The sequence below is a fragment of the Rosa rugosa genome, chromosome 1 (assembly GCF_958449725.1).
Source record: "Rosa rugosa chromosome 1, drRosRugo1.1, whole genome shotgun sequence".
Taxonomy (NCBI): Eukaryota; Viridiplantae; Streptophyta; class Magnoliopsida; order Rosales; family Rosaceae; genus Rosa; species Rosa rugosa.
In genome coordinates this window covers 54898092-55180851 of record NC_084820.1, presented here as the reverse complement: position 1 = coordinate 55180851, position 282760 = coordinate 54898092, and the positions used below count along the sequence as shown (strand labels likewise).

The window sequence follows — 282760 nt, the reverse complement described above, 5'->3', positions numbered from 1 at the left end:
CATTCCAAACTAGGGTGATTCATCACTCGCATGATTTAAACTATATTATTTTGGGGAATAAGCCTTTGATCAAGGCCTAACTATAGCAATTATTTTCGGCGACATAATTGTTCAAATGGAATTGTGGAAGGAATAAATTAACTTTTTTTTTTTTAACCAAATCATTCATTCATCTCAAGCCAGAATGACACGGATACATACCTTCTCTTGCCAACTCTAGGGCAAGTCTAGGACATGGTATGCTAGCACCACCCATTAGACAACCAGTGCTCACTTATTCAGCGAGCCTATGAACTATGAACATTCTTAGTAAATAGGCACAAAAACAAAACAAAAGTGCATAGGTCCCTAAAAAAATAGGGTATAACTTAGAAAGAAAAAACTATCTAATTTAGAGGCCAAACAGACCCAATAGTAGACTGAGGGAAAACACCCAGCCCAAATTAGCAAACCCTAAAGAGCAGCCCAAAGAGACAATGCTGAACTCAAGGCCCAACCGGACTGGCCCGATCCAAACCAAGCATCTCCAATCACCCTGTAGCTCCATGAGAATAGCTCTGATGCACCGCCGCTCCACCACGCCGCCGCCACGACTTGCTGCCACAGCCCCTGCGATCCATGCCGCCGCGACCATGCCCCCGCGACCCACACCTCCTCGACCAAAGCAGCCCCCCGCGCCGCCACGAAGCAAGCAGCTATGCCGCGTCCCACGGTCCAAAGCTCCACGACCCCAACCCCCCGAGCCGGTCCCGGAAGCCTTCAACATCCAGACGCACCAAAGCTCCCTCGCCGGATCTACGCAACAAACGACCAAAGATGCCGCCCAGACCGCAACCAACCATCCGGCCAAAACCCCGAGCCAAACATCTATCCTGCAGACCAAATCCCAGGACATAGAGGTACCCGTCCGGCAGCCAGCACAGGGACAACACCAAGCAGCGAAGCCAGCGCTACCCGTGGCCGCCGTCGGACAGGAAAATTGTTTCAAGGTTTTGGGTCTCTCTTGCGGCGCTAGGGCTGAGAGAGAAATATATTTCTTTTCAGGAATAAATTAACTGAATCACGTGAGTTATATGTGCCTATGTGGTAATTGATATCACAATTAAATATTATCGAATTTGGTCTTTTTAGCATTGTTTAATCTTAACTACCTTTCAAAAAAAAAAAAAAATCTTAACTACCATATCATACGTTGCTTCATAGAACTTATCATATCATCGTTATGGTGACATTCCCGGAGACAATTTGAATTAGCTCCAATTTACTTTTGTTGTCAATAGGCTTACAAGCCATCGTTGCATGTGTTTTGGTACATTTTGAACATGGGATGAAAAATGATGTTTGTCTTTCTACTGATTGACTTTCATATGTTATTGAGATTGTCGGGATTATTAATTAGTTATAGCCTATAGAAATAGGCGATTAATTTAGTTGGAGTTTGGCTTATTCAGCTCAAGGTATCTATAACCACTCATGGAGGTTAGGTCTTAGGTCCCCCTTTATTGTATGCTTTCTGTTTTCTTTTTTTTGCAAATATGTTTTCTGGTTGATTGAATGAATTTCTTTTTTCCTTTCAAAAAAAATGTGGTAGACTGAAAAAAAAATGATAGAGACTTTAAACAACCTAATTTGCTCACTGTACTTACCAATGTTCTAATATCGCTAGGCGGTAGGGAATTAGAAGAGCACATAGGAAAGAAGATTGAATAATGTTGAGGTGGAGACTGATTGCTTAAATGCAGTGCAGCTTATTAATCATAAAGAGAAATGTTTTGCGGCGGAAGGTATTATAGTGGAAGAGATTCAGATTCTTCTAAGAGAGCTTGGAATTTCAGTGATCAAGTATACGTCGCGGAATAATAACAAGGCTGCTCATGCAGTTGCAGATTTTGTAACCCGAGAGGATGGGCGTATGTTATGGTTAGAGGATGTGCCTTCTTGGCTCATGTCCATCACCGAGAGTGAGAGGCCTTTAACCCAAGTAGTTGGCAGGGAAATGAGTAGTTCTGGTTTCCCCATGTTGTTAGGAGATACTTGGCTACACCGGGTCATTCCCGAATTATGAAATCTTTGATTTTAAGGAATTAAACTTTTTATATTCTCAAAAAAAAAAAGTGCAATTAAATCAAAAACTATATTTAGGCTTCGTTCGGTATTGAAGTTTCATGAGAATTTCTGCTTATTTGAATTGTTTTGGGCTTTCAGTCCGTTTGATTTTTTTTTTTTGGTTGAAAGACTAGATAATTTCATTACTTATCCATAACCAGAAGGCACGTACATCAATCGTTGTCTTATACCAAAATCATAGATGACACAAGCCGCCAAACAAATTGACAGGTAATCTTGATTGCAAACAAAATTAGCTCACTTATTGGAGCCTAAAACAAAAGGACCCAAACCCTCACCATCTAACTCTCCTAAATAGTAAATCTAGTCGCCTAGAGACCTCAATTGGTGTACAAGTACAACCTCAATTGATTCCCTTCTTCTCTGGATCTGGATGGCGGTGGTTCTAGCGGGAAGCATTGGAATCCACTGACTCTGGGAGGATTCGGCCTTCCTATTCTGACGTGCGGGTCTTCGAACACTACTAGGGATGGTTGGTGGCCGGACTTGCTTGCCTGGTGCGCCTGTAGAGATAGTCAAGGCAAAGAAATGCTGGTGGCAGGCTTTGTGCTTTCGGGTAGAAGTCTGGCTCGGCGCTTGGAGGTTTTGGGGGGTTGGGTCTGGACTTGGACCTGGCTACGGAGGCGGCGGTGGTTTTGATTGGGACAGAGGCGATCTTGAGTGCTGGGCTGGCTGTGGCAGGCATGATAGCCATTTGGAAGCTGATTCCGGCGGCCGGGGCCGTGGCTCGTTGTGGACTGCATGAGAGCTAGGGTTTCTTTTGGGATCGGGTCCTCAAGTTGTTGGGCCTAGTATGTGGGCCTTGCATGGCATGGAGGTTAGTGGTTTATTGTGGCAGTTGGTTAGTTTGGGTCTTGGGCTTGTCTCTAAGTTTGGACCCTTCCTATTAGTAGTTTAGTCTAGTGTTACTTGAACCTGGGGTCACCTCCTCTGCGTAAGGTGGTCCAAGGTTCGTAGAATAAGTTCTCTCCTAACATGGCTTAATATTGACATAGCCCTCTCAGGTAAGTCATGTTGTGTAATTACCTATATTTGATTATATTAAGGCGTGACGTCCTTCTTTTTTTTAAAAAAAAAAAAGTGTATTATTTGTTAGAGAATACCTATGTTTGGCAAGGCAAGAGTACGTCCGCCTCAAGAGCTTAGGCTCTATGGTCTATATAATACTTTGGCCTAACCTTCGTTTGAATAAGTTCATTTCCTTAAAAAGTAATAAAGAAGAAAATTCAATGACAGATAATCAGAAATTGTACTCATCGAGTTTTGTGGTGATTTTATTTTTTCTGCTAGAATGGAGGTTCATTGCTGACTAAATGTAATAAAGAAGAAAATTCAATGACAGATAATCAGAAATTGTACTCATCGAGTTTTGTGGTGATTTTATTTTTTCTGCTAGAATGGAGGTTCATTGCTGACTAAATGTTGCTCCACAATCATGGCAAATACTTAGGTGGGGTTTCCCCACCACGTGGCCTTACGGCCACCCAATCAGAAAAAATGAAATTTTTCATCTCTTCCGAAACTGCTCCAGCTCCCTAAAGTGAAATACCCAAAACACCCCCCCTACTGGGCAGTGATTGGCCCTCCCCACCACGTGTCCCTCGGGTGCCCCACGCAAGATCTTCTCCACAATCGTTAAGGGTTGAACCAATTCGTGTATGCATATCCTACACGTGAAAGAGCAATTTTGTTTGTATGCACATAAACAGGGATTGGTGAAGATGTAGATTGGAGAATGAACTCGCAAAAGTTACATGCCACAAATTGGAAAAGATAAAAAGCTGAAAGAGACTCATTGGAGACTACAGAGCTAACTTCCCTTCTGGAAAGCACAGTCAGAAAACCATGTTCATCTGTATCTGATATGCTCTACCTATTAAAAGTTAGATGCTGACACTTTATGCTCAATTAGGTGGATGGAGAATCCAAAGAACTCAACCTCCCAGAGTCCCACTTCACTCATCAGATTGGTACGAATCATTAGAAAGGCTTCTTTGACAATTTCACGCAAAGTATGATTTGAAATGAAATGAAATATGAAGCACCTAGCTTTCACTGATCTCACTCTCTCAATTATTGCCCTCAAAATTATACGAGTCTTTTTCTAATGCAAATGCAGGCAGAGGTCCACCACGTAATGATATGATTAACCTCACTCGGAAAACTACTCGCTGCCTAAAGCAAGAAATTATATGGAAATAGGCTATTCATACATCTCAGATTTTAAGCTGATATGTGATGCTGACAAGTGTAATGTTATTTTTTCTCTTATCTTTCGACTTTTATGTGTGATCCAACAACCTAAGATAAGATCTTCACCAAGTGACCAAACAATACCTACTTAAAGATGTGTTTTTCTCTCTACTGTCCTAACATATGTGTTTTGAAAGTCTTTTTTTTTTTTTTTCTTTTTTTTTGAATAGGGAGTTTGGAACTCAGTCAAGCTGGGAGGCTCATCTCTTCACCCATATTATTAGAGTGAACTTGTCGCATCGAGGGGGACGTAATACCAATACCACGAGTGCTCATAGAAACATTACATAAGTCTTCATAGAGGACATCCTAAATAAATTTCGGCGCCTCATTTAACATAAGATCAATAGTATGATCTAAATTAGCAAAGTGCACTAACCTGTTTTTTTTCTTTTTCTTTTTTAGTAGTGAGGTGTTTCAAGTCGTTTTAGTCTTCTTCTTCTTTTTCCTTGAGAGGAAATAAAAGAAAGCAAATTTATCCTTTATGGACTATAGATCGATATACAATTATCAAAATATATAATAGCATACACCTCTTTAGAAAATTATCGAACCATATACAAAGTTTATTTTTTTCTCAAAAAAATTTGGTAATAGGTCAGAGAAGAGGACTTGCGAGACACCTTTAGCAAGTTAGCAAGTATACAATAGATATTGAAATGCTTTACCTAGATCAAGCGATAATTCAATGTATGAGTTTTTGTTTGGAACACGTACAGTCACATACGTTAAATATTTGGAACTTGTAATCACCACGACCTGTATTATTGTTGAGGATAAAACCTATCCAAGCCTATCATGCATGATGAAGACATCTTAACTATCAATTAGAATTGAGTTTATATGTAGTGAAAGGAAGGGGTTCAAAGCAGGGACGTAGCTATGCCTAGGGCTACTTGGGCTGTAGCCTAAGGGAAATTTTGGGCCAAAAGCTGCCAAGTAGGGGTATAGCTCAAATAAATAAATAAATACACTAATGTTGTAGCCTTGTAGGTCGACACACTCTCAGACTCTCCCGTAGCAGCTTTCAGCCGCGACTCCTTCATCCCCTTCCAGTCCGCCACCGAGCCACCTCCACCGCTCCACACGGCCATGCCTGAGTCCCCTCATGTTTCCAGCCTCTTTGCCTATTTCAACGACAAAAAAAAACTACAAAACCCTCTGCTACTCTGCTTCCCAGAATCCCAGGTAAAAACGAATGTCTTCATACCCTTTAATGAATAGAAGGAATTAATGACTACCCATCTCTTTGACTCTTTGTTTTTTATCATTTGTGTGGGTTTTGGACTTTTGGTTGATCTGAGATTTGTAGTTTGTGGGTTGTTGATAGGTTTGATTATTTTAGAGAAAAGTTCACTGTCAGTGAACTGAATTTAGGTGTCAAGGCTAACATGACACTCAGACTCTCAAGTGTACCAATGTGATTCCTGAAGTCCCAATTTAGTATAAACGTCGTCCCTCCGTCTAAATTTCGTGATGGCTCCGTCTAAATGCTGACGTGTCATCCAAAAGATAAGCGCAATGATAGAAATACCCCCATGGTTCGACCGAGACTAGATTGCCTCTAAATTTGATTGGGCCCACTAAGTTTTCCCTCCATATTTAACTGTTTCCATTGTGATTTTCTCTCCAAAACATCTCAATTGTCAAATGCAACTGACCTGACTTCATTTGGACAATTGAAAAACATGATTTCACTATATTTCAACCTGATTGAATGACATTATCAATGACAAATAATAACATGAATAAGCAACAATCAGGTGCATGTAAGCAAAACACATAATTTGTTACTGTAGTAAGCAAAAGAAGCTCAGAAATGAACATCAATACTGATTCAACAATACACATAATTTGTCCATGAGTCAAAACACATACACATAAGGGGAACAGTTCTTGAAAAAATGAAAGCTAAGAGAGATTAGAACAATCGACAATGGTTTAAAATCCAGCATATTCAGAGGAAGGCTGATTGGTTTGCACAGGCTCTGATGCACCTCTGTTAGGACCTCTTGTTGCATTCCCTTAAGAACCTCTTGCTGCATTCCTTTGACTCTTCCTTGCAGCACCTCTTGTTGCGGGATTCTGGCTACTTTGAGTAGGAGGTTGGTGAGTAGATTGGGAAGTTGATGGAAGTTGATGCACCAACATTGGGACCAAAAGTACTCTCCACTGTGGTCTTCAATTTCTTTCATGTTTTCCTGATCTTATGACTTGATCCTTCATATTAGTGCTCTTCTTAGGGGCAGGGGCTCTTTTAACCTATACATGAATTATAGAAGCCAACAAATCACCAACAACTACGATCATAATAACATAACCATACATAATGGCCTTCATTGTGTTCAAAAATGACAAATCAACACAATTAACATAAAATGCATACCAACTCAATTAATTTGTTTCAACACAACCAGCAAAAAATGCATGCCAACACAATTCTGATTTTTCAACACAACCAGCTAAAAGATGCATATGAGGTTCAAAAACACAAACCTGGTTTCTCTGCCTTTTCTTACTTCCAGCTCCGCTTGAGGTTCCCTCTCCCTGTTTCAATCAATTAGTTTAGTTAGGTGATAATACAGAAGCATTTTAGCTAAAAGATGCATAAGAGGTTCATGAACTCACATCTGCAGCTGCCTTTTTTGCCTTTGTTACAGGACAACCCAATTTGTTGTGTCCTTGCTGGCCACAGATCTTGCAGGACATCTTTATCCTAGTTTTAGGCAGTTTACCCTCTTTTAGAGCAGGTGGTGGTGGGGCATTTTCCTTCTCTCCTGGTTCCTTATGCCTCTTCATCTTAGGCCTACCAGGCTACACCTTAAAAGGTGGAGGTGCAATAGGATAGTCAACTGGCTCCCAGTCATCCTCCCCTGCAATTAGATATATGATTGGGTTGTAGGACTCCAAATAAGATGAAAGCATGAGGTAGTCATCACAGTATAGGGATGCCTCCTGCTTCTTGAACATGATTGCACATATAGCATAGCATGCGCACATGGTATCCCACTGAGCTGCCACCTCTTGCAGGTGCATGTATGGAGTCCTAAATCTACAGCATGCTTACTGCCCATGTCACCACTTCTATGAGCTCTATAGCATGTAGCCCTCTGCCCAATCTTGTCTATTATCTGTTTAATCCTATGACAAACTAAATCCTTCCACCTCTCACAAGCAACCCTTCTATTTGCATTCCTAACCATCATGTTCATCCTAATCTTCTCCAACATAGTGATAATAGGCTTATCTCTAGCAGGTAGTATGGCTGAATTAAAAGACTCACACAAGTTGTTTAGCAGGATGTCACACTTGGACTCATCTCTGAAATAGGCCCTACTTCACTGTGCAGGGTTCTTGTCTTCAAACCACCTCCATGCTTGCTCACTCAACACCCTCAGCTCCTCCATGTGTCTGTTATACCGAACCACAGTACTTGATCTGGCAGCATTCCAAACCAGTTGTTTAAGCCCCTCTCCTGGATGCTTTGCTTTGAAGTTATTGTATAGGTGCCTAACACAGTGCCTATGCTCTGCATTTGGAAATAAACCTGAAACGTGCATAATGAAATAGTTAGCATTCAATATCTCAAGTACATTAATAAATAGCAAACTGTTATCTCAACACTTAGATGCACAAGTACTAACCTGCAATGGCATTTCCCAGCCCTTTTTGCTTATCAGTCATAAATGTGTAACTGCTGTCCCTTTCTATTTTGAGATCCCACTTCAGATATTCAAGGAACCATGTCCAAGTCTCTTGGTTCTCAACCTCAGCTATGGCAAATGCAATTGGGAACATCCCATTGTTAGCATCTATGCCAATGGCTATTAAAAGTTGTCCAGGGTGATGCCCATTTAGGTGAGCACCATCCAAGCCTATAAGAGGCCTGCAACCCTTCATCCAACCCTCCTTACATGCTGCAAAACATATGTACATCCTGTGAAACCTCCTCACAGGACCATCCATTTGAGTCTTGATTTCCATAGTAGATCCAGGGTTGCTTCTCAACAGCTCCTTCCTATATGCAGCAAGCTTGTTGTACTGCTTAATATAGTGGCCCTCATTCATCCTTTTGGCAGCTCTTTTTGCTCTGGTTATTGTTTGCACACCCACATCCAACTTGAACTTCTTCTCAATATGGTTGTGGATGCCTTTCCTAGACCAATTCTCATCCACCAATAGATCTTCAGCTACCTCTTGAGCTATTCTCCTATAAGTCAAAAAAATGACTTGTTTCCAATGGACTGGAGTTATGCTTGTTGTTCAGAGTCTTGATAATCAAGGTCTCACCCTTACCTTTAGTTGTGCTAGCATACAACCTAAATGGGCAGTCCCATTGACAATTCACCTCTATCTTCTTCTTTGAATTTTTTTTCAAGCCATAGCCCAAGTTGATTTCTGATAGCACACTCCCTTACAGCTTCCTTCAATTGCTCTGAATTTGGGAATGCTAGACCTAACCTAAACTTAGGATTTTTTAGATCAACAGATCTGATCCAAGGTCTGATCTTCACTCCCTTAAGTCCCCTCTTTGGAATTGGATTTTCATCTTCATCAGTCTCACTTCCATCTAAGTTATTCAACTCATCTAAATCATGTGCTTCATCTGAGCAGTAGCCACTAAAACCCATCTCATCAAATTCTGGCACAACCCTTGGTTCAGAGACATTTTCTTGAAACTCCACATCATCAAACTCATCAGCATTAAGATCATAATCTGAGTCAACATAAAAGTCTAACCCTTCATCACTATCTTCATCTTCATCTACAGCTTCATAATGCTTCTGCCCTTTGTTTCTTGTGTTGTACCTAGGCTTCCCACCCCTTTTCTTTCCTTACCTTCCTCAGCAGGTCTCTTCCCTTTCTCATGTACAGACTCTCCTGATTTTTTCCCAGTTTTCTCTTCCTTCCTCTCAGCAGCCTTCTGTTTTTTTTAAGCTAGTCTGGCCTCTAACTCAGCAGCTAACTGGTGCCTAACAGTAAATGCATATGCTGCCCTCTTTTCAGCAGCCTGCATTTCTCTAACCTCAGCCTCCTCTTTTTCTCTCAATTCAACAACCTCCCTTTCTCTTTCCTTTGCTATCTCAGCAGTCCTCAACTCAACCTCTTCCCCACTCAAACCTGCAGAAGCCTGGCTCTCCCTCAACTCAGCAGCTTTTCTTTCAACCTTCTCCAAGTCCTCTTGCTATTTCTTCTCGGCTTCTCTTTTTCTCTCCTCTCTAATGTCTCAAGTTTGCTTCTCAAAGCAACCCTGGCAGAGGCAGAAAAAGGGCCTTCTAACACAATGTTTCACCCTTTTAAGGTTTTGCTTCTCAAGTAAGTTACCACAATGCCCTTGCCCTTCACCATTATTACCACAATGCCCCACCTCAGGTTGGCCTCCACTAGCTTGTGAACCCAAGTTCATATCCTTCATTATATTAGACAAACCAGCAAAATTTCCCTCACTTGGTCCACCAGCCTTATTGTTTCCCCCACCATCCACATTAACACCTTCACCCATCATGTTGCTGCTGCCTTCACCCACATTAACTTCAACATCCTCATCATCTTCCAAGTCAATGACATTTGGGCCTGGTATGGCATTTAAAGGTTCTTCCTCTAACGGTTCTGCATTAAATGGTTCTTCGTCCCCCCTATCTGGTTCACTATAAAGTTGATTGGCCATCAAGTTTGCTTCAAAGAAAGCCCTCTCTTTCTGTCTTGAAGTCTGGTTGTTCAGTAGATTTTCCTAATCTGGGTCTGGTGGCATATCAAACTCTAATCCAGCCTCCTTTTTCCTCCTTCTCCCACCACCAGTTATGTAAACACTAATCTGCCTCTTCTTCAATGGAATCAGATTAACCATCTCCACAGCATCTCCATCATTCCTGATTTAAATCCATCCTTCACTAGAGGATGTCCTGGGTAGCTTGAAGTGGTAGGAAATGGGCAACTCCCTGTACCCCAATGCATGGGCTATGTTATTCATCTCTACCCATGATATCTTCTCAGGATCTAGCCCATCCAAGTATATCTTACCCCCCAACTTGTTAAACCTAGGAACCTTATACTTCCTCATCCCATCCAGTTGCTTGTCAAAATAACCTCCATGGAAAATCTTCATTGTAAACAAATGATCGGGAACTGTAATTTAAGGAAAACTAGAGTCAGCTTCGTGTAAACCCTATACCCATGTTTCAATCACCACTAACCTAAACATAAAACTCCATAAAAACTGCACATTGAATATTGAAACCCAACATGAAATCGATCATTTTTCTCATTTCTAGATTTGGGATTTTAAAATTGGAAAACCCTAATTCGAAGTCAACCATGTTCAACTACAATCCAACAGAGAAAACATTAGAAAACCCACAACACCCACAACACACAATCGATTGCCTTTATTCTCTATCTTTTATTATTCAAGCACCACGAAACCAATTTTTAAATCTTAGTCGATGAAACCCAGATTTTTTTAACTATTGTACGAGGTGCGTATTCACGAGATACGATAGAAGAGACAGAACGATAGCATTTGAGATAAAGTTATTCAAACACTTACTGTGTGGTGGTGGTCCAGATTCCCTAAAAATCCCCCACATCTTCGTCTCCTCCATGATCCTCTACTGTCGAAGATTTGCGAATCTCGTCTGTGTCCTGCAGTGATCAGACTGTAAAAGCCGATAGATTCCCCTCCTTCGTCACTTTCTCATAAAAAAGTCCAATCTTGATTTGGAAGGGTTTGCGTATGTCTTTGATTAGGGTTAGGAGATAATGGATACACAATGGAGGGAAATCAGGTTTTAATTTCGAGGATGGCTCCATTTGGATAAAATGTCCTTTTTGCCCTTTTTTTGGGGCACGTGCTTAACATGTCAGCATTTAGACGGAGCCGTCACGGAATTTGGACGGAGGGATCACGTTTATACGAAATTGGGACTTCAAGTACCACGAAACCAATTTTTAAATCTTAGTCGATGAAACGCAGATTTTTTTAACTGTTGTACGAGGTGCGTATTCACGAGATACGATAGAAGAGACAGAACGATAGCATTTGAGATAAAGTTATTCAAACACTTACTGTGTGGTGGTGGTCCAGATTCCCTAAAAATCCCCCACATCTTCGTCTCCTCCATGATCCTCTACTGTCGAAGATTTGCGAATCTCGTCTGTGTCCTGCAGTGATCAGACTGTAAAAGCTGATAGATTCCCCTCCTTCGTCACTTTCTCATAAAAAAGTCCAATCTTGATTTGGAAGGGTTTGCATATGTCTTTGATTAGGGTTAGGAGATAATGGATACACAATGGAGGGAAATCAGGTTTTAATTTCGAGGATGGCTCCATTTGGATAAAATTTCCTTTTTGCCCTTTTTTTTGGGGCACGTTCTTAACATGTCAGCATTTAGACGGAGCCGTCACGGAATTTGGACGGAGGGATCACGTTTATACGAAATTGAGACTTCAAGTATCACATTGGTACACTTGAGAGTTTGGGTATCACGTTGGCCTTGGCACCTAAGTTCAGGCACTGACAATGAATTATTTTATACAGCTACAATCGTGGGCAGAACAGGTAAGAGCACTTATTCGAAACAAAAAAAAAATAGGGCTTTGCCACTCCCCCAAAGTCCACATCAGGCTCAATCTAACAAAGAAATGTGATAAGAGATTGGGCTCTCCCAGCTAGACCACAAAACAGCAGCCTAGCCCAAGTAAAGGCCCAATTGCCCTGGCCAACCTCCATAAACCCTTCTCCCCAAATCGGTCTGCACCAAGCCTTCGAGGGAGCAGCCTCCCCTCAGCAATCCGGGGGTCGTGATGCTCCGCCATCGCCTTGGTCAAGGGAAGACCTGGCTCAAAAGATGCACCCGCTGCCTACGCCGCGCGCAACAGAGATCGATCAAAACGCCTCCTCCAAACTCATAAAAACCCTGTCTCAGAAGTTTGCACCCGCTGCTGCTAACCTCCGACGACAGTCCCTTGCGCACCTGAGCCCTCGCCCTTAACCGCCTTAGCCGAAACCATTGCGAATCGGAGCCTTACCGCCTCAACTATCCATCGAGCAAATCGATCTGGAACAACGCTGCCAACGAAGCAACAAGACTGCACCGCCTTCTCGTGCCCTCGCCGTCTCTATCCCGACGCTGCCTGGTCTGGGGACCGTGAGATTGCCGCCGCCAGCAAACAAAACCCGAGGTTTCGCTATCGAGGTCGCTCCGTATTGCTCGGAGGCCTCCAACCGTAGGTTTCGTTTCTTTTATATGTTTGCTTGTTTTCGTGTTTGATTGTTTTATGATCTTAGAAAGTGATTTCACTGATTTGGTCATTTGAGTTATATCTTTTGTGGAGTACCGAGTATGTCAATATGTTTTGCATTAATACTGATTTCCATCTTGCTTGTCATGTTTGTAAGAAGTTGTTGTTGAGTGATATCATTTCACATGACTTGAATTGCTTTGCAATATTAACAAAGTAATATTCTATAGAAAGATAATTCGTTGGAGATCATTGTTCTTGGTGCTACATTTGATCCTTGTGATAATTTTGTTTCATTCAAATCTGAAGATGTTTCCAATCTTGCTTTGAAGTTTTATTCTCAAGATTTGACTACTTTGTAATAAGTTTTATTCTCAAGATTTGATGTTTCCAAGCATTATTTCCTATGATTTATAGGTTGATTTGCCTTGTTATGATTCTGTCAGTTTCTACAGCAACAACAGACCGAGCATTTTGATCTATGAACATCATAAAAAACAAATTTTGAAATAAGATGGAAGATGACTTTCTTGATGATTTGATGGTTCTCTACATTGAAAAAGAGTTTGCTGATAATATTGATAATGATTCAGTGATTGCTGATTTGAAGTTAGTGGGCCTCGGAGGGTACGATTCAGTTAGATTTATGCTTGTAATTTTTAATTTACAGGGTTTTGGTTTTATGTCTCCCCTCTCCCTCCCCCATTGTAATAAAGGCGTGAGAATGAACCTCCTACTGGGTTCCAAATCTAAAAAATAAAAAGTTATTCGCAAAATTTTTATATAACTAAAATTAATCCAACTCTACATCAATTCCGGGCTACGTGTCCCTGGTTCAAAGCCAATAATTTTGTTAACTTTATTCTGAAGTTTATGACTAGTAATGTGCAAGTGCCAACAGAGACCTATCAATTAGAGCATGTTCTGGTCAACTCTAGGCCATATCTTTTGGATGACCCTTATCAATTAAGAAACGTAACATCAATTCCAAATCGTAAATGTCAAAACCCTATACATCTTTCATCTTATTTTTCAACACATTATATATCACATTTTATAAATATGAAGTTTATATAAAATTATACACCTCATATATAATTCCACTCGAGTATAGAAACGAGTGGGATCGGAGTTGCTGCAAGTACTAGAAATTTCCCTCTCGGATTCCGTAAATGATTGCTTTGACCAACCTTATGAATGACACGTAGCATCGCTATCGAAGATAATCCCGAAGTAAAATTCACGTGGTAGAGAGGAAAGGTTCACGTACTGCCACATCATCAACACGTCTGTCTCCAGCTACGTCCAAGATCTGGACACGTTGACAAGTAATTTCCAGTAGACATTGTCGTCGTCCTCGTCAGAAACCCTAGGAGGAGAACAATCAGACGCCCATGCTTCAATTTTATCCACATAAATGTTGTGAGTTTTTCTTTTCGTGCAGGGGAGGCAACGATAATGAAAGATAAGGATGAAGGAAGATTAGGAAATGGGTTATTGTGTGAAGAAGTAAAAATGAGAAGTGGTCATGGAGGATACAGCTAAACGTGTTGAATAGGTTGCCCACTTCATGAATTAGGTCATTTCTTATGCTTTAGTATGTTGAATTAAGACGTTTAATCAAATTCTATATGCAGCTATGTTCATAAGCCAAAGCAATCATAATCATATGTTTCGCGTTGATAAATATAATAATATTATTATTGTTGTAAGAAATTTTAAGCTTAAGATGCTTCTAGCAAGTTATGAAAATTTTGAGCATCTTTTAATATTATGAAGAGCAGTATATAAATTAATTAATTAGCCTCAAATGATTGATCGATAGTGTATTGTAATATTGTTCATGTCGTGATCATCGATCTATGTAGAATTGTCTCATAAGAAAGGAGTTGAGATCATTATTTCATTTGAGATATGAATGAACCATTTGATTTTTGGATGCAAGAGGGGTCAAATTTTTCATCTGAAGTTTCAGAAATTTGTGTTTAAGCTTTGTTATGGAATAAAAAAAGTCGCTAGAAGTCTTCTATAAAATAAAATAAAATTCTTTCCGACAATAATTTTCTAGGCAAAAATCTCCCATAAATAACAAAGTAGAAATACAAAATATAAAATATAAAATGGATACATCTTTTTTTTTTTTTTTTTTTTTGAGAAGAAATAAAATCCATTAATAACCGAAAAGATTACAACGCATTGGAATGACCGGTTGTGGTACTACACCACGACACACATTCCTACAAAGATCCATAGTTATGGGTCCGTCGCTAATAGCAACATCCATGAGCCAAATGAGCCCAACCCCTAACCAAATTTTACGCCCGAAACCACGAGCTACTTCCCGAGAGTACCGATACAACCTCGCCACCAACATTAGACAGAGCCAATTTACCCTCTTCAACACCGTGTCCAAGTACCGCCAGACCACGTGCAAAGGCAATCCACCCTCATGTTGACAACCAGAAAGCACCGAAATTAAAACCCATAATTCCTCGGAGTAACGCCACAATAATGGCACGCCAAACCTAAAACAACTCCCAAACCCTAGCTCGAAGGAGTAGGGACTTATTGAACCTAACCAAAAAACTACCAAAGTAAAGAAAAACCTAAAACGAACCAAAAAAGTGCTGCAATACTCAACATACTTGTCCCAAACAACTGCCACGGGATAGTTGATAAACCTCATCGCCGAACAGATGACGGCACCATCTTCCCCTCCAAAAGATCTGGACCACCTGTTGGACACCAAACAAACCTGCATATTCCACCGCCATAGCAACCCATCCTGGAGCATGCTTCCTTGCCCATCTGCAAAACCAATCCCAGGTATGCCGCAAGACACCATCTTTGATGAATCAAGCCCTTCGCCGTCAAACCGCCCCCAAGAACCCATAAGCACAGCCGCATACCTCCACCCACAACCGTCAACGTCCAGATCCGATGAAGGAGGCCACCGATCCCGTTTTCCTGTCAGGCATGAAATCGTAGAACTGTCATCGCCGCCATCGAGAACAAGTAGCCATATTGCACCAGCGCCGCGCCTCAACCACCATAGAACCTCCCAAAACCTGTCCAGCAGCAAACCCCCCACACCGGTGGAGCCAAAGGCCCACGCCGACGCTAGGGCGCCGCCGGACGAGAGCCACCACGTAAAACTGAAGAAAACCAACTCTCTGTTTTGCAACCCTAGAGCTCCGAGAAAAGTGGAGTAGAAATCGAATACATCTTTTGTTGATAAATTAATCATTGGTAAAATATCCCACAGAAAATTTAAATATAAAGAGATACACATCTACCAAGGGACTCTCTCGTCATCTATGGTGCAACACTCCCATACTTCGCCAACTAGGACAATGCTTATATTGCTCCACCAAAACTCTATTTTCACAATTTAAGCTACTCTCATTCTGCTGGATGCTAAAAGGCAAAAATTCATCAAGATAAAGAATGATAAGCCCTAGTTTCAACTCCAACTTCTTCAATCTATTTTCTTCTTTATTACTTGATATTGAAGTTTGAAATTTCTTGATAGGTAATTTTATTGTTATATATATTTATGAATTTGATTTTCTATTAATGTGTTTTTCATAATTTGATATTTGTTATCATTCGCAGAAACAAGTTTAATTTTGATTAAAATACATTCATTCACTCATTTATTGTAATATGCAAATCTTTATTTTAGAATTTTTTTAATTTTTAATTTTAATTTTAATTTTTTATACATTGGTTGATTAAAAAACATAGTTCAATGTAGTGCAAGATTTCAAACTCCATAAATTTACTTTACCTTGAACCCCTCAATTTTCAAAACTGACCCCGCAAAAAAATTGTAGCAAATCATGACTAAGTTCAATATAAATGCATTAATTGGTTTCAAATTTAATCATTCAAGGTCATCCAAAAAAAAAATTTGATCATTTAACATGATGTTAACATGGCAGCAATTGTATGGAACAGAAATGGGGTTCTAACCACCACACGCTTCCTTGATTGCATCTGCCTTTCACAAAACAGATCGATGATGGTTACATTAACGTACATGTAGACCCGGCTATAATAAAATTGTTCTTTGAATTATAAGAAAGAAAAGAAGCATGTGTTCTCACATCTCCGACCACTTTGCCCACCCATGCTTATCATGTGGGTGACTTCTCATCAATTGGTCTTGAACACTCCAAAATAATTGCTTAGTGCAAGTAACCAATTCCATTTAATTGGTTTCAGCCTCTCTTAACAGTGTAGGTTTTTATTGTACGCGTCATTTGTTACACGGATAACAGAGTTGAAAATGAGAAGTGTTACCTTTCTATAATTGCTTTTTAGTAAAGGGTCAACTAGCTAGTTAGATTATCATGTGGGTGACTTCTCATTAATTGGTTTTTTCACCCTCCAAAATATCTTTTAAGTGCAGTAACCAATTTCATTAATGGTTTCACCCTCGAAAGCGCGCAATTCTTTTACACACAAAATTGTAGTACCAATGACTTGGGATGGGAATGCAATTGGTCAATTGCCAAGTGAGTTTTTTATGGATGCATATCTCTGAATATAGTCAATGCGATTGATTTTGAAGCCAAACATTTATTTCTTTCAAACAGGTTTGGGATGACAAATACTTATTGAGTGGTGATGAAAACATTGTGCTATTTATTTATTTATTTATTTTTGGTTTGTAATGTTAGTAATATTCGGGACGGGAATTAAACAAAAAAAATACGTGCGTGAATAATTCAATAACTTTATTGAAAAATACTTCCAAAAATTTGACCATAAAATACGGAAATGGCAAATTATAACTTCTAAAATTTAAATCTTCAATCAAAAATCAAAATGAACCATAATTTTTTCCCAATTATTACTATTGATTCTCCTAGGTGTTTGCAGATGGTGTTGGAAGTGCTTCATTGTCTCTAGAAAAGTTGATTTTGTTTAGGTAATGACTCTTTAAACAGTCTCACGTGGACATGTCGTTATTTGTAATTTTGGCTGAACTATAGATGAATTGACATAGGGATCATAAAGAATCCCTAATTCGCTTTGTGCCACTTGACTAGACAAGTTTGCTTACCAACCTCGGGGCAACACTCTCAACCAAAGAAGCAGTTACACCGATTAACTTTCTTTCAATTTTCTTTTGAATGGATAGCCAAAAAAAAACCCTTTTTTTCTACTTTTCTTTTCTTTTTGATCATAATCTTTCTGACATATACGGGAAGTGTATTAATTGCACGACCCTACGTTACATACTTAGGATGAGGGAATGTCAGAGTGGAAATGTAAATTTGAAAAGATTTGAAAATCTCCTATTATGGTAACTGTTGTTTTTCATTTGTTTATGATAATTACTAATTAGAAAAATCAGGTAATTCATAAGAAAAATGACTGAATCAGACGGATTGGGCGGCGGCGTAGAAAATTCATATAATTATATTTCATTTACTTATTTAACTTTATTAAATAAATATAATTTATTTTCTGAGAGAGGGGGAAGTTGAACCAAAATTAAGATTCTTTTTTTTTTTTTTGAAAGGCCAAAATTAAGATTCTGTTGTATTTGAGTTAAGTAACTTACGAGGACATGTATTTTCAATACAAACTATAAATTCTGTATTTCATAACAGTGAGGAGACAAGTTTAGGAAGGAAAGGCATATAAGCACATATTAGTATATTCTCACTCCCATGATATCATCTCAAAATTTTGTTTTTCAATTTAATACAAATGTTCCCTTTTAAAAGTGAATAATTATTGGGAATACATGTCCCCCACCTCCAGCCAAGTGAAAAAATTAAAGAAATAAAAAATGCAGAAAAGACAGAATTCCTCAAACACTGGAAATAAATTTATTTGATCTCCCTTCCCAATTTATTTAAATTCCCAGAAACAATTTATTCAGTTACGGTAAAATTTTGAGTTGACTCACTGAGTCATTGCTATTTCCCCGTGAAAAATTATGGGAGAAATTTTAATAATATATAAATTTGACCCAGCAAAAAAAAAAATGAAATTTCCTTTAAGAAATAAAAAAAAAAGAAAAAAAAAACAAATGATTGTTTTTTGTGGATACAGAAGCCGAAGCTGTCATTGGCTTTCTCTGCTTCCTTTAGGATCTGAGGCTTTCTCTGTCTGCTTCGCTTAATAAGCAAAACTGCAAAAACACAGAGTCAGAGAACTCTCAAAGTCTCAGCCTTTTTGTCTTTGTAAATTGTTTCTCCTCTTTCTTCTTCTATCAAAGCTTTGTACTTTCTCAAACATATATATATATATATATATATATATATATATATATATATATACAAAATCTTTACAGACTCTCTGCGTCTCTTGTCTCTCTCTCATTGTGTAACGTATGTATATTATGTCTGTGTCTGTATATATGTGTTGTATATATATAGAGTAAATTTCAGGGTCTGAAAGATTTTGTGGAGTTGAAAGAGCTGCTGTTCTTGAAGTGCTGCACAGGTTCTGAAAGCAAAAATCTTTTTGCCCGGGCTTTTTTAGAGCCTCGGGTGGGTTTGATCCAGAGTCATGACTTCAGAGAAAGAGCTACCGAATCGGGTCGACCAAGAACCAGAACCCGGCAGTCCTTGCTTTTTGCAGAAGTTCAAGCTCTACGAGACTCGCTCGGTAACTTTACCTGTTCTCCCATTTTGTGATTCTGTTTGATTGATGGAGTTATGTTGTTGATATTGGTTTTGTGTTTTTGGAGTTGTGTTTTGGTCATTGGCATTGACTGGATCAGAAGCCTATCATGTTAATGTTAGTTTTCCCAGTCTGGATTTGACTTGACAGAAAATGGTGTTGAACTCATATCAATTCAGTTTCAGAGTCTTGGAACAAATTTTCGAGATTTAAACGGCTTTTGATAATGGTTTTGGTTGTTGCACACAAAATGATTTGGTCAACTTCATGATTTGGGTTTTCGGAGGGTACTGATTTTGAGTTCATGTATCTTAGACTTTACTGATGCTGATTTATTGACAGGCTTGTATATTGAATCTGCCAGTCTTTTATACTGAATCAGAAGTGTAGGAAAATTTTGACTTGATTCCAATCTCGTTTGATATTAATATCAGAGCAACCAAGCTGGAGTGCTTGTCTTACAGTCTTCTACTCCTAATCTGAATCAATTTGGAATTCTCATGTCTTTGTACTTGTTTTCACTTGTAATTGCTTTGATCATTGAAAGCTGCTGTTGTTTAACTTCTTTTTGGATATAAGGGAGCAAATGTGTGTATATGTTCCTTAGTTTCTTTGTTTCACCCTGATTATTTACTAATGGTACTCTTGTGTGCAACAGAATTTTTATATGATAGGAAGAGACAAAGGCAGAACCCTTTGGAGAGTGTTAAAGATCGATAGATTGGATCCATCTGAGCTAAACATTCTTGAAGATTCCGCATCGTACACAGATATTGAGTGCTATGACCTTCTAAAACGGATACATGAAGGAAACAAGTCAATGGGTGGACTTAAGTTTATCACCATTTGTTATGGAATTGTTGGTATGGCTTTTTGCTTGGTTTTATACCTTTGCACATCTTTTGCCTTCTTAGTTGAATTCTCAAGATCTTTTCCTATCATTTTAGGGTTCGTGAAGTTTCTGGGACCTTATTACATGCTTATTATTACAAAAAGAAGGAAGATTGGAGCAATTTGTGGTCATACTATCTACGCGATTAGCAAGAGCGAAATGATTCCAGTTCCAAATTCTTCTGTGCGGTCAAACTTGGCTTATTCTAGAAATGAGAACAGGTCTTTTGTCCATTCTGCATGTAAATGTAATATGTACCTGATACTTCTAAAGAGATCTAAGAAAGTAGCTTTCAGAATTTTACATCGTCCAGTTGTACTTTGATAAGAATCATGTCATAGTGTTATTTTAGTTTCATTCAACTCGTCTGGGCAAATAGTCTGGTGTTATGATATTTTAGTAGTAGAAAGTTCTTTATTTTGGAGGTAATCTCTGTACTAGTTAATATACCCTTCAATGTGATATTACTGATGTGGGCCTTGTCGATTCAATCTTGGCTCTTGTTCTTCTAGTAGTTTTAGTTTGTCTTTACTAAGATAAGATATTCTTATGGATATAATTTTGATAAATATGAAATGTCTTTGTTAGATCCTTTTTTGGTTATACTGTTCTTTTAGGGGCTATTGCCACTTGCCTAGCCAGTTCATTCCTGCAAATGTGCAGGGGCAAACTTCATTGCCGTTGTGATGTTAATATAAGATGTTGAATGAGACAAGGTATCATCAGGGTTTCGCCGGGAAATGGCTTTCGTTTTTTCCTCTGATTGTTTTTTCCCTTTTCTGGTTAATATTTGCACTTTCTGAAAGTTGTTCTATCTCTATTATTTCTCTTTTGATTATTATTCATTGATGACCTGGATACTCATGTTCTTCTGTTTTTTGGTGGACGTAGATACAAGAAGCTCTTATGCACAGTGGACCTGACAAAGGACTTCTTTTTCAGCTACTCATACAATGTAATGTGTAGTCTTCAAAAGAACTTATGCGACAGTAAGACAGGACCATTCCTTTATGAAACAATGTTCGTTTGGAATGAGTATTTGACTCGTGGAATCCGAAATTGTCTGAATAATACTCTCTGGACAGTTGCCTTAGTTTATGGATTCTTCAAACAGGTATTAACTTTAAACCCTTCAGTGGCAGTGCTATAACCAGAGATTTTTCTTATTGGTCACTCGAGCAGGTTGCAACTCTTTTTCTATTTTAACTGCCCAATTTGGAATTGTTTTTCCCTGTATCTAGTGTAGCCATTCAGTAAAATCTTTGTTTCTTGTGTTATTGTAATGTGTAAGTTTGGATATTTGCTTGTTATGCACATCGTTTTGTACTTATATGGTACACTTGAAAAGTTTGATATGATATTAATGGTTTGATGCTTCTATATTCAGGTCAATCTTTCTGTATCAGGTAGAGATTTCAAGTTGACTGTCATTGCCAGACGTTCCCGTCATTTTGCTGGCACCAGGTTTGGACACTGCTTATGCATGTTTCCACATTAGTTAATGTTTGGACTCTCATTGCCAGATGTTCACATCACTTTTCTATATTCTCTGTACATGTTTCATACGTTTAAGGTCCCGTCTGCATGACCTATTTCCATACCATTATCTCCTCTTAGTAGTGTATGAGGAGCATAGTGGAATATAGCTAGTTCCCTGATTTTGCAAGAAAGTAAATTCCATCGTATATTGGCCTGTGCTTTTATTGCATAGATTCATAAAAGCTGAATAAATTAATTTTCTCTTCTCAAAAATGAACTTCTCCCGTTATCCCAGGTTTGATATTTCTAATCTCTCCTATTGTCTGTGCAGATATTTGAAAAGAGGTGTAAATGAGAAAGGTAGAGTTGCTAACGATGTTGAGACAGAGCAGGTTGTGATTGAAGATGCTTCTGAAGGATGCCCAGTGCAAATAAGTTCAGTTGTGCAGAATCGAGGCTCAATTCCCCTTTTCTGGTCCCAGGAAACCTCACGATTAAATATCAAACCCGACATAATATGTATGACTTGAGAAATATCCCCACATGTTTTATTCTCTGTGGTTATTTCTCATATATTCTACTGACTCTTTATGTTTTGCCAGTATCAAGGAGGGATCAAAATTATGAGGCCACAAGACTTCATTTTGAAAATCTCGTCAAGAGATATGGAAATCCAATTATTATTTTGAATTTGATCAAGGTAAGAGTACTTATTTGAATGGTCATCCATGCTCTCTTTTTACTACTCTTTGAAATAAAGTATAACCTCAAATGTAGTGATGCTTGAACTTGAACTTATTTCTCATCTTTGCTCTCATGTTTGTAACTACTAGACATGTGAGAAGAAGCCTCGAGAAACAATTCTCCGTGCAGAGTTTGCAAATGCTATCCGATTTATCAATAGGAGTTTGTCAAAGGAGAGCCGCCTAAGGTTTCTTCATTGGGATTTGCATAAACATGCCAGAAGGTATTAGCTTTCCTTTTTTAATTTTTTTTTTCTGGTATTGTTTAGGAAAAAAAAAAAAAAGGGTTTATTTCCTAATTGTAAGGTTGAGATGAATAGAACCTGTATCATTTGCAGCAAAACAACCAATGTGTTGGCACATCTAGGAAAAGTGGCTACATATGCATTGAGCTTAACCGGAATCTTCTATTGTCGAGTAACCCCAGATTTAAGGCCTGAGGGTTCATTCCATGGCTCTTGGTTTGAGTAAGTTCTTTTCATGACAGCACATTTCTTTTCCTAAAATAGAAAAGAAGGGACATTTTTGGCACAGTATTCTTTTTTATATGCTTTCTTGCTCAATTGTTTTAATATTCTATCTATAGAAATGCTAGAAGCTATTGCCAAAGCTAACAAGTTTAATGTGATGCAGAAAAAGTGATGATGGTGGTGACTGCTTTTCACATAACTGTTCCAGTAAAGATGAGGATCTTGATAGCCTAGAAACAGAAATTAGCAATGGAAGCGGTGGTGACGATAGGAGCAGGAATCACAATGTCAAACCCCCAATGTTTCAGAAAGGGGTCCTGAGGACCAATTGCATAGACTGTTTAGATCGCACAAATGTAGCCCAATATGCTTATGGGCTAGTTGCTCTTGGACAGCAGTTGCATGCTTTAGGATTTATAGAATCCTCAGATATTGATCTAGATAACCCTCTGGCAGAAGATTTGATGAGAGTTTATGAGGCAATGGGCGACACTCTTGCATTGCAGTATGGTGGTTCTGCAGCTCACAACAAGGTAACCCTTCTATACATACTACAGAGGAGAGTACTTACAGTGCATGATTTCAGATCCCAACTTCCAGTCTCTATTTTTGATGTTCTTCCAATGGGGGTTATCTGATATGAATAACCTGTGATGAATCTGATTACGATGGGAAAGTGCTAGTGATAACTGTTAGTACATAGTCTCAAAGCAATTTACCATATGTTATGCTTGTTTCTTGGTCAGTATTCCCCTGTGAGATTTTCCATTGCAAGCTCTTCATTAAATAGTTGGACATCTATGTTGAGATAGTGTAAAATACTGTTCTGATTCAAAACTGTAAAAATGCTATCCTGAGTTAAAACTCTTCATTAAACTGTGATCTTGCCTTTTTGAGTGGGTGCAAGGCCCATGGCAAGACCATGACTTCATCCAATTCTAAGAGGCATACTCCATTTTTCAATTAAGAGTATAACCTATTAGATAAAATTCACTGTGTTGGCTGATCTCATTAAGAGTATAACTCATTTCAATCTATTTCCTGACTGAACTTCAGCCTCTATATTCATTTTTGCCTTGCTGATTTGAAACAGATATTCTCTGAGAGAAGAGGTCAATGGAAGGCAGCAACTCAGTCCCAAGAGTTCTTTAGAACCCTTCAACGATTTTACAGTAATGCCTACGTGGATGCTGAGAAACAAGATGCTATTAATGTGTAAGTCAAATTAGCCAAAGTTTTTAAAAACGTTTCACCCTGATATACTTGCTCACATTGCCATGTAATGTAACACATTCTTATTTCAATTTATTATTGTGCAGATTCCTAGGGCATTTTCAACCGCTGCAGGGTAAACCAGCATTGTGGGAGTTGGACTCAGACCAGCATTATAATGTTGGGAGGCGCAATCCTAATTTTGCCGATGACAATGGCAGGTATGAAATGTTTTGTTTCTGTCAGTTTTTTGTAATAGCAATTTAGAGGATGACACCATATAGAAAAGTAACTTGGAAACATTCACACACAACGATGCACCCGATGTTATTTTATATTTCTGTAGTTGAAATTATGTACTTGCACGTATCATTATCTTAACATCTTGTAAAGTTATTTAATCATTTTCATAAAGATGTTAATTGTCACCTCCATTTCAAAGTCATATCCAATAGGATGATATATAGGAAATGGGTGCTATTTTTAAAACAATCATGTGCTTATGAGGATGGGAAATAATTTGATATTGGTGGGTCTTATCAAAAATAAAAACAAGTCAATATTGCAGTGTGTCTGGGTATATAGTAAAAGTAATAACTAGCATATGGCTTGCTTTGACGTTTAACTTACGAGATGGCTCTCTACATATGTAGTTCATTTATGAAAAGATCACTATCAGATGGCAATATAATCCATGAAAGTGATTCACCTACGGAAAATACGGATGTTGGACACAATCAGCCTTTATCTGAAATTTCACAAGGAAGTAGCAAGGGTATTTCAGAGTCCGCCCCTACAATCTCAACTTGTGAAAGTGCAATATCTTATCGCAGGTATGCCTACATTGCATTCACATACATGTTACCAAGAGAAGCTGTTTTAACCATTGTAGGTTTCACACTAAATGGTCAGTCTATCTCTCTATTGGTGTTGGACTATAGTAATTTTTTTCTTTTTCTTTTCATTTTCTTTGTTAAGGTTAAAGAATAGTTGAAGTTGGAGGTTGAAAAATTTGTATGTCAACCGAACTTCCAGTCTAATACTGTCTTTTGTAGGTTTACTCCCTCAATGCCATGCAAGCAGCTGTTTGATGGAATGCAAGAGGATCAATGCCTTAACAGTGATCACATTTATTATGATGAGCATGATGATGATTGTAACTTCTCAAATTTTCTAGATGCGGACTGGTTGTCTACATCCGGAAATTCTTGTGAAGAAGAAATGTCTGGAAGGTACTTATTCCTACTGTCTCACATATAATCATGTAGATTACATCCGGAAACAAGTCGTTTCAATCTGACAACTGACAATTTTTTTGTTGGCTCAAGGTCCATTGCCAGCCTTTCATCTGAGAATCTTGTGAATGCACCAAAATTTGAAACGAGCACATCTGCTAGTGAATCTGAATCCACAAAAAAGGTCAGTTATTTATATCTTCTTGCCGGAGTTGGCATGAAATATTGTAAGATCTACCTTGTTTTGAAATGAATACCAGACATTCTGTTAGGTCTATGAGACTGTTGATATTTGTTATCTAATTTTCTGCATTTAAGAGTAGAAGAAATGTTAATTTGTTTCTTTTCTTATTTATTAGGGAAGAGGGCAGAGTGAATCTGATCTCGCATGTGATAATATGCCACCCGAGTATTCCAACAGCTTCATGAACTGGGTAGCTAACGGGGAGTTGCTGTTTCTTTGAAGCTAACTAGAAGGTTTTGCATCATAACTCTAATTCAACCCGTCCGAAGGATTTGGGTTTTGTACAGAAAATAAATGGTAAGATGCCAACAAAGAGAATAGTACTGGATTTGGTGAGAAACACATTCTTCAAGGTGGAATTAATTCGTCGGGTCATTGAGAATAGGGGAAGTAGAGATAGGTATCAATAAGCAAACTCTCAACTCCACAGCTTCTTTTAGGTTTTAGATTGTCAAAAGTAATTACTTGTAGATATTAGATTACAACAAGTTCCCTCCTTTGCAGGTCCTGATTACATTCAATTTCATTTTCTTTTCATGTTTGTCTGTTCGAACGTGGAAGTATATATTGCCAACTTGAATTCAGTTTCTATGAAAATTGGAATAAGGTCGGAATAATAAGACATGATAGTGTCAAAGCCAGAAATGTCACCCCCAAACGAATAAGGTCGGAATAATAACAAGACTTGATGAAAATAGAAGACCTCAACTGTGCAAATTCGTACTTGGAAAAGAGAAATGACAAACGAATGATGTGAATGTAACACTTGACAACACAATATATGTAAAAAATGACTTCTGCGACATATGAGTCACTCCAATAACATCATCGGCTATCAAAGTGTAACATCTTCCAGCAGACATACATAACAACACAACATGTTCAGTGTTGAGTGTTGTTATTCAGAAACTGCCATGACTCAATAACATCTTTGCTAACAAAATCTAACTCCAACTCAAGTTCAATTAATTGTTTTCCTCTAGGAATGAGATAAAAATGGACATTTTGGTTCTGCAAATGCTTCTAAGCTGTTGTATGTTTGGTTTCCATTGCGACTACAGAATTCCTTTCCCAATTCAACAAAAATTGGAATCAAACAGATACCATTGCAATTGCAGTCTATGGTTCCTGTTTTTTCAATTAAACAAAAATCTAAAACAAAAACAAATATCCCAATACATAAGAAAGGAATTACTGTATAAACTATTGTGTAAAATTGAGACTCATAGAAAGAAACATATTAAATAACTTCAGCATCAGACAGTAATCTTCTTCCATGATGACACTACCAAACAAAATCCTCAATCCCAACCACTGGCCACTACGGGAGCACTACCCTCAGGGATAGGAGCAGCGACCACTGGTGCAGGAGCAGCATCCCAACCTTCTTGTGTCGCACCTTCAAAGATTAAAAAAAGAAAAAAACACAAAGTGAGTATGGGTTGTCATTATAGGCATGGAACTTCCCTTCACTTGCCAGTATTTAAAACTCTCTCTCTCAAAATACATAGAGAAGCTTTAGCAATCACATTGTAGGTGTCTTCAGACCAAAAACTAAAAGCATGCAAAATTATGAGGATAGACCATGGCAAAGCAGTATGTTCAGAAAATCCCTAGTGACAGAGACGATAAAATACAGACAAGTACAATGGTGCTAGCACAACAAAGAAAAGGGTAGCAGTGAAACCTGGTTCTGCAGTCCAGCCGGCAGCAGGAACAGCAGGAACAGCTGGGATAGCTGGGGCTGCATCGGCAGACCAAGAAGCATCAGCAATTTGGGTAGGCCACTGATCACCACCAAGACCACCGGAATATTCAATGTACTCTGGAGCTTGCACTGCTTCTTCCTCCTCTTGTTGCTTGGCCTCCTCAGGCTCTCTATAGAAGAACAAATCCACCTGCCCATTCAAATTTGTGTGAACAAAAGAAACATGGAGATATTCTTAAACAAGCCCGCCAGTTTCTTCCAAATAATTCAATATTAAGGCATAGAATTTCAAATGAAAACAAACATCACATTGTTTCCCTAGCGGCAGTTATAGCTTACCATGACATCCCACTTATGTCCTGGCCTAACGGAACCGCGCATTTGCAAAACCATCCTTGCCAGCAACCAGAAAAGACATCCAATACTGTGCTTCCCCTTATTATTGGCCGGAATGCCAATGTCAACATAACGCATGGGTGAATCAGTATCACAGAAAGCAATGGTGGGAATGTTCCCAAGAGCAGCTTCCTTAATTGGCTGCAAGGCACATCAACAGTTTTTAGCATACAAGTATACAACCAATCCGAACACAATGCCACACAAATCATAAGACCCTGTGTCGAAATTTAAGAGACCCTGACCTGGTGATCAGTTCTGGGGTCAGTCAAGATGAGGAGACGGGGCTCGTTGAAGGAAGTCTGAAGCTGGTTGGTGAAAGTACCGGGAGTGTGCCTTCCGGCAATGGCATTAGCACCAGTGTGCTGAGCAAACTTGAGGACAGCCCTCTGCCCATAAGGCCTGGCGGACTGCACAATGATGTCCTTGGGGTTTTCAATAGCAACAATCACCCTAGCAGCTAGCTGAAGTTTCTCCCATGTCTTTCCAAGATTGATAATATAAATCCCTATACAACAACCACATACCATTAAAAATCAACTAGCGTTTAAGGTTTACAATCAAATCTTGAACTAACATACAAAAGTGTCAAGTGTGTCACAAATAAAGGAATACTAAAGAGTAAAGAGGTGGTGGTGGTGGGATTCGAACCATCGTTGCGGCGCTTGAAGGCGTAACGCTCCATCTGAAAGTCGCAGTTTTTGGTGCCGAGATGGACCTCGGCGGCCAACATCATCTGGATGTCGGCCTCCTTCTGCGAGAGCTGACGTGGAGGAGCGGCGGTTGTCGTCGCCATGGCTTAAAACTCAATGGAGATAGTGAGTGAGTGAGTGAGAGAGAGAGAGAGAGCTTGAGAATCTCTGAACCGAAAAACAACTCCGCCTCCGCCTCTGCCTCTGCCTCTCTTAAAATGAAGGCGACGAGGGTTTAATGACTGTGAGAGTAACCCTAGTGGGCCTGGTCTTTTGGGCCTCCGATAACCATGGAAAAGAAAAGAAAAGTAAATACTTGGGCCCATATACCAAAACCAACACAGGACTCTGTTCATTGAAATGATCCAGATTACAGCGACACTTAGTTTAAAGGGCTGTGTTGGTTCATTTTCTTCACCATGCGACGACCCATGATATGACCTCGTACTAGAGTCATCATCTGAAGCAAGTGAATTGGATCGTCTGTTGAATTTTTCAAGTTTGCCACTCGTCTCTCTTCACTCCGAGGGACATGAGGCCTTCTCCAACCGGTTTGTTTAAAGTGCCAAAGGGCCAAAAATGGCCTTTTTGTTCTCCAACCCAAGTGACTAAGGGGTAAAGGGCCATTTTTTAGGGCCAAAAGGCCAACCCAAGGGCTAAATATAGCCTTTAGGATAGCACTTTAGTCCTTAGGGCTAAATGGATCAGACATGGGAGGCCCACCCGTGTAGGGCAGGGGTGACATATGCATGACGTAAGCAACGGCTAGTTGCTGACGTCAGCTAGCCGTTGCTTTTTTTTTTTTTTTTTAACCGTTGGCTATATAGCCGTTGGTTTGAAAAGAAGTGTGAATTGGTCACCGTTGAAAGATGAAGCACTCACCGTTGCTTTCGTGAAAGTATCGCAAAATTCCGTCAATGGTACAAGTCAATCGGAAGATGGTCTTTGGATCCAAGTCCAACAAAAATTCATGGAGATCCAAAATACTATTTTGGTACAAAGGACGTGGGAGAGTTGCAAATCTCGGTGGCAAAAACACATTTTTCCTCAAATGAACAAATGGCACTCTTGCATCAAACGTGCCGAGAGGACGAACCAAAGTGGAGGCAATCTTGAAGATCAAGTGAGTATTTTTTCAAAGAAAAATTTATTTTAAAATACAATGTGATTTTTTAAATTTTGTATCATATTGTTATGTAGATTATATTTAATTATGCTCATAATTTACAACATACATTTTATAGAAACGCCAAGCGGAAGAGTATTTTCGGGACGACAATAGAGGAAAAAATTTTAATTTTCTCAATTGTTACAAATTGGCCAAAGAATGTAATTGGGCGACTTTTGAAGATACACCACAAGTTATTTACAACACACCAACATCACAACAAAATTCTTCATTCGAATTAGATGATGATGTTGAACCTATCATCACAAGTTCCACCCATTCTCCACCAACAACTTCTCCAATTGAAAATCCTAGGCCAATTGGGCGAAATGCAGCAAGAAGAAGACTTGCCAAGAGAAAAGAAGCCGAAAGTAACGTTGGAGAAGAAATGGTGGCACACCTAAATCAACTAAGAGAAGATCTCCAGAAATCAAAGGAGGAAAGAGCAAGAAGAGATCAACTCAAGGAAGAGAGAAGAGAACGTGATAGGGAAGAAGCTATTTTAGCAATGCAAACCATCAATTTTACTCCTTTGAGTAAAGAGTATTATGATGGAAAGAAAAGGGAGATAATGGAGAAAATTCGGCGTCGTGAGTTGTTTCCGTCATCCGGTTCGACATCGAATGAGTACCGCCCGGAAATGCCATTCAATGACTCGGATGAGTAATTAATGTTGCCCAAATAAATTGTTATAATCTATTAAAATTTCCTTGTAACTTTTATTTATTATGAATAAATTTTGCTTGTAACTTTTATCTTTGCTTATTTTGTCATGAATAAAATAAATATTAAAAATATGATTCCAGTTTTATTTCATTTCAAAATTAGCTAAAAATATTTTTAATTATCTTTAAAAAAAAATACAACCAAAAAAATATTTTTTATCATATAAATTATTTCAATAACTATAAGTCAATTGACTTTAAAAAATAAGCACACACACACACACATATATATATATATATAACCAATCCAAAATGTTAAAATATATTTTAGGGCTATAATTTAGCCTTGACGGGTTGGAGACGGTTGATGTCAGATCAATGAATAGTACAGAATTTAGGGCTAAAATTTAGCCCCAGGGCCATTTTTAGCCATTTGGGTTGGAGATGGCCTGAGATCTCTTGTCTCTAAACTTTCTAGGGTGATGATAGGTTGGCAAAGCGCTTAGGAGGTAGAGCCACAAATGTTGCTTTGTCACGCTTTCAGTGACATGACTAGATGATTCGCTACTTGAAGCGGTTGCTGGCTTGGATACTTAAAATAGATGAGAGGCAAAGATATCTTACCAGACGTGATAATTTTGTAGACACGGAAATCTGTAGACCAATGAAAAGACATGTGTGCAAAACAAAAAAAGATTTTTATTAATATTTAAACTACAGGTTACAATTTTTATTAAAAAATTCTTTTGATTATATCTTCGTTCTTGTGCTTAATTCAAGGGTGTCGACTGCTTGATCTTGAATTAGTTGATTTTCACGAGAGTTGCGACGTGGATTGGTGTTCCTTGATTTTGGAAGGTAAATAAATAAGCTATTCATGTAGCTTGATGTTTCTTCACGAGTCATGAAACTTTAGAAAACAACAAAAAATTTAAAAATATAAGGAGAAATAAAATCTAAGCCATTTATATATACTAGCAGGGCCCACTCACTACACACAAAACTTTTCGTACAACTACCACATTTTCTGCTATTTTTATTTTTTATTTTTATTCTTTTGTTTTCTATATTACAATTTACTATATTATCCCTATTAATTAATTACATTTCAAAGTTTTTTAATATAAAAAGGTTAAATTGGTAAAAAAATTCAGTTTTGGAGAGCACTCTTATGTTAATAATAGTATAGATATATATCTTATATAATTAAGCCAATTCTTGAGAGAATGTTTAAATTTTTAAACTACCATATATGCCCTCACAAAATATAGATATTAATAAACAAATTATTTTTATATGAGGATAAGATAGTCAATAGACTATATCATATTTAAAAAAATTGCAAAATACATTCCATGAAAAAAGAAGAAACTTCTCCACAATGATTTTGTTTTTTTTTGTTTTTTGGTGTAAATATATACATTTTGTTTTAGAACTAGACTAGATGTTCATATTCCCTCTGATATAACCAAAAAAAAAAAAAAAAAAAAATTTACATTAAGGCGTCTAAACCCTAGCCTAAATTTGTTTCCTCATCTTAAACCCTACTCCAGTCCAGTCCCCAAAGCCTTCATCTTCCACAGCCAGCAATGGCGGACAGAAAGAAATCTAAGAAACCCACAAACAACAACATGGAGCACCTCAAGACTGACATAGCCTCCTTCGCTTCCTCCCTCGGCCTCTCTACCTCTCTCCCTCCCTCTGATTCTTCAGGCTTCAACGATGTCGATTTCCGCAACCCCAAAAAACCCCAACAGAGGCCTAAACCCTCAAAACCCCAGAATTCCAAACCCCAAAATCGAAACACCACCCAGAACTTCAAACCCAATCTTTCGAAACCCCCTTTTCCTTCACTCCCTGATGTCACCAGCAACAGTGAAAAAGCAAAGACCTTTGAGAATCTTCCGAAGCTGCCGTTGATTTCAGCCACCAACATTGGAGTTTGGTACGAAGAAGCTGAAGAATTGGAAGGCAAAGTGGTCGGGAAGATGAAGAAAGCCGAGGCAAGGAGTGACAAGGAGTGGAGTGGTGAGGTGGCCAAGAAGCGAAAGCTTGGAGAGAGGTTGATGGCACAGTACACGGCGGATTACGAGGCTTCGAAAGGGAAGAGTGGGGATATCAAGCTGTTGCTGACCACACAGAGGTCAGGGACTGCTTCTGATAAGATTTCGGCGTTTTCGGTGTTGGTTGGGGATGATCCCATTGCCAATTTGAGGTCTTTGGATGCACTTTTAGGTAATCTTTTGTTTGCTGATATGTGTTACATTTTGCGGAAGACTAAGTTACTTGAAATGGATAATGTCTCGTGTAATTTGTGTTGAATTTTCTATCTGGCCAAGTATGCTGAAGTTTACTTGGGGCTGCTTGTTGTTTGTTGCAGGAATGGTAGCATCAAAAGTAGGAAAGCGATACGCATTTGCAGGTTTTGATGCATTGAGGGAGTTGTTTCTTACAAGGTTCTTTCCCTCTCTATCCCTCTTTTGCTCTCTCAGCACCATATTCAGAGGTTATATAGAATAATAGAATTGCAGAATGACCAAAACTTCATTGACCGAAGCAAAACATGACCTAAATCACCAAGAAAATATGAACTACTAACAAGCCTACCCTAAACTATTATGCATCTATGTCAAATTGAACTGAAGTAGTCTGTGCAAGTGAACTTGATGGTTCTCTAGTTTGGTATGCTGCATGTTATACCGTGTAAATATTAGTAAGAACCCATTATTGTTGGTAACTGTTTGTCCATTGGAGTTTGTAATAGAACTTTGACTCACTATTGCAGAACTTCTTGTGTTTATGGGTTTATCTGCTTAACTGTTGATCTGACATGTCATATATGCTTCCTTTTGCTAGTTTATTACCCGATCGTAAGCTTAAGAGCCTCTTACAGCGGCCTTTAAATGATCTTCCTGAGACAAAAGATGGTTATTCTCTTCTGCTTCTGTGGTATTGGGAGGAATGCTTGAAACAAAGGTATTTGGTTTCGTTTTTTTTTTTTTTCCACATCATTCCTACTGTGCCCAGCGTAGAGAGTTTTTAACTACGAATGTTCTGCTACCCACCAAACACACACCCACACAAAAAAAAAGAAGGAAGAATGGCTTGTACTCTGTTGGACAATTGTTTCTATCCTAACCTGATTCATATCTCAGGTATGAACGCTTTGTTATTGCTCTTGAGGAAGCATCAAGAGATATGTTACCTGAACTCAAAAACAAGGCATTGAAGGTTAGAGTTCTCCCTGATTTTATCGGCTACTATGCTTCCAGCGTAAAACCCTTGAGTAATGACTGTATTGTTGATTCCTCACGAGCTTCCAACCTTCATTTTTCTCCAATAAATTTTATTTGGTGATCAGACAAAGCATGGCAATGTACTAGTGATGCAGGGCCTATCTTATAACTATCTGAGGCATATTTGCTTGAGAAAAAATTGAAGTCACTAGAACAAGAATTCCAAGTTTCTTATGCCATAAATAAAATGAAGTTTGTTGTATGCTGACATAATATCCTCTCAACTACTTTCAGACTATATATGTATTACTCAAGAGTAAATCGGAGCAAGAGCGAAGATTACTGTCTGCCCTAGTTAATAAAGTAAGTTCACACTGAATAAGCCTCACCTCTGAACATGTATTGAAGATTCTCTCTCTCTCTCTCTATACTGCTAACCTGCCTTATTACTTGGTTTTATATATTTTTTTTCTTTTTATTACTTACAGCTGGGAGATCCTAAAAATAAGGGTGCTTCAGATGCTGATTTTCACTTATCAAACCTTTTGCGTGACCATCCAAACATGAAGGTACTATCGTACAACCAGCTAATCTAATGCTTGTTGCATTGCCGTTTGAATACATTTTCTGTTTTTGAACATCAAGCTTTTAAAGTTTGGTGCTTTCTGATATATGCATCCAATTTTATCTCCATGATATTGACGGAGCAATTGTTATCATGCATCTAGCAATTGTTATCTCTTTTCGCCCGTGATTATTTGTGGATCATGGTAATCATTTTGGTGCTTTTGCATCTCTTATCTGACTAAGAGCTGTGGTAATTGAACAGGCTGTGGTGATTGATGAGGTGGACTCTTTTCTCTTTCGGCCGCATTTAAACATACAAGCAAAGTACCATGCGGTATGTCTCATCTTAGATTCTAGTAGTTGTGGTGGATTTCTGAGTTAGTAGTGCTATGGATAGTTCTGTCTTGGCATAGGTTTAGTGAAGTATAGAAGTTGGATTCATTTGGCTCTAGATCTTATGGAATTCTTAGGTCTTACTCGTTATGATGGTGGATCTATAGCTAATGCTAAGGATTATGCTGCCTTGACATAGTGGTTTGGTGTTTAGAGGAGTCGGGTGCAAGTCATCCTCAAAGCAAGAAAAAAAAACCAACAAAAGCTCCTCATATTGAAACCAATCATTAAAAGGGAAAATTTTTGGAGACAGGTGACTGGGTGTATATATGTTATAGAAATAGGTTCTGCATACTATAGAGATAAACTGATAACAGATGGAACTTTAAGATTTAGTTTTGTCAAGAGATACTTACATATTTGCATACAAGAATTCATGTGTTTTGCCAGGGCGACGTGTTCTGTCAATTGAGTTTCTGTCTGAAACTTCCTTTGAGCATGTACTAGGTCAATTAAATTCTGGAACTGCCTGCATTCATTTATTTTGATTTAGTACAGCTTGAAACTCTATTTGAACTACACTTAAACTGCAGGTTAACTTTTTGAGCCAAATTCAACTAAGAAATAAAGGAGATGGACCAAAGGTGGCAAAAAGTTTGGTAGATGTATATTTTGCACTTTTCAAGGTATATTTTTACTTTTTCTTTTGAATACAATAGCCTCTATGGTTGCAACCCCCGAGTTTCTACATAAGCAAGTAATACACATTTATGGATCATTTCACCTATGTTGTTGGATATCTCTCATGAGGAGACAATTAGATAATGCTTGAAGTATATTATGTCAATGCCTAAAGTATGGGTCTTTTATTTTATTTTGTCTATGAGCTTGAATTATGAATTTGAAAACAAATATTAATGAAAGTATGTTTCAGGTACTGATTTCTGAGGCAGGTGGAGGTGAAAAGGCCGAAAAGGACGAGAAAGTAGGGGGTAAAAAACCAGCCGGTTCTCGTAAGGATGGCAAAGGCAATAGTTCATCAGATTCTCATTTTGAATTGGATTCACGTCTTCTATCAGCTCTATTAATGGTTGGTACAAATTGGGTCTTAGTAGATGGGATGCATTTTTTAGCTTTCAGTCAAAACTTGATGCTATACTGCCCCCAATGTTCCTCTTGGTGCTTTTTCAAGCATTAAATCACTGAAAGAAAATAAGGAAAGAAACAGAAAAGCTAAGCTTAAACTTTGAGCTTGGAAAGACCTTTTTTTTTCAAAATACTTTTCTAACTGCTTTGCATCCCTTTTCTTGCCAAACTAACAGGGAGTCAATAGAGCATTCCCATATGTTTCGAAGAATGAGGCTGATGACGTTGTTGAGGCCCAAACACCAACACTTTTCCATTTGGTAAGCTCAAATCTTTGCTGGTGTTACTTGATTTAGCTATTATCTGATCATTGAATCTGATGTTGACCCTTATGCAGGTTCATTCTACTAACTTCAATGTAGGAGTTCAAGCACTGATGCTTCTTCATCATATCTCATCTAAGAATCAAATTGTCAGTGATAGGTTTTACCGAGCCTTGTACTCAAAACTACTCCTTCCAGCTGCCATGAATACTTCCAAGGTAGGTGAAATTGGGATTACTTGAACTGTTACATAGTATGTGTTTAATCTGGCTTTATTATGGTTTGTTGGAATGTTTCTTTAGATCAATGACTTTACTCTTGTATAATATTCTCTTAAATGAGTAAGATGATATTGGCACTCCAAAAATGACTTCTGCACTCCCTCTCACTCATGGTGAGTGCAGATTGCAGAAAGTCAGTTTCAGAGTCCAAGTATCATTTCCTTTTTTTTTCTTTTTTTTTTGTAGGTAGTTTGTTTTATGAGTTTTTCCCCTATTCAACACGTTTAGTGTCTTTTGTTTTTGCTTTATGGTTTTATCAGCGGGAATGTTTCTGGATTCTATCCATTTTTCATGTTCTCTTGTTTCAGTTGTATAACTTCCCATGCTTTCTTTTTAGGCTGAAACATTTATTGGACTTCTTCTGAGAGCAATGAAATCTGATGTCAATGTGAAGCGTACAGCTGCTTTTGCAAAACGTCTACTGCAGGTTGGTATTTCATCTACGTATCTTATTTGTATGCCCCATGAGAGTATGAGACCATAGTTTCATTTTAGATAGCTTTATGTGTAGAAATCTTAAAATTCAGTCTAAAACTACGCGTCCTAGAGAAAAACATGCAGTGTCTAATGTAGATTGACTGCCCTTGTCCTTTGCTTATGGGGACGCTTTACTTATCTACTGGCTTTAACAGGTCGCCCTTCAACAGCCGCCTCAATATGCATGTGGATGCCTCTTTCTTCTCTCTGAAGTTCTAAAAGCACGGCCCCCCTTGTGGTAAGTGTAGGGCTACTCTAAAGATATGTGCGCTATATTTATTCAACAAGGTCATAATAAACACCTCTCTACTTATCAATTGCAGGAACATGGTGCTCCAAAACGAGTCAGTTGATGATGACCTTGAGCATTTTGAAGATGTGATAGAAGAAACCGATAATGAACCCAGCCCTGTCCTGGAGAAACAAGAAGTTGAACTTGTTCATAACAGTGATGAAAAAAGTGATACCGTCAATTCTGATCATGATTCTTCAGAAGATGATATTGACTCTTCCGCCTCATATTCTGAAGATGAAGCTTCCAATGAAGCAGATGAGTTTCATTTTAGAAATGATTCAAAGGACTCCAAGACGGTGCCTGATGGTAGCGTGCAGCAACCACAAGTAGTATCCTCTGAGAAGACTTCACTACCTGGAGGCTATGATCCACGACACAGAGAGCCCTCTTACTGGTTAGTTTTCTTTTCTAAGCTTCTCTACGTTGTATCAATGCTAGGACCTGTTATTTCACTGCTTCTGATGGAAACCAAGAAATTGTATATCAAGTAGGGTTCATGCAGATGCTAATGGTCTTCAAAGAGAATGAAAGAAGATCAAAAGAAATTGTGTTTTCCTTGTACCCTATATAATTTCTTGCTTTTATTTTCTTTTGACTGTCTACCACCTGTTTCTTTGTGGTGAACAGCAATGCAGATCGTGTAAGCTGGTGGGAGTTGACGGTACTTGCTTCTCATGTGCACCCTTCAGTTTCTACCATGGCAAAGACGCTTCTCTCTGGGGCGAATATTGTCTATAATGGAAACCCACTGAATGACCTATCACTTACTGCTTTTCTGGACAAGTTTATGGAGAAAAAACCAAAGGCAAGCACATGGCATGGTGGTTCGCAAATTGAACCTGCGAAAAAGGTCTTAGTTCTTAACTTCTGTGCAAAGTTACAATTTTTGCTTTTTGTCTTCATTTATGTCAAACTTGTTTTTGTTCTCTCTCACTTGAATGATTGTTATTGTTTTTTGTTCTCTCTCGCTTGAATGATTCTAACAATCATACTTGTGGAAACTGCCCATTGAAGCCCCTAAATGTGTGATGCTGACTGAGCTTTTGTGTTCCAGCTTGACATGACCAACCGATTCATAGGACCAGAAATCCTCTCATTGGCTGAAGAAGATGTACCTGCAGAAGATCTCGTCTTTCACAAGTTCTACATGAATAAAATGAATACTTCGAAGAAACCAAAGAAGAAGAAGAAGAAGGCAACAACAGAAGATGAAGATGCCGCGGAGTTGTTTGATGTGGATGGTGGTGGTGATGATGAGAGTGATAATGAAGAGATTGACAATATGCTGGATTCTGCTGGTGTTGCCATGGATGCAGATGGCGACTATGATTATGATGATCTAGACCAAGTAGCCAATGACGACGATGAAGACTTGGTTGGTAATGTTAGTGATGTCAGTGATGCTGATCTTGACCTGCCCTCAGATATTGCAGAGGGTGAAGATTTTGATACCACTGCAAACAGTGATGAAAGTGATGATGGCGATGATGCTATTGATATAGGAGATGTTGATGACGACGAGGTTGAGGATGAGGATGAGGATGAGGATGTCCATATTGAGAGTGTCCAAGGGAAAAGTAAACGGAAGCGTGGGAAGGCAGCAGCATCCCCATTTGCGAGTCTGGAAGAATATGAGCATTTGTTTAACGAGGACGCCCCTGCTGAGAAGGAATCTAAAAGCAAGAAGAAATCCAAGCCCCGAAAGAAGAGAAAGTCGTCTGATTAAACCTACGTTTGCCTTTTTTGGTTTTCAGACTTCATTACAAACATACTTTATAGCCAAAAAGGGTAGAAAATTTTGTTTAAGCTTTAAGCTTTAATTGTACCAGTAAGTTGTCAGCTGTTAAAAGGAACCTCCACATCATTGTACTACCATCAATATTGTCAATGAAAGAAGCATAGGAAATTTGCTACTTCGGTTTTTTTCTCGCAAAGTATGCAAAATCATGCCATCACTCCCCAAAGGACAGAAGCGTTATGAAAGAAACACTCGCATGAAGCATTCGAATTTAGAACACAAATTCATGGTCTTGGCAAGCATACAACAAGCATTCATAAGAATTCGAAACAGAGACGCATAACAACTGGGTGTACCATGCGGGTGACAACACAAAAAGAGGCCTACAAAATACATCAAGTCCAGTCCAGCCTAGCTAGCTTCTTCTACATCATGACATCATCCCCTATTCGCTTCATTGCTTCAAGAGACGTTAACTGCGACTGTTTTGGGTTTGGGAGGTGAGGGAAGCTTCTCAACAACTACGGTCAGGACCCCGTTTTCGCATTTGGCAGTGATGGCTCCAACATTCGCATTCTCAGGCAATCGGAACTTCCTCAACATCTTCTGCGGTGCCTTCCTCTCAAGCCTAACATACTTGCACCCTTCCTCCTCTCCATCTTCACGCTTCCTCTTCCCGTTGCTCCGAATCACCAGAGTATTTTCATCTTCAACAGTTACCTGCACAATATGCAAAGGTCTTCTTCATTCCTCAGCTAACACATCGCAGTAAAATCCAATTCTAAATCAAATAAGTAAACAAGTTTTGATACCTGAATATCAGATTTGGACAAGCCAGGGACGTCCAAGTAGAACGTGTAGTCCTTGGCGGAGTCCAAAATGTCGACCGGAATGGTAGAGGCACCTTGGTTCTCTTTGGCTCCATGAGCAGCCCGAGAAGGGTACATGTAGGTGGGGATAGTATCAGGGAATTTGAGCAGGTGGTTCACTGCTGCTTCCAAGTCCACGCTGGAGGGACTCGAAATCTCTACTCGGCTCATTTTTCAAAGCGCAAATTTCAGTGTGTGATGTTGCAATCGATTGTTTGGTCCGGCGAGAAAAGTTTGGGGATATAAGAAGGCAGGGAGAAGAAAGTTCGGGAAGCAAAGGAAATTAAAGAGGGAGAGGAGTAGAGAAGCATCCGGAAAAGTCGCGGGTAATGGAGACTCCTGATCTTACACGTGTTACTGGTTTCAACGTGGGTTGGGGTTGGACTAGAAGTCACCACATGTATGCTCAAAATCACCAGATTGGAGACCTCTTGCAATGAGAGCGATGTTGGATTATAACTTCTTCAAAATCACCAGATTGGAGACCTCAAAATCACATGTATTTATTTGTTCTCCATCGTCTCACTCATCCCATATCATCGGACATCAGTAGAGAATTGGATCTCTCTGATCTATACTATTATTAAGAGAAGAGAGCTTGCTCTTCAAAATTGAAATTGTTTATCAATTTAACATTTATATATTAAAAAATTATAAAATATAATTAATCAAGAAGGATAATATGGTAAATTGTAAAATAGAAAAAAAATTAAAAAAACAGAAAATGTGGTAGTTGTACGGGAAGTTTTTCCACTACCTTTAACTTCTCTCCACACATATAGTGGGTGGGTCCGGCTAGTAGCAGATCACCGAAATAATTCTAGTGGAGTTTGGATATTCAATTTGACTATATTATGGTTCGTTTAGATTTTTCGCAATTGTGTTTGGTATTGATAGTTTAGTATCATTTAGGCCTCATTTAGTTTGCGGAAAGGAAATTAATTCCTTACTCTTTTCATGGGCATGAGAAATTGCAATGCCCATCAATTTTCCTTTCCAGTGTTTGGAAATGCCAGAAATATAGTCATATATTTGCGTAATAAATGCAGGAAACTAGGAGGGAAAGTGAATCCTTAGGGTGGGGGGGGGGGGGGAAACCATTTCCCCCCATATTTTCCTTTCCTTTAGGAACCCTTTTCCTTTCCTTTGTGATCCCAAATACAAGAAATGAATGACTTTCCTTTCCCAAGGCCCTGATTTCATGAACCAAACGTGGCCTTAGTTCTTCCCCCAAAAAATTGAATTGCTGCTAATGAGTACTCCACCCTAAATTCATGCGTCATATATGAGTATTTCAGTAAAACATTCCAGTTGGTTTATGTTTAAGGATTAAATTCAGTTTACTCCCTCATACTTTAAGGACAAAATCAGTTTGGTTTTTTTTTTAATCACGTTGGTCCCTGCGCTTTAAAATCGCATCAGCCGAGTCCAGTTTTTAAATTTCTCTCCGAATGTGACGTCACGTGCAGAGTTGGAGCCGACATGGGACCCCATTTTTCAACCTTTGACATTCAATTTGGATGAAATGTCCAAACCACCCCTTATTACCTTTGACTCTTAGCATTTGACCCCATACTCTTTTCCTAATCTCTCTTTCCTCTTCTTCCCAACCCAACTCTCCGACCCAATTTCCTTCTTCAAATCCCAGTTTCACTTTAAATCCAAACCCTAATCGAAGTCCTAAAATCCAAGACATCATCTCTCTCTCTCTCTCTCCCCCCCCCCCCCCCCCTCCCTCCTCCCCCATGAACTCAACCCATGTCCTCCTACCACTCAAATCACAACCATAATCAAAGCAGCTAGCTGATCATAAATTGGTAGCTTCTTAATCGAAAAATGATCATGAAGATGAGCCTATCAAAATCCATATCCCAAAAATTAAAAATCAAATCTTGCACCAACAAAAACAAGCACCAACCTCTATAGAAGAGCCCTCTGAATTTTGCTTAGGCTGATCAAAAGAAGAACAGATTCTGCTTCAGAATTTGAAAAGCTATTATGGGTAGTGATCAATTAGGGGATTAGATCAATGAAGGTCAAAAAAGCCGCCCACTGCAGCACCCCTGTCTACCACCGTGCTGCCACCTAAATCTCTTACTGATGTAGTCGAAACAAATTCCATCAGTAATCGAACCAAGCATCACCACCAATCAGTAACCTGAAAAGCCCCGCCATCGTCCTTTTCGACCTTAACCATGGGCGGCCTTAGTGAGATCGATCTTTCCGGGGTCGACGACGAGGTTGTAGAGTCCTTAGAGAGGCGAAGGGATTGGAGGGTGTAGTGGAGGAGCTCGGAGGTGGCGTGGAGGTTGGAGAGCTGAAGAGTGAGGGCGTTGATGGAGCGGAGGGGGTCAGAGAGCTCGAATCGGGTGTGGCGGAGGGAGTCAACGGAGGATCGGACGGTGGAGAGGGCGTGGTCGGCGTGCTGGAAGAAGGAGAGCTGAGAGAGGAAATCAGAGTGGCGGGAGAGGACCTCGGAGCGGAGCTGGGACTTGAGGAGGCGAATGGCGTGCTGGAGCATCTCGGCGGTGGAGGGGGCAATGTTTCATCCTCTTTCATTTGAAACGAGAGAGAGAGAGAGAGAGAGAGAGAGAGAGAGAGAGAGAGAGAGAGAGAGAGAGAGAGAGAGAGAGAGAGAGAGAGAGAGAGAGAGTATAGAGAAAAAAATTATAAAAAAAAATTAAAAACTATATTAAATTTGAAATGTCCATTTTGTCCTTGTTGGGGATTTAAAGTCTGAAAAGTGCCCACTCTGTCAGCTTGTGACGTCATGATTGGAGCAAATTTTGAAATTTGGACCTGAGTGATGGAAATTAGAAGTGCAAGTACCAATGTGACTAAAAAAAAAAAAAGGACTAGACTGAATTTAGCTCCAAAATGTTAGCGTGAATCTCTATTCCTCTCAAATCAAGCATGATTCTTCTAAATTGATTTGATCCTAATTAATAGATTGATTGATTTGTTTATATTTGTATTCAATGCTTCTGAAAGTCAACAGTGGCATCTATATATTTGTACAATTTGTAATAGAGAGAATCAATGAAAATCACTTTCTACTTGAAAGACTAAACTGAATTTAATCATATGTTTAATCACTTTAATGTGGGTCAATACCTTTTCATTTGTCACATGTTGTTGGTGTTTAGCTGATAACATAACTTGGACTACAATCTGTGTGTCTCTCTGTAGATGTCTTTTAGCTTTTTTAGGGTTTGAATGATTGAGTGAATAATACAGATATTGTAAGCCAACAAAAATTTACTTTTAAGTCAGTAATTAAATAAAGTTATTGTGATAATGCAAATTTCACTTGGCCTTTTTTGCTAGGACTGAAAGGGCAGACAATTCAACAAGGCCTCACCTCAATGGTGTCATGGAATCCCTTCAGATTTCAACGTGTACCAGAATAAATGGTTCATAACAGGCGGAGGCTTGTTTCATGTTCTTTCTGTCATTTTCAGGTGTAATATAACAGGAGCACTATGTTCTTCTCCTTCAAAAACGAGGGATTCTACGGTTTGGCGCGACATCAAATGATAGAGATGACTCCTAGCTCTCTCTGAGAAGATTGGTTGCTACAGGGTTTAAGAAGGTTTGTTGCACAATTATAGAAGGACCTACACACACTATAGTATTAGCTGTACTATGTAATTATTTTCTTCATTTCTATTGGCCTAGAATTGTGTGAATATCTTATCAATGAAAGAGGAAAGTATCAGAACAGAAAAATGAAAGAGGTCCCTTGAAAACAACAACGTCTTGAATGGTGGAAACAGAAACATTATTTCCCTAACGACTTATCAGCTGTCCTTAATTAAGAATTGGGGAAAAAATGCGAGCCATACCCGACTTTCTTTCCATTAGTAACTTTAGTACCTTAATTTAAAAAAATACCCGACTTTCTTTCCATTAGTAACTTTAGTACCTTAACTTAAAAAAATGTCAGATTAGTACCTGACGTTCACTCCCCGACCCAACATAAGTATCTGGATCCCATTTTGCCGTTACACCGTTTGCCACTGGCAATTTTGAGCGGTATTTCTGTCCCTTCACTCAATCCCTTCTTCTTCCTCACAGACACACTCTCTCTCTCTCTCTCTCTCTCTCTCTCTAGTCGCACTCACTAATCTCCGAGCTCAAATCAACCGGTTTCTCCATCGGAAATTCCATCACAGGTGTGCTAATCTTAACCTCGCTGTGCTTCGTTACTCTCGCTCTTCTTCATTTTCATGTATGTATACCTCTACTTGTGCATATACGGTTATGAAATGTACATACGTATGTACTCCTACCGCCGCTCATGGAGAAGGCTCTAGTGCAGAAGCTAGAATACTGAATTGGAATCCAGGGGATTATGGTCTTTCATTTGAAGGTAGTAGATCTGTGGAAGTGTGCCACAAATAAATATAACACTCGGAACAATGAAGATATCAGTTTGAAAGTAAGACTTGGATTTGAGAAGTACTTCATGGCATGACCGGTCCATCATCTCAAGCTTGCTTGGTGACCCAACAAGTGGAGCACCATCTGAACCCAAGTCCCCAATTCCACCATGCAAGAATCTACAGCTAGTTCCATTCTTGCAGTACCTTCTAGCATAATACAAACAGGGCTTCCACTCGAACCCAGAATTCGGGTCTTCCAAGCACACATTACTGACGGAGCAGCTCCGGTGATGAAGATGAAAGAAGAACATGAAAGAAATCCTAACCGAAATGGGATTCAGGAACCCAGAATCTGCAATTTCAATCAAACCTGATAATCAAAATATGCAATTATATACCTAACAATGCGGAAAAGCAATCAATTGCTCATATTTGCGATTAAACCTTCAAGAACATGTGGGATCAAAGCACTAACGAAACCAAGATCTCGCCTTTCGAATCAATCAAACCAGAATTGAAATTAGGATTAGATCTGAGGCCATATTGGAAAATCAAAACCCTAATTTGGATTGCAAAAGAGCGTGGGTTTGTTACGATTTTTTCTTTTGAGAAAATGGGGTTGGAGATTATGGCGAAGGATCCACGGTAGGTATATAGAGAGAAGAGAGATAATGATGTCCTTGCTTGGAGGCGACGCGAAGGATAGCTCGGCAGCGGCGCAGGACAAAGCTCGCACCTCGACGTGTGTCGAAGAGAGAAGACGCAGGAGGCCGGTGGCTGCGCTCCTACTGCAAGGCCGGACAAGGCTCATACTGGAAATAGAAGCCACCGTGAACGGACTCGGCCCTCTGACTCGCGACGCTGACGGAGACTTCGAGTTTGGGTTGACGCCTGCAACGGCCTTCGGACTCAGCCAACATAACAACTTCGGCTTCAGGTCAGGGTCGTCGAGGCCAGCTTCCAAATGGGAAGCGTTTGATGTCATTGAGGCGAAGAATGGTGAGATGGGTGCCCAGAGCAAATTTCTGGGTGCCCAAATTAGATTTGGACCAGAAAGTGGAGGAAAAAAAAAACATTACATACTCAAATTACCCATTTACCCTTTATTATATGTCAGTTGACTAACGCTGTAACGGCCAACAATGTTCCAGGTACTAATGTCAGGTCGCTCTAAGTTTTTAGAAAAATAGTCTCTTCTCCGTCCGGCGGCGCGCCCTCTGGGCGTTGTCGTCGGACGGGTTGTCTCCGTCTATGGGAGTCTCATTCGGTTGGGTTCGATCTGGACTGGCAAAGGTGGTGGAGGAATGGCAGTTGCGGGCAGGTGGGGGTTCGGTTCTTGTCGGCGGGGATGGAGGCTGAGTGAGATGTCGCGGGTCGCCGGTGGACTTCTGGATCCGATCTGGGCTGTTGCTTGGTATAGCAGATCCGATCTGGTTATGAATTCCTGGATCGGTGAGGCTCAGGTTGTGGTGTGCTGGCAGTGGAGCGATCAAATTGGTGGAATGCCGACGGTGAAGCAACTGTCATGGGCCAACCGGCTTGGCGGCACGCTAACTGTTACACCCCATATCCGATTTAACTTCTTTTACTATGTGTATGTGAATTACGGTACGTTTTACCGTTCGCAGTTATCATTTTACAATTTAGGGGGGGGGTTAGAATATGACTTTTTGTTCGGGTCAAAATCTGAGAAAATTTTCTTCACGAAAGTTGTAGAGGATGTTAAACCGAGCGCGTGCATATGTGGTTCGTAAAAATCGGAGTTCGCATACGAAAGTTATAAGCGAAAATGTGAACGTTACTGTTCATGGTAACTTTCTATATATATAGAAAGTTACTGTGGTAGATTTCCATTTCCGGAAATCTACCTTCTCTCTCTCCTCTCCCCCGAACTCTCTTCTTTCCCTTTCGGGTCCTTCTTCCTCCCTTCGATTCCGCGCATTCAGGCCACCAACCGGCGTGCAGCCGGCCACCACAAGAGCTCCTCCCTCCCCTCTGCACCCTAGTAGCCTTAGGTTGTGGCGATTTGGCTGAGAAACCTGGAATCGAAGCAAGGAAGTCCACGGGGGCAGTTTGAGCTTTCCGGCGATTCCACCGTTTCCGGCCGTCCCCGACCACCAAATCACCATCGAAGGTTCGGTTTTTGCCCAGGATTGTTTTGCCCCTAGCCTTGAGTCACGATTTGCAGTGTGGAGGTCGAATCGACGATTTCAAATTCTAGGGTTCTTGAGTTTTTCTGGAAAAACTTCTCCAGCCGGTTTCGACTGTTTCAAGGTAAAATTGGAATGTGTTGTAGTTGAAGAAATGGTTGGGCCTGTTTTGAAGTTGCTGTTGTCAAAATTTGGTGGCCATCGGAGGTGGTGGTCACCGGCGCGTGGGCCCCACGCGCCGCCACTGTGGGTGGCGCGTGGTAGCGCGTAGGGATGAGTTTTAATTACAGCATTGGGTTCCACTGTGGGTGGCGCGTGGTAGCGCGTAGAATGTCAAAGCTTAAATGTAAAATCAGTTTTTTGGGCCCTTGCTCGAAATTAAATGGGTCTTTTGTTTTACTCGAAATCATAATGTCAAAGCTTAAATGTCAATGACTCTGATGTTTCTTTTGTGATATTTGACTTGTTTTTGTTTTACATCATGCCAATGAACTATAGTTTTTGTTCTAAATGGGATTGCTCTTTGAATCAAAAGGAGTTAATTATAGAATATTCACCTTTCCTCCATGCTTATTTGTGGAATATGGGAGAGCCCAGTGGTCCTTAATATATAGTTAATTCATACACTACTCTCCTTGTCTGCAACCAATGACGATATCTAATTTAATTAGGGAATTGAATTAAAATTGAAACATAATTGAAGAAGTCCATATTGTTTCCTTAATGTTGGATTTGTTTCTTGCCTTGTTTCTTTATAGGGCTAAATACTAGTTACTACCCTGTGGTTTAGGTCCAAAATCAATTCAGTCTCTGGACTTCCAATTTCATCAAAAACACCCATGTACTTTCAATTTTAATCTAATAGGTCTAATTCGTTAATTTTCTGATGTGGGTTCCAGTTATAGTCGAGTTTTTTGTTTAAAAACTTTTTATTTGATAGATTTCTAATAGTGGGATCCACTCCTAAACTAACTATGCATACCACCTCAACACCACATCATAAAACATAGGCCCCATATGGGCCACGTCAGCAAGTTAACGGACTCAATTAATGGAAAACTAACAGATTTGACCTATTAGATCAAAATTGAAAGTGCAGGAGTGTTTTTGATGAAATTAGAAGTTCAAGGACTGAATTGATTTTGAACTCAAACTACAGGGTAGTAATCAGTATTTAGGCATTCTTTATATGTGAATGTTATTCTGATTACTTTGTCATGATATGAATTGTATTCATACATGTGAGAGTGTTAATTATGGATTGATTAAATTATCATATGTGTTTTTCTATTAACAGGTGCATCACACTATACCACAAAGTTAAACAGACGACAGTTAATACAGTTCATTAACTGTCGTCTGAATGAAAAAGCTGCTGTTGTCTAGTAGTCTGTCGTCTGATTGACCTCATTCAGACGACAGTTAAAAACCATTGTCTGTTCAAAATTCACACAACATATATAGCTAAGTATGTGTCGTCTGAATATTTCCAAATTAAAATAATTAGGTTTAACTGTTGTCTGTAACAAACTCACACAATCACTTGTGAAAGCACCTTTTATTTCATCACAACCACTTTCATCACCTCTAAATTTCTCACAAGAAATTCATCCAGTTCAAAGAAGTTCTCAACCTATTGGATCATTATCAGCTTCCTTCTCCATCATTTTTACACTAATCTTGTAACAGGGAGGCCAAAGAAGCAAGTTGCATTCAGAAATCCTAAGAATGGCATTTTGTGATAACTCTTTGAACAATTAGGATTGAATATTTCTGAAAATTTGACAGGTCATTTTGGAACAGTAATGTTTTATGTTAGTATGGAATGCTTATCTAATTTGTAGTTGGGATATGTAGTTTTGAACTATGTTAGCTTTACCGTTATTCTAAGTATTTATATGACCATTATTCATGCATTCATCATCAGTAATCAAAGCATACAACAGAGAAAAATGATTGAGTCAGAGAATGATTCAAAGTGAGGGAATATAAGAGGAAGAAAAAGATTGATTTAATAAATCGAGGAATTATAAAAGGAGGGAAAAGTTGGCAAAATTGGATGAAGTTTTATGTTTAGGCGCGAAAAATTGGATAAAGTTATAAAAATGGCGGGCAAAACTTTTCATCTCCAAAATACCCTTGGAGTTAACAGAGAAAACGGAGAAAACAGACAGAAGGACCAAATTGATATACAGTGATATAGTTCGATGACCAAAGTGAAGTTTTTAAAAGTTAGATGACCAAAGTGTCGAGCAAAACATAGTTCGATGACCAAAGTGATATTTCTGCCCTGTATTTATTCAAAAAGAACCAATAAATTGTTTTTACTCTCAACCTTTGATTGTTATTAAATTTAATAGACAAGATTTGGAGTATAATCCTAACTATAATTTAGGTGGATCAAGATCAATTGAATTGATATGCACTGAGAGTATCATGAATCTCTGTCATCTTGATGAGGAAAGAAGTGAGAAAGAGGTAGAGAAGAGATTGAAACTCAATCAATTTTCATCGTGCTCCGTCAAAGACTTCATCTAAATCAATTTTTTTGTTCTTTTCTCTGCAGTAGATGAGTTTCAATAGGAAAACAATTAGTATGTTTTTTTTTTTTTTTTAGAGAAACTGTTAACTCAAATAAATCAGGAGGTAAACTCCTTGGAAAGTACATCAACAATACAAGTTGGAGGCTCTAGGCCCCAAAATAAAGAACTAGAAGATGAACAAGCAAAACGAGCTAAAGTATGAGCCACAACTTTGGATTGACGATAAACATGAGTAAAGTAAGAACCCGACATCTGTTGAAGATGAAAGGTAATTAGTCTGTTAATTATATTCCAAAGCGCAGTAGTTTTCATTTAATTTTATTATATCTTTAACTAATAGATTTGTGACTTGATATACGCAAGCGTATGTATCATTGTCAAGATAGAGAAATATTATGCCCAAAGTTATCGTACCACGGGGATTAGTGGTTAACCCACAATCCTTGGGTGGTCGGAACTAAAGTCACTAAGCAAAAGAAAAAGAAAATAAATAAAAATGCTATTCTAAGGCACCACGCCTTAGCAATGCTCGGCTTTGGTTTTCACCAAAGCCTAATCAAAACTAAGTGCTTAGTGGTGGCTTTTTTTTTTTTTTTTTTGAAAAGGGGTTTGGAACCCAGCCTAACTGGGAGGCTCAGCCCCATGCCCGCTATTATTATTAATATAAGAGGGATGATTGTACAGCGAGGAGGACATGTTACCTACACCTTGAGTACTAGTACAAGAATCCTCATAGAGTACATCCTGGATAATCACAGGAGTCTCATCTAACCAATAATCATCTAGGTAATAGACACTAGCAATATGTGCCAATCTATGGGCCACACCATTTGCTTCACGAAAAATACGTTGTAAAGAAAAAGAAGCAATAGCACTTAAATATGCCTTGCAATCTTCAACTATACACCCTACCTCAGAGAAGTCCTCCATGCTCCCATTTAGGGCCGTAATCACCGCAGCACAATCAGTCTCAATGTCGACATCAACCATACCTTGGTGAATAAGTAATAGGAGTCCTGCTCTCATAGCCTCGCACTCCATATGGAATGCAGATCTAACCCGGGAAAAGGAGCGTGCAATTGCTGCTAGACACATACCATACTCATCTCTGATGACAGCCCCAATTCCACCTTGTCCTGTAGCCTCCAAGAAAGCCCCGTCTGTGTTCAGCTTGAGCCTTCCACTTGGGGGAAGCTGCCATTTAGTCCTCAGTCTAGTCTTCTTCTTCACCGTCACGGGGTGCAAAGATTGGTAGTCCTCGAGAATTTTGGACGCCCAAGCTGCAGTATTAAGTGGGTGGAAAACACTTCCCTTCCAAAGGACATTGTTCCTTTCGACCCATAAGGCCCACAGTAACATAAGGAACAAGTCTCTCTTAGTGGGAGACAAAGAGTCATGCATAAATAATAGCCAATCATTAATACTACCACATTCTGAGTACATACCTTTAGATTTAGAGGTCCATGCAGCCAATAGTCCACCACTCTCTTACATCCCATAAACACATGCATGTCATCTTCTAAGTAATCACAGCAAAATACACATCGGACATCCGGAATTGGACACTTCTTAATCAAAGCAGCCTTCGTAGGAATTATACCTCTATTCAACCTCCAAATAAAAGACCGAACCTTCGGAGGAACACGTGCACCCCAAATACCCTTCCAAAGCATGCATGCAGTGCCTCTTGAGCCTCCAGAAGACATAGAAGCCATACTTGCTAGACTTTCTGTCATTCGATAGACATGGTACCCACGTCTCACATTATAAAGACCCTTGTTATCAAAGTGCCACACCCACTTATCTGTAGAAGCACGAAGACTCAACGGGATACTAGCAATAAGGTCCGCGTACCTCTGTTTCAGTAAATAATTCTTTGATCATGGGTAGAACCCATTCCTTCTCTTCATTATCAATCAGGTCCTGTACCATCAGATTATCAAACCCCTCCATAGGGCAAGTGAAAGGCTTGAAATTGTACGGTAAAGGCAGCCATGGGTCGTCCCAGACCCTGATCGAGGCACCATCACCCACTTTGTAACGTAGGCCCCACTTCAACACCTCCTGCCCTCTCACAATGCTCCGCCAAGCAAAAGACACATCACCCCGAATAGTGGCCTTCATGAAATCCGTATCCGGATAGTATCTAGCCTTCAATAATCGAGCAAGCAAAGACTGCGGGTTTTGGATAAGCCTCCATCCCTGCTTAGCGAGTAATGCCAAGTTAAAATGGTGCATGTTGCGAGATAGAAATTGTCATTCAAAATTGTGATTTTAATTTTCTAAAAGACTAAGTCAAAAACTGAATTAACAACAACAATTAAAAACAAAGAAAAAATACAAAAAATAAAAGAGAGATAGATTTGGGTACTAGGGATCACTCTATAGCAATTTCAATGCAACAAACACATATCAAGCAAACAAATAATATATCTTCATAAGAACCAAATCCCGTACTTAATGCCGGTCAAGGCCACTAAGTCAAATTTCCTTAAGTGTATTCACATTTTAGGTTAGGACAAATATGAACTCTCTAACTCAGGAATTAGTACCTTATCAAGGCTACCAAAACATGAACTAAAGGCGTAGAGCTCTAGAAATTAGGGATTTAAGCATGCAATAGTTACAACCTAAAAGGTAACGATTACTTAGTTCTCTACCTAATGCCGGTTAAGGCCACTAAGTCAATTTCTCTTATTTGGTATCCATTCTTCCGGTTAAGGCAAGAATGAACTCTCTAACCCTAATCATTATGCCTTGTTAGGGCCACAACATCTAGGATTAAAGGCGAAGGGCACAAGAAAATAGGAATCTAGGCAATCATTAATTCTCGATTAAGCAACTACTTGACACACCACACTAATTACGTGAAGCTAGTGAACAAAAGAACCACTAATTGTATCACACATCACAAATCTCAACACATAACAAAGAGAGTGGTTAATTCCCTAAATTCATGCATCAAGAATCAATTAACATAGTAATTAGAGTGCACCCATATGAAAATACATTATTTATCACTTGAAAAATATGTCAATTACATCAAAATTGAGCTAGAGTTAGAAACCCTAGCCCCCAAAAGTAACTACTCACAACCCATATTAATGAACATCAAAATTACAAAATTCAAATAGCAAATATTAGAGAAGTGTAGGAGAAAACAAAGATAATCACAAATAGCTATGAAGCTAGCATGACTAGCCTTAAATTACAACCCTACAAAATACCCAAATCTTGAATTTTGTAGAGATTGAGCTCCTTGAAGATTTGTGTGAGTAGTTCTTCAAATCTCAAAAGAAATTATAAAGAAAAGAGGAAAAATGGAGGGGAAGGAGGGAGAGGGCAGCAGCCCTCCCCTTGGAAATTTGGAGAGCGGCGCTGCAGAAGGTAGGAATGTCTTAGTTCTCAAGGGTTAGTTCAATATATATGAAGTCGTGGCCTGTGGTCAAAGAAAGAGGAAATGGGAATGCATCAGGTCCGTTCGTTGAGAGAGAATGAGGGAATTAATGGTGATGGATGTGGTCTGTTGCGCAAGAGAGAAGAAGAGAAATGGAATAGGATGGCACGTGGTGGCTGGGAGGGAAAGGATAGAAGAAAATATCTTTCTTTTCTGCCACGTGTCAGATTTTAATTTGCTCAAGCTAATTAAACAATCATTGTTTAATTGTTGAACGTGATGGCTGTGGGCTGTGGCTGTACTTAATCAAGCAAATGGTTTGATCAATTAATCAAACCAATGATTAACTAACACCACGTCCAAAAAAAAAATGATTAACTAACACCATTTCTTTTTCTTTTCTCATTTTTCTTCTCGTTCTTCTCTTCTATTTTTCTTTCTTTCCCACCTCAAAGCACACATCTGCATAAATTCGGAGGCAATCAGATTCTGCTCCCTTTATGCCATCGATGATGATTGACTTAGCGTTGACTTTTCGTCTTTTTGTCGGAAACTCTAATTTGCTTCAATTTCGCACAATTTTCTCTCGATTTCAGTAACTCCGCTTATTTTCTACAAAATAAATAAAAATGGATTAATTACATAATAATTAACTTAAGGATTAACTTATTTATAGTATTTTAGATATAATTACATGCAAAAAAATGCGTGTAATCAATTTAATTAATTAATTCTATATAAAAAGAAAAGAAAATATAAAAAAATAGATAATGATTTATTCTTGAGGACTCATCTCAACCGTTAATTGTTATTAGATTTAATGGAGAAGATTTGGAGTATAATCATAACTATAATTTAGGTGGCCACGGATCCGCCCCGTATATATAATACAATGAATTTCAAATTTTGAAACTGTTTATTGCCAAAGGCCCATGAAACGTGAAGCGTGGGTAAAAAGAAGAAGGAAGAAATCATAATCTACTCTATTTTTTGTAGTGTCGTTTTATTTCTAACTTATGCGACGTAAATAACAACAAAATGTATGTCACTCTTAAAATCACGGACTTGATAGTTGATAATAAACATATCTATATGTAGTTTGGCTTTAACTATATTTCAGAAGTTAATTCCAAATAGATTAAAATTTATTATATTGGAGAATGTGCATTTTACTGAAGGGGAATACTAAAAATGTCAAGCTTAAACTTTGAGTCCATCCCTATGTCAAATGGTAATGAGAATTCATGTCGTCGAAACAACTTGTTCAGGTAAGAAGTAAGTGCATATATGTTGGATTAATATTCGTATGCTAAACGTAATTTTAATCACCTGAACTATGTACTAATGGGTAAGGCTATGGTATATATGTTAATATTTCTCATATATCAACTATTTTTACCACTTTGATGACTCATTTTACGATTATAAGTACTCATTTTACCACTTGAGGACTCATGTAGTAACTAAGAAAATTTACCCCTTTAAGGACTCATGTTACCACTTTGAAGACTAATATTACTATCTTGATGACTCATTTTATCACTTTAAGGCAATTGTATGCATATAATACGTTAATACATTGTAAAATTTCCCCTAATCATAAGATAGATATTGAGAATACATTTGAATGGATCATAGAATTAATAAGAACTACACGATACTATTCATGATGACCATCTTGAATGGGTCAATCATTATCATTGTTACTTGGGATGATCTCTCTAAACTTTAGGGAGTTCAACTTCAGGTTTTGGCTTTTCATCGTTATCATCCCAGTTAGTGGTTCTGTAGTAAGTGCCATACAATATGAGTTGCACCAGGCCCGAAAGCGATCCCAAACCATTAGGAATCTGCCGACATTTTTCAAAGAAATGGTTAGTTAATTGCAAACTAATTATAACGATTTTCCCTGTTACTTAATACTTACTGTTTTTTATATTATGGCAGAAGTTCGTGGGTCACCACTCACATGAGTGTATGACCCTCTAATAGCAAATTGTACATTAGGATGTGAGTGGTGACCCTCTAATAGCAAATTGTACATTAGGTGTGCTTCGGTATCTTGCTCTGAACCTTATTGGAGTAAGATAAGTCGCAATGGTAGCTCCTCCCGGTGAAAAAAATATTCTAAATCTTGGATATACGTACTCTAGTTGCAAAGCATTAATAGTAATGGATTTGATGATTTGTTACTTGACACGTGGTTAATGTCCATAGTTTAGGATGAACAGGCCTGATCCCCTGCTCAATGAAGTCAATGCTCATTTGGTCACTCACCGTCCGATTTTCAATCGGACGGTTGACAGATAAGCACTCATTTAGTCACTTACTTGTCAACCGTCCGATTGAAAATCGGACGGTGAGTGACCAAATGAGCATTGACTTTCATTGAGCAGGGGATCAGGACTCTTAGGATGAATTGTTAGAGCGCGGGTTTGAATTTCTTTGATATAAAAATTTAATTATTGACCACTAATAAAACAACAAGTCATCAAAGACACTACTTAGCACACCACATGCATATATAGTTGTTCTTTCCACCCAAGAATTTGTCTTTTCATGCATATTGAATATCTAGAGAGCATATATATTGTTTCTGTTAGAAAAATTACCAGAACATAGGGGTCAAACTTGAGGAGTGCATAAATAGACCAGACAACTCCATTGCAAAAGTTGGCGAGCGAGAGGGCAAATGGCATGTACTTGACACTTTTTGTCTTGATGACCATTTTCTACCAGCAGCCAGCAAAAGAAAAATGTAACTGGTTAGCCAAAAATTAGATCAACATTTCCAAAATATATGTAATAAAAGGGTTGTATTACTTTGACCAAAAAAAATAATATTAGAAGTCGCCCTACTTACCATGACTGTTAAGGGTGATGCATACATAATGATATTGAAGACAATACACAAAATCCCAATTATCATAGACCTGTCTTTAGTGGTATGGAAAACGTGAATAGTAATAAAAACCACAACGGCAAAAAAGATTGCTTCAACCAGAAGAGCACTGATGATTTTTCGCTGAGAATAAGAACAAAAGAATAGAAATGTTAACCACAGTATCATGGTATATATATAAACCCTAAATCTCTCTCTCTACACAAGTGATTAGCAGCGCAGTCTAAGATTTACTCACCCGTTTTTGGGCAGGAGAATATAAGAGAAAGATTGAAACATAGATGAGTTCGATGAAGAAGCCAGCGCCATTGATCGTAACAACGAGGAGACTGTCAGGATGGACAATGGGAAGGCCATAAAAGGACCACATAGCACAATTAAGCAAAGTTGCTACATAAGGATCCGCCTTGAAATCTCCAACTGATTTGTCCTTAATTATCTTTACAAATGTTGGGCTGCGAAATTTTCAAACTACATAGTCAGGCAATTATAGCTAGAGAGGATAGCATGAAATATACAGGATGAGAAAATAATTTAAGTGCAGTAGCTTCGTAGTTGTTCAATGCACGTGTTTGTCGGTAAATAGAAGAAGAACGCGATAGTTTTTTTTGTCATCCACTCCTCTATTTTTTTTTTTAATTTTAATTTTTACCATACTAACCAATGTAGATGATTTTCTTAAGATTTTGTATGTTTCCGTTTAAAAAAAAAAAAAATTAAGATTTTGTATGTTTTAGTCTTAAGTACACACTTCATAATTTAGTGAAGTATGTGACCCCAAAATTCAAGCTTCCCTTTATTTATAGAGATATAGACATTTTCAATTAAAATTACATTCATTTTTTTGTCATATAAATAATACATGCAGATGTAATACATGCAGAAATATATTGATAAGCCAATCTTATTATATTTTTGAAATCTGTCCGATAAAACATGAATATTAATTATCTGTAAATATACAGATCACATTGATGAGTGCTTACATTGGGGACGTAAACAAGCCGAAAGAGATGACATTACCTACAAGGAAAGGTAAGAAAGATAAGCAAATTGATGTGATCGAGAAGATGCAAACTAGACTAGAATGAAATTAAAGAAAAGTAAAGTAGAAAGTAAATTAAAGAAAACTAATGCCAGAAAGAATTACAGACCAATGATCCCAACAACAGTTCTAATGGCGTCTGTGTTCACCATTTTTACGTCCACAGAGCTAAACACAGTGTAAATGAGAGAACCTGCAGACGTGCTACCTTGGCGTCCCTGAGGGGAGGGTTTGAAAGTTTTGATTTATTTAAAGGGCCAATCTTACGGTATTCAGTTTTTGCGCACCTTTTTTAAGACACAAATGCGGTGTAATCTGACCTGCCTCTATACTATCCACAAGAGTTGAGGCTTCCCTAAGTTAGTAGCTGTTTCTGTTAACTAAGTTTCTGTTTCATTCAAAAAAAAAGAAGAAAAAAACAAGTTTCTGTTTTAGTTGACCTGGCAAAATTATATCTTTATGGTCCAGATCAACATGCTTGGATAACAATTTGATAGTTTAATTATGATTTGGTTGAGGAATAACAATAAACGGTGGACTTCGGGTAGTAAATGTCATCTTTTCTGAGATGATCGGTTAATTATGCTTTGCAACACGTATAGTTCATTTACAACCAAGTTCATCTTCCATGTAATTAGAAATAACCCTAGCATTTCTAGTAGCTAGATTATTCATCTTTATTTTTATATGTATTTGATATATTTATTCTTGTTTTACATGCCTAGCATTTAAGTTCATTGCCCGGTCATGTTGACCCTTTTTATTTCTTGGTATATATATAATTTTCTCTAGCAAAAAGCAATCTATTCATTCCAGAACCAAACTTTCACCAGGCCAGAAGGCCAAGAACACAGTACAGCAGCTCAAAAGGCCAATAACCACAAGACAAAACGAAAAGTACAACAGGAGCCCAAATTAGGGAGGCCCAAACAGAGCACCTAAATCCCATTCGTCGGTGAAGACGCCGTCGAGGAATCACAGCCACAAGAAATTGCAGTAGGATGAAGTATGAACCATAGCAGATCGACCAAACCAAGGTGCATCCTGTCTGCTAAGCAGTTCTCAAACAGCATATAATGCCTAATGCCTTGTGCTCATTTTTAATTTTCCATTCAATTATGTTAAATTATTGATGATCTGGCAATAAAATATAGTCAATATCTTAATCATAATTTAGCCCTCCAAAAGCTCTATGATCTTCATTTTCTTCTGAAGCACATGACCCAAATCCCAACTATCTTTCACAATTTCCTCAAGCACATAATGCCTATACAGACTAAGTTATTTATCTTAGATCGAATTCGCAAGATCAAGATTTTATATATATCGTTTTTTTTTATATAAAAGATTTTATATATATCGTTATTACGAACGAGATGCTGGAGGGGTGGGGGTGGGCACAAACTAGGCAGTGCAACATAATGCATATATGCCTTCATTATCTTCCAAAAACAAAATTATTGAATGTTTGAACGCCCTAGTTTTGAATTATATGTTCCACTCAGACACAATTATTATGCTAATAATGTATATCCAATATTTATCAGATCTATAACTAATTCTCTCCTTAATTAGTCATTCTTTGAGATTTTTTTTTTAACAAATACTCTACATTTACCGTAGTCATTGTGCTCCTCGTCTTCCCCAATGAAATTTTCATTGCACCATTGTGTGAGATAGGGGTTAGCTTGATGACATTGGTTTCATGAGAAGGCGGGCGTGCATATGGCCATGCCAGAAGCGACGATTTTGGATGGGCAACCTACTGACCCATTTAGTCCAATTGAAAGGAACTAGTGAAGATTATAATGACATTGTTGATAAGTTCATACACTAAATAGTTTGTCAATTCGTCTATTTTTCTCTCTCCTGATTATCTATGATTTTGACAAAACATAAATTTTAGGTGAAAAGTATAGTTGTGTTAGTTTTTTTAATATATGCATGCTTATAACAATCAAGTGTTGGCTTAGCTAGATAAGTGTCATCCGCACTCTAGGACTTTGTGTTAGATCGATCAATCTCAAGTTTCCACTTCTTTAAAATTTATGTGCTTCTATTTAAAGTTAAGTTGTGCTATTGTATAGTAATTTTTTTGTGGTGCCACTAAGAGACAGATTACTATATCTGCAGTGCGCTTCTTCATTGGTCAGAAAAAAAAAAAAAGAATACACTTTATTTGAAATTTTGAATCGAATTTCCATATTGTTTTAGTTAATAGCTACATATAGATAGAACACATTTCCTCTCTTGTGTATGAAACCTCTCTCCCTGATTTTCTCCGACTTCATGTTGAGAGTCAGAGGCCGTTGTCTTCGCCCCTTTGGGGCACTTTTTGCTTGGGTTTTGTACCCAATAGGAAGTGTCTTGCCTCATTTTTCCAATTCTGTTGCTTTTCTTTTCGTTGGGTTGTCGTCTCTTACCGTTCCTCTCATCAATGCCGAACCGCCTTCTCTTTGTTGTTTCTCTCGAGCACCGGTGTTCTCAAAGCCTAGCTTGTCTCGTCTTCCTTCAGTCGCCAGTCGTGTTTCGCTCCTTGGAGCTTTAGTTTAAGCGGGACTTGCCCACTAGAGCGCCTGGGTCTATACCCGCTAGTGCAATATTGGTCTGTTATCCTTTGGACGTGGCTGTCCTTCTTATTTTGATGGATTTGCCTCTTATTGTTCTTGCTTTTTTTTTTTTGGTTCTGTTATTGAGACCACTGAACCTTGTTGGTGTATTTGGATTAAGGTTTCTTAAGTGTTCTTCGATAGGATTTGCGGTTGGCAACATGACAACATCTAAGCTCTCCAAGCTTGATTTGGTTCATGGCGGTGCGTGCTGTCGGTATGGCCACATTTTCTCTTTGGCTCTCAACATGTTACTGCACGGGTGTGCTGTTTATGGACCTATCTGATTTGGGTCCTGTTGTGTTTGTTTTTCTTGTTTTTTTAACCCATTATGTGAGTTTGTTTGTAGATGTGATCGAGTTTGTTCCCCTTGTTGTACTTTCTCTAGTTGTTATAATATAATTCACTTTTTGGTGGAAAAACAAATAGGTCAATAGATACATATCTAGCTATCTCAATTTACAGTGTTTGACATTAACCGACTAGAGGAGAAGAAAAAGTGAAGGTGGTACAATAGATACCCATGTAACCCGGCGGCCCTAGTTATTAATTACAAGAATGTACAGTATTGGGGGGCACAAGTGGTTAGAATATTGGACCTTTGGGATTTGTCCCTAGCTAGTTGTGGTGCCCTTATCTGTAGCATTTGGACCACAATTACAAATAATTAGTTTACCAAACCAATGCTTTCATTTTGGTTTCTTTGCTAGTTCTGTCCTACCCTCCCCTCCCCTCGCACTTGCTCAATTAGTGTACCCTTTCTTGTACCGTCTCCATTTAGGGTTCGTGGGCTGTAACTGTCAACCAGTAACTCGCTAGCTCAAACTAGTAGTAAAACTTCTCCGCTAGCTTTTACATATGTTTTTTTTTTTGGCAAGCTGCTAGCTTTTACAGTTTAGAGAGTGGTTTCGGAAGCTAGTGTCCAAGAGGCATCAACAACTGCATAAGTGGTTTTGGAAGCTAATTAGTATTCAAATTAATTAAGAAACGTATAAGCCATAAGGGGTTTGGTAAAGCTGAACCATTCGAAGGCGCAAGGGCCATGAGAGAGGTCAGAGCTGAGGCTTCTTTACAGTTCATAGTTCCATGCATGGATGACACATCTTGCACAGGTTTGTTGGCAATTAACAAAAGCTGGTATAACGCATACAGGAATATGTGTGAAGACAAAAGTTGGTACTAGTGGGCAGTGGCGAGGGTGATCGAGGAAAGATGAAGAATTCGAAGATGCCCAAAACCATTTATCTTGATTTCTTCTCTCTCTCTTCTGGAACACAAAACCCACGGTTGGAAAAATAGTAGACTGCTTACCAACAAACAGCTTACTTTTTGTTTTTGTTGCTGTTACATGCTGTTGATAAATATACAATATACCAAAATACCATGAGTACCACACAAGAGCAACAACCAACAATTTGTTATCCTACCATCTAGTTACATGATTACCCTTGCTTACTTAAACCTTAATTAAGAAGTATTCATTATATATGTTTTGTATTTCATAATTACTCTTGCATACTTAGTGGCTTGCGGTGCTAATTATATATGGCCCCTCTATATGGCATGCCTTTATATACTGTCTCCAAGGTGCATTATCAACTGTAATTTGGTTTTTAAGGATATATTATTCTCTTGCCAAACGGTTAATTTGAAATATGACACAAATAAAAAAATTTGGATGCACAATCAAAGATAGTTTACAAAAAGTTTGCCATGCTTTAGGAATGATTGTCTATATAAGTTTTTTTTCTTTCTTTTCTTATTAATATTAGTAAAATATATAGATTCAACAATATAATGTTTTGAAGTATAGTAAATACGATTACATAACCTAACACATATCAAAACTTCAATAAACACAGTACTGTATCCACATCAATTAGACAACAAAATCTAGACCAAGGATTACTACGAACATCAAAGTGGTTGAGAACTTTAAGATGCTTAAAACATTCAAAGAAATATTTAAAGTGAAGTTGTTAACTAAGATTGTTCAACATGTTTTAGAAAAATAAGAATGAGGTCCATGAAAATTCCCTAGTGTTTCCTCTTGATCTGATATGCTTGAATAATGAACGTACATAAGTCTAGCTGATAAACTATGTACCTACCATGACCCCAGTTGTTTTTTTCTTTCCAGAAAATGAGAAAAACTAGTAGTTATATAATTGTTTGCAAATTGAGCTTGTAGTCTACTACTCTTATAAAACGAATAATGGGTTGGCAGAGGGGCATCCTTGTAAATATCACATATTAGACATAATTAGGGAAAATTAGAAAAAGCAATTATAGTTGAGATTATCTGCCAATCCAAGCTAAGCTCAGACCCCGCCAAATTGCCAAACAAGGCGCAACTGGTTTTGCAGTACTCAAATACCTATCTCATTCTTAGCTGGTTTTAAACAGTGGGCCATGCAACTCTTCCTCCATGGTTTTATATATATGAACCTTCCTTCACACTTTCCTCACCACACTCCTCAACTCACAAAACCTTTCATCAAAACCCTTCTCGGAGATCGATCAGATGGCGAAGACAGGGAAGCTGACGAAGCTCAAGTCGGCCATAAAGAGATGGCCCTCCTTTACCAAACTGGCTCGCACCACAAGCTCCATAGCCGCCACAAACGACGATTCGTCCTCCGACCAATACGTCGACAACGACAGGGCAGTGGTCTCCAAGCAGCTTCACGCCGTCTACGTGGGGAAGTCGCGGCGCCGGTACATGGTGAGCTCCGACGTGGTGGAGCACCCCATAATTCAAGAGCTGGTGGACAAGTCTTGTGAGGAAGAAGAAGGGGTTGTGGTGGTGACTTGCGAGGTCGTGCTTTTCGAGCACTTGCTGTGGATGCTTGAGAACGCCGAGACTCAGTTGGGTTCCATGGACGAGCTGGTTGAGTTCTACACTTGCTGACAAGAATTTAAGGGGACGCTGAGCTAGCTAATTGCATGTAAAGATTGGTAGGAGTAATTAATATGTGTTTCTGTGTGCTTCTCTATGTGTGTGTACGTCATTTTCTGAACAGCGAGAATTACTTGACCCATTGCATTTTGAATTACTGCTAATGCAGTGATCGACCCATGTTGAAAGATCTTGATCATGAATTGATCATGTACCAAATTTCATATCAATTCAATTCTTCATCATTCAAACTACTTGGGTAATGTTTACTGTACGTGCATGTATTGTATTGTGTTTACTAATTTTCGTTTACTTCTGTTTTGGATTCTAACTTTTTGTCTGTTAATTTGCCTGTCTAACTCTGGGTCAAGTTATGAGATCAGAATAGCTAATCTTTCCCTATTACCATGGAGCTCTAGTGAATACACAATCTTGACTCTATGTAAATCTCGGTTTGGTGTAATTGATAAAGAAAAAATTCGGTTTGGGAAAAAAGCGGTTTATGAATTGGGTCACGTAAGCATTTTTTATGCTCAAAATTGAGTTATATCAAATTCTCAGTTCCCTTCATTGAAGCTGAGTTCTATATCAAAGAAATCCTATCAATATCCAAGCTCTCTCATAATGACAAATTCTTTAACTCCATTCAACTTCAAATCTCTCAAATTCCTTAAGAATTCTTTAGGAATCTGAGATTTGACCATAACCAAGAGATGACAAAGCTCACAAGTATGGTGATTTAAATCTCAATGTTTGCGTCAAAAAGGAAAAGAAAAGAAATTAAACAGCTCTTGAAAACTATATAAATCTGTCTCCACAACAAATCAGCAGACATGCATGAATTTCTTGTCAAGTAGAGGAAAACATATGCAAATTGGATGTTGTTGCTGATTGTGATAGTAGGAGAAGTCTAGCCCACAGTACATGAACATTGAATTGGTCCCCTCCATTCCTGGTCCTACTACGAGGACAATGACTCAGTGAGGATCTTCCATATATTGCCGCCCCTTGCAATTATACATATTCTAAAGCAGAATGGGATGCTGTACTGTTCATTGAATAGTGACATGCCCATTTTGCCCTCTTTTTTTTTTTTTTACGCTTTTGTCCCCATCTCTCTCTTTTTTTTTTTTTTTTTAAGAAAAACACAAATATTAGCTCAATTGGATTATTGCAAATAGAAATGACAGATGATTATGATCTTAAAATTTATTTGTTCTTGAATCCATACTTTTAGCTTAGTAAAAATATACAGACTTTTGATCCGTCTTTATATATAGTTTAAGTTTGTCAAATGTGAAATAACTTGAGCCTTGATTCAAGTTGATTTTTGAAGTAGAAATAGAAAAAGTCGGTAAATTTAAAACTTTATATGTTTATCACAGATCAGTAAATTGTTATACATATTTTTAAAAGTTTCACTGCTAAGTTTCATATGCTGCTTCTTATATTATGTTTTTTGTTTCAGCGATAGCCCATCATATCCAAAAGCAAATGAAGTGTCTTCAACACCATATGAACCAATAAGTGATACATCAGAGAATGATTAGTTCCAACTTGAAATGTATGATATTTTGGTGAGATTTAACTACTTTCTTAATTTGTATGTAAAGAATATATTTTGTTAGAATATCTTTTTCTACCTGCTGGTTAGTTTTTATTTATCTCTTTGTGTCTTTATACCAAAGAGAAAAGAGCAACACTAAGCATCTCCATATATAGTTAATCGCAAAGCAGTGTTCCTGTAATTATGGCACTCAATTATCTGAAATGGAGAACTCGTGATCGATCAATAGAGAGAATGAACGAAAATCCATCAAGCTAACTGCAATAAAGTAAACAAGCTGAATTCTACGATGCATGTGTTAAATATTGTTATACGTGCAAATACCATTTTTATAAGATTTAGTTACTTAAATTGAACTTATTTTGCTCTAACAAGAACTTTTTTATTTTAACGATTTTTTTTGTAATTACTGCATGAGTTATAATTCATACATATTATAATGTTTTAAAGCTGAGTTCTGGGCTTCAAAGATAGTTTATGTTTTCCTCATGAGGAGGATTCGCAGGGCCTAGCCATTCTGTGGACTGAGAACACTCAAGTTCATGTGAGGAGCCACTCTCCCAACCATATTGATGTTGAGGTAGGCAAGGAAGGAACTGAGATCTGGCGCTTTACTGGTATATACGGTGTAGCTGCCCGTGGAGGAAGGGATAGAACATGGCAACTGATCGAAACCCTAGCTGCACAGCCCTGTCTTTTGCCGTGGTTAATGGCAGGTGATTTCAATGAAGTGTTGGCCCGAAAGGACAAGTCTAGAGGGTCTCCCCGTGCTCTAGCTGCCATGACGAAGTTTCGACGAACCATAACTGGCTGTGGTTTCAGCGATATGGGTTTTGTGGGTAGTCGTTTTGTTAATGCTCAAAGTCTGGCGGTAGCCAAACCTTCGTTTAACGCGGGTCCGGTGGGCGGACCGCTACTCTGTGGATTCGGTGATCTTCGCTAGCTGTCAAACGAAGACAGGGCGTCAGAGAGAGACCGCGTTGGGCGGTCTTCACTTCTCCGATGCCTAAGTCAGTCAATGCATATAGACAGCATAACAATAAATGAGTAGTAAATGCGTAATTAATGAGAAGAGAGGAGAAAACCTTTTATAGGTGAGGAGGAGGCTGATCTTCTCCTTGTTTTCGATGAGGGACTGATGTGCTTCAGTCCCCAGCTTCAGGAGCTTCTGATGCTATCTTGGCACGGCGCGTGGCGGCGCGTTGGCGGTGATCTGGGGGTGATCCGAGGCTCAGGCTGTAGCTCGCCTGGCTGTGTATCTGTATGTTATTCCTTTGGCGGGAATTAGTACCTCTGGCGGTACAATTGGCGTAGCCCATTATAGCTAATTATGCTTGTAAATGTACATGTATGTACACGTTTCACATGGTCAAATAGGCATACAAAGGAGCAGCTAGATCGGGGTTTTCAAACCATCCAATGGAGAAATAGATTCCCCCATAGCAGAGTTGTCACTCTGAGCCCGTCAGAATCGGATAATTGTCCACTACTCATTGAGGCATACATGGAACCACAGGTTCGAAGGAAAGTTAGAAAACCTTTTCGATTTGAAGAAGTGTGGTTTGGCAGGGAGGAATGTCTGAACATTATCAAAAGGGAATGGGCAATGCCTATGACAGGCAACGTGCTACAGCAAATTGGGAGTAAAACGAAGGCACTCGGGCATAAACTAAGTGAGTGGCATCATATTGATTTCAACAAACAACAAACTGAGATGCGAGTGATTCAGGAAAAGCTAAATGATTTGATGAGGCTGCCTCACTTTGTTCAGCGGTATGAAGAACAACGACAATTGCATGTTTAATATAGTCACTTACTTGCTTTACAAGAGAAATATTGGAAGCAAAGGTCTCGAGCTTTATGGCTAAAAGAAGGGGATATGAACACGGCGTTTTTCCATAGAAAAGCAAGCAATCGGAAATGCAAGAATACAATCAGGGGACTGCTAGATGAACACAGTGTGTGGCAAACTGACCCGTGTGAAATTGAAAGATTACTGAAGCTTTATTTCCAGAACATTTTCTCGGCAGAGAGTGTTAATATGGAGGCTTTGCAGAAGGTAATTGAAGCTACGCCATGCAAGGTCACAAATCAAATGAATGAGATGCTTCTAGCCCCATACACAGATGAAGAAATCAAGAAAGCCCTATTCCAGATGCACCAATCAAAAAGTCCGGGTCCAGATGGTATGTCTCCTTTCTTTTATCAAAAATATTGGGATATTGTCAACCATGATGTTTGTCTGGCAGTGCGAAACTTGCTTACTTATGGTGATATGTGGCTAGAATCGAACTATACGTACTTATGTTTAATACCAAAGATCAGTGACCCCAAGGAGGCATTACACTTTCGACCTATCGCTCCATGTAATGTGATTTGTCGACTTAGCTCAAAGGTTGTCGCAAACAGGCTCAAGATATGGCTCCCCGACATTGTGTCCCCATTACAAAGTGCTTATGTTCCAGATAGATTAATTTCTGATAATACGTTGGTGGCAAATGAGGCTGCCCACTTCATGCATAAGCTGAAACATCAAGACACAGGTTTTTTCTCGTTGAAGCTTGATATATCAAAAGCCTATGACAGGCTAGATTGGTCTTTTATTTTTGCCATTCTGACAAAGTTGGGTTTTGCTTCTCAGTGGATTCAAATAATCATGAAATGTGTAACATCTGTGACCTACTCTATTCTCATCCAGGGTGAGACTTGTTCTCTAATTACTCCTACGAGGGGCATCAGACAAGGTGATCATTTATCAAAGAAAGCCGAATTCTATCAATATCCAAGCTCTCTCATAATGATAAATTCTTTAACTGCATGCAGTCAACTTCAAATATCTCAAATTACCGCATGAAATATAATATGTATGAGACAAGTTAAAATTTTTTTTTTAATTGCTGCATGAGTTGTCGAAGTATAACATGTGTTGTCAAGTGTATAATATCCAATGAAATAGAACATATATTGATTAAAAAAGGAAAAAAAATTTCATTTTACCTTCTTAATGTTTACGCCCTAATAATTCACTCCTATACACACCAATTATAATTAATCTTATCAAACCCCTAACCTGTAGTAATACTTTATAGTATAATACGTAAATAATACACAAACTTACGTATTTTTTAAAAATACTTCCATATCTCATACTTTTGGATTCGAAAGTATTACATATGTATTATACATGAATTTTTTAAAATTTTTTTCCTATATTACACATATTATTAAACAAAACTTTATATTTTTAGAATTTAAATGAACTAATTAGTTAATTAAAAATTTTTGCCAAATTTTTCAATGAACTATTAAATGTACTTGTTTGAATAATATATGTACATATTTATCCTGTATCATACGCGTCTCGCATTCTGCGTACTAACTATGCCCCTAATTGGTGGGTGGAAATCTCCACCGGTGGGATGGTTGAAGATTAATATGGATGGTTCATGTGATAGCGTTACTAAACATGGAGTAATTACTAGGGATTCCTCGGTGCATGTGTTGATGGTTTCTATAGGAGAGTTACTAATGTCTCCTCTACATAACAGGTTGAGGTTGTGGTGGGGAGGGCAGCTGTCTCTCATGCTTTGGAGTAGGGGCTCTCTCCGGTTATCTTTGAGACGGACTCTTTGTTGTCCAAGCTAGCAACTAAGCAAAGCGTCATCCCTCATACTTCTCTCTTGGGACGTGTGTATGATCTGCAATCTGCAGCATATTGATCACAAGTTCTTACTTTACTCATGCTTATTGTTAAGCCAATTCTGTGGCTCATAAATTAGTTAATCATGCTTGTTCTTTTCTTAGGATGCCCTGTATTTTATTTGGGATGTAATTGAGAAGAAGTTTTCTTTATTAAATCATAAAGAGTTGTCAGTACTATGCCCCTAACTTTTTTGTCAATTAATTATTGTGTGAAACATATTGACAAGAGAACATTACTTTTGAATGACTTTGTAATTTACTAGCCAGCTCGCCCGCCCGATGCTGCGGATTTGTATTTTTTGTCCTAAATTTTATACGCAGTAGGGTAGAAATGACAATATAAAAAATATTAATTAAATATATTATCGTTTAGGTAAAATGAAATTACGTAAATGAAATTTTATATTATAAGTCCTGAACTATTAGAGACCACCAAAAATCGAAAATTAGGTGTGGTTGCACCACCTGCAACCCCCCGGCCCTACTTATACTATTCACAGACTAAGACCAAAGTACAACATCTTTAAAATTACAATTTATTTTGAAAAGAGAGACAATATTTAGAAAGGAAAGTAAAAGAAATATTTGAGTATTTTATTCTCGAAATATTGATTTTAAGTTATTACGTGTACAACTTAAAAGAGGTAGGGCTATCATCGTCTACAATCAAAATAATTAGGAATAATCAGATAGTCGGCTCCTGCATGATTGTTGGCATTCATGTCACACCAATAATTCTCATTAAACAGAAGTACCCAAGTGATTTCCTCAAAAACTAGAGTACAACATAGTTGTCACCCAGTGATCATACTTCTTAGGAAGCGAGGCAAGAAAAACCAATACCTTGTCTTCCTCACTTATCTTCACATCTAAATTTGACAATTCCCCAAGAATCCTACTAAACTTATTAAGATGGTCTTGTATAGTAGTGGTTTCATCTATGGTTAACCTATAAAACTGCTTCTTGAGATCAAAGCGGTTTATAAGCGCCCTCTCCAAAGTGTACAGTTTCTCGAGTTTTACCCAAATCTCCTTAGCCGACCTCTCTGCCTTGATATTGTGATCAATCTCTTTTGACAAGTACAACCGGATTGTAGAGCTCAAACTTTCTCCACTCCTCTTCCTTCATAGCTTCGGGTTTTCCACCCAAAGCTACGGCTAAGCCTTGCACAACAAGGACCTTTTGCACCTTTGCTTGCCACTTCTTGAAATCAATTTGCCCGTCATATTTTTTGATTTCATACTTCTGGGAAAGCCGTCACTTTTTTTTTTTCCTTTTCTTTTCAAAAATTCTTTTGGTGACAAAATTTACGTTATCTACAATACATTGTACGTTATGCATTAATTGGCTATATATATGATCGCTTTGAATTATTTTCTCCAAATTACAGTAGGAAAAGTCTTCTCCAAATGCAAGAGGAAACCAATGGGAAACTGGAAATTGATTACCTAAACAGTGAAGTGATACATAATAAAGGATTTGGTTAGCTCGACTGGAAACCTAACGCCTACAAGGAAAACTGGCAATTTCAATACATCATTAAACTTTACAACTATCACTTAGAAGCTTAACGTACACTGTGTGTAGATGCTCTTAGTTAATCATTTGAATGGCTCAAAGCAGTAGTGCGTATACAATAAATGTTGGGGTAGACCAATAAACAGTGTGCGGTACTATGGGCGTTTCCCACAGGCTTATTTTTGTTCGATATTATTGAGTACCTGGCTATTTGCAATTTGGTGGTAGATGGACCTTCTTTATGAACCCCATACAAAAAGCTTAAATCAAGGGGAAGAGATAAGTTATTCAATTTGATTTAGGAAAAAAAAATGTGAGAGAGAGAGAGAGAGAGAGTTGTTGATTGATATATAGTGTTAATGAGATCATAAAAATCTATGTGAGTAGCGTCTTGCCGTCTTTAGATTTGGTCTTAGGAATTTTGTCTTGTAATTTTTAGTTCAGAAATGGAGGGGCTAATTGTTTAGCTGAAGAAATTAAATATATATGCAGGAAATATATATATATATATATATGAGAGATAGATATATGGTGTAGAAGGAACTGCTGCTGGCTATTTTGGTCCACAAGCAGAGGCAAAATTATGGGCGGAACTGATGCTGACCCCATGACTGGCAGCAATCAGTACAAGTTGTAACAAGGTTAGAGTGCGTCAGTGCGACATCAAATGCTTATGTAAACAGACACAGACACAGCCACAACCATTTGTTTTGCCATAAAATATGATAACCGATTCCATATTGATGACCCAACCCGGCCAACTAGTGACTGACAGAGTGAGTACGTACTCATCAGTCGAGTCTTTAATATGAAATATACAAGAACTTCACATGATATTATGATCGGTAACGGTAAAGTAAAATATTAAGGACAGTACTTGTAAAAATGTTTCAAACGATAAGAAGAACCAAAAAGATATAGAAAGACTCGATGAAACTACCATGTACCTCTTGGTCTTAATTTTACTCATGCGAAGAAAGTTTATTAGGATTTGCTAATGGGAACCTCAAAAGTTTTGTAGTTAACGTGCATTTGAATATAAGGACAAAAATCAATAAAAGAGTTGAAAAGTATTATCGTGCAGAAATTTCTGACCATAGAAGTAGGCTTCATTGACCAAAAGAAAGAACAAAGGCTTCCAAGCCCTACTTGTTGATCTACAACAGCTAATTTGAAAACATATTTTGCTTAGATCTTGCAATAGTTTTTATCCATCATATTGTTCTACATGTGTAGTTATACACAATAATCCAGATAACTAACAGGCACACTCATCAGAACAAAAAAGATCAAGTCAAATTGAGCTGCCATAAAGAAGAGATGGAGGTAATTTTAATTGCAGACAAACTAATATTTCCGAAAAAATGCGCACAATTTGTATTCACAAGCCAACCTGAAGAAACATATCATTCCAAAAGAATTACAATAAACAATAAACTGACATGAATCCTGTGAATACTAGAGCTTGCTAGATTGGTTTAACCTTGAAAACCTTTGGTTTGGACTTTTTGATCATCCAGTACTCCTCAAAATCCTTAGCTTCATATGGGATCCTTAAAACCCCATCATTGCAGAAACCATATTCCTCAGCTGATCTATACAGCAGCTCCATAAATTCTTGATGTCCAAGCAATTTGGTATGGACTATGAACCGCCGAAAATCGCCATCGACTCCGACACAAACAGGCACATAACCTCTAGGAGTCATAACTGGAGTGCTCGATCTCAGTCTCTTGTTCACTCCAATAATCTGGCTCAACTTACTGCCTGTAATCCCCATGGTAACCAAACCCTCTAAAGCTTCATTTGGATAATTTCTATTTGGAATTTATATCGCTCCCTTGAGAGTACAGAATTAAGTACTCTGCGTACCTTGCTATGATATCCTACTGATTTGTCCCCATAAGACGTACGTTGATTAACGATATTTTTTTTTTCTGTCATTAAGTTAATGATTGTGACTTTTTAAATTTAATTTGTTAATGCAAATGTGCATTGTCTTTTAAGGAGGCAACATACCGTGACTACAAAGTTGATAATAGCTCAATAATTTTCTTCTTCAGCAACTACTATTATTTTGGTCTGTCAGTATCATCTTCATTAATCTGCTTTTGTCTTTGCCATTTGAAATCAAGTGAAACTTGTGAATGGGTCAATCAGACGATGACTAAACAATTCTTAATTCATTGCCGACCCTCCATCTACAAATTTAAATAAACATCCAATTGCTAGGTGTTTACTATCTAATGTGTATCTAGAAGTTTAAATAATTAAACAACTAATGATTGCCATATGTTCCTTATCGAAAAAAAAAATGATTGCCATATATATATATGTTTGCTTGTGTTCACATTCATCTCCAAGACCAAGTACAAGCAAGCAGGGATATATGGGTACCTGGATGAAGTTAACAGGGTTTGGAGACAAAGTTTAAGTTAACAAGTAGTACGTTGAGCTATATATTGGTTAATTAGTTAATTACTAGTAAATTTTAAGATGAATCTTAAACTGAATTAACAAGTAATCTTGTACTTTACTTACGGAATCAAACAAGGAATCTGGAACCATATATAAAAAGTTTGAGGGGGAATTGGAAGGTTTGTTTTGCTCTTATATAAAAAGTTTGAGGAGGAAATTGTTCAATAAATTAGCGCAAACTTTTACAAATATTGCATCTTGCTTTGACAAGCAAACCAAGCTACCATAACGGCTTATACACCCCTAAAAGGAAAAATTCTTGAACAGTATATTGTATATATTGACTCTGATCTAGCTCAAGAGTCTTAACTCACACGGCATGAGTTCAGCACATGAGCTCGCGAGTGTTTAATCAAGTAGCATGACTGCATGAGATAATTAACTAGAGTAAAGATTTCTGTACAGGGCGAAAGAGTCGCGTTGAATGATGACGGCACAAAATCGAGGTTTTAAGGATTATAAAACTTGTTTTAATTTAAAAAAAGGAAGGGTTATCAAACTTTGTAGGTACAAGTTTTGATTAACTTGGTGTGTTGGCATTCCATACAAAACGGGAAAATATCTTTGAGGTTTAACTTTCTTTATTTAAAGATATTTTTCTATTTATGAAATTGTGTAATTGATTCCCTAGGGTTTTTAGGATTTTGTGGATATCTTGGAATAAAAGCTCTTTCCTAATAGAAGTCTAATTAGGGTTGTTTCTGGTTTGTTTGAGTGGTTGCCGCTGGTTGAATATATATTGCAGGAATATACTCGGCAAAAGTGCACTTCATATACGCAAGAATTTTTGGTTTGAGTCTTGCATGTTTGTTTGAGTTTGTGTCTTCACAAAGAGCCAAAACACTTGGTCCATGTATAAGTGTTTGTGATCATAGTTTCATATGCATAATACTCTCTCGAGATCAGTAGGGAGACTATGAAGAAATAAGAACAAGATTTGAAGATCGTTCAAGTGAAGGAGTTCTAGAAGGAACACAAACTTTGTATTAGATTTTGTGTGAATCTTATAGCCGAGCTAGTGCTATTCAAAGTTTGTAAAAGAACATATCCTTTTCAATATGATGATCTTTATTTTGGGTTCTCAAGAGTAAGAGCCCCGCAGTGTTTTTAATCTCATACTTGAGGATTTCACTGCGTAACCAAAATCTGGTGTTTAGTTTGTTATTTTGGTTTCTGTTGCCCAGTAAGGATTGATCAGTACACTGCAATCCCCGTTTTCCAGAAAATCATATTCTGTCCTTATATTTTCAAACTTTTAATGATGAGAGGTTTAGTGTGATTAAGTCCACAAGACATGCAGCATGCATGATTTCCCTATCAAGAATAGAAAAGCTATTGGAAATTAAATTAATAATAACCAGAAGGGTCCTTGACCCAAAGCACTAAAATTGGCTAAAGTCATCCCATTTACCCAGCAACAAATTTTTATTCTCACTAACCCATTTAAAGGCAAAAGATTATTTTTAGGCTCAGTTTAATTACAAAATTACAAAGCATGCCATTCTTTATTTTTAGGCTCAGTTTAATTACAAAATTACAAAGCATGCCTCTCTCTCTCTCTTCGTATTGTTCAACCACGGCTCTGAGATCCCAAGTGACGTCGTCTTTGCGGAGGTGGCTCCAGCTCCGGAGGCATGGACGACGGCGATGGCTTTGGTGTCGGAAACAACATGCTGAGGTTCTATACCGACGACGCTCCAGGCATGAAGATCACGCTCCAGCTTGATGTCCACCGTCGCCGTCGACCTCAACTACTCAGCCTCCAAGTCCGATTACGGCTTCCAGAACGATCTCCTCGGATTAGACAACTACTCCTTCCCCGGAATTAGGGTTTCCCAGTGGCGATCCAGATCAGAATTTACCTCGACGACTAGGTCCAGATCGGAATCGACCTCGAAGACTCGTTGGTCCCAGTCCAGATCGAAAACATGCAAAACTGGAGAGAGAGAGATTTACGGATCCTGATTTTGATTTTGGTTTGCGTTTTGGATTTTTTATTTGAATTTGATTGTGATGGAATGAATGTATAGGATGGTGAAATTCAGCGAATTCAAGCCTCGAAGAAGGCAGGTCTGCAACCGTCGAAGTCGAAGATGGGAGGAGAAGAAGATGTGGGTGCCCAGAGCATTTTCTGGATGCCCAAATCAATTTTTTTTTTGGGTAAAATTGGGGCAGAATGCCCATAAGGAAAAAAAAAAGAAAAAAAAAATGTCTATGGGGAGCAATAGACGTCTATTGGGGGCAATAGATGTTTTGAATTAATTGATGTAATCTCCTTGTTTTTTTTCCTTCATCAAAGTTTTATTTGTCTAATTTTAGGGAGATTAGTTCCAATCCCGGCGACCGAAATGTTTATTTGGGGGGGGGGGGGGGGACAAAAAACCTCTCTGGCTCCATATGAGATATCCGACAACCTCTTTGGAGACTTCCGGCGAGGTTTCATAAACCTCTATTGCCCCAATTAATAGACGTCTATTGGGGGACAATAGAGGTTTATTGGGGGGCAAATACAAATCTATTTAGGGGCAATAAACCTTTCTGACGACCTTTTTAGGGACCTCCGGAGAGGTTTTCAGAGAAGTCCGGGGGCCGGCGGGCGGTGACCGGAATTCGGCTGCCGATGACCGGACTCCCGCGAAGTCTCCTTTGGCTTCTCTCTCTTCCATTTTCTCTCTCTAACAAAGGGATGAGGGTAAAATAGTCTGAAAAATAAAAAAAATAAAAAAAAGCTTAATTGGGTATTAGGGAATACCTTATTAGAATATTGGAGAAAATTTCACAAACAGTACACCAAATAAAGGTCACTAATAATTTTTATACATAAACTTCTAAACCGATCATTTTGGTACACGAAATCTGAAACCCGACCCACTATCCATACACGACGTTAATGACACCATGAGAACCTCTGCCACCTGGCATAATTTGAGGGGTAAATTGGTCTCTTCCTCTCTCTTGCTCTGGCCACCCATCTATTTCTCTCTCTCTCTCACTCACCCATATCTTACGCTGTCCGCCTTCTCCTCCACCTACCACGACTACGTCTCCACCATCTACTCTACCGTCGACGTCATCGCGGTCTCCTTCGAGTACGGCCTCTTCCCGACCCGACCCATACCCACTTGCTATGAGGACTCCTGGGCCTCTCTCCAATGGGTCGCCACCCATGCGAACGGAACCAGGCCGGATCAATGGCTAACGAGTACGCCGACTTGAACCGCGTCTTCGTCGGCGGCGACAGCACGGGAGGGACCGACAATGACATGTGGCTTTACATAAACAAGGAGAATGGAGGGTTGCAGGATAGGAGGCCGGTTTAGGTGTGAGAAGGTGTTGGTGTTTGGTGGCGGAGAAAGACCATTTGAATGGAGTGGGGAGGAGATATGTGGAGGAGCTGAAGAAGAGTGGTGGAAGAGTCGGGGATTGGGGGCTTAGGGTTGTGAGGAGCGGAAGAGGCGGTGGTTTGGGGGTTTTGAGAGTTCTGGGTGTATTGAACTTGGAAGGCTGAGGCTGAGCTTTCGAGTTCGATTTCCGAGACGAAGCGGTGGAAGAAGAATAGTTGGGTTTCTTTCTAGGAGCCATGAATTGGAAGCAGGATTTGAAAGGTGGAAACCCTAATTAAACCCCCAAATTTGAAGTGGATTAGAAGAGATGAGATTGGGGAAAGAAGGAGAGAGATTGATGAGTCTTGTTCGAATGAAGTGGAATGGGTTGTGGTGGAATTAGAAGTGGGATTGAGTTTGATGGGTGTGGAGTTGGAAGGTGGAGGAGATGCGGTGGTTGCCGGAGAGTTTTCTGGGTTTGGGTGTGTGGAGAGAGAGAGAGAGTCAAAGAGAGAAGATCCTTATTCTTCTTTTTTTTTTTTTTTTGACCAAAACGAAGAGTTAGAGTGAGAGAGTACTAAATTACCCCTTGATAAATGAAAAATTACATAAAGTTAACGGCATCATTAACGTCGTGTATGGATAGTGGGTCGGGTTTCAGATTTCGTGTACCAAAATGATCGGTTTAGAAGTTTATGTATAAAAATTATTAGTTGCCTTTATTTGGTGTACTGTTTGTGAAATTTTCCCTAGAATATTTATGTGTAAGGGGGAATTAAAAAAAATTAATGGGGTAAGTGGAAAAAAAAAATATCTAGAATTAGGGTAAATGGACAAAAACCCTAACCATAATAACATCATGAGTACGTGGTACATTGAGAGGTTAATTTGCTACAAACTTTAGGACTAATATCATAATCGGGGCATCTCACATAATCAAGCTGCGGCCACATCTAGGTCAAGTTAGCTATTTTAGGTCATGATCCTTATTGGTTTAATTGTTGACCATTTTTCTGTCTCTAGCGTTTCATTTGGATCTCTAGTGTTACATTTTGATCAACTAGGAGGGAGAAATGTCTGTATTTTTGTTCTGTAAATTCTTTTTTTCACTAAAGATTTTTTTTTGAATCATCTTCTGATCTTCATCACAAAGAAAATATGTGGCCTCAGCTCTAGGCACAATTAATGGTCTAGTGGTAACAATGGTAGCAGTTGGGCCCGCCAATGCTAAGAATTACCCTTTCCTATATGAAAGAGGGGAAGATACTGATTCTCATCTATAAATAGGACCGATAGTAATACAACAAGGCAAAAGCTTTCGCGCTCTGTGAAGATTCATCTCTTAGCTTCGAGTTCGTATCAAACTATCAATCAATTCGCCATGGCTCCCTTTGTTGCAGAGAGTACCAGCAATTCCATTGGCACAAAAAAGAAAACCCTAGGCCGGAGAAAAGTCGAAATGAAGAAGGTAGAAGCACTTGACCACCGCCACGTCACTTTCTCCAAGCGCAAGAAAGGACTTTTCCAAAAAGCCGACCAACTCAGCAGCCTCACTGGCACCGAAATCGCGGTGGTCGTTGTTTCCGAATGCGGCAGGGTTTTTGGCTTCGGCACCCCAAGCTGTGACGCCATCACCGATCGTTACCTTGCCGGGTTGTCTTCTAACCAAAATGCCAATTGCATCAGTTGTCAAGACGATATTGGATCTATGAATGTGGAAAGCATTCCTTCGACAAGTTTAAACTGTTCCCAAAATGACAATGTCCATTATCAAAACAATAGCGCCGTAGTCGGATCTATGATAGTTGAAACCAGTCCTTCGACTTCGAACTGTTCTCTGAATGAAAACAACGCTGCCGTGATCGGATGTATGCATATGATAGCTGAAACCACTGTTTCGAAGGATTCCCCCATTAGGGTTTTGGAGAACAATATTTTGGATGACGGAAAGTTGGAATTAATGGGCCCTAATGGCAATGCCGATTATCAAAACGACAATGCCGTGGTTGGATCTATAATCGTTGAAACCACTCCTTCCAGTTCAAACTTTCCCCAAAGCGACGGTGTAGTGGTCGGACCGAAGATAGTTGAAACGACTCCTTTGAGTTCGAGCTGTCCCGAAATTAGGGTTTTGGAGGACGATATAATGGGTGATGGATACTTTAATTTGATGAACGACACCGTTTTTCCTGTCAAGCCAGGCGAGTATCGCGAAGGGACTAATGGTGGATCTGAGGTGGGGGAGATGAGTGGGGAGATGATTGAGGAAATGATAGAGGAGATGATGAAAGAGAAAGACGACGTGCCGGGTTGTAATGAATTCATGACTGCCTTGATTAGGGTTTTACTTCCAACGACGACTTCAAATTACTATACCTCATTGTTGGTTATGGAGGATGAAGATGAACTTCTTATGGAAAATAGAGGGCTGGGGACTTGTCACTTCAACCCATATGGGGATTGGAGGTGTGGAGGCATATGCGATTAATGGCTAGAGTGTAATTTGGTGAATATTACAGAATTTAGGGTTTTAGAGGGATTAGTAAACAACATATTCTAGTGAATGTAATATGCCTCCAAACCCCTTGGATACGTTTTTTTTTGTAACTTGAGTCATGAATATAACGTATATACAACTGTATACACGAGTATTTTTAATAGAAAATTACATATAAGTAACAGACCAAAGATTGAAAAACAGAAAACCCACCTTTTGTAAGTTTTATACAAATAAGGACAAGGAGCCCGGGCCCAAAGAAAATAAAGCAGGCTTAATTCCTGGCGTTTCATCCGCAATTACAAATTTGAACAATTTTTTGTTAATATTACAGTGACGCCACTGTAGGATGGAATAACCCCAAAACAGAGGTCTGATGTGCAAAGTACCGTAAGCTGGCGATGAGCTCCCGCATCGTCTCCTCAAGGCATCAAAGAAGTCCGCCTCATCCAAGCGCTCTTACGCCGGCGACAGGAACAGAGGGATGGCGGCGTCGCTGCTGATGATGATCGCCTCGTTTCGGATGATTCCGACTTGGTTGTGATCTGCGAGAAGCTCTGATTGGTTTCGATCAGTGAAGATCAACTGAATCGACGGCCAGGAACATCAAATTTCTGAAATCCGATGAGGAATTGGTCAGTTGCTGTTGATTTTGGGCTATCACTAATGTTTAGTTTGTGGTTGCAACTTGTTGTTAAGAATGAATTGAGAGGTTTTATGAGATGGGATATGGGATTTATGAGAATGAGAGTTTAATTGTTAGTTTGGCTATTTTCTGGGATTCAAAGAGTTCTGTTTTAATAAGAAAAAGAAAAGTTGAATGAACTGTAGTTTTTTTTTGTTACAAAACGAACTGTAGTTTAGATTTGTAGATGAAGGAATATGATTTCTGAAAGCAGTTTAGTTTGCTGCATCAATTTAGTTTTGGATGATAGTTTGTCCTAAATAGTTTAGCTGCTTGTGTTTTTTTTTTTTTTTAATTTCGGTTAAGCACGTAATCTGCTAAATATGGGTTGAACTCGAGTCTGTGGTGTGATCTCATGTTCAAGTTTTAGGAGTAATTATTGGAGTCAGCTGTGGTTGATCAAAGGTCTTGTTATATGTTTACTGAGTCTTGTAATTTGAGACTTTGACACACTAACTTTGGCACATACAGTAGCAGCATAAATTATAGTCTTCAGCATCTCGTTTGTGCAGAGAAGCTGGAAATGATATTTGGGTTTGTTTGGTTTGTAGATAAGTCGGTTTTTTTCTGATGCTTACTTGAGTTTGCTTTTGCTTGTGGTGGGGTTATACTTAAAATGTGGTGTCACTTGTTGGGACTTCAGATAATAGCTGTTGGTTTGGAGTAGTTGTGCTTTTGCTTGTGATGGTGGTATTATAGTTGCATTTCAGATTTTTTTTGAAAGACTTGTTGTTCTCAGACAAAAGTAGTGCAGTAGTTGTGCTACTGTGTTCAGTTTATTGTTGTTATGTGCTACTGTGTTATTCTTGCATTTGTGCTACTGTGTTATTGTTGTATTTGTTATGTGCTACTGTGCTACTGTGTTATTGTTGTTATGTGCTACTGTGTTCAATTGAAATTTCTTTCTGCAGTTTATTGTTATTATGTGCTACTGTGTTCAGTTTATTGTTGTTATGTGCTACTGTGTGCAGTTTATTATTGTTATGTGCTACTGTGTGCAGTTTATTTGAAGTTTCTTTCTGCAGTTTATTATTGTTATGTGCTTCTGTGTGCAGTTTATTTGATGTTTATTTGTGCAGTTTATTATTGTTATGTGCTACTGTGTGCAGTTTATTTGAAGTTTCTTTCTGCAGTTTATTTTTGTTATGTGCTACTGTGTGCAGTTTATTTGATGTTTATTTGTGTGCATTTTATTTGAAGTTTATTTGTGTAGTTTATTATTGTTATGTACCTGCTACTGTGTTTAATTGAAGTTTCTTTCTGCAGTTTATTGTTATTATGTGCTACTGTGTAGTAGTAGAACTGAACGAGTATGAGTGCAGCGAGGGTAGTAGTAGGATTGGACAAGTGCAGTAGCAGAACTGGACGAGTATGAGTGCAGTAGCAGAAAACAAGTAGCAGAACTGGACGAGTATGAGTGCAGTAGCAGGATTGGACGAGTACAGTAGCAGGATTGGGCGATGACGAGTGCAGTAGCAGAAAACAAGTAGCAGAACTGGACGAGTACAGTAGCAGGATTGGGCGATGACGAGTGCAGTAGCAGAACTGGACGAGTATGAGTGCAGTAGCAGGATTGGACGAATACAGTAGCAGGATTGAGCAATGACGAGTGCAGTAGCAGAAAACAAGTAGCAGAACTGGACGAGTATGAGTGCAGTAGCAGGATTAGATGATGAGATGAGAGTAGTAAGAGAGTGAGATTTTGTGAAGTAACATAAATGGATTATTATCAAGGAAATAAAAGTAACATAAAGAATTATTCTCAAAAAAAAAAAAAAGTAACATAAGGGAATTAGAAGTCAAAAAAAGTAGTTAAGGGTAAAAAAGTAAATTAACTCATGGCATGAGGCAAGTGGAGAGCAGATTGTCCTTACTTGTAAGATTTGATCTTTATAAAATGATTAGAAGTTAAAAGAAGTAGTTAAGGATAAAAAAGTAAATTAACTCATGACATGTGGCAAGTGGAGAGCACATTGTCCTTATTTGTAAGATTTAGTCCTTATATGTTTAATTCAATCTTTAGATGATTTATTTGTAAAGTCATCTTTTGTCAATAACTTAAATGTAATTTGTTATATTTTTAAAATCTTTTTCTAGTAAGTAATCATCAAGTCCGGTGCCTTTCTATCTTGAGCTAGAGAAAATATTAAATTTTGTGACCTAGCTCTGCTAGGGTTTGCTCGACGACTTCCGTCTTCGATAAAATTCTTCATCATGGCTTTTGGTGATGCTACTGCGGCTAGGAGAGCGGGGTTATTCTCCTTTATTTCTTCTGGTTGGCCTGAGGATTATGGTGGCGGTGTTTTCTGTCGTGTCTCCTTGAATTGTTGGGGCTACTGGGTTCTCTTCTTTGGGGCTGCTCTAATTTATGGATGGGGAGCTTTGTTTCCGGTGTCGGTTCAGGCACCGGCTACCTTGGTTATTGGGGTGGGGGCAAATCGTTGTGTTCTTGACACGGATTTGGGTCGAAAGACTATTACAATGACGTCCTTACTCCTGGTGCCGGGCTTGGATCTCCGGCTGTCGACTTCAGTTCGTGCAGGCTGGTATACTAGGGTCAGAATCAAGATTGGGATCGCGCGGGATCGGATCTGGATGCCTGATTCGGGCTCATGCTTGTGTTCTGCTTTGGAGTACTGGTGGTAGAAGTGAAGACCTCATTGGATCTCCCGAGATTAGGGTCGGATTTAGGATCCCGATTCGCGCGGCAGGTTGGGATGCATCGCTACATGGATTCAACGAGGACGGTGGCGCTGCAGCTGGCGGCGGCGACGGCGTGGTGATGGGAAAAGCCACTGCTTGGGGTGTCCTTAGCATATGGTTGGGTCTGGGCCCTTTTTGGGCTTTGGCTTCAATCTTTGCTAGGGTTCGGGATGCTTTTTTCATTTTTGTTTTTTATTTTATTATGGTAGATGAGGAATTTGCGTCCTCATCTACTAGCAATATTTAAATTTCCTTTGGGTCGCAAAATCTAGATGCTCGGTTGTAACATTTTATTCAAAGAGCTTATGAGTTTTCTAGGTTTTGTTAGAAATAAGGTACGTGAACTTCCTTAAAAGGTGGGTGTACCCGGGAGTGTGAGGTTCTATTTTCTCTAGAATAGGTACTTTGTATGTCCTAAGGACGACTCTTTCTGTCGGCCCCTCAGGGGTGTGTCGTTTCTGGTACTGCTTGCTGAATATTATAAAACTAGCTGACCTACTTCGATTAAAAAAAGAAAGAATATAACGTATATCATAAGGTATCCTAAGGCTAGCTTCTGCTTATCATATATTCTTTTTTTTTTGACTTTGTCAAGGGGAACCCAAAGGCTTCCTAGGCCCAAGATAAACTCATTCGGCGCATGTGAAATGCTCCAATTGTGCATTGCAGCACAGTGCCTCGCCACTTTGACAACTTCGGGGTTCGAACCTAGGTTGGGGAGCACACCCAACTAGGCAAGAACCACTAGGCCACTAGGTTGGGCAGAATATATTCTTTGGTTTTCTCTATTTTTGTTGCTGTTTCTATTTCTTGTCTTTGATTGACTAGAATTGAATGGAAATAATTATGGAATTTTTCATCTAATGCGTAATATAAAGTTGATTCTCGTGATCACCGGTAATGCTAGGTTTGGTTGTATTGCATTTAAACTATGCTTAGCGCTTAAACTTTCTTGTTTCACCTAAAACTTCTATTTTCTCTTATTGATCATTAATCCATTATGCATTATCCATTATCCATCTCAAACTCAAATGTTCCTAGTTTCTCTACTTTTTTTTCTGGTCTTTATCCGTAAGACTGTATATGAGCGCATATAAATGTCGTGGTTTTTTTTTTTTTTTTTTTTTCTTTGGTTTGAAAAAAAAAAAACAAAAAAAAAAAAAGTGGAATCGTGTTGATGATTGTGAAACTTCAAAGAGGGAAATGTGGGCTAGGCCTTCCACAGATGTGGGCTTCAAAAGAACTGGGCTTTTGTTCTAGATCGAAAGATGAAGAGAAAAACAAAGTCTTGCAAATCGATACACAGTACTTGTAAGCGGTGGGAGTGAAAGAGTGTGATTCAACTCGGTGGGTGCTCGACTCCAACCAGCTCGGTAAGCCTCTCTCTATCCTCAACCTGTTTGAACTCTAACTCCCAGTTGAGATTTCATAAATCCCTTGTGATTATCATGTTGTTTTTTCTCTTTCTTGTCTTGATTCTGGGCTGGGGCAGATGGGTTTTGCTCTGCTGGGTTTGGAGAGTTAGTGTTCCTTATGGGTTTTTAGTCTTTCGTAATCACTTTCTCACACTTCACAATTGCTTTTATATTACGTATGAATTTCTAGAATTTTAAGAACATTGGAGCTGTTTTTGTTAGGTGTAGGAACTTTGAGGAAAGAGAAATGTCCAGGTTTCGAGCACTGTTGCAAGCAACCAAGAAAGGTATTATATTCCTCTTTGTGTTACTTAAGACATTCTACGAGCATTGCTTAAGCCCTGTTCAGTGGTTCAAGTTTAGAGGAGATGTTTGGCTTTTTTCACTTATGATAAATGAACTTAAATATTTATATCGTCACTATTCTGTTTCTTGTGCATCGAATTGCAATTAGCTCTCACATGGAATGTCGAAGACCTGGTGCCTCCCAGTGAGAGATATATATTTAATTTCGGTTCAAAGGAAGAGCTGAAGAAGTGGCATTTATATTCTGATTCTGAATATGGAGGTACATAATTTGTTCTCTCCTTTGTAGGCATGTATAAGAAACGACTAACAGGATTTAGGAATTATTGTGCAGTTTAGAATTGATTCATAGTCAAGATTGTCCCATGTGTGCAATTTTGCTTTTTATCAGTTGATAGACCTGTAGGTTTTATTTCTTTCTTTTTTCTTTTTTTGTTGATAGATGCATGTCAATGTCTATTGATGTTGCAGGGTTGTCCTCAGCATCTTTAGAGATATCAGATACTGGAAATGGACTCAATGGTAAATGTCCCATACTTATGGAAGCATATCATAGTTTCTGGAAACCAGTTGCATGCATTATAATTGATGACTTTTACAAATTGCTAAAGTGACAAGGCATGTGAGTACCCTGGTGGCAGAGTTTAGGATAGCAATGTAACTTATGAAATTTCAAAGTTTGTGAATCCTCAATAAGCTAGTTGATTATTATGGACTTACTTAATGAATCCATTCTAACTTTTACCTTTTGTATTAGGAATTTTCTCGGGTAACCTTTCTTCTGATTTTGCTGAGGGTTCAAAGTGGAAGATGAACAGGAGTGGCTTTTGTGGAATGCGGTCCAAAAAGGTTGAACAATATTTCCAACATTTTAGGGCTATAAGCTTTTCTGTAGCACTTGTGGTGAATGATTGTTCCTGTTTGGTTTTAAAGTATTAGCACCATAATTCTTATCTTGCTTTTCTTGATCCGAATTTCATGTATAGGTCCTCCTATTTTTCTTGGAAGTTGTTGATTCAACTAATCCTAAAATGAGTGAAGATCTTCTTTTGTTTTTCAATTTCAGACTCAATAAGGACTTGAAAATTGTTGCTTGTATCTTTGATGTGACCACAATGCAGATTCTTTAATTTTTTATAAGATAGACCACCATGCAAACATTGGATTCCTCTTCAAATTCAGCATAAAATGATGGAATGATTTAATTACAGCATACTAGTATCCACTTAAAACTTGTTTGCATCAGTTTGAAATTTATTTTTCTACGCAGTTTAATGGCTTCATTGATTTGGATGCATATGATACCATATCACTAAAAGTTAAAGGAGACGGAAGATCCTACATATCCACGGTGATTATTCTTGTCTTGATCAAGTACTGAGAGGGGCTGAGTGGATTTGTACTTTCCATATTACTTCCTTGTTTCTGTTCTTTTTTTTTCTTTGTTTTTTTCCAATATCATAAATTATTGTTGGACTTGCATATGCAGATTTATACAGAAAACTGGGTAAATTCCCCTGGACAAGACGAAGATAATTCATGGCAGGCTTTTCTTTTTGTACCAAAAGACAACTGGTACATTGCAAAGGCAAGTTCTACTTACCTCAATGTGTTTTGCTTAGTTATGTGATACTTGGACCTAGCTCTCTCATACAGAGCCATTTCTTGTTTGTTGACTTCTCAAAATCTTTATGCCTCTGTACCAAAAAAAAAAAAAAAAAAGATATACCATCTGCCTACCTCACAATACTGTTGATCATCTGATATAGAATGAACAAAAAGAAAAAATAGCACAACACCAGGACAATCTGACAGCTTATGCATTTGGAGCAATTACAACCTTGTTTAGGGTTAATATATTATTGAATTTTGGAGCTCTGCTCATTTTTGCATCATGTTCCAGATCCCTCTTTCTCGTTATCTACCAACATGGAGAGGGAGTGTTATAGACGCAGAGATGGAAATGAATCCTGCCCGCGTTGTTGGTATGTCTCTCTCAGTGAATGCAGAAGGTGGTGTCCCGGGTGCTAGATCTGGTCCGGGTGATTTCAAGCTTGAAATTGATTGGATAAAGGCTTTAAGAACAGAGTGATTTTGTAAAATAATTTGGAGTGTGAAACTCGGTTGTATTCAAGTTTTGTTTTGTAGTAACAATTTATATACAAAAAATGAATGCTACTGCTGCGCTGATCTTAAAAAAAACGAAGCCATGCACAAGTAATAAGTTCAATGTCATCAAGTTCTTTTGTTTTTTGGTTTTTCTTCTTTTTTGTTTATATTTTTCTTAAAGGGGAAATCTTAATTTAATTTGATACTAGACTCCAAACACACTCTATATATGTGTGGATAACTACGTGAATAGTTATTTCAGAGAATGTGGAGAAAATTACTTCACATTTTTTGTTTTTTATTTTTATTTTTTTGTTAAATTTCTTTTATTTTGTGAATTGGTCTTTTTGTCATTCTCGAATATTTCAGTTCAAATGTTTTTTAATATTTAAGGGATATTTTGGTAAAAAAAAATTCTGTTTTGGATGACAAATTCTCTTTTTTTAATAATAGTATAGATTAACTCAATTCTCAACCTCTGAATCACTTGGGATTGGGGCAGTTCTATTGTTTTGATTATGTGATAAAGTTCTCAAATTTTTATTATTATATCGTCCTCTCTATTAATGATTATGTAAATAATATGATCAGATGTATTTGCACATATAAAAACATGACCGCTTTATAAGACTTGGGTTGACCAAGGGCATGAACAAAACAAAAATAAAGAAACGCGTCATATAATTCTCAAAAATATCTCGATTAGATTTACAAACTATAATTCAACTGATTAGCGTTTGGTTCCTTGTAAAATATTGCACATGTAAACAATTTACAGCCAGTTCAACAAAAATTTTAAAGTGAGACAATCGTGGCACGTGAAACAAACTCTCCAAATCATATCCAAGCAAGCAAGAGAGTAGGCTGTATTTCATGTAGTTTGCATGTATGACAAGGCTTGGCCGAGTGATCCAGAACTTGGGATTCTATTTTGTTCAATAGCTTATTTTTGGTGACCCTAATTGTCTCACTACTGCAGAGACGGTTCCTCCGCAGAGACGGGTCCTCTTCCCCACCGAAGCGACTGTAGAGACGGTTCCTCTGCAGAGAAAGGTCCTGTTCCCCACCGAAGCGCAAGCATTGCTGCTCTTCCCCATATCAAGTGGAAGGGCTCTTCATCATCATCAAGGTTGACAAGCTTGTGGTGGTGAGGTGACTGGACCCTTGCACTCCTAGGTTCTAACAGCAATTGCAGGAAGAGGAGAAGGATGGACCGTAGGGACCTGAATGAGTAGATCACCAAGTAAGTTTTCAAGAAATTTCAGTGAATCCTCAAGTAGCCCAAATGTAAAAGTTAAATATTTTTACCAGAGAAACCTCGAGAATTTAAACGTTGATTAAATTACTTAATGCAGCAATTATATCGTCATTACTCGATCAAAATGGTGGTAAAACTGTAGTTAATTTGTTGATAATCTCAATTTTACATACTAAGACCAAATTATCACACAGGCGAAGAAAGTAAAATTTGGCAATAAGAACAACGAAAATCAAGAAGGGGCACCAAGATATGATTCTCTCTACCAGAAAAGAATGGGGGCACACAAAGATGAACTGAACAAGAAATTGAAATAGAAAAAGAACTATATACATATTTACATCTATTTACCTTTAGATTTGGTAAATCATTGATTCGATGATTGAACTTGGATAACAAGTCTCTGCAATAAGTCTCTGCAATTGCTAACAACAACTTCCACTTTGTCTACGACTTTTGAGTCCTTCGGATCCTTGATCACCATTTTCACTCATTTGGTTAATTGTGCTATGCAATGCAGTATGTGGCCAGTTTTATAGGCTGAACAGAGTGTTCTAGAATGGTAGTTTTGAAAAGAAAACAATTGGCGTCATTGAAAACTACAGCCGGATTTAAAAACTTGTGGGCGACTTTTGAAAAAAGAATTCTAAATGGAAACTTTCAATAAAAAGAAAAGTTTTAAATTTGAAAAATTTGAATAAAAAATTATACGTGATTCTGAAACCTGTGGGTGAATTTGAAAAACCATGGTCAGTTTTAATAGTTTGGATTTTGTTTACGTTAATTAGTGTTCTTTTTCTTAATTTGAATGGAAATTCTTTTTTTTTTTTTTGGGAGAAGAAGAGATAATTTCGTTCCTTATAATAATCAAAATGGCACATACATCAATTTCTGTATTGGACAAAGTAAACAATCAAAACTGACAAGTACCGCTCATTATAGATAAGTTTAGTTTATTTATTCAAAACAAGCGACTAACAAGAGAAGATTGTAAGAGTTAAAGAAGCCAAAAAACAGAGCCGCCTCCTCTCTAGGGTTAGGGTTTTCGGCGGTGCTTCTGTGCAAACATCAACAATGTCTTCTGTTGATGCCATGGCTGCTCGACTGGCTTCATCTCTTGCGATTGCTGAGGGAAGGAAGCAGGTTGATCTGCGACCAAAACAAGGAAAGGGTCTGCGGCAGGCAGACGTGTTTATGGTGGGCAAGCTGCTCACTGCTCGAGAGTACAATAATCGATCTTTTCTGGGGATGTTCCGGAATGCCTGGCGGGTGCATGGATCACTCCGTGTAGAGGAGGCGGAGGGACTGAGGGTTCTGTTCACCCTCTCTGACGCTACCGATCGGGATCGGATATGGAAGGGAGCGCCATGGGGGTACAATCATGCTCCGGTTGCCCTAGCCTACTATGATGGGGTGGCTGCCATTGATTCGGTCCCTTTCACCACAGCCTCGTACTGGATCACTTTGCAAGGCATCCCGCCTGCATTCCGTTCTGAGAGGGTGATGTCCTTGATCGGATTTACTCTTGGAGATTTCAAGGAGATCGACAAACAGGCCAAGAAAGTTGGAAAATATCGCATCAGGGTGGAGATCCCTCTCAACAGGCCGCTGCCATTCCAACGCTGGTACTGGGTGGAGGATGAGGTCGAGTTCTTATGCAAATTTAGGTTTGACAAACTGTTTGGGCGTTGCTCGACTTGCGGCCTGGTTACTCATGTCGGCCTTCCCTGCTCTGGCCCTCCGTTGGAGGAGACCGACGGTGCAGCACGCACGGTCTTAGGTGCCCCACAGGAGGTTGCTGTTCCTGTGCCGGAGATGCAGCTTGTTGGGAGCAATGTTCCGACCTCGAGTTCGACGTCGGTTAGCACAGTGACTGCAGGAATCCGGTCTAGGGTTTCCATGGGAGGACAGGAGGTGGTATTCCGAACTATGCTTCCCAACCAACTGCCGGAGCGGCTGCTCCACAATCCGGCCATCCTGATGACTCGACCTCGACGTCAAGCTCACATTCGTGAATTGTCTGCGATGTTGACTGTACCTGACAGCATCATGGGGAAGAGACGACAAAGGGAGGATGATAACATCACCATTTCTCCGAAAAAGCTCAAGTTGAGTTTAGCTGTTGGCAAAAGGAACCTGAACTTGGAACCGGAACAGCTCGGTTTGGTACCAGTGCAGCAAACTGATGAGCAACCTCTCCAGGTAAAGAAAAAAAGAGGGAGACCTGCAGGTAGTAGAAACAAACTACCCTATGGGGAAAAGAAGAAAGCAAAGCAGGGAGAAGAGAGTAGGGCAACAAAGAAAAGGCTCTTCCCCAAACTTGACAAGGCAGGTGCTGGAGCAGGCTCCAACCCGAAAGGGAAGGAGATAGCTATTTACTAATTGCATTTTATTTCCTTCAAGTCTATTGCAAGGTGATGAGGCTTCTATATGTCTGCTATGACGTTTCTAATCAGTGTTTGTACCACAATTGCGTGCCTGGCAAGCAAGGGTTAGTTGAATATTTCTTCCGTAGGAGGCGAGGCTTGATTACTTTGTATAGGCTTGCATATTTGCGAGCGCATCAGAGACTCTAGTAGTTTGCTTTAGCTTAGATAGGGTAGTCGTTTTGACTTTGGCTTTCTTATGTAAGCTTTGTAGACTATAGCCATTTGGCTGTTTGATCTATTGATATTAAACTTCTATTCAAAAAAAAAAAAACAAGAGAAGATTGTAACTTATTAGATGATACATGACTAAAAACTGTTGATCGAACATATAAATTTGCCTATATACCTCAATTGGTGTACAAAAATACTAGTAAATTGCAATGAGCCTGCCTCAAACGTAGCATCTAAAAGGTCACAAAATACCATAAGTCAAAACCAAAACCAAACCCAAGCCAACAGTCCAGTGCCTTGCATTTGAGATTGGGTAGCCCACAACATCATAACCAAGGCCCAACGACCCAAGCCCATTCCCATCTTCCTTGCCTTTAAATTTGATCTGACATTACACTCCCGGCTGCGGAGACACCACCAAAATCCAGAGCAACAAACATTCAAGTGGTTGATATCTGAGTCCCAAATCCAGATCTTCCACTAGCCTTATGCAAAGCTGCTACTCTATCACTCTGTCACGTCGCACACAGCCTTCAAATGATAAACCGGATGAATAACGTCTAGTACCTACTCCTACTACCAGCCAACACACCATGACCAAAGACCAAAAAACCAAGATCTTTAACAAACTAGATCCCCTCAAACCTAGTTGCAGCTTTTACCAATAGGCCTCGTTTGTTTCGCGGAAAGTAAGCATTGAGAAAGGAAAGTTGCTTCTTTCTTGCGTTTGGGATGTAAAAGGAAAGATAATATTTTCCTGAAGCATAGGAAAATATGGGGGGAAAATGGTCCCTTCCATACTCCAAATGAATCACTTCTCCTCCTTTTTTCTTTGCATTTATTACTCACAACACATTATTTTATTGCATTAGTTACAAACATATTAACAACTTTCAGGATAACTTTCCTTATGTTATCAAACATCAGAATAGAAAATTCTTCAAAAATTTCATTTTCCTTTGTAAGTACTTGGACTACTCCCCTCAACACATGACTTTCCCAAGATCTCAAGGAAAACAGACATGCAAAGAATAAGGAGGATATCTCTCCTAATTGCTCGGTGACCTAAAGCAAGGAAAAGAAGATCGCAGAATCATATCATGAAGAGAGATTCAAAGAGGTTGATTCACTGATCTTGAGATAGAGGTGTATTTAATTCATATCATATTTGCATGATTCTAAATTGATATGCATTAATTGTACTTATGCTCAAAATCTCTTTTTGTATGCATATCTGATTACTTGTTCAAAACAGTTTTAAAAACCTTTCTATATTTATCTTATTTTGTAATTAAGATAAGATTTGATTGAGGGGGAGTCTTGCTTCCCTATAAAAGGTTTTGAAAACTATTTTCGATGCAGAGATTTTCGATTGCAAAAATTGTGGCTATTGAATCATTAGTATTCGTGTTTCAATCGTTTTCTGAAAACTCTCATTATGTGTTTCATATGTTCATTTGCATAATCAATCATACTCATAAATCATTCTCAAGATCAGTGATTCGATCAAGAGCAAGGAAGGATTGAAGATAGATTGTCTGGAAAGGTCTATTGTGTTAGTTAGGAGTTAGATCAATTATAAATCAAGTTGGCATTTGTTGCTAAGTGAAAGTGTTTGTTATGAACAACACTACTTGTATATTGTAAACTCCTTTGATTCATATTGGATTGTTTATTCGTGTTGGCTACGTTAAAAGCCACGCAGTGAAGTTTCCTCAGTGGAGAGGTTTACACTGCGTTAGCAAATCTCGTGTTGTGAATTGTACTTTCTCTAAATAAATTCATAGAAGTAAAGTGATTCATCAACACTTGTTCCATCGAGTATTTTCAATTGACATCAGAGCGGGTTCTAGAATCTTCTAGTGATCCCAGGAAAGATGGAACATTCACGTGACAGAGCTGCTGGCGGATCTATAAATAGTCCTCCACGGTTCGAGGGTGGATGTGAAAAATATACTCAGTGGAAAATCTACATGAAATCATATCTCTATGCTCAAGATGAACATGTGTGGAATATTGTAGAAAATGGTTGGACTATGCCTATGGTAAAAGCAAAAGGAGAAAGCTCCTCCACTGCCACTCCCAAACCAAGGAAGGATTGGACTAAGGAAGAAGTTCGTGATTTGCAAGCAGATTTCAAGGCTAAGAACAGTATTTTCACAGCCCTATCTGAACGAGAAAAATTGAGAATCAATCACTGTGACACTGCCAAGCAAGCATGGGACCTTCTACAGACTACGTATGAAGGAAATAAGAAGGTACGTGCACAGAAACTGCAAGCACTGATTTTTGAATTTGAAACCATGACTATGGGAGATGATGAAACCGTGGATGATTTTCATGGTAGAATTCTTAAAATCTCTGGTCAGTGTCATAGTCTGGGAGCACCTTTTGATGAAGATAAGATAGTTAAAAAGATACTCAGGGCCCTGCCAGAAAAATTTCATTCAAAAGTCACTAGCATAGAGGACTCGTTTGACATTGACGAGTACCCACTTGATGAGCTCATTGGAAATCTTAAAACCTATGAGATGAGGTTAAAACCTGAGAAGAAAAACAAAGGTGTAGCCTTCAAGGCAGTGAAAGGAACAGAAGAGGAAGAGGAAACACAAGATCTTGCTCTACTGACAAAGGAATTCAAAAAATTTCTCAAAAGCAAGAACTCCTCTAGAAATTCGAATGCTCCTAGAAAGAATAATTATACCGGCAGTGGCAACCACAGTGACTACACCAACAAGAGTGGAAAAGGATACTTCAAAGGAAATCACTCAGGAAAGCCAAAGTGCTATGATTGTGGTGGCTACGGTCACATCTCTACCGAATGTGGAAATAGGAAGCATGAAAATGGCAACAACAAGTCTCTACTGTCAACTTGGAGTGATGATGAGTCTCAAGAAATTGAAAACGTAGCACTGGTATCATCATATCAACCTGATTCAGATAGTGACGAGTTTTTCTCTGATGATGAAACAAATATCCGCTGCAGACGACTCTACAAAGCTTCAAAAGCAACCCTGCTAAAAAACTTGAGTTTGAAAAAAGAAGTTGATTTTCTGAGAACCGAGAAAGAAAAAATGGAGCAATTATTGGAATCATCAAATTTACAAGGTGAAGCAGCCGATTTACAAGGTGACCAAGGACAACCAGCATAGTGATAAACCTATCATTCCTTTGAGAGAGAACCACTACACCAACCACCAAAGTCTCTTTCTGGTTCATCGTCGGAACCCATTATCGTTCAAGAACCAACACCCTTTAGTCACCACAAGCGAATTTTACTTATTTTTATTCAATTTTTTTTGATCAATTACACATATGGTTCTTTAATTTCTTTGAAATATGATCTGGGAATTATGATATTGCTGTTAACTTTGATTCGTGTATTGATTTGGTGAAATTCATCTTCAAAAGTTGAGACCCACAAAATTTTTGTTTAATTTGAAAGTTCAAATTAACAAGTTTGGTCGCCGATCTGATAAAAGCCGGAAATTTGCTAATTATGCATCTCAATCCACACCACTGACCTACTCATGAAGCCTCTCCTCTGCAGCCTCTTGAAGCTGCTCTGGAACCAGAGATTGGTGTTGAAATCCTGAGCAATCTTCCTCACAAGTCTCTGGAATGGCAGCTTGCCGATCAGAAGCTCCATGCTCTTTTGTGATCTGAAATTGGCTTGCAATTATGTCAATATTAGAATAGTAGGCGCGTGATCTCACATGCGTCAGTGTTTTTACACTGACGATGCATAGAATCTGTTTCCCCTAGGAAGATCATATTCCTAGCAATATATCGACCGAGTCATGCTCAAAGAACTCAATAAATGAAAACAATTGGATCAAGGTCTCTGAGTTAAAGGTTTTTTAATGTGCGATTCCAGCATCCCGTACTTTTGGATGGGTGTAGTTAAAACAGAGGTGAAAAAAGAAGAACGCCTCTCTCTCTATTTTTTCTAGGGTTAGGGTTTTGCATTCTATGCAATTTTCAACTGCCTCATCATGAGTTCAGTCGATGCTATGGTTGCCTGACTTGCCTCCTTTCTCGCTCTGGCAGAGGGGAAGAAGAAAGTAGATCTCTGTTCGTCGCAAGGCAAAGGATTACGACAATCTGAAGTTTTTATGGTTGGGAAACTCCTTACTGCCAGGGAGTTTAAGGTCCGCTTCTTTCTAGGTATGTTTCGATCTGTATGGAGGGTCAATGGGACGTTGCAAGTCGAAGAGGCTGAAGGAGGTAGGGTTTTATTTACTTTTTCGGATCCTGCAGACCGAGCTAGAGTTTGGAGGGGTGCGCCATGGGAGTTTAACCGTGCTCCTGTGGCTTTGGCTGAATATGATGGGGTTATTCCGATTGAGAAGGTATCGCTGGTGAAGTCATCTTACTGGATCACGTTGCAAGGTATTCCACCTGCTTTCAGATCTGAAAGGGTGATGACGATGATTGGGTATACCTTGGGGGATTTTCAGGAGAATGATAAGCAGGGACAGAAGGTTGGTAAGTATCGAATCCGGGTTGAGATTCCTTTGATCTGACCAATATCTTTTCAGCGATGGTATTGGGTGGAGGATACGGTCGAGTTCTTGTGCAAGTTTAAGTATGATAAGTTGTTTGGAAGGTGTGGGGTGTGTGGCTTGGTCACACACGTTGGCTTGTCGTGCTCGAGGCCGGCGCTGAATGAGGAAGATGATGATGCAGAGCGTATGGTGTTGGGGACTGTTAATGCTCAAAGTCTGGCGGTAGCCAAACCTCCGTTTAACGCAGATCCGGTGAGCGGACCGCTACTCTGTACACTCGACGATCTTCGCTGGCTACCAAATGAAAGACAGGGCGTCAGAGGGAGACCGCGTTGGACGGTCTTCACTTCTCCGATGCCTAAGTCAGTTAACACATATAGGCAGCACAACAATAAATGAGTAGTAAATGCGTAAAAATGAAGAGAGAAGAGAGGACCTATTTATAGTTGAGGAGAGGTCTGATCTTCTCTCTGTTTTCGATGTGGGACTGATATGCTTCAGTTCTTAGTTTCAGTAGCTTCTGACGCTGTCCTGGCGCAGCGCGTGGCGGCGCGTCGGCGGTGATCTGGGGACGATCCTGTGCCCAGGCCGTAGCCCGCCTGGCTGTCTATCCGTAGGACATTACTTTGGTGGGAGTTGTACTTCTGACGGTACAATGAGCGTAGCTCATTATAGCTAATTATGCTTGCAAATGTACATGTAGGTACAAGTCCCCCAAGTCCCCAGTCAAGGAGGGCAATCTTGGTTGGGGAGTTGATCGGCGGTTTGAAGCGTTTCTTCCGCTAGACTTTGCAAAAGCATAATTAGCGTCAGTGCGTTGTTAACCATGGATATTTTGAGCAAAACGCTTGATACCCTTTGGGGTGGGCCCCTGCAAGGCCCCCCAGGGAGTCCCCCACTCCCCGGCTAAGATGGACCTCCGGAAGGTCGGTAAATTGTTTGTTGAGGGGGAGCTGCACGGAGCAGAGGGTGTTGGGTAGCGAGCCCAATCTTAGTACCCAAGTGACGGGGGTCAACGTACCTGATTAGGGCCGTCGTAGACTTTTGACTAGTCCACGTGTCCCGTAGGGACAATCTGACCGTAACGCCGCGTGGCAGACGTGTTGGCAGAATGAGGCGTGGCCTCGGGATCCGCCGCTGGCGGATATCCCCCCGCTGGTTGAAGCAGGAAACAGCGTCCAGTAGACGTGCTTGGCGGTATTTTATTGAGCGGTATTGCGCTGAATAAAGTACGCGAAATGCCAGATGAAATAGGGTTCCGCTAGCGGTGTGTGGTGTAGCGGAAGAGGCCCCGTTTGCAGGCTGACAAGGGAGAAGCTCCACTGTTGGAGACTGTGATGGTGACGAGACGAGCGGTGCTTCGCCCAGCGGAGACTTCGTCAAGGGATGAAAAATGAGAAGTTCGGCTGGCGGAGTTTCCTCAGCGGAGAAGGCTCATATTGACAAGAGAACATTACTTGTATATTGCTAAGTGAAAGTGTTTGCTAAGCAGGGACAGAAGGTTGGTAAGTATCGAATCCGGGTTGAGATTCCTTTGATCTGACCAATATCTTTTCAGCGATGGTATTGGGTGGAGGATACGGTCGAGTTCTTGTGCAAGTTTAAGTATGATAAGTTGTTTGGAAGGTGTGGGGTGTGTGGCTTGGTCACACACGTTGGCTTGTCGTGCTCGAGGCCGGCGCTGAATGAGGAAGATGATGTTGCAGAGCGTATGGTGTTGGGGACTGTTAATGCTCAAAGTCTGGCGGTAGCCAAACCTCCGTTTAACGCAGATCCAGTGAGCGGACCGCTACTCTGTACACTCGACGATCTTCGCTGGCTACCAAATGAAAGACAGGGCGTCAGAGGGAGACCGCGTTGGACGGTCTTCACTTCTCCGATGCCTAAGTCAGTTAACACATATAGGCAGCACAACAATAAATGAGTAGTAAATGCGTAAAAATGAAGAGAGAAGAGAGGACCTATTTATAGTTGAGGAGAGGTCTGATCTTCTCTCTGTTTTCGATGTGGGACTGATATGCTTCAGTTCTTAGTTTCAGTAGCTTCTGACGCTGTCCTGGCGCAGCGCGTGGCGGCGCGTCGGCGGTGATCTGGGGACGATCCTGTGCCCAGGCCGTAGCCCGCCTGGCTGTCTATCCGTAGGACATTACTTTGGTGGGAGTTGTACTTCTGACGGTACAATGAGCGTAGCTCATTATAGCTAATTATGCTTGCAAATGTACATGTAGGTACAAGTCCCCCAAGTCCCCAGTCAAGGAGGGCAATCTTGGTTGGGGAGTTGATCGGCGGTTTGAAGCGTTTCTTCCGCTAGACTTTGCAAAAGCATAATTAGCGTCAGTGCGTTGTTAACCATGGATATTTTGAGCAAAACGCTTGATACCCTTTGGGGTGGGCCCCTGCAAGGCCCCCCAGGGAGTCCCCCACTCCCCGGCTAAGATGGACCTCCGGAAGGTCGGTAAATTGTTTGTTGAGGGGGAGCTGCACGGAGCAGAGGGTGTTGGGTAGCGAGCCCAATCTTAGTACCCAAGTGACGGGGGTCAACGTACCTGATTAGGGCCGTCGTAGACTTTTGACTAGTCCACGTGTCCCGTAGGGACAATCTGACCGTAACGCCGCGTGGCAGACGTGTTGGCAGAATGAGGCGTGGCCTCGGGATCCGCCGCTGGTTGAAGCAGGAAACAGCGTCCAGTAGACGTGCTTGGCGGTATTTTATTGAGCGGTATTGCGCTGAATAAAGTACGCGAAATGCCAGATGAAATAGGGTTCCGCTAGCGGTGTGTGGTGTAGCGGAAGAGGCCCCGTTTGCAGGCTGACAAGGGAGAAGCTCCACTGTTGGAGACTGTGATGGTGACGAGACGAGCGGTGCTTCGCCCAGCGGAGACTTCGTCAAGGGATGAAAAATGAGAAGTTCGGCTGGCGGAGTTTCCTCAGCGGAGACTTCGTCACGAGATGAAAATGAGAAGTTCCGCTGGCAAAGTTTCGCTCAGCGGAGACTTCGTCACGAGATGAAAATGAGAAGTTCCGCTGGCAAAGTTTCTCTCAGTGGAGACTTCGTCACGAGATGAAGATGAGAAGTTCCGCTGGCAAAGTTTCGCTCAGCGGAGACTTCGTCACTAGATGAAGTTGGCCCAAGTGGTTGCTTCCATTAAACGCTTCGTCTGATGGTGGCTGACACGTGGCAAACTGCGAGAGGGTTAGCGTCCGGAGGCTTGGTCTCTTTAGTCCGGCCGTCTTCTCGCCATTAATGCGAGTAATGATGGATTGCGGAACCGAGGCGTCGCTTCGGTTAATCCGGAGAGTTTACTGCAGACGCGGGACACGTGTACGGTCGGTAGGTGATGTCGTTTTTTACTTGACGGCCCAGAATCCCTTGACGGGGACATAAAAGGGGGGGGGAACGTAGCGAAATTTTGTCAGTTTGGCAAAACTTGAAACCCTACTCGTCTTCAAGCTCTTCGCGTCTAAGATTCAAGAAAGAGGCTGCTGTGTTTTTGTGGAGTTCTCGTGCTCGGAAAGACGAAAGCTTCCGTCGTCGGAGACCAACGCATACCACGACCTCAGAAAGTTCAGCGTTTGAGGTTAGCAATCTGGTTCTCTGTGCTGTTTCATTAGTTTTGTCGATTTCTGGGTTATTTGCTATTTCTGGGATTAGTGTCTTCTTTGCTGTTCTGGGAGGGTGTAGAGTGTGATTTGGGGGTGGGTTATGGTGTTTTGACAGAGAGTTGGTATATAGGGTTTCACTAGATGGTCGAATCTGGGTTGAGTGTGTGTTCGTGTTTTGGTATTTTTCTGGGTAGCTGTTCTTGGTATTCTTGGCTATAACTGGTGTGGGGATAGGTTAGATCCATTTTTGAGCTAACTGATTTGGGTTTTAGGGTTTGGGATGGCTAACGTCGTAGAGATTTCGAGCAGTGAGGGCTCCGGGTCTGACGTGTCGTTCAGCGCGGCGGATAGAATTTTTATTGACTCGTTGCGTCCGTCTGCCCGTGCAGGAACCTCACTGCCGGAACCGCTAGAGGTTGAGCCGCTACAAACCATTCCTTGGGAAGTTATGGGTCTTGGTTCGCGTCCGGAGAGTTCTAGGGCGGGGGAGGCTGCCGCCGCGCAGGATAGGCGTGAGGAGCGGCTGGCAAGTAACAATGCCGCCAGTGGTTCCGCTGAAGGGGGAGATGTGACGGGTGAGGATACCGAGTCGGCATGGGTTTTCCCGGATGGAACCCTAAATTTAGCGAACAGCAGTCGAAAACCTAATTAAAAACCTAATCTAAACTACTCAGAAAATTACGAAAATTTACAGAGATATACTAGACACACAGGGAGTCCAGCACACAAAATTTGGTATTATTCGGATATCGTTTACTATATAAAATAATTACAAAAATATAGAGGACAGAAAGTAACGAAAATAACAAAAACTGGTTTTAAGATGGTTTGAAAACAATATGATAAAGATAGTTAGGGAAGATGCATCCACCCCGGACAATCACACACAAGATAATTTGTTCAATCCTAATTCAATTAATCTAGATGAAGATGCTCAGGTTGGCTCGGTACGCTTGAACACAACCTATTACCCTTTCTTACTTCGTACGCTAGGCAGGAAGTGCTCTACACCTAGACTATTCCCAAGCAATGCAACCTAAAGGTACGCTTATTAGATTAAACATGCAGAGATCATTAAGGTCTAAAAGAGTTTGAGACATCACTAGGCATCGCAATAAACTTAGCGCCTTGCTTAACCTAGGACTTAGTTTACTTGATAGTGAAAACTAACAATTGCTTCTCTAGAAGGTTTGAGGAGTCCAACTATTGACACAGACATCAAACAATCAAAGCGGTAGAATCCTAACACGCATACTAAGCGTGCACTCAAAGCATACAAGCAAGAATTCATCAATGGAAAAGCAGTAAACAAAAGTCTCATCTTGGATTAAAAGAAAATAACATCAAAGGTCAAATCATCTTGTAGTTCATGTCTAGGGGCTTCAAGCAGCCCCCTAACTAATAAAAACTAGTTAAACATAGAAGAAACAAAACAAACTAAAGAAGGGGGAGGAAGAGAGAGCCCGAGCTGCTGCAGAATCATCTCCTTTTATATGGTTAGAGGTTGCCTCCATCTTTCTTGTTGTGTAGGAAATCCAAAACTTAAAAGAATTAGGGTTAGCGTGCTTAGGTGGAGTTTTCCTATTGGCTCTTGAACTTGATGACTCATTCCAACCATTCACATCATGCCATTTGTCTATATTGAGCTGATATATGAAGCACAAACTCGTCCTCGGGCTTTTCGGTGTGATTTGGGCTTCGAAACATAAATTCCCGTCCAACCTCAGATTCACGCGCAGCCTGACCTTCTTGTACTAAATCGGTCATAACTTCCTCTAGAAAAATGATATTGACGAACCGTAAAAAGATCTGGAAACTAGACATCCGGAGCTTTCCATCAATATAAAGATCATCATCTGGATCGTTCTGAGCTGGTCTCAGTGCTCTGTCGAAGTTAACTGATCTGCACAGGCAGATTTCCCGATTTTGCCTTTCAATCCCTCTTTTACTTCTTTTCTCCTTCTTTACTCCAAGATACCTATAAAACAAATAAACAACGTAAATAACTAGAAAATATACTAAACTAACAAAGAAAGTATAGAGATTAACGCTATTAATATCACATAATTATGCTCCTATCACTAACGTCGTAGAGATTTCGAGCAGTGAGGGCTCCGGGTCTGACGTGTCGTTCAGCGCGGCGGATAGAATTTTTATTGACTCGTTGCGTCCGTCTGCCCGTGCAGGAACCTCACTGCCGGAACCGCTAGAGGTTGAGCCGCTACAAACCATTCCTTGGGAAGTTATGGGTCTTGGTTCGCGTCCGGAGAGTTCTAGGGCGGGGGAGGCTGCCGCCGCGCAGGATAGGCGTGAGGAGCGGCTGGCAAGTAACAATGCCGCCAGTGGTTCCGCTGAAGGGGGAGATGTGACGGGTGAGGATACCGAGTCGGCATGGGTTTTCCCGGATGGAACCCCCGTTGATGAGGCGGGAGGGAGGATGAATGCCGTTGCCGTCAATCGGTTGAAGCAGGTGTATCGGTTGCCTGGCGTGGTGAAACTGCGTCCGCCGACAGTGGATGAGAAGGCTTCCATTCTGCCAGCGGGGTGTGCCGCTGTGCATTAGGCAATATTTCGTCAAGGGGTGACATTCCCGCTCGTGCCCAATCTACAGATCCTGGTGTGCGAGTTCGGCCTTGCGTTTGGGCAGATCTGTCCCAACATGTGGCGGTTGATGTTGGCGGTGAACTCACTGTGGCGGCTGTCCGGCTGCGAGGGGCCAACTGTGGCGGAGGTACTCCACTTCTACGAACTGGTGTACGTGAACCGCCAAGGTTGCAGAGGGCAGGTGAATTTGAGTCGCCGCCAGGGAGCGCCCAAGCTGATTGAGAACTTGAGGGATTCGATGTCCTACTGGCGGGGGACCTTCTGCGTTGCCACGGCGGGTTGGGAGTACCAAGCGGAGTCCAACGAGGGGGAGCCGACGTTTAGAATTAAGTCGGAGTTTCAGCCTATCCGAGGTTGTCTGGCGGTCTCCGCGGAACACGTCTGGTTTTGCGTTTTGTATAGCCCTTGTACCGTATGCTAACCAGTATTCTTGTTTTGTAGCGGGCTTGCGGTATACCCTGACTCGTGAGGAAGAGTGCCGCGTGGCGCGTATCAGAGGCTGTTGGCGGAATCGCAATTTGCTGGACTTCCGCCTGCTGACCGGTTGGGAGTTGTTGGTCGATCAACAACTGACTCGTGCCGTTGGTAAGACACCTCCGTCAGACGGTACATTTTGCTAGGTTGTTCGAGGCTGACGGTCGCATTTTGTTTTTATTGTAGATACTCCGCCAGGGAACAAAGCTAGCCGCGACGCTTTCGAGAAGGCCATGGACCGTGCTGAGATTAACAATTTCTTGAAGGCCATGTACGCGTCAGGGCAGGCGGCCCAAGAGACGGCCGTAAACCCGGAGACATTGGCGCTGAGCCCATCCGAGGTTCCGGTGGTGCTGCCCATGCCGCACCACTCCCACCTTGGCGCCGACGGCCTTCCAGTTGTTCGGGCTGGTGCCACTTTGGAGGGTGGGAAGAAGGGGCCCGCTGCTCCTGCTCCGCAGAAAGAGAGGATGGCTGCCCTCAGGCGTGGCTCACAGAGGGCGGGACATCTGGTGGGGACGGCCACGGCGCCCGCTGGAAACACACGGGTGCTCCTGCGGAAGCGCCGGCAGAATGACTCCGCCGAGGAGGATGAGGAGGAGGCGGAGGTCATCGGGATCCGCAAGCAAAAGAAGGTTCGACAAGCTCCGCCAAAGGCCCCGGTGGTTGCTGAGAAAGAGGCAGTTGTGAGCGATCTGGACTCCTTCGGATATGCCGAGTTCATGACCGACAGTGAGCGGGAGTTTCTCTTCCATCTCTGCGAGCGGTTGGGCTTTGGCGGCCTAGCAGGGATTTAGCGCCCAACGGCAATTGACAAGTCGCCCTTCAGCTCGGCCTTTGGGCACCTGGCGGTTGGGCTGAATGAAATGTTCCTGGCGGCGTCGAAGCAGCCCCGGATCGAGGTGCAGCTCAGGGAGGAGGTCAAGAGACTCGAGGGGGAACTTGCGGATGCCAAGGATAGGCTGGCGGATGTGGAGCAGCGCCTGATGAAGGCTGACTGCGATGCCGCGGACGCGCGCGGCAAGCTGGAAGTCGCTATCCAGCGGGATGTGGAGCGAAATGATCGCGTCTCCCAGCTGGAGCAAGACAGGGCCCTGCTGCAGGAACGGGTGGCCGCTAAGGAGAAGAAGATTGATATCCTGCAGCGGGAGTCTGCCGCCAGGCAAGGGGAGGTGAAGAAACTAGAGGGTGAGGTGGCCCGCCTGAGGGACGAAGGGAGCCGTGCCGCGGCCGCCGCAGTGGGGAAATTTAAACAGTCGGCGGAATACAAAAAGGCGACGAATGACGCGGCGAAGGCGGGCGCCCTAGCCAATGTGGAGATGCTGCGCCAAAAGGGTGCCATTGACTGGGCAAAGGCGTCCCAGCCCGCCGTGCCGAAAGCAAAGAATGTTCCGCCGGTGAAGAATGCCCCGCCAGTGCAGAATGTCGTTGACGCTGGCTCAGGCAGCGGAGAAAATACAGAGCGGCCGGTGGATAGTGCCCAGCGGACTCCTCCTACCTAGTCGGATGTGTCCCATGCCGGCTTTATGGCGGCGCATACTCGGGCGGATGGGACCATAGAGACCCCAAGTCCTACTGCCCGAGAGTCTGAACAAACAAGCCGGGCGCAGCCGCCGCCGCATGCCGCCGCAGAGGATGCGGGAGCCAACCCTTGAGATGCTGAACTTTCCCCCATTTTTTTTTTTTTTTTTTTGTAGCCGGTGAGGCTGAATATTGAGTGAATGTAAAGAATATTTTTGGGTGGGGAGTCCCAGCCCTCAATATATGAAATGGAATTTGGAATTTTGGCTGGTAATGATATGCTTGTACCGCTAGAGGTTTGACTTAGAATTTTCTTTTGCAATCAATGAAACATTAAAGGAATTAAAATTGGGCCAAGTGCACAACGTAGCGGACGTATGACGATTACTGGCGTTGCCAGTTGCCCTCAGTGCCAGACTTGGTAACAATGGTTTGAATAATTCCTCGTTTCATTGATAACTGACGGATCAGTGTTGACAAAAGTGGGGATGTACCCGTTGGGTAGCTTCCCCTAGCTAAATATTGAACAAAAGTTTAGCCAAGTCAAGATGCTCCTGGGTAGTGACATGACTATTTATAGTAATACCGAAGGTGTTCGGTATTCCAAGGGTGGGTGGTTGTGACGCCACCCTTGTCCATTAAGTAGAAGGTGCCAGGGCTAACAACTTCTACTATTTTGTATGGACCTTCCCAAGTTGGTCGAAGTTTTGTTGGTGGTGGAATGACTTCCTTCATTACCCAGTCCCCCAGTTGGAGGTTCTGGGCCTTGACCCTGGCGTTATAGAAACGTGATACCCGCTGTTTGTTTTGCAGGTTGTGCAAATGGGCCTTGTGTCGTTTTTCCTCTAGGAGGTCCTTGTCCAGGTTGATGTCGTCACTGTTGGTTGCTGGTTGGTAGCCTTCGATCCTAGCGGTAGGTTGAGTTACCTCAATAGGTAGGACAGCCTCAGTGCCGAACATCATACAAAAAGGAGTTTCACCAGTGGCGGACGCCGGGGTTGTTCTGATGGCCCATAGTACTTCTGGAAGCTTCTCCACCCATAAACCCTTGGCGGTGCCGAGTTTCTTTTTTAGCAGCTTCTTGATTATCTTGTTTGCTGCTTCGACCTGGCCGTTGGTTTGGGGGTGTGCGACAGATGCAAAACTCATCTTGGTGCCAAGATTGGCGGTGAAGGAGATGAGTTCCTTGTTGTTGAACTGTGTGCCATTGTCCGTAATGATTGTATGTGGGACACCATAGCGGCAGTAAATGTTCTTCCAAAGGAAGTGAATAACCTTGGCGGTAGTTATTGCCGTCAGTGGCTCTGCCTCTATCCACTTACTGTTGTAGTCGATGGCAACGATGATGTACTTGAACTGTCCCTTGGCTGTTTGGAATTTCCCCATCAAGTCGAGGCCCCATGTAGAGTGAACCCATGGACCATTGATAACTGAAAGTGGTTCCCCTGGTGCATGTGGGAGATCAGCAAACTGCTGGCACTTGTGGCAAGATCTTGATACCTGTCGGGTGTCATCACCAAGCGTAGGCCAAAAGTAGCCCTGTCGCATTACGCGATTGGCCAGGGATCTGGCGCCCGAGTGGTTTCCGCACTCCCCGCCGTGGATTCCCGTCAGCACGACCTTTCCCTCCTCTGGGGTTAAACAGCGGAGGTTGGGGTGAGTGAACCCATGGCGGTAAAGCTTGCCATTCTGGATATTGTAGCGGGTTGCTCTCCGCTGAAGTTAGCGTGCCTTGACCTTATCCTCTGGTAATGTGCCATTGCGCTTGTATGCAGTGATCTCGTCCATCCAGCTGGGGTTGATTTCAATGTTGAAGATCTCCGCTAGGGTCTTTGTGATGCTTGGCTTGTCAAGGCATTCCACCTTTGTGTCTGCTGGACTCTGATGCGGCTGGGCGGTTGCCAGTCTCGCCAGTGAATCAGCTTTGGCGTTCTTTCCCGGGGGATTTGTGTGATGGTGTGAAATTTGAACTTTTTTAGCAACGTTTTGACGTACCCCAAGTATGCCGCTAACTACCGGTCCTTGGCTTGGAAGCTGTCGTTGACCTGGTTAACGACTAATAGAGAGTCGCTGAATATGTTGACGCTGTCAGCCCCTGAGTCAATGGCGAGGAGCAGACCGGCGATAAGTGCCTCGTACTCCGCCATGTTGTTTGAAGCTTTGAAGTTGAATTTCAACGCGTACTCCGCGTTCAGTCCCCCGGGTCCTGTTAAGATGACTCCGGCGCCGCAAGCCTTGGCGCTGGCGGAGCCGTCCACATGCAGGTTCCATTCTGACTGTAGGGGAGCTGTCTCCTCAACGGTTACCATTTCTGGTCCGGGGTTCTGGCTCAGTACCGTGTTTTGGCTGACGCTTGGTGAGTTCAGCGATGAAATCCGCCACTGCCTGGCCCTTCATGGCGGTTCTTGGCTTATATTCTATGTCGAACTCGCTGAGCTCGATGGCCCATTTGCTGAGGCGCCCCGAATGTTCGGGGTTCTGCATCACTTGCCGCAGCGGCTGATTGGTTAACACATGGATCGTGTTAGCCTGGAAGTATTGGCGGAGGCGTCTGGCGGCAACGATAAGTGCGAGGGCCAGTTGTTCCAAGGGAGGATATCTTGTTTCTGCTCCGTTCATGCCTCTGCCGGCGTAGAATACTGGGAGCTCATCTTGGCCTTGCCTTCGGACAATAGCGCAACTTACCGCCGATGCGGATACCGCTAGGTATATGAATAGGGTTTCTCCTTGCACAGGGACAGAAAGGAGAGGGACTGCCGCCAGGTATTCCTTCAGGCCCTGGAACGCCTCCTGACATTCTGGATTCCAGTCGATGACCTTCTTGTGCGTTGTTTTGAGGAGTTTGAAGAATGGGGCACACTTATCAGTGAGTCGAGAGATGAATCGAGAAAGGGCGGTTAACTTGCCCTGGAGGCACTGGACGTCCTTCTTATACTCGGGGTCCGCCAAGTTAAGGATGGCCTGTACCTTGTCTGGGTTAACCTCGATGCCCCGCTCGCTAACGATGTATCCCAGGAATTTGCTAGCGGTGACCGCAAAGAAACATTTTTCTGGGTTGAGGCGCATACCATAGGCCAAGAGAATGGTTATTATGATCCTGAGGTTTGTCACATGTCTGTTGGCCTTTATGCTCTTAACTAACATGTCATCCACGTAGACCTCGATGATTTTTCCCAGATGCTCAGCGAACATGGCGTTCATCAACCGCTGGTAAGTTGGACCGGCGTTCTTCAGACCGAAAGGCATGACATTGTAGCAGTAGAGGCCCTTGTCGGTGGTGAAGGTGGTGCATTCCTGGTCGCTGGGGTGCATTTTGATCTGATTGTATCCGGAGAAAGCGTCCATCATGCTGAGGAGCTCATGTCCGGCGGTTGAATCGACCAACTGATCGATACGAGGTAGCGGGAAACTATCCTTTGGGCATGCCTTGTTGAGATTTTTGAAGTCAACACACATCCGCCACTTGCCGCTGGGCTTTTTGACCATTACCAAATTTGAGATCCACTGGGGATAGATGACTTGGCGGATGAATCCAATGTCCTGGAGTTTGGTGACCTCCTCTCCGATTGCCCGGTATTTTTCCTCATCGAAGGCCCTCCGCTTCTGCTTGATGGGATAAAAGGAGGGTTTGATGGTCAATTTATGAGTGATAATTTCAGGGGAGATACCTGGCATGTCCGCGTAGGACCATGCAAAGACGGCGGCGTTATGACGTAGGAATTGAATGAGTTCTGCCTCCACTTCTGGGTCTAGTTGGGCGCCTATGCGGACTGTCCGCTCAGGGTGCTCGTCTGAGATGCAGACAACTTTCAAGGATGTGTCCGGGTTGACCGGCTCCTTCCTTACATACTTCTCCTCCTCATCCCTAGGGTCCTCGAAGATATTTGGTGGTGGTGCCTGGTTTCCCACTGTCAGGATATCATGGCGGCGCATTGACCGCGCTATAGTCGTTGAATAACATTCGCGTGCCAACTGCTGGCTTCCCCTCACACTGCACGTGCCATTAGGTGTGGGGAACTTCATGAGAAGCATGTATCCGGCGATGATGCACTTAAGCTTGTTGAGCGCCGGTCGTCCGAGGATGGCATTATACGAGCTGAGACAATCAACGATTATGAATTCTGTATGTACCTCCGCCATACATGGACTAGCACCAATAGTCAACCGCATGTAGTCAGAACCGAGCGGTTGTGTGACGTCACCGGAGAAGCTGAGCAGTGGCTCATGGTCCTGGAGCAACTTGTTATTCCGCTTGAGGTGGCTGTAGCAACCGCTGAAGATGACGTTGACAGCGGACCCGCTATCCACCAATATTCTCCCCACTGAGAATCTGCCCAGAATGGCGTCGACCAAGAAGGGGTCATCATGGGGTAGATGCACCCCGCGCTCCTCCTCTTCTGAGAATGTAATAGGTTCCCAACCCGCCTTTGGGATTTTGGCGGATCTCTCGTAGCGGATATGGCAGACTTCCTTTGGGTGATTAGCGCGTGCATAACGCTTCCTTGCTCTGTGAGACATGCCCGTGATTGGAGCACCGCCGTCGATGGTGTTAATGCGGCCCAAGGTCTCTATGTTGGCGATCACAGGTGGCGGTTGGCACACCTTGAACTGCTCCATCTTGCCTTCACGGTATAAGGTCTCAATGGCTGTTTTCAGTGCGTTGCAGCTATTGGTATTGTGGTCGCTGTCTTCATGGTACTTGCACCACCTGCCGGTGTTTCTAGGTTTGCCCGTCTTTGGGTATTTTGCTGGGGGTGGTGGTGGGATTTGATCCTTGCACTGATTGTATATTTCCTCGTACGAGGTCGTGAGGACCGTGAACACTGCATACCGCTGAGAAGACTCCGTTTGCTTGTTGCGGTTATCCTCCCGGGTTGGGCGGTTGCCTTTGTGGTATTGGTCCTTCTGCCGCTTACTCTGGTAGTGGCCCTGTTGCCATTCCCTTTTCTTGTCAGTTGGCGGTGCGGTGGGTGCTTTATTAACGGTCTCATGATGACTGGAGGTGGGCTGTGTTGTCTTTGCTGGCGTTGCCGGTGGCGGTGGGGCTTCTCCATATGTAATGAATTCCGCCTGGGCGTGAATGACCGCCTCACTCATGATATGGTCATATGCCGCGTTTGGATGGTTGTAGTTGAGGTGATAGAGGAACGACCCCTTGAGGAGTCCTTGCTTGAAGGCCGCCGATGCCATCAATTTGTCAAGATCGCGGCACTGAGATGCTGCCGCTCGCCACCTTGTGACGAATGCCTTTAGTGATTCGTCTTCCCCCTGCCTGACGCTGAACAGCCGACTTGTGTTATGATGTCCGGCGGACAATAAGATGAACCAGGAGAGGAAGGTATGTGATAGTGCATGGAATGAGTCAATGGATCCCGGCGGACACTCGAAGAACCAATTCATTGCATCTCCGTCCAGTGTTTCGCTGAACAAGTGGCACAGGGTGGGGTCGTCAAATCCTTTGTTGTTGGTGACCTTCTTGAAGGTGTCCATGTGGACGAAGGGGTCGGACGTACCGCTGTAGTGTGACATCTTTGGAGTTTTTGCGTACGCCGGCCTGATAGCTTGCAGAATTGCAGCGGTGAAGGGCCCTGGTCTGGATGTGAAAAGTGGACTTTGAGTTGGCGCCGGGGCGCCCGACTCCGCCCGCACCAACCTCTGTTCCAACTGTTGCATCCTCTCCAGAATTTGGGCTGTTGCGTCGCCGGCGGATCCGGCATATGTACTCCGCTGAACCTGCCTACGCCTTGGCGCAGGCGGATTGTCCTCAGTTCTTGCCCTAGCTTCCGAGCGGTTGGTGCGCGGCACTGACTCCGCCTCCTGCTCCAACATGAGCTGGGGGATGGGCGGTGGTCCCATCCCCAATAGTTCAGGTGGGTCCAGCGGAACCTGCATCTGTATGACTGGTCCCGGTGCTAACGTGCCAGTGTTGGGCTGACTACGCCTGGTGCTGTGTGAATGCTCGCTTTGCGCTGGATTGGCGGTTCTTTCCAACGTCCTTTTCAGGTCATCAAAACGTGACATCAGCGTAGCCACCTGTTTTTGGGCCTCAGTCTTCTCTCTGCGCTCCTCTTCACGCTCTATGTTTGCCTTGTGAAGGTCTGCCAGTGCCAGCTCGTACATGGCGGCGAGGTCCTGGCCTGGTGGGCGGCTGCTGCTTGGATTTGCCTCACCGCCGGGGTTGGCCGGGGTGGTGAATAGTGCGCGGTTAACACCTACCGCTGGATTGGAGGGTTGGGGGATGGCGGATTGGTCTGCCTGCTCCTCAGCGTTTCCCCCGCTACCGCTAGTCATGGTAGTTGTGATGGGATGGCCTTTTGTTCAAGGGGTTCCCACAGACGGCGCCAATGTTAATGCTCAAAGTCTGGCGGTAGCCAAACCTCCGTTTAACCCAGATCCGGTGAGCGGACCGCTACTCTGTACACTCGACGATCTTCGCTGGCTACCAAATGAAAGACAGGGCGTCAGAGGGAGACCGCGTTGGACGGTCTTCACTTCTCCGATGCCTAAGTCAGTTAACACATATAGGCAGCACAACAATAAATGAGTAGTAAATGCGTAAAAATGAAGAGAGAAGAGAGGACCTATTTATAGTTGAGGAGAGGTCTGATCTTCTCTCTGTTTTCGATGTGGGATTGATATGCTTCAGTTCTTAGTTTCAGTAGCTTCTGACGCTGTCCTGGCGCAGCGCGTGGCGGCGCGTCGGCGGTGATCTGGGGACGATCCTGTGCCCAGGCCGTAGCCCGCCTGGCTGTCTATCCGTAGGACATTACTTTGGTGGGAGTTGTACTTCTGACGGTACAATGAGCGTAGCTCATTATAGCTAATTATGCTTGCAAATGTACATGTAGGTACAGGGACACCGGCGGCGGTGCAGGCCGGCATCATGCAGGTTGGGGTTGGCGGCCTGGGTACGGGGCTGAAGGTTGCAGCCATGATGTTGCTTTCACTCCTATGTTTTCATTCAATGGGCATAGCTTGATCTTCAAAACTCAACTCCCAAGGATGATTCCGGAGTAGCTTTTATGTGACCCTACTTACTTGGTGCAGAAACCACGTCGTAAGGTAAGCATTAGAGAGATTGGAGATTCTGATAGTATGGTGGAAACTTTGACAGGCAAGCGTCGATCTAGGGTTGAGGCTGAGCTCACCATCTCTCCAAAGAAACTCAAATTGAGCTTGGCAGTGGGTAAAAAAACCTAGAACCTGCAGATATGGGTTTGGTTGCAATGCCAGAGAATGATCAAGGCATGCATGGTGAAGAGGAAGAGAGGGAGGCCGGTGGGGAGCAAAATAAAACTCCCACCTGGAACTGTTGAAAAGAAGAAAGCTGTGAAGGTAGATGGTGCAGGGAAGCGAAAGTCTACCAAGAAAAGCCTGTTGACCAATTTGAATGGTGTAGATGCTACTACAAGCTCTAATCCAAAAGGAAAAGAGCTAGTTGTGGCATAGTCTCTATTGTTTGTCAGGGTTTCAAGCCTGTGTGAGTTGGGAGACCTTCTATAAATTTTCTAAGACGTTTCTAGTTATTTGCTTGTATCACAATTGCGTGATTGGTATGTAGGGACTAGTTGAATGATTTCATTTCCTTAGAAGACGAGGTAATCCTTTCTTGTGTAGGCTTGCGTAAAGCGAGCGCTTCTTAGAACATAATTGTTTGCAATTTCTTAGATAGGTTGTACCGGTTGTTACTTGCCAGGTTTCTTATTTGAGGGTTTGTAGACTCTGGCCTTATTTTGACTATTGATTCTATTGATATCAATTTCTATTCAAAAAAAAAAAAAACATAGGTGAAATTTCTTAGGATGTGACGCTTCCTGCCACAGTTGAAGGGGTGAGTCATGTTGTATAACTTTGCTCCAATTAATTAATAATATTTTCATTTTTCTATTAGAAAAAAAAAATCATAAACTATAGATGACTCAATATTCTTCAAAAGACATCAGTTTTGAGCCATACATTTTTCTAAAACTAGTTACCTAGATCAAGTATTTCAAGCTACAAGTTTACCGTTGGCCAATAAAACTCATCACACTCACTAAAGTTTGCTTAAAAAGTGAGCATATAAATTACAAAAAAGAAAGAAAGAAAAAAGCCTACTAGCACTTGCTTGATAATGCGTCCAATTGTATTGCAAACAAATACAACATCTTAGAAATAATAAAAATCTCTCTTGTTGTTTATAAGTAATGCGACAAAACCAATATAGTAAAGGGTTCTTGACCCAAATTACCACTAGGTATAATTTTAGCCCATATATTACCATTAGCAGGCCTGTTTTTTTTTTCATATCCCTTGTGGTACTGTAGTTGACCCATGCGCAAGCCTTAAGTCCATGCGGCATTTTCCTTCTATTTTTGCATTGATTTCTGTTAACGTATAAATTACCAAATTGACATTTGCAGAGTTAGTGTGATTTAACGTTACTGACCTTCAATATCATTCTGAAGGATACTTCATTCTTATCTTTGTTCTTTTCTTTGATTATATTGTTTCTCTGTAGAGTTCAATTTGTTGGCTATCAAGTCATTCTACATCTACATATATTGAATAGTTGAATGTGTCAATAAGCTCAGTTTTCTCTATCCCATAAATCAATCTCTTCTCACCCATTATTACATGAAATCAGTAACTAAGTGTCTCCAGCTTGAGCTGAGAAAACTGATATTAGATATAATTATATAAATAGAAAAATAAGATATACAAGCTCAAAATTTGATCATGATCAACAATGGTCAACCTAAAGTCATATAACTTTAAACATTCATCTAATAGAGCTGAACATACAATCCCCAATATGGCATTTTCTTCAGCTTTCCCTAATCTTCTTTCCAATTGTTGTTCTGTAGGTGTCTACGGTAGCCCAAAATGCATGCGAATTGCATATTGTATGTAATTGGGTCTTTGTGCTCTTATCTTCTTCCTTTCAGTTGTTGGGGTAAAGCTATGGTATGTTAACATTTCTCATACATCAACTATTTTTACCACTTTAAGGACTCATGTTACCACTTTAAGGACTAATATTACTATTTTGAGGACTCATATGGTAAACTAAGAAAATTTACCACTTTAAGGACTCATGTTACCACTTTGAGGACTAATATTACTATTTTGATGACTCATGTGGTAACAAAGAAAATTTACCACTTTAAGGACTCATGTTACCACTTTGAGGACTAATATTACTATTTTAAGGACTCATTTTACCACTTTTAAGGCAATTGTATGCATGTCATACGTTAACACATTGTAGAATTTTCCCAGTTGTTGTATCCTCTTCTCTAATTGTAGCAGCCTTTCTATTTTGTCTTTCTATAATTGTTGCGATTAATCTGTACATATGATATGCTAATATATGAGTATTGACCCTCAGTAGAATATCTTTATGAAAAAATACTGATCCTCAGTAGCTTAGTCATTAAATACTGACCCTCAGTAGCTTACTCATTATCCATGTATCTGATCCTAATTATATTATGATAGAACATGAAGGACAAATTTAAAGCTGCACACATATTTCACCCAAAGCAAGCAAAGCTAAGAAGGCGTAAAACAAAGCATCCAAAACTAAAACTACTGACCCTTAATAGGCTACTGATCCTTAGAAATTAATTGATAAATGAGAACACATAAAATTCATATGTTTATGTATTTACACAATCATACGGTACAAATAATAGAACTATAAGAAAATCATATAATGCATCCCACATTTTCAAAGCAATGAAACATATAGATGCTATAAGTCAACAACTTTCATGAGATTCCGAAGCTATAGAAACACATCCAAAGAATTGATAAGATGACTATATCATACTGAGCTAGCTAAATTCACAAACTAGGCATGCCTTAGCATCAATGCAGATTTCAAAAAGGAAACTTAACTTGCCTTACACAGAATTACTACTACAATTGCATAAAACATAGTGAATGCAGCATGCACTCAATTACATTTCATTCTTCCACTCAAGCCTATACCATTCACCGTTTCAAACTAATCTGATAGAGAATTGGGGGCTTTGTGATTAGGGCTACTGACCCACAATAGGGTACTGATACACAATGTTGTACTGATCCTCAATAGGATTCATAAACCATTAATAAGCAGACTTTTTCCCATACGTAGGTACAGTTTATAAATTCTTCCAAAACTCAACATACAGATATAGCTTATAAGATTGTAAAGACCTAATCACAAACAAGAAAGCAAAACAATATTAAGAAATTCTGAAGCTACAAACGAAAATCAATAGAGGAAGCTTAGAATTGAACCAATTCGCAGAGGGATTCGAGCTATATCACTAAAAATATGGTTTTCATTATGTCGGTGGAACTAAGGCTAATTCAATTCCACCAAAATATGGATACATCCGTAGGCCATGGCCATTTATTTTAAGAACTCTCAAGTCATTAAATAATGGCTAAAGCTTACGAGGTAAAATAATCAACTGAGATTTGAAACCTAACTTTCTACAGATCGCAGAGCAGAAGAGATAAAGAACTAACCACTCTTGTGGGACTGTAGGTAGTGATGGTGAACTTGTCGTCACTCTGGTAATCCTTATACAAGAGATCTACAAAATTCAACAAAAAAAAACACAAAAATCAGAGACTATAGCTACTAACCCTCAGTAACTAGAAATTTCTTAGGCTATTGATATTTAAGGCATTAATCTAAGCTACTTACCCTCAATAGGCTACTGACCTTCAAGGCCTTTCGCCGGAGCCTCGTTTTGTTGCTTCGTTGCCAGAGCCTAGCTTTGTTGCTTCGCCGCCGAAGCCTCGCTTTGTTGCTTTGTCGCCGGAGCCTCACTTTGTTGCTTCGCCGCTGAAATGGAAGAGAGGTTTTGATTTTGGGGAGATATGGATTTGAGTATTTGACGGGTTTGGTGTTGGGATAAAACTGAAAGGGCTAAATACTGATTATTACCCTGTAGTTTGGGTCCAAAATCAATTCAATCCTTAAACTTCTAATTTCATCAAAAACACCCCTGCACTTTCAATTTTGATCTAATAGGTCCAATCTGTTAGTTTTCCATTAATTGAGTCCGTTAACTTGCTGACATGGCTCATATGAGGCCTATGTTTTATGATGTGGTGTTGAGGTGGTATGCATAGTCAATTTAGGAGTGGGTCTCACTATTAGAAATCTATCAAATAAAAAGTTTTTAAACAAATAACTCAACTATAACTGGAACCCACAACAGAAAATTAACGAATTAGATCTATTAGATTAAAATTGAAAGTACATGGGTGTTTTTGATGAAAATAGAAGTCCAGGGACGGAATTGATTTTGGACCCAAACTACAGGGTAGTAACCAGTATTTAGCCCAAACTGAAATGAAGGTTGTGGCAATTATCGTAATTAATTAGAACTTGTTGTTCCCTTTTATTTTTGTGCAAACGGGCCGTTACTGTGCTATGATCGCATGTGATACAAATTATAAATCTTGCTTGTGGGAAGAAACTATAGCCCATTGTAGTTAATGGTAAAAATCTCAAACTAATTATATTGAATCCAATCCAGTAATGTTGAATCAAATTTAAGACAATGACTTAAGAATAATGTTAGGTGAACAATTTTTTTGGGTACCACCTGCATTGTCTCACCTTATATGACAATTGATGTGGCAGAGCCACGCCATGTCATTTAATGAAATTCTATGATATGTTGGACTTTCTACCACATCAACAGCCACATAATGTGGGATACAGGTTGTTTACCTAGCATTACTCATGACTTAATTCTCCGTTGGGAATTATAGTCACGATAAGACTAGACAAGGACAAAGATAATCATAACCACAAGTTAAAATCATATTTATCACCTGTATTCTCTGGTTGGGAGGTAGGAGATGGCTTGAGCACATTTTTTTTGGGCCATGAGTATTGAGACATAACTCGGTTGGAACACTATAGCCCATCCTTGGTTGGTTTCCAAAGATTGAATTACCTTTTTGTTAGCCCTCTGCCAGATTAGTGTCCATATATCTATATGGCTTCGTGGCATATAGGAAAAACTGTAGCCCCATTATTTTGTTTTCTCAGCTTGTAGAAGTAAAATTAAGTAACTGCAAGATGACCGACAAGAAAAAATCATTATAAATACCCAATAGCTAGAGCCTAACATGTACTTAAAACAAGATGACCGACAAGAAAAAATCAAAACCTTGTTTAAGTAAATGCAACTCATTACAAGTTTGATTTGAGTTTGCTATGTAGCGAACTTACAGAAAAAGAACAACTCCGTGTCTATAATGAAAAAAAAAAATTAATTAGCCTCCTATTAGCCTGCACGTAATTGTGGTAGCCACAAAACGCCACTTCCTAGCAAATAAATAGGAGCAACTCTTTATCCATAAGCCGCTTGAAACACGTCAGTCACATTCAAGAAAGTTACTAACTCCTAGACAAGTCATGATTTGAATAATCTGGCGCTTAAAGACTGCAGATCGACCCAAAAAGTCCAAGAAGGTCAAGACCCTAGGCCCTGTTGTTTTATTAGAAGTAGGCTTTTTAATGACTCTGAATCGTAATTTTTCTCTCTTTGTAATTATAATTTCTAATTCAATGAAATCTCATCCTTTATGATCACAAAAACAAAAGAAAAACAAAAAAAATTGAATTGAGTGCCAGATTCCCACTTATATTTTATTACATGATAGTTAGTGACTTAGAGCATCTCCAACCCTATTGTCAAATGACAATGTGGAGGCTCGACCGCAAGAAATGAAAGAGGAAAGCATTCCAGCAGATCTGCCAAATCCTACATGAATTGGTTGTAAACACGAAAATCCTGCAACGAATGAAAGAAGGACACGTGTACAAAATAATATATTTTTTATTAATGAACTTGAGGGTTACAATCTCTATAGATGCTCTTTCACAAGAATCTCCTCTGATTCGATCTCTGACGTTGATTTGATCCTAGGGTGGCGAGCACTTGATCTTGAATCAAACGGTTGCAGTGTGAACTTCTTGCTATGTTGACGATTTGAGGAAGACGATAGACTAAGGGTTGTAGAAGCTTGATTTTGATCGGATTTAGGCCACGAGTTGTGTCACGTGGTGAGCGTTCTTCAGCTTTGGTAGGGGACGAACCGGCACGTGTGTTTGGTGCTTGTTGATTCTCCACGAGCTTGATGAAGAACTTGTTGAGGATTTACTTTGTTGAAGACGATGGATGATCAAGGGCTATAGAGGCTTGATCTTGATCAGACTTGAACCACGAGAAGTGTCACGTGGCGAGTATGGCTTTGATGGAGGATGAATCAACACGTTTGCTTGGTGCTTGTTGATTTTCCGCGAGTTTGACAACTTCTGAGCTTGCAGGTGATTACCCTTGTTTGTCTGAAGTTGGTGAGGTGAAGAGACCGGCTATTTGGCAGCTTGATGGTTCTTCACGAGCTTGGGAGACTTCTGAGTTTTGGAGAGGTTTCTTCCGTCTGCTTGCGTGCCTCTGTCTGCCGTCCTCCTCTCTTGATTTGAGAGGGGTATTTATAGTGTCGGTGTCTCTCTCAATTTGAAATGCCTTGATGACACGTAATTAATTGCATTTTCCTTAATAACATAATCAAATCAATCAGCCTTAATTAACTGATTTAATCACGACCATTAAGGAATTAGCCAATCAATTTGATGGCTGATTTTAATTGTATTTCATTAATAGCATAATCAAATCAATTAGCTTTAATTAATCGATTTAATCACGACTATTAAGAAATTTAGCCAATTAATTTGATGGCTGATTTTCATCTTGATTATCAATTTAAATAAATTGACATCTAATCAGCAGACAAAATTTAATACTTGATTTGACTCGGAATCAATTGATTTAATTTGATTGATCCGCTTTAATATCCATTGATTTAGTTGAAACAAATTCATTTATTGCCGTCGGGCCCTTTCATGTGTCGCCAAGTGTCGTTCTCTGAGTCTGCGTGATTTTGCTTACTTACAAGCCATGTGCACATTTTGTAGGACCCACAAGCTGACTATGTTTGTTTGGTCATAATTTCAAGTGTTGACCGAATTATTTAATGAATTTTATTTTCATTAAATTTTTGGTGTCTACCTTGGCATTCCAAGTCTCTCTGTTAAATTTGACAGATCTCCCAAATCTGTTAATTTGTATCTTTTCAATTTTTAATACCTTGAATCCTTCTTTTCTTCTCCATATTTCTTTCTCTTTAATCTCTTTCTTCCTACCCAGACCAAAACCATTTATGGCAAACCTTCATATTCAATTTTCATACGAAAAGAGAAAATTGACGAATTGGATTGAACCAGATCCGATCAGATCAAGCCCCGACCACTCAGATCATAATAGTGTCGCAATGGTTGATATATTGCAGTGTTTAGATAGCAATTGCAGTGTTGGGATGAGGTCGAGATCGGTGGAGAAGATTGATTTGGAGAAAGAGAATTAAATAGAAGGCTTGTTTGTGTTTGTAGTGTTGTAATTCGAGCTTATTGCTATGTTGCTTGGATCTGTTCTAGCTGTGTTTTAGTTTTCATGGGTTGCTTGGATTTGTTCTTGGAATCTAGGCATCTGATGTTTGTTCTTGTAAGGAAAAAAAAAAAATAGAAGAAGAAGTCGAGAAGGAGAAGTTGAGAAGGAGGGATAAATATGGATGATACTTTTTCATAAATAAAATAATCAAAAAAATTATTCTTATTATTTAACTCATTCATTGGAGAAAAAAGTTTAACGAAAACAACATTATCATGTTAGCCTTCTAATTAATTTTGACACATTTCATTTAACATCTCCATTGAAGATGCTCTCATGAACCATTCCCACTTACAAAATATAGACTTATGCAACTTGATCGAATTCTCATTAACTAGACTTTGTTCGACAACATTCTCAACTCTTTAATCAAAATATTGGCAAATTGCTCCGCTAATTTGGAGTCCACCGATGCAATAAGATGCACATATTTACCACACTAGTACACTATCTTACTTTACAAGAATTCAAATATAACCTCCCCCTTCAAGCGAGGGAGGTACAGTGGACTCTCATATGCAATAATGCCCTTCAAGAATGTACAGAGAAAAGAACTAATATCGTTTAATTCTTATTAGCTTATTAAAAGTGAAAAAAAACATTTAAAGAGAAAAAAAGAATTCTAATGCTGATCTTAAATAGTACTAGGGGAAATCTATAATGTACGTACCAAAAATGAAAAATATTACTATTATAATGTGGGTGTGGGAAGACTATACCAAGACCAATCTTAGTCAAGAAAGGCTGCGAGTTCAGTTTTGATATTGGCTCTCTCCTGTGTCATCATCTTCCTTCCATCACAAAAAAAATAAAAATTCTCCAGATCTGTTGTGCCAATGAAGAAATCAAGCTCGGCCACACCATCGAACCCCAAATGGGTCCTACCCTACCAGACCCAAAACCTCACTGACCTCTACACCTTGGGCAAGATCCTTGGCCAGGGTCAGTTTGGAACCACCTACCTCTGCACCGAGAAGTCCACAGGCCACAACTTCGCCTGCAAATCCATCCCGAAGCGCAAGCTGCTCTGCAAAGAGGACTATGAAGACGTGTGGAGGGAGATTCAGATGATGCACCATTTGTCGGAGCACCCGCATGTGGTGAGAATCCGAGGCACCTATGAAGACCCTGGCTCGGTTCACTTGGTCATGGATCTATGCAAAGGAGGAGAGCTCTTTGATCGGATCGTGAAGAAGGGTCATTACAGTGAGAGAGAGGCTGCAAAGCTCATAAAGACTATTGTTGGGGTCGTGGAGACTTGTCACTCTTTAGGGGTTATGCACCGTGATCTAAAGCCTGAGAATTTCTTGTTCGACAGCGACGAGGAAGACTCTGCTCTCAAAGCTACGGACTTCGGGCTTTCGGTTTTCTACAAGCCAGGTGAAATCTTCTCTGATGTTGTCGGTAGTCCTTACTATGTAGCCCCTGAGGTGCTGTGCAAGCACTATGGGCCTGAATCAGATGTGTGGAGTGCAGGAGTGATCTTGTATATTTTGTTAAGTGGGGTGCCTCCATTTTGGGCTGAGACTGAGACTGGGATCTTCAGGCAGATTTTGCAGTCAAGATTGGATTTTGAGTCCCAACCGTGGCCTGGGATTTCAGGCAGTGCCAAGGACTTGATTGCCAAAATGCTTGAGAGGAACCCAAGGAAGAGAATCACTGCCCATCAGGTGCTTTGCCACCCATGGATCATAGACGACACCATTGCTCCGGATAAGCCTCTGGATTCCGCTGTGCTTTCGAGATTGAAGCAGTTCTCGGCAATGAACAAGCTGAAGAAGATGGCGCTGAGGGTCATCGCTGAGAGGCTGTCTGAGGAGGAGATTGGTGGGCTGAAGGAGCTTTTCAAGATGATTGATGCAGATGATAGTGGAAGCATCACATTTGAGGAGCTGAAGGAGGGTTTGAGGAAAGTGGGGTCTGAGCTAATGGAGAGTGAGATCAAGGATCTAATGGAGGCAGCTGACATTGACAACAATGGAACAATCGACTATGGTGAGTTCCTTGCAGCAACTGTGCACTTGAACAAGTTGGAGAGGGAGGAGAATCTGCTGTCAGCATTCTCGTTTTTCGACAAAGATGGAAGCGGGTACATCACCATTGATGAGCTCACACAAGCCTGTGTTGAGTTTGGATTGGGGGAGGTGCATCTGGAGGATATGATCAGAGAAATTGATCAGGACAATGATGGGCAGATCGATTATGGAGAATTTGCTGCAATGATGAGGAAGGGGAATGGAGGCATTGGAAGGAGAACTATGACCAGAACCATAAACTTGGGGGATGCTTTTGGCCTAGGAGTGGATACCAATGGAGTCCAACTAACTGAATAGGATTCTCTTGGGAGTGGAACTTTTGGGGATCTAACTTGGGCAGCTGAAATATGAATGTCACAGGATGTGTGTGAATGGTTTTCAGATTCAGATCATCTTGTAAGCAAAAAAAAAAAAAAAAATGTAGTGGAAATTGGAATAACATTCTTTTGATTTTTGTTCATATGAGGTCTAATTTTTTTTTTTTTTTTTTTTGAAACGAGGTCTAAACTTTTAAGAGAATGAAAAGCATAAAATTGAACTCTACCACTAGATTCATGTCTTAAACATCAACCACACAAATGCTTCCTGCTCAAATATCTGCCAAGTTTCTCCATGGCAAAATTTCTGTGAAGTACGTATTAAAAAGAAAGAAAAATCTGTGAAGTATTCTCTCCTAAACTGTGGGCTTTTTTTTGTGAGATCTGGGCTTCAGAATTGGTACTAGACAGTCTGTATCTGGAGCGCAACACCTTATACGATAAGATCGACACTTGTGTTGTGTATAGACCGTTTGCGTGAATGGAAAAATTCAATTTTTCACAGAATTGGCACAAGCACAACAAACCAATTTTTTTTTTTTTTTTTTTTTGGTAATGGGAATCATTTAAGCTACCCCAAAGCAAGCCCAAAGGGCTGAAAATATAACCACAACATAAAAGTCCGATGGACAAGCCCAATCGAACTAATAATAAAATGAAACTTAATTTCCACCTATGCTCAAATAAAGAGCTAGTATAAGGAAATTAAACCTTAAAAAACAAAAAACTAGAACAGAGGCCCAATACAATACAGAAACCCTAGCTATTATAATCCCTGAGTCGTCAACTGCAAATTGCTGTTGAAATATCGCCGGAAGTCGAGCCTCGAGTACTGTACTGATTGTCCGATGCCAATTGAATCCCAAAACACAGACCATGTGAAACCCAACATCCAAGGGAGAAGATCCCTCAAAACAAAATCATTCCCTCCACCACAGAGACACATCTCAAGAAAGAACCATGGCTGCATAGATGGAACCAAGAACCAGCATGTAGAACAAGAACAAGAACGATGGAGAATGGGGGGTGGAAAACCCATGCGTGAGCACCTATATTCGCCGAGGTAAGTGACTTGCACTTTAGAATCGCAGCCATACGAATCTTCTTGGAAGTTTAAGGTAGAGAGAGATGTCATGTTAGGAGGTCGAGTGATCTTAGATCTGGAAACATATGAGAACAGTTGGCAATGTGAAAAAAGGAAAAGAAAATTCGAGGAACAAGGTCCTCCTGATCTGGACATAGCCAGGAATTCACCACAAAGGGTACAAAATATCACCACAAGACCACAAGGGTGAGAAAGGATCTGAAAAAGCTTGGAAAATGGAGATGGAAGGAACCTGTGATAAAGCCTTAACAATAGACCCGCCCCCAACTCTGAAGCCGTCGATCTAGATCCGGATGGATCAAGATCTGGGCAAGAGAGAAGGGGGAGGGGGAAGTAGTTCTCAGATCTGTTTTCTCTCTCTAAAACCTAGAGAGAGAAGCTCTTGACCAAAAAGAAATTGAATCACAACAAAGCAATTAGGAATGAAGGGTTTCACTATTTTCCTTTTTTGGTTTACACTAGTCAAATATGAAAGGAGAGTTTTGTACTTTCACTACTAGAAATCTGTTCATTTACATCACATCATTTAAATCGGTCAGACTTGCACATGATGTAAAAAATTAAGTTAACATCGTTTTAGAAAAATACCGATTTAAATGTATACCATTAACATCGGTTCTTAAAATTTTTAACACCGGTCGTTTTGTTTGAAAATTTACGGGAACCTCATTTTCGTGGACGCGCTAAGTGTTTTAATGAATTCAAGGATGCGGGGACGAAAACTTAAAATTTTCACACTTAGAAAAAAAAAAGCACCCGGCCCGACCCCAAAACTTTCTCACTTTGCCTCAAGCCCTAAGAGCAAGTTCACCCGTTGGGTCACCGGGTCACCTACTATTCACTGCTTTTTAGTGTATATTTTCATTCTCTGGGTCACGAAATACACTGTGCTCGTGACCCAGGGCACGAAATACACTGTGCAGGTCACCATGGTGACCCAGAACACTGTACCGGGTGACCCAGGGCACGAAATACACTGTGCTCGTGACCCAGGGCACGAAATTAACACTAAAAAGTAGTGAATAGTGGGTGACCTGGTGACCTAACGAGTGAACTTGCCCTAATATCCATTCTCAACCCCAGCATCACAAACTCGAGCTCCTCCTTCCCAAACTCGAGCTCTTTGTCAACTTCACGAACCTTCCTCCTCCATTCTCCGCCTGAATCTGAAGAGCCAAAAGCCCGGCCTCGATCTGAAATTGAAGTAACAGCTTTGAATCCTGAGCCGGCCTCGATCTGAGATTGGCAGAGTCGAAGAAATTGAAGAGGCTCGCTCTGGTCTTCTCCGCCCTGTGCTCCACTCTCCACCTCCGCCGAATCCGTCGGCGATAGGCTGTTAGTACAACATGTGTTGTTGGCATTCCATTAACCACAAAAGTATTCATAAGCCATGTGATGATCTTAATTATATATTTCTATGTGCTCTGCTTTCTAAACATGAGATGGTGACTTTTGCTGTCCATGCAGGTTGTGCGCAATGGTCTTCTTCTTCACTCTCATGCGTGGGTATCTTCTCTTCATGGTGATCATTCTGTCAAAGCATGGAGGATTAATTAAGCACCATGTGGTGGCATTGCTTTTCAGACATGAACATGGGAGCTAATCTTTCTATACTCACAACCTTGCTGTTAAAGAACAAAGGAGGGAGCCTTTGCATCTGGCTTCGATATCGTCTTGCTGCCATAGGAGAAAGAAAGAAGACCATGGCAGCTTGGTTCTCCACCTTCTTCTGACAAGAACCTTGCTGTCATGGAAGAATGGAGGAAACCACAAATCAGCTTTCAATCTCTCCTTGCTGTCCAAGATGGAAGTAGGAAGCAAGTGCCTATTCACCTCGTGATCTTCTGGTGATTTGTTAGTATTAACATATTGGCAAGGAGAGGCAATATCCCATTGAGATGGATCCGGGTGAGGAAGAAAATCTTGGAGAGGTAATTAATATCCCCTTGAGATGGATCCGAGTGAAGAAGAAAGGTGAAAGCAACCATATCTTTTCCTTGCTGTCCACTCAGTGTAATCATGAAGACCTTGCTGTCTAAAATGATAGTGGGAAGCAAGCAACTGGTGATCATTCATACATGAACTTAAAGACCAAGTATGATAGTTTGTTTAATTGCAAGTATGGATATCTTGCTGTCGAAGACAGGTGGCCTTGTTCATCTTCATGGAAGCCTTGCTGTCAAAGATCAAAGTGGGAGACAATTGCAGCAGGGTTCCCCATTTTAGTTGGTTATCTTGCCGAAACACAAGGCCCTACTCCAACCAAGCTTCTAGCAACTTTGACAGAATGGAATTCCTTCTTCCTCCTATATATACATGGGTATTCTGTTTGTTCTATGTATTGAAATCGTGTTGAGTTTCAATCCCTTGATTGTAAAAGAGTCGGACTCTTTGTTACTCTGTTTTGTTCCATGTTGAAAACAGTTTGTGAGTCTGTCCAGTAAGGATTGCAGCAGTCATTGCAATCCCACAGTTAAATGTGTAGTCTGTCCAGTAAGGATTGCAGCAGTCAGTGCAATCCCAGATTGTAAGTTAGTCAGTTCAGGAGGGATTGCCGCGGTCAGTGCAATACCTGAGTTGTAACTTTGTAATCTGTTTTGATTAGTGAATCATTGGGTTCTCAAGAGTTAGAGCCCCGCAGTGTTTTTGATCTCAATTGAGGTTTTCACTGCGTGACCAAGTTGTGTTGTGTTGTGGAATTTTTTGTTCTCTGCCCAGTATCCAAAACACGTTCATCCTTGTATTTACATAGGCTCTTCATCTCACCTTTCCACTACTCCTGATCTTACGCCACCACCCAAACATTTCACGAAGACAAACAAAAGGGCCGCAAAAAGTGGTTCACTCTACCTCCGTTCACTGCCACCGTAAACGGCGCCGCTTTGGGACGAGAGCTCTCAGAGATGTGTATACTAAACCCTCCACCTCCTCAGCTACGACGGTGCTTAAATGGGTCACCAGGTGCTGCCCCGAGATTCCCAGAAGCCTTGTTCAGAAGCTCTTTCGCTTAAGACAGGTTGAAGTCTTTTGAAGTTTCATTACATTTTGGAAATGGGTTCTTGAATGGTGATTGGAAAGTGGTTTGCTTTGATTATTTATCACAGGTTCGAAGAGAAGCATCTGACATGGATCAATGTGTTCAAGCACTTAAAAGGGTATCTGAAATTTGTATTAACTTTTGTTTTGTTCTGTAATGGACTAATGGGTAGAGCTCAGAGCTTTTGTTGCAATTATATGGGGTAGTTTTGTTTCTGATTTCGATTTTCATGAAGGTGGGGGCTAAAGACTTGATGAACTTAGAAGATCGAATATGTCTTCCTATTTCTGTGAAAGAGTTCCCTGATGATAAACAAGAAGAGGGACATTGTAGTGAAGAAGAAGTCAAGTTTATTCGTAGCCTTGTGCTGTATAAGGTTCATAACTGTGGTCTCTATTGCTTGTGTGCATCTTAAGCTAGTTATCTTGCTTACACATGTTATTTCCAATTTTTTGTTTATTAATATGCAGATTCTGTTGTTCCTTGTTTATTGAAATTGCCGGCACTTTGTTATAGAGTAAATAAAGTGAGATTCATCTCTGTTTATGTTTCAGTTTTACTTGGATTTGGGTTTAGGAGCAGGATGACGAGAAGGCCCCTGACTCTGCTGCTAAAGTCAAAGGCGAATCAGCCAAGAAGTAAGTTTCTGATCCCAAGATTCTTCAACTATTTCTGGCTGGTTGATTTTGAATTGGAAATTTGATCATAATATCTGATTGTATGAGTGATTTGTGAGTCTAATTTGTTTATTATTGGTTTTCTGCAGGGGATATGTTGGAATTCACATCTCAGGATTCAGAGATATCCTTTTAAAGCCGGAGCTTGTACGCCCGATTGTGGACTCAATATTTGAGCATCCTTTTGAAGGTATACTATTGAATTCAATCTTCCCCGGCGACGGTATGGCCCCGAGATCACCGAGTCCGTCAAACAGGTCCCTTTTTTATCCTTATGCACTATATGCTCTTCAATTTCCCTTTACGACTGGTTTATTTTGCATCGGAGTTGTGGATGATTGTATGTTTGTGTACGCATCTGTGTATAGTTAGCTATATACACTCACTCGCACTCAATGAAACTCTGTAAGGTAAGGGTGATGCCCATTACTTATAAAGATTAGATACAGAAAGCCAGAACTGTTACTATCTCTAAACTGTTGGTACTCTTTTGAATCTTTCTAGAACTGCATTTCTCATTGTAGTCACTGAAGTGTTATACTCTTGCATGCTTATTGAATGTAATGCTTGTTGCAAGAGTTGCTTCAATTTTAAATCAATGTTTGACGCCAAATTCCAAATTTCAAACCCCTTGTTTCATTTTTTCAGCTTTTGTTTTTGTTTTGGGTTTTTTCTCTGCTAACTTTGACTGTCAACAGTGGGATTTTGTTTGTTTTGGGTTTATGGGTTTTGTTGGGTTGCTTTTGTTATGAGCAATGGGGGACTCAGGTGGAAAAGTGAGGTTGGTTCAGTGCCCAAAGTGTGAGAATCTTCTTCCTGAGCTAGCTGATTACTCTATGTATCAGTGTGGTGCTGTTCTTATAGGTATGCTTTCTTCTTCTTTTTGATTCAATTTTTTTTTTTTTGGGCTTTCTGTTTTTGTTTGTGAGAAACTTCAGGGAAAGATGAGATTTTTGTGTTGAAACTTTTACAATTACCAAATTAGGGAGAGTCTTTATGATGGTGATACTTGTGATTCTTGTAGAAATTTGTGTTTGATTTATGAGAAGGTTAGGAACCCAAATGAGATCCAGGGTTTTTGGTCTTGAAATTTGGTATGGTATAAACCTCAAAAACACACACCAACGCAAAAAGGACTAATGATTTGGATTTGTGGGGCTGAGTTTTTTATAGCTGAAAAAGATGCAACTTGCAAAGTTCATAACTCAATAACATTCTATTTCCTGTAGTGTTTTCTGCAGCCAAAATAAAGCAAATTTTTTGTTTATTTTTGAAAGAATTTGCTCTTTTCGGGATCAGACAACCAACCTTGCCTATAAGGGCGTTGTTTCGGTTTACCCTCCCATTGTTTTGTATTTTGGAATCAAATTTTAAAATTTGGGCCAAGAACAACAAGGTCAGTAATAAGGCTTCATGCTTGTCTTTCTATGATGGAAAAACATGTGGTGAAGTGGGAAGGGGGATCATTTGTAAGATTAAGCTTGTCATGTTGTTATTAATAAGCATGGTGGAAACTATTTTTTCTTTTCTCGGTAACAAATACACACACACACACACTATATATATATATATATATATATATATATATATATATATATATATATATATATATATATATATATATATATATATATATTATAATTTTTGTCTACTAGTGTTTATGCCATAAGAAAGCACGCAGTTCACATATCTCAAGTTAATTTGTGTGCCTGCTTGTGTGTTCCTGTGGTGTGGGGATGTGGGTGCATGCATCTTTATTTTTTAGTTTATGTCTCCCTTGTCCTACATGTACATTTTTGTCGCACTAATATTGCAATTCTTGAACAATACAAGGATTACAGATTGTGACTGGGATTACAGATGGATGGAGTACCCAGCTCATGCAAGAACTTCGAGACATCCCTTGGATCAGTCGTTGGCTACATATGGAGACCATTCAGTCCTGTGCACTTTAATTTGCTGTTAGTTTTCTCCAGCATATAGGTAATTTTAAGTGTTGTATTCTAGTCCTATATTTTGAATTTGGCTTAACATGTGTGTGAATTCCCAAAATAAAAAGTGATACTGTCTTGAGTCTGTGCAGTACATTAATAGACCTTGTAAATACAAAGTTGAGTGTGCTAAGGCTTTACTTGTTCAAAAATGCTGTCACTGAGCACTGAGCTCAGAGCTAATGATTAATGAGCTGCAGCAATATATTTATCTTCATGTCATGTTCCAGACGCAGTATTCTGGTTTTGGTTCTCTGTTATGCTATTTGAGCTTCTTCAATTCTTGTTTTTCGTAGGCTGTGTGCATTGTGCTTCATTGAATTTTTCCAGTAATTTTATCTGGTTTACGCATTTCAATCACAGAGTTTGCCCATTTTGTTGTGTTCAGTTCATGTTTTTGCTTGTTCTGATTTCCTAATACTCTGATATTATTTGGACCATTTCAATTTTCCAGACCTATAGTAGTTGATCAAACTGTAATTCTGCCTTGTATAGCAGTTGGTTTAGTTACTAATGATTCTGCTGTTTCTTTGGTTTTGTTCTAGGTTAAGGTATGGAATATTCAGGAAAAGAAATGTACTGCAGTTCTGATGGGGCACACTTAGTATGAAATCTTTGAGTTTGGCGTACCCATGCAACTTTTTATCTTGACTGAAAATGTGACTAATCTTTTAACTTGTTCATATGTTTCTACGCTAGCATTTTTAGGGTTGGGGTTTTATTTTGTGAATTATGTTGGATCATGAATTTGGACATAATTAATGGAATGCCCCAATTTGTAGATGATGTGTTTGAGTTAATATGTTGAGAAATGTATTTCTTTTCCAAGTAGTAGCTAGATGCAAACTTTGCACATCATGCTAATCTCAATTTAGAGATTAGAAATCAGTACCAAAATAAAAATCGATGTCTCATGATTACCAACATATCCAAATGTGCCCACAAAATCGATGTACCTAAAACCAGTGCACATCGATTTATAAACACGAAAACGTAATCTATTGTCAACGTACAAATCACTTACTATAAAGTAAATCGATTTACCATGAAACACAGAACATCAGTTTTAAAAACCTGAAGTGATGTCTACGACGAAATAACACATCAGTTCATATGAAAAGAAGCGATGTACATAAAACCAGTAAACATCGTTTTACATAAACAAAAACGATGTCTCATGTACAATAACACATCATTCTTAATAAAGTAACCGATGTTGCCTAAGGCCACATACATCGTCCTTAGGAAAATAAGGTGGCAAGATGCATGTAAAAATGGCCAAGAACAAACAATAGTTTTTGAACACTGATGTCTACGACAGTATTAGACATCATTTCTGAAATTGTAATCGATTTAAATGTTCACTTAGGTATTGTTCGAGATATATTTTATTAAGCATAAAATGTGAAAATATGAAGAATTAAATATAGTTAACATATAAGATTATGATGATTATAGCGATTATACATCGATTTGTGTTTTAGAATCGATGTTGGTCGTTGTCCGGGACATCGGTTAAAAACGCGCTTATACTGATGTCTGCATCTTTTACATCAGCCACAAAGAGATCGGTCAGAATTTAGTTTTACATCGGTTCTGGACTGATGTAAATGAACAGAATTCTAGTAGTGTTTTGTTCCATCCCATTTTACAACTCAATTTCACGAATCAAAAGATATCAATATTTTTTAGTAATAAACCATTGTCTGGAGTTCAACATCTTCAATTTTTATCGTATAACATTTTGTATATACTAAAGAAATTTTGTATAAACCACACTTAACAATGCCTCTGAAACTTTTTTTGTTAAAAGTTGGCTGGTACGAGGAGTTCAAGAAGTGTAATGGAAGGCTTCAGGCACAAACTAGGCAGAGCATAAGGTGGAGTAAACCTGTAGCAGGTATGGTAAAGATGAAGTGTGATGGGGGCCTTTCTGGCCTCATTAAGGCGTGGTGGTGCTGGCTGTGTGGCTTTGCAACAGTGAAGGAGATATTTTAGCTGGTGTGTCTCGGCCTTACGCCTTGATTACTTCACCTTTCCATGCTGAACTTATGGCACTCAGGGATCGAATTCTGCTAGCCCAAACGCTGCGTGACTGCGTACTTTTGGGTCAAGCTTTGCAGACTACATATAACATAGGGAAAATTTCGCAAACAGTACACCAAGTAAATACCACTAATAATTCTTATACATAAAGTTCTAAACCAAACATTTCGGTACACGAAATCTGAAACTCGACCCACTATCAGTACACGACGTCAATTTTTGACACCAAAATGTCCATTATGCCCTCAGTTCTTTTTTTTTTTTAATAAATTTTTGGGCTAAATACAAATTACTACCCTGTGGTTTAGGTCCAAAATCAATTCAGTCCCTGAACTTCTAATTTCATCAAAAACACCCCTGCACTTTCAATTTTGATCTAATAAGTCCAATTTGTTAGTTTTCCGACAATTGAGTTATTTAACTTGTTAATGTAGCTCATATATGGCCTATGTTTTATGATGTGGTGTCGAGGTGGTCTGCATAGTCAATTTAGGAGTGAGTCCTACTATTAAAAATAAATAGTTTTTCAACAAATAATCCAACTATAACTTGAATCCATAACATAATATTAATGAATTGGACCTATTAGATCAAAATTGAAAGTGCAGGGGTGTTTTTGATGAAATTAGAAGTCCAGGGACTGAATTGATTTTGGACCTAAACCACAGGGTACTAACTAGTATTTAGCCCTAAATTTTTTTTTCTGTTATTTTTTTTCCTTCGTTTTTTCTGTTATTTTTTTTCCTTCGTTTTTATCTCTTTCTTCTTCCTTCTTCCGGGCTCACTCCCTCGCTTCCAACGCCGCCTTCCTCACCTCCACGCTCACTCCCTCGCTTCCAACGCCGCCCTTGCCCTCCAATTGGTGAGATTTATGGTCCTACAGCTTATATTTGTAACTCAATCAATATTTAGTCATGTGAAAAGAAAGAAAGAGATAAAAACGAAGGAAGAAAAAAAAATAACAGAAAAAACGAAGAAAAAAAAATTTATTAAAAAAAAAAAACTGAGGGCATAATGGACATTTTAGTGTCAAAAATTGACGTCGTGTACTGATAGTGGGTCGAGTTTCAGATTTCGTGTACTGAAATGTTTGGTTTGGAACTTTATGTATAAGAATTATTAGTGGCATTTATTTGGTATATTGTTTGCGAAATTTTCCCTATAACATATCTACTATGAGTCTGTTGATTGATGAGGATAGAAGCCTACTACAGGAACACCCTGGTTCTTTCGTTACCCATGTAAAAAGAGAAATAATTGCTCACTTACATGCTTCCCATGCTTTAAGAAAAAGTGATAGCCAGCCTTAGCTTGTAAACAACTCCCTGAAATTATAAAATATGTCATTCGTAATTATATAATTGTTAATTGATTTAATGAACTTATTTAAAATTTTTTTTTTAAATTAGTCACTCACAAAATAATTCATTCTCACGCATTCTTGACAATATCCTCTTTGTTTTTTCTTTATAAAAACATCATTTTTAAATGGTCAATCACCTCTATAAAATATGGTGAAATAATACCTTAAAGTTCAACGCGTTCAACCTTTCACATGCAAAATTTTTTGATTCATTCATACAACAACACATTTCTAATGAATTTTTAACTTTTCTGTAATGCGCTCGTATTCTTTTTTTGTTTTCTAAATGCGTCACCACACCTTGGAATTATTATTATTTGAAATGGCACATGAGTGAATTGGACCAGTTGGGTACCAAGTTGTGTTTTATGAAAGCAATGGCGGCAGTGGGTCCACCGTCCCAGTTTCATCTCACGATTAAAAGAGGTTACGTCGTCGTCAGAAAGTCTCTGGAAACAGTGAAAACACAGAACCTTCTGGATACAGAACCTGCAAAATATCTCGTACCTCCCCTGCAATCTCCGCCGTCCATCACCACCCCCCCTAAATCATAAAGAATCTATTATTTTAGACAAGTTGAATGAAAACCCAGTATAAAAATATCACAAATAAAACCTTGATTGGTTTCTGGAGACTTCTTGGGAGGTCTCTTCTGCTCAATGTTTCTTTCCCCATTCCTCCCAAACACCCAGGCCTAAAACATGTTTAATGTTTCGTATCCAAATCACCGAGGTGTAGTAGTAGTAGTAGTACACCAAGTTGTATCACATACAAATTCTCTTTCTTCTATGATTGCCTTGTGTTAAGCAGCCTCTTGGGTACTATAATTTGTCGACCTGAAATATTTGGTTTGTTGTGTTGTGGTTTTGGTGGTGTTGTCTTTGTGCGAGTTTGGTTTTTTGCTTCAAGGGAATTTGAAGAATGGCTAATATGGAAGAGAAAGGCAATGACTTTTATGCTGTTTTGGGGTTGAAGAAGGAATGCTCGGACTCGGAGCTCAGGAATGCCTATAAGAAACTTGCACTGGTTAGAGTTTCTACAATTTTTAATGATTTTTAGCACTTTGATTTGCAATTCATTGAATGGGGCCTCGTTAAATTCATAAGTCGTAGCTAAAGAAATAGTCTTTCTCTCCAATTAACTTCTGGGTGTTTGTCAAATCATCGAAAAGAATGAACTTTTTGACTGTTCTTCAGTATTGGGCTTGGTGCAGGGTCACTAGTCCCGTTTGGTTCTTCATTGGAACCAAATTGGGTTTTCAGTGAAACGTCAAACAGGTTAGAAAGGTCGAAAGGCATTGAGTTTTTATGGGATTTATGGGAGGTCCGGGAATTTTGTGTGTTGTTGTTTAATTCATTGAGTTTTGCATTAATAAATCTGTCTTTGTTGATATAGAGATGGCACCCAGATCGTTGCTCGGCCTCAGGAAATTCAAAGTTCGTGGAAGAAGCCAAGATGAAGTTTCAGGACATTCAACAAGCCTATTCTGGTAATTCCATCCTCCTCCTGATTTTTTTTTTAATTTTTGGTTTTTATTTCAACTTCTAGGTTCTTGTATAAAGAAACAGAGAGATTTTTGTACTCTTATGAAATTACGAGAGGTATGCGCTCTGCTTTTTGCTTTGACAGTTCTGTCTGACGCGAACAAGAGATTTATGTACGATGTAGGAGCTTATGAAGGTGATGATGACGAAAATGTAAGCCTTCTATAATTGCATCATGGGATCTGTTCTCTACACCCACCAAATTATTGCATACACCCGCCAGAATATGTAGTCTTGAAATTTAGATGTAAACACTTTGTATGCCTCCTTGTGATAATGAGCTTATTGGTAACATGTTGGTGCAGGGAATGGGTGATTTTTTGAACGAGATGGCGGTGATGATGAGCCAGACTAAGCCGAATGTATGTTACCACAAATTCATGACCTTTCTTGTTTCCTAGGATAATACTTGCATTCCATTGATCATAATGGTGTTGGTTCATAAATCATAGTAATGGTATATATGTTGTTGAAAGTGATCATGGGAAAATGGTATGAAAGCTTTAGGCTTTGAAGGAAAACCCAAGTGTTTATTAGCATAATTCTGCTTTACATAGAGGCCTAACTTTTTGCTAATACACATGAGAAAAGGAAAAATGGTTGGTTTTGTTCTTGAGCAGAATGTTGAAGAGCACTCAAGGGTCCACAGTTATATTAAATTAGGCCAAATACCTTTACCCTTTGGATAGGGTCTCCCTTCTTCTTTTTCCTTTTTTTGGGTCATATTTATGAGCTCTTTTGTGTGGTGTGGTGATTTCTTTTGTGTTGAAATCCTAGGAAGTCTATTTTAGGGAAAAAATAAAATAAAAAAATCCTAGGAAGTCTATTTTGAAGGGCCCACTTTTAAGAGTTTGACTATTCTGACTATTAAATTTTTTAGACTTATTAGGTCCCACAATCAACGGTTAATAATCATTCATTGTTTCACGCGTGATATAATCATAAAGATAAAGTTAATGCATACTTATAATTGGTATCTGCATTAAAATCCAGTTTTAGTGAAATTTCTAAGCTAATTTAACATTTCCATTGATTGCATTCATATTCTCATCTGCTACTATACTGAAATATGCAGAAATTAGTTCTGCGACAAGTCTCGGTTTACATTTTATTATCATGAGATGGTATTGTGAATAGTGTTACTGCTGCTATTGACATATGTGCAACTCTGACAGGAAAATGGAGGGGAGAGCTTTGAACAATTGCAGGAACTCTTTGAAGAAATGTTTCACGGAGATATTGAGAGTTTTAGCTCCTGCTCCCAGCCTCCTGCTTCCTGTTCTACTTCTTCATCTTCATACACATCCTACTGTGAAAGTTCTACACCCAATAACAAACGTAATTCCTCTGAAATGAATTATGGCAACGCAACCTTGGACAGTTCTGGTTTTGACACTCATTTTCACAGTTTTTCTGTAGGGGTTAGTACTTTTGCCTTTATGCTTTTAATCTAATTTTCGAGCATTTTATGTTTTTTATATGAGACTGATGAAATGGTTGGGAGATGTTGCAGTATCTTTTTTTTTTTGGTACAAAAATTAATTTTCTAACAAGTTGCTGGTATGGGATAGTGGATCAGAACAATATTTTAATCTTTCAGTTTCAAAACAATGCCTCGCCTAATGTATTATGTGTCCTTTGTGAAATTTGTGAAGGCGTGTCCTTAAATTGATTTACAATTGGAGCAAATAAATGATATGACTGAACCAAAATTTCAATGTTATGAGAAGCATATTTATTCCGGTTTAAGTTTCACATTATAATGTTTCTGAAACTAAATTATAAACATGGAGAACATTTTTGTATTTAGACGACTATAACCATACTACTGTGACAAAACCATTCCCTTCTCTTTTTGGTTCTTTTGTTTAATTTATAAACTTCATATTCATCTGTTTGTGATTGATACTGTGAAGACAGGCGGAAAGCCAGCAAGGGATCGGGAAAGGGATGCCGGGAAGAGAAGGGATTCCAGGAGGAGTAACGGGTAGGCGAAGGGAGGGCAGGAAACAAAAGGTTACATCTGGGCACGATGTCTCATCTAATGATCACTCGGGTATATCTGCTAGATAATGCCATTGAATTGATTCAGCTATTTACCGATTGCTAGAGAATTAGTTGGCAGAGTTTTTATCAGCTTGGAGAGTGCAGTAGCAAAAACATCATCAGCTTGAAGCAATTACTGGTTCAATTTAGGAAAACTATTTAATTAAGGTCAGGGTGAGCTTCCTAGTGCATTTCTGCCATGCCATACAATTTAATGGTGATGACATTGTCTGAACTGTTCATCTTTTTTTTTTTTTTTTTTTTATGTTAATTGATGAGATTTCCCTGTTTTTGCTATTGGGTGTTCTGAATTGTTTTCAATCTTCCTTTTTTTTTTTTTTTTTTTGATTATATTATTTACCATAAAACAACTGTTAACAGCATTCAAATCATTCAGTGCTCTCTTGATGGATCCAGCGCCCTTAAAGGCTTAAACAGATTTTTCTGAAACATTCACCGACCTTTAGTTAGAACTTCCATGTTCTTTTTCTTTTTCTGGTCGAGGAACTACTTATTATTTAATATTTATAACCAAGAAAATAGAAAACAGAAATGGCACTATTGTAGTATTGTGGTTTGGTCATATCTGTGGACAGTGAACCCTACACGTGTGAGCCCTACTGCGCCTGGACGAATTCCCAACTTATCCGCTCAAGCTATCTTTTTTTATTTTGAGGGAAATGAAATATATTCCAGTGATCGAAAAGATCATAACGACCGTATAAGGTCAATCTAGGGGATCCGGAGATCACCCATTACAAATCAATGCTCAACTGACTGCACAAGCAGTCAGGGTCAGGCTAAAACCCGAAAGAGAAAGTAAAAACTAAAATCCAAGAAGGAAAATGCAAAACTAAAAACCAAAAGGAAAAAGCCAAAACTAACAACTAAATTTATTCTAACATAACCTTAGTTCTCCCCATCTGCCTTGATTAGCTTGGGGCCTAAGACTATCATGGTGTACCCTTCCACCCGTCAATGTAGTGAACAACCTTGATATAGGGTCATGTTGAGCCTAGCCCGCAGCAAACCTACCGAAAGGCCCGACCCAACTTCTGCCCAAATCAGAAAGAGGAAGGAAAGTGGGCTTAAGCCCACACCCAGCCCAACTCCCACTGCCCTCACTCTAAATTTTGGACCGGAGAGCACCGGAACCCTAGCTAGTAGGCTTGCCGGAGCCGCTGCTATCCCGACACAACCGGCCTCTGCCATTCCAGCACTTCCGGCGGTCGGCCTCGCCCTTCAGCCATTGGAAGAATTAGACGGAGCCTGGTGTGGGTGGTCACCAAACCTCACCGGCAATCAAGTCCGCCTCCAAGCCTCGACCCGACTTCGCTCCCAAATCCGCTGCATGGATCCGATAACCACCGCCGACCCTCGTTTGTGGCGACTGCACGCACACCAATCCAGAACCCGACGTCGACACCAGTCCGATCCCCGCGTGTCAAAGCTCAACCTCGGATCCGCGACCTTGGCCTCTCCACCGCAATTCGACAGGAGAAGTCTACCCCGCCTGCACTACCGAACCGAGATAGCGACGCCGGAGTGTCACAGGAAAACGGAGGAAGCCGCCGCCCTGCTTCACGAAACTAGGGTTTCGGAATCCAACTCCGCGAAAAGTGGAGCGCTTACTAATTAATCCCGCTCAAGCTATCTTAGGTGTAGTTCAGAAATAAAAACCCTTCACAATAGGGAAACGCCATTCCCTTTTATTATATGATTTGTTGTTTTGACGGGTCATTATATGATTTCTTATGATGAATGAAGAAGGCAATGTGATTAACAATAGGAGTTCAAATTGAAAAGACTAACAAAGAAGATTAGATACAAGCGCCTTTAAGGTATATATATCTTGATTCAAGTAAGTAGAACAGAAGAGAACTCCTAACTAGAGGAGGAACAAAATCCTAAATTCATGAACCTCCATTTGGATTTGAGTGACCAAGAATCACTACTGCCTTCTGTACTATTATTTTTGTCTCAAAAAGAATTTTATGATTGCAATTTCATTAATCAAGGCTTGAGGGCAGCCGCACCAGGCCCACTTCAAAAAAAATAAAAATTGAACGATTTTAATTTTGAAATTGTTTTATCATTGTCGACTTATGGTCCGAGCATAGTCTGCTAGCTTTCCATACTTTCCGTAACATTATTGCTCACATATTTGGAATTAGCTCCTCAAGTGTTATACAAGTTCCCAAATAATATTTGGCAAATATGCAAGGGCAATTATGCCTATACCCTCAATTCTCAACTCTCAACTCTCAACTCCAATAGTTGGTCACTCAGCAATGTCATGCTCATAAACAGGTTGGGCAACTAAGCTAGTTGAAGTGGACAAGTTGGTGAATGTGGGATTGCAAAAAATTAAAGGGATCTGGAAAATGATGTCCAGAAACAGAAAAATCCAGCTTTTAGATTATACGGGTTGAGGTGGTGACAGTAAGTCTGCATAGAATAAGTTCAGGATCTTGATTTAGACATGGTAAAGCATTGGATTGACCTCCATTAACAAACCAAATCATTATATTATTGGTAAACTTGCCATTAATTATAGATCCAAGTTGTGCTAACTGATGAAAAGCTATATCAACCCAGCTTGCATTCTTATTTTTCTAAGAATCAACTTGCAATTTTTGTCTTTGTAATTAGGTCAAAGTTGGATGCTTTAATCTAAATACAATTGTATTGGGTTTCTAGAAGGCTAGAAAACCACAATCCAACTTAATCATGAAGATCAGAAGTTCTGTACTAATTAGCGCTATCTCTCCGTGAACAGTAACTCTCATATTGATTTACTCATTTGCCCCTATATTTTTCTTTATTACGAAGTTGCCATCTGGCCTAAGTAATCATCCTGCGCCTGATCATTTTTGCCCTTTCTCTCTCTCTCCTCGCTCGGAATTGTTCGCGGTTTTCCTGTTTTTCACGTCTTCAGCCGAAGTTTGAGACTTTGTATTCGCCTTGACTGCGGGTATATTATCATTTAATTTTCTCTATTATTCTTTAATTGCTGTATTGTGTTAGGATTGTTGCATCAATTATTGCTGTGCTTGATTTGGATTTCTACAACTGGGGTTTGTTACATCAATATGAAATTTATTGATTTTAATTTCTTCAATTGGAGTGTTAGATCAGTAGGATTTGGATTTTGAAAGATTGTTCTTTTTGCTACTGATATAAATGGGTTTGTTTGATTTGGATTTTGATTCCTTCATAACTTACGTGCTCAATAAGGCTGAGAGATGTAGATGAAGCAAAGACATTGTTCTTTTTGCTACTCACATTCTCCAGCAGTAAAACTCCGAAGCTGTAAACATGTGGTTCCTATGCTTAATCATTATGTATTTTCATGTTACAGGGCAATTGATTGTTTTTTGACTCTACATGACACCATGATATTATCATCTATGGAAAGAATGTTTAATTGCTTGCTAAATTATCAAGAGGGAAAGAAACAGAATGAATCATATAATGTACTAATGTGACGATGTTCTGTATGGTTATTTGAAGTAGGGAGATAGTTTGTGGCTGTTTACACCTGTTTATTTGTGTTTGCAGTTGTATTAGACTATTATTAGATATATCACCTGGAAGTGTCTCTTCTTTAAAAAAATGTAGAACAAGAAAAAGGCTGGAAAAGTGTTCTTTTACTGCATCAGGCCACAGTTTGTGACGATTACCTTGGTGTAAGGGCGGTTGAATCCTTTTTCTGCCTCGACAGCTCTCTTATCTTCTGTCGCCAAAGCAAACTCTCTCTTTCTTTGTTAACTTTGTAAGAAAAGAAATAGAAATACGTTTCCTGCTCAAAGTCTCAAACTTGCTACTGCTCAGTTTAATCTTTTGAGGTATAGTTGGTAAATCTGGAACTTTTCTTTGAAATAGATGTTGTGCTTGAATTAATGCATGCAATTGGGCTTGCAAATTGTGTGCTATTGCTTTGTGTATTTCTCCTATTTCAAGTCTTTAATGAAGTCAGTGCTTGCAAATCACTGCTGGTTATGTAAATATTTGTACAATGAATGTATAAAGTTTAGCAAGTGAACAAACCCGCGGCATCGCGCGGGAGGCATTACCTAGTTAATTTCCTAATTCTAATACCTGCAAAAAGGATTCGTATGTGCGTGCAAGACTGCCATATTTCAGAAGAAATGCAAAAGTTACAGTTTAATATAAATATTTCATAATGTTCTATAGTGCCTAATAGGTTTAGTAAGGACTAGGTACTAATAGTTGAGTTTCTAAAAAAAAAAAAAAAGTACTAATAATTGAGAGGGCCAACAATTTGTTAAATTAAAGTCAAAGCAGTTGAAATCGACCGAAAGAAAACCAAATCAAATCAAGGTTATTTTAGTTTTGGAAAACTGAAAGCCGAAGCCATCGGTTCGATTAGCGTTCAATACTGAAAAATCAAACCAAAGTTCACCCTGTTGGTCTATTAAGAAACATAAATAAGGTACCAGACTAAATCCTGACCCAATTGACTTATATAATTAAGGCCCATTTTGTGGGTTGGATGATCATGTTTGTGGGTGTGGTTAAACCCTCATACAAGACAGTGCAAAGTGATCGATCTTATGGCATTCGTTACAACGCAAAACGTTTAAGAGATTTAGCCTAATTGCATATGAATACACAATGACATGGCAATAGCACTTATCCTTAAAAGATCGAATCATTAGATATCTAATGATGTGAAATTTTTTTTGACAAAGTTAAACATATCTTAAGATGCGAACTACGTGCACCTAAACGGAAAGAAGGTCATTAGGCCATTTTGTGAGGGTAGATGAGAGAGTATATAGAATCGGGGCATGCACTTTAGGTTAGGGAAACAGAAGGAAACAAAGGAGCATAGCAAGAAGAAGAAGAACAAAAAATCAAAAATCATTACAGGTTTGATATTACGCTGACATATTATTGTTTGGTTCATTTTCAGAAATGGAATGACGTTTGATTTCACTATCATATCTGGCATACCTAACAGCGAAACCCACCTAACTATATTGAATTATTGGGAGCACTAATTTACAACGTAGGCCATAAGGCATTAGGCTGATCGTCCAATCTCAATCCTTCGCAGAAACTACTATTCTTGGTCTTTATGGTGTGGGGACTAAACATCTAATCATCCAGTAGAAAATTGTGGCAAAGATCAAAGGAAGTTATACTTTTGGGGGCCAGTTTGACGCTAACATGATGAGCAATAAGAATCACAAGAAGTCCATATAATTTTTAAATTTTATCCCAGAAGAAAGGAACAAGAATTAAAGATCGATGTTTATTGGTTCCTAGATTGACTTTCGACTACTTAGTAAGAGCACTATGTGATTAACTATTTGAAGCAACTTGTGATTAGCACATGATCATGAATCGATTGGCACAAACCAGCCAACATTGAAATGATTCATTCATTTCAATTTTCTCCATCTAACCCTACAACCTAGGAGAACATGATTTGGAAGTCTCATTTAAATTTTACTATTGCATGACCGACACTATTCTTCAAATAAGATATGACAACTTCCTCAAGTAAATAAGTTAGTAGTTGGAGCGGCCTGAATATGATGATGGAGTGTCTTCTTTGTCGATGTGAGATTAATTGCTTCTTATAGTAGAATGTTTGAGTTTGAAGTTTTGAACAAAGTGAAAACTTGTGTGGGGTGATAATTTGGTTGTTTAACTAGACCCGTTAATGATTTTTTTTCTTTATTAGCTTGTCAGAGGTGAAAAATATAAGGATCAAGTCCCACCCTAAAATCTGAAGGTGAAGGGTTTGCCACACTTTTGGAGTCCACCGCCAGTACGCCTTCCTATTTAATTTAGGGTTTTTGTCTATTTACCTCATTTCTAGATATTTTTTTCCCAACCCTATTAAGTTTTTTTAATTCTCCATTACCTAAAACACTCTAAGGAAGTCTTTCCTAATACCCAATTATTATTATTATTATTGAGACTATTTTACCCTCACTCCTTTGTTACTTAGAGAGAGAGAGAGAGAGAGAATGGAAGAGAGAGAAACCATAAGAGACTTCGCTGGAGCCCCGTTACTGCCCGCCTAATTCCAGCCAACTTTCGCGGGAATTCGGTGACCGGTCACCGGTCGTCGCCCACCGAACTTTTCTGAAAACCTCGCCGGAGGTCCCCAAAGAGGTCGTCAAAGATTTCATAGGTCGCCGGAAAGGTTTATTGCCTCAATAGACATCTATTGCTCCCCAATAAAACTTTTAGTCGCCGGAATGAGAACTAATCTTCTTAAAATTTAGACAAATAGAACTTTGATTAAAGAAAAAAATGAAGAGATTATATCAATTCAAAAAACATCTATTGCCCTCCAATAGACGTATATTGCCCCCCAATAGACATTCAAAACCCTTTTTTTTTCTTTCCTTCTGCCCCATTGCTTAAAAAAAAAAAATTTGATTTCGACACCCAAGTCAAGACTGGACCAAAAGGAGACGAGGATCGCCAACGATGCTGCGCCTGTAGACCGGGTTTTTCTCGAAGGGCGTGAACTTCAACTCAACTTTAGTAGCGCAATTAGGCTTCGGAGGCTTTTCAGTGGGTCTGATAATCTCATACCAGCCGGAAATGAATTTTCCGGAGGCAATTTTGGCCGCGGGGATTGAGGTGATGCCTATAATCTCAGCACTCCAACGAAATCTCATGGCCTCTGTCCATAACTGACATCGCCTCTGTCCAAAACCAGCTCCGACGAAACTCCTGGCCTCTGCCGTTTTTGCGTCTTCTGCACTACCACTCGAACCTGGACTTCTACAGCTTCTGGCGACGTGGCGAGCTTGGTGAGAGCGGCGGCGGAATCTGAATCTGACGGGTGTGGGAGTGGTCAACTTTTGTTGGGCCCGCAATTAAGGCGATTAACTTCTTAGTTAATATGGCATTGAATTTCAGTCATGAATGCGGCGATTATTACGGTAATAAACACGCAATGATTACGATTATAAGTGCGCAATGAATGACCGTCGTAAGTAGGCAATGATTAACCGTTATTAGTGCAGCAATAATTGTCATCATAAGTGCATAAATAAATGCAGTCATAAGAGCATAAATAAATGCAGCCATAAAAGCAGAAATAATGACTGCTTGTCCTCCAAGTACGTCATTGCCTATATAAAGAAGGCTCGACGTCCAGGTAATCCATCTCATTCTGACTCTTCTTATTACACTACTAAGAAACGTACTGACTTAGGCATCGGAGGGTTTTCTGCAGGTCCCCCCCCTTCCTCGAGCCGACGGTCAAAGTTCGAGTCAATGCTCAAAGGAAGCTTCTCGATCAATCCTAGTCAGCTCCCGCTCCAGTCTGCATTCATTGGTGAGTCAAACTCCTCTACGAAATTTTTCGTCACCAACAACGGGGGCGTTAAGAGATAGAGCAGATCGGAGAGGGATGTGAGAGAGAGAGAGAGAGAGAGAGAGAGTTCAGATCGCAGACGGATAGAGAGAGAGAGAGGAGAGAGATTGTTGGCATGGAAGTAATTCAGTAATTAAGTCGAGGGCAAAGTTGTCATTTTACTTTAAATGGGGTAAGAGGGAATGAAAATCTCTTGTTGGGGTAAGTGAGATAATTTTTCCTCATTTTGGTGCTTTGGGTCAAAGACCCTTTAATTTATTAATTGACAAGTAAAAGTACAAAATCCGCGCAGCAGTGACTTGCAATCTTGTCGGAAAGCTATCCCCTATTCAATCATCATCGAATTAAACTCAAAGTGTTTGATCGATGCCATCAATTCTCCCTCAATTTGCAACATCTGGAGCATCTACCCTGCAGTTGCAAAGATCAAGAACTCTCCCTCCTTCCGGCAGCGTATTGGTTGGTCATGGGTCTCAAGAAAAGCGAATTCGGCGGCGGATCACCTCGCCCACTTGGGTGCGAAGAATGTGCCTGGACGTCTGGATTAATCGTCCGCCATCCTCCCTTGTTGGTATTCTATCAAGAGATGGATTGCCTTGCCCTCCATCTTTATGATTTCTTTAGTTGGTGGCTTCAGCTAACCGGAATCTTCTGTTGCTGCATCTTATTTGTTGGATTTCAGCGTTTTCCGTTTTTGGGCTTTGCTATTGTATTTCTTTCTTCTTTCTGTTTTGCTTTTGCTTTATGTTTTCAGCTGTTCGTTTCTTTACTTTAAGGGCATGTTTTACTTACTTGGAATGAGAGGGAATGATTACGGGGTAAAACTATTCCTACGTTTACTAACACATAAAAGAATCGGAATGATTCCGGATAAAAGTATTCATGCGTTTACTAACACATGAAGGAATCAGAATGGGTGTAGGTCTCACCTCCTTATAAGGAATCGATTCCTGAATACTTAGGAATTTGATTACGAATGGGGGAGATGAGTTTAGGAATCAACTCCTCTGGAATCAATACCGATTCCTTTCTTCTCTCATTCCAGTTGTCTCCGATTCATGATTATTTTCCATTCCAAGTAAGTAAACATGCCGTAATTTCTCTAATCTTTGCTTGTTTTGGCAATTGACTATGTGAATCATGTTGTCTATTGGACTGTGTCCCTTGTACTGTTGTTATGGCCTTGTGCCTTCTTATTGTTTCATCCCTTCGACCAAAAAAAAAAAAAAGTACAAAATCCGACAAGAATCAAGAAAAAGAGAGTAGGAGAACCAATAAAGCATCCTTCATCTCTTGTAAAAATCTAAAAGGAATATTAGACAAAAGCAAGAAAAGAGCAACTCTTCATGGCAAATTGAACCGGTCAATGAATCAAAAAGAAGAGACCAGATTAAATCGATCCAATTAAATGAGGAAAACATAATTGATGTGGCCTAGTCTGGATCATCCAGACAAATTATTACAATACGAAAATGACTGTAGTGCTATTGCAGACTACTTCTCACCATTTGCACCCTCTACACTATTATTTAACTCAAATAACCAACATTTCACAATTCACCGATAAATACCAATATTAGTATACAGTATGTATGTGTCGGATGATCGGAGTATTCATGAGTAGGGACGTAGGGGAGAAGGGTCCTCTGAATTCCGGGATGGACCGGATACAGAGGTGCACGATCCTTGTCACGTGACCCGTGGCGGGCCCTGCAGGACATTTCAACGTCTTGGGGTTCGGTGGATCTGTTTCTTCTTCGACCTTATCCAGCGGACGTGTAAAATTGTATTGAAGAGTGGGGGGGGACACATGTCGACCCAGTTGTCCTTGTCATCACATCTGGCGGCTGGCTTGGTTTTCCCAGAAATTTGGCTCGCTCTTTTGGAGTTTTCTTTTCTCCTCATCTGGACGACTAGATCACACTAGGGCGCAGTGTTTTGTTCCCATTCACTATAGTGAAACAAGAAATGATTTTATAATTAACTGTGGATTGCAATAGCTATTCACATCGATGTTTTCTTCAATATATAGAAAATGCTTGTACCATTTTCTTCTATTTTCATTTATTTTTGGATGTCATTGTGTTGAGAATTTTTTATTTACGAAAATACAAGAGGGTATATCAAAATTGAATGTATAGATACAATTACTTTTTTTTTTTTTTGTATAATGATAATAGACATCACTTAAGTAACTTTAACCGTTTTCTAAAAGTAACTTCAACAATTTATCTATAATTTTTTTATTATAGGAAAGAAAAAACCAAAGCTTTAAGAATTTTTCTTCTCCAACTCTAACAAATTTCCTATTTTACAGCAATTTTTGAAATCTCTATAATTCAACCTTAAAATTTTAGAGATTGCTGTAAATTTAGAGAATCTCGTTTTCTCTTTCCTCACTATCTCTAAAACGAAATAGTTATAGGGAATCTGTTAGAGCAAAAGATGCTGATTTTTCTCTAAAATAGAGAAAAATCAAAATATAGGAAAGCTGTTGGAGTTGCTCTAATGCAAATAGTTTTAAAAATGTATGCAGTTGCGGCATATTCTCGAGATTTGGCAGGTCTTCCTAATATCAGGTTTGCATAGTAGATGTTGGTTGTTGCTCTTGGGTTGTTCTTTTGGGGGTCCTTATTAGTACTCAATTTTTTCTCTTCTTTAAAGATAGGATGGTTTGCTATCTTTAATGTTGGAAATTTTAGTCTAGTTGTATTTTTTCTTGATATTGGGAGAGGTTTTGATTTATGTCCCCCTCTTCCATCTTGTATTTTATTTTTTATTATTCTAATAAAATAAAATAGAGGGACGGGGGGTGGGTTCCTGGTTGTAGTGGTCCCCTCTCTATTAACGAGGGGCTAATATTGTCTAATCCTCTATTTTAATTATATATAAAAAAGATATATACGCCTGAAATCAACAAATGAAAATTGAATTCCTAGCCCGTAATTTTTTGTGTTCTTTTTACCTATTAAAAAAAGGGAGCTTCTATTCATACCTCCAAAATTGGCATTTGGACCTCCCAACTTAATAGACCTCCAACTTACTTTTATAGATAACCAACTTGCTATCTAGACCTCCCTAATTTTCCCACAACGCCCATTGTCCAATAAAATCAATAAAAACTTCTTGTTTTACGTTCTATTCATACATCTAAAATCAGTAATCGAACCTCATTCAATTTTTGAAGATTTCACAATCCTATTTTACCTTCATACAAGCTGCACAAAAAAAATAAAAATAAAAATAAAATCTCCAATTGGTAGTCAATACAGTATTTTTCATAAAATCAATTGAATATAGAAGCACATTGGTATACTGCTATCTAAGATGTTTAGATATTACTCCCAATTCTCAAAATTTTTAATTAAACTGATTTTTTGGATACAAAGTTTTCATCACTTAATTATAATTTACGTACAGTTGGTACAGATGCCCGTACTGAAAGTGGTCATGGTGTTCCAAAGCCGGTCCAACATAATGCTCCTTAGCTTGGAGAGAGACACATATTTACTAATTGCTTCGAGTTGTAAAAAAAGCGCAAGCAGCAATATAATAGGCAATGCAAAGCTTAGAATTTTGCGAATTGCCTCATCAAAACATACTGTTTGTAAAGGTAAGAAGAGACTTTTTTTTTTGTCTGTGAGATGTGACCTATTAGTTATCTAGGATAACCGATATCGTGGATGTCACAGTTTCAGACCTCACTGACATCATGGGAGGGGTGGGGTGGGGTTAACAAAAATTATTAAAAAAACAAGTTTTTTTCCCCCCTCTTTTGTGTCCTTATTGGTAATTTAGCATGAGTTGACAAAGTCAACTATAATTTGGAAAAAGAGAGAGGTACAGATACCAATTTTGGAGGTATGAATAGAAGCTCCCTTAAAAAAAAGGGGTTGTGACCACTTACCCAAATAATACCCAACAGGAACCCAAACACCCCACCTAGAGTTATTTGTGCCCACTTACCCAAACCAACAGTGCAAGGACGCTTCTGGGCTCCGAAAAAATAAAATTACAAACCGTGCCACTACACCTACACACTAACAGCACGACTCGATTCATATTTTCAGTTCTCTCTCTCTCTCTCTCTAACTCTGGGTAAACGACCATGATACTCACCGAACACCGGCGATTAAGATTCAAGGTCCGGCAGCGGTTGTATTTTCTCCGGCTTCAGAAACATCAAAAGAGGTAAAAGTCGAATTTCCGATTCGTTTTTTTTCATATTTTCCAGTTTTCAGCGAAATTATTTACATAAATCTTCGATTTAAACTTATTGATAGCTTAAATTTGGTTCATATATATCTGTGAAATCTGTGAAAATAGACTTTGCATGTGCGAAAATCTGTGAAATCTGGGGTTTCTGGTTCATATGTGTGAAATACTGCTGTGAATGTTGTTTTTTTTTATTATAAACTGTTAATTGAGTGAAAACAGAGACTCATTGAAAGCTATTGGAGTCGAAACCCAAAAAAAAAAAGATTATTGCCCCCCAATAATATGTCTATTGAGGGGCAATAATCACTGCGCTGTTTATTAAAGCACACTAATTTGTTATTGATTGAAAATGGAGTGTTTTTTTGGTGGTCTATTGGGGGGCAATAGACAGATCATTGCCCCCCAATAATATCTTAACTGTGGTTAATTAATCACTGAAATTAGAGTTTTGATAAGTCTTATGTTGTTTTAAGTTTATTAAAGTACAATAATCTGTCAATGATAGAAACTGGTGGTTTTTGGGGTGGTCTATTGGGGGGCAATAGACAAATTATTGCCCCCCAATAATGTCTTAACTGTGGTTCATTTATTGCTGAAATTAGGGGTTTAAAAAACAATATGTTGTTTTGTGTTTATTAAAGTATACTAATCCGCTATTGATTGAAACTGGAGTTTTCTTGGTGGTCTATTGGGGGGCAATAGACAAATTATTGCCCCCCAATAATGTCTTAACTGTGGTTCATTTATTGCTGAAATTAGGGGTTTAAAAAACAATATGTTGTTTTGTGTTTATTAAAGTATACTAATCCGCTATTGATTGAAACTGGAGTTTTCTTGGTGGTCTATTGGGGGGCAATAGACAGATTATTGGCCCCCAATAATGTTTGTTTATTGCCTCTCAATAAAGTTAACATGAATTTATTTACTACTTTACAGTGCTGATGGCGGACCTTTTATGCTACATTTCATGGAGAGCATAATAAAAGGGGAGGAACCAAGCAAGGAAGCTGGGGACAGCATGAGGAAGAGAATTCTAGAGAGAATCATGACTCTTGATGGAGCTTGGAGAAAGTGAAAACCGAAATCCTGAACATCATATCTAACTTCTAATGTATTGTAAAGTAGGATATTTATTTTGAAAGTAGGAATTTAACTTAGGGATTTCGAAAGTAGGGATTGTACATTCTCGTATGGAACTTATTATTTTCCAATTACGATGAAATGAAATGATTTGGATGATATGATATGCTTCCGTTGCCTTCAAATTATTACAGGTCCTTTCAACAAATTGCTGCTAGATTCATTCCCCAAAATAATTAGGTTTATTGGGTGGTCATAAAAAGTTTATTGCCCCCCAATAATTTTTTTTATAGATGGTCAGAAGGTTTTAAATTAGTTTACAAAAGTACAGGTATTCAAATTCAATACTTGGTGAATTTAAGTCCCCAAATAATTAGGTTATGAGTGTTCATTTTGCCACAATGGCCGCAACGAATTGGCTTTTTTTCACACTCTCCACTTGACTTGAACCGCTTCACCCTAGGCCTCCTGGGTGGCCTCTTAGCAAGAATAAATACACCTAACAACCAAAAGATCACTCATATTCCTGCAAAAAATAACAAAACAAAGATATTATTGCCCCCCAATAATATTGTCAAAACTACCAAAACACATTAGAAGCAGCCTCTAAACACAAAGAAAAAGATCACTTAACACAATTATAGAGACTTCATAACAATTAAGATACATTATTGCCCCCCAATAATGTACTCAGGACTACCAAAACATTTCAGAAAATGTAACAAATTGCTCTGAATATAAAGTAAAAGATCAGTGAACAACAAATACAGAGACTTTATAACAATTAAGACACATTATTGCCCCCCAATAGACAGATTATTTCCCCTCAATAATATAGTCAGAACTACAAAAAACACTTCAGAAACAGTAACAAATTACTCTGAACACAACTAATATTTCGTCAGAACTAGAAAATATGAAATCTAACTGTTTCAGAACAAACAGAATCAACAAATACGAAACGAAACGAAGATCAAAGTCAAAAAAATCAGTTCAAACTTAACACGAAGATCAAATTCACCAAAATCAGTTCGAAGTTTACAAAGCAATTCAAAACTAACACAATGTACACAAAACGACCCAGAAATTCAAATCCAACAAATTAAACCGAGCTAAAATAAAAAAATTAGAGATCGATGAAGAAAAGAATCAAACCGCGATGAAAGAGGAACACAAACAAGAGCTCGATCTCGGTCTATGGTGATAATCGCAGCAGAGCTTCTCTCTCTAGAAATCTCAGAGCTTCTCTCACTAGAAATCGCATATCTTCTCGTTCTATAAATCGCACAGTTTCTCTCTCTTCTCGAAATCGCAGATCGAGCTCCCCTCTCTCTCTCTCTCTCTCGAAATCGCAGAGCTCCCCTCTCTCTCTCTCGAAATGGCAGAGCTCCTCTCTCTCCAGAAATTGCACAGCTCCTCTCTCTCTCAAATGACAGAGCTTCTCTCTCTAAAATGGGGAGTTTCTCTCTCTTGGTCTGTTTCTGTTTCAATTTTCAGCTTTGACAATTACAAAAGGGCAAAACAGTCCAAAAATATGAAGAAAACAGGTCCAACTCTTAGAGTTTTGGGTAAGTGGGGTTAAAAAGTGTAACCTGTTGTTTAAGTAATCAATCTCTTAGAGTGTTTGGATAAGTGGGGTTAATTAACCCCAAAATTGGATAAATGATCATTTCCTCTAAAAAAAAAAATAAGTAACACAAATCCAGTTAGGCTGGGTTCCAAACCCCTTTCCAAACCCCTTTTCAAAAAAATAAAAAATAAAAAAATCTAATGGAGTTCTATTTTATGTTGGGATGACAAGAGTATCGTCACAAAAGATCTACGCTCCTTGTTGAGACTCGTCAACATCACAACTACAAAGGGGGAACAATTTCGCGAACGTCAATGTAATTACTATGCATGAACCAAAATATGATTTAGCCGTAGAAATATTAGGTCCCAATATCCCAAGATAAGAGGCCGAAACATTGATACGAAAAATAGACGATTAGGTCCCAATTCTCCCTGTACTAGACGATTCTCCATTGTCACGAAAAATAGTCACGATACATTGATACATATATTAAACTACGGTATTGCAATGGTCAAAATTCAAGAAACTGCCACCACCGAAATTATTATCTAAGCACCATATCTAGGTAGCTTATTAGATGAAATCGCCATGTATGGAGAATTAAGTTAGGCTAGAGATTTAAGTGTTTTGAAATATTTGATATATATATATAAACCAATTTAAAATATTAATCTAATTATATTGCTGATAAAACCACAAATGTCTACCTAATTGAATTTATTTAAGACCGCAAATGCAATTCATTAATTATGTCTACCTCTATTTTTTTTTTTTTTTGAGTTAGAAAGGTCATTCATGATGTAATTAAGCAAACAGTACAATAATGGCACACTTATAAGAATAATTGGGAATTAAGGAAAATCGACGATAAGGTCCCTCTACCAAATAACTAGACGATTGGATGTCACCGATGATAGTTAGAACACGAAAATCATTTAGAATGGACACTGAATTGTCCCTCCACCAAATAACTAGACGATCAAATGTCACTGAAGACAATAATGGTTACAAGAGACTTAATGGATAGTTAATGATCCAACTTCGATCCCAGATCTTGATCTAACATGGATCCCTAATCCTGCATCGGAACCAAATATCATCTCCTTGCAAAAGGGACCAACAGTCACTGAAAACAAGTCTGAAACCACTTGCGATTTTAAAATCCAATAGAAACAGGAGGCACCAAAAATAAAATAAACAAACCTTGGGCTCCTTAAGGAGAACAACAATGGCGGACTCCTAAAGTTAGATTTTTTTTAAATAAAAGAGTTATTATCACAAATAATATATATCTTATCGATGGTACCTGAACTTTAATTTTGATCACAACCATTACCTGAACTTTTAAATTTCATCTCAAATGGTATCTATATATCACTAACTTCCGTTAATATTCCGTTAAAAACTAACATGTGCAAAACACATGACCTACACTCAAGAGTAGTTTGACGAAAATTCCCATTTAAATAATTTTGTTTACTAGATATTTAATCAATTAATATGTTAATAAAAATAGAAGTTCAATTAAAAATAGAATTAAAAATGTATCTCTACCCTCTTATGAAAATAAAATTTAAAAACAAGATCTCAACAAAAATTGATTTATTTTATAGATACAGACAAAACATTTCAAATAAAACTATAAAACATTTTTTTTGGACAAATTATAAAACATTTAAAAACAAAAGCTTATCAAAACTTTCATAATTCTTTTTTTTTTTCCCTTTCATTTATATTTTTAATTGAAGTTGAAAGTTTTTCCTTTTGATAGTCTCATTTTTTATAGCCACAATATAAGTGAAAATAAGTGATATTACAAAAAAAAAAAGGGTAATTTTACAAATTTATTCTTAAAACATGAGTCACATGTCAGTTTTTAACGGAACATTAACGGAAGTTAGTGATAGATACCATTTGAAATAAAATCGAAAAGTTCAGGTACTGGTTGTGATCAAAATTGAAGTTCAGATACCATCGATAAGATAGAGGATATAAGTTCATGTACTATTTGTGATAATTACCCTAAATAAAAATTAAGGAAAAATCCTCATCGATGACTTATGAAGAAGATTAAGAATGAGAACATCCCCTAAAACTTAAATAGTTTAAGATTTAACCACACTGAGGTTTGAAGCGCCAACCTCCAACAAAGAGGTGGAAAGAATTTTCACCAGGCAGGCACACATGCTAACTAGTCCCTTTTTTGTTTCTTTCCAAAGATGACCTTTAACTAATGATTTAAAACGTAAATGACACTCTCTAGGAAGTCGTTAATGGTGAATATTGCCTTATGTAACACGTTGGAATTATATTGGTTAATAGTGGAGTAAACAAGTCTATGAGTGGACTGCAAATTCTTCATGTCCATCATGAACTATCTAATTTATCCATGCCACTCACATGTAACAATACATATTACCCAAAATAAACTGCCAAAAAGAGAGAGGTAAAAATTAGTTGGATGGCTCCAAAGCAGTGAAGCCATGTTAGCCGTTAGCTCGAATTACTCAATTTAGCTCTGTTAAGCCATCACCACCTCTTCGTCTTCCCACAGAGCCTCGTCTCCGTCTATAAAAAACATCGACCACCTTGTTTTCCCAGAAAGACTTTCTTTCTGCGTATTTGCTCACATCTTCTCTCATTTGTTTCGCTTCCCAAAATCTCTTTGTAACAGTCGTATAGCTTGGGTTCTACGCATACCAACGTAGTTCATTGTTACGTGACTCGTACGGCCTGTTATAGCTGCTTCGGTTGTTACAAGAGATAGATAGATTAGTTAAAAAAATAAGTCATGGGTTTTCTTGACAAGCTTTGGGATGAAACACTCGCCGGCCCCGCACCGGAGTCCGGCCTCGGCAAGCTCCGCAAGTACGACTCCCTCTCCGCCCCGCGCACTGCCACTATGGTCGCTGCAGATGAGGCGCCAGTTGTCACTCGGAGCATTACTATTCTTAGGACTCATTCTTCCAACCTTGGAAACTTTCCGGCTGATTCTGGCTCGCCCTCCGAGTCTCCCACCACGCCGGGAACGCCGATCTCACGTAAGATCAACATCATTAAATAAACTATAACATGTTTTCTTGTCAGATTATTGATCGTATTTCTTTTAGTTCTGTAGATTTTAGGATCTATATGTTTTTGTGAGAAATTTAGACATTAATTTTACTTTTTCATGGATTACTCAGACCCTCAATCAGAATCAAGTTCAAGTGGTTTCTCTTCTTTTATAAATAGAATGTTTATAGCCTTCTCTGTTCAGTTTAAGTATTTAATTTTAATTTTTGTTTTAATTTTCCTTCTGTGTCCTTTTTGTTTTACATGCAGCGGGAACACCAACAAAAAATTTCAGGAAACTAACAAGGAGAAAATCATCCACTGACGCATTGCGACGCGCCGAGCCTAGAAGTCCGACTGGTTACGATTGGTTGTTTGCTTTTTTAGTGTCTAGAAGGATAATACATATCACATTACATATTATAATTTTCTAATTTGGTTTAGCTATTGATTTAGTTCTAGGGTTTAGATAATTAATTATCATTAGAGTAAAAGCTGACCGAGTCAGTACCCGTATTAAGCTATTCAATCTTTGATGCATGCCAACTCTAATAATCTTCTGTAAATGACATTGATTTTTGTGGCTTATATGTTTTGCTCTTTTATCATTATGATCAAGGAAGATCGAGTCTAGTAGTATAACATATGAGACTGTTCGATAAAAGAAAAATGTCCGTAGAATGCCATTCACGTATGATTATTCCAATAGGAATACTAAAACCAGTATCAATCAAGGAAAAAACATTGTTTGACAAATATATGCTCTTTAACCTCGACCTCCTCTGTTTTGTTTGATGTGGTATATCAATGTGTATTGCAGGATGGTGATTACTGCATTGGATCGTTGAGAGAGATCGAGGAAGGAATGATGACGACGATGACGATGTTTTGCTTCTAAGTATTGCGCCGGCAAGTACTCCAGACTATTGTACATAGAGAACCTTTCTGGGAACTGATGCATATGTATATTATTATAAATAATATATAGAGAGATCGATCTAGGTTTGTGTATACTATATCTATAACAATAAGGTGGTTCGGACGAGGAACAGTCCAGGAACCCATGCACGATGCTAGCTTCTTGGAGATGAAGAGGGAGGAAGTAGGAGATGGTAGCCTTCTTTTTCACTTCTATCTATTGTCTTCCAAGTTTTCTTTTGTATTTTGGTGGTGGTGATCTCTTGTACATATGGATTATTTTGTGTGTTGAAAATGCTCCCCTTCAATAAAACTCGTTGAGCTTTTATAACATTTGAGTTAATTAATTAGTCTATTGGCCACTTACTAATTGTCATTTTGATTTATTAATTAAAGGTTGCTGCATTTCTATATAACATTAGTTAACTAACAAATAAGCAATAAATAGATGCATGAAGGACATTAGAGAAAAATTCAAGTTTTTCTTTATTCTGAATGTGAATGTTGATCTATTGCTATGCGAGTGGATCCAGCCATGAACTTTTCTCAACAATGAGATCAGAAACAAACAATCTATCGAGTTCAGCATGTTTGATGCATTTCATCGAGCAAACACATCCCACCTTCATATCAATGAGTAAAGGATATGAGTAAATGAAGTAATTGGGATAAATTTATCGCAAAATATTATTTTGTGAAGGCCTTGAAAAGTGGTTATGCACTACATAATCGATCTTTTCATTTCATTTCGAAAATTAGAGAAGGGCAAACAATGAAATACTTATTTTTCAAAATCCATTTCATTCCAAAATGAAAATTATAGATCATGATCTCACGAGTTGGAGTTCGGACATAATCGAAAGGGAAAATGAGAAAACAAAACTTGAAGCAGAGGAATCAATTTCCTTCATATCGACTCTAGAGGTTCTTATTTAGAGGCCATTCAATTAAGTTCATGCTGATTTCACTTTCTCAATCAGATCAGCAGCATCTTGAACGGTAGCGATATTCTCAGCTCCCCCTTCTCCGATGGACACACCAAACTTCTCCTCCAAAGCCATCATAATTTCAACCTGTTTCATTTCATTCATTGATGGATCAGATAATTATGCATATAGAGTGCACTAGCTAATTAATTACTTTACCAATTAAACAAGTAAAGCATTTAGTGTTGAACACAGATTAGATTTGTCAAAGCACATGGATGATTGAATACATTGTATATTGTTTAATACTATCCTAAACCTTATCTCCATTTGATTTTCCATTCATTTCTTAGTCACCAATATGGGGTATCAATCAACAGAAGCAAGACTGTATAATCAAAGTCAAGTGGTCACCCATCCTAGTAAATTAAATAAAGGGCTTCATAAAAAAAATCTAATAATTCTGGCTTCTGATATGGCTTTGTCATGAGTTAAAATATCAAATATCTTGCTTTATGATAAAGTTCAGATAAAATTTAAAATTAGTAAAGGTGAAGATAGTAAATAGCATAATTTACTTTTTATTTACTTTATGTAGAGATTTCCGATAAGAGCAACATAATTAGAATTTTAATATGAGTATATGACAAAAGTCACAGCTAATGAACTCTGGCATGTTATGGTGCAAAATTAATGTTCTCCTATAATAATTGACCAAGAAATTTGCTCAGAAACACTTGCATGTATATCCACCATTGAAATATATTATGTTAAGTTGTTTTGTTTTATTTTTCACTCTTGGATTGTAATTGGGCATAATTTTCTTGATCAATTACTGATTAGGTGAACAATATGTGTTATGATCTAGTGTGCAAAACCCCAACCTATACACAACTCTTAATCAAACTAGTAGTTACAAGAGAGAACGACTATTAGTTTACTAATATTTTTCTTCATAATGTTGAATGAAGTCTAAGAAAAAGAGAAGAAGATGAAAATGAGCATACAGTGTCTAGAGAATCTGCCCCCAAATCGGCGAACTTGGTGTGAGGAGTGACGGTGCTTTCATCAACGGATAGTTGCTTGGCAATAGTGCTTTGAACAGTTTGGAGAGTTTCCGGTTGAGCCTGCAGATGGCATTATCGAATCCAAATAATTAAATCTTCTACTTAATCAAGAATCACACACAAATATTTTTAGAGTGCTCGATCATGTTTTCAATAAAAATGAAACGTGTATACGTACGATGGAACATGAGATTGTGGTCTTCAAGCAACTAGGAACTGGAAATGATCTTTCTGCTCCCTTGGTGATCTTGATCTTTGGCATAATTCTTAGCCCTCTAACCACTGGACCTCCCTGCATATGAAAAAAGTAAATAAATAACACCTACAATAATATAATGCCTGCATATTTGTGCCAGAAATGTGGAACTCACAATGCTAGAGAAGCCATTAATTTGGCAAACTGTGCTTCTGGCCTTAGCAGTGTAAGGCAGAGTGGCCACAGGGATTGAGGAAGTTGAAACAAAAGAAGCCATGAGATCGATTAATGGAAGATTGAAAATGTGAACAACAGCGAGAACAGAAAACTTGGTGTATAAATTGTAATTATGCCGTGATAACAAGGCTCTGTTTCATTTATAAGCAGCAGAGGCATAAAAATGGCCGAGTTGGGATCGATGAGAACAATAAGTTATGGTACTGACGAGTGAATTAGGCGGATTATACCATGCAGTGTGTCCCTTGTGTTTGTAATAAAGCTGGTGTTAAGTGGAGGCTTCGTCAAAGACTCGAACATGCATGGTGCCAAAGTAAGAGACGAGCTGTGAACATTTCAGGCTTATTGAGCTTTTGAGCATGGTTGTTAGGGCTAGTTTGTGATTGTTGTGACTTTTAAGAAAAACTGCTGCTGCTGCGTTAAATAATCAGCTGTGAATTAAAACAGTTTTGTGTTTGATGAATAATATTTTTAAAAGTGCTATCAGTACATAAAACAACTTCAGAGCGTGTTTTGATCTACAACAGGTTCTAAAAGCAACCTTTGGGTTGCTTCTAAAATCTGCTGCCAGTGGACCTATAACTTTCAATTAAAGATGCTTTTTATTTATTTACCAAACACAATAAAATCTAAAATTTGAAACAAAAACTGATTTTTTAAAAAAGCGAAGCAATCCCAAACAGGGCCTTAGTCTGTAGTTATGCAACATTAGTTTAGGCCCATTGGGTGTGATGAGCATTTTTGTGCATGTACATGAAGAGAAGCTAAAATAGAAAAATCTCATATAAGGGACAATTAGGCCCAATTTGGGATTGGTGTGATGTGGCCAGAAGTGTTTTTAATTTTGCTGTGGTCAGAAGTGCTTTTAGTTCTGCTATGAGGAAAATCCGATAAGTGTTTGGTATACTGTTTTTCAGAAGTGCTGGAGATTGAAAAGCAATTTGAGTGTTTGGTAAACTTTGTGTTAAAATTGCTATAACTATATAATTACCAAAAACGATGTGAATACAGTTTATAAAAATAGTACCCATATTTTATGTAACCAACTCAAATTGAAACATAACTCATATATTTTGCCCTTAAAACATGTTCATATATCAAAAAGGAGTACCATCCCACAGTCCTCAATTAACAATATATATCAATTGTAATATAGTGTACATGCTGCAATTGTACTAATCTTTTCAGTCCTTCAACAACATATTTTGAGGCTTTACATTAGAATGGAGTAGTACCCATTCCAGACACTCTTCGTGTAGATATGACAACTCTTTGCAGTGCCTAATGCAATATTGTATCGCTGATTCCCTACTCCAATCCTAATTCAACATCCAAGAACAAGAGTTTATCCAGCAGGATCCATTCTCCAGCTACTCACATACCAACAACATATGTTCATTCTCATAACAGAAACCCCAAAGCCTAACCATGTTCCTATGGTTGATATTCCCTATCACACTTGAAAATTACAAGCAAATTGAAGTAAAGAGACATACCAGGAGCATAGAAACTCAACAACCAGTTCGCATGGTACCTACAATAAGACACAATCCACACAAAATCAACATAAAATTGCAACGAAATTCAACCAAAAACCAGAGTTAATAGAAAATGAAAGTCACCAAGGAATGAAGATGAACTGATTGCTAGGGGTGTACTGATGATGTTATCAGGAATCCTCTTGTTCAGGTCCCTGAGAATTTGTCTAAGGCCACCACGTAATTCAAATTGGGCACCCCTCCTTTCTTCCCACCATCGCTACTCTTACCCACAAAAAACCCTCCTCGTTTTCTTTTCCAGATATCAGATCCGGCCACTTTTCCGACCTCGATCTTCGGATAAGCAACACAAAGAATCGATTTTGGGAGCAGGGCATTGGTGTCGGTGGTCATCTGCAGAGCATTGTGGTCGTCTCCAAGGATCCATAATGATTTAATCTTGCACCTGGTGAAGAAGTGGTGAGAGAGCAAAGGATGTGGGCGAAGAGGAAACACGGACTTTCGATGTAAATTTTAGAAAACATGATTCCCGCAAAAGCAGAAATCAAAAGCTACGAAATGCAGCTTCTTGATTTCCACGGTTGAAGGAAGCGCTTTTGCCCAAAAGCTGGTTATAGAAGTTTTACCAAATAGCTCAACTATTTTGTAAAAGCAGAAGCAGACCCAAAAGAAATCCCAAACTGGGCCTTAGGGCTAGTTTGGGATTGCTGTGACTTTTTTAAAAAACTGCTGCTGCTGTGTTGTGAGAATAATCAGCTGTGAATTAAAACAGTTTCGTGTTTGGTAAATAATATTTTTAAAAGTGCTGTCAGTACATAAAACAACTGCAGAGTGTGTTTTAATCCACAGCAGCTTCTAAAAGCAACCTCTAGGCTGCTTCTAAAATCTGCTGCCAGTGACCTATAACTTTTAATTAAAGCTGCTTTTTATTTATTTACCAAACACAATAAAATCTAAAATTTTGAACAAAAGCTGATTTTTTTAAAAGCGAAGCAATCCCAAACGGGGCCTTAGATTGTTTGCAAGTAGACCTGTAAAATTGGTCATTTGAACTGTCTCCGGCCGTAAGATACAACAGCTCAAGTACTATTCACCATAAGCTTTGTCGGTTTAGAGTGTAAGACGAGCTAGGTTGGATGGACCCTATCAAAAATATGTAAGGCGCAATATCTACTCATGGGTCGATAAAGTTCAGGTTTAGAGGTGGGTTAGGGATCTATTTCTCTAGTCCACACATAAAATTTTATGTGGACTAGAGAAATAGAGCCCTAACCCATCTCCAAGTACTTTTTCGTGAGGAATAAACATTGTGTCCTCTAATGCCATCTAGTTGTAATTTATTTTTTATTTTCAGTTAAATTCTCTCACATTTTCAAAGTTAACTAACAAGAAAATGAGTTGATCATTAGTCATGCCAATAGAATAAAATGCTTCAATCGATAGAATGGCCACAGAGGTACCAACGCAATATGCAGCTACACATTCTAAGGGCACAACTTTGGTTGGTTTTAAAATTTGTCATATTAAGATAAGTTTATATTCTCTTTGGGATCAAATCTCTTCTTTAAAATTTACTTCTCGATTCTAGTATTCTTAAACAGTAAGTTAGACATAAAATCTCGATATGATTGATTTCTGAGTTTCATCAATAAAGCATAAGTTATATTGTACAAAAATCTTTAATTGGTATTACATTGAACATTGAAGATAAGCAATTTTGTAAAAAGAAAATATTGAGTACGATTTTCTCCACAAGGTGCCATGTTAGCCAAATAGCCACCCTCAAGTATAAGAGGTACAAGTAATAATATAGGGATTTAAGAAAGGTTGTCGAACCCACGAGGATTGGATTCCTTTAACTAGCTAGAGTGTTAACCTAAGGAGAGCTAGAATATGCAAACGTACAATCACAAACCTAAATTCACAAGGAAATCTAGACTCATGGTGAGTATGTGCATTGTGGTGATAGTTAAATTGTTTGTTGGATAGAGTGGTGAACCAAATTAAAATAAATACGCAAATGTAAACTAAACTAGTAAAATAATGGATGAAGTTAGAGGTTGGATTGTCCACCACTAACCTCCCTTGCAAGTATTGAAGTTCAAAACAAGTTATGCTATTCTAATTTCCCAATTACCCTCTTTGCATCCGGATAAGACTACAAAAGCTTAAACTCCTTTAATGTTATCAATTCCAACCGGATAAGTCTCGAATTAACTACCTAAGAACAAATCCTATTACCGGTTAAGTCTCAATTTATTGTTCCTAGATGCATAAAGCTTTGAGTTTAGATAATCATGCAAGCAAACCAATCCTAGATCTAGGTGATTTTAACTCACAACCTTCATATGCACATAGAGGATGCTATCATGCTATCAATGCTCAAGGTTAACTACTCCCTAAACATTTTCTCATGAGATGACAAACACAACACATTCAAAGTAGTTAAGTTTGAATGAATGCATTCACTTCTTGAATTAGCATATGAAGATGAAAATCACAAATAACATCAAATGTAAATTAAAACATCAATTCATACAAGTTTGGCTAGAGCTTTCAACCCTAGCCCCAACAAAGTAACTACTCACTCATAATCATACAAATTAGCATCAAATCTATAAAGTACATCAAGGTAAATTAAAGAGTTAAAGAAAGAATGAACTAGTTGAAGCTTGACAAATCAATGACTAGCTCCTCATTTGTTTTCCTCCTTCAATGCTCCTTGAATCCTCCTTGATGGTGGAATGGATGGATGACAAGCTTCTTGATGGTGATGAAGATATGATGCTCCTTTGGCCAACTTTGAGTGGTAGTGATGGAGTAATGGTGGTGGTGATGGAGGTTTTTGGTAGTGGAAGATGGTAATTGTGGTGGTAGTGATGGAGTGGTAAGGGGAGTATGGGTTTTATGAATTTGGATTTTGGGAGGTGGAGATAGAGGTTTTGTGAAGGAGATGAAGAGAGAAAGAAGATGTAATGGGGTGGAATGGGTGTTGCCTATTCCTTATAAGAAGAGATGCTTATATAGAGAAGAGAGAGATGAGTAAAATGATGAATGGAAGCAAAAGGGAGCAGCTCAAGTATTGTAAGAAGCATGGAGGTGAAGTATGAGAGTGGTAATAGATCCTAAAAACAAGGGAAAAGAGTATGGAAGAGATGGAGTAAAAAGAGGGAAGTAATGATGAGCTATGAGAGTGTAGAGTAGAAAAGATGAATTAGGAGAAGAGAAGAGCAGCTGCTCTCTTTATTGTGCATGGGAAACAAGAAAATGAAGAGTGTTGGGGTGGTTTTGGGTCACCAAAGTCAATGTGATAACCAAATGAGAGAAGGTGCATAGGGATGCCTATTATCCAAAGGATAGTATGATGGATTAATCTTGCCATAATCTTGTAGGATTTTTCTAGGGCTTTCCTTGATAATTTCAGCATCATAGAGACATAGACCTTCCAAAAATGCGCAAGAAATCCGTCCAAAGAAGGTTCTAGGCCAAACTGCCATGTTTTGACTTTGTTTTCTGCTTCTGAAGCTTCCTTCAATTGAATCTCCACCGAGAATTCGGAATTGGACTTCGACTTCTTCATATCAAAAGTTTCTTGATAAGTGTAGATCATTCTGGTAAAATTTCAGAGCTTAGTTCACCATGGTTTGGCCGGAAATGCTGCCGGAAACTTGGACCGATCTTTTGAAGGCATTACACTTCGAAGCCACGCGTTTGATTGGAAAGGGGTATGCCTACGCGTTTCCATAACAAGTTTGATTCTATCGCGGTTCATGTTGGACATGATCTTCATTAGAAGCCTTTAAAGAGTTAAGGGAAACCGCTGAACACTTGAAATCCGAGTTTGAGATGAAAGATCTTGGAAGAACATGATTATGTCTCGGTTTAGAACTTGAGCATTGTGTTGATAGATGCTTAGGCGTTTTGATAAGGTCAAGCCTTCAAGCACCCTCTTGATCGTCTGTAGTCTTGATCCTAAAAATGATCCTCTTCGTCCAAAGGATGATGACGAAGATGTGCTTGAGGCAGAAGTGCCTTACTAAAGTACAATAGGCGCATTATTGTACTTAGCTTAATGCACAAGACCAGACATCTCATTTGCCGTGAACTTCTTAGCTAGATATAGCTTTGTGCCAACGCAACGTCATTGGATTGGTGTAAAAGATATCTTTCGATGCTTGAGATGTACGATTGATATGAGCTTATTCTATCCCTATAGAGAGATGAAGGATTCAGACCCATCACACACCAGAAATGCCGCCAACACTGGCCTGCGTTCTCTATCCCCATCCCAAAACGACATTAGTGTTTTGGAAGGTTTTGCTGATACTGGATACCTTTCTAACCCACACAAAGGTCATTCCCAAACAGGTTATGTGTTCACCATGGATAAGACTGCGATATCTTAGAAGTTTACAAGAACAGACCCTAGTCGCTATATCTTCGAACCATGCAGAGATTATTGCTCTTCATGAAGAAGTTCGTGAATGTATATGGATTGGATCCATAATTACGCATGTTCGAAGCAATTGTGGTTTGAAGTCTACCATAAGATGAGCCTACGAGTATTTATGAGGATAATGTTGCTTGCTTTGAACAAATGAAGCAAGACTACATCAAATGCGACAACACCAAGCATCATCAGCAACAACAGACTCTCCTCAAGATCAAAGTGAACTTGGTTCAATCTGAAGATAGTGTGGCAGACTTGCTCACTAAGTCATTGCCCAAATTCCACTTCCGAGAAACATGTTAGTAGCATCGTGTGCAGAAGTTATATGAACTCCCATTACCGTAGTCATCAGGGGGAGATGTCTACATGTATGGTCTCGAAACGTGAAGGGTGTATTGTGCTCATTTTCTCCTTCGACCGAGGTTATTTTTATCCCACTGGGTTTTTGTTACTCGACAAGGTTTTTGACGAGGCAACGAGAGGAGCACCACATTTGGGCGACATAAGTGGGAGTGTTCAAGTAAATCCAGAATATGTGTGTGGCTCAAACTCTAGGTTACTTGACCTATTGATAATAGGGTTAGAATTAGAGATAATCTCAGAGAATCTTGGAGATATCCAATCAATGCAATATTACATTTCATTTTACAACTCTGATTCTATGCCTTATAATCCTCTATATAAAAATGCCCCTATTATCAATGAAAGTACTACTCAATTCTCTCCAAATTTCAATTTTCCTTAAACAACTGGATTGTATTCTTTGTTATTAAGAATTTTCCAATTTCTCTAGACCTTCGAAGTTAGTGTATGACACGCACTAAAATTTTCCCTAATAGTTTTATGGGTCAGTTTATGGGTCATGTGAATCTAACTGACCCATCTTCAAAATTCACTGAGCCCGCAAAAACTTGACAGCCCAATCCAGCAAACTGAGAACTTACGCCTAAACGTCATAGGTGTCTGGGGTTCGAGACTTGTCTTCTACACGGTAACTTGAAGTTTTTGTCTAGGCACAGACAAACTCATTGAAGCAGATCATACAGGTCGGTGCTTGGTTTTCTTTCGTTTCACTAAATCAATAGGATTCGAGTTTGAGTGCTTCATCCAATTTATGAAGTGAAACTAGTAATGTCTTGCTTATGTATTAGGTTTAGTGCCACTCTTGGTGTTTTGGTCTCATTTCTTTTGGGACGCCAACCAACTGTTTGTATTAATGGCGCTGTGAAATAATATTTGTTTGTGTTTCTCAGGTTCTGGGTGGTTCCTGTTAACAATGGTTGTTTCTAGATTTTCGGGCCTCGGCAGGCAGATGATCAAGTATCTCAGAAAAGGTTTCTGTTTTGTTCATAACTGTGTTTCATGTGTGATTCGTTTTTGCCAATATGCCTGAGGCCCTCTATTCACATTAAGCTTTTTCTGTGTTCCTTTTTTAGCTTAATACTACTTTAATTGTTTCATATTGATCTTCATGCACAAGAATGAACGTGTCTGATATATTGCTCTTTAGTGCAAATGAAACAATGGTGCTTTGGAATTTCGATTTGTGTGTGGTGCAAAGTGGGGAATGGGTGATCACTCCTTTCTTTAAGGTGAGTGGTCTATATCTGCTATATAGGATCAATGCCAGAAACGGTTCAGAATTTCAAGTTTTTACACGACAACATATAGTATAGTTCACTTTAATCCATCAAATCTATTGAGGTACACTTATAGAAGTGTGGATGTCATCTTCAAGATAATATTTAAACAAGGCAGTCAAATATTCCCTTTCTAGAACGGAAGTGGGCATGTTGGAATCAAGTGTCCTCCAGGCTCCAGCCCAGAAATCATAGTTGCCTTCCTTGCATTGAGTTCTCTGAATAGGAAATACTCACTGTTTTTAGATTGCAGCTTCAGGACTATGTAGTAGACTAGTAGAAAGTCTAATCTAATGGCATTGTGTCTATCTTGACAAAGGGTTAGAAGTTAGAACCTGGAATTGCTTTATTTTGTGTCTGATTTTCAGGCAATTTTATTTTACCTTTGTTCTGATTTGAAGTAGTAGCTGAAGTCGATATCCTTAAAACTAATTATAAACTGATTGGCGTACTTTCTTGCAGGTCCATTGACATTTTCACCAAAGGCAGGAAACTTATGTGCAAGTTACAATTATTTTTCCCATACTTTGGTTAGCTTCTTCGCGAGTTTGCTTGTCTTGAATTGACCTTTGTTTGGTTTCCTATCTGACTCTAAATCGTTCGAATCTCATTTTCTTCTTCTCAGACGCCTCGTACTTTTTCTACAACAACTGCTCATGAGGAAGGGAACAAACAAATAGAAGAGTAAGTTGCTTTTTCATTCGAAATGATCTGTTTTGGACTTATCGCAAAAAGCTTTGCAAATTCCTTTAGTCACCAGTTAACAATATGGAGAGATATTTCTCACTCAGTGTATTTTATTACACTTGCTCTTGTCCTTTGTTCTTTTATGCTCCATAAGTCTATTGAACGCTCATTTCTCTTCTGCGATACCCCCTTTTGATTCTGCAGAATATCTGTGATGTTTGTTGATAACGATGGGGAGAAGCATGTTAAAGTTCCTGTTGGAAAGTCTATACTAGAAGCTGCTCATGAAAATGATATTGAACTTGAAGGTAGCAATTTGATACCACCCCCCTCCCCCCCCGGGGCAGTCTATTATAGTCCTTCATTCACCATTACTAAACTTTTATTTAATACTTTTAGTGGCTCCATTGAGGCTGCAGATAATAACAGCTTGCACTTCAAAATTGTTGTTATAAGGCTTATGAATGACTGTTGTTTCTGAATTTGAATGATGAAAAAGAACTTATGAAACTGAATGTTTGTGATTGGAATCTAGGCTTCGTTAAATTGAAATCGACTGTATCTACTGCACAACAGCTTTGTTATCTCTGATAGTGTACCACCTGACTGGTTTGTTTTAATGTGATTTTAGGAGCATGTGAAGGATCCTGTGCTTGTTCTACATGCCATGTGATTGTGAGAGTATGTACTTTGAAATTTATGTGATGAAAAAATGAGAATTGAGAAGTCTTCTGTTGTTTACTCAGTATCTAGTAAAAGTTGCCTTGAAGACTCCCATTGCTTTTACAAGTTATACTTTGAGCTAACCCTCCTAATCTCTTGGTTAGGATTTGGAGTACTACAATAAACTGGAAGATCCCACTGATGAGGAAAATGACATGCTGGACCTTGCATTCGGGCTCACAGAGACGTAAGTCCCTACACCAAGAAATTAATCTGCAGGGAAGATTCTGTCAAACTAGTTTGTATTCTTATAAGATGACATCTTGCAGGTCTCGTCTGGGTTGTCAAGTGATTGCAACACCTGAACTCGATGGAATATGCCTTGAACTGCCCGCGGCCACGCGGAACTTTGCTGTCGACAAGTATGCCAAAGCCACCTAGAATTCTTCAGATGGAGCAGTAGCACACACATTTGGAAGTAGCAAACGGATCTCTTCCAATATTGCCGCCTGTCTCTATCCTGGTAGGCTCTTGTCTTAGACACTGCCATATTCAGTTGATAAAACTGCTTGAAATTTGGTTCCATCTATTACTTTGTTGAATCTTTCATCACCATATTTAGTATTAATATGACATGTTCGGGATGGGGCTTGTGAAGGCCAAATTTCAGCTTTCATCTATTGTGTTTGATTATAAAATCAAAGCATGTTCTATTAAAGCAATTGCATAAAATTAAGTTTTCCTTTTAAGCTCAACTTTATACAATACTGGCTAGCGGTGGTGTATGTTTGTTAGCTGACCAAACTCTTAACTGATATCATGAAAGTCACATGTTGATGAAAAACACATTGAAGAAATAAAAAGTTTATATGTAAGCTTTCAAATAGCTAAAAGTGCAGGGCATCCAATACTAGCCAAAACCCAAAAACATAAAAAAAAAGCTAGGGCCGCATGAACCATTGGTCCCCAAAAGCCGCCTCAAAATCTTCCGGTAATTGCAAAAAGCTGTCGGACACCCTTCAGCCACCCACCCAAGACCTATGCCAGCCCCTTCCGTTTCGTGGCCTCACCGACAGGTGTCAGTCACCGCCGATAACGCCACCGAGCGGTGAGCCGGTGACTTAATGAAATACAATGACAGGTTGGAAAAGAGGGTCCAACTCCATCTCAAGCAATTGTATAAGCTGCTGCCGTGAACAACCCGACGATCAAAATTCAGGGTTTCAATTGTTTCAGGTAAGACTTAAGACCAAGACTTGTACTATGGATCTTGCCCCTTCTACACATCCAAATGACTTTTGTACCCTCAGAGGCTCCGATCTTCAAAACACAAAACCATAGAATACGGAATTGCAATGTTTCTTGGGGGAACATTGACTAGAAAATTGTTGTTGGGGGATGACTATTTTATGGCCAAATGATGGAGGAAGACCTAAACCAGAGACTTTCAGGTCTGGGAGGAAAACTATCTGAGTTTCGGCAAAGAAAAAAGCGTACCAAAATCACTTAGTTAAGTGTTCCTCCTCATAAGTCATAACTCAATGCTTCAACGATTGAGTGTGCAGTTTTTTCATTGGCTCTTGAACATCACCTTTCGCATGTACTTTTCGAAACAGATTCATTACTTCTCATATCAGCTACCGAAGAACAACTCTCTTTTAAGTCTAGAACCTGTTGCATTGGTCCAACTTTTAGATTACATTTTCACATGTATATATATCGTGATCGAGTTAGATAGAACATTGCTTTGCTTAGTTGGCTTTAAGAAGCTCTGTCTCCTCATTCCTTTGATGTGAAGCCCATCGTTTTATCATTCAAAAAAAGTGTGAAAATTAAAGATAAAATGCAAGATGTTAAATGGTCCAAGTCTCCAAGAATGTACCTGACATTTTTTGTAAGTTAAAAAAAAAAATAAAAAAAAAATAATAAAAAAAAAAAAAAAAATTAGCCAGTAAAAATAAGAATTTGAAAGCAACGCCAGGATTGGGTTGGCAACTAGTGAAGGCGGGAACTAGAAGCTTTAGCCAGAGTGAGGTGAGGTAGCAGAGGGTTGGTAAAGTAAACACTGGTGACCAGAACGGTAATTGCCCCGAAACACGATGGACTATTACGTCAATTCCATTCCCCCACGGGATGCATGCAGCCAATTCCCCTACGTCACCTACCAAGCCGGCAGTCTCATGACGCCGGTGACGACCACTCCACCAATCACGTCCCGCCATTTCATCCACCCAGGTCCCCACCCTCTCCTCGCCACGTGTCCCCCCTTCCCTCCTCCGAACCCCCACCCTCGACGGACGCCGTCAAACCCCATCTCACCCCTCACTCTCTCTCCTCAGTTTTTTCCGTCAACCGAGAAAACGCAACCCAACAAAATTACAAAACGGTAACGTTTTCCGTAAAGCCGGTCAACCTAAACCCCTCTCCCCATTCTCTCTCTCCCCATTCTCTCTCTCTCACACTAAATGCACTTCTCAGCCACAAAAACCTAAATTCTCAGATCGCCGATTCCCACACGGCACTCCGGTCAAATCCCTCCGCCTATAAATCAGTCTCCATCGTCGACATACTCGCCGATTCACCGAAACCCTAGCTTTGTTCCAATCCTCTTCCCTCTGAAATAAACCCGATTTTCGATCCGGTGTTCTCAGATCTCGGCCTTTTTTTTTCAGATCGATGGAGGAGGACGACGAGATGCATTCACCGGTGTCGGCGGGGAGCGGATCTCCGGCGTCGCCGAGGGCGAACGGTCGGATAACGGTGACGGTGGCGGTTCCGTCTCAGATACCGACGGCGGCGCAAGAGTCGCCGCAGAACAACACGCTAACCCTAGCGCTGCCGTCGCAGGTCAGAAGCAGCGGCGGGAGGGAGGACTGCTGGAGCGAAAGCGCGACGGCGGTGCTGATCGAGGCGTGGGGGGAGAGGTACCTGGAGCTGAGCAGAGGGAACCTGAAGCAGAAGCACTGGAAGGAGGTGGCCGACATTGTGAGTAGCAGAGAGGACTATGGGAAAATCCCCAAAACTGATATCCAGTGCAAGAACAGAATCGACACTGTGAAGAAGAAGTATAAGTTGGAGAAATCGAAGATGATGGCCGGAGGTGGGCCGAGCAAGTGGCCCTTTTTCGAAAAGCTTGATCATTTGATTGGCGCCACTGCTAAGGGTACCCTTGGTTCTGCTTCTGGTGGTGGTTCGGTGCCGCCGGGTTTCTTGGCTAAGAACCATAAGATTCCGATGGGAATGCCGGTCGGGGTCCGAGGAGGAGGAGTTGGTCATTTTGTCCCCAAACACCAGCAGCAGCTGCAGAAGGCAAATGCTAAGAAAAGGGATCCGGTGGAGTGGGATTCGGATTCTTCAAGGGAGGTCTCTCCGGTCTCTGCTGATAGCTTTCCGCCCCCTGTTTCTGAGCTGAAGAGGCCGAGGATGGCTGGGCGGGGGGTGAATACTGGTTTAGGGAGGGGGAGAGGAGGAGGAGGAGGAGGAGGGGTTGGGAAAGAGATTAGAGGAAGAGTTGGGGGTGGAGAGAAGAAAGGTGGGTGGGGGAATTCAATGAGGGAATTGGCGCAGTCAATGCTGAGGTTCGGGGAGGCTTATGAGCACGCCGAGACTGCAAAGCTGCAGCAGGTGGTGGAGATGGAGAAGCAGAGGATGAAGTTTGCTAAAGAGTTGGAGTTGCAAAGAATGCAGTTTTTCATGAAGACCCAGCTGGAGATTTCGCAGCTCAAGCATGGTAGGAGGAATGGGAATGCGAGTAATCATCACCGCAGCAGCAACAACAACAACAACAGCGATAGCAACTAGGAACCGAAAACAAGCCCATGTTGGCGAATTTGTACTCTTAAAAGTGGTAGGTTTGAGTGTATGATCTGTTTTTCTCTTTGTTATCACATATTTAAGTTTGTGAAATCTTAGGAAGAGAGTAGTGTCATCAGGGTAAATGGTTGATTAGGATTTAGAGTTGATTCTTATTGGCAAGTCTAGTTGAGTCTTCTTGACTTAGCTGTTGTGAATGCTGTTTTAACATTATGAAATGAAAATGGGGATCAGCTTTAGCATTGAGGACATTGTGCGGTTCTTCCAAATGATATGATAACTCAATTATATTCTTGGCTTCATTATACAACATTGTCATGAAATTTGTAACTTGTTAATTGTTCTTGCTGGTTGTTGAATGCTATCAAATGAATGGAGAAGCAACATGTGATATGTTCATTCATATTTGGTGTATCATGTTTATGCCGGAAGGTAATTCCAGACAGTTGACGAAAAGATATGCAGGTTCTGTATGTGAGGTAATGCAGACAGAGGACTAGGAGATAAAAAAGAGGATTAAAGGATTTCACTCCTACCAGTGACTTGAACCCAGGACCTGGATCCTAGGAGGAGATTTATGTACAAAAAATGTTTGCTTCTTGTTGTTGGTGATGCATGTCAAACCTTGGACCTGCAAATAAACGCTAAACCCTATACAAAGTTATGTAACCAAATAGATGGAGCTCATCAAAGTAGTGCTCAAAACTTTGACCAAAAGAAAAAGAAAAGAAAATAAAAAGACGGGTAATCCCCAAAATGAAGAAAGTATAATTGAAGCATGGCAGCTCGTAGTACTCCGAGCATGCTAGTTGAGTATGAACTTGCAAAATTAAATTATCCAAGTACTCGTATTATCCTTTGATTTATATCTCTCAAGTAAAGGCTACAAATGCAGAACTTTCATCTACAGTTTTAAGGATTTCTCTAGAATGTGAACTCAACATGAGGCACTCAAAGATTGAGTTGAGTCAGAAAAAGAGTTCACTGAAATTAGGAGGGAAAATGGAAGGAGTAGGCTGTAATGAACCAAAATTTTTGGGAAAAAGTCATAAACAATACCCTAACTTAGAGTCATTCTACACTTTGTCTTTTTGAGGAAAAGAGATAATTTCATTCATTTATTCACGGTCAGAAGGCACGTACATCAAATGTTGTCTTACACCAGAGTCATAAATGGTATAAGCTATCAGGCAAAGGACATGTGACCGTCACTGCTAACACATTCGCTTATTTATTGAGTCTAACAACAAGAAACAAATCCTCCCTACCAACTTCCCATGAAGTAGTAACCTAGCCGCCTAGAGACTTCAATTTGTGTACAACTAGAGAAACTAAGATGAAAGTAGTAGAAGACTCAACTTCTAGTATTAGGCAAGGAAACCTGGAAAAGCCTAAAACTTTCCTTTGCCCTTGTCTCTAGGGCTGGGAACTGAACCAGTGATAGTAGGATAAGTGATCCTCAAAGGGGTACCATTAGGCTTCTTGTTGGCACGCTGAATTTTATTCTTGCTTCCAAGAGGCTTACTGGTCTTCTTTTTCAGAGTTACCAAAGTAACGTCACTATCCTCCTCAGTGAGTCCGAGTGCTTCCGCCTGCAGCGTAGGAATCTTACCACCCAAGATTGTTTTGAATTTCTTGGGGGAAGGATTACACTCACCACTGCGCTCCCACTTCTTGGAAGGCAGCCCCTCCTGTTGCTTCTTCTACATACCTGTGGGAACAATAAGATCACAAGCAACCTCAATAACAGGCTCCTCACTTAGAGCCCCATTAGTCTCCAACCTGTGCTCCAAAGTAGGATCAACAGTCTCATTACTAACTACTACAAAAACTGGATCAGTAGGAGAAGGAGGGCTAGAACTCCGGCGCGCCACTCGACGGAAGAATGGCTTCTTCTTCTTTGGGATGGACGAAGAGGCAGTGAAGAGATCCTGTTTGTTCTTAGCAGAGAAAGCAAATGAACCCCCATAGGCCGAAGGTCCAGGAAAGTGCAAAACCCTAGAAGTAGGGATTGCTACAGTTGACTCCTCACAAGCAAGGCCAACATGAGTGATGAGTCCACATTGAGAACATCTCCCTTTCAGATGCTCGAACTAAAAGTGAAGAACAAGTTCAACCCCAGTATCCATGAAGACTCTTCTTTCAAGCAGGATTGGTTTGGAGATATCATGAGTGAACAAAACCCTAATCGACCCTTTCTTGAACTCCTTCTTATCGTAGTCCAAAAAACCACCCAAGAGGTTACCAATCAGAGTGAGATTCTCGGGTTCTTCATACAGAGGTGGAATGCCCGAAACCTTAGTCCAAATCCGGAGATGCTTGAACTGAATCTCATGCAGTGACTTGACACCATCATATTCTTCAAAACAGACAGGGGCTCGATCATAGCATCAGACCCCCCCTCGAAGAACTTTGTTACGATCACGTACAGAAGCAAACGAGAATAAGAACAGATCACCCGCCCGTTCCTGAACCCTGAACTCCTTATCCACGATCTAGGTTCGATTGAAGTGGGACATGAAGGCCTTTGGATCGATTAGCTTTCGGGTCAAAGGCTTGCCAATGGGAAAAGATTGGGAGGACCTGCACACAAGACCTCCTCCAATCTTCCCCAGATCAGGGGCTCTACCCCCTTCAGCAAGAGCAAGAGAGGCAGCGAAACTCGCTGTAACGGCATCAATGGAGGCCATAGACACAGAGAGAGAGTAGGCGAGGCGGAGAGGAATCGGTAAAGGCTGTCAATGAAGGCGAGGGCGCCGTAGATGACTAGGGTTGAGAGAAAAAACTCTCCTAGGGTTTTTTTTAAGTTGGAAATTTCTTTAGCTGTGAAGTTGCATTTGTTAATGCCGCAATTATGATCGTGTTGATAATTTTTAGAGTCATTCTACACTTTGGTACCTCATCTTCTAAATATATCACTTTAGTACATCAACTTATTATTTATGTATAAGATTCAAACATGTCGTTAATAACACTCTCAACTCAAGTGTCATGTAGCTTTCTATCATGGGTATTATCGTCAATTTATATTCTTCCACAAAAAATCTCATGGTATTTGCCACTTAGCAAAAACTCACTCAATTAATGCATATTTATTTTTATTAAAAAACAAAAACACTTGCTGCATCCTTCTTCATTGTTGATGAAACCAAACAACTATGGATCTATATTTAAAGAGTAAACAAATAAATACAACAACCATAGATCTTAAAAGTTTATAGCAATTTCTACAACTCTACTAGACAATCTGCTATGATTTGTATTGAAATTGATTATGCATAATGAATTGAACAAACATTTTTCTTTTTTATCTGAAAAGTTCTAGGCTCAAACCCTAGAACTTGAAAGAAAACCAGTATCTACCCAACAAATTACACTGGAAGAGCTAAGATAAAATGATATAGAATCAACAATTAAAAAAGTTAGCAGACAATCTGATCTCATCCAGGCCACTCTCTATTTGTGGATTAGCAGGCTGAAAAACGATAAATCTCTCACCTCTTCTCATTTTAATTATTCTGTTTCCTGGGATCATAGCAAAAAGTCAAAATTTTCAGTATAATAACTTAAATTGATCTACCATAAACTTAAATTAGATCATCTCCCATTGAATTTTTGGTAGGAAAACATAAATTGATGAAAATACTCATAGAAGAAACCTACATGACACTTGAGTTGAAGGTGTAAATAACGGCGTGTACGAATGTTATGCATAAATAATAAGTTGATGAACCAAAGTGAGATACCAAAGTGTAGAATGACTTTGTGACTTTCTCCCACTTTACACCAAAATCGGCCCCACTGACCAGTTATCATCCTCACAAACAGGTTACTTTGTGTTGAGGACTGGTAATGGGATGTTAACTGTAATTCCAGTTCCATAATGGTGAAAGCAGCAGGGGTTAATGGTATTTTGGCATATCTGGGATGAGGTTTACATCTGGTTGGCATCTTGTTCATCAAAACCACAAACCAAAATTTGCAACTACAAGGGAAGATTTTTTTTTTTTTTTTTGGGGTGGGGGTGAATCCACGCATTTAAATCCACCATTCTGATTTTGATTTTGTTCCAGTGAACCGGGAGCTGTTGAGAGCAGGTCCATTCAAGCATTAGCCTTGGTCCTGCTAAAACAAGGTAAGCATAGTTTTCTCTAGGCCAAGCACGCATTTACTGCAGCTACTGTTTGTTTAATTGTTAATCTTACAGTAATTGTGATGCCATCTGTTATTAGTTTTACTGCCGTGTCAATGGAGAACTATCATGATGGGATTAATGAAGGAAACGATCTAGGTTCAATATATAGATTTTGATATTCTGGTCGCAAATCTTGAGGTTTGCATCCGTTTTTTTGTCTTTTGGCTTTGTTTCATATGACTCTGATCATGCTTCATGCTTGAACAATTTGGCTGGATCATATAAACAACTACTTAGCATTCTAAGCATTATTTGTTGGTTGCTTCTTTGATCTTTAGAGAAGATGCTTTATTATTTTTGGTAGATGAGACAGCACATTCTTAAGCAGCGGTAATTGATTGTGTTTTATGCCAATATGCAAATGCCTCCTGTAAATGAAACAGAACAGCTGAAAAATTGGTGGGCAGGATTTGGTTCAAGACAGTATAAGACTACTTCAGTTTTGTTGTTTGTTCTCTTTTTCAAGCTTGCTATTATGCCGGAGTGGTATTTTCCAAAGATCTTTATCATTCTTTGTAGCGTTATTTGTGCTTGATTCGATGACTAAGTTGAAAACTTTGTTATAGTTTTTGTTCACTTCAATTTCCTATTCTTGTCTCTGTCATGTGTGGGTTTCTAAAAAATTTAGAATTCATTATATGATGGCCAGTGTATAGAAATGCTAAGGCTTCTCTCATTGCATGACAACAATTCAATGACCATGATCTGGTTTCTAAAATGATTGCCATGTTTTACTCAAATGGCTTGTGCTATTCAATGTGCCTGTCTGTCTAACTGATGAAATATCTTTTTATATTGTTTCTAGGGTTGTCTCACTTAGCTTGTGTTCTCACAAGGAAAGCTTTGTCTCTGGTTCTCTTGATAGAACTGTCATGCTTTGGGATCAGTGGGCTGACAAGTGCTAGGTATAGACGTGACCTATGGGTAGTGTTTCTTATCTTACCCTGCGTTTTCCTTTATGATTTTTAATTCGCAATTCTTATGCTGGGGTCTGTACATGTACAAGGAAGGGTTACTACAGCTTATGATGATCAAGGGCTAGTTTTTGCAATTGCCTTTGCTGGATACACACACACACACACACACATATTTATTTATTTAAAGTTCAGTTGTTTGTACATGAATGCATGTGGGGTTGGGAGCTTTATTTTTGCATATCTATATGACTAGCATGGTTGATTTGGTTATATAAATCTTCTTGGGGTCCTTTTATTATCTGTTGAGCGTACTCCTAGTCTAAAGAGAATCTATACACAGTATAGATGGAAGCCATGTTGTCCTATTTGATGTTACTTACGTCTTGTCATGATGCAATCAGGTTTAGGGGAGAAGGTGATGCTAGAATGCTACATTATTGTTTCATATCGTGTAACTGAATTAGGCTACTTTAATGAGATTGTAATTTGATATGAAATAGCTTCGATTGCTTTAATTTGGGTCCGAGATTGTATTAAAGCTTCAGTCTTTGCAGGTTTGATCCAATAGCTTCTTGATTTTGCTGTATTTGGTTATCTTTGGAGAAAGTAAAGGTTCTAACTTTGTTTTTATTTCACTTTTCCTCTCTGTTTAATATTCATATTTCGGTTGTATTGTGTTTTTAGAGTAATTACTAGCCAGTAACTTAGCGATCAAGAGGCTTTGAAGAAATTGGTAGAAGTATTTGAGAAATCTCAAGAGGTACATTTTGAATCGTCTGCAATATCGTGCTATATCTTAGCCAAAAAGATGTGCTTAAAATATAGAAATAGCAGACTACCAACAACTTACCTGCCTTCGGCAAATTGTCTGCCTAGACTATTCTAATTTATTATTAAGTGGTTTCTAGCTATTAGGTATCAGGGGCATCTTCTTGCAAAAGAATTGGCTGCAAGAGGTTTACAAACCACGCTGATTACTGATTCTGCAATTTTTGCTATGATATCTCAAGTGATCATGGTAGGAGGCAGTCTTATATTTTCCATTTGGGAATCTACATCCTATGTTCCAGCTTGACGTTGAATTTTGTATTCTTAAGGTTATAGTTGGTGCTCATGCTGTCATGGGCTCATGGCCAATGGTGGTGTTATAGCACCTGTGTTGGAAAATTTAATATTAAATATTTTATTTTCCATAATTTGTGGATGAATAATTAGTGAAAAGGTGTGAAGTTGAATAGATGTAAATGACTATGCAATGAGAAGTCATGGCTGATCACAAAAGATAACTTTTGGTGAAAAATCATCTCCACTCCAAAAGTCACCTTACATCTATAAAACACTTGCTACACCATATTCTGAAAAAAAATCTTGAATTCATATTTTCCTCCTCTTCTTTTACATATGAGTATTCCTAGTGTCATGAAAACCAATTGAGTCTTTTTTAAGAGAGAGTTCATACACAATCTAAGTTCGCTGTTCTTGAGGTTTGGAGTGCTACTACCACAAGAAGAAGGTCGTTGTATCCTGGGAGACGTTTGCCATTAAAATCCTTTAAGCACCGATGAGGAGACAATTTCGTCTTAAGTACATAGAACCAAGTTCTAGACTCGACCAAATTATTTAAAGGTTTTTCTAACTTTTATTGATTTACTTTGATTTGAATTATGCTTTCTGCCTTTTATTTGATCTGCATAAATGAGTTCTTGATTTTATTATAAATATAGCAATTAGACCATATAAATTACCAACAACCTGTTGGTTTGAATATGGTTGCACTTGCAGCCCAAAGGCATGCTGTCCCTTTTGTTGAGCTTGCTGGCGGTTACAAGGTTACATAACACAAAACTACTTGTATAGTTGTATATTTATCATTTGAAAAATCCTTCGTTTTGTTTTCATTTTTGGGGTTTAAAACAACTTGGTCTAATAACAATCCACCTATGGGGTAGCAAGTAAAGAGCAGCTTTGAAAGAGTTGAGCAGAAGGAATCATTTAAGTCAAATATTTGGGGATGAAATATCCATCCCATCTAAGAATTGAGTCTCCTTTAGCTGTTTGATAATTAAGTCAGATGAATAGCATTACTCTCAGTTTCATTCAAGTTTATGTTGGCTGCTAGTGTGTTATTAGCTTCGTTTTTGCATGATTAGACTAATTACAAAGAATGCTAGAATGGGGATCATGGGATTCTCAAGCAGAGTTGGTCTTAGCCGGATTGAACTGAGAGTAACACTATCTGTTGGTAGCTTATTTTCCTGGATTTCACTCTTAACACTTTCTCTATCCAAATTGTCTGTTTGCCTTACTGTTGTGCCCTCTGTATCCACACAACCCTGTAGTCTTGCTGAATGAGTTAAGATCTCCTTCTGAACTGCTGGATTTTGAGAATTCTCAGATTGCATGGATTTTCGAATTGGCACTGGTTCTGCACTTTTGCATGTTGTCAATTCTACATTTGATTTTGTGCCACCAAAGCTTGTTAGTCTATTTATCGCTGATACGTAAGTACTGTATGGATTTACATTCATTGAAGATAGGTTTCACCTATTGCATTTCAATTCAATTCAAGGAAAAAAAAAATGAAAATGGACATATAAGATTATGATTAGATTCTGCCATCATAGCTTATATCTAGCCTCAGCTCTAAAACCATCAATTTCAGATCAGTATTTTGAACTTTTTCAGTTTTATATATCCTGATTTCCTAGATAAATGTATCACTGACAATCTCTCTTTCTTTCCAGTGGAGGCTATAATCCATCATACATGTACCGGCTCATGGCAGATTATTAGTCTGCTGATGATTTGGTAGTCCAACGAAGACCTGCTACAGGAAGTTGAGTTTAGCTCATGCTTTTATATCATATATTGGGTATATATAGTTCAGTAATTATTCTCCCAGCTGAGCTCTGGGGTTGTTGTGTGACAACTCAGGGCGTAGAAGTGTCAATAATTAACCATAAGTCTGTTTGGGAAAAATAATTACCAGAGCAAAGTTAATTTCCTTTTTAATTGAGGATCTGTATTCTTGTTGCAAACATTCTTGGTACCAATACAAGCTAATTTCAATTTAGGGTTGTCAATGTAATGTATGGTATATATAGCCCATGTATGAATGTGATGTAGGACCAGATTTTAGCCAATTTCAACAAAGAATCTCGAAAAGAAAGAAGCGTCTTCACATCAAGAAGAATAATTTGAATATTGAAAACCGGTATGTTTTTAGCCAATTTCATCACAGACGGCGCCAAAGTTTCTCTATGTTTCTTACGGCTGTGCCCGTAATTGCTAGTGGATTCTAGATCATCTCATATGGCTTTCGACGCTTGACGGAGCCTCTTACTATCGTGTTCACCCTTCCCGCTGAAGGAATGGATGGATTTCAAAACTTTTTAATTAGTGCGGAATTAGTTTAACCATTAAACTACTAACTAAACATAAAATCCATTCCTTTAACCCTTGATCTTGGCTTATTGTGATATGTATATAAACATAGCATGCATAGTAAGGAAGAACAAAGAGGGAGTTTATGTTCTACTCACCCTTGGAGCGTGATTTTAATCCGATCCAAGTGAACCACCAAAGTTCCTCTCCTTGATCTCTCCTTGTGTGTGTTTCCTCCACCTTGAAGCACCTTGGATTAAGAACTCCTTCTTGTACTCCTTCTTGTGCTTGTAATCTTCTCTTTGATGTAACAAGTAAAGCCACAAAAGGATATGGCCTCTAAGGATCTTCACCAAGTGAATCAAGAGATGAAGAAAGATGAAAGAAAAGAAGAAATTATGCAAGTGTTCTTCTTTCCTTTAATTTTGTAATGGACCAAGAAAGAACTCTCTTTCTCTCTCTCTATCTCAAATCTGAAAATAATAGTGTGGAGACACACTTTTTCTCTTTGTCCATGCTTTCACTTTTATATAATAGGAAATAACTCCAATTACTAAAAGAAAATATTGACTTTCATAAAGCCAATATTTTGGTTGGTCCATACTTGTTATTGGGCACTAAAAATGTGTCTTGGGCTTTCATTTAAATCTCATTTAGTGAAGCCCAAGTCCACACGAAAAGCCCGACAATCGTTTAGACCCAATAGGTTCGGTTTTACCCGAAAAACCTAATTATGTCCAAATAATAAATCTAATTAATTATTTGGTCATAACCAACTCTTGTTTAATCTTCTTCATATACAATCTCAAGGATCCACTTATATGGTGTGCGATCTCTTAGGTTCTAATTAACAAGGCAGTGAAGTTTATAGAAACCATTCTATTTTGTTTACGAATCAAAAACTCTATTTTTGATTCTCCCTTGTTATTAGGATTATAAATGTTTATTAATCCTCGGGGACTTCACAAGTCATGAGTGACGTCTTGCAACATATCATGACTACCCTAGTTAATGTAGAATGACAAAGAACCTATTCAATTGGAATTACAATACAATACGGTCCTTCTCTAACACTATGTTCTAAATCACATCATCGGGGTATGGAATTGATATGTCAATCCCCTAATGTGATTTTCATTCTTATGTGATTCTTAGAATGTGATTAAAAACTCCTTTTTAATCTCATTCAATGCTTTGGCCAAAGACTCATTGAATCACATCTTTGAACATACACCTTATTTACTTAAGGATAGAGATTCCTTATTGTACACTCACATGTCTCCATGACCGAATTGATTATACCAATGAATGCATCTATTATATCCATTAAGGGACACAATATTATTGCATCATCAAGAGATAATCCATTCACTCATAAGACAACTATGGTGTCTCAGGTCCAAGGACTAATTTGTATTATTGCAATTTAGAGTTCAAGTTTGACATGTAAGTAAGACTCCATACAAGAACTCTAATGATCGCGTTCAGTGTACTCTTTAAGTTAAGAGCACCCACATACTTGTATTAGTGTCTCTACACAAATGACAAGAGACATATCATCCTCCATATTGAGCATACATAGTATGTGCTAGTCTTTCCGGATTATCAATGTCCAAGTGATAATCCTATGACTAGGAACCTTTTAGGATAAGAGTGTGAAAGAGTAAAGGTCTCACACATCTAACTCTTTAGATTACTTTCTCTTTAACTCATATTCCTTGGACATTGTTCAATCAAATATTAAATATAAGCAATGAACAATAAACTTGCCCTTTTGATTAATAATAATTACAATAATAATTACATCAAAATGATTGTTTTAGGACACAATTCCTTCACCCGCATCATTTGGTTTCAGAGCGGGTATCGCCCTCTTCTTAGCAGACGACGATTCAAGGGAGAAGTTCACTACCACCAACCTCAACGACGCTGGTCGTAGAGTATCTATCAAAGAAAGTTTCGTTGAAGAGGAACACGCCAAGGGATTCGCCCTAGGACAACCTCATCAATCCAAAAAAAAAAAAAAAAAAACATGGAACGTTGGATATTCACAACACCGGATTACGACGACTTCCGAACTACATGTATCATCAAAGACAATGTATGCTCTGTAATAATTGACAGTGGTCTACGAAAGAACTTTGTAGCAAACAAAGTTGTGGATTATTTTCAATTACTGACAGTGAAGCTGAGTGATCCATACTGGATTCCATTTGGAGAGGATGAATATGCACAAGTAACAGAGGTTTGTAAAGTTCCTGTCTCTATGAGAAAATTTTATAAAGAAGAGATTACTTGTCATGTGATTGACATGGACGACACTAATGTGCTTTTTGGAAGACCATGGCATGAAAGCGTCAAAGGTAGTTATTGCAAAGACAACACATATTTATTTAGGTGGGAGTCGCACAAATTTAAAATCAAGCCTAGAAGGAAGAACGTCAAGAATGACCATCCTGAGGTGTGTGAAAAGGAACATGAAGAAGCAACTTTGAAGATTGAAGAGAAACTCATTAAGGATAAGGAAGCTGATTCATTCATCACATCGATATCCATGTCATGCATGCCTAATTGTGTTCAAGATCAACCCAAGGAGAAGTCATTGCCCATTCCTTTTCAAGTGGAGGAGTTCAAGTTTCAAGATACTTATTCTAAACTTGTCTATGGTATTGGATTCATGGTGATACCTTTTAATTTCGAGAATATTGAAGTTGATGGCTTATCATGTTTTATTCCTAGTAATGATCGAGCTGCATTCAAGAAGAACTCGAGGTCGAGTTCTTTTCAAGTGGAGGAAACTGATGTAGGACGAGATTTTAGCCAATTTCAACAAAGAATCTCGAAAAGAAAGAAGTGTCTTCACATCAAGAAGAATAATTTGAATATTGAAAACTGGTATTCAAATAGACTTCTTAATGATGGAATTAATCATAAATTACTATTTTGGATATATCGGGATTCTCGAACAAAATCTTGGTTGGGATTCCAATTATATATTTGCGTAATATTCTTTAGTATCTAGGATTTTATTTTGATTTTTATTTAATGAGGTTTAATTAGGTTTTCTAGTTTTAGTCTATAATAAATTATTCTTTTTGTTTCCTAGTTGTATTAGGTTTATGCTATGTGCCCTATATATAAGGCACTTCTTAGATTGTAATTTTAATTGAAGTTATCAATAAAAAAACCAAATATTAGAGAAGTTTCTCTATGTTTCTTACGGTTGTGCCCGTAATTGCTAGTGGATTCTAGATCATCTCATATGGCTTTCGACGCTTGACGGAGCCTCTTACTATCGTGTTCACGCTTCCCGCATCAGAATGTGTTTTTTTATCCATATTGGAAAAAATAGGTTTGAACAAAATATTAATATTTGTTACAGCAAGAGCCTTGTATATTGTACTTTTATGGTCTTTCAGAAAATTGTAATAATTATGTTACAAAGAACTTGATCTAAAAGAAAACAATATCTAAATATGGTGCCTCCTTATGTTTATCCATTACAATTAGGCGGCATCAATGTTGTAATTTTGACCAGATATTCGGTTGGTATGGTTCGGAAAATATTTTCTCATGTACTGGTTACATTTATCGTTGTCCATGCAAGTATTGCAAATTTCATTAGTAAATGGAACTGACAATTTTTTTAACACTTAAATGTTAGGGAGTACAGAAAGCTATAATGGTAATGGTTGGATGGAGAGATGATGAAATCAATTGTTAAGTCTTATGGAACCATGAAGACCATTGTTACTGCCTTCCTGCACACGAAATACGAATAACAGCAGGACACATGTCGTCAGGGCATAGCACATACGTCAAAAAATGCATGAAAACCTACAAGTACCCAATCGCGATACAGCAAAAAAAAAAAAAAAAAAAACACTCTCCACCCCAGTCAACACTCCTCTTAGCTGGGGACTTGGTGGACTGGGGGTAATTGTTGTACGGAAGAGCTCAGCCAGAGAGGCCTAGCCATCACTTGATCTGAGAAGTGCTAATTCAGTTCGAATAGACTTAGAGCAGCACCTTACGTTGTTTATGACCAGTTAGATTTTGACGTACCAGTAGGTACTAAACCAGGTTGAGAGCATCGAAGCTTTCTTTCTGAAACTGAAGCACTCACTTCTACTCCTGTCCTACGTGGCAAGGAGACTCATCTTGCACTTCCGATATTTCTATCAAAACAAACTCTCCACCCAAGAGAACTCTTGACCAGGGACTTGGGAGACTTGTTAGTATATATACCTCCCAGGAAAAATACTAGAACCATAAGACTCATCTAGCCAACAAAGAGCAATAAAGACACTCTCAGGCGGGGGGATCGCGATACCCCTTAGGGCGGTATTAGGAACCCGAACGTCCCACATTGGAAGCAAGTGAACTACATCCCCCCAAATCCTCTACAAATAGGTCATCTCCAACACCCTGAAGAGGTAACTGTTTACTATCGCTCTTCATTATCTTTATCTTATAACGATACTAACTTAGGCATTGGAGCTTTGAAGGCCGGCACACCCGATCTTCCCTCTGACCTTTGTTTGTTTTATAGATAAACGAGACTGATAGCGATAGTGACGTGACATCCTGTGATTCTGCTGGATTAGACTGCCATCTATTCACCAGAAACAGTTTCTATCTTGAGGTTGAACTTTAGGATCGCAAAGGACAGTTTATTGCTGGAATCCAACGTCGTTTGGAGGGATTTCAATCCCGGTAATAGAGCATGTAGGAACTATATGCTCTTTACTTGTTCTGTTATGAACATGTGCATAGTTCCTCTTTTTTAAGTCAGGCACATAATAGTCAAGAGTCTTTCCAAACACTACTTTGTTGGGGTCCTTGCAGTTGTCATAATGGAAGATTGGTTAAGTTACATCAGTTTTGGAAAGAGTAGTGTTTCCAACTGAATGGCGGATACGCTGACCTCATAAGTTACATCAGGTTTTCCTACATTTGTTAGGGTTCTCTAAAATTGTGACTTTCTCAAAAAATAATCAGTGTGGTTGAATGGAATTATAAATGATGGGTAGTTAAGTTGGAACGACGTTGCTTTTAAGCATCTATAGTTTGTAGATCTAATTATGGCAGGGAGTTGGGACTCTAAACCTTTTCAACACAAATAGTTCACATGCATGATCTTTTTATGTTGCGTCATAAGTCAATTCCGGGGAAGGGGCTTCATTCAGATCAATTTTACCTCCTCGGCTACTCCTACAGCTAAGAGCAAGTCCACCCGTTGGGTCACCAAGTCACTTACTATTCATTATTTTTATGTTTATTTTCACCTTCTGGGTCACGGGCACAGTCTCCAACTGACCTGGTGACCTCTGGGTCACTTTCGTGACCTGCAAACTGACTCGGTGACCCAGGTCAGTTTGGAAACTGTGCCCATGACCCAGAGGGTGGAAATAAACACTAAAAAGTAGTGAATAGTAACTGACCCGGTGACCCAACGAGTGAACTTGCTCTAATGATGAATCAAATTTATCAAATGGATTGTAAAAATTAATTGTTTGAGGAGTCCTTGCAGTTGTCATAATGGAAGATCTAATGGCAGCTGGACTTCATGTTGGATGTGCATTCTTCAAAAGTGCAGCTACCCCGGAAGCGTGAGCAGAAACTATAGATGTCCCTAATTAATTTATAGTGTAATGGCCATAAAAAGGGATAAGAGTACGTGCATATGCTAGCGGTTGTCTTGGCGTCCAACCACCTATAATATATGCTCCGGGTGCCATTATACCGGGTTTCAAAATGTTGGGATAGCTTTGATTAGAAAAACAATTATATAAGAATAGAAATAGTAGCATAAGTATAAAATAATATATATTAGGCCTGAGACTTTTGACACGAAAACCCGCAAAACCGGCCCGAACCGGACCGGAACCGACGGTTCGGTGCGGTTCCTGTGAAGAAAAAGAAGGTAGTCTCATTGAAATCGAACCGATGTACAATATCCCGGTTCGGTCTGGTTCCCATGTTTTAAAAACACATAAACCCGCAGAACCGACTGTAACGGTCAATATCTCCACTTTTCATCCTACCATTGGCCTAGAGTTAACGACTAAAACCTAAAATTCTACCCGCAGTCTCTTACTCTCTCACAGTTCCATTTCACTTCTTCAGATCTTCTTCTTCCTTCTTCAGTTCTTCTCGACCGCATCCCCGATTTCAGTCATTTCACCCCAATTCGAAAACCCCATTCCTTCACGGCTTCACCCCGATTCGAAAACTCCAAACTCAAACCCCAACTTATTACGCCATCCGAGTTGATTCAATTCAATGCAAAAACCCCCAAATCCCCAGATTCAACAAGCCAATTGAAAACTCATTCCAGTCCAATGGCCTCTGAAGGCACTGATGATTCAGGAACTCAATCCAATCACTCTACTAATTCAGTGACTGGTAATGAGGTCGTGGCTGTTCAACAAAATGGAGATGATGAACAGAATCAACCAAGTGCAGAAATTCAAACACAATCTCGAGCTTCGAAAACTAAAGGGAAGAAGAAGTTTGAACCTGCGAAGAACACGAAGAGAAAGAGGGATAAGAAGGCCAAGAAGGAGAGGTCCGAAGTGTGGGAGCATTTCACCAAATTCGACAAGCCTTTACTGGAGTTTGTGGATGGAAAGGAAATTGTAGTTGGCAGTACAAAGCGAGCACAATGTAAGTACTGCTCCACTCATTTAGCCTGTGATTCTAGGGAAAATGGGACTAGTTCCCTTAGGAAGCATATTGAGCTAGTTTGCAAAGGATACCTCGGTAGGAATAACCTAGAAGAAAGTCAACAAATATTAACCAGTGATGTGTTTGATCAGAAATGCTCTTTAGTTTCTAGGCAGTGGTCAAAAGATTCATGTCTAGATGCTGCATGTGTTATGATTGTGTTGGATGAACTGCCTTTCAGTTCAATTGAAAGGCCGGGATTTCTTTATTTTTGTTCAGTAGCTGTACCAAGATGGAATGTACCTTGTAGGAGAGTTGTTGTGAAGAATTTTTTGCGCATGTATGATGCAAAAAAGAGACATTGAAGGGGAATTGAGGTCACATTCTGTCTGTTTGACAATGGACACATGGACCTCATGTCAAAACATTAATTATATGGTTATAACAACACATTTCATAGATGCTGCCTGGCATATGCACAGAAGAGTTCTGAATTTTTGTGTCATAGCATAGGAAAATTTTTGGAAACTTGCTTGGTTGAATGGAATTTGGATAGGGTATTAACTATATCGGTGGACAATGCATCAGCAAACAAGGTAGCCATAGAGTACCTTAAAAACAAAATGAGTGGATGGCCTAGGAAACCTTTGTTTGATGGGAGGTTTATGCATGTGAGATGCATGGCTCACATTGTCAACATAATTGTGAGGGCTGGTCTGCATATAATGGATAGGTCAGTGGCTAGCATTAGAAATGCGGTTAGGTATGTGAGGAGTAGTGGACAAAGATATGATGCATTTAAGCTATGTGTTGAGAAAGAGAAGATACCGTGTAAGAAAGTGTGTGTGTTAGATGTGCCTACAAGGTGGAACTCCACTTTCATTATGCTGGACACTGCTCTAGAATTAAAGAAGGCTTTCGATAGAATGGCAGATGAGGAAGATGCTAGATATATGAGTTATTTTGATGAAGATGAGGAGCTTGATGATGAAAATATAGAGGCTGAAACTCAAGTTAGGCCAAGGCAGTCTAGGAAGAGGGTAGGGCCCCCTGTGCAAGCTGATTGGGATAAAGCCAGTGTTTTTGTGAAGTTTCTGAAGGTTTTCTACGATGTCACAGTTAGTGTGAGTGCACAGCTTCACCCTAGAGCAAATGAAGCCTTCCATAACATAGTCACAGTCAAGGCAGAGCTTGATGAGCTGTTTCACAAGCCTATAGATAGTGATTCAAGTGAGAGTGACAAGGTGTTGTTTGGTATGGCTAACAAAATGAGGACCAAGTACAAGAATACTTTAGATCCCTCGATGACATCAATGAGTTGTTTTTTGTTGCACTTGTCTTGGATCCGAGGTATAAACTGAAGAATTTTGATTATGTGTGTGAAACCATGCTTTACATGGGAAGTGAAGAGATTAAGAGGAGATCAGATGAAGTGAAACAGCTTGTGCTGGACTTGTGTGATATGTATGCAACTTCTAATAGCGATTAGATTGCATCAAAAAGAAAAAGAAGTGTGGGAGAAGGCCATAGTAGCAGACCAACACCAACTGTGCCCATAGGAGGGTTAACAGGGAAGAGGGCTGCTATGCTAGACTTGTGGAACAAGCAGCTTGAAGGTGAGGCAGTGCTGGTCGGATGAGAGGTTGATAGATACTTGCTTGATCCCATAGAGAAGCCTCAAGACAATGAAAATTGGAAAATTTTGGATTGGTGGAAGGTTAATGGTTCAAAGTATCCTAACTTGCAAGCTGTGGCAAAGGATGTTTTAGCAATCCAAGTTTCCACAGTAGCTAGTGAGAGTAGTTTCAGCACAGGGAAGAGGGTAATTGATCCACATCGGAGTTCATTAACTCCTAGAACAGTTGAAGCCCTAATCTGCCTCCAAAATTGGCTCAAATCTGATGCAATAATGGGGTTAGAATATATTCCAACCATGGAGGAAATGGGGTGGTTTGAGGAGGTTGAAAAAGGTATGTAACTACTCTCACTTGCATTTTTACTTTTCAATGTTATAGCTGTTACTGCACAGCTTGTTTTTGCAACTTCAAGCCTTTAGTAATGTGAACTGTTCTTGTTATTTCACTTATGCAGAACAAGCAGAAGAAGAGAGGAAGAGATTGGAGAAGGCCAATGCATCAATACAAGCTGAACAAACTAATGCCACTCAACAAAGCCGAAAGGCTGCAAAAGCTTCCAAACTGTCAAAGAGTAGTGATGCATCAAAATCTTCCAAATCAGTGAGAAAGGGTGGAAACAAAAAGAAATAAGCTCAGGTTTGCATTGTTTGATTTGTTATAATCTTATACTCTTACATACTTTTTCAGTTTAGTCACTTTAGTGAGTTTACTTTTTTTTTTTTTTTTGGCCAGGTTGTGTTTAGACTTTGGAAGTTGGAACTGTGGAAGGCTGCAATGCTGCAATTTTTTTTCATTGTTATTTCAGAAGCCCAACTTTTATTGTTTCATTGTTTGTTACTTTGTTGAATTGGAATATTGGACAATGGAGTGAAGGACATGTTGACTTTGAACTTGTTGATTACTTGATTATGCAGTATGGAAGTATGGAGTTGTACTCAGTTTGTTTCAGTTCAATATTACCTTATTTGCTTAACAGAACTTAATGAATTTGAATATTTGATGACTTTGAGTCTTTGATGTTTTGAGTGTTTGACAGTTTGATTATTTGTTTAACAGATTTTGTGATAATTTGATTCATTGATTGTGTATTTGTGAGTTGTGACTTTGTGTAATACTGCAATTGCTTGATAATGAATTCAATTAATGATAATTTGATTCATTGATTTCAGTTTTATGCATTTTGTACATGTATTCATGTAATGGTCAAAGCAGTGAGTCTCAATTGCCTAGATTGGAAGCACTATGCTTCAGTTTTGCACCTTGTCTTTTGCAGTTTTGCCTCTTCTACAACTTTGGACTTCTGGATTTCAAGTAAACTGCAGGAATCGAGAAACCGGAAGAACCGACCCGAATGAAAACGGTTCGGTTTGTGATCAGTTCCACACTTGAAATGTAACAAACCCGAACCGAATATAGTTTATTCGGTTTCGGTGCGGTTTCATTTTTTTTCTTCCTCTAAACCGAACCGTCCCAGGCCTAATATATATTTCAAAAACAATAAAATAACATGGCATTTAAACTTATAGCCCTAAGGGTTGGAGATTGTAGAAATTATAACTTTTACTATTTATATAAATAGTGATTATCGGAGGCTAAAGTTTAGTCCGGAGCCTATTTTATTCCTCCACAGTTGGAGATGGCCTTAAAACCACGCCACATGTCAGAAAAGCTATTAATTAATACTTTCACAGCTCTTAAAACTTGTTAATGATTGACTTTAGTCATGATATAGACTTGCTATTTAGTTATTTCTGCCTCTTAGAGTTTGCTGTTTCAATAAAAGTTAGGCGACTTTAATTACTGTTCTACTAAGTACTATTAAGTCAACACGTACATTGAAAGAGAACTATTGTTGTTTAAATAAAAGTTAGGCAACTATTTATGCTGCTTACCCGAAATATAACAACCTCTTCTCTCTAAATAACAACTTTTTAAAGCTTATGGGGTGATTTTATTGATTAGTAGCTAGAGAAGGAAAAAGTATACTTAACAAAAATTGGGTTTATTTAGCGACATATTAAGTAGACTGATTTGATTTAGAAGTAGGCCGACTCTATACATTGGACACTATTTTAAGACTACTCTACCTCTCTATTGAATTATCCAACTACATATCGAACGAAATAAGAACATAATTATTACATATTTTCATTGTAAAAGTATAATACACAACTGTAAACTAATATTTCCAATGACGAGGATGAGGGCGCCTCGCACTTAGCATCACCACTACAGGGCTCTTCACTCTTCTACCATCTTTAGTAAAATTGTCCCCAGTTCTTTCTAACCATGTGATAGAGCCTTGAAAAAAAATTGTTTCTATTCTAGTAGGCACGGTATCCTCTATAGTAACTGCAAATGTTCTCTTCTCCAAAACCTTTGTAAAAACACTAGCTTATAAGGAATGACTGTACATAACTTCCGAACCAGACTTAATTAAGTCTCTAAGTATGTGAATAAAACAATAAAGGATGATAATTAAGTTGGAGGATGGTAATATACCGAAGAATCTCAATGCTAGACGATATCTTAGAGTCCAAGCAATTCAATAATAAAGACCGAGGATTTCTATCACTCTGTAAATCCCGGTCATCTCTCCTTCGTTATCCCCATCATGGCTATGCACCACTTGCTCACGAACTCATGGACTCACCTAGTTTCCACTCCCACTCCTCGCTTTCATTTCACCACTCCCACTCATTCTTACCGTGTATACTGCTCTAACTCTTCTGGGATTAATAGTAACAACTCTGAGCATGAAGAGTTATGGAGTTCAAAGGAGGGTCTAGTTCGGTGCTCGGCAAATCACGTCCCTTTATCTCCAATAGGATTCTTGGAGCGAGCTGCAAAGGCCTACAGGGACAGGACCTCTGTAATCTATGGCTCTCTGAAATACACTTGGGCTCAAACCCATCAACGCTGCCTTAAATTAGCTTCTGCTCTCACCCAGCTGGGAATTTCTCGAGGTGATGTGGTGAGTGATTGGTTCTTCATCTCCATTAGTAGCTTTTGATTCTTACTTGTTTAATAATATCATGTTTTCAAGATAAATCTTCAAAACCCAATTGAAATATGTGATTCATGTTTAAATGTTTAATTGGTTCTATCAGGTTGCAACTTTGGCACCAAATGTCCCGGCTATGCATGAGCTTCATTTTGCAGCTCCAATGGCTGGGGCAATTCTTTGTACACTAAATGCACGCCTTGATTCAGCTATGATATCTGTTCTTCTTAGTCATTCTGAAGCTAAAATCGTCTTTGTTGATCACCAATTACTTGGAATTGTTGATGGAGCACTTGAATTACTTGCCGAAAAAGCTGTTTCAAAACCACCAATTGTAGTTGTAATTGCTGATTCTGATGAGTTATCTACCAGCTTTAGTTCAGAAACAAAACCAACTTATGAGTATGAAAGTCTTTTAGAGAGTGGAAATGGTGGATTTGAGATTAGGCGACCAAAGAGTGAATGGGATCCCATCAGTGTGAATTACACCTCTGGCACAACATCAAGGCCAAAAGGGGTTGTTTATAGTCATCGCGGTGCTTATCTAAATTCATTGGCCACAGTTTTGTTTCATGGAATAGGCTCAGTGCCTGTTTATCTGTGGACTGTGCCTATGTTCCATTGCAATGGATGGTGCCTCATTTGGGGTTTGGCAGCGCAGGGTGGTACTAACATTTGCCTCAGGAAAGTCACTCCAAAAGGCATATTCGACAATATTGCTCTACATAACGTGACACACATGGGAGGGGCACCAACTGTGCTGAACATGATTGTTAATTCACCGGTGAATGACCAAATGCCACTTCCTCACAAGGTGGAAGTAATGACGGGCGGCTCACCTCCCCCGCCGCAGATCCTTTTCAAGATGGAAGAGATGGGTTTTGGGGTAACCCACTTGTATGGTCTCACAGAAACTTATGGTCCAGGGACATATTGCTCATGGAAACCTGAGTGGGACTCTCTGCCTTCAGATCAGAGATCGAAGGTTAAAGCTCGACAAGGGGTGCAGCATGTTGGTTTGGAAGAGGTTGACATAAAAAATCCCGTCACTATGGAAAGTGTACCACCTGATGGCAAGACAATGGGTGAAATTATGTTCAGGGGAAACACTGTGATGAGTGGTTATCTTAAAGACTTGAAAGCAACAGAGAAAGCTTTTAAGGGTGGATGGTTTAGAAGTGGGGATTTAGCTGTGAAACATTCTGATAACTATATCGAAATCAAGGATCGGTTGAAGGATGTGATTATATCTGGGGGAGAGAACATAAGCACAGTTGAGGTTGAAACAGTTTTGTTTAGCCATCCAGCAGTTCTTGAGGCTGCAGTTGTTGCAAGGCCTGATAATCATTGGGGACAAACTCCTTGTGCATTTGTGAAATTGAAGGACGGCTTAGATGTGAATGCGCAAGAAATAATTGAGTTCTGCCGCGATCATATGCCTCATTACATGGCACCCCGGACAGTCATTTTCGATGATATACCAAAGACTTCAACAGGAAAGATACAAAAGTTCATTCTCAGAGAAAAAGCAAAAGTCTTGGGCAGTCTCTCTTGAGAGAGCTGTTGAAGGATGTTCTATTATGTGTGCCTTACAAACTAGGATTACTTTCTATTATTGTAATAAGAGAAGATTGTTCTAGATTCCTATTTCTAATTAGAATAGGATTCCTTGTACTCAAAGATTATGTACTTGTAGGGGCTCATATTATCAATGAAAGAGACAACTATTCTCCCAATTCTCTCTACAATTCTCTTTTCCTTAAACACATTATCAACACGAGCCCTAACCCTGAATCAGAAGCCAAAAATTCTTCTTCCTTCTTCTCTTAGCTGTGAAACCCTAGAACCCTGCCCTAGGATTTTCCCATGTGCCGTGCACCACCTTCTGGCACGCCACCGCCATCCTTGCGTGTTACTTTCAAGAAGATTACAAGAAGAACAAGAAAATCAAGCATCAAGAACACCAAGTAAGTTTTAAGATTAAAGATCCTGCTTTTGAATTTTTTTTCTTTTTTTTTATCTGGGACTTTCAAAATCTCTTTTTCTACATCCCACCTTTCTTGTAATGTGGGTTCGATTTATAAAAGTGGAACCATGGAGAGTTCACGCTAAACTACTACGAACTAAGAGCGTTCGTAAGCTACGAACTAAGAGCGTTTGTGAGCATCGAAAATTGACCATTCAAACATCATTGTTTCAGTCTAATCCAAATTTCTTGGTAGCAAAGAGGCTCATAAATCCATAATTAGTTGTCGTGGAAGTATTATACTCCGAAACTAATTTATTCTCCTTCTGTTTGAACCTATATTTGGCAAGTCCAACGTGGCAGATACGTGGGCCCGGCCCGCAAGACCTAATGAATGACCGCTGCCAATTAGCCGCGACACATTAAATGTTTGTTGTCAAATTCATGACCAAAGATAACATGCGCAGAGAGCCGTTATTAAGATCAAATGAATCACAAGGCGTAATGAATGACCGCGGCTAATTAGCCGCGGCACATCAAAGAGGTTGATTGTCAGGAGAAACGTTACCAAAGTTTGGGGCAATTAACTTGAATGAGCATCAGGAGGTGTTATTGCCAATCATCAGTTATAATACCTGATTGATTGCTCATGAAAGAATCAATCATTGATAACGTACGTCAAAAATATCACAAACATGAATACTATTCTATTTGTAATCAATGCGGTCTTAGCTGTTAAGGTTGAGATTGTTTGTTTTCCTTCATTCAGTAGTTTAGCTTCACTATAAAAAGGACCATAGGATTCATTGTTAGAGGTCGTCGACCAAATGCTCTACGCGATTACTCAAATTTTATCTCAATACATTTCAACAATTCAGCAACACTTATCAATATTTACGTGTTTATCTTATCATTTTCTTTACCGGTATTTATCTTTCCTGCACTTTATATTGTTGCTCTTTACATTCATGCAATTTATCTTTTCGTTGAATTGTTTACTTTGTATGCACTTTATTTCCCACGGTTTACTTTCTTGTTGGTTATCTTTATTTGCTACACTTTTATTTTCTGTTGTTGACTTTACGTTATTTACTTTATACAAAATACAAAATCACAAAAAGAATCATCATCACTTCACTTTCACCTCAATCACCGAGTTACACAGCACTGCGTCCAGATAAGTCCGATCTGTTCTAAAGTCCTTGCATTCAAGGCAGAGAGAACCCCGAGGCCGAGATCGATCCTTCCTCGGCCCACAATCAACTGATCAGAAGTCAGATCGGTGCAAGATCTACAATCTAGAACAAAACCTAGCTTGGCCTACCAGCCGCGAGTTGGCACGCCCGCGCACACGACACCACTCCAGAAGGACACGTGTAAGCCAAAGAAGCCCTCGGCCTAGTGACACGCGGCCGAGACAATTTTTGAGCGAACACCTTTATAATACAAGCTGCACAATTCAAGGTGTATAAAGATATGAGAGAGAATTAGGCTTATCTCGCAGTTGAAAGAGATGATGGAGAAGGCAATGATGCCAATCTTACAATTAAAGACTTCAAATCTGGTGATGAAAATATGGATTCCGCAGATTTTGTTTAGATAGTATTTTTCCAAGAATCTATGTAATGGCATTTGCCTTAAACTATTATCAATAATGACAATGGTGATAACTTTTTCACAAGTAGGCCCATCTAATTAAGTATGATGTCTAGGAAAATAGTTGAGATAAGTGGTACTTAAGCGAGCTTGGCTCCACCGACATCTCCTCTTACTTTCCTTGTTATGCTCAATTGGAGTTACCGAAATGATTGAGTAACGACCATTAGTCAAGTATTGAATATAACTATTTGCATTAGATTTTGGATTAGAAACTTTGATGTAATCGTTGGCTATTATTAATAAGGTGTCAATTCTTTTAATTCGAGCTTTATTTACTTAGATATGTTTCCCGGAGAGCTAGAATGCCTCGCGGATAGTGCTACTACACACACCATACCATGACATAGGCAATTATTCTTTGAGATGATGCCTACTCGATCTTCTGTGACTACGATGGCAGGGCCATCTAAATTGATTTATGGTCAAGGACCAACTCAATTTCTGTTGCCAAATGACACATTGATTAATGTCACTGAAGCTCTCTACGCTCCTAGGGCTGGAAGAACCCTTTTGAGCTTTAGAGATATTAGAGCCAATGGTTTCCATGTAGAAACACATAGTGAGAATGGACATACTTTGCATTACCTCTAATGACTACAAACGAAAACGAGTATTAGAGAAGCTTATGGGTCGCTTTAGTGCGTTATATGTAACCACTATTCGAGTAATTGAATCCAACAATGTCTTAAGAGATGACCTTTTAGAATTCTGACACATACATGCTTTGGCATGACCGTTTGGGACATCCAGGTTGTGACATGATGATCCATATATTAAAGACTTCACACGAACATCCTTTCTTCAGAATGAAGAGAAGTACGAATCAAAGATTGATTCAAGGAGGGAAACGGACTGCAGCCGTGCCTCACTGCGCCGCCACAGTCCACCACTGGCTGGCTAACGCCGGGGTCGTCATCCCCCTACAGCGTAGAGATGGCACTGATGCCATACATGGTGATTTGTCTCCTCTCTCCACTTCTCAAGTCAATTGTAATTTTGTGGCTCAACCAAAATCCTCATTGGTTGCTTCTAAGGCCCATCTTTCATTCTGCAAAGCCTACTTTTTAGCTAAATTAGGATCGAGACCATCCTATGCAAAAGACACATGTGTTTTCATTATAAAATCCGAGGGGATTTTGTGGACCGATTCAACCAACTTACGGACCATTTAGATGTTTTATGGTATTGGTTGATGCGTAGGCATGTTGGTCACGTGTCGCGCTATCATCCACTTGTAATGCTGCTTATGATAAACTCCTGGCCCAGATTATATGGCTACGGGCTCACTACCCGGATCATCCCATTTAGTCAATTCAACTTGATAATGCTAGAGAGTTTCCAATGAAAATTTTCGATGACTATTGCATATCATTGGGGATTAATGTTGGACATCTTATCCTCATCTACACACCCAAATGGTCTCGCGAAAAAGCCACCATTAAACGACTACGATGGTAGACCGGACATTGGTAATGCCCACCAATATTTTCGCTAGGGGTTATGCAATATCGCATGAAGCTATGCTAATTCGTCTACGACCCACCACCATTCACCTTTCTTTGCGTTACAGCTAGTGACTGGGTGCGAGTCTGCTATCTCGTACTTACGCATATTTGAATAATCAGTTTATGTGCCAATCGCACCGCCACAGCTCATTAAAATGGGTTATTAGCAACGAATGCATATATATATATATATATATATATATATATATATATATATATATATATATTTGTGTTGGATATAAATTTCCAACTATAAGTGCGCTATGTAGAGCCCTTGATAGGTGATCTCTTTACTGCTAAATTTGCGGATTGTCACTTTGATGAGACAGTCTTTCCGTCGTTAGGGGGAGATAAGAAAGTCAACGTTCAACAGGAATGACAGAAATTGTCGTGGTCTGTCCCCACTATGTCTCATCTCAATCCCCTAAAAGTGACAAGATCACATATACTTGCTGCAAACATGCCTGCAAGGATTGATGTCCCCTCAAGAGGACATGGCGTCACCCAGAGAAGCTGGGCACGGCGCCGCGGATGGTGGCATAGTGACACCACAAGGTGGCATAATGCGTCACAGGCCGTCACAGGCCGTGGGTTCTACTAGAGAGCGTAGAAGACCCATATGTTCGATGGATTCTCATCCTAGGAAGAGAGCGAGTTGGGCACAACCTAATCCATTGATCATTGATACTCAAAATCCGTCACATGAGAATATTCTAGATTGTGGTTATGTCCAAGAGACATCGTTGGGTGACGCCTCAATGTTAGAACCAATTCCTGAGAATATAAAGATCTCTGCAAACTACACTAGTATACATGAGAACGTGGGATTATTGAGACCAATGACATCGAATCTTACTTTGTTGGAGAATACCAACGTAGATCAAATTGGCCTAAATGGAAATATGCAATCCAGGTTGAATTGGATTCACTAACGAAGAGGAAGGATTTTAGGCCAGAGATACCAACACCTCCTAACATAAAACCTGTTGACATAAATAGGTATTCGTTAGAAAGCATGAAGGAAAAAAAAAAAAAAGATATTATAGACTCGCCTCATGGTGCAAGGCTTCTCACAATACCCTGGAATCGACTACGAGTAGACATATCCCCTCGTAATGGATGTCATTGAATTCCACTACCTTTTTAGTTTGGTAGTTTCCAAATATCTGAACATGCAGCTTACGAATGTGGTCATTACGTATCTTTATGGGGATCTAGATACGAAAATATAAATGAAGGTCCCTGATGGACTTCATTTACCCAAATCAAGTGGCTCTGGACCACGGAGCGCGTTTGCAATGAGGATGCAACACTCACTAAGTGACTACTTGATTGGGAAAGAATATGTGGAACTATGCCCACGCGTTTCCATGACAAGTTTCGGATTTGCAATTGTCGCGGTTTATGTTGATGAACATAATTGGAACCCTTGATGAGTTAAGGGAAACCGCTGAACACCTGAAATCCGAATTTGAGGTGAAGGACCTTGGGAGAACACAGTTTTGTCTCTGTTTAGAACTTGAATACTGTGCCAATAGATGCTTAAGCATTTTGATAAAGTCAAGTCTGTAAGCACTCCCATGGTCGTCCATAGTCTTGACCCTAAGAAGGATCTGTTTCGTCCCAAGGATGATAACGAAGACGTGTTAGTGGCAGAAGTGCTTACCCAAGTACAATAGGTGCATTATTGTACTTAGCACAATGCAAGACCGGACACCTTATTTGTTGTGAACTTGTTGGCTAGATGTAGCTTTGCACCAACGTAACGCCATTAGACTGGTGTAAAGACAATCTTTCGATACTTAAAAGGTATGATAGATATGGGCTTGTTCTATCTCTACAGAGAGAACAATAAGATGGAATCGGACTCCATAGGCCCGAAGGTTGTCGTCATCGCCGCTGCCACATAGGGTAGCCAGCGTCCTCCCTCCCTCCGTCAAAACAATGGTGATGTTTTGATGACCATAAACTTGAAGCAAATAGAGATATTTTCATACATGAAAGTTTTGCAGAAGATCTTATGATAATGATCCGGAGAGAGTGCTACTTCATTAGTAAAAAGGAAAAAAGACGAGTAAGAAGACTGCGACCCCTTCAAATTATTAAGCGAACTCGCAGAAAATTGAATCGGTGTTGTTAAAGGACAAGATTCCACAAGATCAACAATCTAATTCATGAGTGTTAAAGGACAAGATTCCACAAGATCAGCAATCTAATTCATGTCATTGACAATTAGTTAGCTGTACATATCCTAGGCATTCAATTGTGCTTGGTTGTAGGCTAAGGAATATGATCTAAATGAATAGACCTATGTATAAGTGTGTAACTTGCTTTTGTGAATAATCAAGAAATATTCTTCACCATATTACGTTTCTCTTTATGGTACCAAAGCATTGATCTAGGAAATACTATGAAACACAAAACACCACCACAATCAAAACAGCCATGCCTGACATCAAAGATACCAAGTTGAAGCTAGTCGAATCAGGTATGACTTCGAACCTTTCAAAACCATGGGAAATCTCCAACCATCCACTTTACCTCCATCATTCAGATCAGCCTAGCGCGGTTCTTGTGTCACATCCTTTGATGGAAGGCAACTACAACACATGGGCTCAATCCATGAGCATGACCTTGATGATCAAGAACAAGAAAGGTTTTGTGGATAGATCTCTTTAAAGGCCAACTGAAGACAAGACTTAAGAGCTGCAACAATGGGAACGCTGCAACACTCTTGTCAAAACATGGGTATTGGGATCAATGTCGAGCTACTGCAAGGACGCTTGACTTATGTGGCTTGAGTTACAAGAACAATTCTCTCGGACCAACGTCGTTCAACTTTTCCACATCAAATTCCTGGCTATAGCTGTGAAGCGGCCAGAGAGATTAAATCATACATGGAGGCCCAGAAGACAATGAAGTTCCTCATGGGACTGAATGAGTCTTATGCCACGGTTCGCAACAACACTCTTAGGATTGATCTATTACCAGGTGTCAACAAGGCATATTCAATGGCCCTTCGCCATGAGAGGCAGGGAGAGGTCTCAAGTGGCAAAACCTTGGTACAACCAGAAGCAGCTGCTGTACATACATGTACATTTACAAGCATAATTAGCTATAATGGGCTACGCTCATTGTACCGCCAGAGGTACTAATTCCCGCCAAAGGAATAACATACAGATACACAACCAGGCGGGCTACAGCCTGAGCCTCGGATCACTCCCAGATCACCGCCAACGCGCCGTGCCAAGATAGCATCAGAAGCTCCTGAAGCTGGGGACTGAAGCACATCAGTCCCACATCGAAAACAAGGAGAAGATCAGCCTCCTCCTCACCTATAAGAGGTTCTCTCCTCTCTCCTCATTAATTACGCATTTTAATACTCATTTATTGTTATGCTGTCTATATGCATCGACTGACTTAGGCATCGGAGAAGTGAAGACCGCCCAACGCGGTCTCCCTCTGACGCCCTGTCTTTCATTTGACAGCTAGCGAAGATCACCAAGTCTATAGAGTAGCGGTCCGCCCACCGGACCCGCATTAAACGAAGGTTCGGCTACCGCCGGACTTTGAGCATTAACATTGACGCCGTCTATGGGAATCCTTGAACAAAAGGTCATCCCACCACAATCACCATGACTAACGGTAGCGGGGAAAACGCTAAAGAGCAGGCGGACCAATCCGCCATTCCCCAACCCTCCGACCCAGCGGTAGACGTTAACCGCGCACTATTCAACACCCCAGCCAACCCCGGCGGTGAGGCAAATCCAAGCAGCAGCCGCCCACCGGGCCAGGATCTCACCGCTCTATACGAGCTGGCATTGGCGGACCTTCACAAGGCAAACAGAGAGCGTGAAGAGGAGCGCAAAGAGAAGGCCGAGGCCCAAAAGCAAGTGGCTACGCTGATGTCACGTTTTGATGAACTAAAGAGGACGCTGGAGATAACCGCCAATCCAGCGCAGAGCGAGCAATCACGCAGCACCAGGAGTAGTCGGCCCGGCACCGGCACATTGATACCAGGGCCAGTCATACAGATGCAGGTACCGCTGGACCCACCTGAACTATTGGGGATGGGACCACCGCCCATCCCCCAACTAATGTTGGAGCAGGAGGCGGAATCACTTTCTGGTGCAAAATATTTTCTAACCATAGTTGATGATTACACTAGGAGTACATGGGTATACTTGATGAAACAAAAATCAGAAACACGAACCCTTCTAGTCAGTTTCATTCACATGGTTGAAAACCAATTCAATACCAAGGTAAAAATTGTGCTTAGTGATAATGGCCCTGAGTTCAAACTAGGAGATTTTTATGCCACCAAGGGAATTATTCATCAATCTAGTTGCATCAACACACCACAACAAAATGGTATGTATCGTTGAGCGCAAATACAGGCACTTGCTCAATGTTGCACGAGCTTTGCTCTTTCAAGCAAATCTTCCTAAACATTTTTGGAGGGATGCAGTCCTTACATCAGTCTATCTTATCAACTGCACACCCACACCTCTCCTTCATGGCAAAACACCATTCGAAAAATTATTTCACAAGGCACCCAACCATTCCCATTTACGAGTCTTTGGTTGTTTGTGTTTCACATCCACACATGCTACAAAACCTACCAAATTTGACCCTCGTGCAACTCGATGTATTTTCCTTGGGTATCCTCATGGTCAGAAAGGGTATCGAGTGTTTGATCTCAAAACTCAAAAGGTTCTTGTCTCTCGAGATGTTCTTTTCTAAGACAACTTCCCTTTTCAGTCTATCACTCAATCCGCTGCACCTCCACCTCAACCAACAATGTTGCCCTCATCTTTTGATCAGGACTCATTTTCCACGTCAAACTCTAGAGTCCCAAACTTAGATGATTCTCCAGTTGAAAATCCTGAGTCAACCGCTCCACTCTCCTTCCTAAGTTGGATTGGCAGAGATATTGGGTGGAATGTGCTTATCAGGAGATAGTCATCTTGTTTAATTGAGTGGTGTCTTAGTGGAGCATTTGATTCAGCATATTGTTATGTGTTTAAGGTGACACTGAGGTATTTATGCTGACCTTGTGTGTGGTTTGAGTTCTTGGTATGGTATTGAGAATGATTGTGGAATGCTGCTTCTCTGATTTTTGATGTGGTAGACATTTCGGCATTGCTGATTATGTTTGTGGAATGTTTTGTGATGACTTATGTGTAGGTTAGCTGAGGCTAAAACTTACTGTGATTTTGGTTATGAGATGGTAGGAATTGATGAGTGATTGTGCATGCCTTATTTTTGTGGTGGTTGAGACCTTGGTGTAGTTTTGATTGGTGAAACAAATCCCTTGTGAGTTGGAATGGTTTCACTATAATGTTGTTTAGGTAGTGAAATGCTTGTGTGGCAGCCTTTGCGGCAGTGCCTTTTGTGGCAGCCTTTGTGGCAGTGCCTTTTGTAGCAGCTTTTGTAGCAGTGCTTGTGTGACAGGCAGCTTGTGTAGCAGTGCTTGTGTGGCAGCCTTTGTGGCAGTGCCAGTAGTGCTTTAGTAGCAGGTTTTATGGCAGTACTTGTAGTGCTTGTGTGGCAGTACTGGGTGGTGGTCTATGTGACAATGATTATGTGTGTAATATTACGTGTTGATTTATGTGTGAGTATGGTCATTGTTGTGGTAGTAGAGGATCTATACCACTTTGATAGTAATTACAATGACAGGTTTCATTTTCAATTCTTGTAATGCTGGGGTTACATTATTGATGTAATGATGCAGATACTGTTGTGATAACAGGATTCTGGACTCTTGTGTAGTTTGTACATAGAGCTGTAGTTTTGTAGACTGAGGTCTGTTGGACCTGTTGTGTTTTCAGTGAAGGGTGGAGATTCGACGATTAGCTTTACCTTATCTCCTTGTGTTCCTGTTGTGTGGAACATATTGATGTGACTATGATGAAGATAGAGACTATATTGGATCCAGTGTGTTTGATTGTGGTATTGTTGGAAAGGGTATTGATGCGGCCCTTGTGGATGATCGGCTTGTTTTTCCAGACGGGACAACTTAGCAACTCGGTAGAAGAAAGCTTCGCCATAGTAGCGACGATGAATTTAAGCCGCTCCTTGAACTGCTATTTCCTCTGGAAGTCGAACCAAAACCTAAATTCGAAGATCTGTACAACCAACAACACCCAGATCTGAAAGGAAGCGGATGTGTATAACGCTCAATGATCTATTCGTGACCAACAATAAGAGAAAGGGAGAGACAGAGAAAAAGAGTAAGGAATTATCCATTCTTTGTAGAATTTATATTTCCCAGAATAACCAGAGAACTTGAGGCTTTCTGTTTTTCTTGGTTTGCAGGTGAGGGAGAGATGAGAGAGGGAGAAAGTTTAGTCAGCTAAGGGTAAGAAAAACTGAAAAGGGTCACACACAGAGAGAGAGAGAGAGCGTGTGTGCAAGTCTAAAACTACTAGGGAAGGGAAATTGAATTTGTTGCAAAAAAGTGAGTGGGAAAAAATTACCACGGAAATCTGTGTGAAATACATACGCATTTACCACTGATATCCGTGTATATTTATCTCGGTAACATATAATTGTCATGTTAATTGTCATTTGATTGTTTACAAGGAATTCTGTCTCGATTTCATTTTTTTCACACGGAATTCAGTAGCTAATTTTTCTTTTCACACTGATATCCGTGTTTACATTTCACATAGATATTCGTGTGTTGCTCATTTCACACAGAATTCTGTACTAAAAACTTATTGTAACGGAAATCCGTCCCTTTATAATTCACATAACATAAAAATTAACTATTTCTAAATAAATTAATTTATAATACGTACAGAAATCAGTGTCGATTGACATTCACACAGATAACCGTGTGAAAATGCTTTAGTTTTTACACAGACATCTGTTACTGTTGTTTACTCACACAAATTTCAGTTGATATTGTTATTGTGTAAATTATTGTGGGCCCAATTATACTCATTTCACACAGTTATTTGTTAGTATTTTTGTTTCGCACGGATATCTATGGCTTTTAAATACAGTAAATCTGTGTGTGTTGTTATTTTGCTAGTAGTCACTACTACAGAAACGGGATTTAAAGACACCTGGCTAGAAGAAACAATGACGTTTTTTTATTTCACTGTCCTTGTAAGCCATTAAGGTCGTCACTTGTTAAAATTCGGGCGAATAGTTAAAATCCTTGTGCGCTTTTTCGTCAAATAACAAAGAGAAAAACTCTCAGTTATTTTCTTCATTCCCGACCCCTTCTCTCCTCTCTCTTCTCTATCTTCTCTCGATTCCAATCTTAGATCTCTCCATCTGATGGAGGTGCACTGGTGCAGACTCTGGCAGCTCTCTCACCTTGGCATCCTAGTTAGCCCTAGATGTGGATCTGGCCCTCTCCTTCTCTCTCTCTCTCTCTCTCTCTCTCTCTCTCTCTCTCTCTCTCTCTCTCTCTCTCTCAAACCCAGGCCCAAAACACAGCGAACAGCCAAATCGGAAACCCACATCGCCCTTCTTACTTCTCCTGTCTCCCAGCTTCAATTTCTCTCCGACTCATCCTCAACATATGCCTAGTAACCCTAATCCCAAAACTCGCCGTATTCACTCTAGAAAATTGAGAATTCATTTCAATGCAGAAGGAGATAAATGGGTAAGTTGCTCTCCCAAAATGGGTAAGTCGCTCTCCTAATCGATATTTTGTTTTCTTCCTTGGAGATGGCCAGTTGGGTTATCTCTCCATTAATCTCTGAGCAAAAAATTGTGATAATTTCTTCTTTTTTATTCTTCTTCTTTTCTTTTGGGTTGCAGATTGGGAAGTGAAAAGTGAAATCAGAAAGAATGAGAGTAAGAACATAGGGAAGCTTGTGACCATGTAGATTTATGGTGGCCCACTTTCATCCGCTTCCAGCTATGGTCTCCATGGAACTGGTAATTTCTTTTCAATTTGTTCTGTTATCATGGTGATACTTTTGTAATTTATACACTTAGACATTAGTCATGAAATTCTTGTACCATTTTATTTGAGTGAGCATCTGAAAAGGAGTGAAGCATTGGAGAAGATTATGGTAACCTTGTTGATCAAATATTTCTTGTTTCATTAACTTTGTTATCATCCTAAGCTGATGTTTATATACTTCTTTTCAATATATCCCAACTTCCCATCTACAAAGGGCACTAAAATTTGTCCCTTTTCTAGCTGTTTAGATAAAAAGTCTGATGCAAAATCTGGAGAAAGTTATTGTTACCAAAAATGCTTTGGTACTTGGCTATATTGTGAAATGCTTGTTAAATTGACTATGATGTTGTGGTCTGAACTGGTTGGAAATGTGTTTCTTTTATTTCAAATTGCAAGTGTATGGACATAGTGGTGGCAGAGCTGTGTAGATTTGATGAATGGGGTCTTGGGTTTTGTGGGCTTTACACATTAAGAGGGTCTTTGGGGTCTATATCTTACACATGTCATTAGGCTAATGCTGTTAAAATTATCTTTGCCTAGAGAGGAGGATGTCTACCCATGATAGTAGCTTTGGGTTAAAAGCGTGAATAACTCACGAGAGTTAATATTGGTTACCCCCAATGAGTTATAAGGAATTCATGTTGTTTATTAGTTCATTATTCTTGGAATATATATATATATATATATATATATATATATATATATATATATATATATATATTAAGGCTTCTCTGCTTTCATTTTCAGGTGGAAGAGGTTTGAAGGTGCTTTAAAGGTTAAGATAGAGTTTGACGACCTGAAGAATAAGGCACTTCATACCTGCAGTTGCTTCAATTCCCTTGTTAGTCAAATTGAGTGGTAAAACATCTGTTTTTCCTCCTTTTGTTAATTAATATGATGCAATGTGATAAAAAGCACCATGATATGTACTGTCTTGTGTTATATGAATAGCTATGGCTTATTTGACTATGGTATCTAGATGTGAGCATTATTATATATCTAATAAGCATCTGATTCATTATGTATCTCTTTTATATCTCATTATGCAGGTCTTGTCACTGACAGCTTGTTCTTCAGTAAGCTAAGCGCTAAACTTAATGACTGACAATGCATGTTTTCTTTTTCATTTTTTTTCTCCAAGTAATAAACTACAAAATTTTAGGAGCTCATTGCATTGAATTGTTCTTGCAGTTTCAGTTTCTTAGGTTTTTGTTTGTGTTTTAGTGCTTAAGAGTCTTTTTCCCCCCTCAAATTTGGGCAGTAGATTGGGAAGCATTTTTACGATATCGGCCTATGTTGGCCACTTTCATCCACTTCCACCTGTGATCTCCATGGAACTGGTAATTCATTCTTTTCAATTTATTCTATTAGTCATGAATTTCTTGTACCATTTTATTAGAGTGACCATCTTATCTCAAAAGTGGGTTAGCCTGCTTACTGTAATTTGTCTGTATCTGCAATGTTTCAATTTTACTTGCATACTTTTAAGTTATTTGTTATACTTGTCTCCAACTGTGTGTGATTCAAGTTCATTTATAGAGCTCGATGACATATCATTTACTTGCATGCTTTTGATTTCGTCTACCCCTTACAGCTTGATGACATAAAGAAAATGCAGTAGTATGCGGTCCTTTCTTAGTCAAATTGAGAGGTAAAACATATCTTTCTCCGCTCCTAATTGATATGATGTAATATAGCAATATTAATTGTTGATTTTCTGCTATAGATCTTGTGATTGAAGACTGAATTTTCTGAAACTATTGTAATGTAGGTGCTTGTTCACATCAATTTTAGCTTCATGAGTATTAGAAAGACATGATATGTTCCTTTAGGCTTACCATAGAAACTGTTCCTTTTACCAATTCAGTTTCTCAGCCATCAGCTCTATAACTGTTGTCTGATTTTGTCAATCAACAATACTTAAGCAAAGTAACTTGCATTTGTTTCTTCTAGAGTTCCCTCTTTTACAGGAATTTGATGTTCACCACTTTGTACTAAAATGTGTCTACTTTGGTTTCTGTATCTTGCAGCTCCCTGCTATAATTTCTCTAGGCTTAACTTGAGTAATCCCTCCCCTTGTCTCTTACTCAAGATCAAATAATGCATTTGTTTCAGGTAATGTTTCTTTCCAGACTTATTTTCAATTTTTCATATACCTTGTCTTCTATTTAACAATAAACAATTATGTTCCTTCCTACTTTGCCTTCTCATATCTGCCAGGCAAACATTCCTGCTGCTTACCTAAATGCCAATATGGAGTAGAGTGAACAACAGGAGAAAACTCTGAATATGTCACCCCTGAAAAAGTTGCCAAGTGAGTGTTTGTTCTCTACAGTATTTGTATATTAGCAAACATAGTCATTTCTGTGCCCTTTGTTACGTCAACAGCAGCACTTAATTGGTAGTGTATTACTGTATAACAGATAATATGTTTCTTTTTTCAGATTTTAAACTATATAATTATGGATGGGAACTTGGTTTGCCCTGCAAAGATGGGAAGATCTGTAGCTGTAGGTAATCCAGAGCTCTTGTTTTTCTTAATAGGTCTATGCTTGTCTTATACTTGTTTTTGTGGATTGTGGATTCATGCTATGTTAGTTATATGTATATGGCCTATACGATGCGTTTATGAAAGTTGCATTTTGGGAATTTATTACTTATGTGACTTTTCTTTGTTCAGTGGAAATAACTATTTGAATGCTTAGTGGCAACACATAGGAGCTTATAGGTGCCATGCAAAACTCATTATTACAATTTAGCCTTTTTACAAGATATATATGAAGAAACTTCTGCTTTTGCTTGCAGACATTTATAATCTAAGTGAGAAATCGTCTTTGGAGTTGAGACCATTCATTAAGGCTGTTTGAAAGTTGCAATGTTTTCACTAGGTATGTAACTATCTAAAGGCATGACTAATACTATTAGTTTTCTTGCTCGTATGCTTTCTTATACCGAAGAAGTTAATCTGATTGCTTACTGCTTCTATCTTGTCCAGAAGTGCAATCTCCAGAAAACCTATTACAACTCATTTTTTATTTTACAGACTCTAAAACAACTTAAATTTACACTTGTTGGTACTTCAAAATGTGACATATTATCATCAACACTCATTTTTCTTTACTATTTTATTGATTTTTACAGTTCAAGAGTCGAGACGAATTCATGGACATCCACAATGAATACGCTGTGGGTTGAACTTGTATAGTTAGATTATTGTTAGTAGTTATTTATTGAATCGTTAGTTATTGCTTAATAACTTTGTGCTCATTGTATTGTATTTTAGTTATAATAGATACATTGGTCACTAGTCTCGTACTAAATTATGTATATTTTAATTTTTTTTTTGTGTCATGTAAAAGATACAAGGACGTCTTTTCTACGTCCTAATAGACATTAGATGACGTTTGTATGAGATACGAGGACGTTTTTCTTGTGTCCTTTTAGATATTAAATGACGTTTTTTTGAGTTATAATGACGTTTTTTAGTGTCATTGTAGACATTAGAAGACGTTTGTAAATAGAAACAAGGACACTTTTTCAACGTCCTTGTAGACATTTAAGGACGTTTTTTGAACGTCCTAAAAGATGACTTACTATGACTCCTTGATAGATGACGTTTTTTTCGAGCGTCCTTAAAAGTTTTTAAGGACGTTTTTTGAATGTCCTTAAATCCATTTTTTGTAGTAGTGAGTGTTTAAAATCTGGGTTGAAATGTAGCAGCGTGATATCTTCACCATGAAACATGTTTTGGTCCAGTGAGTGAATGTTGGGGTGTATCAAACTAGACTTTCCTGCTCTGTCGCAACCGACCATCAGTTCTTGTGCTTCTTTCCACTCCCAAAAGTACAGACTATGGCCAGGCAAGTCGCACATACGTGGACAACCTTGCGATTCACTTAGGAATTCCATTGTATGGAAGATTTCATCCTCTACAACTAATTGAAAGAAACAACATTCATAACGATCAGTAATATCATCCCTAACTTTTTTTTTTTGGGTCGATAATGAAGAAATTCATTAAGCCACAAGGGCAAGAGGGAAACAACAAATAGGAATCATACAACGCAAGAAAAACCCAGCAGAAACAATACAACAAAGAAACCCAGGGAGGAACCAAAGCAAAGGAGAGACAAGTTATGCCTCAGATGGAGACACTAGGAAGACCTGGCAAGCCATCACTCAACACAGACAACAAAGAGGTGGGAGGCCTATTGGCCCAATCCTGGGAACACAACATTCCATTGTATGTGAAGTTAATGTCGGCACAGATATTATTAAAACTAAATCCTCGAGGAGATGATACAATTGACTCTCTCCAATCACCTATCTCAAAAATAAAACATGGGAAAAATGACATAACATACATGTCTTGGGCTAATTACATATAAGGCCATTTTTGAATGTTCTTTGAGCCATATGGCCACCTACTATTTTTTTCCCTCATAAGGTCACTAGGTGTTAAATTTTGGATATAAAAACCAACATATTTACATAAATGCCACTAGAGTAAAAAGTCAACAATCATTATCTCTCTTCTCTCTGACAAGGTCTCCGGTCGACCTCCGGCGGGTCTCCGGCCGACCCCGACGAGGTTTCCGGCGACCATAAAAGCTACTGTCATTAACACAAAAAACTACTGTCACTTGCAACGAAAGCTACTATAGTGAAATTCCCGGCGACTTCTGGCGAGGTCACAAAAAGCTACTCTCACCAGCAAAAAACTACTCTGACCAGCAACAAAAGCTACTGTCACCAACAAAAGCTACGCTTCTCAAAACCAAAAGCTATTGTCACCAACACCAAAAGCTACTTCCACCAACAACAAACGCTACTGTCACCAACACTAGAAAACTACTCTCACCCGTAACAAAAGCTACTCCCATCAACACCAAAAGCTATAACTAAGCAGAACAAAAACCACTATGACGCAGAACAAAAATTACTCCTAGAGACTGAGAAAGCTATTCTCAGAGACTAACAAACCTATAGAAATGTAAAGTATACAGCAAAAAGAAAAACGCTACTGCAATCGAGAAAAAAAAATCATATTCAATTATGCAAAAAGTATGTAGGGTTTAACAATAATATAGCTATGTAAAAAGCTACTTCCATAGTTGTAAAAAGCCACTACCATAGTTGTGAAAATCTATTACAATAGTTGTATAATGCTACTATCAATGTTGTAATGCTCGCCGGCGAGACACACATGGTCGTTGGAATTGATATGAGGTGGTGTCGAAGGTGAGGTTGTCGGTGAAGATAAGAACGGTGAGCCGCTGGAGTAGATCCACCTTCTTTCGCGAGTCGGACAGAAGGTGACGACGACAATCGCGCGAGTCAGACGGAAGACAACGACGACAAACACTCTGGCCGATCTCGTGACCGTCGGCGCCCATCCAAAGCGAGATGACAACGTCGTTTAAGCACCATGAAAGTGGAGAAAAACGAGGAGGAGAAGGAGGGAGACAGAGATGGCGTGGAGGACTGTGAGAGAGAGAGAGAGTGGAGATAGAGAGATGGCGTCGTGATGGGGAGAGAGAAAAGAGAGAGGCAATGGAGGTAGTTTATCAATTAGGTTGAGGGTAAAATTGTTATTGCACTTTAAATTAGGTTAGTGGGAATAAAAATTTGATGCTGGGGTAAGTGAGATCATTTTAATCTATTTTGGTGCTTTGGGTCAACGACCCTTTAGAAATACTCTTTTTTGATAGAAGGAACGTTTAGCTCTTTAGGCACTATTATAAAAGATCAAGTTTTTCAAAATTTAATTCCAATTATGATGACCTAGCACTCTACTAGGGTTTACTCGGTGGTTTTCTACCTTTGGCAAAACTCCTAAGGGCTAGTTTGAGGTTGCTGTGACTTTAAAAAAAAAACTGCTGCTGCTGTGTTGTGAGAATAATCAGCAGTGAATTAAAACAGTTTCGTGTTTGGTAAATAATATTTTTAAAAGTGCTGTCAGTACATAAAACAACTGCAAAGCATGTTTTGATCCACAGCAACTTCTAAAAGCAACGTCTGTGCTGCTTCTAAAATCTGTTGCCAATGACCTATAACTTTAAATTAAAGTTGCTTTTTATTTATTTACCAAACACAATAAAACCTAAAATTATGAACAAAATTTGATTTTTATAAAAGCGAAGCAATCCAAACGGGGCCTAAAATTTTCAAACCTCAATGGCCACGGTCATCACTAGCCTTGTGGCTAACTGTCTCGTCTTGCTTACTGTGTTCGATTTGTCATATGGAGAGCCGCCTTGGACTAGGGCTTTTCTTTCTTCCTCTGTTGCCGATTTCAGTTTGTTCTCGGCGCTTCGACTGGAGGATGGTGATATGGTGGATGGTTTGGTCTTCAGACTCTCTGAAGAACGTCCACTATGGCTGGGTTCAAGTTTGGTGCGAAGCTCAACGGGGGATCCACCGGTGGATCGGCTAGTTGGGGTACTGCTGAAAACTTTTGTTGGCTTTTGAAGGGGGCCGATCAAGGACGACGGAGGTCGGAGGTTGGTTCTGCTGCAATTTGTTCGTGCCGCGGACGTGGGTGCGGCTGAACCATATCATATCAATATTGTGACAGAATAAAATAACTCCGAGTATTATGCGAAGTACATCAGAAAATAGGAACTGGTGCATCACGTATCATATGTAGTTATGTACTAGTTTATTATGTTTGTTTATTCCATAGAAGAACTGGCAAGCTTGTGATTGTGATCAAATTAAGGTGGTCTTTGAATGTTGCCCTCTGAAATTCCAATTGGTGTCGTCTTTGAATGTGATCCATCATAAAAAATAATTAATATCACAATAATCAGCAGATCAGTCAGTCCCGCTTTGAAAGTTTTGTATTTTTTAGGAGGAAGCGTTGAATATATAACTCGGTCGTGAGAGGAAAAACGTGGAACGATGATCAACTTATTATGGTCACTATATACTACTCCTATGACGCCTTTCATAGTTCCCTTTCCTTCGCAAATAGCTCGAGCTCGGGTCCTTTACAGACTGGCTCGTATAACTTATAAGGGAATGGTTCGAGTTGGCTTGTTGATGGTTTGCCAGCCATGTTTATAGGTCACTTCGTCTATAACAATTCGTCTTCACAATGTTACCATGTACCATAACCTGACGGCTTAGTATGGACACCTTGTTTTGGACAAAGTCGATTCTTTATTGCTTAGCAACCCATCTTATGACCAGGTAGGTGTAGAGACTAATCTTATCGAGCAACTTGGTGGAAGAAAGACTTGTCGGCACATAAGGTACTGAACCTCGGCTTGACATGCTCGACAGGTACCAACCAAGTCGGTTGTACAATGGCGTTATAACCTAATGTTTCGCCGCTCAGGGATCTTCCTCAGTATTGAGTGTACGTATCATGATGAATATGGTAATGGATATGGTAATGACTACTCCAGACCGACAGTTCATAATAAATCTATGCACTGTAGGCTGTTATAGACATATTCTTTGTATCTGACAGAGACGTTAATTTGAGTGGATCTAGTTGATCGAAACTAGCAACAATCTCAACCTGAGCAATTATATGGACGGTAAATTTATTGGTCTACTAGTCATCTGGACATATTCTAATCCTAGTACTCCACATTAATCAAATTATTCTTGCATATGACAGACACACAAAACGGCGAGTTAACTTAAATTTTGGCTTCAATTTCTTGTGCTCAGTAAGATTTTAAATCAAAAGTCAGTTTTACTTTTTTAAATCAAATTCAAACAGTAATTATGGTAAATTTTACTTATTCGTTGATTGTGTTCTATAAAAATAAATAAAGAGTTAACTAAAATAAAAATATGATCAGTTAAAATAAAAATAAAAAATGACACTTTCCCAACTCAAAACTTCTTTTTTTTTGAAAGGGCTCAAAACTTCTTTAGATCACTAGAAAATAGAAACGAATTTTATCATCAATTCGTTTCTAGAAGTGGGAGGTATTTATAATCTAAAAACAGGGATTTGGAAATTCAAACCATTCATATCTGTCCTATAAAAGAAAAGTACAGCATCAAAATGTCAAAAAATTTGGATTCAACTCTTTCCATCATGGAGCACCCATGATTGGGTCAAGTTACATTTATTTTTGCAACAAATCATGGTAGTCACTAGTCACTAGTAAAAAAAGGTAAGAACATAACATAAAGCATTGGTCAAATGGTAATTTGGGAGTCAACTACAGTAAAAGCCCATTTTCTATAAGTTCAGTTCCCCACCTCCACCAATCAGTCTCTGTCTTTCAAAATCCTAGTTGAGATTTTTAACAAATTACAAACCAAGGTTTTGTCTGAAGCAAAGCACAGACAAACTCACACACACTCTCTTCTTCTCTCTCTCTACTGTAGATTTTTAAAAACAGAGAGAGAGAGAGAGAGTAGAGAGAGAAAGCAAAGCACTTGGGAAAAAAGGGGGGCAAAGAAAGGTACATTTGAGGAATGAGTAAAGCAAAAACTATATTGTCATTGCTGTTATTAGGGTTTTCTTCAAGCCTAGAGCTTTAGAGAGAGAGAGAGAGAGAGAGAGAGATTATTTTCATTGGAAACGAAAACCCATTTTCAAAATTTGAATAAAGAAAAGGTTATCTCAAAGACCCAGTAGTTGAAGAAGAAGCAGCTGCATATATATACAAAAAGAGAAAATGGTAGCGAAATGCTGGTACCCATTTGATCAAATTGGAGGATCCGATTGAGCAGTCAGAGATCTTTGAGAGATTGAGCTCCAGGTAAGCTTCTTATTTGGTCGATTGGTCTGACATTTTGGGTGCGATTGATTGGGTTTTGAATTTTAGTTTTGGGTGGTTGCATATGAATGTGGGCATGTGGGTTTATCTATCTGGGTTTGGTTTGGCATTTGAATTTGGTTTTGTGGGTGGTTGAGCATTTTTTCTATCTGGGTGTTGTTTGGATTGGCATTTGAGCTTGGTTCTGTGGAATCAGATCTGGGAAATAGTTGAATTTGATTTTTGAAGTTTTGGTTTCTGTTTTGGTAGAAGTGCTCGACTTTGAGTGCACTTTTGCAGTTGAGAATAGTCTTAGATTGAGATCTGATTGTGTATTCTTGGTGTGCATTTTGGTCCAAAATTAGTAAGTTTCAGCTACCAAGCTTTTGCCTTTTTATTTGTAAAGGGTGTTGATTTAGAATGTGGGTTAGAAAAGTGTGAGGCTCTCATAGTTGTTTTGATTATTGACATTTTCATCCGATTGAGCTCAAACAGTTTTGTGTCACTTGCAAAGAACTGGTATATTCAGTTTCAAATGTTGTGTACTCTCTTTTTATTTGGATTATGTGTTCTGAATGAATTAATCAGAATGCTGAGGGTCTGTGGCATTTGGGGCTGAAGATTACATCTTTTTATGAAGAGGCCTGTGGAGTAAAGGAACTAGAGTGGAGGAGAAAATGAAATCTGATACGCCTCTTGATTATGCGGTTTTCCAGTTGTCACCCAAGCATTCAAGGTGAGGAAAACAAGTCAGGGATCTTTTATTTTCAAGTTTCTTGATGATGCCTAAAGAAGCTGAACCCGGGGCTGAATTTGAAGCTGTATAGTTATTAATGTTTATCCTTTTTCCTTTTGGCAGATGTGAATTGTATGTTTCTAGTAATGGAAACACTGAGAAGCTAGCGTCTGGTTCAATCAAGCCATTTGTAACCCATTTAAAGGTTGCAGAGGAGCAGGTTGCACTTGCAGTTCAGTCAATTAAACTTGAGGTTGAGAAACGTAAACATGCTGAGAAATGGTTCACAAAAGGAACACTTGAAAGGTTATTTGAGCTGCCAATTTAGATAATATTTAGTTGTTTAGATCCTTCTGTCCTTTTAAGATGTTTTATTAAGTTTTCTATTTTGACTTGACAAGCCCTATATGTTTTACAGGTTTGTGCGGTTTGTTAGTACACCGGAGGTACTAGAACTGGTCAATACCTTTGATGCAGAAATGTCCCAATTGGAATCTGCACGGAGAATATATTCTCAGGTATGGTCATTTGATCAGTTAACTATTTTTTTAATAATACCTTGATGGTAACCGCAATCACATTTACTTTCTGGTTTAACTTAATTTCTGAATTCCTTTATATCAGGGAATGGGAGGTCAACCTTCTGGTGCATTGGGTATGTTCATCTCTTCTAACTCCACTTTTGAGATTTTAATCTTCAACCTGGAATTTGTTTGAGTCTGCTTTTGCAATCTAGGTTATTTTCCTTGAGGAATCGGGTGTGGTGTTGGAAGTAGATCATATTCTTCAGGTTAGAGATATATAGCATACCGATCCGCGGAGTGCTGAGGCAGATTTGTTAATGGCATGCGAAGGTGCTTTTTCTCATTTAGAAAATGCTTAGGTGTTTGCTAGTAGCCTAGTGCATTGTGCATTTTGGACTTGAGAGTTGGTAGCTGATTCATCTGGATGTTTCCTAGCTAACTTTGCACGAGAGTTAAACAGAACATGGGTAGCATGGACCAGTAAAAGACCTGGCTGCATGTTTCTTCTGACTAATCATTTTGGTGAGACTTAGGGCTGGTGGTGCTCAAATATGAAGTGAATTTCAGATATCTAGCTGAAAAATTTATATGAGATGTGATTAGAGTAACTGTAATCATCATAGAGGAAGACCCCCTTTGAAATCCTGATATGGAAGTGTCAATTGGGTATAATGTGGCAGACCCTGTGAGAATTTTCTTCTTCTGTTTTTTATAGGCGTTGCAGTTGAATATTTGAATGCCCTTTCTCAAAAGTCCTCCCAGGCTGGTAATATTTGGGAGACTTCAAAGCTTTAACCTTGATGAGGAGGCTATCAAAGAGGATTAGTCGTTAGTCTTTGTAATTGTGTTAACTTTTTGCTTATGTTGGGATGCAATTTTGGACTTAGCCGTTTTGTTTGTGCCTGTATCTCAAAGGTAGATTGAGAACTTTTTAACCGAGTCAATTTAGGACGATCACATGTTTTGCGTGAGTGTATGAGGTCTTTATGCATTTTTTGTTTCCTCCAGTGATAACGTAGAATGCAGCATGAATTACAGTTATCTAGGCTCTAGGATATCATAAAGATTACTTATTCGGCATGGCATAATACTATGTCTGAAAAGTATTATAGAAGTCAGTGTGTCATCATACTTGTTTTTGTCTTCTATGTGAATCATCTATGTGCTGCTAATCTAACTTTGCATTTAGAAAATTGTTCAACTTGATCACTTGATAAAAAGGAAGTTCTGAAAAGATAATCTCAGTTCTTCTCACAAGCATTTGACCTATGATTTTGTCCTTCTGAAATATCTATCATTTATTTATAATCGATATATCCAGTTACATCTGGCTATTATTTTGAAGCATTGCTGACTTAGCTTTTGAATGGTTTGCTCAGGTGGGGATGGAAAAGGTAGCACAGCAGCCGCAGATGCAACAAAGTAATAGTTGGTTAAATTTGGATTTCTTTATAATTTTGTGTTTATTTATTAAATGTAGCATTTGTCGCATTACTTTTTTCATTTTGTCCATTACATATGGTTATAGTTAGAAGTTATGGAAGAAGTTGCTGTTGGTTGTGGCAATAGGAGATATTGAAAGATTTTGCTGCATTTATTTTTCAAATTCCCTTAGGTTGAACTTGACTCTAGAAAGTCAGCCATGGGAAGGTATTTCTGTTTGAGGTGATTTAAGATGGCTTTCTTTTTGGGCTGACTAAAATTTGGCCATGATCATGAGATGATGTTAGAAGCCTCTTTCATATGAATCTTTGGTCTGAGATGTTTGGAAATAATTAATTGTTGTTTCACAAAATTTTGACAAATTTTTTTTTTCACATTAAAAGTCCAATACTAAGTTGAGAGTGGCAGTTAATAACAAACAGTAGAGTTGACTGCATTTTAATTTGGAAAATTGGTCATAGCTCTGCTGTGATCATTCAGGATAGTACGTAAGCATGTCAAGATGTATAATCTTGCTATTTTGAAACATCTACCTCCCAAAGTTGATTTCTCATGTTTATTCCTTAATACCATTCCTACAGGAAGGAGCTTTTAAGGGCTATTGATGTACGGCTGGTTGCAGTGAGGCAGGATCTATCCACAGCTTGTGCTCGTGCATCTGCTGCTGGTTTCAACCCTGATACAGTCTCCGAACTACAACTATTTGCAGATCAGTTTGGTGCCCATCGGTTACAGTAAGATTCTGGAAAATTCTATCTTCAAGTTTTATTTAAATAGCCCCCATGCTCTCTCTCTCTCCCCCTCCCTGTGTGCGGGCATGCACTCACTTGCATATGCTTGTGTGTCTTCACATTAGCTCTCTTCCTATTGATCCATCCTTTAAACACTTTCCCACTTGATCTTGGCCTCAAAGTACATTCTGAAACTAGCTATTTAAGCATGTATACTTTCTCGGGGTTTTCAACTGCTTCAGTTGAGGCTCTGCTTTGCCATTACTGGTACTTGATTGTTGTCAATATTTGAGAGAAAAACTTGAGTGGGGTGCACAAATCACTCCATCATGCTGACATGGTGGCTCCAATCACTAATGCAAAGTGGTGTGTTAAAATGTCCCGACACCACGTAGCCTGAATGGATTATCATTCACCACGTCAGCATGGGACATGTTATATGCATCCCACCCAAGTTTCTCTCCAAGGTTGAGAGTTGAATCCAGTTTCCACAATTATAAGCTGATCAGTTGTTCTCCAAATGTGAAATGTCATGATAATATCATGTACATTCAATCTCTTCGATTCAAAAGAATAATCGGGGTGGCCTGATTGAAGTATGTATCTTACACATTAAGTGATTTTTGTTCAAAATCTCAGACAGGTGGAATAGCTAGGAATTTGTGACTTTCACGGGTTTCTTGTGAGGGAATGAGTTTTATGTGGGTGTCTGCATATTATTTGTTGGTCATAAAGTAGTATATACTTTCACTATTTGACAAGGACTTCCATAGACTTGCAAACAAACAGAAGCAACTATTTAGTGTTTGGTATGACTAGTGAGAATTTAGAAGCAAATGAATTGGGTCACAGATGGGTCCATTGTAAAGTGCAAGTTAAACCTTTCTTTCGAATAAAATAAGCCCAACCATAAATTATAGTTGTTGCCAAATGGCCCAAATAGGAAATAGTAGTTGGTAGATCTAGAAAAAAAAAGAGTTAAGCTGCTTGTCTCAATTTGGCAGGTATACAGTTACAAAGGCATTTTCCATTTGTCATATCTCAACTGACCTTGTACTTCTCACCTTAAAAAGATTTCATATTTAAGGCATTTCGTATTGTATTATTTTAATATTATATTTACAAGCTAACAACATGTGTGCAGCGAAGCAAGTACAAAGTTTATATCTCTGTGGGAGAGAAGATCAGAGCTGATCAGCCCATGGAAGCCAGGTGGCGACGACAGACTCGTCCGAGCCTCATGCGAGTCTGACATGTCAATCGATGACCCTACCGAAGACACAACTGGGTTGCATGTAGAAGACCTATCAAAGCCATCCACGTGTCAACAGCCCAAGTCCGTTGCCAGCAACTTTCCCACGCAACAACGTAACAAAGTAACTGAGGAAGACAAAGACGGCGACAAGACCAAGAAGGTGGAAAACAAGGACGAGCCTCAGACCGAGCCAACGTTGGCAACTCAACAACCTGCGAGAAGGCTCAGCGTCCAGGACCGCATCAAGCTCTTTGAGAATAAGCAGGACAGTCCTACTGGTTCCAGCGGTGGCGGCAAACCCGTTGTTGCCAAACCTGGGGAGCTCCGGCGGCTGTCGTCTGATGTGTCATCGGCGCCTGCGGCCGTGCTTCGGAGATGGAGCGGTGCTAGTGACATGAGCATCGATTTGAGTGCTGACAAGAAAGACACTGAGAGCCCCTTGTGCACGCCATCCTCTATTTCCTCTGTTTCTCTATCAAGGGGAAATAGTATTGTATCTGGTGTGGCAGAGGGTAAGGACCGGAAGGCGCTGAATGACTCGGTGGATTCGAGTCTTTCTGGTAGAGTTGGCCATCTTGGGGTGAAAGATCAAGCCGAGGGGCAGATCGGGGCTGGGGTATTAGGTGAAGAGGAGGAGGTGGGGTCAAAGGTGAGGAACAATTTGAAGACGCAGGTGAGTTCCCAGACCCAATCCAAGTCTTCTATTGGCAAAACAGAGCAGGTTGGGTTAAGTGATCAAGGGGTTTCTCTAGAGAAGTTGAATATATCTTCAGGTAGCAAAGAGAGAAGTGGTGGGTCTAAGGATCAAGCCGGTTCCGAGACACGGTCTATAGGATTTTCAAATCGGGCAGAGGTTGCTGGTGGGAAGAACCAGGTTGGGAGTGCTCCATCTGATGGTGGAACTGTGAATAGGGTTGAGGATTCTAGATCGAGAGATCAGTCAATGACTCAGTTACATCCTAGGGGATTCCAGGGTCATACCCGATCTTTCTCGGGGCAGTTTGAGGGTGGTTTTGGACGAAAACCTGACGAAGCCTCTTCAGGGCAGCTCAAAGGCATCCAGCCTGATCAACTACCTCCCCAGCCTCTGTGGAGATCGTTTTCTGGAGAGCATGAGGAGGTGGGAAGAAATGACTTGACATCATCAGATAAGCAACAACTAAAAGTGGAAAGTTCTGGAACTCAGAAAATGAAATTCCAGAAACCTGCTTCTGCCAGTCGTGAACAGAATAAGAGGTCACAGGGTAGGAGAGATGAAAGTGGAAACAGCAAGTTGGATTTTATGGGTGATAAAGGTTCAGTGAATCAAGAGAGCCTTGCTACAATGTCAACAGCAGTAGAGCAAGTTCAGAGAGTAAGACAGACCAAGGGAAATCAGGAACTCAATGATGAACTTAAACTGAAGGCAAATGAGCTTGAAAAGCTTTATGCAGAGCACAAACTTAGGGTTCCTGTGGATCAGTCTAGTTCCGCTCGTAGAAGCAAGCCTGTGGATATGAAGAAGGAAGAGGCAGTAAGTTCACAACATAGAAAGCCAGCAGTAGAGGAGATTCCTCCTGCACAATTTGTTGACACCAGAGTCATGGAACCTGTGGGTAGTTCTAGTAACATGGCAAACTTCAATACTCCACCATTGAAGGTACCAAGTAACCAGGACTATGGTGATACTCCAAAGCAGAATTTCTCCGAGGTTGGATTCTCTCTTGATTCTAAAGGAAAATTCTATGAGAGGTACATGCAGAAAAGAGATGCTAAGCTGAGAGAAGAATGGGGTTCCAAAAGAGAAGAGAAGGAGGCCAAGTTGAAGGCCATGGAAGATAGCCTTGAACAAAGTAGGGCAGAGTTAAATGCCAAATTTTCAGGGTCAGCAGACAGACAGGATTCAGTATCCAGTGCTCGTCGACGCGCTGAGAAGCTCAGATCATTTAATTTTCGATCTAGTATGAAAAAGGAGCAGGTAATTCTGGTTAAGTCATCACGAAACTAGCAGTAAAATGAGCTGTTCAAGTTTGATTGTTTTTTATCCTTTTATCTGACAAAGTGGTTGAAGATATAGTTTGATTGCTGATTAAGGCTTGTATCTAAGGATGATATTTTTATGTATTGACAACAGCCAATAGATATTTTGATTGCTGATTAACATTTGTATCTAAGAATGATAGTTTTCTGTTTTGACAACAGCCATTAGATTCCGCCCCCTGGACCCCAACTGCACCAGCCCCTCGCTCATCAGCCAAAGTTTCCAACCTTAGTTCAGGGCGGCGAAGATTAGAATCAGATAATCCTCTTGCACAATCAGTTCCAAACTTTTCTGATTTAAGGAAAGAAAATACGAAGCCCTCTTCTGGAGTTAGCAAAGTAGCCGCTAGCAAAATAGCTGCTCGCTCACAGGTCAGAAGCTATTCCCGCAGCAAGAGTAGTAGTGAAGATACAGTAATGTTCAAGGAAGAGAAGTCGCGGCGTTCTCAGTCCTTGAGGAAGAGTTCCGCTAATCCTGTAGAATTCAACACCTTGTCGCCAATGAACTCTGATGGGGTTGTCTTGGTGCCATTAAGATTTGACAAAGAGCAAACTGAGCAGGGCCCTTATGACAAATTTCCAGAAATTGTGGAGTCAAAATCCTTTCTTAGGAAGGGTAATGGGATAGGTACTGGTTCCGGAGTAAGTATTTCTAAGCTGAAAGGTTTCATGGCATCTGAGACCAGGAACAATGAAGAAGAATTTGATGAATTGGCCTTTGAGGCAGAAGATGCAGTAGATATGGCCAAGGAAGAAGAAGAAGAAGAGGAAGAACTTGAAATGATGGTAGTTGAGGATGATGTTGATATGGATATCGGAAAACCGAGATCTAGTCAGGAATCTGACAAGTCCGGTAACTCCGGGTCTGATAATGTCAATTCTGTAAGATCTCTTTCTCAAGCAGACCCCACATCAGTTGCCGAGTTGCCTGCTGCTGTGCCTTCAACATTTCATGCCGTGGGGTCTGTGCCAGGCTCACCAGGGGAAAGCCCCATGTCATGGAACTTACAGATGCATCATCCGTTTTCCTACCAACACGAGACCTCTGATATTGATGCCTCTGTAGACTCTCCAATGGGGAGCCCTGCTTCTTGGAATTCTCATGGTCTTAGCCAAACAGATGTTGATGCAGCTCGAATGAGGAAGAAATGGGGAAGTGCTCAGAAACCTGTTCTTGCTACTAATTCATCACAAAATCAGTCACGCAAGGATATGACCAAAGGATTTAAACGGTTGTTAAAGTTCGGAAGAAAAAGTCGTGGGACAGATAATATGGCTGACTGGATCTCTGCTACGACTTCTGAAGGAGATGATGATACCGAAGATGGGCGAGATCCTGCCAACCGATCATCAGATGATTTGAGAAAGTCAAGAATGGGATTTGCACAGGGTCCCGATGATGGCTTCAATGAAACTGAGTTCAATGAAAGGGGTAAGTTACAGATATCCTAATGCCATTTTATCTTATGTATCCTGCATGTTCCTAATTGAAGGTTTTCTTCATGCTATGCTTAGAATCCTTTATTGCGTTTTTGTCCTTTTGATAAAAGAATGTACAGCTGATTTTTAAAATTGATCACTGTTTGCAGTTCAAGCATTAAGCTCTATCCCATCACCTCCGGTGAACTTTAGACTGAGGGAGGAGCATATTTCGGGAAGCTCATTAAAAGGTGATTGTGTATTAATGTTTTCATGTTTTTATATTTTTTATGTCTTATTATTATTTGGATATTGTGGCTATACTGTAGGAAACAAAAATTTCTATGCTAGCCCTGTTTTGGCAGATGAACCTGAAGCTGTGAAGAGCTCGTAAAACATTACGTGTATCATTGACAGCTCCAGTTCACTTGTTGGAATGGGTTATCAAGTTAGCAATGGCAATTGCTTAGAGCCTTTCTGACAGGGTACAGTTTATGTTCTATATAACAGCTCCAAGATCATTCTTCTCGCTCTCATCATTCCGAAGCAAGGGAAGCGACTCAAAGTTGAGATAAGTACCACTTAGAGAATACCCCATCACAAGTGCTTGGATTATTCAAGGTAGGGTGTAAAGGGTGATCAGTTATAAGATACAAAAAGATTGATTAAGCACGATTCAGCCATCTAATATAAGATCGACGATGGGATTATGTATATGTTGGACTCACCAGGCTTGGTCATTTAGTTAGCTACATATGATGATAGTTGTGTTCAAAATGTGGTGTATATTCTATTGAACAATGAGTCGATTATTGGCTTAATGCAACTGTGGTTTTGGTAGTCTAGAGGCATTCTTTTTCTCTCCAATTTGGCGTAGCCTTTTTGTGATGTATATCTGCACTTTTGTTAGAATCAGCAGTGTTTGACAGTTTAAGGAGAGTGATATGATTATCCGGAATAGTAGCTTGTAATACAAACACCGCTTTTTCCTTGTCATCTCCTGTTGGGTATTTTTTTTCTTTTTTGGTGAAAGGGTTTATTAGAATTGTATCAACTCTTCATGGGACTTTTCGTTCGGCAACAGCCCAACGTCAGTGCTAACGGTTGCCTCGCTGATGTTGTGATGCTACCAGACGGGAACGGTTGTTATACTGCCCTTTGGCTTCTGGGACGGTTTACTTAGGTGGCAGTGAGTCGTTGGCATCAAATTTTGGTTTCGAACCATCTCTGAGGCAAGGGAAGTCGTGGTGCTTCAAGGGACAAAGACTGGCGGCGTAGGCTGGGTTTGGGTTTGATCCAAATTTGCTCCAGGCGCAGGCGGTAATGGTGGCATCGGGGATCAGTTGATGGTCTGGAGCGCATGGGACCCAAAATCGGTTAGTTGTGTTACATGTCTATGCTTAGCAAGAGCTATTCTATAAACCTTTGTAGAAATATTTGATTCCAGCGTACCATAATTGCATACTCGATTGACGTTTGGAATTAAAGTAGAACATATTACCAACAAGGCAAAGTGTTTTTGTTTAGTATAGACTACTTGGTGCTCAAAACAGTGTTAAACAGAGTAGTCTCTTTGTACTATACTCAAGTTAAGGTCATATATGAAAAGTTTATGAATCCTTTAGTTATATATATATATACGGAGCCGTTCCAAAGAGGACATCCGCACTGTTGTTAAAGTGCGGACGTCGACGCTGCAGCTCGGCTCGGGGCGCGACGAAGCGGCGGGGCTTGCCGGACGGACGCCAGGAATCGGACGGAGCGGTTTGCAGTCGGTGGAGTCGCCGGCGACGGGGTTGCAGCTCGCTGCAGAAAACCTACAGTTGCAGGTCGGGTTGCTGCCCAGAACCTGCAACCTCGACCTCCTCCGACCTCGAACGCTGCCCAAAACCGTCCGGGATGCCTCCGGCCTCCCTCCTGCAAGCCGCGCGCCGCCGTCGCCGCCTGGAACGCCTCAGCTGTGTCGACGTCCGCTTCAGAACGGGCCCGTATATATATATATATATATATATATATATATATATATATATATATATATATACTATTATTAAGAGAAGAGACTTTATTAGCCAAAATTGAAAAATTGTACCAAAATAACCTTGAAATATTAATAAACTTTCATACTCATAAAACATATAGGGATAATATAGTCTCTTTTTTTTTGGTCAAATAGAACTTTCATTAGATGAAGCACATATTACAAAAGTAATACAGAGAAAATAGGAGTCCTAGGCCCAAAAGCCCAATAGGCAACCCATACCTAAAACTAAAACCGAAGCCCAAAATACCAAAAAAACCAAGACCTAATTACACCAAACTCTTCACTTCAACGCAGAGGCTGGCCGCCATGGTGATACTGCAACCAACTGAACCCGACAGAATCTTGACATCCAGAGGCCAAGTAAACTCTCCACCATCATTCTCCACACCTAAATTGCAAGCACAGGAAGAACAACAAGAACAAAACAAAGAACTTAGCAAAGGTAGTCGTGGAGGTGGAGACCACCATGCATCACAACACCACTGGTCCGACGATATCCACAATCTTCGGTGGTTTGCTGGTACTGCTGCAATCTTTATGTGTGAAGTTAAGTGAACAGGTCTCTGTCGAGACACCAAGGGTTGAAAGTGAAGATGAGGTTGTGGAAAAAGAGAAAATTCGGATGAAGATGAGAGGGTGAGGTGTTTGAGATGGAGGAGAATGTGAGATTTGATAGTAGATCTGGAAATTTGATGAACAATTGGGCAAGAACAAGGAAAGATAGAAAGAGAAAGAGACATAAACAGATCTAAAGCTGAGACCAAGCTCAGGAAACTCACCACAAAAGGGTGGAGACGCACCACAGAGGGTGGAGAAACCAAAGACTTGCCGACTCTCAAAACGGCAGAGGAGAGAGGTTCTTTGACTTGGATAATATAGTCAATTACAAGAGAAACAGAAAAATAAGAAAAGAAAAAAAAATAGGGAAATAGATAAATACGTGGGAGAACTACCAACCCCATGAATAACTATCCACTGAATCCATTTTCTCTGCAGGTAACTACCCACTATCTGCAGATAACTTTCTATTTTTTATTTTTATTTTTTTTACAACGAAAGTTTTTCTTACACATGCAGAGCATGTGATTGCAAACTAGTATATATATAGAGGAAGGATCTGAAGATAGAAGAAAAAATGCGGACCGACACATGTCAGCCAGCCAATCAATCTAATTTTCATGCGGGTCCCACCCATATCATCTTCTCTCATCTTTAAGTTCATTTTTATCAGCAACGCACAGCCATGGCTTCACTGGAGTTAGACGCCGGCTCTACGCGAACCACCGAATCTTTCAATGAAATCAAACACATAGCAGAAAAGAAAAATAGGAATAAGAAGAGCAAAAATGATGTGTTTCGTTACCTCCCCAAATTTTAGTGCTTTACTCTAAAATCGGAAACTACTAACAGGAAGGGGAATTTCAATATGGAGGTGAATCATGAAACGGGTTGGAGAATGAACCCGACCCACCTTGTTAAAATGGTTAATAGGCTTATGGGAGGGTTAATATTCTGGCTATGATTATGGATTTTGTTAATTGGATGTTGTATATATGGTGTAAAGTTTGAGCTATCAAACTACTAGTAGGCCAGTTACAAGTGTGTTCTATACGACGATCTGTCCATCGAGAAGCAATTTCCTTGTCGATGCCTTAGCAAAGCTTGGTCTTACTACTCAGGCTCAAGTCTGGTCCAATTATCTTCCCTTTCTGTTGCTCAAGCTTTTCATTTTGATTCTCTGAATATAAGTTGTTCTAGGGGCTTTTCCTTATAATTTTCCTTTTCCTTGTCCAAAAAAAAAAAAAAAAAAAAAACCCGGGCCAGGTGGTACCCAATGATCACGTCCATTTTCCTCCCCAGCTCCATTGCATGCATGCACTCTCACTTGCGACGCAAGCAATCCTTCCCATATAGAAAGGCACTGCTCAAAAATAACTTCAGGGGGCCTGGCCTAGGTTGATCTCCATGCACTACCTCATTCCTCTCTCTGCAATTATCCCACATAATTATCACCAACAACTTCAGCTCATCCATAGATAAAACGTTAATAGCAAAATCAAAGAACTCAGAAAATTATTCAACATACCCGGAACCAACTTCAAGTGAAAACTCGTCCTCTCCAACACCCGCACCACTTAAAGGACACAAGCATGTTACGTGCAAAGGCGTTTCATTTGCTAGCAGCTGACACCTCGGATATATAGGATGGTTAGAAATATAACGTTGATAGAGTGACCACATACAAGGCATGAACTCCGCCGAACATCTGCATAAGAAGTACGTGACTCATTTTTGGTGGATAAAAACAAAAAACAAAAAATAAAAAAATCCATCAATGTATGTTGTATACGTTATTGAGTGTCTGGCTTCAAATTATTGTAAATATCACATAGTTTCTAGTCACTATATGAAAACTAGCATTATGGCATTAAACAAAGGAGAGACAACATTAATACATTATACATTACAGCCTTAAAAAGTTGTCTTTAGCTCTCAGTCTTCGCTTCCAACCATATTTGGTGATAGTAAACATGCAAGAGTTCACAAAATGGCAAAAGTTTCACAAAATCCAAAGTGATCTGTTGCTGATCTCAAAACAGAGGTTGAGCGATATGGGGTGGTGAACTCCATTCAGAAACTGACTACTGGAATTAATGGAGAAGCCATTTCCAAATTGGTCGAGTCATGAGCTAATGACAGTTGGAGCAACCTTGTTATATCCTTTGAGATTGATGATATCATGAGAGGAAAGAAACTTTTGGTCTTATTCTTGTTTTTTTTTTTTTTTTTTTTTGAATAAGGTCTTATTCTTGTTTGCAGCTGGAAAAACATCAATACTAAGCCACCACCAAGAAGAGTACCCCAAGCAAAAGGTCATGCATATATATTACAATACACACAAGACATAGAAAAAGTCATTTATTGTTAATTCTTTACCATTTTCCAAGTCACAGTTTGAAACAAAAGAAATCCCCATTTTGTATTTTATTCTATTTTCTGTGAATCATATTTTATTCCAAGTCAATAAACAAATATTCACTAAAAATCCCTAGGATCTACCCTCCCCTTGAAAACAAAAAGCGGAAATGGAAATATGAATGGATTTAGAGGGTATGTCTAGTTGATATATCTACACACAAAAACACACACTTGTTGTAATATATATATATATATATATATATATATATATATATATATAGGATTTTTCTCAGGTAAGGATGTCCTTAGTTTTTCTTATGGAACGGATTTACTGTTTTCACCCACTTTCCGATCACATTTTCACATCTTAACCGTTTCAGTTTTTAGGTACTAATGTATGGATCACCTCTGCAAAATTTCAGCCAATTTGGTGATCGTTAAGGCGTCCAAAACTGCAATTTACACGAACGAACCGAATCTGTCGAACCGGAACCGTTCGTTTACATTGTTGTAATTTGCAGTTTTGGATGCCTTAATGATCACCAATTTGGCTGAAATTTTGCAGAGGTGATCTATACATTAGGACCTAAAAACTGAACGGTTAAGATGTGAAAATTTGATCGGAAAGTGGGTGAAAACCGAAAATTCGTACCTAAGAAAAACTAAGGACATCCTTAGTGTAGCCGGACTGTATATATATATATATATATATATATATGGAGCCGTTCGAGAGCGGACGTCCGCAACCCAGAAAAAGTGCGGACGTCTCTCCTCCGGCCTCGATCAAGCTTCGACGGCGCGGCGGGGCTTGCCGGAGGGGGGCTAGGGGTCTGAGAAGCCGGTCTGCAGTCGGGTGGAGTCGCCGGCGACGAGGTTGCGGCGTTGCCCAGAACGTGCAACCTCGATCTCCTCCGACCTCGATCGCTGCCCAGAACGGTCCGGGATGCCTCCGGCCTCCCTCCTGCAAGCCGCGCGCCGCCGTCGCTGCTGCTGCGTCGACGTCCGCACTTTAGCGACAGTGCGGACGTCCGGCTGTGATCGGGCCTCTATATATATATATATATATATATATATATATATATATATATATATATATGAGGTCTAAGATACTCTTTTCTTCGTTCGGCATTTCATGTACTTAATTTCACCTGAAAAAGAGACCGCTAACAGTTGATACTCTTTTTGGTGAATGAATAAACAACCCTTACAAAGGCAATGTTAGAATAATTAGAACATCTTTAGCAGTATTAACCATTTTTAATTAATTTTTAGCCGAAGTAGCTAAAAAATTATTTTTGCTAGCCACTTTAAAAATACGTCTGCATTAGTTCTCTCTATTTTAACTAGATTTAAATATTTATTATTTTTTGAATGAAGAAAAAATAATTTAAATATATTTATAAATCACATAGAATGACTTACAATGAATATTTTAAAATAACAAAAAGAGACTCTCTATTAATCCTGCTCTCTATATTTCACAACGAGATAATTAAAAGTTAAAATGGAGAGTTATTTAGAAGGGTCTTTGACCCAAAGCCCCAAAATGAGTAAAAATTATCTCACTTACCCCAGCAACAGATTTTTGTTCTCATATACACAATTTGACATTAAATGACCATTTTGCCCTCAACCCAATTAAAGATCTACAATCACGCCAATCTGTCTCCTCTCTCTCATCCCGATCTCTCTCTCTCTCTCTGACCGCCAGCTCCGGCAACGTCCCAGTCTATTGCCCCCCAATGAGTGTAGGCAAGCAGTCGTCGGCACCGGCGTCATCGGCGATGTTCTCCTTACGAGGATCTCTCATCACTCTCGCCGTCTTCACCGTACTTTCCCTTGCCTACTTCTCCCTCAACTTCTCCGTCTCCTCCCCTCCCCTCCTCCTCCCCCTCCGTCACCGCAACCATCGACCTTCCCGTCATCAGGCAGGAGGAGACTTTCGACTCCAATCTGTCACCCGAGGAAGAGGAAGAGTTTTTGGACATTTACCACTCGCCGGAGGTGTTCCGGTTGAACTACGCCGAAATGGAGAGGAAATTCAAGGTGTATATTTATCCCGACGGCGATCCGAACACATTTTACCAGACGCCGAGGAAGCTCACTGGGAAATATTCTAGTGAGGGATATTTCTTTCAGAATATTAGAAAGAGAAGGTTTCGGACCGAGGATCCGGATCAGGCTCAGCTCTTCTTCATCCCTATCTCCTGCCACAAGATGCGAGGCAAGGTATAGTGGTTTATCTGATTGTAAGTTTGTTGATTTAATTGTGTTTTGATTTCGGAGATGAGTGTGATTTGTTCAGTGCTGTGGATCTGAGTACAGTTCTGATTCACATTAGTTATGAATTCTACTGAAGACTTGTTATGAAATGCAAATGTGGAATTGTGTTAGTAGCTAAACCGATTGCGATGTCTCTTTTCGTTCTACTCTTTCGGAACTCGTTGCTGATTTTGGTTAGTTTCGTTCAGTTTTGTTAGTTTAAGTAGCGTCTATGTAATTGCATTGAAGTATTTGCTGGTTTATTGATGAGTTTTGTTTGTTTTGCAAATTTGAAGAACTTGCGGTTTTCTTAGTATGAGTTACTAAGTTTCCTTAACCCGTGAATGGGAATGGCAATGCCTAGTGTCGGATAATGCTCTGTGATTGGATTTGATTGGCAGATATTGTTGGTTTATGATGATTGTGCAGGGTACTTCATATGAGAATATGACCATAATTGTTCAAAACTATGTAGAGAGCTTTTGACTTGGGTGCCAGTTTCATGATGGCAGAAGGCCCGGAAGGAAAGAAAAAAGAAAAAAAAAAGTTTTATTGGTGGGCAATAGACGTGTATTGCCCCTCAATAGACGTCTAATAAAAGTCTATTGGAGGGCAATACATGTCTATTGGGAGGCAATAGACGCTTTAAATTGATACAATCTCTGATTTTTTTTCTTTAATCAAAGTTTTATTTGTGTAATTTTAAGAAGATTAGTTTTCATTTCGGTAACCGAAACGTTTATTGGGGGGCAATATACGTCTATTGGGGGGCAATAGACGTTTTGAATTGATGTAATCTCCTCGTTTTTTTTTCTTTAATCAAAGTTTTATTTGTGTAGTTTTAGAAGATTAATTACCATTTTGGTAATCTAAACGTCTATTGGGGGGCAATAGACGTCTACTTGGGGGCAATACAGGGCTGATAGTCGTCTATTGGGGGCCAATAGACGTCTATTAGGGGGCAAAAAAACTTTCCAGTGAGATTTTCAGCAAATTCCGGTGGGCGGCAGCCAGTGACCGGATTCCGGAAAAAGTTGGCCGGAATCCGGCGACCGGTGACCGGAATCCGATGAAAGTTGGCCGGAATCCGGCGACCGGTGACTGGATTCCGGCGGCCGGTGATGGGCTCCGGCGAAGTCTCCTATAGTTTCTCTTTCTTCCATTTTCTCTCTCTCTCTCTCTAAGTAACAAAGGGGTGAGGGGTAAAATGGTATTAAAAAAAATTAAAAACAAAAAAAAAAATCTTAATGGGGTATTAGGGAAGACTCCCTTAGAGTGTATTGGGTAAGAGGGAATTAAAAAAACTTAATGGGGTAAGGGGGAAAAAAATCCCTAGAAATGGGGTAAATGGATAAAACCCCAATTTAGAAATCTGGTGGAGCTGCTACAATTAATAAAGAGCTAAACGTGCTTTTCAAAATAAGTAAGGAGCCAAAATAGAGAGTCTGTTAAAGATGCTTTAAGCTCCGAAATCAACAAATTGCCTATAGAAATTCCTATATAAATTTATATTTTTTAATAAAGAAAAGAAAAGAAAATGAAATAAAAGAACAAGCACTATTGTTGTTATTTTACATTAATTAATTAATTAATTATTTATTTATTTTTGATAAGACTATTGTTATTATTTTCAATATAATCAGCCGGCCTGTTTACTTTGGCCTGCATGCTGTCCACGCACTATTTTCAGGCAGCCTCTATGACAACACAGATTATTAGACGTTTTCTTAGGTACTAAATAACGGCAGCATGCTTAGTATTCAAATACATACGATTGATTAATTGTATAAGTTGTTTAACTTGTTCTATACAAGATACAAAAATCAACTTTAGAAAAACCAAATAATGCAACAAAAGAAATTAAACAAACTAATGCATACATTTTGTGTCTCTCTTGAAACACCTATGTGCATACAAAAACTAGCATATACCAGGTTATCTTACTGCATGTTCTAGAACAATAATGTCAAGAATATCATGCACATCTTTTTACCTCATTACTCTAAATAAATAAAACAAAACAACTATAGTTAGATATCTTACGACATTAATCAGACATCTTATATTATGCTACTAAAAAGAAATTAAGGACAAGTTAATGGTCTGATTGTACTATTTAAATATTATGTAATAAGTTAACCGGACATCTTACGACACGATTATTATTATTATTATTATTTTTTTTTTTGAGTAAAATGAATATATATATTCATAGCAATCATAGGCTAGAATGGCCCAATACATAGTTCCAATCAGGGGATAGGTGCCATTACACTTGAAACAATCCTGCTCCTTATGCAGGAGCCTAGCAGAATAACATAATTCTAAACTAAGAATAGTAGCAGGCAAAGGTCCCGGTGCCAATGCGCTCAATTGCGGTACACCAAAAAACTTTGCATCGAGATGTGTAGAATCACAAATCATTCTGTAGGCAAAGTACCAAAGTGATGATCCCTAAAAACATAGGGAATTATGGAAAGTAAACAAAGCTACTAACATAGAGTTGGGCCAAAGTCAAAACAACCTAGCCCAAAGTAGTAGTCCAGCAGCCCCAAGAAAGAAACCAACTCCGGCCCAAAAAAAGGTGGCTTGACCCAAGCCCAGCCCATCTCCAGCCTCAACGGTGCAATCGCCACAACCCGAAACTTGATGCCGCCGCTGCAAAAAACCGACGCCAGCCCCGTCGCTGCCACCTACTGCCAGACCTTGCCCCCTCAACGCCCCACCTAAAACCTCGCTGCCACAAAACCCTCAGCGAAATCCGAGCAAGTTGCGCTGAAACCGAAACCCGTCCGAAGCAGTCAGATTCATCACGCCAATGCCATATGGTCTGTTACGACACGATTATTAAGTAGTAATAAAGAGTTTATATTAGGTTGACGTGTTAATTATTAGCTAATACAAGAAATACACACCAATGCCATATGGTCTGTTACAATGTGAAGAGAAAAGTGCTGATCCTTTAGCAGCTATAAATATTTAAAGCATTGGTACATGACAGAGCGGCAGACCCTAAGCTTAGAAAACAAAGGAAAAAATTGACTTAACTTTTCAATAATTTAAATTAAACCGTATCATCCATAGAGCATCTGATTACATTAAAAACCAGACGGATACAACAAAGTCTTTGAACCTCTATATAACCAACAAACACTTTCAGACTCCTCAAAAAAAAAAAAAAAAAAAAAAAAAAAACAAACAAACAAACAAACACTTTCAGACAGAATCTTTACAAAAATGGCCTGCACATACTTTGTGTATTTATCGTCTTCAATGATAACTATATAGTACATACCTCAAAAGGTTCAACCTTTCTTCTTCACTTTCCTTCCTCAACTTTCCAGCATTATTTCCATTCATCAAACACATTCATGGCTGCAGACTCCTCATTCGAGCTGGAAAACTCTATTTCCGGCCACCTCCCACGTTACACCACCCCTGTGGCAGGCTCGTCGCATTATGACTCCCGCTCATTCACACCGGTTAGCTCCGCTCACTCGAGAACTCCCAGAAGGTCTCGCCACCCCACTCCAACTACGCCTTTCGCCTCGGACAATGACATGTCGTGGCAAGGCGAGATCTCCTGGCAGTTTGAGCCGACGGGGTGGAACGAAACTCGCAACTTGGGCTCAGCTATGAGCCCATGGGCCACCGTGAGCACGTCCTCTCGCCAGGCCCAGCGTGCCCACCGCTCAGCAAATTACTACTACCTCTCCCGCACCACTGGCGGGTTTCGTACCTCCCCAAATCAATATTACAACGAGTACTCCAGCTATGGTGCTGTGACAGATGGGAGACTTGAACTTAAGAGCTACGTTGCTAGGGACAATGAAAGCTCAACTTTTGGGAGGAGTAGTTACAATTATGGGGAGCAGAAGAAACCCTTTAAAGCAGTTACTCCAAGGTTGGAGGGTATTAAAGAAGCTGGGAGTGGAAATTTCAGTGGCAGTGGCGCTTTGGCTAAGAAAGATTTGCTTGGTTTGATTGATTATCAAACAGCAGAAGATGATGATGAAGATGATAGTTTGGGTCATAGTGGACACCATGGTCATGGCCTATATCTTGATCATGGTCATAGGCCATCACACAAAGGACATGATCATGGGTTGTCACCCATGGGTCATCATGGCCATAGTGGGCTGCACCATGGCCATGGTGCACCATCACATGGTCATGACACGTGGCCGCATTCAATTACTAGTCACTATATTGATGATGAGAGTGATCAGGGTTCTGGGTATGATGATCATGATGATGAGGATGAGGATGAGGATGATGCAAGGCCAGTGAAGCAAGTTGGGCTGTTTAGCTTGTTCAAGTATTCAACAAAATGGGATATGTTTCTTGTGTTTTTGGGTTGTGTTGGTGCTCTTATCAATGGGGGGTCTCTTCCTTGGTATTCTTATCTCTTTGGAAAGTTTGTGAATAAGATTGCTATAGAATCAAAGGACATTGACAAAGGCCCCATGATGAGAGATGTAGAGAAGGTATATTTGATACTTTCTGTTAATGTTTATATAATTATTAATATTTCTGTTGATCATATTCAGTTTGGATTGATGTTGGAAGCTCATTTCTTTGTTCATTTTTTGTATTTGATATCAGATATGCCTGCTTATGACTGGTTTAGCTGCAATAGTAGTAGTTGGAGCATATATGGGTAAGTTGGATTACATCCTGATGAATATTCCTTATTGCCTATTTGTTTCCTTTTAAGAATATTCTTTTTGGTTCAAATGTTTGAATGAAATTCAATTATGTCAAAGATGTATATATATATATATATACTAAAAGTAGTTTTATCTCTGATGAATTGGCAGAGATCACTTGTTGGAGAATGGTGGGGGAGAGATCTGCTCAGAGAATAAGAAGAGAATATCTAAAAGCAGTTCTGCGACAAGACATTAGCTTTTTTGATACTGAGATTGCTGCTGGTGATATTATGCATGGAATTTCAAGTGATGTTGCTGCAATCCAAGAAGTCATGGGGGAGAAGGTTAGCTGTTTTGCTTCTCTAAATTTTCTTTGAATACCTTTATCTCATTTGGCAAGCATTAGTAACTAGTTTTGTGTTATCATACACGGACTGTCGTCATTGATACAATTGATCTGAACATTATATATAACTGCAGATGGCACATTTCATTCACCATATATGTACCTTCATATGTGGATACACAGTTGGGTTTCTAAGGTCATGGAAAGTAACTCTAGTAGTCTTCTCAGTCATACCATTGATGATGTTAACTGGTATCGCTTACAAGGCTATTTATGTTGGCCTAACCACAAAAGAGGAGGTAAAAGGCACAGAGAACTAGAATATTATGCCAAAGCTTATTACAATCCGAACATTACTTGAGCATTTGGTTGATTCTTTTCTGTGCATTTTTCAAAGTTTTCTTACAGGACAGCTGGTACTGTAGCCGAGCAAGCTATCGGTTCAATCAGAACAGTATTTTCCTTTGTTGCGGAGGATCATTTGGCTGAAAAATATTCTGCATTAATTGCCAACTTGGTGCCTTTTGGAGCAAAGATTGGCTTTGCTAAGGGTGCAGGAGTCGGAGTTATCTATCTTGTTAGTTATTCTACATGGGCGTTGGCTTTCTGGTACGGTTCTATTTTGGTTGCTAAGGGTGAGATCACTGGAGGTGCTGCCATTGCTTGTTTCTTTGGTGTAAATGTCGGGGGAAGGTAATACTCTAGCTTGTCATATGATGGTTATAACTAGTATCTGTTTTTCTTGACACATGTTTAATATGATCTAAATTAACTTCTGCAGGGGCTTGGCATTGTCACTGTCATACTTTGCTCAGTTTGCACAAGGGACCGTAGCAGCAGGCCGAGTATTTGAAATTATAGATAGAGTTCCAGAAATAGATCCCTACAGCCCAGTAGGTAGGAAACTGTCAAATGTTCGAGGAAGGATTGAATTTAAAGGCATTTATTTCGCATACCCGTCTCGTCCTGAAGCTCCAATTTTTCATTCGCTTAATCTGGTCATTCCATCTTCAAAGACACTAGCACTTGTTGGCTCTAGCGGAGGTGGAAAGTCTACGATCTTTGCTCTTATAGAGAGGTTCTATGACCCTACCAAAGGTATTATAATCTTGTGATCTAACAAGACAAACGATGTTTATAATAAGTTGGGATAACTTTTGTTTCTGCTCTGATTAGGCTTCCAAATGTTTTTTTGGCAGGTACAATAACATTGGATGGTCATGATTTAAGGTCACTTCAGGTGAAGTGGCTAAGGGGTCAGATGGGCATGGTTGGTCAGGAGCCAGTGCTCTTTGCCACCAGCATTTTAGAAAACGTGTTGATGGGGAAAGAGAATGCCACCAAGAAAGAAGCAATTACTGCCTGCATTGCTGCCAATGCTCACAGCTTCATTTCTGGACTTCCACATGGCTATGACACTCAGGTTCAGTAACATATCCACCTTAATTTGTTTGATTACATTCAAATCCATATAAATGTAAATGATGAAACTCATGGTGTAATGCTCACTTCAAATGTCACACTTGGCAGGTTGGAGACAGAGGAACACTACTCTCAGGTGGTCAGAAACAAAGAATTGCATTGGCTCGAGCGATGATCAAGGACCCTAGAATCCTTCTCTTGGATGAGCCTACCAGTGCCTTAGACCCTGAATCCGAGACTGTAGTCCAACAGGCTATTGACAAAATTTCCTCAGGACGAACAACTATTGTAATTGCTCACAGGCTATCAACTGTAAGAAACTCTCATGCCATTGTTGTTCTTGACAGTGGCTCTGTCATTGAGATTGGTAACCACCGCCAGCTCATGGAAAAAGCAGGGGCGTATTATAGCCTCGTTGAGCTTGCTTCTGATGGAGTGACAAAACCTTTTTCGGAACAATATGATACTGGAATTAGCCCTCAGTTTTCCAGGTTTGACAAATCAACTTATGATGTATCAAGATCAACATTCATGCAAGATCGAAACCAAGTAGAAGAGAAAGAGGTCCAAAAACCAATTCCAAGAAAGGTTCAGCTTTCAGATTTATGGTTGTTACAGAGGCCTGAGCTCCCAATGCTATTAGTTGGATTTCTTTTGGGCATGCATGCAGGTGCGATTCTATCTATCTTCCCTTATATTCTAGGCCAAGCACTTGTAGTATATTTTGATAGAGAGCCATCAAAGATCAAAACAGGAATCGCGCCCCTTTGCTTAGTACTTGTTGCACTTGGCTTTGGGAATATACTCTTCATGACAGGACAACAAGGCTTGTGTGGCTGGGCTGGAACAAAGCTCACAATGAGAGTGAGAAACCTTCTTTTCCGTTCCATACTTAAACAAGAACCTGGTTGGTTTGATTTTGAAGAAAACTCAAAAGCGGTACTTGTCTCTAGGATTTCAATGGATTCTGTGGCTTTTCGTGCCGTCCATGTTGATCGATTATCAGTCTTGTTTATGGGGTTGAGTTCAGCTATGGTTGGATTGGGTATATCCTTTTGGCTTGAATGGAGGCTAGCTCTTTTGGCTGCTGCTCTCACTCCTTTCACTCTTGGTGCAAGTTACTTGAGCTTGATCATAAATATAGGGCCCAAACTTGACAATGATGCTTATGCCAAGGCTAGCAATATTGCTTCTGGTGCAGTTTCAAACATAAGGACGGTTGCAACATTTTCTGCTCAAGACCAGTTGATCAAGTCCTTTGATAGTGCTTTATCGGAGCCAAAGACAAAATCAATGAGAAGAACACAAATAATGGGCCTAGCACTCGGGTTCTCTCAAGGTGTTATGTACGGAGCTTACACCTTAACTCTCTTGTTTGGTGCTTACCTTATGAAAGAAAACAAAACTAATTTCGGTGATGTTTACAAAATCTTTCTCATTCTTGTTCTGAGCTCATTTTCTGTGGGACAATTAGCCGGTCTTGCACCAGACACATCTATGGCTGAAACAGCAATTCCAGCAGTTTTTGATATAATGACTCGTAAGCCATTAATCAGCAGTGGCAGAGGAAAAGATAAGAAGATTGAAAGGTCGAAACCTTTAGATATTCACTTCAAAATGGTGACATTTGCATACCCATCAAGGCCTGAGGTAACTGTGTTGAGTGAATTTTCCCTCAAGGTCAAAGGTGGTAGCACAGTGGCATTGGTGGGTGGAAGTGGATCGGGAAAATCAACTGTCATATGGTTAATACAAAGGTTTTATGATCCAACTCAAGGGAAGGTGATGATGGGGGGAGTGGATTTGAGGGAGATTGATGTGAAGTGGTTAAGAAGGCAAACAGCTTTAGTTGGTCAAGAGCCTACATTGTTTGCTGGCACTATAAGAGAGAACATTGCTTTTGGCAACCCGGATGCTTCATGGACTGAAATTGAAGATGCTGCAAGAGAAGCTTACATCCACAGCTTCATTAGTGGCCTCCCTCAAGGCTATGAAACTCAGGTACGTTTGAACTCGTAGAAACTATACTAATTCTTTTTCATGCACAGTGATTTGTTATGTGCTACTAAGTTACCAACTCTCTTTCCTACCTACCACAGGTTGGTGAGAGTGGGGTTCAGCTATCTGGGGGGCAGAAGCAAAGGATTGCCATAGCAAGAGCTATACTGAAGAAATCAAAGGTACTACTTCTAGATGAAGCAAGTAGTGCACTAGATTTGGAATCTGAGAGACATATACAAGACGCACTTAGGAAAGTCAGCAAAAGGGCCACGACAATCATAGTCGCTCACCGGCTTTCTACTATCAGGGAAGCTGATATGATAGCAGTTATGAAAGATGGTGGCATCACTGAATATGGGAGCCATGATACGCTCATGAAATCTCATCTTAATGGCGTGTATGCCAGCTTGGTGCGTGCAGAAACCGAAGCCAATGCATTTTCTTAAGCCATCCAGGACTTTTCAGGTGGAGAATCACTTTGTAATCGCTTGTAGTTATAGAGAACTAGAGTCCAGTTTAATGTAATTTGGTCTGCTTCCATCTGATACAAGGGATTGTAATTGATATACCAACATATACCCAAATTTGGAAGGTGATTTTTGTATGAGCCTGTCATATATGACATACATCTCACAACATGTTGCTGTTAGCATTTTTATTACGTGGTTATTACTTGGGTTGGTATGTTATAGTCAGATGGCAAGGCTCATATTTACTTTATTTTCCAGAAAAGGAAACTATATTCTAAAGGAAGGGCTCACTTTCTTCTTAGGACACCCTCAAGAAAGGGATCAACTGCAAAGGGCCGGGTCTCTACTTTTAAGCCACAGTTTCAGGCCAGAAAATCCCTTACAAATCCTGTGAGACACAAAGCAAATAGACATGGAGCTGTGGTCTCTACTTAAAAATTAGCTAAATCAAAAAGCTCATGGCTCTGATTTGCTAATTTTCATAGAATGACCTAATTTATCAATGTTTCGGATTGGATCCCATATTGAGGAACCCTAACAAGCAATTTTTTTCTTTCTTCTCTTTAAAAAGAACAGAACAACCATTTTAAGAAGGAGATTCATTTCCTATTGTTTCACATCTATATCTAATAAGTATTAAACCATAAGACTGAGATTTATGAAGTTGAATGTGATATATTTGACTTTGTTTAAGTAAAATAGATTCTAGAGAGAATTGTAGAGAGAGATGTGTATTATTATTGAGAATAAGAGCCCTATATATAGGGATTACAAAGTACTAGTTCTAATGTTACAAGGAATACCAATCCGTGTAGGATTGGGAAATCTAGAACCTTCTCTCCTATTGCTACTCCTAGTTTGATAAGGCACACTAAAACGATATTCCTTCAACACTCCCCCTTGTGCCGCTTCAAACTTGGTGGTGACACTTCATCCGTTGCCTCGTTAAAAACCTTGCCAGGTAACAAAAACCCAGTGGGATAAAAATAACCCTGGTCGAAGGACAAAAAGAGCACAACACGTCCTTCACTCTTCGAGATCGAACATGTAAACATCATAACTCCCCCTGATGTCGATATCTCCCCCTGATTGCTACAATCGTGGGAGTTCGGATATCTTTCTCAATCCGATGCTCTTCACATGTTTCTCGAAAGTGGATTTAGGTAACGACTTAGTGAATAAGTCCGCTACATTATCCTCTGATCGGATTTGATTCACTTCAATCTTTAGAAGTGATTGTTGTTGCTGATTATAAAAGAACTTAGGTGATATATGCTTGGTGTTGTCGCCTTTGATGAAACCTAACTTCATTTGTTCAATACAAGCTGCATTATCCTCATAAATGCATGTAGGTTCATCAGTGGTAGACTTCAAACCACAACTTCCTTGAATATGTCGAATCACGGATCTTAGCCATATACATTCACAACTTCCTTGAATACCAATCCGTGTAGGATTGGGAAATCTAGAACCTTCTCTCCTATTGCTACTCCTAGTTTGATAAGGCACACTAAAACGATATTCCTTCAACAAACTTCTTAATGTTCTCGATAGATGCCTTATATTTATCCAAAGTAGGTATGCCTAATATTTATGACATTTCTTGTGATTCACGTCTACAAATTCTGGTCAGTTCCTCTGTGCTATTAATTTGGTCAATTTAGAGGCTGATTGCATAGATTTTCAGCTTTGAACAAGACATTCTAATCGTCCTCACCTTTCTAAAGGGCTCCACTCTCATCAAAAGCTCATTAGGGAACTGCATCCAGGAAGAGACCCACGACCTAATGATGAAAGTTGTTCATAAGAAAAAGGGTGATCCATCACAATACTCTCTATTCACGGTGGCCCATTTGGCCCTTTATCATTTCACCTCAAAAAGAGGGGGAGCCATAAAATTCTCACATGTATATATATTATCTCTTGGCTTTCAAGCCAAGAGGAGATGATGGTTACTTGCCTGGCATGCAAAGCTAACAAGTTCTTTTGCTCAATCCAATTTCCACCACCAGCGAACACTGTTTCAATCTGAAGCTATATTCTATGCTTCATCTTTATGCAGAAGTCTTTCTTTGATTTCATTGAAGATCCTCTTCAATCTTTGTAGTGCAATTTTCTCTTGGCTTTTTAAGTCTTTATGCTCCCAAGTTCAGGTACTTATCATCTCTCTCCAAGATTAGCATATGTATATATGGATCCATTTTATTGCATCATTGTGCACATACAAGGTTATACACTTATACCTTACACAAATCTTTTCATTATTGGAATTTGATTCTATTGTGACTGATACTACCTTATTTTTTTGATGAAATTGTAACCTCATAGTTTTCTATTTTGTTTTGTGGGTTTTTTTATTTTGCTCAGGTCTAATTCAAGCCTTTTGCCTTCAAGTAAAATTAGAATTTCTGGACTAATGTTAATATATAAGGATTGCATGTCCCTAATATTATATGAATAAAATTTATTCCATGAAGTAGACAAAAGACTAATACCATGAGTTCTACTGCATCAACCAGGTACACTTTCTCAAATTTGGATTACAAGAACAAGAAGAAAAAGTTATGGCCTCCCTTACACCAGGAGTACTACTAAAGCTTCTTCAGAGCATGAACTCGAACATAAAGGTTCGTGGAGAATATCGGTCAGTCTTGCTACAAGTGATTAGCATTGTCCCTGCATTGAGTGGCTCAGAACTTTGGCCTAATCAAGGCTTCTTTGTAAAAGTCTCGGATTCTTCGCATTCAACTTATGTCTCCCTCTCAAAGGAGGACAGTGAGCTTATATTGAACAATAAGTTGCAGCTTGGCCAGTTCTTCTATGTTGATAGAGTGGAGGCAGGAACACCAGTTCCCATTCTTGAAGGGGTCAGGCCAGTTCCCGGACGACACCCTTTTGTGGGGAACCCAAAGGATTTGATGCAAATGGTGGAGCCATCAGAGGGTCCAGTCCAAGCTGATGATCATGCAGGAAGCAATAGTTTGAAATCAAGGGAGTCCTCCAATGCTAAAGAAGAAACCTCGAGACAAAAGATTGTTATTAAAGAGGAAAAGGCAGCTGTTGCATCTAGGTATATGCAAGGTTTTTCGACATTAAATTCAAAAGCTAACTCACAAGATTCTAGTGGAGGTGGGAAGCACAATGATAATGAGAGTGGTGGTAAGAAGCAGGTTGGCATGATAAAAGGCAAACAGCAAGAGCTTAATGGTCAGGTATAACTTGTGCTCACCCCTTTTCCTTCTCAGAAACAGAACAATATAGTTAGGAGTTAAATATGCTTGAATTATATAATATCCAGCAAATACTTGTGTTGAAACTTTAAGCTTTTATCCGCGTTCTTTATGTTTGGACTTTGGAAGCATGCATGATTATAAGAACCTTGTTCTATTACATACTGGATCCTTTTAACTATGTATAGGCCAGATTTGTAATGTGATCATTTGTACTAGTGTTACAGGCACGCTCGATAACTCCTTCCCACAGCAGAGCTGGTGCACTTTCATTAAAGCCAGAAGCAGCTGTATCGAACACCAAGGAGACTGCTGTGCCTTCTAAGAGAACTTCTGCAAAACGTGCTTCAATCATACAGGAAAACATAAATCTGAACTGTTTGTCAGTCCGGAAAGAGAAAAGTCTTCCACCAGAAGTAGCTTTGTGGGGTTCTCTGCCAGCTAACTTATTGAAGCCTGGAAAGGTACAATTTTTCTGCACATGTTTCTTCATCATAATAAAAAGTCAGAAAGTCAAAACTATGGTTGCTTCCCGTCCAAATGGTGAACCGACAAAATGCTTTTCTTATCCTTCATTATAATTTTTCAAGGGAATGCTTAGAAGGCGAAATATAGCTTCTTTGGTTGCAGCAGAAGCTCAGAAAGAAGCATCTAGAGCTGCAACTCTTGTCAAATGTCTCAGGTAATTGTACTTTTTAGTGAGTAACACATATCACGCCAATATCTTACATTTACAGATCATAAAGAAAAATGTCTGTCACTGTGAAAGGTCTTACTTAAATCTTCACTTTCAGTACGTTTGCCGATCTATGCTCATCTGCCTCACCAGACAATCCCCACCTCTCACTCACCAAGTTTTTCAGACTCCACCAACTCATTGACCAACCAAATATTGCAGCTCCCTTAAAGGATAAATTAACTCCTTTAACTACAAAACAACTGCCTCCAGATATCGAAAAGTTGAGCAAAAGGACGGGCACAATTCATGGTCAAAGTGCATTGAAGTCTCCAAAACTCCCCATCGTGTTAAGTGAAGCAGAGAAACTAGAATGGGCTAAAGGAGACAGTGCAAAAGGGATTGCAGAACTACGAGAACTTCTCTTAGATGAAACAAGGTCTTGGTTCTTGAAATTCTTGGAGGCAGCACTAGATGCTGGTGGCTTTCATCTGAATACACAAGAGAAGAAAGGCAAGGACAGTGCAGCGCGACGGAGTGAGCCAGACAACCATATTGCTGTGACATTATCACAGCTGAAAAGTTCAAATGAGTGGTTGGATAAACTGAAAACTAGTCTAAGCTCAGAGAGCAGTGAATTGGTGGAGACTGTTGACAGATTGAAACAAAAAGTATATGCTTGTTTACTTGTTCATGTGGAGTCTGCTGCTTCAGCTCTCGAAAATAGATAAGATCACGGTTAATTGAACAAAAAGGATGGTTTTCGAGTTTTGATTGGCCTCTGATTTATATGAATAAGTTATTACAGTTAAGCTGAAGTGGATTCTCAACCAAGAGCCAAGTCTTGTAACTTGTGGTAATAAAACTATTTATGGAAATTGAATCTGTATAAAATAAGAAGAACAATTGAATGTCTGTACTCTGTACCAATAAGATGGTGAGGTATTCTACACAATCTTTGACTGATTCTCTAGTTCAATGTGATTGTGTTAGCACTTAGCAATGTATATGAAATAAAGAAACAATGACAAGAAAGTTATGTACTTATATGCTGTTAGGGGAGTGCATGAGCATTGCAGAACGAGAATCTGTTTCGATTATAAAGATACTCAGATACAATCATAAGTTAAATGGGTTACAATTTACAGAATGCGCTACCCAGAAACTGACCTTTATCCATTGAGTTGAACCTAATGCTTCAAAGGGGAGAGAGTCCAAGGTGGAGAGCTAGAGCACATGCGAAATTCTCAGATCGATATTCATGATGCTGATATATCTAGCATGTGCCCTGCTTCTCCAGCATGGTTCATTCACCCTATCTAGCTTCACTGGTGACTCAATGATCACTCAAGAACATTGGTTTGTGCACATCATTTGTTAATAGACTTAAAAATGAGAAACATGGTACACATGTGAGTGATTATAAAGGATTTTGTGTGTGGCAATTTGTATTAGAATTGTGTGGAAATACGTAATCTTGCTATAAGCTTTACATGGAACCCACATTCCCACCTATTATAGTTAGGTTGGCAAGCATTTTGTTGGTGGTAGGGTTGTTGCTCTTCTGGTTTTACTTAAAAAATAAGCATTTTATTTATTGTTCTTTAAGCAAAGCCAGAGGAATGTTGAGCCAATATTAACCAACTGAACTTTGCTTCAGTGACAGTTGAAGTTTGGCTGCCGAAAGAAAGAGGGTTCCTCTATTGTCCTCCATAAAAATGGGATTTAGGACAAAATGCCAGCTTAAAGTTGTACCTAAGCTAGGGCAGACCACCCACCATGGCCAGGTTGGAGATATAGGACTTTCTTCAAGATTCATCATTATGAGTTCATGAAGAACAAATACAGATACAATTGAATTGAATAATATGACGATTGTAGCGATGCGATCCTGATCACATGGTCAGTTGCTGACCATGGATTTTCTGGTCACTGACCGTCCGATCTCAATCGGACGGTTGACAGCTCTCATCTTAAATCTCATTACTTAGCTGTCAACCGTCCGATCTCAATCGGACGGTCAGTGACCAAAAAATCCATGGTCAGCAACTGACCATGTGATCAGGACTGTAGGAAGTGGCATTAGCAATTAAACTACTCCTACCAATATGGTAAGGCGCTTCTATTTACAGTTATACATTCACAATTTCCCATCATCCGTTTTGAAGGTAGATGAGATTAAAAACATCCCCATTTGTATAGTTGAGAAATTTGAATGGCGGGCATCTTTCATCATTTATGTCAACAAGAAAGATGGTGCTGAGTACGAACCTGTATGAATGAACTAATGCTCTACTTCAAATGACAATACTTGCGGCAACATAAAGCTCGTTACCAGATATTAACACAAACCGTCATTACAAACATACAGTTCATTATGGAGCTAGCATGTGGATTACAGCGACTCTCAACTAGAAAAGACCGCAATATATGCAAGCTGAAAGGTTATAGATTTTCAATACTTTCTGAAAGTAAGATTCAGGCGGCCAGGCCGGAGCTTTGTTTCTTCCAGTAGGGTCTTAGGAGCAGTATTTGGCTGTATAGAAGCTACACCGTGAAAGATATTTCTTGATTCTCCACCAAATATCAGAACATCTCCAGATTCCAGTGTAATCTTCTTTGCCAGTTCAACATCCCTTTGATCACCATACAAGAATTCTGCAGCATCTCCAATGGAAAAAGAGACAACAGGCAAATGCTCACGGAGACTTTGTTCACTTTCATCACGATCCTGTAGGTAGCAAGGCCATAAGATGTTATGAAGAAGCTAAAGCACTCGTGAAGTTACAAAACAATAGTTTTTGTAAGGTTAAAAAACAATGGGCAAGGAATTTGGTTATGTGGTAGTCTTCTAGAGCCTGTTTAGCATACAACTATGGCAACATGGACAAGATTACTTAGGTGCCGACCTGATGGAGACCTAGTCGCCCAGCTGATGAGTAGAAGTTCACAAGGCAAATGTCTGGGGTCATCCGAGGAAGTATGTCTTCAAAATTGCTAGCTTTAGAATTCTTTCTGATAAGGGAACGGCTGTCTTTTATTGCATTTTCAACCAACTGAAAGAAACCAACAGGAATACATGGAGGTTTAGCACCATCATGAGGGCGGTGATCTCCATATTTGCTAGTCTCAGGATCCCAATTCTTACCGAGGCACATCATCATCAAATTCAGTTTTGCTCCATCACGGTAACCAGGTTTGTAGAAACCTCCAGTACCCAAACCCAGGTCTCGGCATAGCTTCACTATCTTGATCTAAAAGAAGCCAGAAACAGAAAATATCACAATCATTAAAGTACCAAGGGATTTTCATATATCATTCACAAAGATCCAGATTGGTAAAAGAATCACGTTGGAAATAATAGTTTTATGGTACTGATAAATCCCTCGAGAGAAATCTCCAAATCTTCATTACTTTCACACCAATGAGAGGTTCTTGTCAATATAACATCAGGGGAGAAAGATTAAAAGGCAAAAGTATCATAGGAAAAAGAGAAATAAAAGAAGCAAAAAGCAGCACCTGGTCACTGGTAGAAATGTAACTTTTAAGAAGAACCATTCCAGACTGTAAAACAATTTCAATTGGTTGTTCCATGGAGCGCTTGATTTCATTCTTCCTTTCTCTATTCTGTACAAGAAGAGAAGTCTTTAGAGTAACAGCACCGCTGGCTTTGGTTGGGCACAAATCAAAAGAAGAGTCTACTGCTTTGTGTTCAGAAAGCTCTGGTTTTTGATGGCCAAATGAACTTATAGGACTCTTGATAGGGAAAGGCTTGTCTTTGGCTTCTGATTTAGATTGCATATGATTGTCACTACCCCCTGTCATCTTACTAAAGTTATCTCCAATCTGCATTCTCTCTACTCCCTTAGGCAAATTGTGGGAAAGATTAAGACTAGACAATGAAGAAATGTCCCCTATATGGCCCGAATCTGAGGCAACCGAGCGCTTTACTTCTTTTGAATTAACTTCCACAAACTCAGTTGAGTTGTGTCCTTCCTTCAGTTTCTCAGCATGAGAAAGTGCATCTTTTCTTTCAGATGGATGCCATTCCTTCCGATTTTCTTGACTCCAGACAGGTTTATGCTCAGGATGCTTTGAAGAGCTACACGGAAACATGTCCTGGGGACTTCCCATTTCACCTGTTGACGAACCCTCCTTATTACCAGAAAAGTCATTAGCAGAAGGTCCATGAATTCCAGCTCCAGGCTGCTGTTTGATCGCCATTCCTTCCAATTTTCTTTCAGATGGACGCCATTCCTTCTGTTTCTCAGCTTGAGAAAGTGCATCTTTTCTTTCAGATGGACGCCATTCCTTCTGTTTCTCAGCTTGAGAAAGCGCATCTTTTCTTTCAGATGGATGCCATTCCTTCCGATTTTCTTGACTCCAGACAGGTTTATGCTCAGGATGCTTTGAAGAGCTACACGGAAACATGTCCTGGGGACTTCCCATTTCACCTGTTGACGAACCCTCCTTATTACCAGAAAAGTCATTAGCAGAAGGTCCATGAATTCCAGCTCCAGGCTGCTGTTTGATCGCCATTCCTTCCAATTTTCTTTCAGATGGACGCCATTCCTTCTGTTTCTCAGCTTGAGAAAGTGCATCTTTTCTTTCAGATGGATGCCATTCCTTCTGTTTCTCAGCTTGAGAAAGCGCATCTTTTCTTTCAGATGGATGCCATTCCTTCCGATTTTCTTGACTCCAGACAGGTTTATGCTCAGAATGCTTTGAAGCGCTACACGGTAACATGTCCTGGGGACTTCCCATTTCACCTGTTGACGAACCCTCCTTATTACCAGAAAAGTCATCAGCAGAAGGTCCATGAATTCCAGCTCCAGGCTGCTGTTTGATCGCCATTCCTTCCAATTTTCTTTCAGATGGACGCCATTCCTTCTGTTTCTCAGCTTGAGAAGGTGCATCTTTTCTTTCAGATGGACGCCATTCCTTCCGATTTTGACGGATCCACATGAACAAAAACCAGTTGGTCAGCTCAACTCCATAACCATGTACAAAATAAAATAAGATACACAATGTAGACTTTAAATGGATCTTTCTTCAGATGACTTTGGAATCCAAGTTTCATTGAGCCACTTAAAAATACAGAAAAGTGAAATGGAACTACTCTTTCAAGCGAAGGAACTGAAGTTAACAAATCCCAACCAAGTACTGCGCTTCATCATAACTCATTCAAGTAGCAACCCTCAATACACAGACTGTGGAACTTAAAGTACAGAATCAATTCAAACCAAAACCAGTCAAAACACCAATACTAAAGTAACCAATTTTAAACTATACAAGACCACATGCTTAAATACTCTTCTGATCAAGCCCAATTTTTATAGCTCATTCTAAGCAAAACCCAAAATTCCCAACTATTGTAAGCCCAAATATGCAAAAAGCTCCAAACTTTTCAACCATCATACACAGTTATTTCCAATATATCATCAAAAACCTACAGAATTGGCCACTTCCATTGTGACATAATGCATGCAGGTAAGAAGTAACATCACCTATAAACATTCAAACAGTACCCAAAAAAAGAAGGAGTGTTTTACTTGAATTTATCAAAGAAAGTAAGAGAAGCAAGCACAAAAGTAAAAAAGAAGTTGGAAAATTGAAAAGCCCAAAATATGTTAGGGTTTGTAAATTACATGAGTGTAGCGATATGGCTGAGAATGTCGACCGCCTCGGGGGTTTCCTCGGCCTTGGCCGCGATTCCCAGAGCCTCGTCCGCCTCGTGGGCTTGTTCCTCGAGCTTGATCGCGATTCATGGAGGTCGCTCGATCGCTCTGAGCTGATCAACTTGGCGGGAAAATACTGCGGTTGCTTCTGCCTGAGAAGTAGGGAAAGAGGAAAGGAGGTTTTTTTTTTTTTTTTTGAAAGGAGGAAAGCAGGTTTATATAGAAGGAATTTGTGAATTTTTTTTTTTTTTGGGCAAATGAGACTTTTCAGTTACTAAGTAAAAGAAAAAGTAACATCCGATGATGTTCACCATGTCCTTCACCTTCTCTATTCATTTTGATTTGGACTTTCAATGTCGAGGACTTGGGGATCAAGACTAGTTAAAGATCCTATCACTCCTATTCCAAATTGCATTCTTGTTTATTAGGGAAAGCTTGATTGGTTAGGAAACTAATTGGGCAAGGAACAAGAATAACTTTTGGCCTAAAGTCACACATGAAATTGCATTGATCATGAAAATAAGTAGAGTCCTAAAGCAGGATAAAGTATTACAATATATAGTTTTAGATTATCATGTGTTCATAGTTCAGATTAATCTGACCGGTTCACATGATAATTTTTTTTTGGGTATTAGGACTATTTTCTTCTCTAAATTCTGCATTGTTCGGCAACATCAGAGTTGTTGTACACAGAGAGGAAATGAAAGAAATTTTGATCATGCAAACTAGCCCCGCTACTCATGCAATGGATGAATGGATAAATCAAGACTCGCATAGCTAGCAGAGGTTCAACCGACTAATGTTTGAGTTTACAACTCATTTAATGATCCTTTTACCGATCAAAACTCCACCAGTTTCAATGAGAATTGAACTTGGGTGACCACATTGACACCAAACTAAGTTGCAAACCCACCAAACATTTCGGTTCACTAAAAAGAACTTATTGTGGATTAGTTCGCTTAACATATTTCTTTTTCTTTTTATTAACTATATTAACTTCTATCTAAATGTTACAATTTTATTGAACGAGATACTACTTGCCAGTACCATAAAGCACATTATCCATATATATCCTTCTATGTAACGTTGTTTGAAGACATTGCTATTAGATTAGTATATACCTTCATTCAAATTTGTACCAAAAAGCCCAATACTATTTGATCTAGTGGTATAAATTCTTCTTTTGTAAGTCGAATGTCGTATGTTCGACTCACAAAAAACTAATTGTTGATGTAATTAAAAAAAAAATGTACAAAAAAAAAACTTTATTTAAAATTTTCGTACTAGATCTCAGAATCGACGGTAGTACTACAGATTAAAAAGTTATTATTTGTGTTGCTAATTGTTGTGTACTATAGGAGTCAGGTTGAGTTGACTCTAATAGTTATCTCAAAAAAAAAGAAAAAAAAAGAGCGAAATTAAAATTACGAATGGTAGAAGTAAAAAATGACGTCAAGAAACTGAGTAAAAAAAAAAAAAATTGTAATTCGCCTCTTCGTAGAAAAAATGGTAAGAAGTCTTGATGGGTTTCGACCCGACCCATCATGCTGTCCCCTTTGAAATTTCACCTTTGGCTTCCTTCCTAAATGTACAACCTGTAACTTGAGAGATCGTAGATTGATAGAACAACAACAACAACAAACCAACCCCTCATTTATAAAACCCTAATCTCACCTTCTCTCTCTTCTCGCTCCGATTGCCCCATCGTCCCCCCATCAATCCCATAAACCAGGTATTATTTGCTACGAATTTATGTTCAAATTACACTCTCCGGGGTCAAATTTCTCAGATTTATCATAAAGGTTTTGGCTTTTTTCAGTGTTGATCATGATTTAAGAGAAATCTGTGTGAAATTGGTGTCTTGGGTACTTTTGGGGACAATGGTCTTGGATGGTTTAAGGGTTGGGTTAGATCTTTGATGCCAGCTGGGTTTTTGATAATGGCTGTTATATCAATGTTTTAGGGCTAATCCAAGGTAAGCAGAATTGGGTCTTTCTTGGAGTTAGTTATGTTAGATATGGGAATTGGGTTTTTGTGACCATAGATTGTTCTTGCATGTGTGTCTTTGATTGTTGCAACTCAAGCTAGAACTGTTATTGGCATAGAAAATACTGCATGTTAAGCTTAATATAGGGAATTGACTGGATATGATTCAGATTAAGCAACTTGCATGTGTTAGATTTAGAGGCCTTGCTGTATAGAAGCAGGAGTTAGACTGAATTAAACATAAGAAATCCTAGAATTATCAAATAGAGGATTTGCTTGATCCTTTTCTTGTCATCTGCATCAAGCGGTTTCTCACGTGAAACCTCTCTTGGCAGGGGACATATAACAGTTATTTTTGCATTGCTGGGAAGTGGGGAAGTGAAGATGGTCAAGCTGACGATGATTGCTCGTGTTACTGATGGTCTTCCACTAGCAGAGGGACTGGATGATGGCCGTGATATTAAGGATTCAGAATTCTACAAACAACAAGTCAAGGCTCTATTCAAGAACTTGTCAAGAGGCCAAAATGAGCCTTCAAGGATGTCAGTCGAAAGTGGACCTTATATATTCCAGTATCCTTGTGTCTTTTTGGCTTTTCTTCTGAAATGCATTTAACCTGTATTCATTACATTTCTGGAATGGATACAAGTACAATATACTATAGATTCATGCAGTCTCTTTATAGTTCCTGTACAGTAGTCTGGATATCAGCACAAAATGATAAATCTTTCTTTATAGTTATAGCTACAACTTATGGAATCTCTTTACCTTGCTGATGACTTTCTTTTCTGCTGCTTTGGTGAATGTCATTTAACTTAACTCTAGTAATAGCAGATACTACTTTTGCGTCATGTAGCTGTAGTGGTCACAGAAATAATCTGCTTATCTTTGGTGGTCTGAGATATAAGAGGCATTGTGGTTACTGGTTCTCTGAACTTAGATTTGTGTGCCTCAACGAAGCATCATTCCTGTTGCAAAATCAGTTTGTAGTTTCTGGTCATTTAGTATATCGGCCTTAAACGGTCAGACCTATGTTGCCTAAATATGTTATATGGTTAATTAGCTTAAGGCCACTAGATCTATATTTTTCTAAGCTTTTATTTTGTAAATCAGGTCATTGTGAGCTATACATGCAACCTTTATGGTAATGTCTTTTGCAGTGTGCTAGTCTTGGATTTTATGCATATTTTTTCTCTCTGGTGTCTTTTTCAATAACATTTTGTTTTTCAGTTCTTGCCTTATCAATGTTGTATTATGATTCTTCTCGTCTGTGGAAGAGCATACATCTGTTGGCTTTGCCTTGACCTTTGTTCTTAGTTATATCATTGAAGGACGTGTCTGTTACTTGACAATGTGTGACCGAGCCTATCCAAAGAAACTTGCCTTTCAGTATCTTGAAGATCTCAGGAATGAATTTGAGCGTGTTAATGGAGCCCAGATTGAAACTGCTGCAAGACCATATGCTTTCATTAAATTCGGTAGGTTTACTGCCATAACTTAAAGTCTTTCATATGTTATGTGGAATTCTGTACTTTTGCCTTATGTTTTGGTGCTTCTTTTTCTGAGTTTGATTTCCTTTTACTTTTTATGTTTAAAAGATACATTCATACAGAAAACCAAGAAATTGTACCAGGACACTCGTACTCAGCGGAATATTTCAAAGTTGAATGATGAACTCTATGAAGTCCACCAAATAATGACTCGCAATGTTCAGGAAGTTCTTGGCGTCGGTGAAAAGTTGGACCGTAAGTTATTTCTGTTTGCTTCTAAGTTATTTCTGTTTGCTTCTAAATGGAAGGTTTTGGCTTGTGTATGAGTGATAAAATAGCTCCCAAATTTCAATTTTGCAGAGGTCAGTCAAATGTCCAGTCGTTTAACATCAGAGACTCGTGCCTATGCTGATAAGGCGAGAGACTTGAATCGACAGGTTAGTGTTACGGATTATGGATTATCTTATTTGATTTGTCTATGATAGCTAGTGGTTTATACCAATCAAAATTATAGATTGCAGTCTTCTGAATCGTTATGTTTAATATGATTATGATTTCCATGGTACTTGTATAAACAATGTTGCATGCAAGTTCTCCAGTACTATACTCTTTGTTTCAAGTTCAAATCACGTTGTATGGTTTTTGTGTTTTATGGTGGCATACCAGTGCCTCTGGGTTTAAAATCACTTGTGCCTGATGGAGGTGATGTATGCTTTTGCTATTGCTAAGCTTATTTGGGTCATATGTAAAGTTCAAAAGGAGTAGTATGTGTAGTTGATATTTAATTCATCATCTTCACTTAATTGCAGGCTCTGATCCGTAAGTGGGCTCCTGTTGCCATTGTTCTTGGAGTTGTTTTCCTTGTTTTCTGGGTCAAAACGAAGCTGTGGTGATCAGATTCAACTTTTCTGAAACTTGTGGCAATTGCATGGGGATCCTGTTCGTTGTTGTGACTGCTTCCATCTGGTACAGTCATGCAGACTTTTGGGGCTTCAGATTGGCCCTTATCCTCAAATGAGAGATTTAAATGACGTTTCGGGGTTATTTTTGTTGGTCATGGAGTTCGATGAAGAAAATTAGTTCTGTAAGAACCTCTGCTATTGGGGACATACCCACTATATGGAAGAGACTCAGGAACAGATCTAGGAGTCAAATCTTATCATACAACTCGTAAAAGAGAATAGTTTCTCATTTATATATACATTGTCAATTTTATTCTCGGTTATTCTGTCTACTATTATTTGTGATGATTAGTTGATTACTATATGAGAGGACTTATCAGGCTTTGTTCAATCTGGTTTTACACTCGTTCATGCTGCCCGTAATCTTGTGTGATATGTACTTAAATGCTTTGCACAGATCTGCATCAGCCTATTTGCCCATTTAAAATAAAATGAAGAAAGCTTTCTCAAGGAGATCAAGCTTGTGGGATCATTCAAATGCTTAGCCATGTGACACGAGCTTGCACTTAAGAGTTCTAAGTGCCTGGAACTTTCTGCTTGTAAATGTTTAATATGATCCAGTCCTCCAGGTCAATGCATCATCGTTTTTTGAGAGAAAATAGATAATTTCATTAACTTATCCATGGCCAGAAGGCACATACATCACAAGCTGCCTCATACCAACAGTTCTAGCTGGCACGAGCTGCCAAGCAAATGACAGGGGACCCTCACTGTAGACAAATGCGCTCACTTATTACAGTACCTAGTTAAATGCCCAAAACCCAAAACTATCTAAGCTTCTTGTTATAACAACCCTAATCGCCTAGAGACCTCAATTGGTGTACATTTCTGACAAGTTGCATGATCCTCAAACACGATTCCCATTGACCACCGTATGCAATCAATTGCTTTCGAAAATCTGAGATGAACGGGCGATTTTATAATTTACTATTGTGAATAAGGAAGATCATCCAAAACAAAAATGTTATTGATAGAAATCAAGGGAAATTACAAGAATCCCAAAGAAATCAAGGAAAAACGAACCAAGAAAAATCACCAAGCTAACGGGGGTAACATTATAGGAAGACTAATTATTGCTCTAGGAGCCAGAGGATTCGAGGACATGAGAACATTGTTATCTCCTAGTTCCATTGAGTAAACGAACACTTCGTAGGACTGAAAGTTGTTTGATTAGAACTCAAAGGAAGCTTCAGCTTGCATGTCCGTTGACAGTTATAGTACCTTTAAATGCATCTTTTTATCCGCAGGGCAGCAACCACATCAATAATGTAAATTCCCTCGGCAGTCTCCGAGTTAAACTGGGAGAGTTCACCTTCCGAAAACCTCACCGACTGCTGGCCTTGAAGAACCGGATATTGAGGAATGGTTGTGCAACAATATATCGTAGATTAAGTGCCTGGAACTTTCTACTTGTGACTGTATAATGTGACCTAGGTGAATGTCATGATACCAATTTCAAGCCTAATCTTGTTATTTGTTAATGAGTACGAGGATGTCATCCATACAAACTTATTTAAACGACGTAAAGAGTAAACGGATTACAACCAAGGAGTAACAAGAGAACAAAGGTTGGCCAAGATGTCCATAAAAAAATAATCCGCCATCATATTATTTTCGTTTGAAAGAATCTTCCATTCATCAGTATCATGTATTAAAATCCTGACAAAAAAATATGGAGGTTCTAAATTTCCCGAATATAAGATCTATACAAACTCATCTGTAATTCACTGCATTCACTTGAAGGGTGCAAATAAGATAGATGAGTTGTGTCCACCGAATCCAAATGAGTTAGACAATGCCACTTTTATGTCCAATTTTTCCTTCTTGGGGCCAACAAGCACATTCATGTCCTGCTATATATATTCAGATGGTATCAGAAAGAAAATAGCAGTTATAGTACGCATGGACTTAAACAAAATGCATGAAAACATTGTGAGAAAGCAATCTCTGCTTATAACATTCAATCATAACCAACTAAAGTCGTACCACGCCTGCATCAGGATTCTCAAGATTGATGTTCGGATGGACAAATCCAGTCTGTATAGCCTACATTTATAAAGGAAATTTCAGTTAGGAATCCAATGCAATACAAAGACGCATCCATACAAAAATATACAAGTACTAAAAAGTTTTCAACCAAAAGAAAACAGCTAGGCAAAGCTGTTAAGTTGTCACATATTAATATCTATCAATAACCAAAGTACGTGGTTTTTCAGATAAGCAGAAAAAGAGAACTTAAGGTTTGGCAAATTTGCAACCCTTCAACTACCTTGATTGTTGCCACAGCTTCTACAGCACCTGAGGCTCCTAAAAGGTGACCGATCATGGATTTTGTGGAATTCACTCTTAGCTGCAACAATTATCAGAAGTAGAACTAAGCACAACTAGTAATTATGGCAAATTAATGACTCAAAAGACACTTCCAGTTACCTCAGGATTGTTTCCAAAACAGTGGATTAGGGCTTGATATTCTTGCAGATCAGTTGGTGTGGATGTAGCATATGCATTTACGTAGTTCACATCTTCTCTATTGACTCCAGATTGGGACAGGGCATTCTCAATGCAAAGTGCAATACCTGCCCCTGATTTCAGTCATGAATACAGTAAGTACAAGTTAAGCAAATTAAGGAAAGAGAATCTGTGATTAGAGTATATGCTAAGAAACACATACCATCAGGATGAGGCTCAGTCATGTGATATGCATCACAAGTGAAGCTTCCACCTAAAAATTCAGCATAGATGTTTGCACCTCTTCTCTGCCATATTATTGAGTGCTAAAATGTAAATGCATGATCCTTCAATGACCAATGGAAAAAACATAGAAATCGATTCACTGAAAACCTGAGCATGTTCAAGCTCTTCCAAGAGCAAAACCCCAGCTCCTTCTCCAATAACAAACCCATCACGATTCTTTTCAAATAGAAAATTACATCTCAAGTTAGGACTTAAGAAAAGGATTAAATAGTAAATATAAGGTGACTAAGAAAATTCTGATATTGAGATACAGAAGATGCTATACAATATCCCAAGGGCTTGAAGCTTTGGTTGGTTCGCTATTCCTTTGTGATAGAGCCCCGCATGCTGCAAAACCCCCCAAACCTGCACTTAAATCATCAGGAAATTTCATTAAGTTCCTACTTCTCAGAGAATGTTAGAATGACATACATCGTGAAAATGACAGGTATAGCACCTATAGGAATAATTGCTGCTTCTGAACCACCACAAAGCATCATATCCTGGAAATTTTAACAGGTTTGTTAAGAGGACTAAATGATACAGATTTGTCAACAAGTATGTAGGAAAATAACAGTCACGCCATCTCCTAGAGCACCTACTCAACAGTGAAAGTTTTCTCTGCATGACACGAAGTGAGAACTTACGGTTTCACCTCTGATAATATGATTTGCAGCATTCAGTATGCAAAAGTTACTGGTGGCACAAGCTGTAGATATTGAGTAGTTAGGGCCCATCCATCCCTGCAAATTTGGCAACTTAGGATAGCTACAAGTTTGGATCAACATATTTCATATTAAACTAACTTATGATCCGAACATTGTCTATAAACTTACCAAATCCATTGCTAGGATAGCAGAACCCATGCTGGTTGTTGCAAAAGGAACAGAAAAGGGATTCATCTTCTTGTACGAAGTTCTTAATGCTTCTACTCCATCACTAAAAACCTGATAAAAGAATGTTAGAATTTGTGGCATTAACTTTCAACAAATAACTTATGAGGAGTAGAAAGTAACTACATAAATGGAGCATGCAATTTGAAGTAAGTGGGTTTCAAAACATTTAGGATCTCAAAACTAAAATCAAGGCATTCTGCATTACTGCTTCTATGAGGCTATCTATATATGAAGATTAACTTACTCTCATGCCTCCCAGTGCAGAGCCAATTACAACCCCACATCTACTTATATCTATTTCTCCCATAACTTCTATTGTAATCCCACCATCTGCCAATGCCTTCTTTCCAGCAGTGATCAAGTAAACGATAAACTTGTCTGCCCTCTTAGAAAGCTTTGGCGCGACCCATCCTTCTGTTAGCAAAGACTTTATTTCTCCAGCAATTCTCTGTTTGGGAGGGAACTAGAGTCAAATCTAGATGGAGTACATGCAAATGAAACTGAACCAAAGAATTCATACCGTACCGTGGGAAATTTGGTACAGTCAAAAGCCTCTATCTCACTTATACCACTGACACCTTCAAGAAGATTATTGTAGAAGACATCTGGATCATGTCCAAGAGGGGTCACCACACCCATGCCTGTCACAACAACCCGCCTTTGCTTCATTAAGGGTCTCTTATTTATTGTGACTTCCTCTGCAACTTGAACAGCCACAGGCCTAGTTTTGCCTAACACACAGGCAAAAGACCTTTAAGCTCAAATTGCCAAATGAAGAAAATTAGATATAAACCCAATATTCTAAAGAGGTATTGGGAAAAACTCATACATATTTTCCATGTAGGCAAACATTCCTTGTAGAGTGTTGCTGTATAATTAATATTTTTTCATGTTGTCCTATATGCTTGATTTCCCTTGAGGTTACCCTGCTATGTTTGTTTCATAGATTTTGGGCATTGGGAAAGGAATGTCCTTTCCTGTGTTTGGGAGTGACAATGGAAGGGAAAATGCTTCCCAATGGAAAGGAAAAAGAGGTGGAAAATGATTCCCCCCAACCCACCCTGGATCCACTTTCCCAATGGAAAGGAAAATTATTCCTTTCCTTTCCACAAACCAAACAGATAGAGTGCTGATGTATAATTAATATTGCTTGTGTGTTAGGCAAAGGATGGGTCGCGCCAAAGCTTTCTAAAATGATTCATTTCCTTTCCACCCCGGATCCACTTTCCCAATAGGGTGTGTTCCATGTAGGCAAACCTTCCTCATAGAGTGCTGATGTATAATTAATATTTTTCATGTTGATCTATATGCCTGGTTTACCCTTGGGGTAGTGAATAGTAATTTGAAATGATAACTGATCATTAATTTTAGCATTTACTCATTGAGCATGTAACTAATAAATGACATAGGTATGAGGTATCTAAAATTAAATGCCTTTTGACAAGGTATTATAAGGGTTATTATCACAAATGGTACCTGAACTTTTCCTCTATTTTATCGATGGTACCTGAACTTCAATTTTGATCACAACCAGTACCCGAACTTTTCGATTTCATTTTAAATGGTACCTAAGGCCACCTCGGTCACTATTCCGGCCAAAAAACCCAAATCTAAAAAAATAAAAAACAAAAAAACAAGTTCAAGGAAAGTCTATTACCAAAAAATCATCACTATATATGATCGCAACCCTTGAAATCATCAAAAATCATCACTATGATCGCCTCCCTTGCCGTTTTTAGTCGGAATAGTGACCGGAGGTGGCTCTAGGTACCATTTAAAATGAAATCGAAAAGTTCGGGTACTGGTTGTGATCAAAATTGAAGTTCAGGTACCATCAATAAAATTGAGGTATAGTTCAGGTACCATTTGTGATAATAACCCTAAAAAAAACTCATATCAGAAAACAACTTACCTCATAGCCATGACATTAGATAACATACCTCTAGAAGAGGTAACCAATAAATTAATGACATAGGTATGAGGTACCTAAAACTATATACCTTTTGACAAGGTATTGAAAAAAAATCATAGCATAAAACAACTTACCTCATAGCTATGACGTTAGATAACATACCTCTAGAACAAATAACCAATAAATGACATAGGTATGAGGCATCTAAAACTTTATACCTTTTGACAAGGTATTGAAAAAACACTCATGGCATAAAACAACTTACCTCATAGCCATGAACATCATTAAATGTCATACCTTTAGAATAGGTAACCAATGAAACTGATCATAGCATAAAAAAAATCAGTAGGCATTAAACTTTTAGAATATGAAAGTCATACCTACTACATTTTTTTTTAATCGTCACCTGAAAGTTAGGTGTTTTACCGAACTCCTCAAGTTAACATGGCCGAACTCCTCAAGTTAACATGGGTATAATAGGTATGGTATAAACTATAGACGTATAGTCGAACAAATTAACCTATATATGAACTAAATTCTTAGTAACATTTCATCGAATACATTTATTGCACCGCAAAAAAAAAAAAAAAAAAAAAAAAAAAAGGTAACCAATGAAACTCATAGCATAATTTTTTTTTTTAAATAAAAAGTAAAAAACCAGTAAGCATTAAAGTTTTAGAATTTGAAAGTCCACCTACTACTACTTACTTTTTTTTTAATCATCACCTGAAAGTCAAGAGTTTCACCTAACTCCTCGAGTTAGCATAGGTATAATAGGTATGGTATATATGCATAGTCAAACAAACCTCTATGGTAGGTATGAAACTAATAAAACTATTATACGAACTGAATTCTTAGTAACATTTCTTCGAATACATCCAGTACACCACAAAAAAAATCATAAACACTGTTCTCCACAATCTCAATCACATCAACAATTACTATAGATAGTAAGAATCAAATAACTTAACTAAGTTCATTCTCAAAAAAAAAAAATAACTTAACTAAGTTATTTGATTCTTACTATCTATAGTAATTGTTGATGTGTTGTTGACATGAGAAGGTTTGTGAACCCAAAAAAAAGATATGCAAAAGTCTCTTCATATTTGATTCATTTAAAGCAGCAATCAACCCTTTTGAATTTGAAAAAATAGACCAAATTGCATGATTCTAGCAATCTTGATGACAATATTAAAGTTAGAGATTACAAAACTTACAATTAAAATAATGATGCAAAGAGCTTTAATCATGGAATACATAGTGTTATTTTTTCTTTTTTTGTCAACAGGTAGATTAGCGTGGGTTAATAATATCCTTAAGTGGCAATTTCTGTAATTTTAAAGGAAAAAAGGGTTGTATTATTTATCTTACAGAATAACTTTTGGGTGTAAATTGAAAAGAAATAATGGATGAGTTTTACAGTTTTACCTAACATTTCTTATAAAAATTGGGTCTATAATGAATTGCGCGCCCCGCAAATGAATAAGAACTACCATCAAGAATATGTCAAATCCAGGCTATTGAACCCGTCTTGGTTTAATTCATTTCTGTTGTGAAGCATATGCATGCACTTAAGGCCAATATTTCTTCCTATCACTTCAGTGAATCTAATAATGAATACCTGAAAACACATTAGCACTCACATTTTTACCATTAAGACAACTGAACTTGCATCTGTCTTAGGCATCAAGGCATTTGTTATTTGTTTTAGCTAACCACATATCAAGCCATTTGGGTACTTAGAAAACAATGGAAAGATTAATTCAAACTACACAAAAGCCATCTTGACAAGTATAGTAAAAATAAAACTGAAAGAATGGAACAATTACCAGAGTGAGCAGTGGGATCCTTCTGCCTCTGTCTTCTAGTATTTGAGACATACTTATATCCAAAGAATGAGAAGTCTTTCTCACCAAAGAAGGCCAAAGATTCAGACAGCAAGTTGGAGTTGTAATACCCCTCACAGGGCTCAAAAGCCAGCTTAGAACTGCTGAGATTACGAGATACAGATAGGGAGTAGCTTAAAATACTAGAAAAATCAGCGCCGCCACCATAGCTGCATTTTGACATGAGCTCCTTTCTTCTTGTCCCCTGACTCGGTCTTTTCGGAGAGTGGAACATAGAGGACATAATGGAAGTTGAGGTCACAGAAGAGGAAGCCATGCATTAAAGACACTGAGAATCCACACAAAAAAAACCAAGCCCAAGAATTATGATCTGAGAAGCAAAAGAGAGCTAGCATTCAAGAAATGAAAACTGAACCAACATAAGATGAGTATAAGCAAGACTCAGATGAAGAATTAGCAAGAACTGGATGGCAAGCACAGAAAAAAGGTCATTCACATTGACTAGATGAGGTTAGATTTGTTGGTTCTTGGAGAAAATGAAGAATGTGGCTTTGACTTGGAGAGAAAGCCAAGAAAAAGGTACAGAAGCTAGCTTTAGATAAGGTGAAGCAGAGAGCTTGAAGCCTTGAAACATAAATTTTCGAGATTCTCAGGGTCCAGACTAAAACCCTGAACTCTTAACTGTTGCAGTCTGAGATAGTGAAAATCAGCATATTTAGTGTGAGTTTGAGAATTTCAAAAGCGCTGTTAAGTACAAAATGTACTTCTAGCTTCTTAACACTACAACCTGGGTTTACGAGCTACCAGTAAACCAGTCACTGTTGCACTATGATCTATTACACCAAGTAATTGCCTCTACCAGTGAAAAGATTACAGAGACTACATAAATACTAAAAGCTCCCATGGGAATAACAAAACCATTAAATTATGGCATATGAGGTTTTTGATGTTTGAACGGTCTGGCTAAGTCCCATACTTCCCTCTTCACACAAATTCTGTCTTCGTAAAATCAGCATATTTAGTGTTCTCATGAAGAAAGACGCATGCAGTGCCCAAATGAAATTGGTTTCACGGAAAACACTTACAAAGTTGGCTTCACTTTCTGCTAGCTTTACAAAGGGGGTCGGTATCAGCCGCTGTAAATTGGTTTATACAGAAACGGCGAACGGCAAGCGGCTAGCTGCTGGCGGTTAGTTTAATGCAATGGAATTAAGGATTAATATATTGGCCTGAAACTTAAGAGTCCATTGGTGTTGCTTATGTACTGTATTCTTGACGAGTGTTAAAGGTTGCTCTCATTGTTTGGTACGGTTTTCTCAGCCGGCCAGGATTTGTTTATTGGTTCGAAAAGGACCGTCTGAGTAATATGCGAAAGCATCCAAATATTCTCATGTGGGGAATTAGACCGCTATTTCTGTCATTGATTCATAATCCAAACCTTATAGCATAGGAATTGAATTTGCTCACCATAAGCACTTAGGTGGTGATACCACCACTCTATAGAGTGCTGCTACGTGTAATACACTATTTTTTTTTTTTTTTTTTTGAAAAGGGTTTGGAACCCAGCCTAGCTGGGAGGCTCAGCCCTACGTCCGGTTCCATTTATTAAATTAATAGTAGAGTTTTGCATCGGGGGGGACATAAAACCTGAACCCCGAGCTACATAAGAATTATGACTAATATCCTCGTAGAGTACATCCTGAATAATAGCAGGAGTCTCCTCTAACCATACATCATCAATCACCCCTACACTAGCAAGGTGCGCCAAACGATCTGCAACACCATTTGCTTCTCTATAGATGTGTCGCAAATGGACGGACTGAAAAGCAGTCAAGTACTCTTTACAATCCTCCAAAACCCGACCCACCTCAGACAGATCCTTCTCCTCTCTTCTTAGGGCAGCAACCAACAGGATAGAGTCACTCTCAATATCAACATCCGTCCAACCTTGGTGAATACCAAGCAATAGTCCCGCTCTACACGCTTCTAACTCCATATTCAACGCGGAGTGAGCATGTACAAACGGTCTAGCTAATGCGGCAACTCCCACACCTGCATCATTTCTAACAACCACGTGTAATACACTATAACCATGATTAATTATGATGAATTTAATAAGGGTGGTGCTATTCACACACAATTTTTCTCTATTCACACACCTTATTTATTTTTCTATTACTTTAATTTAATTTTCTTTTAAAAATTATCCTAATTACCCTTCCTTATAATTATGTTTCTTTTTATTTTATTTTTTATTTGGCAAGTCAATCATCTTCAAATCCTAAACCCTTATTTTCCCGCAACTCTTTTTCATTCCCTCTTTTCTTTTTCATCAAAAACTCTCTAGTATAGTCATTCTATCTATCTAATATGATGCTTTGAAGTTTAATCATGGTAGAATAAGAAACTTTAGATCCATATTTTGAGAAAATTTTACATGAAAAAAAAAATGAGTTCAGTGATCATTCGAGCCCTTTTAAATCTATTATTCCTGGTAAGATTCTAACTGAAATTATTTGGTGTATTTGAATCCATTGAGCAATTATAGATCTTTACAATAACCTAATAATGATGGCCTTATGATTATAAACATGATTTGTTCTACTATATTATGCTAGTAGAACATAATTTTGTCCCTACACGAAGATTGCAACTCATTGCATTCAATATTATGTAGAGCATCTCCAAATTTTGTGCACATCATCAGCTACAGTGTGGAAGCATGTGGCTGAAGTGGATAGAACGTCGATTCTATTTTTTTTGTTTTGTTTCGGGATGATGCACCTGGATTAAGAATCATAAACCAACAAGCATTGAGTTTGGTACTTTGCAAAGTATAAGGACAAACTTTACAATTTGGATTCAGTTGGATGAAGGTGATTACCTGAGAAGCATATTCTTTCTCTAATAATACATGTCATTCCACTTAATAAACGTATTATTTTTTCTTCATTTATAGGTAAAAAAAATTGATTTATTGTATAATTATGTTTGATTCATGATTGAATTGCCAAATAGAAAAAACAAAATTGAAAAAGAAACAGATTTACAAGAGAGGGTAGTTAGGGTAATTTACAAAAAAAGATTGAATTAAAGTAATAGAAAATTAGAAAGAGGTGTGTAAATAGATAAAAAAGGTGTGTGAATAGCACCATCCTTTAATAATCAAGAAAGAGAAAAGTAATTTAATAACTATTAATCTGGTGCTATTCACACACCCTTTTTATCCAGCTTCTTTGTATGAGAACCATAAACAAGTCAAAGCCACATTCTTCATTTTCTCCAAGAACTGTCATTGAGCATAAAAATAAGTGAATTTATATCTGACATAAATATATTTTTGGATTAAATACTTGTTACTCCTCAAACTTTTCCCTGAAAAATAGTTTAGTCCCTCGCCTTTCAAATTAAACTGGATAGTCCTTATTCTTTCTAATTCTCACACAACAGGTATAAAATGACTATTCTACCCCCAAGATCCTTTTTATATTTTTTTCTCTCTCTTTTTCTAATTTTTCTCTCTTTTTTTATTTCTCTTTTTTTTTTTTTTTTTTTTTTCTGGTTCTCTCTCTCTCTCTCCAAGACTATTCTACCACCAAATGCAAGCGCCTCTTTTCACCTTCTTTCTTCGTTCTTCTCTGCTCTTTTTTTTCCCCCTTCTTACTCTACTCCATATTCCAATTTAATTAATCTGGAGCCAATCCTCCCCACAAAATTCCTCCACCTCTCCAAATTGACACTCCCAAATCCAAGAGTAACCCCATACCAAAACACAGTAACACACCTTGGCCACCTCTTCTCCGCCAAGGCCTTCTGTGCATGCCTGAGATTGTCAAAATGGACGGTCACGATCCCGTCGCAGGACCTCTCCGTCTGAACCCACCTCACCTGGCCGAACGCCTCCTCGGACAGATCCGAGAACTCTTTGAAGTCGTGGACTGTCCTCGGATCCAGAGCTTGGTGCTCGGTGGCTCTGCATGTACTCCTTTCGCACCGGAGAAGATGAAGGGTGAGGAGCAGTGGCGTTGGAGCTTGTGGTGTGCGTGTGGGGACCGGGATCGAAGTATGGTCGTGATTGGCTTGGGTTTCGGTCTGGATTCGACTGGTGATGGTGGTGCTGTGAGATGGCGGCCGGAAGTGGTTGTCTTCGATGATGGCAGAGGAAGAGAAGAAGAAGAGAGGTTGAGGGAGAGAGAGAGAGACCGAGGTCTGGTCCTCTGCTGTGCTCGGAAACTTGAACTTGCGGCGGCTATCTTACTCGGAGATTTGGATTGCTTGGAAGAGCCTTGCAGCGGCGGCGGAGGAGGACGAAGAGACTTGAAGGCTGGGTTCGAATGTTCGACTAAGGGATTGAATTTGAAATCTGGAAGGGGATTGAATCATTTGTATGTGATTGAAGGCTGGGTATGAGTGTTCGACTAAGGGATTGATTCGATTGAATTTGAAATCTGGAAATCTAGGGTTCTATTATTCGAAGCTAGAGTATAGAGGATCGGGGACAATTGAGAAAATTAGCAAAAGTGAAAAACGATACCGTATATGAGGATTTTCCGATCTTGAATCCTGGAGTGGAGCTCGGTCCTGGTTGGAAATGGGATCGGAGCTGGAATTGGGGAGAGAGAGAGAGAGAGCAGAGAGCAGAGAGACAAGCAAAAAAAAATTAAATTAAAAAATGATTAAAAATAAAAAGATAAAAAAGAGAAAAAGAAAACAGAGAAATAATAAAAAAGAGGAAGTGAGGGGTATTATAGTCATTTTATACCTGTTTTGGACCTGTTGTGTAAGAATTAGAGAGAATAAGGACTATCCAGTTTAATTTGAAAGGCGAGGGACTAAACTGTTTTTCAGGGAAAAGTTTGAGGAGTAACAAGTATTTAATCCTATATTTTTTTATATTACGTAATAATTAATTATTCATGAGTCAAACTCAAAACCTAACTTACAAACGAAAGATTTATATCACTAAAACCAAATGATCATGAGCCAACATGAAAAAAGCTAATACAATTCATTACCTCACCCATGTTTTCTATCATTTCTTAGTAATTCATCTTTATAGGGTTGATGAAAAAGATGAAAAAGATTTTTTTTTTAATAAAAATCTAAATTTGAGGTAAATCAAATGTTATGATTCCCGGGATCGTAACCGGAAAATGACATCGTAAAAGAAGGAAACTAAAGAAAGCTAAAGGAAATAAGTAATGAAAACTTCAATATTAATTCTTCGATGATAGTCTTGCAGTACATCTGACTAGCTATATAAGATGGTCATAAAGTCTAATAAGCCCACACTATAATAATGACCCATAAATTAAACATGTAAAGAGTCTGGCCCATAAGACAAATGGATCCTAACATCAAACTTAATACTTTAAGTAACCAATCCATTACAAGAAAGGAACCTATTGGCAACATCTTAGCCATATCTAATCTCAAATTTAATTTTTTTTCTTGCCAAAAAGAGAAGATTTCAAACTTATTATTCTCTACCGTTTACAAAATCCCAACGGTCGTATAAATTTCCCTCTTTTAGGCGTGAGTCGTGAGATTTTCCCCCACATAAATCTTTGTTTCCCCTCACAAAGTTTCCACCTTCTCCCCTCCATTACGAATTGACCAAGAAACAAACCGTCAATGGCTTCTGTCACCCAGCAATCCAAACATCATCAATATCTTGAAAAGGGTGAAGATTTCTCCGAAAGCGGAGGGTCCGACCCGGGATACGATTCCGATGATTCGGTTGAGGACCCGAGTTACAGCACTCTTGAAGAAACCCATGCCCACTTCTCAAACCTCTCCATCAACAGTAAATCCAAGGCCCGGTGAGTGGAGTTGAACATCTTCTTTTTCTTTTTCTTTTTTTGTTAATGGGTTCGTTAATTTATGACTCTGAGGATAATAATCTTTGATTTAAGAGTTGGAATTGAATTGGGTATTGCTGCATTTGTAGTATGGTGGAGGTTCTTGATCTTGAATCAGACCTTGATGGGGAGGAGGTGGTTGTGCCGGAGCTTAATCAGAATGATGCTAAAAGCTATGAACATGTCCAAAAGATGATTCAAGGTACGTGACCCCAAAAATGTTTACTTTTTAAATCAATGCATGCTAAGTTTTCTACTTAAGTTCAAATTACCATTTTGAGCAAATCCACTAAGAGCAGACAAGCTGCCATTGTGTATGCATATATATGTGTTTATCCTTTATATCCCATTAATAACAGCAAAATGATGGAAAAAATGGTCATGTTCAGTTTTTATGATGTACTGATGAAATTTCTGTCTGTCATTGTTTGGTGGCAGACGAACAGATTGGTAAACTGAAAGTGGAGCAATGTAAGCTCTACTTGAGGAAAAATGGGTTGAGACTGACTGGCAATAAGGACACTCTCATTCAGCGGATTAAGGAGCATCTAGAGTACGTAACTTCATTCACTTTACTATCCTTTTGGAGATATGATATTGTTCCCCTCAAATTTTTTATCGAGTTTGTTTATGTTGTTCAGGATTTTGAATGGTGGAGGTGAGAAGAAGTACCCTGCATCTAGCTTTGTTTTGAATTGCAAAGGTATGCTTGCTAATTGCACATTATCATATTGGCCGAATTGCTAAGTTCCGAAAACAAATGATTGTTTTCCCTACCTCATAAACCCCTCTTTATAGAAGCATTTTATGCCACAAGTTTTCTTCACCAAGATTGTGTTGTTCTTAATTGCTTTTTATTCCTTTTATATGTGGCCTTATGCAGGTGATGCATGCACCGGCGATGTTGTCATGTTTGAACAAAATGTTTATGAAATGTAAGGCCTTATTTTTTGGCGTATTCTTTGTTTCTTTTGTTAGTTGAAGATATGACTAAGTGGAAATTGTTAGGTATATGATTAAGAATAGTCCTTCATCTAAGTTTGATGTACACAACCATGTATTCTGTGCATGATATCTTGTGGCATTCAATGTATTTGTTTAAACAATCCGAAAAATGGTCACTTTGTGATTCTCCCTGAGATGAGAAGTTACTATGAATCTGATGATCACCAGCTCTGCACAGGATATTGATATTTCCATTCATAATGTTTATTGTTGCAGGTTTGACATAGCATCCAGGAGTGGAAGAGGCCCTCCATGTGGCACAAGGATTGTCGCAGGCCGGATTGTGAAAGAAAGCTATGGTGCTGCCAAACAGCAGCACACATTTACAGTAAGTCAAAGAATCTAATGGTTTTATTCAAAGAAAAAAAAAAAGGAAGAAGACTGCACATGCATTCCCAATTATTTTAGATCGAATTAAAGAACAGACATTATTAGTGGGAGTACATTAAAGTTTTCATTCTTCATTGCTATTCTGATCAGATTGAAGTATTCTGGAGCAAGGGGGTGAAACCACTCCCTCCACTTCATCCCCTCCTAATCAAGGGTCGGAATCTTTACCGGTTGAAAACCGGAAGACAGGTCTGCTCAAGTAATTTCCATTCCGGTTGAAAACCATTATCAGGTCGGCTTAAATATTGTTTTCCACTTTAGAGGTGGGAAGATGAAGGGGAGAGGCAGAAAGCTTTGATGGAAAAGCACTCAAGGGGATCTCTTGCTAGGTCTGACAGAGAAGCACAGGTACAAGAGAAGGAAATGAGAAAAACTCTGAAGACAAATAGGTATTGGATAAGATTGCAAGTTACACTAGTTTTTTACATCTATCAGATCTGTTAATTTTCCTAGTATCCTTCTGTTATCCTTGTCGTCATTACAAGCTTAAGTTCTCTGTTCAGGATTTCAAGAAAGGAGCAAAAAAACAATCAGTCTCAGTTGAACTCAGCCTCTACTTTTAAATCATCAGTTCAACCTCATCAATCTTGTCCACTTGTTTATCCCGCAATGCTTCATCAATCATTTGGTCCAGGAAATACAAAAATGGGACCTCAGCAGCTGCGATTGTCTACTGACTCCACTAAAGCAGCAGCTCAAACTCACCATTCACAGAAACCAGCAACTCAACCTCAAGATGCACAGTCAGGCTTATTGATTGTCGATTGTGGAAAAGTGACAACTCAACCTCAAATGAAAAATAATACAGTTATGCAAGATAGGCACTTCAATCAAGCTTCTCAGCACCTGAAGCTTAGCAATTATGACACAGTTATGGAATTGCATAGTTATAGTGAGTTTATGGGGTTACCACCACCACCAAAGAAGACTTATCAAAAACAGTCATTGACAAGCGTGAAACACTCTCTTCCGACTAGTCCACGACGACAAAAGCAGATATGCCGTCATTATGCTCAGGGCAGATGTTATTATGGAGACAACTGCAAATTTTCCCATGAATTGAGAGAGTTACAGTGAAAGGAGGGAAGAGAGGTGGCCTTGTAACGATGGAGAGAGCTCCCAATTTTTTCATGAAGTGAGGGAGAATTACAATGAAAGGAGGTTCTATAACCCAACTTTGTAATGCCCAAGTTAGGGGTCCAGAGACAAACATGGTGATTGAACATTGGTTCAATTTTGATGTTGTTTTGTTACTTTGTGACTTGTGAACAACTTTTGAATCAAGTCGATGGTGATCATTCTTTTTCTCTGATTTTTTCTTCTTGAATTCTTCTTTCTTAACTATTTTCTAATGACTATTGTTCAGCTCTTCAGCTGGAATCCTCCTGCATATATAGTCTTACATATATGAGACATGATGTCATTTTGCGTTGTCATCACTATGAAATCATGATACTGTACCTTTCCCCATTGATAATGGTACAGTCTCAGTATGAGTCCAAGTAAACGGAGGTTCCTCTTCAAAGGGTTTTTATCATGGATGAGGTATAGATTTTTTTGAACCGGACAAAATAGTATACCTATACTTTCAAAGTGTCAATTAAGTATGTGAACTCGAAAAAACAAATCAATTAGGTACTTCCGTTATATTTCTGTCAACTCTTCGTTAAACGTGTCATGAATTTGCGCTTCAAAGAGGGGGAAAAATGACTTTTTTTTTTCCTTTGATTTTTATTTATTAATTCATAATTATTTTTATTTATTTCTGTCAACGCCTCTAGCTATGTTGGTGGCGCCACCAACACTAAGAGTCATCCAGATGACACTTTCAAAGCACCTCAATTAATGAAGTCTGAGCACAGAGATGTATGTTCCCGATGTGGATTATCCGGTCATTAGGCACATATTTGTAGAGCTCGTGAAGATATTGTCACCGCCTACAAAGCATATTATGAAGCAAAAGAAGCTCAATATGTGGAACAAGAAGATCAAGAAGGTGATCTAGAGTGAAGGGTTGAAGACTTCAAATCTGGCTGGGATCAATAGATCGTCAATTTTGTTTAAGTCTTTATTTTTCTAAGAGATGTAATAGGCAATTACCATATATTTTGTAAATGCCATTGGTTAAGTTTTTCTTCAACTTGACTCATCCAAAGTAAGTATGATGTCTAGGAAGGCAATAAGTGGTACTTAAGCGAGCTTTACTCCACCGACATCTCTCTACTCACCTGGTCATATTTATTTTGGAGTTATCAAAAGAAGTTAAACGATTACCTTTGTTTTGCATTAGCTAGTTTCGGATAAGATTTTCTTTTGGTCAAAGAAACAATGGACTTCGTTGGCTTATGAATAAAATTTCGAGTTATTTATGACTCCATCTTGATTCTGAGCATATTACTTTGTGACTACGATGGCTGGGCCATCAGGATTAGTTCAAGGTCGTGGAATAGCCCAAATTCCGCTTGCCAAATGGCACCTTGATTACTGTCACAAAAACTCTCTACGCTTCTAGGGCAAATCGCACCCTATTGAACTATTCGAGCCAACGGATTCCATGCAGAAATGCATGTAGAGAACGGAAAAGAGTTCCTTTGCACTTTCTCTAATGATTACGAATAAAGACGCATCTTATAGAAACTTATGTGTCTCTCTAGTGGACTCTATGTCACCACTATTCGAGCTATTAAATCCAATAAAGTTATGAGAGAAGATCTCTTGGATTTAGACATATATTGGCTTTGCCATGATAGGATAGGTCATTTTAGTCATGATATGATGATCCGTCTACTAAAGACTTCACACGGACATCCATTCTTTCGAGCGAAACGAAGCATGAATCAAAAGTTAATTCCTGGACTAAGTGCGACTGTCGCCGCTGCCTCTGGCTCCACTGCCGTCTAACACCAGCCTAGGGCTGGCACAGTCCCTATCCATGATGTCATGGATGGCATCCATCATGGTGATGGCGCCCTAGGTGATGCTGCAATCACCAACTTTGCTTCAAATAGTGTTTCAGACGCTCATGCCCAACCCAAATCCTCATTGGTTGCTTCTAAGGCCTCTCGCTCATTTTACAAAGCCCGTTCCTTAGGGAAATTAGGACTAAGACCATCCTATGCAAAGGATGTGAGAATACTCACTCTGTTCTTACATAGAATCCGTGGGGATTCTATATATGGACTGATTCAACCAACTTGCAGACGTTTAAATATTTCATGATGTTGATTGACACGCAAACACACTGGTCACGTGGTGTGCCATTATCCACCAGTCAATGCTTCTTATACTACTCTCCTAGCACATATCATATGACAACGGGCTCACTCCCCGGATCATTCTATTCAGTCAATTGGACTTGACAATGCTAGAGAGTTTACATCGAAGACTTTTGATGGTTATTGCAATGGGACTGATGTTGGACATCATATTCCCATGAACACACCCAAATGGTCTTGCGGAAACGACTATGATGGTAGCCCGGAAATTGGTAATGCGCACCAATCTCCTTATATCTGCTTGGGGTTATGCAATATCGCATGCAGCTATGCTAATTCATCTACGGCCCACCGCCACTCAATCTACCTCTGCGTTACAGCTAGTGACTGGGTACCAGTATCTCGTACTTACGCATATTTGAGTGTGTCATATTTGTGCCTCTTGCGCCACCACAGCGCACTATGATGGGACTTTACAGACGAATGGACAACTAAGTTGAATTTGAGACTCCAACAATCGTCCGCCACTTAATACCCTTGCTAGGCGATCTCCTTACCGCTAGATTTGCGGATTGTTGCTTTGATGAGATAGTCTTCTCGTCGTTATGGGGAGATAAGAACACGGATGTTCAACAGGAACGGCAGGAATTGTCGTGGTCTGTCCCCACTATGTCTCATCTCGATGCTTGTTAAAGTGACGAGATCACACATATCTGCTGCAAACATACCTGCAAGAATGGACGTCCCTACGAGAGGACGTAGCGCCACCCTACACGGAGGTAGGCATGGCACCAACGCCATAGAGAGTGGCACTCTGGCGTTATGGCCCCAGCTAAGATACATGGGAGGCCCACGGGTTCGAATGATACTTTGGCACAACTCAATCTTTTGATCATCGACACTCAAAATCCATCTCATGAGAATGTTCCAGATTATGGTTATTATTGGGGGACGCCTCGATCAACGACAGAACCTATTCTTAAGAATATAGAGCGCTCTGAAAATTACACTAGTCTACATGAGACGTGAGATAGAAACTCCATCATGATTGATGATGTATTCATGCATTTCATTGCGCATGAGTTTGTTGAGTCCGATGATAACGAACCACGCTCCGTTGAAGAATGAATGCCAACGTAGAGAAATTTGGCCTAAATAGAAAGATGTGATCCAAGTTAAGTTGGATTCTCTAACGAAGAGGAAGGTTTATAGAGTCAGTGATGCCAACACCTCCTAACATAAAACCTATTGACTAATGGATCTTTGTTAGAAAGCGTGATGAGAAAAAGATATGGTAATCTCGCCTTATAGCGCAAGGTTTCTCACAAAACGCCCTAGAATCGACAATGAGACATATTCTCTCTTAATGGATGTCATTGCACTCCACTACTCTGTCAATTTGGTAGTTTCCGAATAATTGAACATACAGCTTATGAATGTGGTCACTACGTATCTCTATGGGGATCTAGATACAGAATATCCATGAAGGCTAATGGTGAACTTCATTTACCCAAGTCAAGTGGCTCTAAACCACGGAGCGCGTTTGCAATGAGGTTGAAACGCTCACTAAAGTGACTACTTGATTGGGAAGGGATATGTGAACGCCCTCGCGTCTCTAAGATAAGTTCTGGATTCTATCGCAGTTCATGTTGGACATGATCTTCATTGGAAGCCCTTAAGGAGTTAAAGGGAACCCACTGAACACTTGAAATCTGAGTTTCAGATGAAGGATCTTGGGAGAACACGATTATGTCTCGGTTTGGAACTTGAGCATCGTGTTGATGGATGCTTAGGCATTTTGACAAGGTCAAGCCTTCAAGCACACCTATGATCGTCCGTAGTTTTGATCCTAAAAAGGATCCTATTCGTCCGAAGGATGATGACGAAGATGAGCTAGAGGCAGAAGTGCCCTACTTGAGTACAATAGGCAAATTATTGTACTTAACTCAATGCACAAGACCGGACATCTCATTTGCAGTGAACTTGTTAGCTAGGTATAGCTCTGCGCCAACGCGACGCCATTGGATCGGTGTAAGAGATATCTTTCGATACTTGAGATGTACGATTGATCTGGGCTTGTTAGACCCTACAGAGAGATGATGGATTCAGACCCATCACACACCAGGAACGCCGCCAACACTGGCCTGCATTATCTATCCTCATCCCAAACGACATTAGTGTTTTGGAAGGTTTTGTTGATGCTGGGTATCTCTCTGACCCACACAACGGTCGTTCCCAAACTAGTTAAGTGTTCACCATGGGTAAGACTGTGATATCTTAAAGGTCTACAAAACAGACCCTAGTCGCTATATCTTCGAATCATGCAGAGATTATTGCTCTTGACGAAGCGGTTCGTGAATGTATATGGATTGGATCCATAATTACACATGTTTGAAACAATAGTGGTTTGAAGTCTACCATAGATGAGCCTACGAACATTTATGAGGATAATGCTGCTTGCATTGAACAAATGAAGCAAGGCTACATCAAAAGTGACGACACCAAGCATAATCAGCAATAACAAGACTCCTCAAGATCAAAGTGAACTAGGTTTGATTTGAGGACAATGTGGCAGACTTGTTCACTAAGTCATTGCCTGAATCCACTTTCGAGAAACATGTTGGTAGCATCGTTTGCAGAAGTTATCCAAACTCCCATGACCGTAGTCATCAGGGAGATGCATACATCAGGGGGAGATGTCTAAATGTTTGGTCTCGAAACGTGAAGGGTGTGTTGTGCTCTTTTTCTCCTTCGACCGAGGTTATTTTTGTCCCACAGGGTTTTTGTTACTCAGCAAGGTTTTTAATGAGACAACGACAGAAGCACCACGTTTGGGCGACACAAGGGGGAGTGTTCAAGTAAATCCAGAACATGTGTCTGGCTCAAACTCGAGGTTACTTGCTCAAGTTATAATAGGGTTACGTTAGGGATAATCTCGGAGAATCTTAGTAGATATCCAATCATTGTACTATTATGTTCCCATGTACAACTCTGATTCTATGCTTGTAATCCTCTATATAAATAGGCCCCTATTATCAATGAAAACATAGCAAATTCTCTCCTAAATATCGATTCCCTAAAACAATTTTCTTTTTGTAGATGATGATGCATGGTAGATTCAGACCAAAAAAAAAAAAAGATGATGACTGCAGATTGGAAGAAGAAGAAGATGATGATGGAGGAAGAAGTAGATCAACTTGACGTTTTCCATGCATAATTACTTCTTGGAGTGTTTGAGCTGCTCTTTTCGCTGATTATCAACTTGGCAGTCGGGTCGAACCAAAATGATCCATCTTAATAAAGTGGGTTAGTTTGTTATTGCCCCATTTGAGGGTACAAGAGTGAATTCAAGCAAGAAGCTAGAAACGTCATAGAAGACTCATAGAGGTCCATTCACTCTCACATAAGCTTTAACCCACTTACTGAAATTTAAAAAATAGCTACCTCCTTCCCTTTCAAGTTGGAGTGTTTCCCCACAAACTGCTTCTTCTTTGGAGACTTGTTCTTCTCTTTACCCTCACCATTCTTCAAATTATTCTACTTGTCACCAAAGGACGACTTATTCCCACTACTAATAGGTCTTCCTCTTTTCCGCTTCACATTCCCAGGCTGGGTCACCTCCTGTGCCTGATCCAGACCAAGATTTTCAGAGTCAAGTATGAGATTTCTCTTGCCCACAGCCAGACTCAATTTCAGCTTCTTGGGAGAAATAATCAGGCTGTCTTCTCGCTCCCGACGCTTACTAGTTATGCACTCTGGAGTTCCTGCTGTCTCTTGAAGCTCACGCACCACAACCTGCCGCTTTTTCCTCGGGAATAAGGCATTCAAGCATGGCTCTCCACTCGAACCAGGATCTAGGGTACGAAATACCAAAGGAAGGCACGGGTTTGGAACCCTAGCACTCACACCAGCATTGAACCTGCTGCTACCAGAACTCCTTGCACCGGCGCGCCCCTAACATTCACCTCCGGCGCCGCCGTCTGGGCCCCCAGAACAGTATGTTTAGCTCCATCTTCCTCCTCCTCCAGCGCTGGCTTGGAGCACGGCAATCCCACATGTGTGATAAGTCCACGAGTTGAGCATCTCCCAAATAGCTTGTCATATCGGAATTGGCATCGAAACTCAACCTCATCCTCCACCAAGTACCACCGCTTGAAAGGCAATGGTTTGTTCAATGGGATTTCAACCCTAATCCAGAGTTTCCCTACTTTCTTCGCATTCTTATCAATTTCCTAGAAATCCCCCAGCGTATAACTGATCCTAGTCATGACACGTTCAGACCGGAACGCCGGTGGGTTTCCCGGCAAAGTTATCCAATACGATGCCATGGTCAAAGGCACTTTCTCCACTGGCATTATGCCATCATACCATGCTAGCGCCACCGGCGCGTGATTGTATCCCCATGGCGCCCCCCGCCAGATCCGAACATGATCAGACGGGTCCAACAGCGTGAAGAGCACCCTCTGCCCTTCTGCTTCCTCCACCTGCAACGACCCATTAACCCTCCAAGCGTTGCGAAACATCCCCAAAAAGGACTTGACCTTGAAATCCCGAGCAGTGAGAAGCTTGCCCACCAAGAATACGTTTGCTTGACGCAAACCCTTGCCCTGCGTTGGTCGCAAATCAATCTGTCTCTTGCCTTCAGCAAGAGCAAGAGAGGAGGCTAGTCTAGCAGCCATTGCATCAACAGGAGACATCTTGTTGACAGGGAGAAGCACAAAAACCGAAAACCCTTACCCTAGGTTTGATAGGCACACAATATCTTGATTTCCTGCTGAAAGTATTGATCATTTTGAGTCAGGTTTAAGAAAACTCAGATCCTATTCATGATAAAAGCCAGAGTAAGACACAAACTTGGCTTATCTCAGTCCCCACAAAATATAGTACTTAATATCAACACTGATCACTCCCCACAATACACTCAAAAAAAAAAAAAGGTATAATTGTATGTTTTCTATCTGAAATTCAACATTTGATCAAGAAATATCAGATTGTGAAAGGTACAGTGGCTTTTCAGCTCAGGAGAACAAAAGAATATTGGGTTTTCTAAATCTTCTGTCATAGGTATCTTGCAGCTTGTTTTTGGTTTTATATGAGCTTATTTGGTAACCATATGATCATGAACGCTCTAATATTACACTTTCTTATAGTCATTATGCTTTCTTTTTAATGGTTTTGAAGAAGTTCTCAGCTGTTTTTGAGCTAGTCATGAAGTATAAAATTGAAGCTATTATTTCTGCACTATTTTCTTTAGAACAAAAGTGTAAACTAGAAGTCAGTTGTGGGAATGTTTATTCAACCTGATTGATATACTCTTTACCGATCTCCCTTTATTTCCCTGTGAAGTGGTCATTTTAAGATTGCAATGGAATGGGTCAGGTAAGATTTATCAAACTCGAGAGTTACCGAGTGAAATCTGTTCTCTTTCAGTAGTTTTTGACATAAATATGTGATATTGTCTAGGATAGATTGCCTGGAACTTGATGATTAGGTATGATTAATGTTTAGGTTTCAGGGATAAATGGCAACTGAACCTGTAAATGTCAATGAATTCCAAGAATTGGCTAAGCAAGTCCTTCCAAAAATGTACTATGATTTCTATACTGGGGGAGCTGAGGAACGGTTCACGCTAAAAGAGAATGTTGAAGCATTTCGCAGAATCATGTAATGTATAACTGTCTTGATGATTTATGTAATATGTAATTCTTTTTGCGAATCACTTGAATGATATATGTGTTTTTCTATTAGATTGAGGCCTAGAGTTCTGGCAGATGTTAGCAGGATCGATATGTCAACCACTGTATTGGGTTACAAAATCTCAGCGCCTATAACGATTGCTCCTACGGCATCAGTTAGCACACCCTGAAGGTCTAATTTGTCTCACAAGAGTTTCAGTTAAGATTGGTGAATTTCAGACATTAAGTTTTTACCTGCTCTTTCAGGAGATCGGTGGCTACTGCTAGAGCAGCAGCTGCATCCAACACTATACTATAATGGTATTTATATCAAATTTATTGAATTCACATGTAACTGGAGTTAGATGTTTGAATTGTGTCTACCTGCACTGTGGAGGAGGTTGCTTCGAGCTGAAATGCTGTTCGGTTCTTGCAATTATATGTACTTATTCACTCCTGAGCTCATTTCAGTTCGCTTGTCAATCATTTATTTATAGCAAATTTCTTCTTATGGTACAGGTTTACAAGAGACGAGATATATCGGTTCAGATAGTTCAAAAATGGGTATAAGGCTATTGTCCTAACTGTCGATGTTCCCAGACTTGGTAGAAGAGAGGCAGACATAAAGAACAAGTAAGTATCTTCCCATTTTGTTTTGTTCTTTTTGTCTAAATTTCAAATCATGTCAAATATTGTTCTGGAAATCCTATATGATGCACCGAACGGTGACAAATGTTTTCGCAGAATGACAGCACCTCAGTTGAAAAACTTCGAAGACCTAATATCAACTGAACTAGACTCTGTGAGTTGTATAGTTAACTTTAAAATTTTCATGATGTTATATGCAAGAATCATTCTAGAGAGAAATGGTATTGCCTATTATTTCTTTCTAATACATGCATGTTTATTTATATGCATGCACACTTTGCAGGATGAAGGATCCAACTTGGAAGCTTTTGTCAGAGCGTCCTATGATGATTCTTTGTGCTGGGAGGTATAAGTCAGCATACTCTACTGATCATATGCTCTTATGCTTCTAGATTATAGGTCATAGACTCATCAGGCTTCTCTTTACCTTTCATACGACTCCACTACAAAGATGCATGATTCATACAGATTTTGTTTTGTTTCAACTTTTTGAAGTGCCTATGTTACCGGTTCTTATTCTTGAATTCCTGATTTGGAACAATATCTGCAGGACGTAATAGGATGGTTAAAATATATTACAAACTTGCCAATTCTAGCTAGGCAAGGGTATACTCACTCATGAAGATGGTAAGATTAACTAATTAAGGCTCCATCTCTTGGTATCTGTGACTGTATATCTTTACCTTCTGTAAATATCAACTCGTGAAGGAAAAGTATAGTAAACGTATAAAGGAAAAAGGTCTAGGAAACATTGACTTTCAATTCATTTCATGACTATAACTTGACGAGTCATAATAGTAAATTGGACAAATTAGCTCGACTAAGCCCTTCGAAAATTTAATGTTCTACCGTTTCAGCAAGAAAGGCTGTGGAAGTTGGTGTTGCCAGGATTGTTGTCTCTAATCATGGACCTGGACAACTAGATTACACTCCGCCCACTATTTCTGTCCTGGAAGAGGTGGGACTCTTTTCCCTAATCGATTTATATTGCTGATGCAACTTGTAAAACACAAATTTGTGCCAATTTGAAGTAAGAAGAAAACTTGCTTCTTCATGTTAGTTATTGGTGTATGCCTGTTTGCTATCATCTTTTCAGGTGGTTCAAGCTGTTGGAGGGAAAGTTCCTGTTCTTTTTTATGGAGGAATACGGCGAGGAACTGATGTCTTCAAGGCATTAGCCCTCGGTGCACAAGCCGTCCTTGTAAAGATCTCCATGCCACTACTGTTTGAATCATCTTGCTTATCAATCTTTTTATACATTTTTTCCTGCGAGAATTGTAATGTAAATGTGTTAGTGCAGGTTGGAAGGCCTGTTATTGTCACGCCCCGAATTTTGAATAATCAATTCAAATCCGAATCATGAATAATAACAATTACAATTAACGTCCTGAATTTTTTTTCTCACAAACAACCACACTTCACACCTCTCAATATTACAATAAATCAAATCCTCAAGTTAATTATTACAACACACTCTCACCAAATCAAATTCTAAGGCTCAATGAGCTTAACTCACCTCACTATTACAAATGCTGTAAAACTATAACAAATTCTCTAACCCGCACGATCACCGTCCTGATTCTCCTGACCTGTAGGATTACCCGCTACACAATTTGAATAGTGTACCGGGATTGCAACAACACAAACCCGGTAAGCTTTTGACAGCTCGTATGAGTAAATGAAAGGATTGCACGATTTAAAGTAACCAAATCGACTCAAGCATAAATTTAACTCAAGTATTTTCTTTGCATAATAATTGAAGTGTACAACGTCACTTCAAGCATCAATCAACTCACATCTCAACATGACTACTCAAAAACAAACAACTGTTTACTCAATATATACTCACAGGCTTATGATTTATTTATATAAATCATCCCATGCAGTATATTATACTTACAGGCTTATGATTAATTAGATTAATCACCCCATTCAGTATATCATACTTACAGGCTTATGATTAATTATATTAATCACCCCATTCAGTATGTCATGTCATACCCAAGGGCATATGATAACTCGTTTATCCCCCAAGCAGTATGATGGCAGACAGACTAGAGCTTTAACTGTATCGTAAAGTGTCACCTGGGCCAAGGTTCATGATACGCTCAAAGCAAGCGCATAATTTAACCCTGAAAAGATCGTTAGTAGTATAAGCAAATAGGGATCGTTCTATTCCGGGGATTGAGGGTACACCTGTCATTGTCAAACAATTAAACAATTAAAATTAAAACAAAGTATAATATTCACAAATGTATTCACAAAATATAAACATTTTACACGAAAAGGGGGGATTTTGTTTTTGGTTTTTTCGAAAATGAAACTAAGTTAACAAAAACAATTAAAATGCAAAAACATAAAAATACGAATGGAATGAAGGAACAAAGATCAAAACCGAAACTTATGATTAAAATTGATTCAAACCCTAATATTGTTCATCTAAGTCATGAGAAAGGAGTTGATCATGTGAAACATTCGAAAGCAAATGAATTCCCATTTTTTACTTTTCAATGCTAATTAACCTAAGCGAAAGCACCTAGATTAATCCTATCAAACATGCAATCAAACCCTAGAAAGCTAGTCAATCATGTCATGTTTAACGCATTACACATAGAGAAAGGCTATCAACTCAAGTGTACAACTTAGTATGGAAAAGTCCACCTAATTGCAATTCTCTTTAATTAAATTCGATCTTTGTACAAAACCTTTACTACTTTGATTCAAGTTTACACAAAACGAAAAGTCGATTTCATGTTCTTAAACCTAGCACCATTCATATCGAAACCCTAAGTGTTTGCAACCACATAAGATTAAAATACAAAAGTTATCTATAACGCAAATTTAATTAAACAAACCCACATAAGCAACTCTCGAATCACAATATATGAATCTGAAAATTCTCAATTAATCATAAAAATTCCAGAAATAATACTTTGTTCAAACATATATGTCAACTAGTTCATAACCAACGAAATTCAAAGCAAAGGTTACAAAGGAGAATAGGATTACACCGTGGATGAAGATGAGATGGATGATTCACGTTGTGGATTCTTGAAACTCGAAAGCAAGCTTCAAGGATGGCTATGGATGGAAGTGCTCACGGCTTCTCTTCTTCTTCTTTGGCCTTGCTTGAACTCGTGGAGATGACTAAACTTGAAACTAGAGGATGGAAAGGAAAATGGAAAGGAAATGGAGAGACAAAGAAAATGGAATGGATGAAGGAATGTCCTTTCTTCTTTGTTGTAGCCTCTATTTATAGGCTACCAAGCAAAACTATTTGGATTTAAACAAATGATGATATGTTAGGTTTGAGCATTTAAACATTAATGGAATTTATTAGGTTTGAATATTTAAACACTAATGGAATTTGTTAGGTTTGAATATTTAAACACTAATGGAATTTGTTAGGTTTGAGTCACTTTCTACTCATTTTTCCTTCAATTAATTCTCCACCAAGACTTCAGATTTTGCCCGTGACTTCTTCATATGAAATGATCCATCATGAGTGTAGATCATTCTGTAAAATTTTCAGAATTTATCTCCATGTGTTTGGGCCGGAATTTCTGCTGGACTCCTTACAGGTCCAGTTTTCCAGTTTTGCTTCTGCAGAAAATTGGGCTGACTGTTTGAAGGCCTTCCACTTCTTTTTGGCTCTTGCACTCTTCATAAGAAATGTTTCTTAGGATGTCTAGAATGGATCTGGAAGGTTTCAGCTCATTTGAAGTTCATTTGGTCAGGTGGTCGCTCCTTCTTCCTTGCTTGGCTTGGTTTCTCCTAGCCGGAGTAGGAAAATGTGTAAAGTTGACCTTTTTAGTGCATTTCCATTTTTCTCCATCATTTTATGGACCTAACACTTATTTCATCATCATCTACTCCAATGTACCTAAAAATAAAAATTGAATTAAAAATCGATTCGTTAAGGAATTAACTAAGCAAAATGTGAGGAATTAACTATTAAAATACCACATTAAAATGCTCCTATCAAATTCCCCCACACTTAGCTTTTGCTAGTCCCTTAGCAAAATCAAAAACTAACAAACCAAAAAGACTATGACACAAAACAAAGAAACCAACGAAAAAATTGACTAAGTATGGAAACAAAAACACAAAGACTCAAAGAAACCAAAAACGTAAAACACAAAGCAAAACACAAAGAAAAAAAAAAAAAAAAAAAAAAAAAAAAAAAACGTCACACATAAAAGAGTAAATTCAAAGACAAAGACCATGATGTTGACATCACAAAGACCTCTATTGCCCTTTAACATATTGTCTCAGAAATCTCATACTTTCAAGACACCAAGATTAGCACTTAACCAAGAATCACATCATCAAGATATTCAAGAGGTAATTACAAAATATAATCCACATATAAGCATGTAAGACTTGGGAGTAAACAATGGTGGTGAGTGGAGCTCAACATATTTCAAACAAGTCATGATTCAAACCTCACATGGATATATCACTCTTTCTTCTCTAAGATTCAAGGCTCATGCTTAAAAGCTTATAATCACTCAATTATATGTGAGAGAAAATATTTTGAGGCAATCAAATAGCTCACATATATAAGAAACAAAAAGCACTTTGTGAATATAATTTTTTTTTTTTTTTTAAAAGATCTCATGAAAGATATCAACTACTTGCACGAATGGACCCAAGCCATATGTTCAACTCTTGTAACTCATCTCCACATCAAAGGCTGTCCCATCTTAAGGATCAAGAAGGTCTTCTCAAAGGTTGTAATGGGGCTAAGGCTCAAGGTTTTAAGAAATGAAAGGGTAAGGAATTTTAACAAAGTATCCTAAAAACCTAGCAGAGCTCATGTTGATGTAGAGAGACTTCTAGAAATCCACCAAGGCATAACGTCATACCCATGAGGCTTTATAAAAGGGCTTAATGTCTTCATCTTCATTCTAAACTCCCTTTGATTCTAGTGAATTGGACAAAGACCAAATTTTTCGATAGTGGGCCTTCAATTCAAAACAATCTCCAAACTCACCAAGTATGGGGGACTAAAATCCATAAACATTCTTTTTTTTTTTATATTTTTTTTTTTTTTTTTTTTTTTTATGGACAAGTCTACCCCCACACTTGAATTTTCACCTCTTCTCAATCCTTGTCACCATCATGTAGTAAGTCTCAAAAGATAGCTCCACTAAGTTTTTAGAACAAAGGGTAGGATTATAACTATACTAAGGTTCAGGGGTTAAGGATTTTTAGGGTGATGAAAGAAAAGGCTTAATGTAGGCTCAAAGGGGTTTATCTAAGAGGGTCCCACGACGGGCACAAATAGGGACACAGGCTTATTTGGCAATGGTGGTAGTTCCTAGGTGCCTCTATCCTTTCCAGAATCAGGGCCATGTATTGACAAAACGTCTTAACAAGCACAAGAGCGAATTCTAGCATTCTCTAGTCCATTAAACTTAATCTATGGCATGTAATCAATCAAGATGAAAGAATAATGAGATCAACAGAATCATCGCCAAGAAAATAAGAGTATAATTCATTTTTTTTTCCATTAATCACTCAACAAAGAAAGGGCACATGGCTCAAATTCTCACAAGGGTTATTATGAATCATAACTTATCATCCACATGTTCATATTCTGTACCAAAGTTACGCATGCACCATATCTACTACACATTCATATGCTTTTCATAAATCATAATTAACCAAAGAATATCATCAAATATTATCCCAATCTTGTGATCCTCTTTTAGCCTTAATTTCAAAGATATAAGCTCATCCTAGACAGTTAAAAGGGCATCCTATGACTCAAAAATAAAAACAAAGGACTAAGACTCAATAAATAAAATCAACGAAATTTTTTTAATTTTTGACATTTTTCGATTTTTTTGTATTTTCCAATATATCTGACTCAAAATAAAAGACTCAAATATAAATCCCTTACGCTCACACTTAAATATTGCATTGTCCTCAATGTAATCAATCATAAGCATGCAATGAAACAAATAAGCATAGATAGAAGACATTTATGAAAATAAATCCTAAAATAAAAACAAAAGAGAAAAAAATAAAAAATAAAAAGAGATAGGGAAAGAGAAAGCAAATCTGTGTAGGTAGACTCCTTCACAGCTACTTCTGAATTGGGTTGCCTCCCAAGCAGCGCTTGAGTTTAACGTCTTTCAGCCAGACAGAATAGAAATTAGAAAGTTAGTAACTATAATTAACTAAGAAATACAAAATATACAATTTGGGAGATATTTTTTTTTTATTTTTTTTATTATTTTTTTTTTATTTATTTATTTTTGTTTTTTTTTTTTTTTTTTGTAAAAAGCTGAATTTAATAAGACTGAATGAATGCATTTTATTTTATTATTTTTTTATTTTTTATTTTTTATTTTTTTTATTTTTTATTTTTTATTATTATTATTATTTTTTTTTAAAATATAGGACTCAAAATGAAAGACAAAAATATTTATAGGATTCAAAATGAAAGACAAAAATATAAATCCCTTCCCCCACACTTAAATATTGCATTATCCTCAATGTAATCAATTAAAAGCATGCAATGAAATAAGTAAGCATATAGGGATGAAATTTACGAAAATAACTACTAAAACAAAAAGAAAATGGAGGAGTAAAAGGGGAAGAGAAAGCAAATCTGATTATATTCTGAATTGGGTTGCCTCCCAAGCAGCGCTTGTATTTTACGTCTTGCAGCCAGACGGTACCTACATTAAATAAAGTTAGTAACTTAATATTAACAAAGAAATACAAAAAAAAAAAAAATAATAAACAAGTAACTATGAATTACAAACTACAAGTATAATTAACAAGTATTTTGTACATAAGACACAAGTTAAGTACACAAGTGAGTATAAAACGTAAAAAGTATTTTTACAAGTATAAAGTGTGAAACAACAAAATAATTTACACGTAAAGAGTATGCACAAGTATTTCTTTTGTTATAAACATTATTGATATCAAATCTAATTCCAAGCGGTAAATCAAGTGGACGTGCGGCCCAAGTATAGTCGTCTAGACACAAAGTCCCTCCTACATCCGTTGGACAACCTTACTGAAATGGCCAGGTAGGGGAGGGTGAACACGAGAGGAAAAATCCATTTTGGCATGAGCTAAGCCCATTTATAAGCACTTCTGGATTCAAAAACCCGTCATGAACGTTGTCCCCTTCCTAGACACCATCTCACATAGGATATTCTTACTAGGATGTAAAAGGTCCTAAGTGTGTTAGACAGTTCAATGAATGTTAATAAAGGCCGCCCTCAACCATAAGGGACCTGAACTAGGTACCAATAAGGGGTTTAGGCCAATATTAATAAACACGACTTCACCTATTCCTTCTTTAATTTACAACTCACAATTAAACTCGTATTCAACAATAAAAAAAAACAACCTAGTTAATTTAAACTAAGTATCAAACAGTTTATATACAACAATTATAAACAAAAACAAGTGATTTTTCAATTCCCCGGCAACGGCGCCAAAAATTGATACGCTCAAAGCAAGCGCATAATTTAACCCTGAAAAGATCGTTAGTAGTATAAGCAAATAGGGATCGTTCTATTCCGGGGATTGAGGGTACACATGTCATTGTCAAACAATTAAACAATTAAAATTAAAACAAAGTATAATATTCACAAATGTATTCACAAAATATAAACATTTTACACGAAAAGGGGGGATTTTGTTTTTGGTTTTTTCGAAAATGAAACTAAGTTAACAAAAACAATTAAAATGCAAAAACATAAAAATACGAATGGAATGAAGGAACAAAGATCAAAACCGAAACTTATGATTAAAATTGATTCAAACCCTAATATTGTTCATCTAAGTCATGAGAAAGGAGTTGATCATGTGAAACATTCGAAAGCAAATGAATTCCCATTTTTTACTTTTCAATGCTAATTAACCTAAGCGAAAGCACCTAGATTAATCCTATCAAACATGCAATCAAACCCTAGAAAGCTAGTCAATCATGTCATGTTTAACGCATTACACATAGAGAAAGGCTATCAACTCAAGTGTACAACTTAGTATGGAAAAGTCCACCTAATTGCAATTCTCTTTAATTAAATTCGATCTTTGTACAAAACCTTTACTACTTTGATTCAAGTTTACACAAAACGAAAAGTCGATTTCATGTTCTTAAACCTAGCACCATTCATATCGAAACCCTAAGTGTTTGCAACCACATAAGATTAAAATACAAAAGTTATCTATAACGCAAATTTAATTAAACAAACCCACATAAGCAACTCTCGAATCACAATATATGAATCTGAAAATTCTCAATTAATCATAAAAATTCCAGAAATAATACTTTGTTCAAACATATATGTCAACTAGTTCATAACCAACGAAATTCAAAGCAAAGGTTACAAAGGAGAATAGGATTACACCGTGGATGAAGATGAGATGGATGATTCACGTTGTGGATTCTTGAAACTCGAAAGCAAGCTTCAAGGATGGCTATGGATGGAAGTGCTCACGGCTTCTCTTCTTCTTCTTTGGCCTTGCTTGAACTCGTGGAGATGACTAAACTTGAAACTAGAGGATGGAAAGGAAAATGGAAAGGAAATGGAGAGACAAAGAAAATGGAATGGATGAAGGAATGTCCTTTCTTCTTTGTTGTAGCCTCTATTTATAGGCTACCAAGCAAAACTATTTGGATTTAAACAAATGATGATATGTTAGGTTTGAGCATTTAAACATTAATGGAATTTATTAGGTTTGAATATTTAAACACTAATGGAATTTGTTAGGTTTGAATATTTAAACACTAATGGAATTTGTTAGGTTTGAGTCACTTTCTACTCATTTTTCCTTCAATTAATTCTCCACCAAGACTTCAGATTTTGCCCGTGACTTCTTCATATGAAATGATCCATCATGAGTGTAGATCATTCTGTAAAATTTTCAGAATTTATCTCCATGTGTTTGGGCCGGAATTTCTGCTGGACTCCTTACAGGTCCAGTTTTCCAGTTTTGCTTCTGCAGAAAATTGGGCTGACTGTTTGAAGGCCTTCCACTTCTTTTTGGCTCTTGCACTCTTCATAAGAAATGTTTCTTAGGATGTCTAGAATGGATCTGGAAGGTTTCAGCTCATTTGAAGTTCATTTGGTCAGGTGGTCGCTCCTTCTTCCTTGCTTGGCTTGGTTTCTCCTAGCCGGAGTAGGAAAATGTGTAAAGTTGACCTTTTTAGTGCATTTCCATTTTTCTCCATCATTTTATGGACCTAACACTTATTTCATCATCATCTACTCCAATGTACCTAAAAATAAAAATTGAATTAAAAATCGATTCGTTAAGGAATTAACTAAGCAAAATGTGAGGAATTAACTATTAAAATACCACATTAAAATGCTCCTATCAGTTCACCTTACGAATGACTGCTTTTCTCAATTCACTCGACTCCTCATTTAATTCATCTCAACGACTCAACTATCGCACTTTACTCAATTACCCATTATCATAGACAACACAACATCTAAGATAAATCACATATTCCAAAGGGTAATGCTCAAAATATAACTCAGTAAATTACACCATCCAATATATATTCCACGTAAATATATATATACGTAGTCACCCACACAAGAGTGACCACTAATACCAACTATAGTTCACATGCAATAAAATCTAGAAATTCATTTTTTTATAGTTAAATACATTTTACTTACCTATGGACCGTAGTCGATCAAGTCCATATAATTTAAAACAAATATTTATTTTCATAAAACAATTTCCACAATTTCTCAATTAAATAAAATCACCGAATTTCGGTTCGTGAATGAACCATGTGCGATTTACTCACCTCGATATTCCCGCTGCGTCTTCAATTCAACACAATACACACCGAAACCGCTCACCCAAGGAAGACCGTCAATCACCTAGTCAAACATGACCTTAACTTAGCCAACAACTCAAAAACATACTCAAACAACAATCCAACGGTCGGATCGAAATTAAATGATGATCCAACGGTCGGATCCTCACGGATCGCCTTTAGGATCACCCTCCAAAAATCATCACGAAGATCCAACGGTCGGATCTTCCTGAATCGTCCTTACTAACATCTTCACAAATTTATACGAAAATCCGACGGACGGATTCTCACGAATCGCCTCCCTAATCACTGTTTTGCATTTATACGAAGATCCAACGGTCGGATCTTCGCCCATGACCACACAAAGCCACTGGGACAGTCATAAGATCATCATATCAAAACTACAAGTCCATCTGACGGTCCTAACTTCACAGATCACAAATCTAACGATCGAAATCGATCTAAACTTAAAAATTCATAACTTAATCATACGATATCCAAAAATTGCGTATAATATATCAAAATGATCGTATTGAAATATAGAATCTGAAAATGCACAGAAACCATATTTTTGATCCCCGGAGGTGGCCGGAAAGGGCCGCCGGAGTTAGTGGCAGAGCCGCCGCCGACCACCACCAATGGTGTCGGGGCCGGGCTGCTCTTCTTCCTCTCATCATGCTTAACAACTTTCATAACTACCATGTAAGCTGAAAATGACCGGAAGTGGTTGAAATTACCTAAAACAGTCGAGGTGGCCGGAATTTTTCCAGAAACCGGTGAGAATTTGCAGAAACCGGCGAAGCTCCGATCAACGTAAAAATGTCCTCCTTTCGCTTCGATTCCTTCAGGAGACTTGTTCAGAACTTAAAGAAGAACGCACTGGTTCAAGAATCACTCAAAACGAAGCTCTACAGCTCGAGATATCTTGATCGAAAGCGTCGGTGGCCGGAAAATTTGCAGAATCCGGCGAGCTCCCGTTCGACGTAAAAACTTCCACTACTCGCTTCGATCCCTTCTGAAGAGTTGTTCAGAACTTCAAGGCGAGCTCACTGGTTTAAGAATCACTCAAAACGACGTCCTGTAGCTCAAGATATTTGGATCGATAGCTCCGGTTTCGTTCTTGGTTGGGTTTGACTTGCAGCCACTGCTACGGGCCACGCTGCCGTGTGAGGCTGCTTCTGAGAGCTTCAGGAAGTTGAGGCGAGCTCGAGGATGAAGTTTGGTGAGTATTGGTGACCGGAAGCACGAGTTATCAAGCTTGGAACTAAAACGGTTTTCAAAACAAACCGTTTTCCGCCGTCGTATCCGGTTGTTCTGCAGAGAAAGGCTGCCGCCTGCAGCTGCGCAAGATCGAGTTGAAGCTGTGGGAGATGGTTTGGTACAGATTGGTGGCCGGCGGAGAGAGAGAGAGAATTGAGAGCTTTTGCTCTGTTTCTTGGATGCTTTCGAACGAGAGAGCGAGAGAGAGAGAGAGTGAGAGAGCTCGTGACAGAGAAAAAGAAAAGAGAAGCAATTATGCTTGGGACGAAAGAGAGAGACCGAGACAGCCAAAAGGGAGAGTGAAAAGCTAAAGGAAGAGGTGAAATGTTCGTATTATTCCTCCAACGAGGTTCGTATTATTCCTCCAACGATCGAGGTTATTACAGTTATCTATGGCCTTGCAGCAAATGGAGAAGATGGGGTGAGAAAGGTCATGAAGATGTTGAAGGATGAGTTGGAGCTCACTATGGCTCTCTCTGGCTGTCCTAGTGTTAAGGATATTACCAGGAGCCACGTGAGAACAGAATGTGATAGACTCCGCTCCCATCTTTAACTCCTTCAAGCATCAAAATAAGAGATGGAGTCATTATCCAATTTGGGAAATCTGCAAATGTTTATCCAAAAGTACTATGTGTTAAGTGTAGACCTGAAATAAGCTCCCGACATTAATTAACTTTGTTTTAGGATATGAGATTCAAGAGAGATTGAGGAGAGAATTGTGTATATTCATTGATAATAGGAGCCCTATATATAGGGATTACAAAGTACATAATCTTGGAGTACAATGATTCCTATTCTAACTCGGAGTAGGAAATCTCTCCTATTACAACTATAGAACTAATCCTAGTTTTACAAGGCACACTAAACATCAACATTCTTCAACACTCCCTCTTGTGCCTCTCAAACTTGGTGGTGACGCTTTGATCGTTGCCTCGTTAAAAACTTTCTCGAGTAATAAAAACCTTGTGGGACAAAAACAACCTCGAGGAGGAGAAAAAAGTACAACACGTCCTTCACTCTTCGAGATCGAACATGTAGACATCATATCGCTCCCTGATGTCGACATCGATCCCCCTGATTACTATAATCGTGGGAGTTCGGATAACCTTCTCCATCCGATGCTCTTCACATGTTTCTCGAAGGTGGATTTAGGTAACGACTTAGTAAATAAGTCCGCTACATTATCCTCTGATCGGATCTGATTCACTTCAATCTTTAGAAGTGATTGTTGTTGCTGATTATAAAAGAACTTAGGTGATATATGCTTGGTGTTGTCGCCCTTGATGAAACCTAACTTCATTTGTTCAGTACAAGTTGCTAGGTTCATTTGTGGTAGACTTCAAACCACAAGTTCCTCGAATATGTCTAATTACAGACCTTAGCCATATGCATTCACGCACATCTTCATGTAGAGCAATAATCTTAGCATGATTCATGGAAGTAGCAACAAGGGTCTGTTTTGTAGACCTCCAAGATATCGCGGTGCTTCCATGATAAAGACATAACCCGTTTGGGAGCGACCTTTGTGAGGGTCAGAGAGGTACCCTGCATCAACAAAACCCATCAAAACATCACTTTCATTTTGATGGCGGGGAGGCGGAGAACGCCGGCCACCATGTACTGCGGCAGTGCCAGCGATATGGTCGGTCACACGGTCATGGACGGCCGCATTTTACCTTATGGGTCCGATCCCAAACTTCTGTCATTTCTCTTCTCTCTGTAGGGATAAAACAAACCCATATCAATCGTACCATTTAAGTAACGAAAGATTGTCTTTACACCAATCCAATGGCGGTGTGTTGGCGCAGAACTATGTCAAGTTAACAAGTTCACTGCGAATGAGATGTCCAGTCTTGTGCATTGAGCTAAGTACAATAATGCGCCTATTGCACTTAGATAGGGCACTTTGGCCTCCAGTAATTCTTAGTCCTCATCCTTTGGATGGAATGGATCTTTTTCAGGCTCAAGACTACGGCCAATCATGGGAGTACTCACAGGCTTTTCTTTATCTTCATTAAAGTGCCTTAGAATTTTCTGAGTATAAGGAGAATGATGGATCAAAATCCCATCACTACGGTGCTCGAGTTCTAATCCGAAACAAAACCGTGTTTTCCCAAGATCTTTCATCTCAAATTCGGATTTCAAGTATTTAGCAGCTTCCTTGAACTCATCTAGAGTTCCAATCAGGTTCATGTCATTAACATAAACTGCTGTAATTGCAAATCCTAAACTTGTCCTTTTAATGAACACGCATGGGCATATTTCATTGTTAATATATCCTTTCCCAATCAAGTAGTCACTTAGACGGTTATACCACATCCGTCCGGATTGTTTTAATCCATATAGTGAGCATTTTAATCTTATTGAAAACGTGCTCCGTGGTTTAGAGCCACTTGATTTGGGTAATTGAAGTCCATCTTGAACCTTCATGTATATCTCTGAATCTAGATCCCCATAGAGATATGCTGTAACTACATCCTTAAGCTGCATGTCAAGTTTTTTCGGAAACTACCAAACTGACAAGGTAGCGGAACGTTATAACATCCATTACGGGAAAATATGTCTCCTCGTAGTCGATTCCAGGGCGTTTTGAGAAACCTTACGCCACAAGGCGGGCTTTGTATCTAACAACCTCATTTTTCTCATTACACTTTCTAACAAAGATTAATTTATGACCAACAGGCTTTACACTTAGGGGTGTCTGCGTTATAGACCCAAATACCTGTCTCTTTGCTAGTGAATCTAACTCAGCCTGGATCGCATCTTTCCATTTAGGCTAATCCGCTCTTTGTTGACATTCTTCAACTGAGCGAGGATCGATATTATCATACTCTATAATTCCTTTTGTAACAGAATATGCAAAGGCATCATCAATAGAAATAGAGTTTCTATTCATCGTCTCATGTATACTAGTGTAATTCATGGAGATCTCTCTATTCTCTAGAATTGGTTCTGACATTGGAGCGTCCCCCAATGATGTCTCTTGGACATAACCATAATCTGGAATATTCTCAAGAGACAGATTATTTATATCGATAATTAATATATTATTTAGTGCCAAACTCACTTTCTTTCTTGGGCGAGAATCCATCTAACCTTTGGGTCTCCCTCACTTCCTTGCAGGGAGCCTGGCCTAAGCCACTGTGCCATCACCAATGTGGGCGGCAGCGCCGTGCCCAATAACACTAGGGACGACGCCATGTTCTCTATTTTTAAGGACATCAATCCTTGGAGGCATGTTTGCAGCAGGTATGTGTGATCTCTTCACTTTAGCGATATCAGAAAACGCATCAGGCATCAAATCTGCTACATTTTGAACATCGAGAATTCTCCGCACTTCAATTTCGGACTGTGCGGTTCAGGGATCAAAATGAGACAAAGTGGGGACAGACCACAACAATTCCTGTCGTT

The 282760-nt window shown here is 39.2% G+C and overlaps 22 protein-coding genes, 3 long non-coding RNA genes and 1 pseudogene across 42 annotated transcripts; 17 read left to right on the top strand and 9 right to left on the bottom strand.

Moving 5' to 3' along the window:
- Positions 1-18727: 18727 nt before the first annotated feature.
- On the top strand, positions 18728-26082 carry LOC133725531 (phosphoinositide phosphatase SAC2-like). The gene is made up of 16 exons (XM_062152818.1): positions 18728-19251; positions 19925-20129; positions 20214-20379; positions 21050-21272; positions 21546-21622; positions 21969-22156; positions 22240-22337; positions 22471-22604; positions 22719-22847; positions 23014-23383; positions 23944-24065; positions 24170-24283; positions 24716-24895; positions 25118-25294; positions 25391-25481; positions 25657-26082. Exons 1-16 carry the CDS (start codon positions 19153-19155, stop codon positions 25759-25761), a joined length of 2478 nt encoding a protein of 825 aa, XP_062008802.1. The 5' UTR covers positions 18728-19152; the 3' UTR covers positions 25762-26082.
- Positions 26083-26616: 534 nt separating this feature from the next.
- On the bottom strand, positions 26617-28561 carry LOC133725532 (small ribosomal subunit protein uS2y-like). Its single transcript, XM_062152819.1, has 5 exons — positions 28297-28561; positions 27891-28153; positions 27589-27786; positions 27229-27439; positions 26617-26940 (listed from the first exon to the last, which is right to left on the bottom strand). Exons 1-5 carry the CDS (start codon positions 28439-28441, stop codon positions 26843-26845), a joined length of 915 nt encoding a protein of 304 aa, XP_062008803.1. The 5' UTR covers positions 28442-28561; the 3' UTR covers positions 26617-26842.
- A 3103-nt stretch (positions 28562-31664) lies between these two features.
- Positions 31665-38681, top strand: LOC133725529 (protein SLOW WALKER 2). Its single transcript, XM_062152816.1, has 16 exons — positions 31665-32405; positions 32551-32626; positions 33027-33146; positions 33326-33401; positions 33701-33769; positions 33895-33975; positions 34236-34307; positions 34900-34992; positions 35241-35396; positions 35629-35712; positions 35790-35933; positions 36334-36423; positions 36629-36711; positions 36797-37162; positions 37396-37618; positions 37823-38681. Exons 1-16 carry the CDS (start codon positions 31760-31762, stop codon positions 38492-38494), a joined length of 3051 nt encoding a protein of 1016 aa, XP_062008800.1. The 5' UTR covers positions 31665-31759; the 3' UTR covers positions 38495-38681.
- Positions 38682-38743: 62 nt separating this feature from the next.
- Positions 38744-39609, bottom strand: LOC133725530 (17.4 kDa class III heat shock protein). Its single transcript, XM_062152817.1, has 2 exons — positions 39319-39609; positions 38744-39226 (listed from the first exon to the last, which is right to left on the bottom strand). The coding sequence occupies exons 1-2, from the start codon at positions 39544-39546 to the stop codon at positions 38969-38971; spliced, it is 486 nt and encodes a 161-aa protein (XP_062008801.1). The 5' UTR covers positions 39547-39609; the 3' UTR covers positions 38744-38968.
- Positions 39610-53571: 13962 nt separating this feature from the next.
- On the bottom strand, positions 53572-55949 carry LOC133741836 (bidirectional sugar transporter SWEET5-like). The gene is made up of 6 exons (XM_062169553.1): positions 55907-55949; positions 55739-55775; positions 54991-55207; positions 54714-54875; positions 54463-54582; positions 53572-53700 (listed from the first exon to the last, which is right to left on the bottom strand). The coding sequence occupies exons 1-6, from the start codon at positions 55947-55949 to the stop codon at positions 53572-53574; spliced, it is 708 nt and encodes a 235-aa protein (XP_062025537.1).
- A 4836-nt stretch (positions 55950-60785) lies between these two features.
- Positions 60786-61559, top strand: LOC133741825 (auxin-responsive protein SAUR78). The gene has a single exon (XM_062169546.1). It carries the CDS (start codon positions 60931-60933, stop codon positions 61315-61317), a length of 387 nt encoding a protein of 128 aa, XP_062025530.1. The 5' UTR covers positions 60786-60930; the 3' UTR covers positions 61318-61559.
- A 7915-nt stretch (positions 61560-69474) lies between these two features.
- LOC133730732 (auxin-responsive protein SAUR40-like) lies at positions 69475-69873 on the bottom strand. Its single transcript, XM_062158271.1, has 2 exons — positions 69577-69873; positions 69475-69486 (listed from the first exon to the last, which is right to left on the bottom strand). Exons 1-2 carry the CDS (start codon positions 69871-69873, stop codon positions 69475-69477), a joined length of 309 nt encoding a protein of 102 aa, XP_062014255.1.
- Positions 69874-81037: 11164 nt separating this feature from the next.
- Positions 81038-83751, top strand: LOC133741812 (probable complex I intermediate-associated protein 30). 3 transcript variants are annotated; one of them, XM_062169531.1, is made up of 8 exons: positions 81061-81152; positions 81417-81481; positions 81649-81762; positions 81972-82022; positions 82258-82349; positions 82771-82851; positions 82990-83088; positions 83404-83751. In XM_062169531.1, the coding sequence occupies exons 2-8, from the start codon at positions 81442-81444 to the stop codon at positions 83590-83592; spliced, it is 666 nt and encodes a 221-aa protein (XP_062025515.1). In that variant the 5' UTR covers positions 81061-81152; positions 81417-81441; the 3' UTR covers positions 83593-83751. The 3 variants fall into 3 exon arrangements, with proteins under 3 accessions (XP_062025523.1, XP_062025515.1, XP_062025518.1); XM_062169534.1 differs by having other exon boundaries at positions 81088-81152; positions 81423-81481; XM_062169539.1 differs by lacking the exon at positions 81972-82022 and having other exon boundaries at positions 81038-81152.
- Positions 83752-84273: 522 nt separating this feature from the next.
- LOC133741804 (uncharacterized) lies at positions 84274-85407 on the bottom strand. The gene is made up of 2 exons (XR_009862150.1): positions 85219-85407; positions 84274-84832 (listed from the first exon to the last, which is right to left on the bottom strand). It is a non-coding gene; the product is annotated as an uncharacterized LOC133741804 (long non-coding RNA).
- Positions 85408-115101: 29694 nt separating this feature from the next.
- On the top strand, positions 115102-117183 carry LOC133725528 (calcium-dependent protein kinase SK5-like). The gene has a single exon (XM_062152815.1). The coding sequence runs from the start codon at positions 115524-115526 to the stop codon at positions 117018-117020; it is 1497 nt and encodes a 498-aa protein (XP_062008799.1). The 5' UTR covers positions 115102-115523; the 3' UTR covers positions 117021-117183.
- Positions 117184-127835: 10652 nt separating this feature from the next.
- LOC133725527 (uncharacterized) lies at positions 127836-131146 on the top strand. 2 transcript variants are annotated; one of them, XM_062152814.1, is made up of 6 exons: positions 127836-128285; positions 128655-128748; positions 128889-128956; positions 129109-129165; positions 129979-130224; positions 130720-131146. In XM_062152814.1, exons 1-6 carry the CDS (start codon positions 128181-128183, stop codon positions 130792-130794), a joined length of 645 nt encoding a protein of 214 aa, XP_062008798.1. In that variant the 5' UTR covers positions 127836-128180; the 3' UTR covers positions 130795-131146. The 2 variants fall into 2 exon arrangements, with proteins under 2 accessions (XP_062008798.1, XP_062008796.1); XM_062152812.1 differs by having other exon boundaries at positions 127838-128285; positions 130724-131146.
- Positions 131147-147650: 16504 nt separating this feature from the next.
- On the top strand, positions 147651-149397 carry LOC133725524 (dormancy-associated protein homolog 4). Of its 3 annotated transcripts, none has more exons than XM_062152811.1 (3): positions 147651-148133; positions 148417-148497; positions 148967-149397. In XM_062152811.1, the coding sequence occupies exons 1-3, from the start codon at positions 147884-147886 to the stop codon at positions 148972-148974; spliced, it is 339 nt and encodes a 112-aa protein (XP_062008795.1). In that variant the 5' UTR covers positions 147651-147883; the 3' UTR covers positions 148975-149397. The 3 variants fall into 3 exon arrangements, with proteins under 3 accessions (XP_062008795.1, XP_062008794.1, XP_062008793.1); XM_062152810.1 differs by having other exon boundaries at positions 148417-148506; XM_062152809.1 differs by having other exon boundaries at positions 147653-148133; positions 148417-148516.
- Positions 149398-149837: 440 nt separating this feature from the next.
- LOC133725523 (acyl carrier protein 1, chloroplastic-like) lies at positions 149838-151610 on the bottom strand. Its single transcript, XM_062152808.1, has 4 exons — positions 151429-151610; positions 151236-151349; positions 150998-151117; positions 149838-150137 (listed from the first exon to the last, which is right to left on the bottom strand). Exons 1-4 carry the CDS (start codon positions 151528-151530, stop codon positions 150018-150020), a joined length of 456 nt encoding a protein of 151 aa, XP_062008792.1. The 5' UTR covers positions 151531-151610; the 3' UTR covers positions 149838-150017.
- A 927-nt stretch (positions 151611-152537) lies between these two features.
- Positions 152538-153600, bottom strand: LOC133725526 (uncharacterized). The gene is made up of 2 exons (XR_009854491.1): positions 153113-153600; positions 152538-153024 (listed from the first exon to the last, which is right to left on the bottom strand). It is a non-coding gene; the product is annotated as an uncharacterized LOC133725526 (long non-coding RNA).
- A 4749-nt stretch (positions 153601-158349) lies between these two features.
- LOC133741786 (uncharacterized) lies at positions 158350-161105 on the top strand. 2 transcript variants are annotated; one of them, XM_062169509.1, is made up of 8 exons: positions 158350-158485; positions 158693-158773; positions 159542-159609; positions 159705-159763; positions 159971-160074; positions 160398-160447; positions 160594-160676; positions 160759-161105. In XM_062169509.1, exons 2-8 carry the CDS (start codon positions 158716-158718, stop codon positions 160868-160870), a joined length of 534 nt encoding a protein of 177 aa, XP_062025493.1. In that variant the 5' UTR covers positions 158350-158485; positions 158693-158715; the 3' UTR covers positions 160871-161105. The 2 variants fall into 2 exon arrangements, with proteins under 2 accessions (XP_062025493.1, XP_062025498.1); XM_062169514.1 differs by having other exon boundaries at positions 158479-158567.
- Positions 161106-162775: 1670 nt separating this feature from the next.
- LOC133725522 (trihelix transcription factor ASIL2) lies at positions 162776-164488 on the top strand. The gene has a single exon (XM_062152807.1). It carries the CDS (start codon positions 163106-163108, stop codon positions 164228-164230), a length of 1125 nt encoding a protein of 374 aa, XP_062008791.1. The 5' UTR covers positions 162776-163105; the 3' UTR covers positions 164231-164488.
- A 19065-nt stretch (positions 164489-183553) lies between these two features.
- LOC133741776 (isovalerate--CoA ligase AAE2-like) lies at positions 183554-185772 on the top strand. The gene is made up of 2 exons (XM_062169500.1): positions 183554-184018; positions 184155-185772. Exons 1-2 carry the CDS (start codon positions 183659-183661, stop codon positions 185601-185603), a joined length of 1809 nt encoding a protein of 602 aa, XP_062025484.1. The 5' UTR covers positions 183554-183658; the 3' UTR covers positions 185604-185772.
- A 10826-nt stretch (positions 185773-196598) lies between these two features.
- On the top strand, positions 196599-200447 carry LOC133741755 (uncharacterized). Of its 7 annotated transcripts, none has more exons than XR_009862112.1 (11): positions 196599-196821; positions 196958-197077; positions 197853-197963; positions 198155-198181; positions 198330-198445; positions 198700-198756; positions 199136-199220; positions 199326-199419; positions 199550-199619; positions 199911-199993; positions 200247-200447. It is a non-coding gene; the product is annotated as an uncharacterized LOC133741755 (long non-coding RNA). The 7 variants fall into 7 exon arrangements; XR_009862120.1 differs by adding an exon at positions 199786-199833 and having other exon boundaries at positions 198155-198445; XR_009862111.1 differs by having other exon boundaries at positions 196599-196799; positions 198155-198445.
- A 4955-nt stretch (positions 200448-205402) lies between these two features.
- Positions 205403-215578, top strand: LOC133725521 (uncharacterized). Of its 3 annotated transcripts, none has more exons than XM_062152805.1 (11): positions 205403-205837; positions 206475-206570; positions 206694-206876; positions 206989-207088; positions 207195-207225; positions 208474-208516; positions 209119-209271; positions 210413-212480; positions 212705-213974; positions 214132-214212; positions 214472-215578. In XM_062152805.1, exons 2-11 carry the CDS (start codon positions 206512-206514, stop codon positions 214534-214536), a joined length of 4053 nt encoding a protein of 1350 aa, XP_062008789.1. In that variant the 5' UTR covers positions 205403-205837; positions 206475-206511; the 3' UTR covers positions 214537-215578. The 3 variants fall into 3 exon arrangements, with proteins under 3 accessions (XP_062008789.1, XP_062008788.1, XP_062008790.1); XM_062152804.1 differs by having other exon boundaries at positions 206423-206570; XM_062152806.1 differs by lacking the exons at positions 205403-205837; positions 206475-206570; positions 206694-206876; positions 206989-207088; positions 207195-207225 and adding an exon at positions 207307-207424.
- Positions 215579-224414: 8836 nt separating this feature from the next.
- Positions 224415-230262, top strand: LOC133725520 (ABC transporter B family member 19-like). The gene is made up of 9 exons (XM_062152803.1): positions 224415-225670; positions 225789-225843; positions 226004-226179; positions 226316-226480; positions 226579-226874; positions 226963-227279; positions 227381-227604; positions 227712-229604; positions 229703-230262. Exons 1-9 carry the CDS (start codon positions 224555-224557, stop codon positions 230048-230050), a joined length of 4590 nt encoding a protein of 1529 aa, XP_062008787.1. The 5' UTR covers positions 224415-224554; the 3' UTR covers positions 230051-230262.
- A 1707-nt stretch (positions 230263-231969) lies between these two features.
- LOC133741745 (uncharacterized) lies at positions 231970-234946 on the top strand. The gene is made up of 5 exons (XM_062169479.1): positions 231970-232227; positions 232594-233286; positions 233532-233768; positions 233895-233986; positions 234099-234946. The coding sequence occupies exons 2-5, from the start codon at positions 232639-232641 to the stop codon at positions 234709-234711; spliced, it is 1590 nt and encodes a 529-aa protein (XP_062025463.1). The 5' UTR covers positions 231970-232227; positions 232594-232638; the 3' UTR covers positions 234712-234946.
- Positions 234947-236240: 1294 nt separating this feature from the next.
- LOC133725519 (uncharacterized) lies at positions 236241-239860 on the bottom strand. Its single transcript, XM_062152802.1, has 4 exons — positions 239629-239860; positions 237500-238921; positions 236890-237234; positions 236241-236711 (listed from the first exon to the last, which is right to left on the bottom strand). Exons 1-4 carry the CDS (start codon positions 239746-239748, stop codon positions 236436-236438), a joined length of 2163 nt encoding a protein of 720 aa, XP_062008786.1. The 5' UTR covers positions 239749-239860; the 3' UTR covers positions 236241-236435.
- A 1364-nt stretch (positions 239861-241224) lies between these two features.
- On the top strand, positions 241225-244427 carry LOC133725518 (25.3 kDa vesicle transport protein SEC22-1). Its single transcript, XM_062152800.1, has 6 exons — positions 241225-241390; positions 241980-242216; positions 242962-243122; positions 243243-243389; positions 243495-243571; positions 243944-244427. The coding sequence occupies exons 2-6, from the start codon at positions 242029-242031 to the stop codon at positions 244025-244027; spliced, it is 657 nt and encodes a 218-aa protein (XP_062008784.1). The 5' UTR covers positions 241225-241390; positions 241980-242028; the 3' UTR covers positions 244028-244427.
- Positions 244428-245675: 1248 nt separating this feature from the next.
- LOC133741727 (3-oxoacyl-[acyl-carrier-protein] synthase II, chloroplastic-like) lies at positions 245676-252729 on the bottom strand. 4 transcript variants are annotated; one of them, XM_062169446.1, is made up of 14 exons: positions 252570-252729; positions 251467-251812; positions 248251-248456; positions 247970-248173; positions 247666-247776; positions 247477-247587; positions 247287-247332; positions 247116-247195; positions 246938-247006; positions 246768-246852; positions 246527-246678; positions 246366-246446; positions 246083-246142; positions 245676-245949 (listed from the first exon to the last, which is right to left on the bottom strand). In XM_062169446.1, exons 2-14 carry the CDS (start codon positions 251798-251800, stop codon positions 245830-245832), a joined length of 1659 nt encoding a protein of 552 aa, XP_062025430.1. In that variant the 5' UTR covers positions 251801-251812; positions 252570-252729; the 3' UTR covers positions 245676-245829. The 4 variants fall into 4 exon arrangements, with proteins under 4 accessions (XP_062025430.1, XP_062025438.1, XP_062025448.1 ...); XM_062169454.1 differs by having other exon boundaries at positions 245676-245946; positions 252570-252728; XM_062169464.1 differs by having other exon boundaries at positions 247477-247572; positions 252570-252727.
- Positions 252730-256953: 4224 nt separating this feature from the next.
- Positions 256954-260091, top strand: LOC133741714 (zinc finger CCCH domain-containing protein 62-like). The gene is made up of 9 exons (XM_062169437.1): positions 256954-257306; positions 257435-257547; positions 257784-257898; positions 257987-258048; positions 258229-258280; positions 258567-258678; positions 258831-258929; positions 259002-259129; positions 259244-260091. Exons 1-9 carry the CDS (start codon positions 257119-257121, stop codon positions 259815-259817), a joined length of 1443 nt encoding a protein of 480 aa, XP_062025421.1. The 5' UTR covers positions 256954-257118; the 3' UTR covers positions 259818-260091.
- Positions 260092-266818: 6727 nt separating this feature from the next.
- On the top strand, positions 266819-269689 carry LOC133725517 (peroxisomal (S)-2-hydroxyacid oxidase GLO4-like; annotated as a pseudogene).
- Positions 269690-282760: the final 13071 nt, after the last annotated feature.

Excerpts from the sequence above, each read along its gene's own strand:
- LOC133725520 (XM_062152803.1), top strand. The coding sequence starts at position 224,555 with ATGGCTGCAGACTCCTCATTCGAGCTGGAAAACTCTATTTCCGGCCAC. Across the intron at positions 225,671-225,788 it reads TGATGAGAGATGTAGAGAAG|ATATGCCTGCTTATGACTGG; the intron begins GTATATTTGATA and ends ATTTGATATCAG. Across the intron at positions 226,875-226,962 it reads GGTGTAAATGTCGGGGGAAG|GGGCTTGGCATTGTCACTGT; the intron begins GTAATACTCTAG and ends TAACTTCTGCAG.
- LOC133725528 (XM_062152815.1), top strand. The coding sequence starts at position 115,524 with ATGAAGAAATCAAGCTCGGCCACACCATCGAACCCCAAATGGGTCCTA.
- LOC133725530 (XM_062152817.1), bottom strand. The coding sequence starts at position 39,546 with ATGAGCCGAGTAGAGATTTCGAGTCCCTCCAGCGTGGACTTGGAAGCA. Across the intron at positions 39,227-39,318 it reads TGTCCAAATCTGATATTCAG|GTAACTGTTGAAGATGAAAA; the intron begins GTATCAAAACTT and ends CATATTGTGCAG.
- LOC133725527 (XM_062152812.1), top strand. The coding sequence starts at position 128,181 with ATGGCTAATATGGAAGAGAAAGGCAATGACTTTTATGCTGTTTTGGGG. Across the intron at positions 128,286-128,654 it reads CCTATAAGAAACTTGCACTG|AGATGGCACCCAGATCGTTG; the intron begins GTTAGAGTTTCT and ends TTGTTGATATAG. Across the intron at positions 130,225-130,723 it reads TTCACAGTTTTTCTGTAGGG|GCGGAAAGCCAGCAAGGGAT; the intron begins GTTAGTACTTTT and ends CTGTGAAGACAG.
- LOC133725519 (XM_062152802.1), bottom strand. The coding sequence starts at position 239,748 with ATGAATCGCGATCAAGCTCGAGGAACAAGCCCACGAGGCGGACGAGGC. Across the intron at positions 238,922-239,628 it reads AGCCATATCGCTACACTCAT|GAATGGCGTCCATCTGAAAG; the intron begins GTAATTTACAAA and ends CAAAATCGGAAG. Across the intron at positions 236,712-236,889 it reads GGCGACTAGGTCTCCATCAG|GATCGTGATGAAAGTGAACA; the intron begins GTCGGCACCTAA and ends TGCTACCTACAG.
- LOC133741786 (XM_062169509.1), top strand. The coding sequence starts at position 158,716 with ATGGTTGTTTCTAGATTTTCGGGCCTCGGCAGGCAGATGATCAAGTAT. Across the intron at positions 159,610-159,704 it reads ATTATTTTTCCCATACTTTG|ACGCCTCGTACTTTTTCTAC; the intron begins GTTAGCTTCTTC and ends TCTTCTTCTCAG. Across the intron at positions 160,677-160,758 it reads GCATTCGGGCTCACAGAGAC|GTCTCGTCTGGGTTGTCAAG; the intron begins GTAAGTCCCTAC and ends GACATCTTGCAG.
- LOC133725521 (XM_062152805.1), top strand. The coding sequence starts at position 206,512 with ATGAAATCTGATACGCCTCTTGATTATGCGGTTTTCCAGTTGTCACCC. Across the intron at positions 206,571-206,693 it reads TTGTCACCCAAGCATTCAAG|ATGTGAATTGTATGTTTCTA; the intron begins GTGAGGAAAACA and ends TCCTTTTGGCAG. Across the intron at positions 207,089-207,194 it reads CACGGAGAATATATTCTCAG|GGAATGGGAGGTCAACCTTC; the intron begins GTATGGTCATTT and ends CCTTTATATCAG.
- LOC133741825 (XM_062169546.1), top strand. The coding sequence starts at position 60,931 with ATGGCGAAGACAGGGAAGCTGACGAAGCTCAAGTCGGCCATAAAGAGA.
- LOC133741714 (XM_062169437.1), top strand. The coding sequence starts at position 257,119 with ATGGCTTCTGTCACCCAGCAATCCAAACATCATCAATATCTTGAAAAG. Across the intron at positions 257,307-257,434 it reads AACAGTAAATCCAAGGCCCG|TATGGTGGAGGTTCTTGATC; the intron begins GTGAGTGGAGTT and ends CTGCATTTGTAG. Across the intron at positions 258,049-258,228 it reads CTTTGTTTTGAATTGCAAAG|GTGATGCATGCACCGGCGAT; the intron begins GTATGCTTGCTA and ends GGCCTTATGCAG.
- LOC133741836 (XM_062169553.1), bottom strand. The coding sequence starts at position 55,949 with ATGGTGAACACAGACGCCATTAGAACTGTTGTTGGGATCATTG. Across the intron at positions 54,583-54,713 it reads CATCACCCTTAACAGTCATG|AAAATGGTCATCAAGACAAA; the intron begins GTAAGTAGGGCG and ends GGCTGCTGGTAG. Across the intron at positions 53,701-54,462 it reads AGTTTGACCCCTATGTTCTG|ATTCCTAATGGTTTGGGATC; the intron begins GTAATTTTTCTA and ends AAATGTCGGCAG.
- LOC133741745 (XM_062169479.1), top strand. The coding sequence starts at position 232,639 with ATGGCCTCCCTTACACCAGGAGTACTACTAAAGCTTCTTCAGAGCATG. Across the intron at positions 233,287-233,531 it reads AGCAAGAGCTTAATGGTCAG|GCACGCTCGATAACTCCTTC; the intron begins GTATAACTTGTG and ends CTAGTGTTACAG. Across the intron at positions 233,769-233,894 it reads ACTTATTGAAGCCTGGAAAG|GGAATGCTTAGAAGGCGAAA; the intron begins GTACAATTTTTC and ends TAATTTTTCAAG.
- LOC133725523 (XM_062152808.1), bottom strand. The coding sequence starts at position 151,530 with ATGGCTTCTTTTGTTTCAACTTCCTCAATCCCTGTGGCCACTCTGCCT. Across the intron at positions 151,350-151,428 it reads TTAATGGCTTCTCTAGCATT|GGAGGTCCAGTGGTTAGAGG; the intron begins GTGAGTTCCACA and ends TTTCATATGCAG. Across the intron at positions 150,138-150,997 it reads GGGCAGATTCTCTAGACACT|GTTGAAATTATGATGGCTTT; the intron begins GTATGCTCATTT and ends GAAATGAAACAG.
- LOC133730732 (XM_062158271.1), bottom strand. The coding sequence starts at position 69,873 with ATGGGGATTACAGGCAGTAAGTTGAGCCAGATTATTGGAGTGAACAAG.
- LOC133741727 (XM_062169446.1), bottom strand. The coding sequence starts at position 251,800 with ATGGCTTCCTCTTCTGTGACCTCAACTTCCATTATGTCCTCTATGTTC. Across the intron at positions 248,457-251,466 it reads GGATCCCACTGCTCACTCTG|GCAAAACTAGGCCTGTGGCT; the intron begins GTAATTGTTCCA and ends CCTGTGTGTTAG. Across the intron at positions 246,447-246,526 it reads GTTTTGGAAACAATCCTGAG|CTAAGAGTGAATTCCACAAA; the intron begins GTAACTGGAAGT and ends TAATTGTTGCAG.
- LOC133725529 (XM_062152816.1), top strand. The coding sequence starts at position 31,760 with ATGGCGGACAGAAAGAAATCTAAGAAACCCACAAACAACAACATGGAG. Across the intron at positions 33,770-33,894 it reads TGTCTGCCCTAGTTAATAAA|CTGGGAGATCCTAAAAATAA; the intron begins GTAAGTTCACAC and ends TATTACTTACAG. Across the intron at positions 37,619-37,822 it reads AAATTGAACCTGCGAAAAAG|CTTGACATGACCAACCGATT; the intron begins GTCTTAGTTCTT and ends TTTGTGTTCCAG.
- LOC133725524 (XM_062152809.1), top strand. The coding sequence starts at position 147,884 with ATGGGTTTTCTTGACAAGCTTTGGGATGAAACACTCGCCGGCCCCGCA. Across the intron at positions 148,134-148,416 it reads GCCGGGAACGCCGATCTCAC|CGGGAACACCAACAAAAAAT; the intron begins GTAAGATCAACA and ends TTTTACATGCAG. Across the intron at positions 148,517-148,966 it reads AGTCCGACTGGTTACGATTG|GATGGTGATTACTGCATTGG; the intron begins GTTGTTTGCTTT and ends TGTGTATTGCAG.
- LOC133741776 (XM_062169500.1), top strand. The coding sequence starts at position 183,659 with ATGGCTATGCACCACTTGCTCACGAACTCATGGACTCACCTAGTTTCC. Across the intron at positions 184,019-184,154 it reads GAATTTCTCGAGGTGATGTG|GTTGCAACTTTGGCACCAAA; the intron begins GTGAGTGATTGG and ends TGGTTCTATCAG.
- LOC133725531 (XM_062152818.1), top strand. The coding sequence starts at position 19,153 with ATGACTTCAGAGAAAGAGCTACCGAATCGGGTCGACCAAGAACCAGAA. Across the intron at positions 20,380-21,049 it reads TATTCTAGAAATGAGAACAG|ATACAAGAAGCTCTTATGCA; the intron begins GTCTTTTGTCCA and ends TGGTGGACGTAG. Across the intron at positions 21,623-21,968 it reads CGTCATTTTGCTGGCACCAG|ATATTTGAAAAGAGGTGTAA; the intron begins GTTTGGACACTG and ends TTGTCTGTGCAG.
- LOC133725518 (XM_062152800.1), top strand. The coding sequence starts at position 242,029 with ATGGTCAAGCTGACGATGATTGCTCGTGTTACTGATGGTCTTCCACTA. Across the intron at positions 242,217-242,961 it reads AGTGGACCTTATATATTCCA|TTATATCATTGAAGGACGTG; the intron begins GTATCCTTGTGT and ends CTTTGTTCTTAG. Across the intron at positions 243,390-243,494 it reads CGTCGGTGAAAAGTTGGACC|AGGTCAGTCAAATGTCCAGT; the intron begins GTAAGTTATTTC and ends TCAATTTTGCAG.
- LOC133725522 (XM_062152807.1), top strand. The coding sequence starts at position 163,106 with ATGGAGGAGGACGACGAGATGCATTCACCGGTGTCGGCGGGGAGCGGA.
- LOC133741812 (XM_062169531.1), top strand. The coding sequence starts at position 81,442 with ATGTCCAGGTTTCGAGCACTGTTGCAAGCAACCAAGAAAG. Across the intron at positions 82,350-82,770 it reads GTGGAATGCGGTCCAAAAAG|TTTAATGGCTTCATTGATTT; the intron begins GTTGAACAATAT and ends TTTTCTACGCAG. Across the intron at positions 83,089-83,403 it reads ACAACTGGTACATTGCAAAG|ATCCCTCTTTCTCGTTATCT; the intron begins GCAAGTTCTACT and ends ATCATGTTCCAG.
- LOC133725532 (XM_062152819.1), bottom strand. The coding sequence starts at position 28,441 with ATGGCGACGACAACCGCCGCTCCTCCACGTCAGCTCTCGCAGAAGGAG. Across the intron at positions 28,154-28,296 it reads CTTCAAGCGCCGCAACGATG|GGATTTATATTATCAATCTT; the intron begins GTTCGAATCCCA and ends GTTGTTGTATAG. Across the intron at positions 27,440-27,588 it reads GACATAAGTGGGATGTCATG|GTGGATTTGTTCTTCTATAG; the intron begins GTAAGCTATAAC and ends TTGAATGGGCAG.